The following is a 249,950-nucleotide window of genomic DNA, read 5'->3' on the forward strand; positions in this document are numbered from 1 at the left end:
TTGGTATGAATTCTGGAAAAAGGGGCTCTGTGTCCATGTGCATGTAGCCTTTCACACATTAGGAATCCAGAATTAGTCTAGTGAAGTTGTAGATATTAGAATAGATTCAGTAAGCATAGACGTCAGGAATAGTCCCATTGTCCCTTTGCATATTAGGTTGGATCCAGACTTAGGAATGTTTTAAGAAGAATTACCAAAATAAATTAGTAAGGAAATGATGCTTATAGTTTTAAATATTACAATTCTTCATGTCTGGAGGCAACCTACCATTTGTAATTAGGAGAAGCAAGTTTACATTCTCCTTTGGTGGAATTCTTTACATTCTCTTCTCTGAAAACAAAGATTTGAAAGCAACAAAAATTTAGACTGAAATGTATTACAGGTAGCTCTTGAGTTATGACCACATCAGAGACCTAGAATTGTATGGCATGATGGTCATAAATAATTATGACTGATTTTATGATTTTTTTTGCAATTGTCATTAAGTGAAAGTAGTTGCTATAAAATGAACACCACAGTCCTTAAGCAAATACTATCATCATTAAGTAAACCCATTGTCCACAATGGGCATTTTTTGCTGGAAAGCAGAAATAAACCAGTTTCTGATTTAAAAAAAAAAATCATAAATCACAGTCACATGACCATGGGACACTGCAAATGGCTGTAAATGTGGGCTGGTTGTTGAATGTCCAAAATGCAATCATGTGACCATAGGGGAAAGTTGGAACTTCAAATCTGGGTCATAAATACCTTTTCATGGATCCATAATAACTTTGAATGGTCGCTAAGCAACCAGTCATAAATTGAGGACTATCTATAGCAATAGCACTTAGATGTATGTACTTGCCCATAGTGCTTTACAGCATTCTCTGGGCAGTTTACAATGTCAGCATATTGCCCCCAAAAATCTGGCTCCTCATTTTATCAACCTCAGAAGGATGGAAAGCTGATTCAACCTTGAGCTGATCAGGACTGAACTCCAGGCTATGGACAGAGTTAGCTTGCAATACTGCATTCTAACCACCGTGCCACCAGGGCTCCTATAGTGTACAAAGACTGATACATTCAGATGGAATAAGTCAATGAACAGAAGTAAACCAGCCCCTCTCTGACTGGATACTTTTGGAATTAAATGCCCATATCCATTCATTTGCATTTATAAATGAAGAATTTTGTAAATTTTTCCCCCCTAACAGCAAAAAAAATGTACACCTGGTCCTTTCCCATGAGTCAAAAGCAGAAAAGCTAACAATGTGAACTTCAACTGAAGTTAAGTATTTTTGGAACAGCACAATAGCTCTAGGTGATAATATAAAGTGAACACAACATTTCCCTGTGAAGCCTTGTGGCACTGATTTGTTAATGCTGCAATGAAGTAGAACAAGAAAAAAAACCAACCAACAACCCCAACACAAAAATAGCATTTATCTTTCCAAAGTGTAATAAGAAATTAAAAAAAAAACCTGAAATCCACACAAAGACGTGTTTTGTTGTGCTTAGATAAATTTGGCTGTGATAAAACAGTTGTGCTTTCTACACTCCTGTTTTCTTGTCTCACTAGAAGAAAGCCATTTTGTTCTTTATAAAAAGCATTGGAAGTAAATGAGAAAGGTTTCCTTCTCAAGTGATCCCAGAGAGAAAATGTCCCCGAATGATCTAACTTTGGTAAAGTAGACAATATATCTGCAAGGGGAAGAGATCCTTGATCCCCTTACCTCAGATGAACTGCCTTGAAGTTTTTTTGGGAACTGTAGCTCTTTCTCTGCTTTTCCACCAAAGATTTCATATTGCTACAGAGTTGCTTTACATGCAACTCTTTTCTGAATGATGGGTTTTTGAGACTTGCATACCATGTACACCAAAGTCAAGATGGTAACCACAACTGTCTTATTAAAGCTCTTCCTATTGTTTATGTGCAGAAAAACTAGACAAGGTTTGTTGCACTATCATGGATACCATCTTCACTTTTTTTAACCATATTCCTGTGGGAACCCCCCCCCCCCATATATAGTTTGGAGTGAGACAAGGGTGTATTTAATACTTTGGTGAGCTGAAGAGTCACAATATAAATTTGAGAGGGGTTTCTTTGTTTTTTAATGTATGTTTAAGTTATTCTAGGATTTATAGTAATTGATTTTCATGTGTTTCCTTCAGAAAAAGTTGTGCCCTGAATTTTCAGGAATCAGAGGAGTCTCTAGAGGCTGCAAGAAACCAGCACAGGGGCCACATATGTCCCTTGCACTACCAGGCTGTTCATATCTGTTGTGTTGCATAAGAATTCAAATTCTGATATGCTGATTTTTGTGTTCCATCCATTTTCAGAGACGTTTAGTCAAAGCATCCCATGGCATTTTTTGGTTTTAAAATATGTTAGGAGAGCGAACCTCAAAAACTGTCTGTTTTAAATAATTTAGCAGAAATAAAGATGGATCCTTGGCCTCCCAATAACCCCTTAACATGTTGACAGTATACATGAACCAGTAGCAAATTATGCCTGAGGACTTTTTTCATCTGCACATTTATCCTCTGCTTCATATTTCAAAAGCTCTCTAAGGATTCTGAGAAATATATTAGTATGTGAGTATGGAATCCCTTGAATGTACAGTACTCCATACAATACAGGTAGTCCTCAATTTAAAACATTTCATTTAGTGACCATTCATAGTTATAACAGCATTTTTAAAAAAGTTACTTATGACTATTTTTCACACAACTGTTACAGCATCCTCATGATCACTTGATCAAAATGCAGATGCTTAGCAACTGACTCATATTTATGACGATTGCAGTATCCGAGGGATCATGTGATCATCTTTTATGACCTTTTGACAAGCAAAATCAATAAGGAAGCCAGAGTCACTTAACAGCTGTGTTACTAACTTAACGACTGCAGTGATTCACTTAACAACTGTGGCAAGAAAAGTCATAAAATGGGGAAATTCACTTTAAAAATGTCTCACTTAGCAACAGAAATTTTGGGCTCAGTTGTGATCGTAAGTCAAGGACTACCTGTATCATCTAATGCAAGATCACTTTATTTATTTATTTGCTGATTTATTTTTATCAGTTCAGTTTACATTGAACTGGATGCCCAATCAATGTCTGATTATTATTGAATTTGTTTCAGATCAAACCAATAGGAGAACTTCCAGGATTAACATCAGGAATAATATCAGATGAACAATCAAGCAGTAAACAATATCACAATCAAGGAACTACCAACTCAGACAAACAGCAAACAACAGTCATATCAAAGCACTGCAAAGAAGAAAACAACTCTCCCATCAATAATGATGAGACAATTCACTTGTACATAAATAGAGAATAAATGCCATTCTTTTCTAGAACCAATGATGTTGTGTGGTTGGATAAAATGTCTGCAATCAAACAATTAAGCTAAGAGAACACAGAATAACAGAGTTGGAAGGGACCCTGAAGGTCTTCTAGTCCAACCCTCCTGCTCAAGCAAGAGACCCTATACCATTTCAGAAAAAATGGCTGTCAAATGTCTTCTTAAAAACCCACAGTGTAGAAGCACCCACAGCTTCTGAAGGCAAGCTGTTCTACTGACCTACCATGAAGTCAGGAAATGTCTCCTTAACTCTAGGTTGGTTCTCTCCTTGATTAGTTTCCATCCATTGCTTCTTGTTCTGCGTTCAGGTGCTTTGGAGAATAGTTCTCCATAGTTCAATCCTAAGTTACAAATATTCTCTTCTATTGGTAGCAAAACGTCTGATGGTTAACAAAAGCAACTAACTTTTTTTATGCCACTTATATGACAGATAATCCTCAACCAGCCAGGGAAATTCAGATGGTATCACATATTCTCCATTGAACAATCTGGGGAAGGGTTCTGACCTAAGTTTTGGGAAATCAATATTGGCAGAACAAGAGTGGCTGATCTGTAGAACTGGCAACATGAAGAAAAACACCTAACCCTTTCCCTTTTTATTTTCTTATGATTGGAATGGTTGTTTTTGGTATCTCTAAGTATTTTTTTTTTGGAACGGACTTTTTCTATTTAATTATTATTATTTTTTTTTCTTCTCCCTTCTTTTTATTGTAATGACTCTTTTTTGAAGGACTTTTTTCTGTTTAATTTTTTGTAATTTTTAAGAAGGAGTAAAGCTTTTTTCAATTCTTTTTCTCTTCCTTTTTTTTTTCTTTTCCCTTTTTTCTTTTTATTATAATGACCTTCCTTGGAGGGAGTTATGATTTTTGAAGGAATTTTTATAATTTTTTAAGAAGGGCTAAAGGTTTTTCTTTAAGATGGCTCCAAAGCGTCCAGGGATTTCTACAGCTTCTAAATCAACAGTTTCACCCTCTTCTGGGGGTCAGCTAATAACTATGAAGGATTTGCAAAACATGATGGGAGATGTTATAATTCAAATTAGGGCAGAAATGAAAAAGATTTTAGAGGAAAATAATAAGATCTTGAGACAAGATTTTGTTTTGGCTTTAGAAGGAGTTGCTTCTGTTCTTGAAAAGGTGAACTCCCATGTGGAAGAGGTAGATGAAAAAGTGGACATAATGGAGGGGAAAATTGAAAGTATGGAAAAAGAAATGGAAAATGAGATTCTTATGCTTCAATATGGACAAATGGAATATGCCTTAAGAATCAGAGGCCTGGAAGAGTCTTTGCAAGAAGATTTGAAAGAAATGGTTGCAAAGGACTTTGCATTGATTTTGAATAAAGAAAAAGAGGGAATACTTAGTGAAATTGAAAAATTATTTAGGGTTAACTCTGTGGTGGCAGCACAGAAGAATCTGCCAAGAGATGTGGTAATTTACTTTGGTAAAAGATCCTTACGCAATCAAATTGTGCAAGCCTATTATAAGAAGAGATTTCAAATTGCTTCACAAGATGTCATAATTTTTAAGGAGATCCCATCTAAAATTTTAAGAAGAAGAAAGGAGTTTGCTTTTCTAGTAAATGAACTTAAAAAGAGAAAAATTCTATTCAGATGGGATATTCCGACTGGAATGGTGGTGAACTACCTGGGGACATGTCATAGACTTAATACTGTTTCTCAAGCAAAAGATTTTTATACTTCGGTCCTGGGGGTATGTCCATCGCCATCTATTAGGTCTCAACAAGTCCAGCTTGAGGAGCAGAAGACAACTTGTATAGTACATAACTCCAAAGAAAAGCAGCAACAGAAGAAGGTTAAGGAAGTTTCATATTCAGCGGTCTCTGAATCTCTGGGAGATGTTGGACCTACAAAGTCTTTGGAGCAATCTTCAAGGGTGGCTCTGGGAGAAGTTAGACCTACAAAGTCTTTGGAGCAATCTTCAAGGGTGGAATTGCTGCCTGAAATCGAAATTGGGAAATTTCAGCTTGAGGGGCACCAACAAGAGAGGAACGGGCAGAGGATAACTTGTACAACTTACAACTGTGAAGATCAACACAAGGAGGAATTCACTGAGGAAGTTTTACAGGTATCGGTCCCTGAGACTTGTGCAACATATAAATGTAAAGAAAAAGTAACATATAAATGTAAAGAGAAAGACCAACAGAAGAAGGAGGTTGAGGAAGTTTCACAGGTACTGATTCCTGAGCTGGTGGGTCAATCAGGACTTACAAACTCTTTGGAGCGATCTTCAAGGGCAGAATTCCACGCATTTTTTTCGATGCTTGCGGGCAAGAGAGACCGATATGGATTGTGCTTATAGTAGATGCAACTGGCTATTAGACAGAAGATTATGGATATTGAATGAAAATTTTAGATAAGAAGTTTGTGTTTATAGTGGGTGCAACTGGTTATTGGAAAATTATGGACATTGAATGAGAATTTTAGACAAGAAGTTTACTATTGAGATTGTGGGAGAAGTAAAACTTATATCGTTTTTGGAAAGTGAGGGGATTTTAATAAATTTGTGTTTTGAAGGGAGTATAATTTGTTTAAGTTCCAAGTAAAGCTTAAATTTGGTTTTTAAATATTATTATTAATATTTCTAAGAGAAAATAATTTGTTTAATTAAATGTCTAGATTTGTTTAGGAGAGAAAGTAATGCTTAAATCTGTGTTTTTGGAGGAAGTTTATATAGAATGATGATTGTATTTAGATTTGTTTAGGATTCAAAAGTGTTTCAAGTTTTTAAATATTATTAATATCTTTAAGAGAAAATAATTTGTTTAACTAAATGTGTCTAGATTTGTTTAGGATTTTTAAGTTTTTTTTTTGGATAGGTGAGAAGATTATGAAGATTGAAGGAAATATGTATTTACTTTAAGTTTTCTAAGAGTATTTAGTTTTGATGGTATAACAAAGGTTTATATATTTATTTTTTTTTGTATTAGGATAAAGAAAGAGGGAGAAATTAGATTTTACATTATAGGTATAGATATTCAAAGAAAGTAATGTTTAAATTTGCGTTTTTGGAGGGAGTTTATATAGAATGATGATTGTATTTAAATTTGTTTAGGTTTTAAAAGTGTTTTAAGTTTTTTTTTCTCAATTAAGCCTGTATTCAGCTCTGGGAAGTCCAGGGGAGGGTTTGGGAGGTTGGGTAGGAGGGGGGTGAGGTAGGGTTGGGGGGGGTATGGGAAGGGGATTTGTTTTTGTAAAATTTAAAAATTTTCAATAAAAAAAAAAAAAAAAAAGCAACTAACTTTTTTTATGCCACTTATATGACAGATAATCCTCAACCAGCCAGGGAAATTCAGATGGTATCACATATTCTCCATTGAACAATCTGGGGAAGGGTTCTGACCTAAGTTTTGGGAAATCAATATTGGCAGAACAAGAGTGGCTGATCTGTAGAACTGGCAACATGAAGAAAAACACCTTCTGGTCTCAGCCCATTCCAGCTCAGCATGTGTTCACACACACGCACACAGACAGACTTCATGAAAATGGAGGGCAACTTCTATTGAATGAATCCAATTGAATAGATCTGTTGCAGATGGTATTTCTGAAGGTCCTTTAGAGGTTTAATACTAACTCCTGGAATTTGATTTGGAAATCTACAACAGTAAATGCAACAGTCATAGCACAAATATGATGTGCTTTAAAAGTAGCTTCACATACAACATGTTGCAGTTTGCACTTTGCACTCGTAAGATACTTCAGGCCACTACTAGAATATGTTATTTCCAGATCTAGATGTTCATACTCCATTCAGCTGTTTCAATAGCCAGAACAGGGGTGGGCAATTCATTTTCCCAAAGGGCACATGAGAAACTGGGACTGTTGTGAAGAGCCAAACCAATGTAATCTGATTTGATGTCCTCAAACACCATCACCTCAATTCTTCAGGCTGCTCCAGGTGAGGGATGAATGATATGCAGGTGCAGAAGACCACTTCCCCTCCTGTGGCTGAAGGAACTCATGACAATTGTGCAGATCTGGACCTGTGCAGAGCTTCTTCTCCTGCTCCCTGCAGCTAGCTTATTTACTTTGATTTCTAATTTCTTATGTGAGATGATATGGACAGGTAAAGAGACAGATGTGGTCTAAGAGCCATAAAATGCCCAAGTCTGATCTAGAAGGATCCCCTGCTTATGTTTCCAGTAACTGGCTGGAAAAGGAAGAATAGTTTTCTGTGTATATTGGGCAAAGGATTCAGAACAATGCAGGACAAAGCCACAACATCTCTGCAAAGCTTCGCATAAAGTTTATCTTCTGGCATTTTAGAATTCATGACATAATGTTCATTCCCCCCCCCCCAGCTTTTCTTTTAACTCAGATCATTCTTTGGCACCTCATGCTTAATTATAATAAAGTTCCATTACTGCTACTTTTAGAAGAATACAGATTGCAATGCTATTCTCAGCGGAAATAGCAGCGTCTTTAACCTTTGTCTGCAAAGAGTTATTTAGCTCACTCTTGGGCTGCAGAAGGTCATTTTTAATCCTGGCTCCAGTGATTTCTACAGATGGGCCATATGCAGAACAATCAGTTTGGTCTGCAGATGTGAGCTGCATGGAGCTAAGATGCTACAGCAACTTAGTCTTTTTTTCAGAGTGAAGTAAAAGAGCCAAACACCCTTTGCTCAGGCAATTCTCTACATCATCAACTAGGCTTTCAAGACCATCTAACTTCTGTTAAGTTGTTTACCACTTCAGTCTTCAGCCATTTATCTAAGTCAGTACATGTACTAATTTTTATGTAATCCCATCTCTTGCCCCCTTATTTGCTTATGTCAGCACAACAAATAGCATTACTCATAAACATGTTTAGCATAAGGACCTACAATAACGTTTAAGTAAATAGAATATGGAATGCAACCCGACACAGCAAGTTTAAAAAAAAAAAAACACCATGGAAGGCTGCCATGCTGTAAAGTACCAGCCTTCTGCCTTGAGCATTATTTTTATTTGAAAGAATGTCTCTGGATTCCATAGGGACCCTGAAGTTGTAAGGAATGAAAATAGTGGGTGGTTACATTTGTTGTGTTTGGAAGCCTGCCCATCTGCCCCAAAGGAACCAGGGTTAGGTATTGCGTAATCTCAATTTGATCTGGGGAGTGACCCAGGTTCAAAAACTTGAATTGTGCTTTGGGGCCAGTTCCTTTCTCTCAGTCTACCAAACATGATTGTTTTGTAAAGATATAATGAAGAGTGAGTTCTCAATATATATTAGCATGAACTCTCAAGGAAAAGATGAAATATGGTTGCTCTACATGTATTCACAATATTAGTAAAGAGTAGTAAGCTGGAGTATAGGGAACTTTTTGAGAACCTAAAATAGGCTGATAGTTTGCCTTCTAGTAAATGGGTATCTTTGATACACATCAATCCAACATATATCAATTTAACAGCGGCATTTTGTTAAGAACATCCATAAAGTCCCTTAAAAATCCAATCCCCAAAAATAGGTTGCCTTTTCTTACCTAATTTATGATAGCATGCTGTAACACTGGAGCAAGTAAACTGCAAAGCTATAATAAGTAAACTGCAAAGCTATGGCTGATCTATCAGCATAAAACATCGAGAATGGAAAGAAGGAAGGTTGAAACATGAGACGGAAAGAACAGTACAGGAAGAAGGATTACTTGTCAACAGGGGCCACAATGGACAAGGTTTTCTATAGGAAATTAAAATATTGAAAATAAAGAAGCACATATATATGTTGAATGGAATAAAATCAGAAGATCATTTGAGAGAATAGGTGAAGTAGTCAAACTATTTTTGGAGCGTTTCCCTTTAGACATCAGGAGAAAAACTGGAAGGATTACTTGCATGAACACTCCCCTATGGAAACATTTTCCATGCCTTCTTTGAATATATAAGCTGGAGAATATCACACACTCGGTTCCATTTCTGAATCTTACTAACATTAGTTCATAATATATTCAACAACTAGATGAATGTGGAGCACTCTGCACACAATATAATGCTAGGCCTCACTCTATGCCTTAACATAATGCAAGCCCATCTGCAAACTGTTAACCTCACAATTGCAAGAAGACATGAAGAGCATGAAATAAATAGAGGCAGGAAGATAAGGAGAATAAGATATGATAAATAAACAAACAGACAGACAATTGTAGAAGGTATGAAGACGACCAGATAGATAGAAGTACTACAAGTACTATAAAGTTTTTTTTAGGTCTGTGGTACATCTTCCCAATATAGTGTCAATATGCTACAAATGCAATAAGGGCAGCAAAGTAGGATTGCTTTGTTCTCCTACCACTCCAGAGTAATCTTGAACTGTAGGAGCTACCCATGTCCAGTTGTGCTTGTTTTTTTGTTTTGTGCCAGTGTTGTTCAAGTCATCTCTTCATTACTTCATACCCAACAGCTTCTTGGAAAATTAAAGGGCTGCCTGGAATTGGCAAGCAACGAGAAAGCATTCAGAAACAACCCTATCTAGTGCTCTGGTTGTCTTTGCATTCAAGTTACTGTTTGGACATTTGAGAAAACTGTCCACATATGGAAACCTTCTGCATCCATCAGGCATCTGGAATGTGCCACCCAAATTGGCTCATCCTCTCTGCAAAGTTAGTGGCTCTGATCAATCCCACAACTTTATATAGAAAGAAAAAAGCCTTCATAATATGATGGCTATTGAGAGAGACATACAGGGCAATGCTTCTTCTCTTCATTCTTATCTCCATTTGCAGATGTAACCTTTTGTTTAGGTTTAATACCTTTAGAAATAATAATTCTGTTGTGGGAGAATGCCTAAGTGTAGCCTGTTGAAAGGTTGATCAGATTATAAATCTCATAAATGATGATTACTTTGAATATAAAAGAAAGGGAGTAGAATATTGTTAAGATGGATGACTTTTGTCCATTTGCCTTTGTGAGAGGAGAGGATTCAGAGTCTCTCTGAATAACACATATTGGGCAGACACTGTGCAGACACAGTATAAAAGCTCCAGACTAACTAGAAAAGGAAGACAAGTTTGAGCTCTTCTCTTCACTTATAGCTCACTCATCCAAGACGAAACTGAGCTCGGTGTTCCACCTTATTTTGAGTATCTGTATAACCTTTTAAAATTCTTCTCCAACTGTGGAAACAGTTCAGTTTTTCTTTCACATTTCTTCAAAAGGAAGAGAACTTTTCAAACATTCTTTGAGAAGAGAGTTTCTGTATGAGGTGACAAAAACAACATTACTCAAACTGAAATCAAATATGGGAGAAATTTCCCCATAGTGTTCTTCGTGAAAGCTGGGAAGCCAAACAATCAAAAATCAGTTGTTACAGATTCTCATTGGCCATACAGTCACTAAATGATTGTGCCTGCATCACTAAATCCTAAACCTAGCTTAAGAAAACACAACTCCATTACGCTAGATAAATAAACTGTATTATGATTGAACACAATGACCTGGTTTTCACAATAACTGAAGCACAATCTGTTCAGCCTATTTTAGCCTAGTCTGTTATGTTGTGTGAACCCAGCTATTGAGACAAGAGGTTAATAGTCTCCTAGTGAGAACAGAATTGTCTTTCTCCTTTGAAATAATTTGAAAATAAATTCTCTTTCATCATGAGGAAAACAGAGTGACAAAAAAAGAAAAAAATCAGGTGTTTTTCCCTGTCCAGTCTAAACTCTCTGTCCCTTTTTTCCTCAAGTGTCTTACAGTCCTATTACCACATTTTCTTTCTGTTTAACCCCCATTTTATCTGACTTCTCATCTTCTACAGTGGCAAAACAAGCCATGATAAGGATTTTTTTTTTTAGGGCTAGTGACATACTATAGTTACTCTCCTTCCCAGATTGAAAGCAAGATAGAAAAATAAATTTTGGATATGGTGGGAAATAGAAGGGTCAGAAACCTTATGAAGTTATTTAGGTTGGAAATGAATGAATATTTCAAGTACTCTAAAACAGGGTTTTGCAAACTGTGGTCATGAGACCATAGAACTTGATATGGCTCTGTGAGTGTCTAAGGGTGAAAAGATTCACTTGGACCCAGCCAATTTTCTGTCATTTAAACTTTTCCTCTTAATCAGGGGATCCTAAAAAGAAAAAAACCCTACCAAATGCAAAAGCCTTCTAAAACTCTTTCAGGCTTCCTAAAGATATTGCTTTGATATCAATAAAATGTTCTTGATAGGCCTGGATTATGTTTTAAGACATTATGAGTACAGACCTACACATGTTTGGGTATTTTTTTCTCTGCTAGAAGGTAAAATAACATTCATTTTTCATTACATCATGTATGATTTCCAAGGTATGAAATTCAGCTGGACATAGCTTACCAGCCAAGACAGATGGAATAACAGATGGTTGATTTCAAGAAGCTAAGCTATGTAAATGAAAACTGCAGGTAGTTGCCCAGGTAACCTCCAGGAGTCAAGAGTGACTTGAAGGCACCTACCCACACACAATATTGGACCTAACTAATTGGATTGAACCCCAGGAATTACAGAATTCCAGACTACTTGAAAATAAAACATCTCAGGAGAAGTCAATCATTTGGCAAAATAGTACTGCTGCCAAGAGAGCTGTGTGTGTGTGTGTGTGTGTGTGTGTGTGTGTGTATGTGTGTGTGTGTGTATTTGTAAAAAGGATCTCCAATCACTGAAGCAGTTCTACAAAAATTGGAACGTGAAGCGATGAAGAATTACAAACCCAAGTTTTTGGCGAGATATGTGGATAACACCTTTGTCATCATTAAACGCCAAGATAAAACTGGGTTCAAGGGGACACTTAATTCAATCTACCCAGATATCCAATTTACAATAGAGAGGAGACTGACAATGCTTTGGCATTCCTGGATATACTGATCAGCCATGAATCTGACAGGAGTCTTTCTACAAGTGTCTACCGTAAAGCCACAAATACTGATCTCATTTTACACAATGACAGCAAGCATCCTACAGCTCACAAGATCAGTTGCATCTGGGCATTATTTAATAGAATCAACACCCACTGCAGCACGCTAGTGGTGAAGTCCAAGGAATGGACATACCTTTACCGTGTATGTATATGGAATGGATATTCGATGGATTTTGTCCAACAATGCAATCAGCGCCGTGAACCGCAACCTGTGGGTGACGTAACTGAAACCTCAACCTGGATGACATTCCCATACATCAGTGGGGTATCTGAGGCAGCGGCACGTATGTTGTCTGACCACTGTATTAAGGTGGCGCACAAACGCAATCAGACCTTAAATAAAGGTGATGCACCCCAAGGAACCCTTGCCTAAAGGAGAAATGTCATTGATGGTTTATGGGATCATTTGTAATTACTGTACATTGAGAATATGTTGGTGAAACTACGAAGCGTTTGCGAACAAGGATACATGAACATGAGGTGGCAGTCCGGTGGAGTGAACATCGGTCTCAGGTTTGGATGCATATGGTCGAAAACAACCACACATTTAATTTTACAGAGGCTGAAGTTATTGCCCAAGATTCTACAAAGAATGGTCGCTTATTGAGGGAAGCCTGGCTATCCGATCAGAATTCGATCAATCGGCATATTGACTTGCTACTCATGTATCAAGCATTGCAACATCATGGAAAATCACATAAGAGGTAAGAACGTAGGAATCAGCAACCACCCCCCTCTTCTCCCCCGCTCTTGTGGACACTCAGGATAACCGGATGAACCACAGAGAGACAGCAAAGGATTCCTGCCATGGATTGATTGACACAGCTGAACAACCAGGGATCATGGCAAGCAGTGATACAGAGGGACAGATCGGACCAGCCATTAGGTTAAAACAAATTAGCATACCAGATCGTAACAGGGGAAGCAATTGTGGGACAGTGCCTGATGGTCTGACACCATGGGATGAGTGCATGCAGTTTGGGAGGCAGGCGGTGGGAGGCAGGGCTTGGAGAGCTATGCACATATCAACTAATACAGCTGAGACAGATATGACTCACCCAACTATATGTGAGTGGCAAACCGATGGACTATTACATGCTCGATGGCTAACTTATTGGTAGTTAAAGGGCTATAAAAACAATGTCTCTCCAATGTTGGTTTACTCTTTGATAATGTTAGCAGTGGCTAATGAAAGCTCCGTGCAAAATAAATTTTATCTCCTGGAGATCAGTATGTCTTTCTTTTTACAAACAAATATACTTGGGACTCGGATTTTTTAAATGATTCTTGATATATATGTATACACACACACACACACACACACACACACACGTGACTCTTCTTAACCACAGGCTTGTTTATATTAAACAGGCTGGTTTATTATATCCTAGTGTTCGTTTTTTCTTTCATTTGTTAGCATAATGCCCAGGATTCGCATTTTTAGTATTTTAAAAGATACACACACACACACACACACACACACACACACACACACACAAAATAAAAGGTAGAGGAGAAATTGAAAGCTATATTTTTAAGTTAATCAAATTAAATTCAAGTATTAAATTAAATATTAGACTAAATAAATACGTACAGTCAAGAACTTATAGAACCACATCTTATGGTGGAGTAAAATTATAGGTACTCTGCCTCACTGCAGGGGTTCAGTCTCAATAAGATCATTCTGGAGTGAAAAGATCATCTATCTTTTTCATAGCAGATACATCCTTTTTTCACTCAAGGATAGAAATCCAATCCAATCTAATCTAATCTGATCCAACCCAACCCAGACTAACCCAATTCAATCCAATCCAATTGAATACAATACAATACAGTACAACCCAACCTAACACAATACAATACAATACAAACCCAGTCCAATTCAATCCAATTATGTATTTAATAGCTTTTATTATCCTGTCACATGAAAAATTACATTGAGAGTTTCTTGGAAGTGAGATACATTTTTTTCTGAAGTCTTATATGGCCCTATAGTCTCAGGTTGTACATTTTTTATGTAAAGGGATAAAACTTTCTTCCACTAGCTTCTGAAGAAAAAATCTTCACATCATGGAATTTGGTATAAAAAATAATGTACCAAACTTACTGGTGCCTTACTTCGCCCAGTTGAAACAGCCCAAAACCTTTATCCAAAAATCAATTTTGTCCCACTAGTGGCTCAGGCAATTAAATATGACCAATGACATTTACTCTTAAGAAATCCCATTGTCTTCTTTAGATTACACTTGGGCCAAGAGTGCTAGAGGCACTTATCCAATGAATGAATCAGAAAATGTTATTTATCCTACTATAATCAGAGCTAAAAATCTCAGCATACTTTATTCTTTTTTTCTGCTCCAGACCATTACAATATTACTTCTGTTCAGTTGGGATAATCAATAGTTGTTCATTTGTTCAAATGTAAGTGCTGGCAACTTCTCTTTCAGCTGACTCAGCAAGCAAAAGTCAGATACGTAAGTTATAGATTATATTGTTAACATTCTTTCATTGGATCGGTTGCCTCAGAAGTAATGCTTTCGACAGACAAGCCAGGAATATAGTTAGGAACAGCCAAGCAGAAATAAAGCATTAATTTCATGCATTTATTCTCCTTGAACATTTCTATGTAGGTATGAGATACTCACTGGAAAGAATCCAGGCCTGGCCATGAGTAGTTATGATAGGTAGCAAATGGCCACCTCAGTTTTCTTTCCTGAGGATTAATTTCCTTTAATTCTTCTTTCTCATGTCTTCTTTTATTTATCATCACCTTGACTCTTTGTCACTGGTGGAGTTCAAAGTGTATTTTAAGCTATGATTTATTTATTCATCACAATTGATAAGCTACAATTGGCTGGAGACATGCATCATTTAAGATCTCAACAGATTTTGGAAATCACAGCACTGCTATGGCTGGATTTACACATACTATATGAATAAGGAATAGCGCAAATGGAGTAGCAGAGTAGGAAATGTTTAATGTATTATTAATTCATTCATTCCTTTATTGAGAAGTCAACAATTGAAGAGTCCTTGGTGCTCTCTGAGCTTGGTTGTTTTCTTGTGGATGTTTAGAGAGAATAGAAAGAATGTACACTGATGTTACCTAGTTGGGGTAATGAAACATTTGCAAGGAAACAACCAAGCTCAGAGAGCTTCAAGGACCCCTCATTTGAACCCTGAACTGCAAACATTCTCCTTTATGGGTCAACAATTGCCCCAGCTATTGGCAGCAATGTTCGGAAAGGGAATATCCCAAATGAAGTAGACAGGAAGCTGGAAAGAGTTAACAAGGTGCACCATTGTTTAAAAAGAACAATGATCACCCAGTACTTCTCCAGAATGGGAGAAACACATTATATGTTTTTCATTTACATATTACATAAGTATATCCATATACTTAAGTAATATCCATATAGCTGGTTACATTATGTCTTGTGCATATTGTTTTTCTAGAAGATCAGCTTGCATTCTGTACAGACATTCTCTCTATTTGTAAATAAGCATCAGTACTTACCTGCTTAGAACTACGATGGTCTTGCCAACTCTTCAGATTAGTAGAGTTTACTTTATAAGATTTTTTTTCCTGCTACTGTCTGCAGAATTTGTTTGCTTCATACATTTCCCTTTATTAAACAAGCTCTCTCCATAGCCTTTTGGGAGATGGCCCAAAGCAACCTTGAATTCCAGTTTAAACTGAATTATAGCCAGTTCAATTATTTCACAAACCAACTTAATTTGGTCAGTTAAACACTATCAAACTGGTATGAACAATTTATGCATAAGTGGTCTCCTCCAACCATTCTCTTATGCCGACTCTCTTATGCTGAAAAATTGCAAATATATATATATATTTCCCATCCACTTACTCTATTTCTTGCACAATTTTTACATCTTGATAAGTTGAGTTTCTTCCAGGGATTCAACAGTCCAAAGAATCTCAGCAGATAGTCTTGTTCCTCTGTATGACTAGAAATATTATTTCAATATCATTTCCAGCAATTTATCTGCAACGCATTATCAATCTTCCTATAATTTCCCAGACCTCCCTTGCATCACCTTTTAAAGAATGGTGATACATTAGCTAATTTTTGGAGAGATGTCTGGTGTGTGGATATCTCTCTCGCTCTCTGGATAATGTGTTTAAAGAGGGTGCAAATGATTAAAGCACAGTCACACCATTAAAGCACACATTTCTTCCCTTTTGTACACATATCACAATGAAACATGTATATTTAAAGGGGCCTTATACAATAACAAAGTGATCCTACTTTCATTGGTTCATAAAATGATCTTAAATCAGTCTGGTTTTGAAATACTACATAGAGATTAAGGTAAAGATTTCCCCCGCCCATTTGTATCTGACTCTAGGAGCTGGTTCTTATCTCCATTTCCTAGCTGAGGGAGCCAGCATTGTCAAAGATTTTTCAGTGGTCATGTGACCAGCATGACTATATGCCAGGTGCATGGAATGCTGTTAACTTCCCACAGAAGTGGTACCTATTTATCTAATCGCATTTGCATGCTTTCGAACTGCTAGGTGTGCAGGAGCTGGGACAAGTAATGGAAACTCACCACGTCATGCTCTACTTGGTATTGAACCCAGGCTGTCAAGCTCAGTGTTTTAACCGCTGAGCCATTATGCTAGTGGAGATTAAATTACTGTTATTCAAAACATGTCCTGATGAACATGTTTTTGGTTCACCATTTCTTTTGGTACACACACACACACACACACAGGCCTATGAGATTTATTTTATTATTCTTGCCATTCAAAACAACCATGTAGATTCACTCATGGCAACCTGGTGAAACTAGAATTAAACAAGACATTATGATTTCTTCACAAATGGAACATTGCCCACTAAGCAATGCTCCTTTTGACAGTGAAATTTGTGCAAATTCTGTGTGCTTTTCCTCAATATAAGTGGTTTCAAAAAATATGCATTGGCTTATAGATTCTTTCTTACACTTTTATCATTAATAACACAATCCTCTTCAACAAAAACCCACTCAGTACAACAGGATATATTCTACTGTAAACAGGAATAGTATCACATCAAAGCGACTAGTTATCACTTTGATTGCATTCTTGTTTTAGTGCTGGGAGAACATAGTCCTGCCGAAACTAAAATATAGGAGTTTCCATGGATTCTGTTCATAATATTTAAATATCTTGAAATTTCTAAAAGTTTTGAACATTTCTCTCCCTTCTGCTTGAAGAACAGATGTAATTGTTTCTATATTTCTATCTATATATATTTAGAAACAATTATATATATAAAGTAATGAACACATACACATATATCTTGTTTGTATAATTGTATGGCTTTATACTTAAGAAATGCAGATAAAGTTTTTTGTCCAAATTTCCTTTACTTTTTTGGGTGTGTAATTTATTTTTTTCTTCTATTGTTCTTTTTCCTTTGGTTAACTTATATAGTTCCTCACACTGAGACATTAGAAATTTAAAACAGCCCAGCAATTCTTTTTTTTTTTTAATCTACTAGTTATATTTCATTATCTTTATGGGGAAATTGGCTTGCCAATTATATAAAAATCAGGATCTGACATACAGTTTCGGAAAGTTAATTTTCTGAAGGATCCAAACAAAAAAAAAATGTACTTGGAATAAGAGAGACAAAAATCTCTCTGTCTTGCACATGGTCCTGTATAGCAGCTAACTTCCAAGGCTTAATTGGTAAATAGCAATCTGTCTATTTTGTTTTCTGGCAGTAACCTTAATCTGAGTTTTGAATTAAGGATCTGATTTAGTAGAAAACTAGAGGGTAGCTTTTTGTTCAACCCAAGCATTTCAGCAATTCCATTTAAGAACTGGAAGAATTGAAAGAAGAGACTTAGCAATCTATCTATCAGAAGAAGCCAATGAAATGAAAATGAAGTGATAATGTGTTGTGGGATATTTAAGATAGAAATCCATCCGAAAATGATAGCTTACCATTCTCCAGTGGAGCCCCAACAAGACAAAACAGTCCCTGCTGAGAACAAAATTATGTACAGCTAATTTCATGATTGGAGTTGGTTTTCAAAACACATAGAAGGCACCAAGATGCCTACCATGTCTGAATTCAACACTCTGCAACAATCCAATGTTTGATATGACGGAAGGATTTTGAACTGGAATTCTGTGACCCTGTATCCAAACCAAATCTTTTAGGATACCTCATTTTTATGGTACTCATGGTAGAATTTTCTATCTTCATCAACATTATCTTTTGTTTTAACAACTGGCTGAATTTCTTCAAAGTATCCCAAATGAAATTGAAAGGCCACATCATTAAAATCCAGTACTGAGCCTCTGTAGAGATGATTGATTTCCAGAGATGTAGAGGTAAACTGATAGTATTGGTATTCCATGGTGCACCTTCAATACTGCCTCCCAATGTGGTTGAAAGAGTTTTATAGAATTTCATAAACTGTATGAAAACTTTATAAACTGTATGTAAACATACTAATTCTGTTGGGAAAAACTGCTATCCCAAGGATAAAGACTGATAGTTCTGCCAGTCTGGCAATTTGTTTGAGAACATCTACAAAGAGGGCAAATAGATTTGTCCAATACAGGTTACATCATGCAGGTGAACATGGTCATTTCCAAGTGTTGGAACAGGACTAGTGACATGCTACCAAGAAGCTAACAGTAAACAACCAGCACTGACAAGGCAATTCACTAATATAAACAGAAAGCAAATCCTACGGTCTTTTAGCACTGATGATATTTCCTAGTTGGATAATGAAATGTCTGCAAATAAGCAAGGACCCCACAGTTCAACCCTGAGCTGCAAATATTTTATTCTGCTGGTACTTGTAGCATGGTAGTGAGAAAACCATTCTCTTTGACGCAGTTAGATAATTTTATGACCCAGGCTTAATAATCCCGTTGAGAAGGTCTTCTAAGGGTCACATTGATTTAGTTGCAAGATATCTGGTGAACTCCCCTCCATCATGTTGCTATTGGTAATCTATGTTTAAAAAAGAAGAAATATGGGTAATCCTTGATTTACAACAGTTCATTTAGTGACCCTTCAAAGTTACAACATCACTGAAAAAAGTGACATGATTGTTTTTCATGTCAAGACCATTGCAGCATCCCCAGGATCACGTGATCAAAATTTGAATGCTTGGCAAGTGGTTCATATTTATGATGGTTACAGTATCCTGGGATCATGTGATCACCTTTTGTGATTTTCTGACAAGCAAAGTCAAGGGGAAAGCCAGATTCACTTAACAACCATATTATTAACTTAACAACTATTGTATAGTGATTCACTTAACAAGTGTGGCAAGCAAAGTTGTAAAATGAGACAAAAGTCCCTTAACAACTGTCTCACTTAGCAACATAAGTTTTGGGCTCAGTTGTGGTTGTAAGTTGAGGATCAGCTGTACTCTAAGCATGTGAATGTCTCAACTTTAAACTGAAATTACTACTTTATACCCAAATCATAGTGGTGGTTTCTTGCTTTTCCTTCACACCAAATTCACCAAATTTGGTTAGAAAAAGGTTTTCTGCTTCTCAAAGTGAAAAAAAAATTGCAGAAAGGTGCAAATTTCAAAATTTGCAGGCTGATGTTGTAACACAGGTGATATAATCATACCTTGTACCAGATGTTTATGTCTACTCAGGATCACACAGGCAGAGGAAAACAAACTGATATCAAGTCTGTCTGATATCAAAAGAGACACAACTTGAAACTGGACTTCTACCAAAAAGACAGGCTCATTACACCAGTTAAATAGCAATAGGAGATGAACATAGATATTGTTGTGTCCTGAGCTTGCAATGGTCCCGGGCTGTTGCAAGCTGTCCGGAACCACACTGAGTGGCGCCAGCCTGCGCGCATGCGCAAGGCGCAAAAGCGCGCCATTTTTTGTTACTGTTTTGCCCGGGGATTCTATTTAGAGGCAGAGAGGCCTGCGAGCCTCTGAGTTGTGTCGGAGAGAGCTGAAGAGAATAAAAGCTGTTATAACCATCAGAATGTGTGCTCTTCTTTCACCATTGACTCGAGGACCCAACAGATATCATTATAAAGAAGAAATACATTTGATCTTTTAGTAAGAATCCTTCCTGACAATTTTATCAATCAACAGTCCCAATAAATGTTACTTATTAAAAGTTCTTGGATTGTTGTGCACCTGCTTAACTGTTCTAGGCCAGCCTGCCAAGCAGAAGCTTAATATTTGTGCCAATAAAGTACTTTTACAAGTAAAAAGAAAGGACATACATTGCAATAATCACTGCAACAGTCTCACTTGCCATTTGAGGTATTGATGCTAAGTTTTTTAAGCTTGCTTGTCACAAAGGGGTCATGTGTGGTAGCAGTAGATTGCTAGGTTGTGGATTTCACACCATTTGGGGATCCTTATGAACTGACTACCATACACTGAGCTCTGTGGAATCAAAAGTACAGAAAATCAAATCCAGTAAGCTACCTTATATCATGAGAATGCATTGATCCATCTCAATGACTGGAGAGTGCGCTTGCTAAGAGGCTCTCTTCTCTTAGCTTCTGTTGATGTATGAAGGATAATCCTGGGACTCCTTAATGCAGAACATGTGTTCCTTATAGTGCTGGGCTCTAACACCCAGAATTTATGAAGGATTCTTGATTTGATGGCGGCCTTATGCTGTGGCATACTTAGAGTAATACTTAATCCAAAAACAGTTCCAGCAATGCCTGCAAAATTACTATAGAAAATAAATATTTCAAAGGTAATGTTTTCTCTGCCAGCTTTTCAATCTGATAACTGAAGGTTTGCATGAATGTGTGCATGTGTGTTAACTGGTCTGCTGGAACTATTTCTGTCCTGTTTTCAACAAGGAGATTGTTCTTAAAGGCTCAACTATTTATCAAGCCTTCTCCAGAGTCTCTGGGATAAAACCATTCCTAGTGCTTTTTTCGTTGGTTTGGTTTTCCTTGCTGTCTCTTTAAAACTGTTCCTTTCCCCCTTTCTTTTCCCTTCTACTTAAAATGCCTGCCAGCTCCCCAAGTTTGTAGCTCTGTGAAGAGATTTGCAAGCCAGCGATAGCAGAAGATACACACTAATTCAGAAGCAATAGGCAGCAAACATGAGAATAATTTTAAGCACCACTATCAAGCTGATAAATAGCCAGGGAGGAGCAACGATTGGAGGAAAACATAAAAAAAATCCAAAAACATCTATTTGGCAGGACATGAGTGGATGGGGATCAGCAAGGTTATTGAATATTTGGCCCACCTCATGCATTTTCCAGTCATCTCTCTCCCTTTTTGAAATGTAAAGTAAATATGCAGTAGGCATTAGGTAATCTTACAGCACACTGTTTCTGGCAGCTGCTTTGATTCTGGTGCTTGTATCAGTTGGGGGGCTATGTTGGAGAGGCCCACACTGTTTTCCCCTGAATTTCAGCCTTTTAGACATTATCATTTTGTTTTCATTTCACTGGTTGCTTCTGACAGCGGATTAGGAGGGGGATGGCTGCAGAATGGATTTCCTTCCTCCCATTTCCCCCCTGCAAATCTGTCTGAATGTTTGGGATTAGTGGTGGTGATAGGAAAGCCTTTAAAACATTTCTCTGTTTCTCACTTTTTCCTTTGGACATTCTAAAAACTTATGTGGAAAAAAAATGCAGATCATTCTTGCTTATTTGTGTGCTATGTGATGCTATGTGGGTCTATTCAGAAAGAGGAGTCAGTGAATTTGACAGGGCTTACTCCCAATTAAATTTCATAGGATTAATTTGTTAAATTTATTTCCAGATTTTCCTCTAGGATTCAAGGGCATGTCGGCCTCCAGCTCAGTGAGAAATTGTTCCTAGCCTTCTGTAAATGAGGGTAGATTTGAGCATGGATCTGGCATTTCAAGTGGATAACATGTGTATTCAGTCAAAATTCAGCCCAGAGTAATATGAAACTACTTATTTGTTCTGTAAATCTTTAACTGTTCCAGCTGCTGTGCCAACTTCATAGAATTTCTCTGTCTTCATGGATAATGCTTCTTAGCTGTTTCCTCACTCATGACTTTCTCTTGGTCCTGGTTGCTAGTTCTTTCTTTGTTCCTATTTTTATATATTTTTAAGATTTATATCCTGTTTTTTTTAATTTTAAGGTGGCATACATAATACTCCTTCTTCACAGGGAGTTTTCCCTGTGAACTGGGTTGAGCTGAGAGAAAGTGAATGGTCCCAAGCCTTCTGGTGAACTTCTATGGCTAGGTTTTGCTGTGCTGAATCTGGGTTTTGCTGTGCTAATCCAATATCCAGTGTAGGACATTAATACCGTTGATGAAGGAATATTTTAAGAAAAGAATTTATGGTAGATTTTCTACTGTAAATAAAGTTGTATCAATTCAACATTGTGTGATGTCCATCCAAGGTTGACCGATGGGGCTCAGTATGAGATATTTCCTTTACATTTTTTTTTACACTGAATCAGAGGAAATGAGTCATTATCAGGTTAGAATGGCAAAGGAACCAACCAGTGGCCTCATAGGGAAAGGAGCTTTAGATCTAATTAATTTAAGGTCATATTGGATCTGATCTGGACCTAAAAGGAGAATCCATTTAAGTCAGCAGCCAGCTCTGTTAGATCTGAGAGCTTCACTGTGGAATGCTTGATATTGTTTGCCAAAAAGAGGGTAGCATTATACCTAACAAGTAGATTGACTAAGAACAAAACATACCTTTTGATGCTGCTTGATTGTCATTACATTTATTAAATGCAATTAGCATGATCAATTCTGCAGTGTTTAAGAATATCCTACTGTCACATTTAAAACCATTCTGGAAGGATTCTGGGATACCCTTCAGTGATCACACAGAGCTCTACAATCACCATTGATGTATTTTTTTAGGCCAAAACTATTCCTAATGTACAGCAGTGAATTTACAGCAAAGTTTGTATGCAGAATAAAGCTTTCACTTGAGTTGGTCCCTCCAGTCTAACCTTTGATGGCAGTTCAAGTAACATTCTTACTTTATAGAGACCTTCCTTTCTCAAAACATCCAAAGTCATTTGCTGAAGATAAAAAGCCACTGAAAGTGCTTTTCAAAACCTTAAAAAGAAGATGAAACACAGCTTTTAACATTTCTAGCAGCAGATGTAATGATGTCTGTAACATGTGCAGAAACAGGAAAATCTTCCTAATTCTTGAACTGTAAGCCACCCATTGATGGAGATGGACAGCTACAAAAATTGAATGAATGGATGAATGAATGAACAAACAAACAATAAATAAATAAAATGTGTAATGAAAAAGTGACACATAGTCATAGTGTAAATTCAAACCTCTTCTGGGAATATGGAAAGCAATGAAAGATGCAGAATTGGACGGGGATCTATGACAATTTGCCATGGCCAATTCACTGTAGCCAACTTGCCATGGCCAACTCACCGCGGTCAAGTTGCCACATTCAACTCACTGCAGGACAACTTGCCACAGCCAACTCACCATAGTACAACTCGCTGCAGGACAAGAATTACACAAATAGCAAAGAAATAGTGAGTTGGCCCACGGTGAGCTGGTTGTGGGCCAGTTGTCCTGCAGAGAGTTACCCATGGTGACTTGGCCATGGTAAGTTGGATGTGGCATGTAGGCCATCGCGAGTTGGCGTCAGCAAATTGGCTATGGCAAGTTGTCCCATTCCGGGTTGGACTGCATGGGGGAGGAAAGTCTGAAAAGTCATTGTGGCAGCTACAACATCACAATCAAAGCCCTACCTCTTTTATGTCCATCATAATACTCCTTTTATGTGCATTGAGTGAGTTCATCAGAAAGACTCCGAGCTTGCCATCTTGACATTTTTGAACACCTTTCCCAAAAACGCTCTTTTAGTTAGAAACATCTACAAGTAGTCCTCGCTTAACAACCAGTTACTTTCTGGCAAAAAAATAACACCTATAGAAAAGCATTAGCAATCACATCATTGCTTAATCACAAAGAAGATTGTAAAATTGGATTGTTTGGTAATATAGGTGGCTTGAAGTATAACCATCATGACTTACCATGGAAATTTAGGGTTCTGTTATGTCGTAAATTGAGAACTATCTGTATCTGCTACTACTTTGAAATATATATACACATTACAGTAAAATGATAACATTCTTTATTATTCATTCAAAGGATTATGTTCAATATCCAATGTGGCCCAGCCCAATCTATTGCCACCATTTCTCCCCCACTCCTTTTTTTTTTTTTTTACAAATGAATAAATAGAGGATAAAGATATGATCAACTCAGATGTGGCTATCTTCAATTTATTATGTTTTTAACACAATTTTATCTTTGTTTTCCATACTTTCCTTCTTGTACTTCCTCCAGTTTATTTCTGGAAGGAAACTGGAACACAAAAATCAGGTTAGCTGCTAACATGGGAATATCACTTTTCTGCCAGAGGTAAGTTACCACTGTACCCTTTCAAACTGTTTTAGACAAACTAATTACAAGTTATTGGGGATTATATTAGGAGTGAATATTTGAAGTGCCTTCAAGGTAATATGATAGCTAGGATTTAATCATGCTTTGTCTGTCCCTTCTCTTTTCTAGTCCTGTATAATTTAATGAAGTGGAGAATACAGGCCCGTAGTTTGCCGGTGTCCATACACATTCACTTTTAATCCTGAAATAGAAATTGCAATGCCAATTTGTGGTAGAGATGCAATTTTAAAAGTTAGCCATAAATCCTAAAAGTTAAACATAAATTTTAAGGGACTTCCCACCTCCTTTCTGAAATTGCTTCAAAAGTACTGATTTTTTCTTATTGCATCTTTTTTACTGAGAAAAAGTACTATATTTCATAATTTGTCATGGGGTCCTATGGGGAAATCATATTCCCAATACATCTTGAATTACTATCAGGGCAACCATCTTTTAAATATTCTCACATAATTCAAGTCATAATCATCCAGATTCATTTTGGCAGATTCAATTCAACCAAATACAAAGGGTTATCAGTTAGAACAGTGGTTCTCAACCTTTCTAATGCCGTGACCCCATAATACAGTTCCCCATGTTGTGATGACCCCCAAGTGGGTGTGGCCACCAATAAGAGGGAGTAGGACAGCTAGGGAAAAGGGAAAAAATGGCGGACAGCATGGTTTGGCGACCCCCGTGAAACGGTCATTCGACCCCAAATGGGGTCCTGACCCACAGGTTGAGAACCATTGAGTTAGAACAAGGTAGCCATCCTTACCGTGGCTTGGAGAGGAAAGAGTCACCATGAGCAATCAGTAACACAAAGGTGGCAAGTTGCATGACATGTGGTTGGGGCTGGGCCTCACTACTTTCCCCCATTTCTGTGGAGGGAGTTGGCATTTTCCTTCAAAAAAAAAAACTGTATTAACCATGTTCTTGGGCTTGTATTGTACTTTTGGTATATTTCTTTAACATTGTGTGAAAAGGCACCATCACCATTATGATCACAGAAGCTCTGGAATTCATAAAAAGGGTTTTAAAGCTTGGAGTCAAGAGATCAGGGTTGTCCACCTTTCAATTAGGAACTAAGAGGAGCATCTAAGTCAAAGTACTTTATTTTGATCATTAACCAGATGATCTTCTACTGTACTAAAGAAAGTTGGAAGTCAGTGTTTTTTTTTCTTTTCTTTTCCCTCTTTACACCATGTTTTTTTTCTTTTTCCCTTCACCCTCTTCCTAGCTTTTTATTACTTTTTAAAATTTCTCTTTGTATTTTATATTTTGATCAACTAATAAAATGTGAGATAGAAAAAGAAGAAAAAAGAAACTTAATGTTCATTTTAATTGAGGTTACAAAAAGGATCTACTTCATTAAGTTCTTAGATCTCAAGTTATATTCATAATCTTTTGTATTCAAATGCAGAGGAGGATTTTCAAGATCAATATTCAGTTGAAGCCAGAAGTTTTCCTTTTAGGATTAATGGATAAACAGATAGAAAAATGCCATGGAAGTTTACATCTATATATAGCATATTGCTATATGTAGCAAAATTATTATATTCACAGAAATGGAAAAATTCAGTACCACCCACCATGGAGGAATGATTGGCGAAGTTGAAAAATTTTGCTTAAATGGATAAACTGATCTCTTTGATCAGAGAAAAGACATTATCTACATTTATTGGTGACTTGAAGCCTCTTTTTCATTTTTGCATAAAAATGAAAAAAGTAAATTTGTGATTTATGGTTTTGATGGTTAAAAAAGATTACAGATAGAAGGGTAATATGATATAATATGTACTTACATAATATATGATATATGTGTACTTATAACTGCTGTGAATAATAATTAGAAGCAATGTTTTATATCTTTTTTCTTTCTTTTTTAATTTTCTTCAACTTTTGTTCTTTTCCTGCACTTTTTGCTTTTTCTTTGCTTTTGTTTTCTTTTTAATTCCTTAATTTATATTAGTCTGTATTAGTTTTTATCTTCTTTAAAAGTTTTAATAATATTAAATTGTTTTCATTTAGTCATAATTTATTTCCTATAAAAGTAATTACCCATACTTTCCTAGGTCATACTCTCTTTTTAAAGAGATAATAAAAAAATTAAATAACAGGAATCACATTAAGAAATGCATTCTTTTCCTCTCCAATAAAACAAAATCAAGATAGAAAGATACAAAGCATTTCATAGTACCTAATAGTATGTTATATAGCTTAGCATTATTAATGCAGTATCTGAGGAATAGAGATACACATGCCCCGATTTATAATACTTTTCAGGCAGCTTCTAATAATACTAACAAGTAAAGCAGATTTAACAAGATTGGCAATGCCTAAGAGCAAGAAAGTTGAAGAAAGAGACTAAGGGGCTATTTCTGGCTGCACAAGATTAACCCTTAAGGACAAATGCATACAAACTCAAAATTGAGAAGACAGCAACAGACAGCAAGTGCCACCTCTGCAAAAAAGCTGAAGAAACAGTGGATCACCTGCTTAGCTGCTGCAAGAAGATTGCACAGACTGACTACAAACAATGGCATGACAAAGTAGCAACAAAGTTACATTGAAAGATTATTATTATTATTATTATTATTATTATTATTATTATTATTTGTTAGCAAGCAAGAACTGGTGGGAACATAAATTAGAAAAAGTAAAACAAAATGAAGACATTAAGGTGCTCTGGGACTTTAGAATTCAAAGAAACAGGGGTCTGATGCATAACATGGCAGACTTAAGAATTGTTAATAAAAAAAAATCCCCAAAAATATGGATATGGCAGTACCTGGAGACAGAAGAAGAGAAGAGGAAGGAACTGGAGAAGACAACATAATACAAAGACCTGCAAACTGAAAGAGTACAATGCAAAAGCAAGCAAAGCTAGTACCAATAGTAATATGCACCTTGGGTGTAATTCCAAAACAACTGGAGAATAACCTGAACACCATCAGCATTGACAAATTCACCATCAGTCAATTGCAAAAGGCAGCTTTATTCAGAACAGCTACATCTGTTCTTATAGCTGCAGCAATACCTCTAGCACCAAAAAACCCTTCCATAACTGCCTATCCCAGGTCCTTGGGAAGGATTCAAATCCAGTCTGAACATCTGCCTGACTGTGTAATGAAACCATAATAATAAATACCTGTACAGTTTTGTGAAATGTAGATTTTATTAGAATGACATTGGGTTCATTATGAACGTCTACTATAGACTTAGCTTAGTTCATGTAAAATCAATTGACCTCCTTCCAAAGCAAGTCTTAATGATTGATTATCTCAGAAGGGAGAATCAAAAGTTAAAAAGAGCAAATTGATCCACTCTAATTTGAATCACAAAGTCCCAGTTGCTGGCTCTGATGCTCAGTACAGAAAAATGAACACTTTAATAAATTGTACATATGGCTTGTCCCTGGTAACCATTCCAGATGCTTTGAATACTTGACAATTGTATTTATTGAATTTTCAGAACTGAAAAGCCACAGCAGATATTGATAAGAATTTGCTTCATGATGAACATTATAAAGAGAGAAACTGAAAAAAATATGCTTTTTGATAGAAATGTTCCTTTAAGTAAAACCCACAGATATGTTAATCTTAAGTGAGGACAATTAACCAGTGGAACAGCTTGCCTTCAGAAATTGTGGGTGCTCCATCACTGGAGGTTTTTTTTAAAACAAATATTTTATTGAGTTTTATAAGGGTAACAAGGGAATAGGGTCAACAAAGGTAAAACAAAGGGAGACATACAAAAGGGTTAAACCAAAGGAAGGAGATAAACACAAAAGTGGGATTAATCCCACAAAATAACATCGCTTCAGCAAGTAAACCCATCTGGGTATACATATTAAATCTTAATGATTACTCTAGTATTAAACAGCTTACAATATAGTCATGTAAATAACAAGTTAATCAATATATCTCATTCATTTTACTAATTAACAATGCTTAATACTAATTAGTTGTAATAACTTTAAAATAGTAATATATTACTTATTGGTTATAATTTACTATATATCACAAATACGAAAAAAAGAAAAAAACAGAAAAAGACAAGTTCAAACAAATAATCATAAAATATAAATACAAATTATCAATTATCTCTTGAGTTTCATAACCTTTTCTCATTCTATTGCATTGCTAACCATTGGTAATTTTTCCCATCTTTTAAAATAAATTGTGTCTTCTTTCTATTTCATTTCTAAAGTTAATTATCCATTTCTGCACATTCAAGTATTTTTGTTATTATAATCTGATCAGATGGTAAATTTTCATTTTTCCAAAATTGGGCAAATGTTATTCTCACAGCTGTTAACATATGTAATATTAAATACTCATTCTCTTTTCCATAATTCAAGCCTAATATTCCTAGCAAACAGAGTTCTGGTTTAAATTCTATCTGTATTTTAATCATCTTTTCTAGCCACATATGAATCTTAAACCAAAATTTCTTAGCATTAAGGTATATCCACCACAAATGGTAATAAGTGCCTAGTTGTTGTTTACATTTCCAACACATATTTGATACATTTTTAAACATTTTCTCTATCTATCTGGTGTCATGTGGCATCTATAAAACATTTTATATAAATTTTCTTATATGCAGCTGCTTTAGTAAGTTTAATATTTCCGTCCCATAGTTTTTGTCAATCTTCTAAATCTATAGAATAATCAAAATTCTTTGCCCATACTATCATAGTTTCTTTCACTTGTTCTTCTTCCATCTTCCAGTTTAACAAAAATTTATAGTTTCTTAATCAATTTTTCATCTGTTTTCAAGAATATTTTATCTAATGGTGTCTGTTCTTTGCAAAATCCCATTACTTTTACATCTTTTTCATATCTTGTTTGAATTTGCAAATATGACCACCATGTTAAATCAATACCATTTTGTTGAGGATCTTGCCTATCTTCCTTCTTTATCTAAAATACTTTATAGACCACAAGTTTATCATAGTTAATTCAGTTTGGATACGCAAATGCTTCCATTGTTGAAAGCCACGTAGGTATTATCATATCAATTTTATTTTTAATTATCTCCCACTCTGATAGTAGTACATTCCTTATAGCGTGAGTTTTAAAGTATTTATGTACTTTATTTTTCTCATACCATAGGAAAGCGTGCCAACCCAGTTGCAAATCATGTCCCTCTAAATAAAGAAGTTGTTTATTTCTCAGTGTGATCCATTCTTTAAGCCACAACAAAATAGTGGCTTGGTAGTAGAGTCTCCAATCTGGGAGCCCAAAGCCCCCTCTGTCTTTTGATTCTTGTAACAGTTTAATTTTAAATTAAAATTAAAGTGTTACTGGAAGTTTTTAAGAAGAAACTGGACAGTCATCTGAGATAGTATAGGTTCTCCAACTTGAGCGAGGGGCTGAACTAGAAGACTTTCCAGCTTCTATTCTATTCTATTCTATTCTATTCTATTCTATTCTATTCTATTCTGATTAGAAACATAAGTTAAGATAGGCAAGAAAATGGTAAGTGAGCACCTGTCTACCCTGGATGAGGACCAGATGGATTACACCCCAAGGTTCTGAAGGAACTGGAAGATGTGATCTCAGAACCACTGAACTATATCTTTCAAAGATCCTGGAGCACTGGGGAACTACCAGAGGACTGGAAAAGAGCTGATGTAATTCCCATCTTCAAAAAAAGAGCAAAAAATGGATCCAGGAAACTACAAACCCATCAGTCTGACCTCAATACCTGGGAAGATTCTGGAAAAGATAATCAAGCAATGAATCAGCAAACACTTAGAGGCAAACAAAGTCATTACTAAAAGCCAACATGAGTTTGTCAAAAACAGATCATGCCAGACAAATCTTATTGCATTCTTTGACAAAATTAGTGGACCAGAGGAATGCTGTGAATATAATTTACTTGGACTTCAGTAAGGCATTTGATAAAGTAGACCACAACCTACTACTTGATAAGATAGAAAAATGTGAGTTAGACAGCATCACCACCAGATGGATTTGCATCTGGCTGACCGGCCATATTCAGCAAGTGGTCCTCAATGGAATTGCATCTACATGGAGGGAAATGTGTAGTGGTATGCCCCAGGACTCTGTTCTAAACTCAGTCTCTTCAACATCTTCATCAATGATTTGGATGAAAGGATGGATGGGGAACTCATCAAATTTGCAGATGACACCAAGCTGGCAGGAATAGCCAACACTCCAGAAGATAGACACTCGAGAAGATATAGAAGGATCTTGATAGACTTGAACATTGGGTGCTAACTAACAAAATGAAGTTCAATGGTGAAACAAGTAAGGTTCTACATTTAGGCAAGAAAAACCAAATGCACAGGTGTAGTATAGGTGGTACCTTGCCCAATAGTACTAACTGTGACAAGGATCTTGGAGTCTTAGTGGACAATCACTTAAATATGAGCTAGCAGTATGCTGCAGCTGACAAAAAAGCCAACACAGTGCTAGGCTGCATTAACAGAGGGATAGAATCAAGATCACGTGAAGCATTAATATCACTTTACAATGCCTTGGTAAGGCCACACTTGGAATACTGCATCCAGTTTTGGTCACCATGATACAAAAAAGATGTTGATACTCTAGAAAGAGTACAGAGAAGAGCAACAAAAATGATTAGGGGACTGGAAGCTAAAACATTTAAGGAATGGTTACTGGAATTGGGTATCTTTAGTTTACTGAAGAGAAGGACGAGGGGTGACATGATAGCAGTTTTCCAATATCTCAGGGGTTGCCACAAAGAAGAGGGAGTCAAGCTATTCTTCAAAGCACCTGAAAGCAAGAGAAGAAGCAATGAATGGAAACTAACCAAAGAGAGAAGCAACCTAGAACTAAGGAGAAATTTCCTGACAGAACAATTAATCAGTGGAACAACCTGCCTCCAGAAGCTGTGAATGTTCCATCATTGGAAGTTTTTAAGAAGAGACTGGACAGCCATTTGTCTGAAACGGTACAGGGTTTCTTGCCTGAGCAGGGGGTTGGACTAAAGGTCCCTTCCAACATTATTATTATTACTATTATTATTATCAATCATCGCACAGTCAGCCAGATGTTCAGACTGGATTTGGCATTTTGTCTACCTATCGAGTCCTTACCCAGGACCTGGGATAGGCAGATGTGGATGTTTGATGGTATTACAGATATCGTCGCAGGATGGAAGCAGTTCCTAATAAGGCCGCCTTTTGCAATTGACTAATAGCAAATTTGTCAATGCCAATGGTGTTCAAGTGGTGCTCCAGTTGTTTTGGGATTGCGCCCAAGGAGCCTATGACTATTGGTACTACCCTTGCTTGCTTTTGCCACAGTCTTTCTATTTCTATTTGTAGGTCTTTGTATTTTGTTATCTTCTCCAGTTCTTTCTCTTCTATTCTGCTGTCTCCAGGCACTGCCACGTCCACTATCCAGACTTTTTTGTCTTTCTTATCGACAATTGTTAAGTCTGGGGTGTTATGTTGCAGGTGCTTGTCTGTTTGAATTCTGAAGTCCCAGAGCAGTTTAATTTTATCATTTTCTATGACTTTCTCTATTTTATGATCCCACCAGTTTTTGCTTACAGGCAAATGATATTTTTTGCAGATCTTCCAATGCACCATTGTTGCTACTTTGTCATGCCGCTGCTTGTAATCAGTCTGTGCAATCTTCTTGCAACAGCTTACCAAGTGGTCCACTGTTTCTTCAGCTTCTTTGCATAGGCGGCACTTACTGTCTGTTGCTGTCTTCTCAATTTTGACTTTGTATGCATTTGTCCTTAAGGCTTGGTCTTGTGCAGCCAGAATTAGTCCCTCGGTCTCTTTCTTCAATTTTCCTGCTCTTAGCCATTGCCAGGTTTTATTATTATCTGCTTTCCCAGCTATTTTTTTCATGTATTGGCCATGTAGTGCTTTGTCTTCCCATGCCTCTATTCTGTTCTTCATTTGGTCTTTCTTGTAGGCCAGTTTGGTCTCTCCAGTAGTTAGTAAGCCTTCCTGATATACTAATTTCAGTGCATCTTCATCATTGTTCTTCAGATATTCTTCCAAAGCCATTTTTTCTTCTTCAACCATCTGATGTACTTGTAGCATTCCACGCCCACCTATTTGCCTTGGTAGATAAAGTCTATCAATGTCACTGCGTGGATGAAGGGCATGATTCATTGTCATTATTTTTCTGGTCTGCCTATCCATTGCTTTTAGTTCTGCTTGAGTCCAGTCCACTATTCCAGCTGTGTACCTAATGACTGGGATTGCCCAGGTGTTGATTGCCTTTATGGTATTTCCTCCATTGAGTTTGGATTTTAAGATCTTCTTCACTCTCTTGATGTATTCACCTCTAATCTTTTTCTTGACTTCAGTGTGCTTGATATTGTCAGCTTGAAGGATACCCGAGTATTTGTAGTAATCTTCCTTATCCAAACTCTTAATGTTATTTTCATGGGGCATCTTGATTCCTTCAGTTTTCACCACTTTTCCTTGTTTGATAGTAAGTGTGGCACATTTGTCCAAGCCAAACTCCATAACAATATCTTGGCTATATATACGAACAGTATTGAGCAGCGATTCTATTTCAGATGATGTTTTTCCATACAGCTTCAGATCATCCATGTAAAGGAGATGGGATAGTCTGGCAGATGTTTTTGATGTTTGATAGCCATGTCCTGAGTTATTCAGTATTGTTGACAGAGGAAACAGTGCAATAACAAATAGTAATGGTGACAATGAATCTCCTTGAAATATTCCTCTCTTGATATTAACCTCTCCCAGTCTCTCACCATTGATCTGCAACTGTGTCTTCCACTGTGCCATCGATCTTTGCACAAATTTTCTGATGTTTCTACTGACTCCTGTTATTTCTAGGCACTTGATTATCCAGTCATGTGGCAGAGAGTCAAATGCCTTTTTGTAGTCAATCCATGCCACATTCAGGTTGGTCTTCCTTTTCTTGCAGTTTTCCAAGATCATTTTGTCTATTAAGAGTTGATCTTTTGTTCCTCTGCTATTGGGGCGGTTTCCTTTCTGCTCAGGTGGAAAGAGATTGTTTTCAACTAGATGCTGTTGTATTGCATCAGCTACCACACCAGTTAGTAATTTGAAAGTTGCTGGTAAACAGGTAATTGGCCTGTAGTTGCCTTGTGTTGCCCCTTTTGCTGGATTTTTCATTATTACGTAGGTTTTCCCAGTTGTTAGCCACTTTTCAATTTCTCCTCCTTGTAGTATATTGTTGAACTGCTTGGCAATGAGTGGGTGTATAACAGGTAGACGTTTCAACCAAAACCCATGCAGTTCATCTTCACCTAGTGCTGACCAATTTTTGATTTTCCTTGCTCTTTTTTCTACCATTTTTGTTGTTATTACTAGTTCTTTCATTTCAACTTCTGTTTTATTTGCATCCACCTTTTTTAATCAAGCCGCATCATTGTATTTCTTTGGGTTATCCCATATCTGCTTCCAGAACTGCACTGTTTCTTCCTTCTCAGATACTGACTGATTCCTTGCAGTTTCTCCATTGATGGATTGGTAGAAACGTTTCTGATTGGATTGAAATTGGAGGTTCTGCCTATAGTTTGCAATTTGAGCTTCATATCTACTGATTTTCCTGGCTATAGCTTTATTTGTTGCTTTATTATTTCCAGTGCTTCCCTGATCTTCCTTGTTTCTAAGTGGTATTTCTTGATTAGGTATTCTTTGGTCTTCTTGTTCTTCAGCTTCTTTTCTTTCATCTGTTCTAGCTTGCTTGCATGTGATCTTAACTTGCTGATCTTATTTTCTAGTCTAACCTTCCATTTTTCTGGTGCACTGTTTGTTTGTTTTTCTTCTTTGTTGATTTTGCATCCCAGGTATTCAGTTATAACTGCAGCTGTGCTGTACATTAGTTGGTTTTGTTTCTTGCAGTGAATTGGTGCTTATACTTGATATTGCAGTATTTGCATCTTTTAATGCTTGTGCTAGCTGTTTCTTTGAACAAGCTTCAATGCAGGCAGCCTTATTCTGTTGTTTTTGTGCTGTTCTAGATGCTCAGTTATTCTTTGTTTCAATTCTTTTATTTCTTTAGTTAGAGGGTTTTGTTCTTCCTGAGGAAGAGGTGCCTGGTTTCCAAATGAGAACAGTTGTATATCTCTGCTGGATTCCTTCACTGCCAACTCCCCCTGGTTTGCCTCTACATTTTGAATTACTTCTGGTAAGGCTTTGATTTCTTTGCCCTGGGTAAACCTTTGCAGTTCGTCCGATTCTGTTTCTGTGAATACTTTATTTCGTATTATAAATCTGTGTTGATCTGCTAGTCTCTGTTCTGTTATTTCTGATTCTGGGTGTTGTTCTTTCCAGAACTGGTGCATTCATTTTAGATATCCTCTTCTTGTTGGACTTGATCTGCAGTAACAGATCATTATTTCTTTGTTTTCATTATTATCATCATCATCATCATCATCATATGCTCATAATTTCCAATTTCAAGTCCCAAACATCCATGTTTGATAACTTAGGTTAATTCAGTACAATCAAAGGTATAAAAGAATATCTCACAGCTATAGAATATGCTGCCAACTGCAGTACATACATACAATCATGGATATGCCTCTGGACCCCTCTCCAGATACAAATTCAGAGGAGGAGGATGAGTCTGAGTTGGCAGAGGAAAGCATGGACCTGAGTGTTGGTCAGAATTGGGGCTTGGAGGATGCTAGTCTGATGAAGCAGCCTCAGATTGGAAAAGCCACAGTGTCATGGTTCTGATAGATGAAATCATTTAAAAGACCTTTAAGGCACAGGCTGAGAATGAGTGGGAGAACCATAGCTACAGCAAGTTGGTCAGAAGGCTTTAGGCAAGGACTGAGAGCAGCTGTTATCCATTAGCAATGAGAAGTGGAGTCTACACTTCCTCCTGATCCAAGGACACCTAGAGCAGAGAGGAAACAGGCACAATGCCGGTCAGCTAGACCAGTGGTACTTAACCTGGGTGATATCGCCCCCCCCAGGGGGCGATTTCATTATTCAGGGGGGCGATGGAACAAGAGGTTTTGGGGACACTTTTGAGACTTTTTTGTACAGTGAATCGCTGTATATCTGTTGTACAAAAACATCAGATCGCTCGCTATTAGTGGATTGAATTGTGTTTTCAAATGTACCTCCAGCTAGCTTCAGTATAGAACGCCGTTCATATGTGAATATGCATTGCTTATTTTCATGTGCGTTGTGCAGCAGCCTCTACCCATACAGTGGTGTGGCATTGGCCAGAATGGGCAGTGATGGAGGGGGAGTGCTTCTTTTGAAACATCGCATGCTAAGTGGCTGTCCCCTGTGATGTCAGCTGTAATGTCAACGTAACTGTTGAAACTAGGTTTATCAAATCCATGTGTATTTTTCTAGTGTTCCAGTGCAGTTGAAAATTTAATTTGCAGGTAGTGCCTTTCATTTTGAAGACCTCTCAACATGGCCGAGAAGAGGACATGTCATCAGTATTCAATGGAATACCTAAAATTGGGATTCATTCCATCTTCTTCCAACGTACAGCTTCCATTTTGTCTTCTTTGTGAGAAAACATTTTCAAATGAAGCGATGAAAGCCTTCCTGACTGAAAGACCATTTGGTAAGAATTCATTCGGATAAAGCTGACAAACCGGCATCGTTTTTCCAATCCTTAAAAGCCAAGTTTGAGAGTCGCAGCACTGTTTGGAAGTTATTTGGAAAATTGTCACTCAACGCCGACAAGGGGGTCATTTGTTCCTATGAAGTATCTTCGTTGATAGCAAAATGTGGCAAACCTCACACTATTGGAGAAACACTGTTTTTACCAGCAGTGAAACAGATTGTTGCCACCATGTTGGGACCCAGCGCAAGCACTATCATGCAATCGATTCCTTTGAGCAATGACACCAAATCAAAAAGAATTGATGAAATGGTGGAAGAAAGGCTTATTGACACCTTGAAAAATATAGAATTCGTGATGCAGACTGACGAGTCAACAATTCGTGAAAACGAAGCCTTGTTATTGGCTTATGTCTGTTTGATCAACAGAAATGAAGAGATCAGGGAAAAACTGCACTCCAGTTCAATATTATATTTTCTTTGTATCTTTTTAATCCTTTTTACAGTGTGCATGACTATATATACTTTCCTTGAATCTTAATTTAGTTTCAGAGTTTTCGTCTTGAAATTCCTAGTTCCTGCGTTGCAGTTTGTTCTTACGCCCTTTTTATATTTCTTTTTGCATCTTAAATTTCACTTATAATTCAATCATTAAATGTTACTGTTTTTCTTTTCGGGCATTTCACTTTCTTGCAATTGAATTTTGTTTTCAGTGGTCATTACATTTAAGTGTCTTCAATAAATAAGATAATAATGAAATACATGTATCATGAAGTTTGGGAATAAAGTGAAGGGTGGCACCAGAATTTTTCACACAGTTGAGATATGGGGGAAAGCTGGAAATAAATTATTTGCATCAATATATCTTGATGACAATTTTAAAGAAAACAAAAAAAGTGTTTGCATAAATTGAAGAATTATTTCCTATGGTGTGTTTGAGAGGTTATGTTGGGGGAGGGGGGATGACAACTTCCTTATTGGCTCAAGGGGTTGATTTGTTCAAAAAGGTTAAGAACTACTTAGCTAAACTACTTGTGAGGAGACAACCTCACCTCTCATGGAGGGCTGCACTGACATCATCCATTAACCCACCCTGAGGACTTGAGTGTTGCTGGAGCAATGTGTCCAGTTCTGTACTTTGTGTGCTTGTGATGTGCATTTTGACTCATCTGAATTGTGGACTGCTTTCCTAGACTTTGTGTGTGCCTGTTAAACTTGGTTACCCAGTGACTCTTGTCATGCTGACCTTGGAATTTGAAACTGCCCCAATGGAGGTGCTTTCCGAGGACCTGCTTGGGGGGATTGACTAAGCATCTCTTGTTGTACATGCATGTGGGGAGGAGTGGAGTGGCTCACATACATATATACATGCAGAGATAGGTAGACAGACAGACAGACAGACAGACAGACAGACTACATAGTGGCAAGCTGCTATATATTGTTGTGCACGATCCAGAATCTCCCTGAGTGAGATGGGTAGCTATGTAAATTTTATATACAAATGTTACCTAGCTTGATAATGAAACATCTGTTGTGAAATAGCCAAGCCCTGAGTCACATATTTTCTCCACTATTGAAATAATTTATTTTCATTTCAGCAACATTTTTGAGGAAGCATTTCATGCTCAGCATGATAGTTACATGCCAACTGGATGACATGATATTAAGTAGATATATAGCTGGATTAAAATTGTGCTCAAGAGATGGTGTTCAATACTTCTTCATCAAACCAAATTGAGTGGCTGCCACAAGGTTCAATCTTGTCTATTCCTTTTAGCAATTTTAATAATATTTTAGATAAGGAACTGAAGGGAATGATCATCAGATTTGCAAATGATACAGATATAAATGTGATTCTTAATAAGTTTTAAGAAAGTAATAAAATTCAAAATTATCTTTAAAAGTTAGAGAAATGGATTGAAAAGAACAGAATTACAATATATTTAAGAGAAAATGTGAAGTCAATTTAACAAACAAAAATCAAAGGCACACCTTGAGAATAATGATTCTTGGTTTGGCAATAGTTATTATGAAAAAAGACATTGGAATTTTAGCTAGCTACAAACTTGCTACAGCAGTTCGATTTGGCTAGAAAAAAAACACAAATGCAACTTTAGACTGAAAATAAAAATTCCAAATTGTTCCAGTTTACTCTAAATCTCATCTTAATGCAGCTTTCAGGCATGATCCTTTGAGATTTCAAGTGAATTGTAAATGTTCAGAGAGGGTCAGTGAGGATGACCAAGAAACAAGAAAGCAAACTTTATGTAGAAGGAATAAAGCACAGGGAATGTTTCTCTTGAGAAGAGAATTTTACAAAGCACCTGAAAGCAGGACAAGAAGCAATGGATAGAAACTAATTAAGGAGAGAAGCAACCTAGAACTAAAGAGAAACTTCCTGACAGTTACTATAATCAGTGGAACAGTTTGCCTTCAGAGGTTGTGGGTGTTCCAACACTGGAAGTTTTTAAGAAGAGATTGGATTGCCATTTTTTTTTTTTTTTTTTTATGAAATGGTGTAGAGTTTCCTGCTTGAGCAGGGGGTTGGACTCTGAGTAACAGACTCTGTTATTCTGTTATGATAGTTCTTGGAAACACCTGAAGAAATATAATATAGAAGAAAGTGTCTTCATCATTCTAGAGTGTGGTACATAGAATGATGGACTGTGGATTCAGAGTGTAGATTCCAAATGAATATTACAAAAATAATAATAATAATAATAATCCTAACATTAAGGGCAGTTTAACAGTGTAATCAGTTATGCAGGAAGCGGATATGTTTAACCATCTCTCAGGGATGTTTTAATTTTGATTCCTGTACTAAGCATTGGTTGACCTAAATGGCCCCTTTCTATGCTGTAATCTGCAAAATCGATGCAGAAGTTAATAGGAAAATAATATGCATTTGTTTCAGTTATATTCACTCAGACTTAGTTACAGTAGCAAGCGAAGGCTAACAGCATCCTTAAAAGGGTGCCATCTGAAGGGCAGCAAAGTGTCAGTTATTTAGATAATTAGTCTGTTTGGAACTGTACCGAGGTTACCAGGAAATAAATGTCTGCTTTAAGTCTCAAAATGTCCTTGGCTATCTTTGTCCTAGATTCTGTACAACAACCTGAGTAACAATCAAGTGATAATTGCTTGAAAATAAATTATTCTGTCAAAAGTCTCTTAGTCACAAAGACATGCTGTTTTATCAGCACAAACAACTAATAACAACAGAAGAGTTCTTAATATTTGTTGACATGGGTGGATTTTTTTAAAAAAACGGGTGTGATTCAGTCTGAGTCAATCTTTAGATCCAACTCATCTTAAAACTACAAGTCATTAGGTCCATTTATTCTTTCATTAGCTTTTTTTCCTTCCTATCAAGGATAGGTCTTTTGAAATCAGCTCAGATAAACATTTCAATTGTTATATTTTCTTTTGAAAAAATACTTTTCAGTCTCTTTTCTGTTGTCTGCATTAAAAGAAATTTATCATTATAGCTTCTCACCACACTCTGCTAAAACAAATAGATAAACAAATCAAAGAGCAGCCTCAATGAAAAAGAATGAACTCCTCAAATCAAATATATTTTAATCAAAATTTCTACAAAAGTTGCTAATTCTTATCTAATTACAGTGCATTGTAATTGTAATCAAAAGTCAAGGGAATTAAATTCAGCCCAATTTGGGTCGGCTAGTCATGCTTTAGCAAATTAGTTTTCTAATATGAGTTATTACCTTATTGTTCACATTTTATTATTCTACTCCCTGGATTTATGAATATGTGCAATTGATTATACGTGGGATTTAAAAATATATATTTTACTTGTTCTGTATGCATTTTTTAAAATCTCTAGTTAATTAGAGTAGTGTTTCTTAACTTTAATGATTTAAGATGTATGGACTTCAACTTCCAGAATTTCCCAGCCAGCAAGACGGATAAGGAATTCTGGGAGTTGAAATCCACACATCTTAAAGTTGACAAGGTTGAGAAATGCTGAATTAGCGTGTCAGTTTGATCTAATGATTAAGGCAGTGGTATAGAAACCAGGAGACTGAATTTGTGGCTTCTTTTTGGCATGAAAGCCAGCTCGGTAACTTTGGACCTCTCACTCTGTCTCAGCCCAATCCACTGGGTAAAATAGGAAGTCTATTAGTTATGTCTGGGGTGGGGTGGGAATGATAAAAATATAATAATATCAAAACTCCAAACTGAATTGACTCTTTGAATTGAATCAGAAAGTTCCTACAAAAAAATCAAATGGAAAAAAGAAAAAAAAATCACACGACTTACTACTATTTTTTTTTTACCCAGATGACTTGAATTGTAAGTGCAGTACATGATAGATAGACACATTTTTAAATATAGGCTTTGGGAACAACTTTGTTTATTAAATTTATTTGCTGCCTAACTTGCCACAAGGTGACTCTGGACAAGTTACAAGATTAAGTTATTTACTTATGCTATTGTGTATGATTTTTTTTTGAAACAATGAATGTAGGAGACTCCTTTGTGACATGGGTGACCCATGTTGATAAAAAGTAGATAACTCTAATTTTAAACATTTAGAGCTGTTCATCACTTCTTGTTGATTATGTATCATTCATATTGATAACAATGGATTTCTTGTTACTCCAGAAGTCAAGATTTCAGATAGCTGCCTTGTATCTAAAGGGCAGATATCTGAAGCAATACAAAATGAACATAACTAGGGAATGTGTTGCATAAGGGGAATATGCATGTAATTCACTAAGCATCACCTTAAAAAAAGGAATTAAGCAATGTTTGTTGCATAATCTAGGTAATTGGTGTTATCAAAAAGATTAAAGAGAAGAAGGTAAGCTGTTTCTTGTGACTGGCCTGAAATGAGAGAGAACCTGTTTAAATCAAATATGGTTTCTTCATTCATCATCCCAAGAGCTTCCGAAGTGAATGATTTTTTTAAAAAAAAAATGTGATAGATCTGAGATGCCAATGGGGAGAAGGTTAGGAGCATAGTTGTACCCTTAAAATATTGTGTTGTATTTTATTTGGTGACAACAAGAGGATAAAGGTCTCTATAGGAGAACTGATGAATACTTGTAGGCTAAAGTCTCAGCTGTTTGTAAACTTAGGTTGCTTTAAAATTCTGAGAATTTTAGCCCACCCACAATACAACTGAAAGTAGATTAATGGTTGTGGGCTTGATAAAATAAAAATCTCTTCCACTTGTGCTATACTCAGAAATAAAAAATAATTTTATTTAACTGATATATGGGCTGTGAAGAGCACTAATGCTCCTTGTAGCTAGTCCAATATGCTAAATGACAGTATCCCAGTTAAGGAAACTCTAAAACTATGGAAGACATAGTAGTAAGTTGAGAGAGATCTAGGTGTTTAGTAGACCACCACTTACATATGAGCAAGCAGTGTCTGCAGCTGCCAAAAAAAAACTAAAGTAGTCCTAGGTTGCATCAACAGAAGGGTAGTTTCAAGATCACATGAAGAGATAGTAATCCTTTATACTGCACTGGTGAGACCACACCTGAGACCACAATATTGCATCCAATTCTGGTTACCACAATACAAAAATGATGGTGAAACATTAGAAAGAATATAGAGAAGACCATAAAGATGATAAGAGGTCTGGAAGTTAAACCATACAATGAATGATTGAGGGAACTAGGTATGTCTAATCTAATGAAGAGAAGGACTAGGAGTGATGTGATAGCAGTCTTCCAGGATTTAAGGAGCTGTCCCAGAGAAGAGAAAGTCAACTTACTCTCCAAAGCACCTGAGGGCACAACAAGAAGTAAGAGATGGAAACTTATCAAGGGGAGATCCACCTAGAACTGAAAAAAATAAATTCCTGACAGTAAGAACAGTTAATCAGTGGGGTTGTTATTTCCAGAAGTTGGGGGTATTCCATCATTGGAGGTTTTCAAGAAGAGACTAGATTCCATTTCTCCAGAATGGTATAAGGTCTCCTGCCTGGACTACTGATTTCCTACACTTGACAGTCGTATGCTTATTCTTGAGTCTTTTCAGAACTACCTAAAAGGGAATCACTTGATGGGCATTTATATTTTGGAGAATTTATTTGGAATGTTCTATTTCTAGTATGGAGTCTCCCTGGTTGTTCATACTTTCCCACCTGAATGGATCTAATGGGAAGAATTCTCCCAGGATATTGCCTCAGGGCTTTAATGGAAGGAAGCCCAGAAACCTATGGAAATTTATATACACACACGTTAGCCACTTAATTAAAAAAGAGCCAGAACTTCATATTACACTCATGAGAATTTCAGCCAAATGATTGTCTTCCTTCCTGAAAGAGGATAAGAAGAGATGCAGACCAGATGGTCAATAGCTTGTTGGATGTTGTTGAAATCTCTCCAGAGATAACTAAAATATTCTGCCTATCGCTGAGGCTTACAATAACCTATTTGGTACTTGGCCTTCTCTGAGACTGGTGCTTAGGAAGACTTTGAATAAGTTATGTTATAATTATGATGTGATTGGTCATTGTTGATATAACCTAGCCAATGCTGCATTATTCCTGGATAATGCAAATTTAGTTGGGGTGAAGTGAAATTTGCTATTTTATTAATAGTTGACAGCTTAGCTTGTATCAACTCTAGATATTGTTACTAAATTCTCAGAATCATAAATACTATTCTCAGAATAGTAAATATTATTTAAGTATTCTTAAATATTACTTGACAACCTGTGCCCCATTGACATTGTTTCAGAGATATTTCTTTACATAATTACAGAACTAGGATGACCAAGAGAAGACAAAAAAAGATCAGATCAGGAGTGACTTTTGATTTCCTGCCAGCTTCCCCATTGAGTTTCCTTGTGGGAATCTGGCAGGGAGAATCAGAAAATTTCCCTTCCCTTCTCAGCATATAGGTAAGTGGATGCTGATGGGTGGGGGAGAGAGCAAGAGGTTGCAAGACTGGCTCAGAAGCTTCTCATGTAACATTGAAAATGAAGACCACATGACCACAGGATCATCAACCCAGCAGCAGTTAGTGGCACTGAAGCAGCCAAAACTTTTACAAACTTCATTCCCTCAGGAATCATGGGTTCCATATGTTGGACACATTCTAGAAATTAGGCCATTTGAGATACCTTGATTCAGAAATTGTTGTCCTGCAACAATTTCTAATTGTTTTGTTCAGTTAAAAGTCATGATAATGAGAGTTTTGATAACATATCTAGGGAGAGAGAAAAGTGTGGGGAAGAAAATTATAATTCCAATATTTACATTATTGTAAATCAATCATTTTTTAATTGGGAATTTCGGTATCAAAATTGTGAAGGGATTTTCTGTACATAGATGCTGCTTTTAGGGAAGGGGCGTGTGCATGAGACTGAAATCTTGGTGATGAAACCTTAGTTTCAACCAGAATAACTAATACACCTCTCTCTTTTTAACTCAGATGTCATATTTCCCTAAACCAGACACTCCCAGGAAGGATTAGCACCAAATTCTTGATGGGGAATATAGATACGTCTATCATTTTTAGTACAAATTTTCCAGTTGTGTTTCCTTAATAAAACAATGCAGCAACAACCTCAGGTCTTTTATACTATTAAAAAGGGTTAATGCATTTTTATTAACCTCCTTGATCTCAACAGAAAATAGTTAAGCTATTTATTTAAATGGTTCTCCTGTCTTACTCTTCTGAAATATGTTTAAGGTGTGGAGGGATGGATTTAATCCTCATTAGTTATGGTTAGTATTAATAATTTGTATTTTCTGACTCCACCGACGGTCCCAAGTGACACACCTGTTGTTGTATCTGAGTTGGGTGGAGCTAGATGATTCTAGATAAATAAAAGGCAAAATTGGAAGGAGATAATTTTCTGTCTCTCTTTCTAGATCAATAGAAGAACAGATCAAATGTTTTGAAGTGGTAAACAGTTTTCCTCTTCCATACCCATTTATTTTTCCTTTTGTGCTATATATTTTAGGTTGTAAACAAAATCAGTTTTTTTTCCTGGATACTGCTCTAATATTTCAGTTATGAGCTTACAAGTAAATAGATTCCAGTCTAGAGATAATAGTTCACCTAACGTGTTGTTTCTTCGTGAAGAATAAATGTCATTTATTATTCTTCCTTATTTCTAGGTTTCAGCATTCATGGAGGAGAGACTGGATTCTTTTTTTCCCCAAGGAACATTCAGTCACCAATTTCTTGTTTACATTCTAAAAGGATCAGTCAGATACAGCTTCATTGGTTCAATGAAAATTACCCTGTATAAATATTGTAAAATTTTGTATTCAAGCTGCATTCCATGAGATAAACTGAGAACTGCAAGTATCAGGGACCAATAAATGTATCACTTTAAACTATTTGGAACCTGAGAATAGCAAATCCCAGGATCTGCTAATTTTTTAGTAGATGATGATGATGATGGTGATGGTGATGATGATGATGATAACAACAACAACAACAACAACCCCCAATAAGGCACTACCTTGATGTGGTTGTGGGGCTTGTGTGCTCTGAGGAAGATGAGAACTATGCCAGAGGTTCAACCATACCGGACAGGTCTCATCAGAGGAGTCAGACAAAAGTGTCTCTCTTCCATTAAAAATATAGTGAGATGTAAATTTCAGAAAGCCACACTGCTCAGATGTCATCGGGTTAACAAGGTCCATGCTAGATGTTGGAGTTCCTAGATATCTGGTGAAAAATGGGTTACAGGACTCAGGACTGTTGGCTGAGCAACCATGGCCAGCAACTGCAGAACTACTGGAAGAAAAAGTGTTTAACCGTTGCAAATACACAGTGATTGAAAACAAAGAAATAACGATCTGTTATTACAGAACAAGTCCAAAAGAAGAGAATAATTGAAATGAATGCACTGGTTCTAGAAAGAATAACATCCAGAATCATAAATAACAGAACAGAGGCTAGCAGATCAATGTCAATTTATAATATGAAATAAAGTATTCACAGAAGCAGAACTAGAAGAACTGCAAAGGTTTTGCCCAGGGCAAAGGAACCAAATCCTTGCCAGAAGTAACTCAGAATGTAGAGGCAAACCAGGGGGACTTGGCAGTAGAGGAATCCAGCAGAAATATACAGTTGTTTTCATTTGGAAACCAGGCACTCTTTCCTCTTCCTCAGGACGAACAAAGCCCTCTGACTAAACAAGTAAAAGAAATGAAACAAAGACAACTGAACATCTAGAACAACACAAAATGTCAGCATCTAGAACAACACACAATAAGGCTGCCTGCATTGACATTTGTTCCAAAGAAACAGCTAGCATATGTGTTAAAAGATGCAAATACTGCAATATCAAGTAAGCATCAACCGACTGCAAGAAACAAACCAACTAATGTACAGCACAGATGCAGTTATAACTGAATATCTGGGATGCCAAATCAACAGAGAAGGAAAAAACTCCAAACACTGCATCACTGCTGTTGATTTTTGTTGTTATGAATTCATTGAAACAGCAGGTGTGTCATCCTTTCTTTCAAAGCATGAATGGCATACCGTATATGCCGGCGTATAAGGCGACTTCCGCAAGCGCTAAAATCGGCGCCAAAGATGGGGGTCGTCTTATACGCCGAATCGTCTTATACGCTGGAAATACTGGTAGTTTCCGGCGTATAAGACAACGTTCTAGGAATGCGGCTCGGTGACAAAGACAGGGGTCGTCTTATACGCTGGGTCGCCTTGTCCGCCGGCATATACAGTACATAAAAGTCCCACTGTTTTAGACTAACAATGCATAGAGGTGTATAAATTAAGATACATAAAACAGTGCTTGGCTTTCTAATATGTGAAAGAAACTCAAGCCTTACAGATAAATGTACTTCCAAAATGCGGGGGTCCTATAAATGGACATCCTTTCCTCCAATTCTGTGGTTATTTTCCCAAGATTCTGTCTCCTGGCATATTTTCCTTCCTCTGTCTATGACATCCTCATCCATTCCCTCCCTCCCTCCCTCCCTCCCTCCCTCCCTTCCTTTCCTCTTCCCAATGAGCTTCATCTATATGGATAATACAGGAGGTCACCAAATACACTGTGAAAGGAACCAGCAGTTGCTTCTGCTTTTTTTCCTATGCAAGCTAACAAAACAAACATCCTTAATAATTTGAATCCTTACTTAACTTACAAAAATGGAAGAGCCCTTTGTCAAGATTTTTAATAAATGCAGAGAGCAACCTTGATGTATCTTCTGTTCCTCTTCTTGTACTTTTCTAGAGATATATTAGACCTTCTTAAACGTCACTCCAAGCAATGAAAATGGCTACTTTCACAAGGACTATTTTATCCATGCCAACAAGGCTTGAGAATTTTCCAAAAATATTTCCCACATTTTTAGAAATTAAGTTTGAAGAACATGGGCTGAAAAGATAATCATATGATAAGAGTTTTATTGATCCCTGATTAACAAACTCAGTAGACTTATTATAGCTAAACATCAACAAAAAAACAGAACCAGTTTGGTCTAGTGGTTAAAGAACTACACTAGAAACCAGGAGATTGTGAGTTCTTGTCCTGCCTTAGGCATGAAAGCCAGCTGGATGACTTTAGGCCAGTCATTCTCTCTCAGCTCAACTCACCCCACAGGTTGTTTTTGTGGGGAAAATAAGAAAGGAAGGGTTATTAGATATGTTTGCTGCTTTGAATTATTTATAAAAATAATAAAGGCAGAACTGTCAAAAAGAATTAAACAGGATAAAAAAAACTTTGATTTTGCAGATCAAACAATGAACTTTGAAGAACAGTTATGTACTCATGATGAACATCTTATTGCAAAATGTTATTGCAGTTTAACCTTAAAGTTTAACCCAATACGTGAAAGATTGCATGAACAAACATTTTGGTTATATTGCACTTGATCTGTGGGAATATACATAGGCACAAGTTTTGAAATTTAGGTTGAATTGTAATTTTAAAGAAAAACTTCGTAAAATTAAATATTGATGGTATCTAACTCCAGGTAAATTGCCAAAAAATGCATAAGGGAATCACAAATAAGTGTTGGAAATGTAATCATTCTTGAAGTACTTCTATCATGTATCACATAACTAAGACTAAGACATTTTGGAACCAGATATTATTGGTTCAAAAAATTTTGAAAATGGATGTAATTTTGACACCAGAAGCTTTCATTTTAGGGATGGCAAATATTATACCTTTACATTTGGTTTTTCTTGCCTAAATGTAGAAAGTTACTTTTTTCACCATTGAATTTCATTTTGTTAGATAGCGGCCAGTGTTCAAGTCTGTCCAGATCCTCCTGTATCCTAAGCCTGTCTTCTGGAGTGTTGGCTATTCTTGCCAGCTTGGTGTCGTCTGCAAATTTGATGAGTTCCCCATCTATCCCCTCGTCCAGATCGTTGATAAAGATGTTGAAGAGCACTGGGCCCAGAACAGAGCCCTGGGGCACTCCACTCCTCCATGTAGGAGGCCATTGTTAGATTTCTTACAGGATAAAGAGAAGAATCAACTTTTGAATCTGGGATTTGAAGATATCACTGAATTTAACTAGAAATTTTGTAGCTTTTTAAATATAAGATTATTTACATTTAATAGTTTATGTCTTTCCATTGAAGTTAGGAAAAGAACATTTATAAATATTGGTTTTTAGTATGTTGACTATTAGCATTTTAAGATACGTTATAGATGTGTATTATTTGTTTACACTTAGAAAGAGGTGGTTAAATTATTAATATCTCTGTACTAAAACAAAATCAGAGATCACTTTTGTTGTGTTTGCTTGATATGTGTGGGTTTGTCATGTATTTGTTACTTTTAACATGCTTTGCCATTTCCTTTTGCTTTTCCCTTTATGTTTATTTGTATTTTAATGTTTGATCTAATAAAGATCTAACATTAAGATCAAATATTTAAATCTAATAAAGATGTTATAAAAAAATTAAAAAGATTTAAAAAAATATTTTAAACAAATAAACAAAAAAAAACATCAATGAGGACAAGAAGAACAGCTGTGTTTTAATATTTTAACCCTGTAATTGTTTTCTTATTTATGGTATTAGAAACCTCCCAGAATCTTTTGATAGTAAGTTGGGCAGCATACAAATTTAATAATTGAAAAATAAGTAAATAAATAAAATAAGAACAACTGTTAATAGTACTACTACTATTTTAGCTTTGAATAAGATCGTCATTTTAAGAAAATTAAGTCTTTATGAAGGTGAAGGTTCAATGTCCGAGCTTGTGGGTTGGTTTTGTACCAAGCTAGGTAACATCTTCAGTGGGGCTTAGGTGATGACGATGATGATGATGATGATGATGATGATAGTAATAATAATAATAATAATAATAATAATAATAATAATAATAATAATAATAATAATAATAATAATAATAAAGTTGGAAGGTATCTTGGAGGTCATTGAGTCCAACTCCTGCTCAGGCAGGAAACCCTACACCATTTTGGACAAATGGCTCTCCAGTCTTTTCTTAAAAACTTCCAGTCAGTGTTCTTCTGTTTATAAGGACTTATAAATCTAAACCCCACTAAAGATATTATTTAGCCAGATAAAGAAATGTTTGGAAACCAATCCATAATCTCAGAGAACTAATGCTCACTCTTATCCTACATGCGACCTATAAATATTCACCACTATTGTTAAGTCTTTTCTGCCAGAGGAAAATCCAAAGATAGATTAAGGCCAGGCATAGCCTATTAAAATTCTATACATGCTAAAACTAAATTTAAGTGCCAGTAAAAGAGCTAAGTAAGGGCACAATAGTGGGGGGGGCTCTGCAGTCTCCCCTTTCCTTGGTATCCTAAGCACATGCTTATTTTACTTAATGGTTGTCTAGAGCTGACAAAATTGTAAAACTTTGAAGACAGGTGCGTGTTTGAAAAGGAGCTGCTTTATAATGGAAGCTAATTTCAAGTTAATATGGGCCCAACAAACAAACATGCATATAAATATGTAACCACATCTCTTTTCAAACCAATTATTGCCTAATTTTAGTTCTTTGATGAAAGAATCTTTGCACTTGAAAAGTTTGCATTGCACCCAACCCAGATCTGTCTAGCTCAACTTATTTGTTAGTTACAACTTTTTACTTTCTCATTTTTTAAAAAAGTAGCTCTTTTACCATCCGTGCTATTGTCTGTTGGAAATCTTTTTCCAGATTTTTCTCTTTTGCCTTCTGTTGTATAAGCAGTTTTAAAGAGTGGAATCCAGACACATCAATATTTTTCTCCATGGTTCTTTTCCAATCTAACATCAAAGAGCACACCATCATCTCAGTCATAATTTAAGTGGTTTATCACATGATAATCTGGCAAAGAGCAAGGAAGTGTTGTGATGCCACTTCTCATGTGTAGGTGTGGCAGGAGGTTATTGAAATAGACATTCCTGGTAGATAGCAAGCCAAGTCTTAAGGCAAAAAGTAATTATTCCAAAACATGTTCATTCTTTGCCAGCTAAAGCATCTTTCCCAAAAGTTTTGACCTGTCGAAGATCTAGAGAATTGAGAACAGAATGTATGAAATGCAACAGCAAAAACAGCTGTTTTAGAACAATTTTAGTGGAGAGAAAGCATCGGAATAGATATCATTACTATGATTATTTGGCATTTTTTTAACCTATTTAGTAAAAGGAAACAGGCTCCAGTAGTAGATAGGACAGCTACTAAAACTATCTCCATTTCACAATATACATCTACATCTACATCTACATACATACATACATACATACATACATACATACATACATATATATAAACTAAACACAGCAAATGTTCACTAATTTCTATCTGCCTTTTTCTATGTAATACCCTACTGTTCTTCTAACAAATGATGTTATAGCAGAAAGAGGGCAAAAAGTGAAAGAGATATTCAGAATCAAGGCCGCAGGTCAGTATTACTTTGATTAAAAGGTAGTTTTTGACTATGAAGCATTTGACATCAACGGTAATTCATAAATCTGTTTTTATATTTTTATCAAATGGAACCTAAGGTCATTTCAGCACTACAGTATAGTCCTCACATTAAAACTATTTGTTTGGTGACTATTCAAAGCTATAATGGCACTGAAAAAAGTTAATTGCAGTCAGTCCTCACACTTACGACCATTGCAGCATTCCTAAGTCATGTGATCCAGAATGTGGATGCTTGGCAACTGGCATGTATTTACCACAGTTGAAGTATCCCAAGGTTATGTGATGACTATTTGTGCTCTTCCCAATGGCCTTATGACAAGGAAATCAATGGGAAAAGCCGGATTTACTTAACAACCGCAGTGATTCATTTAACAACTGTGGGGGAGGAAAGTTTTAAAATTGGGCACAACGCACTTAAAAAAACACTTTGCTTAGCAAGGTGGAAATTCTGGTCCCAACTGTCAAGGACTATCTGTACAGTAGTAGTTAAAGTATCTTCTAGAGTCCTTAAACCACTGTTGCACCACAATAACTGGTGCTCCAAGCTCTGCTGCTTTTGAATGTGCATGTAATACCTTACTAGTTCTGGCCCAGTTGCCTCTTCTTCCCCATCAAATGCTGCTATTAATTCAGAAGGCTTTACATTTCCAATGGCTGGCTCTTCACCTAAAGCAGGCATGTCAAACTCGTGACGTCAAGTGATGTCACGCGACGTATTGCAACTTTTTCTCCATTGCCGACAATGGGGTGGGCGTGGTTTCAGTATGATGCCTGCGAGCCAGCAGTTTGACATGCCTGCCCTATAGCTTTAAAAATGTTGCTTGCAAAACAAATCCTGTTCTGCATTCTCCTTCAGCCTCATGCAGTTCAATAATACTCACTGAGAGGTTGACAGTTCAGTCAGTAGCTAACTATCAATTCTAACTAATTCAAATATTTCACTTCCCCTTGAAGTGAAGGGGTTGCAGCATACAAAAACTGAGTTGCCACTTAGATACTGCATTAGCTTTTTCTTATGGAAATGTCTCTTTGTCGATTCAGAACTAATTCATTATTTTCAAGGCTACCCTGACCATTAGGCAGAAATGCTGAGTTGCAACAATCAGAAAAGGCTAGGAACAGAAGAGGGAAGCTGGAGGCTGAATATTGTGGGGCTCCATCCCTGGAGGTTTTTAAGAAGACATTGGACAACCATTGGTCTGAAATGGCAGCGATTCTCCTGCTTGGGGGGGGGGTTGGACTAAAAGACCTCCAAGGTCTCTTCCAACTCTTTTATTCTCTTCTGTTATTCTGTGTTCAGAATGTGGGGAGACATTGAAAAGCAAATGGGGAGTTGAGAGGAACTTTGGTGGGGAGGAAATTTAATGGAATCTAGCTGTGGTGGAAGATTCAGGCATCAAAGCAGGCATCTGATTGAAAGCAACAGATTGAATTGGATGCCTGGGTAACCCTTTCAGCCGATAAAGGCCTTCACTACTGTGATGGCTTTTCTGAGCTTTCTGGGGTTGTTACAAACAACATACAAACAATACATGCAACTTCATTAATATCTATGGGAAATTCTCACAGTGGTGGCAAAGGGCGGAGATGAGAAGCAGAAAATCAATGACTTTTATCAATACCAGTTTTTGGATGCATTTACAGGTCGTCCTTGACTTTGATCCCAATTGAGTCCAAAATTTCTATTGCTAAATGAGACATTTGTTAAGTGAGTTCTGCCCCATTTTACAATCTTTCTTGCAACAATTTTTAAGTGAATCACTGCAGTTGTTAAGTTAGTAATACAGTTGTTAAGTGAATCTGGCTTCCCCATTGACTTTGCTTCTCCAAAAGTTGCAAAAGGGGATCATGTGAACCTGGGACACTACAATCGTCATAAATATGAATCAATTGCCAAGCATCTGAATTTTGATCATGTGATCATGGGGATGCTGCAATGGTCATAAATGTGAAAAAAGGCTTTAAGTCACTTTTTTCAGTGCTGTTGTAATTTCAAACAGTCACTAAATGAACTGTTGTAAGTCAAGGACTACCTGGATGTTTATGTTACAGTCAATCATTTACTGTGTTTGGGAGAACCAAGGTTCTCAGCTGGGCAATTTAGAGGCTGTTGTGCTGTCAACCATCCCAGCTATTTCCATTCACTTTTAAGAGGAAGGAAGAGAGGTGGATAGAGTGATAGCTAAAAACATTTTTTTAAATTTATATTAATCTGTAGCAGAAAAAAAAAGAACTTAAACCAGGTTTAAAGAGCAAGGATCAAAAACAGAATTAAAGAAAAGGAAAACCATCCCAAATCCAGACATAAAGAAGAAGAAAAATGTTATAATGAATTTAAATACAAGATAACTCACATCCCAAACGAAGCCATAGAAAATCATATTGATCTGATTTTGACTGATTGATTTGATAAGAACTCTAGGCATCCATAGAAAATAGAGACATGTCTTCAATCCAAAGTTTTAAATCAGATATCACTAGACTTTTCCCATTGGAATCAAGCAAATTTCCTAGCATAAGCTCACATATTAAATCCAAAGTTCTTCACACTTCAATAAATTTAATTTTTTTTATTCTATTTCATCAGTTACTAATTTCCATCCTGGCTTTATTATTTTTACAAATAACTCAAGGCAGTGAAACATATCCAACACAACATCCTCTTCCTATTTTTCCCATAACAACAACCCTGTGAGGTGAATTGGGCTGAAAGAGAGTGACTGGCCCAAGGTCACCCAGCTGGCTTTTCATAGCTAAGGAGGTACTTGAATAAGTTCCACATAGGGTGAATATAACTGAATGCTCCATGCACTTCTTTAACTGTTCTTTCACCAATTGTATGAATTTTGCACTGTCTGAATAGTGAATCAATGTGCTATCATCAGATCTGTTTCTGCTTGCAGAGCACATAAAGAGCGTCTTTGTCCAATTTCCTTGCTATAAACATCAACTTCCAGGATTAAAATTCTAAAAATGCAGAACATACTTTATTAACATGATATAATACATGGTAGCAATAAAACAGATGTACATAAGAACTAAGACACATTCAAGATGGCAGTGCTATTAGTGATTAGTCACAATGAATATATGTTACATCAAAGTTAAGAATCACGACAAAACAAGATTCAGACAAAACAAGCCAGTAATTTGATGAGATTTGGGGTCTTCCTTTATGTTCTTGCATTTTTAAACTTAGCTAATGCTGGGAAATATTGAGGGCAATAGAAGAAGGGGACGACAGAGAATGAGGTGGATGGATGGAGTACTGAAGCAGTAGGCGTGAGCTTAAATGGACTCCAGAAGACGATACAGGAAGGCCTGGAGGAACATCGTCCATGGGGTCACGATGGATCGGACACAACTTCGCAACTAACAACAAAAGTCACAGAATCTGTGCATTTTCAGAAAATCAAACTGAAAATGCAGAGAAGTTGAGATATTAAAGGAAAAGAAGCTACAATACTGGGACACACCAAGAAACCCACAGAGGTTATGACTGTTTTCCCATACTTTCTACAAGGTATCTGAAATCCCAAAGGTGATTTTTTTCAAAAAGCAACTGAACAAATAAAGTCCAGTTGCCTTTTGAAAAAGCATCTTTGGCACAAGGTATCTGAAATCTTTTTCTCTGAAACAGTTGGTTGGTCCATATATATGCAAATACATAATCTGTTTTAGTGCTGACTTGTATTTGGATTATTTGATATCTTATGAATGTACATCATAAGGATGATAATGATGAATGCACATCCTTTTCCAGGTTTAAGCAACCGCACTAATCAAGTGGATAGTCTTGGCCAGGAATTTCAAATGGAAATATCATTCATGAATTCAGGGCCCACCCCACTGCTCCTCTTCTGACATGCTTCTCTTCAGGTTTCTGGCTTTTAGTTCTCTTTCCATGTGTCATTCACCACATGATGATATAAAAGTGGGTTATTTAACTGTCAGTTTGAATTCTTGCGGGGTTGTTCAGAGCTTTTCAGTCTACCACATGACTAAGACTCTGATAAGTGTGATGACAAGCACATTTGCAGTATTTGGAAGGAGGAAACCCTTTCAGAAAATCAAACTGAAAATGCAGAGAAGTTGAGATATTAAAGGAAAAGAAGCTACAATACTGGACGCACCAAGAAACCCACAGAGGTTTGTGTGTGAGCATTTATCTTTTTATATGCATGTGCAATCCAAAAGAGCTGTTTCTGACATCCAGAAAGAGGGAATGCTGCCCACGCATTTACAGTCATCCTTGAATTATAACCATTCATTTAGAGACTGTTCAAAGTTACAATGGCACTGAAAAAAGTGACTTATGCATGCAAAATTTATTTGCATTATCTGCTTAGGCAGAATAAAAATCAAGCTAATTATCGAACTAAAAGTAAATATATAGACTCTTCTTCCTGCTTTTTTGAAATTACAGAAATTGATTATGATACCAAAACATTGTTTACTCTAGTGACTAGTTAAAGGATTACAATTTACCTAACCGTATTCTTCAAAAACTATGGCCTTTTCACATTTATGACTGTTGCAGCATCCCCATGGTTACGTGATCAAAATTTTGACAGTTGGCAACTGGCATGTATTTATGACAGTTGCAGTATTCCAGGGTCATGGGATCCCCTTTTGAGACCTTTTGACAAGCAAAGTCAATGGGGAAGCCAGATTCACTTAACAACCGTGGCAAAAAGGTCGTAAAAATTCACTTAACAACTGTCTTGCTTAGCAACAGAAATTTGTAAGTTCTATACTCCCTATGCAGAAAGCCATACAGCAGCCTTCAGAAATTATACAAAAGCAATATACATAGAAGCATTCCTTAAATCCTGGCAAATGACAAGATTAAGAAGAGACTGATGCTGTCTTCTCCCTGACTCGTTGGGATATAATAGGGAAGGGAGGAAAAAGCAATCAGACTTGCAAGGTTGTTTTAATATAGCTTATTTCAATGAACCTGAGTTGTAGTGGAGTGTGTTTCCTGATCATAAAGGCTGATACCAAATAATCCTCATGTCTTGTTGATGTAATTCAAATGAAGTTACCATCCTCAGAAAGATTCTTCCATATACTATTGCTCCTTGCAGAAGATAAATCTTCACCATCATTATAAGCAAGCTTCTGTGAAAGCAAGTATGCTGTACCATTGGGTTTTTTTTTAATGTGGAAATCTCTTTTTTAATATGCCTGACTAGAGATATTTCCGTCAATTTTCATTTTATAATATTTTTCATCTCTCATTTTTCATTCCCTAGATATTATGACTTCAATGGGTTCTAAAACATTTCCCATTTTAATTTCTTGAAGAAGCAAGAATATAGCAGTCTAGATAGATTCTAGCCTGAGAAAAAAGATGAGGAAAATGAGATTGTATTAAAAAGTGAATTGAACCAGGTAGAATGATTTGAGGTTGATTGTACTTATTAACATTCCATATGAGAGATATGTTTCATCTTTACTTACAATAAGCTTTCATTTGACATGGTTATTTTAAAATCACAATGCATTGTCAGAATTTTGTTAATAGGCAGGAGAGGTTGCATAAAAGTCCTAAGCACACTCACGTCTATTAAAAATTGAAGGAGGACCTCTTCACATGATTATCCTAATGTGTTTTGTCTTAGTTTGAAGCCTGGAAATTATATTTAACATACTGGTCATATAGTCTGAGGTCTTTCCCAGAAAATCTACTTAGAGCTAAATGATTTGGCAAAAGAATAGTCAGAAAAACTATTCAGAAGTCAAAGCTGTTCAAGGCAGTATAATTTCAAAAGGAGGGAGCATAAGAGTCAAATTATGAGGTAGCAAGAGTTGAGTCAACCTATCAGGCCATGAAAATTCACCATGTAAGAGTACATAGTCACGTAGTATGAAGAGTGATCAGTTCTGCTTCCATTACTGAGCTGTTTGAAGAGAGGAGACTTTATGCTGAAGGTCATATTTTTTGTATCTCAACTCAACTGGAGCTGAGCATGTATCTTTATTTCCAGACAGTCTCTTTTATAAATAAATGTTTTGGGATCTCTCAGTCTTCTAATTTTTGACCTGGCTGTGTTTCATTTATTATAGGATGCACTGGTCAGTCTGAATCAAAGTCCAGGATGGAAAGTGTACACAGGTCAAATCTGAAGGTCAAATTTGGTCTGACATTAAGTTATGGATTTGCTTGGCTACTGCAGTGAACTCAGTTAAATTGCTTCACTTCCTTTTCTGAGGAGATCACTCAGACAAGGTCTTGACACAATGCCCAGGACAGGATTTCCATTCATTCATATTTTTATATGAACTGATGTTTATATGAACATCCTAGGGGACTAAGGTTCATATTCTTCAGGATTTTGTGTTATGATTTGTAACTCATACAAGTGCTATTTGGAAAACGAACATCTAGAAATTCCACACCCAATTTAAAACATTAACCTTTAGAACATAATTCAGAGGCAAGTTACCTAAAACCTATTTCCTCACTCACATTTTAAAAGGCAAGTTCTTTTATTGACTTCTATGTCTGCAAAGATCAAAATCATGAATGAAATGTTCTTTTTTCCTGTGAAACTATGGAAGTGAAAGCTAAACTTTAAAGAAATAGGATAGAAAACATATTAACACATTTGAATTTTGGTGTGGGAGAAGATTTGTCAGAATATTATATATAGCCAAGAAAATGGATCATAAAAGAAATCAATGCAGAGTTATCAGTTGAGACATAAAGGACTAGGCTCAAATTGTCATAAGGCCTAATTAACTTGAAAAGTCCAAAATATTGGGAAAGGTAGAAGGAAAGATAAGAGGATAATTAGAGGCAAGATGGATGAGTTAAACTACTGTACTGGAGGACATGAAGGATCAGGCTGAAGAACAAAATCTATTTATATCGTCACTAAGAGTTAACAATGGCACATAATCATCCTATTTATTTTGCTGAATAAAATAAAAGTGTGCTTGCATTAAATGTTTAGAACTTCTTCCAAATTGTTTCAAAGTGCAACAGACATTTTGGACTCAGTTATGGCGAACTACCTGTATGCTATATGCAGAATGCCATAGACAGAGCCTTCAAAATTGATACAAAAAAAAAAAAAAAACAGAAGTATAGCAGCATTCATTGGGATATAATAGGGAGGGAAGGAAAAATAATCAGAATTGGCAGATTATTTTCATATAGTTTATCTCAATGAAGCTGAATTGCAGTGGAGTGTGTTTTCTGATCATAAAGGCTGATACCAAATAACCTTCATCCCTTGCTGATATAATTCAAATGAATTTACCATCAGCTATGTGACTTTGTGTGTATGTGTGCACATGTACATGTGTAACAAGAAATCACTTTGGAGTGATTACCCCAAAGATAACATTTCATCAATCTATTCAGTGAACAACAGTGAATAAAAGCTTATAATGTAATAACTTTTTATCTTTAAGATGCCACAAAGCTTTTTTTTTTTTAGAAGTAACGTATATTTTACCCTCTGGAAATTTTACATGTGGCTTAGATATAGACAAACACTGCTCCTAAAATGATGCTGATTCCAGACAGCAATAAATTAATATTTGGAGATGCATCAGACACAAATTATGTCATCAAATTATGACATGGAATGGGAAGAATTTTGCATTGGTCTGCAAGGCTACTTTGTGTCACGTGCACCTAATCATGATACAAGTGAATAAATGCAGAATGGAGGAAGAAAGCTGTCTTACACCATGAGGAAACGTGCCTTGGGTAAACAGATCCAGCAGAACACTCTCACGCAATCTGGAAAGGAACCACCTGCTTGGCACAGATGTTTTCAATATAAATAGAAATTCCTAATTTAGGCAATACATATAACATTGGTTTCCTTTCAGAAACAGGAAATGCTCTCTTTATCGGGGGATATAATAATAATCCTTGGAAGAGCTAAATGTTCTTAGCTGATGGCCTATAGGTGCTTTAAAATCTTGCCTTGGCCAAAATTTCCAATAAATTGTGTGTTGTAAATGTATACAATTTAAAACAAAACATACAATCAGGAACTAGCTTGTTTTCTTTGGAGAATGTAGAGTTACCAACTGAAATTTAATAGTGTACCACTCTCTTATTGGTATCTGGTTGTTATACACTGTCCAGAGTAATTTCTGATGAAATGGGCAGCAGTATAATTTGGATGGATAGATAGATAGATAGATAGATAGATAGATAGATAGATAGATAGATAGATAGATAGATAGACAGATAGATAGACAGACAGATGATAAATGTTCACTTTATAATGTTCCTGCCTTATAATTGAATTTAGAGTGAGATTATTTTGTTTTGGCCTAATTTGCCCTTCTTGCTTTGATAAATAGGATTAATAGGATAAAATCCTATTTAGTTACATTATCTTCAACTGAGTCATCCCTCAATTTGTCTTAAGAGTTTGTGAATTACTGCAGACTTTCCCATCTGCATTCTAAAGGACATGAATATTTGGGGATTTGAAGGGTTTTGACAGACAAGACTACACTGTTAAAAGTTGCTTCATGCCTAAGTTATTGTTAGCAGTCTTTGGCAGACATTCTTCTTTTTGTTCTCTGATATTAGTCCAGAACAGTGCCATTAGGGCTGCTCTAACCTTTTCATATTATTCTTAGGTCTCAGTAGAGCACATTCTCAATAATGTCCTATTTGAACAAGACTCCATTTTAAACTACTGATACTTCTAGTTACAGCATTTGATCACGAAGTTCTCAGTATCTATCTGCTGTTACTGGTTTTTTCCCTTCTTTCTCTCTCTCTCTCTCTCTCTCTCTCTCTCTCTCTCTCTCTCTCCCTCCCTCCCTCCCTCCCTCCCTCCCCATTGATTCCCATGGCTTGGTAAAGGTAGATAATACATACATATTATGAAATGTAATCTTCTTAAGCCATTGACCTTTGGGAAAGGTCCAAATTTTCATTTGTTTAATAAAATAAAGCATAACTGGGTGTTGGAAAGAAATTGTGAGTGCTTCCAATTCCTCTGGCTTCTTCCTTCCATCTCTATTACTTGCTAATCCCATAAAGAATTTTCCTGTTTTAAAAGGTAAACTTCAGCTGAATTTGCAAATATTAGAATACAATGCATTCTCATTTCAGAAGTACTGTTAAGTAAACATCATCGGACACTATAATGTTTGCAAAGGATTAGAGAGAAACTTAAGAAGCAGTGCAAAACAGGGGAAGTATCTACTTTAGATTTTCATGAACAATAGATCCAGGTCTTCAATTTAGTTTATATAGTAAGCATTTGCAGGTGTTAAAGATGTAGACAATGCAAATTCCTGATTCCCCAGAAATCTAAAGTAGGTTCTAGAAGACAGAAAATAACTGAATGATTAAAGTTCCTGAAGCAAAAAGGAATAATGTGAATACAATATTGCTTGTCTTAAAGGATAGAATTAACATGCATAAGAAAAGACTGGTGGAGCAGATTTTGCTGCTCTATAAGCTGATTTTCTATTTTAAGGTGATCTCTTTACAAACAGTTATGCCAGGGTCAAGATGTGTGGTCTGGGAAGTGCCTAGCCCTAGACAGTCCCACTCTGTTCCACAGAATAGTATTGATTTAAAAAATATCTGCCTTTAAAAAAAAGTAAAAAAAAAAAAACCTTTGAAGTTAGCAATAAACAAAGATATTTTGGATAACCTGGCAGTAGCACTCAAAGTAGGAAAACATAGATGGATTAATCAGTCCCAGTTCTATAAGTGATTGCATGCCATCAGTGTCAACACTCAGTGACCACATGGATAGATTTTCTCCAGGAAGATTTGTCTCAATACTGATCCTTCTTGTGTTCCAATTGCCACTGACAATTGCTATGGTGACATCTAGCTGCTTGTTGTCCTTTTCCCTTTCCTTTTGTCTTTCCAGCATTACAAAAGAAAGAAAACCTTTACTTACATGATTCTGATCTATGACTCATCCTGAGTTCCACTGAGATGCTTATTTGAACCATTCCATACTTTGGAAGGTCCTTAATCAGTAAAATAGCTTGCATACCTCAAACAAAAGTAGTAAAGCTGAGATGGCATTAACATAGTGATAATTTTATAATTATTTCTCCTAAAATAAAGAAAAAGTCAGAAATAAAAGAAATGGTCATCACCAGAAGATGAAAGCTGATTTTTTTCTTCATATGAAAATTGCCTTCTAAGTATTTTTTACACATTCCACCAAAAATTGAATTCAGATCACCCCTTCCTTTGTCATATTTATTTATATTATGTTCCTAGTTAATTATAACTTTCATTCCAAGATATGCATTCTAATTAGTCCTTAATTATTGAACCTAACCATTAAAATCAAAATGCCAAAATAATGCAATAATATTGATAAAACTCAACCTTACTTTATTGTATCTCGAAACCCAGCTTCGAACCTTGAACCTTAAATTACAAAGTTACACAAGCAGAACAAAATAAAATCACAGATTTTCTCTTCTGTTGTTCATATTGGGTGCATGTTTAATGACAATATGAACATGCAAGAGTTCTCTTCACTATATGTTTCCATACCTTTAGTCCAATCTCATTTAAGTGATTAAAATTCAACAAAGCAGCTTGGAGAGAGATGATCTCTTTGACAATTGAAGGAAGAGCAAATATTAAACAGTTGGAAATAGAGGAATTACAAAAGCCATATTATACTAAGTTAAGATTGAAATGCTAAGAATTTTGTCTACAAAGCATATATTTGTACAGCAGAATGGTTACCCGACTGTTGTTATATGACTACCCTGCTGCTCAGATATAATTTTCCATAAAAGGAGAACAGATACTGCATGAAGAGTTATTAGAGAAAGAATATTGGTATCCTGTTGAATGAGATGCCAACTTTGGAGATGGTTATGATAGCAATTTCAACATTTGCATAGGACAGCCAGTGTGATATAACTGTTAAACTATTGGATTAGGATCAGGGGGAACCCATTTCAAATTGACCCCATTCATTTTGTGACATAGGACCAGTCATTACTTCTTCTTTAGCTAATTTATTTCATAGGATGGTAGTTGATATGAGACAAAATTGAGAATCTTATTTTATGGATACTTCCTTGAGCTTCTGGAGGAAAGGCAGGATATAAATCTACCTAAAAAAACTAGATTCTTAGGAAGACTGCTAGTACATTCATTGTAGGCTGATTTCAGAACATTTAAAGTTACGTACTATAAGTAATACATTCTGAACATTTAAATCAATTTACAATATTTGTTCTCATGTCTAAGTGACTCTTCTATATTATATTGTGGAATATAGCTGGTAAAATTTTCATTAAAGATAATGCTTGTCATTTCCTATGACTTTTTTTCTTTAGATAGATAGATAGATAGATAGATAGATAGATAGATAGATAGATAGATAGATAGATAGATAGTTAAAAGATTTATCAACTGCTTTTCATTTGGATAAAAGTCCAAAGTAGTTTGTATTACAATAAACTCACAAAAGAAACTATAAAATGCCATAAAAAATAATTATTTAAAAAGAACTCAAACCATAAAACTAATCATTATTAGAGTTAGCTGGCTAAGGGGTAAAGAGGGAAATGCTTGAGAAAGCAATTAAGTGTTTAACTGCTGGTGGTATTCCTTCATTCTGGAAGACCAGCAGATTTTAATGGGTAGATTAACACCATATAGCAGACACTGCTGTGCAGAATGCTCTTCTCCACACTCTTTCTAAATGAACATCAAGAAGTCACAGGGCAGTAAACAAAGCCCCTGGTACAGAACAGAGAGGCCAGTGAGATGTTAGATTAAGCAGTCTGCTAACAGAAAGTATCTGAATCAAAGGATAAGAAATCCCTCAAATTGTAGTAATTTGAATTCAACATGCATTCATGTGCTTTTCTTGAGCAGCCAAATTCAGCTGCTATGACCATTCTCAAGTGTTGCTCCACAAATAATAAGCATATTGAGAAGTAAACTCTTACTAATCAATCTTTCTAGAAAAGTTACTCTTTGAGATTATAAAATATGTCTGGATGGAGCTTTCAAATAGCCAAATGACCATATAAAACCACCTGTCCACTAAACTTTGGTGTTACCTTGCATCTTGAAGATCTTTGTTGGGATTAGCCTGCTATAGATTGAAGCTAGGGTGTATTCAGCTTCTGATATCTGTACATTTCAGTTGCTAGACATTTTTCTAGACTATCGTCGTTCCCAAAGGCATAGCCCTTGTCCATAATTATCTCCTCCCAGTGACATTTCATATACCTAACATGGCTGATAGTTTCTCCTACTTCTTCTTCATTCTGTCCCTCTTTTTAGATCCATCCCCGATCCAATAAGATCCCAAGGAAATATCCCTTGTACATTCCTCAGTACATCTAATAGTATAATTTCAGACTGCCTAGCTCTTATGGCAGAATGAATATAAAATCCTGCCTTTCCTTTGGCAATCATTGAGAGCTTTGTTTCTACTTATATGTTTTCCTGATATCAGGATTGCTCCTGTCTTCCTAGGCAAACACTGACATGCAAGGGATTGGGAAAGCAAATTTTTAGAAAGTCAGGAGGGATTGCAGGGTGATTTCCCATATCTTTGTAAAAAAAAAAAAAAACATTAGCATAATTCCTCAAATGCAGACTATCTGAGATACCTTTGAGTTATTTATTAATATTTAAAGAGGTTTTTGGCATCAGGCAGGGAGCATAATTCTTGAAAAGAGCTGACAGCAGACTCCATTTGTTAACTAAAAAGACATGTCTAAACTTTGCCAAAAGAAACAAAGTACTGAAAAAGCACTTGCTATGAGAAGACCGTGCCTTTTTCAGTTAAAAGGCTTATTTATTGCAAGGAAAGTTTTGCTTACTATTGTGTGGTCAGTCTTCTGCTCCTTGGTGAAATCTAGATTATCCATAAAGATATTTTTTTAAAAAAATATATTAAAAAGCAAAGACTTTTTGCATGGCTGAAAGTCAGTTTATCTCAGTAAAAACAGCAAAAAGACCTTATGTTGTTTAAAGATTTATTATAAGCTTTTGAGCCCGAGTCCACTATATGTGATATGTGAGCTTCAGCAGATCTTAGTAGCTAAGTTACATTTCCAGGCTCTCAATCCATTCTTAGGTCAGTCTCTCCCCTCCCCACCCCAACTATTACTTAGCTCTTCTTTGGAAGGAGAGAAGCTAAAGCTCAAAAGAAGAAGGAGGAGGAGGAGGAGGAGGAGGAGGAGGAGGAGGAGGAGGAGGAGGAGGAGGAGGAGGAGGAGGAGGAGGAGGACTAGGGATGACATGATAACAGTATTCTAATATTTCAGGGGTTGCCACAAAGAAGAGGAAGTCAAGCTATTCACCAAAGCACCTAAAGGCAGGACAAAAAGCAATGGATGGAAACTAATCAAGGAGAGAAGCAACCTAGAACTAAGGAGAAATTTCCTGATATTTAGAACAATTAATCAATGGAACAACTTACCTCCAGAAGTTGTGGATGCTCCAACAATGGAATTTTTTAAGAAGAGATTGGACAACAATTTGTCTGAAATGGTTTGTGGCCTCCTACCTGAGCAGGGGATTGAACAGAAGACTTCCAAGGTCCCTTTCAACTCTGTCATTCTGTTATAAATACTTTGGTCATTTAATAAAAGGAAAGGACTCATTGGAAAAGACCATGGTGTTGATTAAAAAAATGAAGGCAAAAGGAGAGGGGGATGGCAGAGGATGAGATGGTTAGATAGGGTCATCGATGCAATGAACATTAATTTGGGCAAACTACAGCAGACAGTGGAGGACAGGGGTGGCCTGGTGTGCTATGGTCCATGAGATTGTAAAAAATTAGACATGACTTAGCAACTAAACCACAAATTATTTACCTTCCCATTCCAGTATAGGTATTTGAAGAATCAGGAAAAGGCCATAGTTCAGGGCTTTCAGACATAGTGGTTTGATTACTTTCCATTCCAAAGGTGGTTAGATATTAATATTTCTAACATTTAGGATGAAAAGTAGATTTCCCCTTTTCCTCTTAAGATGATCCAACCTCAGTATATGCTTACTTTAGAACAGTGTTTCCCAACTTTGCCAACTTTAAGATAGATGCCTGATGAATTCTGGGAGTTGAAGTCTACCTATATTGAAATTGCCATGGTTGGGAAACACTACTGTAGGGAAAAGAAACAAGAACAATGGCCCCTGTTCAAAAAAACAAGATGGCATCTTCATCAATGTAATTTAAATCTTTTCCCCTTTTTATATTTAGGTCTTCATTTATGGAAGCATGATTGCCATCTTGACTTTTCTAGATGCCCCTGTGTGATGATCTGTCTCTTGGTCCTTTTTTAACCAATTGCATTGATTGCCATTCAGAGATACACATAAGTTTTTTATTGAAAAACGTTTCAGTTGAATCAAAAGTTGGAATTAAGATTGCCGGGAGAAATATCAACAACCTAAGATATGCAGATAATACCACGCTAATGGCAGAAAGTGAAGAGGAACTAAAGAGCGTCTTGATGCAGGTGAAGAAGGAGAGTGCAAAAGTTGGCTTGAAACTCAACATTAAGAAAACCAAGATCATGGCATCTGGCTCTCTCAATTCCTGGCAAATAGATGGGGAAGAAATGGAGGTAGTGACAAATTTTATCTTCCTGGGCTCCAAAATCACTGCAGATGGGGACTGCAACCAAGAAATTAAAAGACACTTGCTCCTGGGGAGGAAAGCTATGGCAAATCTAGACAGCATACTAAAAAGCAGAGACATCACTCTGCCAACAAAAGTACGTATAGTCAAAGCCATGATTTTCCCAGTCGCAATGTATGGCTATGAAAGAAGAAAGTCCATAAGAAAAGCTGAGCACAAAAGAATTGAGGCCTTTGAACTCCTGCAAGTCCCCTGGAGTGCAAGACAATCAAATGAGTCAGTCCTAGAGGAGATCAACCCTGACTGCTCTTTAGAAGGCCAGATCCTAAAGTTGAAACTCAAGTACTTTGGCCACCTAATGAGAAGGAAGGACTCACTGGAGAAGAGCCTAATGCTGGGAAAGATTGAGGGCAATAGAATAAGAGGACGACAGAGAATGAGGTGGTTGAATGGAGTCACTGAAGCAGTAGGAGTGAGCTTAAATGGACTCCAGAAGATGGTAGAGGAGAGAAAGGCCTGGAGGAATGTTGTCCATGGGCTCATGATGGGTCAGGCATGACTTCGCAACTAACAACAACAACAACATCTGCCAAATACATTACTGGAATATTTCTAAACAAATTCCTACAGGCAGTGGTCAGCTAGCCAGTTTGACCATTGCCTGGATAGTTGACCTCAGAAGAAAACTGTGTTTATTTTGTCAGCCTCTTTCTGATATCAGAGAAGGTGATCATTTATTGTTACTTAGATCCAGCACTCATACCTTTATTTGACAAAGGAGAAAATCAGAAATAATGCAGGCTCACAAGGAATTATGGTTTCAGCAGGGAAAAGGTCTGTTACCTGAGGTTACAGAAAGAAGCTTTTAGTGATTTTGAATGTAATGCATGGAAAACATTTTGGAACTGAACTGAGATTTTGCCTATATAATTTCTTCCCATACATACTGTATATTAGAAATTCTTACTAACATTGGTATAGCTGCCAGAATAGAAAAGAATATAATGGGGGAGGGGAAAATGAAATAAATCAGTTATTTATAGTTATTGGATTAGGAAATATAAATGCTGAAGCTGAAATGTTTCCTGAAATTTAAATATTTCATGAATGGGACATCAGTACAATTTTCTGTTACATTGCAGTCTTAGTTAACTACATACCTTACCCCTTGTTACAGTGGATGTAGCTATGTTTTGTGCAGTAGCATGGAAGATTTATTGCACCCTGATGGGCCACTGTATTTTTTGCAACTATAATTCATTTAAATTTCAGATGTTATTAATTTGTTATACTAATAGTTTTAAACACTATTACTTTGTTAAAATTTTAGATATTGATGCTGGAGAAGGCTTTTGAGAATCCCGCAGACTACAAGGAGATCAAATCAATCAATCATAAAGAAAACCAACCCAGACTGTTTTTTTTGGGAGGACAGATACTGAAGCTGAAGTTCAAATACTTTGGCCACAAAATGAGAAGAGAGGACTCATTGGAAAAGACCCTGATGTTGGGGGAAGGGGAAGGCAAAGGGAGAAAGGGATGGCAGATGATGAGATGGTTAGGTAGTGTCCTCAATGCAATGAACGTGAATTTGGGCATACTCCAGGAGATAGTGGGGGACAGGGGTCCCAGTGTGCTACAGTCCATGGGTTCATGAAGAGTCAGACATGACTTAGTGACTGAACAACAACAAAGTTAGATGTTCCCATATAGAGTGTATCCTGGATCACCCTTATAAATATTAGTAAGATTGTTTTACAAATGAATTTTAATTCTTATTATTTTTTTATATTATCTGTAATTGTCTACAACAGCAATAAATTCCAATTGAATTGAACTGTATACCTTCCACCTGATTAATTACTTAATAATACAATCCCATGCTTGCTTACTGAGATATAATTCTCATAGTGTCCATTGGATTTTCAAGTGTAGATTGGGAGTTGAGTTTAAATGTTGATGTTTCTGGTATGAGGAAAAAAATATTTTGAAAACATACTTGTCACAGAAATCATTATTTTCAATGAGTCACTACAAGTTTTCTCCAGTGGAGAAATGAATGCCTTTTTTTTTTTTTTTTTTGCTATAAGCATATCAAAGTAACTTTAAAAATCTGCTGTTTTAAGTCTCCTTCTAATCAATTACAATGTTTGCAATCAAGTTAACTAATAATAGCCCAACATGGCAGTTGTAATTGTGAATGTTAATAAAGAGTAATTTTTCTCTGTGGTTGGATATGTTTATGAAAATTTGAGTCATTTCAGTGATGCTTGTTTTTTTTTATTGAAAATTTTAATTTTTTAAAACATACAATCATTTATAAAAATACAATAAAATTTTAAAATAGAGAACCCACCCCTTACCCTCCCTCCCATCCCCACCCCCCCTACCTTCACTTCCCAGAGCAGAATACAGGGTTAAAAAAAAAAAAGAAAAAGAAAATTATAATAATTAAGAAAAAAGAAAAAAAAAAGAGAGAAAGAAAAAAAATATCATAATTAACCTTTAACTCCATAACTTATAAAACAATTTTCTATAATATTTGATATTCATTCATAAAATAAATAAAACTTTTTAATTCCATATTTTTTCTGAATATAATCTATCCACCTTCCCCATACAGTAATATATCTTTCTTGTGTATGATCCTTTAAATAAGCAGAAATTTTTGCCATTTCTGAAAAACTAGATACTTTAAATATCCATTCTTCTAAAGTAGGCAAAGAATCTTTCTTCCAATATAAACCTACTAGTAACCTTGCTGCAGTTAATAAATTCAACATCAAAGTAGTTTCTTTTTCATTTAAGTCAACAAAAATACCAAGTAAAAATAGTTGAGGAGTAAACTTTATCTTTTTTCTAAAAATCTTTTGAATGTTCCACCAAATCATAATCCAAAAAGCCTTTACTTTTTTACAATTCCACCAAATATGAAAGTATGTCGCATCATTATTGCCACATCTCCAACATTTGGGCTGTATGTTGGAATACATACAAGATAATTTTTTAGGATCTAAATGCCATCTATAAAACATTTTATAAAAATTTTCTCTCAAATTTTGAGCTTGTGTAAATTTAACATTTCTTATCCAAATTATCTCCCATAAATCCAATGAGATCGGCTCCTGTATATTCTGAGCCCATTTAATCATACAATCTTTAACCAATTCTGTTTCCGAATCTAACTCTAATAAAACATTATATATTCTTTTTATATGAGCCGGACCTTGGTTTTTAATCTGAATAACCAATTGTCTATCTTCTAGTGTTATTCCCTCTTTCTTGTCTACAGTCCATCTATCCATTATTTGTAAATATTGAAACCATGACTGTAGAATATTTTGCTGCCTTAATACATCTAGGGATTTCAAATGCCAATTCGAACCAGAACAAATTAACAATTCTTTATATGAAATTTTATCAAAATTTGTCCCCTTAGAGGTTCCCTCAATTGCATGTCTGGGAATCCCCCAGATAGGTATTTTATAATTTAATCTATAATAATACTTCTTCCAAACACGAAGTAAGGCATTCCTCAAAATATGTGATTTAAAAGTCCGATCAACTTTCTTATTAAAAATTAAATATGCATGCCAACCATATATTAAATCCCAACCTTCCAAAAAAAGAATATCCATATTTGTTAAATTAAGCCAATCACTTAACCAAGTTAGGGCGGCTGCATCATAATATAATTTCAAATTGGGTGCCTTAAGTCCCCCTCTTTCTCGAGCATCCTGTAATATCTTAAATTTAACCCTTGGTTTCTTCCCAGCCCATATAAAATTATTGATACCCTTTTGCCATTCCTCCAAATTTGCCTCTTTTTTAAGAATAGGTATCATCTGAAACAAAAAAAGAAACTTTGGTAGAACATTCATTTTTACAGCTGAAATTCTCCCCGACAATGACAATTGCAATTTTTTCCAATCTATTAAATCCTTTTGGACTTTTGCCCATAGTGGTTCATAATTGTTCTTGTACAATTTTCCATTTGAAGCAGTTAGATATACTCCCAAGTATTTAAGTATTTATTTCAGTGATGCTTGTTGATGAAAAGCTGTTATCAGATCATGTGGGAAGGAGTTGGAAATTGACACAGACAATACTGTACACAGTTTGATTTATGATCAATAATAGTAATTAAATAAGCTAGTCTATCCATATAAAAGATGTTGAATTAGCACAATTGCAATTGTATATTTGTTAGACATTAGTATACTCAATTGTGCTACTATAGTTTGGAAACTTTTCTTCCCCTTTCACATTGTAGTATAGGGTAATCAACAATAGAAAGGAACAGGTGCATACTCATTATGAACAATATTTGCTGCAAACTCCACATAGACATCAGGAAGGGCATACGGCCAACAAACACTCAGCTCCATTCATTTGCCCTGACTCCACCCCAAATAAAGAGATTAAAGGATCAATAAAAGAAAGAAAATACTTAGAGATTACTTAGTCAGACACATAAGTGAATCGAAAAAACTAAGAAAGGGCAATTATTACTAAAGAAAATCAAGCAGCCACAACTAAAAAAAAAAAAATCAGGAACTGTGTTTCAAGAATTGATTAGGTACCATCAAATATTTGTCAACTCTTAGCAACCACACAGATATATTTTCTCCATGATGATTGGCTTGCTAAGATCAGTTCACTTGTTGCTACTATAACTAACTTCATTCATCTTGCTGGTCAGTCTCCTTGCTTTCTACTTCCTCAGCATTAAAGCCTTTTCCATAAAACCCATGTGTCCGAAGTAGAATAATTTGAGCTGGCCATTTGTGCCTGGAGGGAGAACTCTGGGTTGGTTTTGTTCAATGGACCAAGTGCTATTCTCAGGAATCTTCTCCCAGATTAAAGATCTAGACCAGGCATGTCAAACTCGTGACATATGAGAGCTGTATGCAACGAAATTTCATTTTGATGTATGCCGATTGATGTACTTTCAAAGTGACAATAAAGTTGTTGTTATTATTATTATTATTTTGGATCATCACACAGTCAGCCAGATGTTCAGACTGGATTTGGCATTTGTCTACCTATCGAGTCCTTACCCAGGACCTGGGATAGGCAGATGTGGATCTTTGATGGTATTACAGATATCGTCGCAGGATGGAAGCAGTTCCTAGTAAGGCCACCTTTTGCAATTGACTAATAGCAAATTTGTCAATGCCAATGGTGTTCAAGTGGTGCTCCAGTTGTTTTGGGATTGCACCCAAGGAGCCTATGACTATTGGTACTACCCTTGCTTGCTGTTGCCACAGTCTTTCTATTTCTATTTGTAGGTCTTTGTATTTTGTTATCTTCTCCAGTTCTTTCTCTTCTATTCTGCTATCTCCAGGCACTGCCACGTCCACTATCAAGAATTTTTTGTCTTTCTTATCGACAATTGTTAAGTCTGGGGTGTTATGTTGCAGGTGCTTGTCTGTTTGAATTCTGAAGTCCCAGAGCAGTTTAATTTTATCATTTTCTATGGACTTTCTCTATTTTATGATCCCACCAGTTTTTGCTTACAGGCAAATGATATTTTTTGCAGATCTTCCAATGCACCATTGTTGCTACTTTGTCATGCCGCTGCTTGTAATCAGTTTGTGCAATCTTCTTGCAACAGCTTACCAAGTAGTCCACTGTTTCTTCAGCTTCTTTGCATAAGCGGCACTTACTGTCTGTTGCTGTCTTCTCAATTTTGACTTTGTATGCATTGGTCCTTAAGGCTTGGTCTTGTGCAGCCAGAATTAGTCCCTCGGTCTCTTTCTTCAATTTTCCTGCTCTTAGCCATTGCCAGGTTTTATTATTATCTGCTTTCCCAGCTATTTTTTTCACGTATTGGCCATGTAGTGCTTTGTCTTCCCATGCCTCTATTTTGTTCTTCATTTGGTCTTTCTTGTAGGCCAGTTTGGTCTCTCCAGTAGTTAGTAAGCCCTCCTGATATACTAATTTCAGTGCATTTTCATTATTATTATTATTATTATTACTACTACTACTACTACTATTATTATTGCAGGATGTATTGGGACTTTTTCCCCATTGCTGGCAATGGGCTGGGCACAGTTTCGGCATGATGCATCTGGCCCACAGGCCGGCAGTTTGACATGCCTGATCTAGACTATTTTAAGAAACAAGGTTCAAATTGTCTACTATTTCATTTTCCTTCCCACCATATATAATGGGCTATGTATTCTCCTTCTTTAAATGGACTGGCCTGTGACCATCTGTCCCTTGTTTTTGCAACCATCATATTTATTCTCATCTCATGTTTTACTTATATTGTGAGAAATAACTCACATTTTTTTAAAAAAAATGAGAATCAGTGGTCTCCCTGAACAAAACTGAGTTATTGGGTTATAAAAATCAAAATAGAAAGGAAAAGGGGTGGTCATGGCAGTCATGATAATGATGATTCCAAAAATATACAAGTTAAGCATTTGTCATTCAGAGTGCATGGAAGAACCAGATCAAGTTCTATCAATAGGGAAAATATTTGAAGGGTAGATTGAGCATATATTTAACACACTTCCATGCCATCCTGCCATTTTTGGCAATAAATATTAAAGCAAGCCACCAGGAATCTATTGAGTTTAAATAAAGTTATTTAATTAAGGTTAAACAACATGAAATGAACCCCCTAGTTCTCTACCTCTCCAACATCTGCCAACAGATAAATATTTTTATGGAGAAAGGTGGCAGAATGGATTGCATTTTGGATGTAATTACCTAGAAAAAATGTTGTTTGATGATTTGGGAGTGGAACACATTATCTAGATCACACTGTCTGTTTCTATACTTCTGGTTAAATGCCTCATAAACTTAACAATTTTCTCATCCTCCTGCTGGACAGCTATATTCCCTGCTGATTCCTAATTTGATACATTTCTATTTTGTCTACTTTTCCTTTTTTGCTAAATTAAAACACCCGCAACTCTGGGAGTCTCTCTTTATATATATATAAAAAGTTGCTGATCTTCCATTGTGTCTTTGCATCTCTAGATATTAGGCTTTTATCCTATTATCAAAAGGCAGAGGGGGGGGAAGAGTATGTTATCTATATTTGGACAGGAAGGAAGGATGTCCAATTCTGTTTAGCAGAGTGGTTTCACTGCCATTGAGCATCACATTAAGTCATGTGTGTTTATTCCGTGATTTTTTTTCCAATAAATTTTATTTTTTAAAACATAACACACATACACACACAGTGTATACTCCTCCTTTTTTTTAAACAGCAATTTCGCCGTGACTTTTTTATAAGCGCTTTGAGAATATCAACCTTTTTAAAAATATGAGAAGTCAACAGAGGTCAATGCAATTCTTTTCATAGATGATCAAGTGAATAAGTGCCTTAACAAAACACTGATTGAGCAAGTCCAAACAATTCCTGGTTTTCTTTGATTTACATGTCTATACAGAAAAAGAGACTTCATCAAATACTTCTGGATAATCAAGCAATTAAGTAGAACAACATATCTTTTTTAATTATCAAAACTCGCACACAAAACCAACCAGGTATATTATTTGATGCAAATGAGGAAACAAATTATAAGTAAAAATAAAAAAAAATGTGGTATGTAGTATCTACACTGCAAAGATTGGAACATAGGGTGTGGAAGGATTTCCTTAATGTCTCAAAGCCTAACATGAGTAGATAAGTTTTTAATTGTCACCACAAGCAGTAAAGGCAAAAGGAAAAAAAAAAGTCCTGAGTGATACAAGGAAACTTTACTTTTCCTGAATCAGGGATATCATTTATTTTTTTAAATCCTGAGTGTAGGTAAAGGAAATGCAATTTTAGTGGAACATCCTTTTATTATGTACAGATGTTTACTGAAGGATGGAGCAATGTGTTATTGGGGGGATAGAAAAAGGTTTTAAATCCCCTTTGTTAGCAATTAAAATCATCAAAACAAAATTATCATTTAGGTTACAATATATCATTTCACTTTTAGAAAAGAGAAGGGGAGAGCAACTCTGAAATCTTCAAGCCATCAAATGAATAAATATTGTATATTCATATCCAATGGGCTAGTATGTTTGTGTCTGTTTTTAACAACTGTTTGTATGGTCAAGATCACACTTGTGTTAAACAAGCTTTTAGGCACAAATCCCAGGGGACAAATAATTTTTCTCTCTTCCTGTCTCCTTCTTTGAGCAAATCTCAACATATTTTCAGGAGGGAAAAGCTGTTCCCTGGGAGACTAAGAAGGTGGTATCAGGAGAAACAAAGTGTGGGAAATCTTCATGATGAGCTAGTATTTTATGTGACTGGTATATAAAGTTACCTTTCTTCTCTACAGCAATCCTGCAGCTCAGAATTGTTTTTTAATTTGCTAAGATAATTTAGATTCTATTCTTCTCTATCATATGTTTGGCTTATAGCAGCCATTGTCAACCTGGATAATATCTTGTAATTAAAACTCCCAATATCACTGAAGGAGGAATTGTAGAGGAAAACATTTGGAGGGAAAGAGTTTTTAAAAGGCTGAAGCTAATGCACCTGTATTTTAAAATGATAGTCTATCATTTCAAATAAAATTATATACTGAATTTTATATACTGAATTTTATTTACATCTTATGTAAATTTAATGCACTGCTATTCCAAACATTTTTAATATGTTAATTTAAGAGTAAGATGGGTATATTTTAAAGAATATATAGATGTATCTTATTTGTTTTTAAAATGGATGCCACTTTGAGCTCCTAGAGCAAGTGTGTCAAATTGCTGGCCCGCGGGCTGGTTGCATCATAAGGAGACCATGTCCACCCCAAAAAAAGCCGTGATATGTCGTGACACGTCACGTGACACGATGAGTTTGACACCCGTGTCCTAGAGGATGGGACATAAATCTAACAAAATATCTAATATAAACATTATTTCTGAGGGGAAAAAGACACAAGAAGACAAGTGACAAAATGGAGTCATGGCTGTGAATGACTGTTACAACTTCTTATAGTCTAACACAGGGATGTCAAACTGGTGGCCCGTGGGCCGGATGGGTCACACACAGACCATGCCCACCGTCAGTTCTGCAAAGACAAAAAACATCACAATACGTCATGATACATCACATGATGCAATTGAGTTTGACACCCTGGTCTAACAGATTATTGCTAACCATTCAAAAACTGCAAATATTTTCTTTTACCTGTAAAATCTCTTCCATTCAGAATTGTGGGGATCAGTATTCTACAAGGCTAAAACAAAAATGCTTCCAAAAGATATATTTATAAAAGTTTTTAGTGGTAAGGGTATAGTAGTAGTAGATGAAAGCAAAAAACCTGCACTTATCTTGAGGCACAGATGGGCTTTCTCACAAAAATTAGACATAGCCATAAAATGGCCATGTTGACTGATTTTGCTAATTGAGATTCTAGTAACAAGAAGCATGTATAATTAAAATGAAACCCTACATAAACAAAAGCTTGGATTTATCTCTTTGCAAGCATATTTTAAAAGAGGGCAGCAGGAGAAGAGGATGCTGTAATACAGCTGCTGAAGCATTTTCTTGACATTAGTATTGAAACACATTATCACCTGCTACTCAGATATTTTCAGAAATATATATGTTCACTGTTACAGTGTCACGTAATGGCTTCCACATGTGAAGCTCAAAGACTAACAGTCATATCACCTGGCAATTTCCTCCTACATAATATTTTTCAATGGATACAGTTCAGAAATCCATCAGCTGTAAGGCAACAGCTAATAAAGACCATCAGTGGAGATGTGACAGAAAGACTTTTAAATGAGTGAAGAAATAGATCAATCTGTTCTTTCAGTTTCTACTCTGAATCGTTCCTCTTGTGATCCTTCTTACATCATAAACAGCTGTAATTATTATAGAGCTGTCTGGATTTTTTTCTAAACTTTTCCAGTATGGAATAAAAAGAAGAGAAAGATTCAGTTTAAGACAGGCATGTCAAACTCGCGATGTCACATGATGTCACGTGACGTATCGGAGCTTTTTCACCATTGCCGGCAATGGGGTAGGCACGGCTCCAGTATGATGAAACCGGCCCATGGGCCGGCAGTTTGACACCCCTGGTTTAAGATCATCATCATCATCATCATAATTATCACCACAAATGCTTATTTAATTAATTTAATATGTGACCACACCAAATCTTATTACTTTTTTTGTGGTGGTCATTAAGCAAACCTGTTATTTCCAATGGGCCCAGTTACTAATGCCAACTTTTGGCAAAAAAAAAAAAAAAAAAAAAAGTAAATTGCAGTCATGTAACTGCAGGATACTGCAAACAGTCATACATGCAGTTCAGTTACCAAGGGCCCAAAATGCTGCCATGTGACCATAGGAGGGAGATGGCCACTATAACTTTGAATCCGGGTCATAGGTAATGCTGGGGAGTTAGAAATTGAGGAACGAGTATAACATATATTATATCATCAGGGCTTTTTTTCTCATAGAATGCCCAGAACGGAGTTCCGGCACCTTTTTTGGATGGAACCTTGTAGGGTAGGCAAGGCGAGTTGTATGACATGTGTGTTTCGGTATCTTTTTTTTTTTTTTTGAAAGAAAGCACTGCATATCATGTCATATGTATAATATTATATAAAAACAATCTTTAATGATAAAAAACATTAAAAATAAAAAATAGAAACTAAAAAGGAAAAGAAAAAAATACTTTTCAATAGTCACTGGTAGAGCAGATCTCCAATAATTTCCTGAAGAAATTATGGATGGGATGTGGTTAGTTTTGTTCTATGTTTAATAGTATCTCAGAATGTCAAGGTGCCTCCCTCAGATGCTATTAGGGAATGAAAATTATGGGTCATTGCAATCCATTGCTCTCTTTGGAAAATCGCAGACAAGAAAAAAGAAATGAAAAAATTAAAAAGAAGCTAATGAGTCAATTTCTGAAATATTGGGATTACCAATTGGTTCCTGATAAATAGGCATTTAGTGACTAGCTGTGCCTTTCACCATAGCCATTCTGAAAAGGAGGAATACAGTTTGTGGGACCATTGAAAAGTCCAAATCCTTTAGTAACCCTTACCTTAAAATTTAAATACAAATTTAATAAAAGTTCATATTTAGTCAAATCCATATGCTTATATGTCCTGTTTCTAAATCTGTAAACTTTATCATAAAATAAGCTGTTGTCTTTACTATAGTTATACTAAATAGGCTAATTGTATCTATGGATGCCTTCATACTGGGTAGGAAGTGACGAAATCAAAATTTGATCTTCAATAAGTCCTTGAAGATGGTATAAAAATAAGAAAGAGCTTTTTGAGAATGAACATGGTAAATAGCCTTGAATTATGAAATCTTTTGTGCAAATATGAAATTAAAGGATTTTTGCTGAATTGTTAGTTTGTTATTTATTTATACACTTTATGTGATAGCTCAATTCATTAATTTTAAGCAGATAGAAATACAGCATGCACAAGTATAAATGGTTCAACCAAGCAGAGAATAATACAAGCATGCTTGATGTGGCTTGGATTGTTTATTGAATTTATGGAGAAATATACAAGTATGGTTAGAGATACTATCCTTAATCTTTACAGTTGAGATCTACTTGTACTTCTCTATGTAGATGATGGCATTGCTGGCTCAACCTGAATGATTTGCGAAGGAACTTAGAATGTATTTTGCAACAAGGAATGTTCTGATATTAAGATATCAGAGAGCATGCTGATTGGGTAAGGTAAGATGGAATCAATATCAGTGAAAACAGTTTAAATCTAGCAGATTAATTTGTTTACTTTAGTAGAACATTAAACAAAGATGGAGAAAGGGGAAATGGAAAAATATTAAGAAATATTAAGATGTACTAATGATGTAGAAGAGAGCAGAGGATGGTATTTAGGTTGTTGCAAACAATGAACAATTGTTGAAAGGAGTTAAAATGAATGTGCCTACGAGCTGGGGACATCAGGTTGAACATCAAACTGACTTGGATGCAGTGGCAATGGGGTGGTGAAACAAGAAGAGACCTTGTTACTTTTCTAGAAGGCTCTGAAGACATGGTTCTGTCAGCAGGCTTGGAGGAATCCAGGGTGATAAGGAGCTGATCAAATAGCTTGTTTGACCATATTTGGCTCTGTCATGGTGGGGAGGAGAGACAGGTTTTAAATTGTGGCTTTTCATTGGTATACATCACCCATAGTCACCATGTGTGAGTTAGGCAGCTATAGAAATTTGTTTAATAAAAAAAAGGGAGAAGTAGGATGAAAAATGAGTGGATGTTGAATGAATATGACCAATCACAAAAATGACTAGTGACTAGGATAAGAGAAGAATGTTGATATGGTTGGGTCATATAAACAGAATGAGTTACATTCTGTTACAGTCTTTTCTGTGTTCTACATAATATTGATTACCCCAAGAATGATGATTATGTATATATCTGCAACAAATGTTGAGATTCATTAGTTTGGATTGATTCCCTTTCCAAACACATGTCGTTCTCTCCCATTTTTTCTCTGATAAAACACATACAGTACATTCTCCTCTGAGATTTCTGATGGCTAAATATACATTTGTTCTGCTGGCTGAAATATCTTCCAAAAATATGTTTCTGCCTGTTCTCTTGAGCCTGCCTAATATAAACTAATTTTTCTTTTTCTTTTCTTGTAAAAGGAAAATGAAAGAAAGAAACTTGTAACACATGAATGAAGGAGCTCTGGGGCTTGACTCCTTTTGTCCTATGATTATTTGTTGACACAATAAAAAACACATTAAATACTGTGTCAACATTTACTCCCTTCAGTTTCAGTAGTGTTATTATTGGATCAGCTCCTAAAATCCCCACTCAATAGGGCAGTCATCATACAACATCCCCCCCCCCCCCAAAAAAAAACCCAGAGATTTTCATGGACTCTTATCTGCTGCAGCTAGGTAAGTTTACTAATTCCAGTAAAACTGTCTAAATGCTGTAAATACCTTATAGCCATCCTGTTGATAATCGTTATGATTTCTGCAGTAGAAAAGGGAACCAAAAATGAGAAATGGCAATCAGGCCAAGTTAACAGAGCAAAACCTTTGCCTGCAAACTTAAATAGATCACCCTTCAATATTTCTGGGGCAGATTGAAAGATAAAATATTTAACATACATTAAAGGAATCTTAGCTAAGTGAAACAGTAAAGGGGAGAAAAAACAGAAAATCCATAAAATCCAGCACTAGGAACCTAGCCTGCAACCCTAAAATGATTTTTGCCTAGAACAGAAGTGATATTAGCAATGTTCCCTGGATAGCATTTGTCAAACCTTCAAGATAGATAACGTCAAAGTCATGAATACTAATACTACTTTTATTAGAGAATTTCAGGAACAGAATATTGCAACTCTGAATGCCCTCCCCCACTGCCTTTATCATAAAGAGAATTAGAGAGGGTCCAATGGTATAGGTCTCCTGATCAAGCAGGGGGCTGGACTAGAAGACCTCCAAGATCCCTTCCAGCTCTATTCTGATTCAATCTGAGACACATATTCAAATTATGTTTCTTCTTCATACTCAGATTTCTGTTATCTGACTATTGCTTTGGCTGTGGCTCTTCCTTTGATTGCTCAAGGTTATTCTCATAGTCCATTACAGCATTTTAGAAACAGAATGCTTTCTGAAAGTCCCTTGCATCCTGGAGATTGTCTTAGCTTTCAATTAAATTCATAATTCAAATTCTCTATTCAAATTGTTTGATATAGCCAACAACAAATAGCATAAATAAAGTAGGGAATGAGAAAAAAAAATCAACCTTGAAATAAATGTTGGAAGTAGGAAAAAAATATTTGTAACTTATCTCCCAAAGGGACAGTCAGACTATGATATTTCTTAAAGAAAATAATATTTTGAGGAGTAAGTAACGAGGAGACAATTTACTCTGACATGTGATGTTATCCCTCTTCTCTTTAAAAAAAAGTACCAAAAGGGGAAAAAATACATAGGAAACATCTCAAGAATTCATCTGAGCATATACACTTTTTGCAAACATTTTTAATTTTTAATTGAAGTGGGGAATCCTTTGGCCCTCACTTTTAAATTTAATTTTTTAAAGACTTACATCCTATGAAGATTTAATCTAATCCATACTATCACTTTTACAAACAATCAGGTTACAGAAAAAGATGTGCTCTCGTGAGCAAAATACAAATATTTGAACTAAACCAAAAGTTTTCTTTTCATTTTATTCAATATATCCTTCTTAGGAAATCCAGCCTTGGGGGATATATCCCAGAGTTCATTGTTTTTATCCTATTGACTTTAAATATAGGAACAGTGTAATATATATATATATATATATATTCTGAGGTTTTCGCGGGTGTTGGTATGTAGGTCTTTGGTTGTTCGGGTTTTCTCCCGCGTAAAATTGGAAGTGTCTTGGCGACGTTTCGACGAAGTCCCATTCGTCATCTTCAGGCTGGTGTTTTCAGCTTCCTGCTTTGAGCAGCAATGTGTGGTCTTAGCTGTTTCTTCCTTTTAACTGCCAGTGGGGGTATGAACTGATTGGGTGGGAGCTTGGCTGTGTTCTGATTAGGTGGAGGTGTGTTCTGAATGGTTAGGGGCTTGGCTGTGGTTTGATTGGCTGGGGGAGTGTTCTGTTTGGTTGTGCTCAGGTTAGTCTGAGTTGCAGAGGGGTTTGAGATTTTGGGCTGCCTTGCTATTTTTTGGCTTCGCGTTCGTGGTCGTGCTTCCTCTTCATGGAGGGTGTCAGTTTGCTTCATGTATGGATTGGAGGGGTTTAAAGTGGCTAATGATGCAGCTGTGGTCTGGCTTCTGGTTTGTGGTCGTGCCTCATCATCGGTGTGGCTTTAGGTTTGTTTTTTGCGTGGATGTGTGGTGGTGACATCCTGTGTGGTTTTTGTGAGTGTGGGTCTGGTATCATTTTTTGTGTTAGGGAGTCGTTTGTCAATAAGGGCGGGTTTCCAAATGGCTGGTAGGTGGGAGGTATCATCTCGCTTGTTCATGCTGTGTGGGCGTTTTTCTATCTCGATGGCTTCTCTGATTATTCTGTTATTAAAATGTTCACTTTTGGCAATGGTTCTGGTATTTTTAAAGTCAATTTCATGTCCTGTGGCTTTAAGGTGTTGGACCAGGGAAGATGTTGGTTCCTCTTTTTTGACTGAGTTCTTATGTTCTTCAATGCGTGCACTTATTCTTCTGTTGGTTTGTCCGATGTATGTGGTGGGACAAGTGGTGCATGGGATTTCGTATACTCCTTGATTTTCTAATTCAATTTTATCTTTGGGGTTTCTAAGGATGGTGGATATTTTTCTGTTTGTGCAGAATGCTGTTTTGATGTTGTGTTTATGGAGGATCTTACTGATTCTGTCTGTGGTGCCTTTTATGTATGGGAGGAGGGCTTTGCCGTTTTCTTGTTCTTTGTCTTGGATTTTAGTGGGGGTTTCTTTTTGGATTAGGTTTGTAATCTTATTTCTATGGAATCCATTGGATGTTAGTACATTGGTGAGAGTGTGTAGTTCGAGTTTTAGGTGTTGTTCGTCAGCTAAGCGTTTTGTTCTGGAGATGAGTGTCTTGGCTACAGAGTTGATCTGTGCTGGGTGGTGGTGTGAGAGAGCGTGCAGATAGCGGTTTGTGTGTGTTTTCTTCTGGTAGATGGTGTGTCCTAGGGAGCCATATCCCTCTTCACCCAAGTGCCTATCAAAGAAGCCTTAACAGCTATTCAAAACAAATATAACCCCCCCAAACACATCTTAGATCTGACCAACCACTGCCTATCCAACACATACTTCATCTATAATGGACAAAAATACAAACAAACAGAAGGAGCACCCATGGGATCACCCCTCTCACCTGTCATTGCCAACCTCTACATGGAACACTTTGAAACCCAAGCTCTAGAAAAATCGGATCACAAACCCAAACTCTGGCTCAGATACGTAGACGACACCTTCATAATCTGGCCACATGGGAAAGAAAAACTGGACAACTTCCTCACACACCTCAACAGCCTACACCCCAAAATACAGTTCACCATGGAAACAGAAGCTAACAACCAACTTCCCTTCCTGGATGTCTTAGTCTACAAGAAATCCAATGGCTCCCTAGGACACACCATCTACCAGAAGAAAACACACACAAACCGCTATCTGCACGCTCTCTCACACCACCACCCAGCACAGATCAACTCTGTAGCCAAGACACTCATCTCCAGAACAAAACGCTTAGCTGACGAACAACACCTAAAACCCGAACTACACACTCTCACCAATGTACTAACATCCAATGGATTCCATAGAAATAAGATTACAAACCTAATCCAAAAAGAAACCCCCACTAAAATCCAAGACAAAGAACAAGAAAACGGCAAAGCCCTCCTCCCATACATAAAAGGCACCACAGACAGAATCAGTAAGATCCTCCATAAACACAACATCAAAACAGCATTCTGCACAAACAGAAAAATATCCACCATCCTTAGAAACCCCAAAGATAAAATTGAATTAGAAAATCAAGGAGTATACGAAATCCCATGCACCACTTGTCCCACCACATACATCGGACAAACCAACAGAAGAATAAGTGCACGCATTGAAGAACATAAGAACTCAGTCAAAAAAGAGGAACCAACATCTTCCCTGGTCCAACACCTTAAAGCCACAGGACATGAAATTGACTTTAAAAATACCAGAACCATTGCCAAAAGTGAACATTTTAATAACAGAATAATCAGAGAAGCCATCGAGATAGAAAAACGCCCACACAGCATGAACAAGCGAGATGATACCTCCCGCCTACCAGCCATTTGGAAACCCGCCCTTATTGACAAACGACTCCCTAACACAAAAAATGATACCAGACCCACACTCACAAAAACCACACAGGAGGTCACCACCACACATCCACGCAAAAAACAAACCCAAAGCCACACCGATGACAGGCACGACCACAAACCAGAAGCCAGACCACAGCTGCATCATTAGCCACTTTAAACCCCTCCAATCCATACATGAAGCAAACTGACACCCTCCATGAAGAGGAAGCACGACCACGAACGCGAAGCCAAAAAATAGCAAGGCAGCCCAAAATCTCAAACCCCTCTGCAACTCAGACTAACCTGAGCACAACCAAACAGAACACTCCCCCAGCCAATCAAACCACAGCCAAGCCCCTAACCATTCAGAATACACCTCCACCCAATCAGAACACAGCCAAGCTCCCACCCAATCAGTTCATACCCCCACTGGCAGTTAAAAGGAAGAAACAGCTAAGACCACACATTGCTGCTCAAAGCAGGAAGCTGAAAACACCAGCCTGAAGATGACGAATGGGACTTCGTCGAAACGTCGCCAAGACACTTCCAATTTTACGCGGGAGAAAACCCGAACAACCAAAAACCTACATACAAATACCCGCGAAAACCTCAGAAAACATATATATATATATTATATATATATATTACACATTGTATAAAACATGATACATGGGCAATTCTTGTCTACTATGAAATATATATCAATAACTACCCTGTTAATAGCTTCCCAAAAAACTGTTGTTAGTCACTAAGGGATCACTGTTATCCTCTTTTCCAAAAGGATACAACTATGAAATGTGACATTTTGTTTTGATGTTGATGAGAAGGATCTGTCAGATTTGTCAAAACAACATTTCAGATTTCAAGGACTTCAATCTCAGAGTCTGTGGATGTTTCAGAGGACTATTTTTGTTCATGAAAATTTGGAGATTTTATTATGAGTTACATTAATAAATAGAATATGTTACCTATTTATATAATTAATAGCTAGGGGTTTAGAGGTTTGATCAGATATACATCTGTATATCAGTCGAGTAGTACAGACTTTCTTAAACCTTATTCTTGCATCAAATTTGTATCTTTTTGTACTTAGTATCTGAGTGGCATGGTGGCCTAGATGCTTGCCTCCCACTCGGAAGACTGTTTCTCTATTAGGTGCAAAGAGAAAATATCTGCTGTGAACTCCATGTAGGTGTCAGGAAGGCCATCTGGCCAGTAAACTCTCAGCTCCATTCAATCACCCCACTCTCCACCCTGATAAAAGAGGATTACAGGTTGTAAAAAAGAAAAAAAAAGTACTTCATATGTGGTATCTCCCATGTTCAAGCTAGCTGATGATTCTTGGAAAGTAAGACAATCAGTTTTATTACTAGCTTCTTATTCAGACTTCTAAAAAAAATGTATTTCTTTAACACTTGTCCAGTGTGGAGTTTGAGTGTGATATTTCCAATGAAGTTAAGAGTAATTAACCAAGAAAAAATCCTGGTTTGATTTTTCTGACTAATAAGAATGTAACTAAATCAGGATATCTAAACTAGGGAACAATTTGGTTGGTTTACTAGTTATAGTAACAGAGAAAACAAATGAAAGTCTATGGATAGTCTGTGAGAGAAAGTTTAATCCAAAATTACACAACAGTCCTATGCATGCCTTTTCAGAAATAAGCCCCAATAAGATTAACATATTTACACCTGGATAAATGCCTTATATTAGAGTCCTGTTCATATTTACTATGGAATAAATAGCATTGGACTTAGATCTCTTTTACAGTTCTGTAAAAAAGAATTTGCCCTTTCAGATTTTTTGAATGTTTACATATATTTGCTTCTCAATTTTATCAGTTCTTCATAGTGATCGTACTGGTACATAAAAAGATTCTGAAAAAAAGAAATAAAATTAAAGTTGATGCTTATTTCATTTATTCCATAATTAAAGTCATTCAATATGTCATGAGTTGGTAACTGTCTATTAGATTTAGTAATAGGCTGCAACACCTTTAGCTGCAATAACTATAACCAAAGACTTTCTGAATCCACCATCTATTACTGTGCAGGAGTTTTAGTCCATTGCTCTTATAGTCCTTCAAGTCAGAAGCATTTCAAAGTTATCTAGTATGAACTGCTTGTTTCAGGTTCTGTTACAGTATTTCTATGAAGTTTGCATCTGGATTTTGAATTGGTCAAAAAACATTGTCTTTGTTATTCATCCATACTTTTGTGGACATGCTTAAAAATTTTTGAGATCATTGCTTTGCTGCATGGTCTACTTCTACTTCACTTCAGCTAATGAAAAGATGGCATCACATTATCTTGTAAAATTATGTGATGCTTCCTTCAAGAATAACAAGTCATCCAGGATCTGAGGCAGCAGAAAAACCACAAACTGTGGCATTACTAGCTCCATGATTGTCAGTTGATGAGTTCTAATTGTGGAATGCAGTGTTTAGTTTCTTCTAGACAAAACAACACCCATGCAATCCTAAAAGTTCCATTTTTGACTCATCTGCACATAGAATATTTTTCCCAAAAAAACTGAAAGATCATCCAAGTGTGTTTTGGCAAAGTTGAGATGAACCTCAATATTCTTCTTAGTGAGTAATGGCCTCCATTTACACTCTCTCGTGAATCCCAGACTTACTCAGTATTTTTCTGATTCTAATATCATGAACACTAGACAAATAGAGGCCTGCAAATCACTAGATGCTGTTTAGGGGCTCTTTGTGATTTTCTAAATGATTATACGCTGGTTATTTTGATTGGTGGTGATAGGCCACTGTAACAACTATTGTCCCAAATAATTGATGTGAGAACTTCACTGTGATCTGAGAGTGAAAGTTTAGGAAATTTATATAGTCTGCACTGATCATGATTATGTACTGAATATTCACCAGTGGTGCTATTTATTTCTTTAATTGAACTGACTGAACTAGGCAATTACTTTTTTGTACTAGAACATCAAATTTTGGGTGACTTTGTTAGTGAAATGAATGAAACAAGCATCAACTGTTGGAGTTATTTGTTCATTCAGATTCTCTTTAGAAACAACCTCCAGAGGGGGCAGGAGGGTCATCATCCAAGCTTTGCTCCTTTTGTACATATGTTGAGACTTCTCCCAGATGTTGAAAAATTGTGGGACTTAAGCCACAATAGTCATTTTGCCATTTTGATAAAAGCCTGTGATCTTGCAGATGTTTCCGTTGAGATAATAATTAACATTCAGTGGAAAAGATTTTTTGCAAAAGTTCAGAAAATCCAAAAGAAAAAAAGGAGATGAATATGTAGAGGGTTGCAATGTAAAAGTTCCTATTTTTGCCTTTTTGAAAACAAAGTCAGAATATAGTATTGTGCAGTCAATCTCAAACTCCTGCTCCAGAGATACTTTAGCTTACTGTATTCCAATACTCCTAATCTTGGCCTATGCTGTCTGGCAAGTTTAAAAGTTGTAATCCAACACATCTGGACCACATCAAGTTGAGGAAGGATGATACAGAAGGGGGAAAAGTTTATAAAACAATTCACAATGTTATCTCTTTACTCATTGGGCTTTATGCATTTCTATAAATATAGTCTAGCCAAACCACATTACATATTATGAATATGATACATGAGATGGAAGGAAAGAAGGAAGGAAAGATGGAGGCAGGAGAATTCTATAGGCATATTCTTGTGTGTGTGAGAGAGAGAATAAGTCTCTCTGTGTGTTTGTGTGCATGTGTTTGTGTGTGTGTGTGTGAGCGAGAGAGAGAGACAGACAGACAGAGTCCTTCATTGGGTTGACACATCAAGTCAAGATTTTAAACTGTGGTTTGCTCCATAAACATAATAATACATTTTATATAACATAATATAAATTCTCCTGGTTTAACTCCTGGTCACTTCTAAATCCAGCCATGTCATTTTCATGGCAGAAGTAAGGAAGCTTTTGGTCCTGCATTTTTTTCTATTTTTTAAAAACTTTCTAATCATCTTACTGACAGCCCTGCTAAGCAGACCAAACCAGAAAACCAACTCCACAGGAATGCTAAAAAGTACTTTTATTGAGAGTTGTTATATAGAAGTGGAAGGTGGGAATGTCAGGAGAAACATAATAAACTTTCATGAATTATATGCCCTGGACATGGGTTATTTAAGAAGTGTGTGCAATAAAACAAAGGGAGTTCAGGTCAAGAACAAATGTGTGCTGAATGAATGTAGATTGTACAAAAATGAATGATCAGTTCAGAAGCAGTATGTTGAAGAGATTTGATCGTATAGAGAGAATGGACGTGGATCAAGTTGCAGAACCAATAACGAAGTATGCATGAATGGTATCAAGAGGAAGGGGAACTCTGAGAAAGCCATGGCTGGATAGAATTGATGAAATCCTCAAAATAAGAGAGAGGTGAGAAGTTGAAAGAAAAAAGGATCATATATAAAGTTGTGGACACTGTAGAAACATGTATAGTTTACAAGGACAGGTAAAGTGAATGATGTACCATGGGTATACCTGTTTTAATTCTATTTCAGTTTCTTTTCATCATCTTAGATCTTCAGTTAATTGTCTTAGTATTTAGTTACTTGTCTTACTCCTATTTTTTTCACTTCACATAACATTGGTACACCAAGAGATAATAGCATGATGAATAATAAGATACATTCAATTTTAAATAAATTATGGTACATAATAACAGTCACAGCTATGGTGGTTAGGATTTATTAGATTGTTACCCTGATTTTATTATTTTATAAATAATTCAAGGAAGTGAACCTACATAATACTTCTTCCTCCTCCTATTTTCCCCACAATAACAACCCTGTGAGCTGATTTGGGCTAAGAGAGAGTGATTGGTCTAAAGTCACCCAGCCAGCTTTCCAGCTTAAGTCAGTACTAGAACTCACAAGACTCCTGGTGATCAACCCAAAGATGCTCAACTGACTTTAATGTCTAAGGAAGAACTAAAATTCACAGTCCACTTGTTTCTAACCTGGTACCTTAACCGCTAGATCAGATCAATTATTTTTCTCAAAATCACACTTCTCACTTGAAAATCAAAGTATCTTAGATTAATACTACAGAGTAAAAGCCCAACATTTTCCATTAATATTATTTGGGAAGGGTACAATCAGCTCAAAAAAATATGTTCCATCCATAATTAAGAATTTATCACCTTGGCCATATTTAATGCAGATTAATTATTATCCAGTTATAGGATCAAAGAATCGAGAAGAAATAAAGGAGCCCCAGAAAACAAAGAGGGGGAAAATTCTAATGTTCCCAGTTGCAGCTTTATAGCTTTGCATAATTTTTTGTTTGTTTGTTTGTTTGTTGACTCAAATTGTCTCTGTTAGCAGGAATAGCTAGGATAAACCCAGCTTTACAGGTCTGTTTACTTATGTTGCTTCCTCATCGCAGTATATTTTAGTTAGGAGTTAAAGATAGCTAAATTCTATTGTTACAAATTTGAGAATTTAATCTCTGGTATAAAATTTTGCTTTGGTTTGAAAGCAAATCCTTAGAGCTTATTTTAGAAATATGGAAATTGTTCTGTTTAAAATTATTTCGGCCTCTTTCCCAGAATAGAATCCTTCAAAACCCTTCAAATGGAAAAGAGAGGGAAAGGGAAGATGGAAAGGATTTTGTCTTTAAAAGAGATAATTCTTGATTTCTCTTATGGAAAATCTATTCATATGGAAAAGATTCATAATTCAGTGATAGCTATCCTGGCAGTTAGAAAATTGTCAAAAAGGCATGGAGAATTATTGTTTGGAGGAAGTGGGCTGTGGCAAGAAGAATTGGGCTATGTTATACAGGTGGATGGGGCAGATCGTTATTGTTTTTTCATGCAGTTAGGCATATATATGGAAAAGTTTCATTGTTTTTATGTTATGGCAATTTTCTATTTATATCCTACCCTTTCTTTTCCAGAGAAATCAAGAGAGCATCTGTGGACTTTTCCATTAATTTGATCTCTACAAAACAACTATAAGTGAGGCTAGGCACAGACATTGGGTCTCATCCAAAGTTACAGGTAGTCCTTGACTTACGACTACAACTGAATCCCAAATTTCTATTGCTAAGCAAGAGAGTTGTTAAGTGAGTTTGCCACATTTCTGGAACACAGGAGAAAAATCAACATCTCAGATGCTGAAGTTCTCTACTTTCCTTAGATGGTTACATATTGTGATAGTGAATTCCTTTCCCCCTAAATTACTTGAAGGATATACTTCAAAACATTTTTCTTGCCACAGTTGCTAAGTGAGTCCCTGCAATTGTTAAGTTAGTAACAGTTGTTAAGTGAATCTGGCTTCCCCATTAACTTTGCTTGTCAGAAGGTCACAAAAGGGATCACATGACCCCAGAACCCTGCAACTATCATAAATAGGAGTAGGTTGCCATGTGTCCCAATTTTTATCATGTGACCATAGAAATGCTGCAATGGTCATAAGTGTGAAAAACCAGGCATAGATCATCTTTTTCAGTGCTATCGTAACGTCAAAAGATGACTTAAGAAATGGTTGAAAATCAAGGACTACTTCTACCCCCCTGAAGTCTATTTTCAAGTGGGCATTGAGCCTATTTTTCTTCCCCTGGTGTATTTAAGCTATGGTGTGAACAACCACAGCAAAATGAATCCAGTTTTGAAGTACATCCTTCAAGTATATCCTTAATTTAGGGGGAAAGGAATTCACTGCCATAATATGTAACCATCTAAGGAAAGTAGAGAACTTTGGCATCTGAGATGTTGATTTTTATCCTGGGTTCCAGAAATATAAGCAGATGCTACAGCTATTTATATGTAAAAGAACTGGTTTTTGGAAATGATCATCTATTTTAGACTTTGGTGTGCCTGCTGCAGAGATTAGCACTACTTCAGTTTGCAGGACACAGTTAGTGATGAGTGCACTAGACGTCTTCAGTTTATGGTCAATCAATCAAGCAATCAATCAGAATAGAGCTGGAAGGAATCTTGGAGGTCATCTAGACCAATCCCCTGCTCAAGCAGGAGACCCTATACCATTTCAGACAAGTGGCTGTCCACTCTCCACTGTTGAAGCACCCATGACCTCTGAAGTCAAACTGTTCTACTGGTTAATTGTCCTAAGAAGTTTCTCCTTAATTCCAGGTTGCTTCTCTTCTTGATTCGTTTCCATCCATTGTTTCTTTTCTTGCTTTGGAAAATAAGTTGACCCTCCTTTTTTTGTGGCAGCCCCTCAAATACTGGAATAGTGCTTCCATGTCACCATTACTCCTTTTTTTTCTGGACTGGCCATACCCAGTTCCTGCAGCTGTTCTTCATATGTTTTAGTCTCCAGGCCTTTAATCATTTTAGTTGCTCTTCTCTGCACTTTTTCCAAAGTCTCAACATCTTTTTTGTAATGTGGGGACCAAAAGGTGGTCATGGAATCATAGTTGGAAAGCACCATTTAGGGCAATGAGTCTAACTTTTAGTTAAGAATAGGAATCCAAAGGAAAGCATCCCCAAAAGATGGCTGTTTAACTTTTCTTTGAATTCACTGTGTAAAGGGGAGCCCACCCCCTCTCTGCACAGTTGCTTCCAGTGTTCACTTGCTCATATAGTTGGGAAGGGTTTTCTTAAAACCCATTACTCTTCATTCTGTACTCTGGAGTGACAGAATAGATCTTGACCTTCTTTCATCTTATATCCTTTCAGGTATTTGAAGCGTGCTATCATAATCCCCCTCAGTTATCTTTTCCTCAAGGCTAAACATACCACCGAGTCCTTCAATCTCTCTTCAAAAGGCTGCTTTCAGTCCCCTGATCACCACAGCTACCTTTCTCTGACCCTGCTATAATTGCTCTGAATCTTTACAACAGGATGATGCCCAGACTTGAGGTAGGTCTGACAAAAATAGAATAGAGTGGAATGATTATTTATCATGATTTGGAAATCATACTTCTGTTGATAGAGCCTGCCGTTGCATTTCCCTTCTTTTTAATCACATGATATTGCGGTTTGTATTCAGTTTGCAAAATCTATGGGATTTTTTGCAAGTACAAATACCCATGTTATACCATGTTTGTTTATAGTTTCCTAAATGACTAACTTTTCAATTGTTTCCATTGAATTTAATTGAATTTAATATATTTATTTATTAGATGTTTTTTTAAAATCCAACCTTTATTATTTTATAAGTAACTCAAGGTGGTGAACATGCTTAAAGCTCCTTCCTCCTCCTATTTTTCTCACAACAACAACTCTGTGAGGTAAGTTAGGCTATGAGAGAGTGACTGCCCCAAAGTCACCTACCAACTTTCATGTCTAAAGAAGGACTAGAACTCCCAGTCTCCTAATTTCTAGGCCAGACATTAACCCATAAGAGTATTTACTAATATAGAAAATACTGTATAGCTTTTTGCAGCTGATATTTGATGATATTTCTATTTCATAAATAATTAGCTATACCACCCAATTTTCTTCTTTCTTTCTTTCTTTCTTTCTTTCTTTCCTTTCTTTCCTTTCTTTCTCTATATATCTATATCATCTATCTATCTATCTATCTATCATCTATCTATCATCTATCTATAAAATATATTGGATGCCTATGTTTCCCAGAGAAACTTATAACTGATATAATGAATAATTTGATAAGCATTCTCTCCACCTGTTTATCCAAATTGTTAATGAAAATATTGAAACATAGGAGACCTGACATTGATGTTGGAGGCATTGCACTTGCTATACCTCTCAATATGATAAGGGACCATTGATGAGAATTCTTTCAGTAAGATTGCCAATTCACTTAGCTGTGATGCCATAAAGCTCCTACTTATATAGCTTAGTAATTAGTAGATCATGAGGTACAGTACTTTGTCAAAGATCAGATGAAATCAAGATAAATTATACCTAAAGATATATCAAGGTAAATTATTTAATTGATCATGTCAGTTAAAGCAGGAGTCCCCAACTGCTGGGCTGCAGACTGGCAACAGTCCGTGGCGCATCAGAAATAGGACCGTGAAAACGAAGGAAGCCCTATCTGTGTATATGCGGGATGCAGGCAGCACACAAACCACACCCCTCAAGTCCGCAGAAAAATCTCTCTCCATAGAACCAATCCCTGGTGCCCAAAAATTGGGAGCCACTGTATTAGAGAACTTACATAAGAATGTTGAGATACAGTTAGTGTAGCAAGAGGTTTTCCTGACATATCCACGCTAACTTTAGATAAGTAATATTTCAATTTCAGGGTCTTTAGAAATCACTATGATCTATTGTAGAATTTTATTATTATTATTATTATGGATCATTGCACAGTCAGCCAGATGTTCAGACTGGATTTGGCATGCTGTCTATCTATCAAGTCCTTACCAAGGACCTGGGATAGGCAGATGTGGATGTTTGATGGTATTACAGATATCGTCGCAGGATGGAAGCAGTTCCTAGTAAGGCCACCTTTTGCAATTGAGTAATAGCGAATTTGTCAATGCCAATGGTGTTCAAGTGGTGCTCCAGTTGTTTTGGAATTGCACCCAAGGAGCCTATCACTATTGGGACTACCCTTGCTTGCTTTTGCCACAGTCTTTCTATTTCTATTTGTAGGTCTTTGTATTTTGTTATCTTCTCCAGTTCTTTCTCTTCTATTCTGCTGTCTCCAGGCACTGCTACATCCACTATCCAGACTTTTTTGTCTTTCTTATCGACAATTGTTAAGTCTGGGGTGTTATGTTGCAGGTGCTTGTCTGTTTGAATTCTGAAGTCCCAGAGCAGTTTAATTTTGTCATTTTCTATGACTTTCTCTATTTTATGATCCCACCAGTTTTTGCTTATAGGCAAATGATATTTTTTGCAGATTATGATTATGATTATTATTATTATTATTATTATTATTATTAAGTTGGAAAGGACCTTGGAGGTTATCTAGTCCAACCTCCTGCTCAGGCAGGAAACCCTATACCATTTTGGACAAATGGCTGTCCAGTCTCTTCTTTAAAACTTCCAGTGTTAGAGCATTCAGTGCTTCTAGAGGCAGGTTGTTCCACTGGTTAATTGTTCTAACTGTCAGGAAGTTTCTCCTTAGTTCTAGGTTGCTTCTCTCCTTGATTTTCCAAATATTGATACCAGAGATGCTGATCTGTCATATGTTGCAATTTCCTTTTTCATCTTGTTTAAGATAGGGACATTTGCTTTCTTTCAGTCGTCTGGCACTTCACCAGTTGTCTAGAATTTCAGAAAGCAATGTTCAAGGCAGATCATCAAATAGTTTCTTCAGTATTCTAGCATGCTTTCACATGATCCAAAAAATTACATTCATTCAAAATAATGTAAGCTTCCATCCTTCATCTTGTTCTTCGCAGTTTCCTGGTGGTATATTAATTGTTTGTTTGAGATAAAAGTGAGCTAAAATAGGCTCTGCCTATTAGAATTTTGAATTCTTTACTGAGCAGCTGGGATGATGAGGGGAGGGGGTAGCTTTTATTTTGAAAATACCTAAAGAAGCCTTTCTTATTCTTTGCATCTGTCTATATTCTTCCTTTGTGATTTTCCATATGTGTCCATATGAACATTGTAAACACCAGTTCTTATTAGGTGAAATCCATCTCATATCATCGTGACATTATCCAGATATCACGATCCTAAAATAAAACCTTTGTAGTTGACAATATTTTCATAGTTAGTCACTGAATCACAGCTCTCGGAACTTAAAGCATCCTTCTGAGATCTTTTTAGCCTCTGTTCATTCAATTGCAACTAATCTTTGCACTATCCTTTATACCCTTACATATTAGCAGGAAGGAATAATTGTCATTGGACTTGATAAATCTTGAAGATGTTTTGTCAGGTCTTTAATCCTTGCTTCCAGCATGCAGAAAAATTTATGAACTATTAGATCTGGTCGACATAGGTCAGTTTGAATTCCTCCTAGAAAAAGAATTAATAACAAGCATAATTCTTCTTTTTGTGTCGTATAGGGCACAGCTGCATCCTCTCTCCCTTTTAGAGCTCTATTGTCTGGTTTCTTGTTTTGCATAATTTCTTTTTCTTCCCCTGAACTGTTTTAGCCTTTTGTGTGCTAGAACCTAATAATTGTATCTGAGTTCCAGCAATGCAAAACATCTTCTCCATCTTTGGCTAATCCATTGGATATGATCCCATGTTTGCCTGACTTCCTTATAGTCGATTGTTTCTTTTTGTCTTCATAAACACTATTAGAATTTTAAAACAGAATAAAAATGAAGAAGTAATATTTAGAACGAAAAAAGAGAAAAGAAGAAAGAGGAAAAGAACAAAGACAAAAGTGCAAAATCGAAGAAAATAAAAAAAAGATTATGAAGAAGTGGCTTCCAATTTTCTTCTACAGCAGTTGAATTTAAATCAACATTTCAGTCTAAGGTTATAACATTGTTTATATTTTCTATAATTATTTTAATTCTAATCATCTAAACCATATGACTTAACTTCATCTTTTTCTGTTTCCCACAAAAACTCAGTAAGTGACTTCTAGTCATCATTAAATTTAGGCAATGTCCAATCTCTAATTAAAGCAATTTATTTGGCCATTTCAGCAAACTCCATCATCTTCACCACCCATTTCTCCATTGTGAGTAGAGTCAAATCTTTCCACCTTTGTATATATTATAGTCTTGCTGCAGTTATCATATATAAAAGCAAAGTCCCATGATTTTTGGCCATCTGCTTTATCTATCAATCCCAAATTATGTTAGCTTATTTTCATGGTCTATTATTGAGTCCCTTTCTTTGATCTGATAAATCCTTGTGCTTTTCATCTATTGTAATTTAGCCATTGACTGTCTTGATTCTTTGGCATTTTCTTCAACAGGTTTGCTTTTACTACAAATATATCAAAGGTTGTTTTCAGACAGGAAGATAAACATGCCATAAGCATTACAAATCACAACTGCACATTTGTATTTATCATCTTCCTTTTTCCAGGAGAAAAGTTTGCATGTCTTCTTCTTTCTCAGGCTTTCAGGTTAGCCAGGTGTGAACTCTTGGCTTAGAACAGTGCTTCTCAACGTTTGTGTGACGGCGACCCCTGTCACACAAACGTTCTGCGCATGCGTGGTGCCGTGCGCATGGGGACGGGGCTCCATGTGCGGCGCGCATGCGTGGGGTGGCCCCCATGAGTGATGCGTGTGCACGGCGCCGCCCCCGTGCGCGACACACGTGCACGGCACCGCCCCCATGCGTGACGCGCGTGCACGGCGCCGCAAAAAATGGTGGATCGCCACCTTTGGCAACCCCCGGAAAATGGTCGATCGACCCCAAATGGGGTCGCGACCCATAGGTTGAGAACCGCTGGCTTAGAAAGACAATTTGTTTAAAAGGAGATATTTTGAAATAAATATCAGGAAGTAAAATCTTGGCTGAGATTCAAATAAGTATGGGATTTTGTGAATTTGGGGCTTTTTATCAATTGCCTCCAAAATATTGCCTCTGAAAAGATCTTCTCTGTATATAATGTTGGAGGCAAGATCTTCTATGGCTGAAGCCAGAAACAAAAGGGAAATACCAAATAAACAGAAAGAGTCAGCAATGCATCATCCTGTCTCCCTAGATAGTGAGATAACCTGTGCTAGCTATATCTAAAATAACTTTCTACAGGTCTCCAAATTCTTTTTTTATTGTATGACTCTTTCTATCTTCCTTGGCTCTTCTTATAATTACCATCTTTTAGTAGTTCTTTAAATCTTGGATACTTGGAATTCAAATAACTTCCTAGTCCTTTATTCCTTAAGACACTTTTTTTCGCTAGCATTTGTGTTTTGCATACCTTGGGTTTGATTCTCCAAGGTTAACTTCCTACCAAGATCATCCAGGTCATTCTCAGTCATGTTAGTGCAAATATTTGTGGAGCCTTCTTGACTGCAGGATGTTTTTTGCCCTTTCACTGTCGAAGACAGGCGCAGTACAGTCTTCAACAGTGAAGGGACACAGGGCAGAAAAGTATAGAAAGTGGAAAGAGGGGAACATAACTAAGTCAGAATATCAGCAAATAGCCCGAGCCTGCAAAGACGAAGTGAAGAAAGCCAAGGCTCAAAATGAACTGAGGCTTGCGACCAAAGTCAAAAATAACAAAAAAAGCTTCTTTCAACATGTAAAAAACAAGAAAAAAGTGAAGGAAATGATTGGTCCATTAGTGGGTGGAAGTGGCAAGAAGGTGACAAGCAACAGGGAGAAAGCAGAACTATTTAACTCATTTTTTGCATCTGTCTTTACACAAAGGGAAAAAACAGACCAACCTATCAAAAATAGTGCCACAAAAAACAAAACAGAAACACAAGTTAAGATAGGCAAGAAAATCGTTAGTGAGCACCTGTCCAGCCTAGATGAGTTCAAATCGCCAGGACCAGACGGATTACACCCCAGAGTTCTCAAGGAACTGGCAGATGTGATATCGGAGCCACTGAACTATATTTTTCAAAGATCCTGGAACACAGGGGAACTACCAGAGGACTGGAAAAGAGCTGATGTAGTTCCCATCCTCAAAAAAGGAAAAAAAATGGATCCAGGAAATTACAGACCTATCAGCCTGACCTCAATACCTGGGAAGATCCTGGAAAAGATAATCAAACAACGAATCAACGAACACCTAGAGGCAAACAAAGTCATTACTAAAAGCCAACATGGGTTTGTCAAAAATAGATCATGCCAGACAAATCTTATTGCATTCTTTGACCAAGTGACAAAATTAGTGGATCAGAGGAATGCTGTGGACATAATTTACTTGGACTTAAGTAAGGCATTTGATAAAGTAGATCACAACCTACTACTTGACAAGATAGAAAAATGTGGGGTAGACAGAACCACCACCAGATGGATCCGTAGCTGGCTGACCGGCCGTACTCAGCGAGTGGTCCTCAATGGAACTGCATCTATATGGAGGGAAGTGTGTAGTGGGGTGCCCCAGGGCTCTGTTCTGGGCCCAGTACTCTTCAACATCTTCATCAACGATTTGGATGAAGGGATAGATGGGGAACTCATCAAATTTGCAGATGACACCAAGCTGGCAGGAATAGCCAACACTCCAGAAGACAGGCTTCAGATACAGAAGGATCTGGACAGACTTGAACACTGGGCACTAACTAACAAAATGAAATTCAATGGTGAAAAAAGCAAGGTTCTACATTTAGGCAAGAAAAACCAAATGCACAAGTACAGCATAGGTGGCACCATGCTCAATAGTAGTAACTGTGAGAGGGACCTCGGAGTCCTAGTAGACAATCACCTAAATATGAGCCAGCAGTGTGCTGCAGCTGCCAAAAAGGCCAACACAGTGCTAGGCTGCATTAACAGAGGGATAGAATCAAGATCACGTGAAGTATTAATACCACTCTTCAATGCCTTGGTAAGGCCACACTTGGAATACTGCATCCAGTTTTGGTCACCACGATGTAAAAAAGATGTTGAGACTCTAGAAAGAGTACAGAGAAGAGCAACAAAGATGATTAGGGGACTGGAGGCTAAAACATATAAGGAACGGTTGCGAGAATTGGGTATGTCTAGTTTAACGAAGAGAAGGACAAGGGGGGACATGATAGCAGTATTCCAATATCTCAGGGGCTGCCATAAAGAAGAGGGAATTAAGCTATTTTCCAAAGCACCTGAAGGCAGGACAAGAAGCAACGGGTGGAAACTAATCAAGGAGAGAAGCAACCTAGAACTAAGGAGAAACTTCCTGACAGTGAGAACAATTAATCAGTGGAACAGCTTGCCTCCAGAAGCAGTAAATGCTCCAACACTGGAAGTTTTTAAGAAGAGACTGGACAGCCATTTGTCCGAAATGGTGTAGGGTTTCCTGCCCGAGCAGGGGGTTGGACTAGATGACCTCCAAGGTCCCTTCCAACTTTACTACTATTACTATCCTCTAGCCAAGAAGGCTCCAGACCCATTTGTACTACGCAGGTGACCCTGAGGACAAAGGTAAACCTCCAAATGGCCTCAAGGACTCCCTAAATAATGCAAATGACCAGCTGGCTGCAAGGAATATAAATTCTTCCATTCCCCACCATCCAGTCAGAGCAGAAGAAGGTTTTTGGATGAGAAGCAAAACATCTTCAAAGAAAAACAAGAAAGTTCAGTTCTCCCCTGAAAAAGCACCCTTGGGTTCCTTCCAAGAAATTCACTTCTCTTTTGTTTCCCCCGACCATACATTTTAAGACTAGAACCACATTCTTCTTTCCTTCTGGTTTCATATTCTACTACACTTCCCTCTGCCTTGCACTGTCAAATAAATGTCCCCATGACTATAAGAGACAACAAAGAGATATAGAAATACTAGCTATTAATTCTACTCTAGTGGTTACCCAGAATTTTACAGCCCCCAGAGATTAGCCAAACATACTGTACAACCAGATTATTTCTAAGATGGTTCATAGAATTTTACTTTGTAAGTTCATTAGATTTCTTGTTTCTAGGTTCTTGGCCCTTATCTCAGAATAGATACTTAGATACTTCTCAGTCTACCTTATATGAGAAATTTTCTTACCAATGTGCTAATTTTTTTTTAATCAGCGTCAAGGTTCAGGAGGACCTTGATGATCTGAAACAGTAGGTAGACTAGCAAGGTGAATTTCAACTGGAACAAGTACAAACTTCATCATTTGAGTATGTTAATTCTAACGCTTCAACTTATCCCCCAAGACTCTGATTTCTGAATTCCTAGCTCTGGACCATTTTAGATTTATATAGGAAGGAAAGATTTTATAACATGAAAGTTATTGGAGGAGAGAAAGGGTTACTATAATACAATGATTATGAGATATCCTGCTTTGCTTATTTCCCCTGCCGCCCCTCCCCCATACACACATGGTTACAAATGTGACCTTTTGCTTAGGTTTAATACCAGTGCTACCTATAGGAATAAAATTACATTTTATGGATGTGGAACAAGCATGTAGGAATCCAGTAAAAAGGTTAATTGAATTACCAATCTAATCAATGCTGATCACTTTGAATGTTGGAGGAAAGGGATAATGTTGTATTGGAATACCAAACACAATCTGGCAAAAATCAGAACTCGGAACTCTTTTGTGTATTGACTCCCAGCTGAGGGATGAATCAGCTGTCCTGACTAACTTATCTTGGATCTACATAGTACAAAAACTCATTTTGAGATCTTATCTCCATTTTTAACTGAAGTTCCTCAAGGAGAGCTGCAGCATCTGGAAAGTTAACTGTGAACATCCCCATCATCTCAAGCCTTTCCTTATTCTGGGGAACTTCTTGGAGTTATCTTGGGCCAGGACTCCTTAACTGACTAGTTTTGCTGGACAGAAGCCTGTCAAAGTCCTCCCCTGAATTGGACTTGCTATTTCAGCCCCAGAGAAGATCCTGAATTGAACAGCTTCTCCAGTGGCCTTCTTAGACCTTAAAAGGCCAGTCTTCCTTGGTTCTTGAAGTACCTCTGATGAGTTGGTTTTCCCAGCCTGGAAGAGTCATCTTGCTTCACTTGATCAGATGAGGCCAGATTAAGCAAAAGAATGCTATACCATTATCCAATGTGTGAAATAATCTGAATCCCCAGTTCTAGAAGGCCTGTGGCTTGAGGACGACTTAAGCAAAACCCAGTGCTGAATAACTAACAATAAAGATATCTTACTTCTACCAAATGATTATCACCAATTTTCAAGAACAGGGACATGGGACAAAAAGGTATGTAAGTCCTTCTTCTTTGCCTCACGTCGTGGTCTATTTTATTGGCCTTTGCATACACTGTGGATTGCTTCCCAGTCACCACTACCCTTTTCATTTTTTTTCTTTTCCTTTCTTTTCCCTCCAGTTTTTGATCTGTTACAACAGTGGTTCTCAACCTGTGGGTCGGGACCTCATTTGGGGTCGAACGACCATTTCACGGGGGTCGCCAAACAACACCGAGGTGGCGCAGCAGTTAGAGTGTAGTACTGCAGTACTGCAGTACTGTAGGCCACTTTAGCTGACTGTGTTCAGCAGGTCAGCGGTTCAAATCTCACCGACTCAAGGTTGACTCAGCCTTCCATCCTTCCGGGGTAGGTGAAATGAGGACCCAGATTGTTGGGGGCAATGTAAATATATATATACATTGCTTACTGGTGTACACCGCTTAGAGAGTGCTTGCACTTATAGCGGTATATAAGTCTCATAAATAAATAAATAACACAGTCCGCCATTTTTTCCCCCTTTTCCTTAGCTGTGCTACTCCCTTTTATTCTATTGGCTTTTGAAAGCCAATAGAATAGACTCTCTTGAATAGAGTCTAATTCTATTGGCTTTCAAAAGCCAATAGGAATTGTCCAGGCTGTCTCTGCCCTGCTGAGCCCGCCAAAAGTCCCATTCTGCAAACGGTGCTGCACCAGTTGAATAGTCCTTGACTTACGACCAATTGAGTAGTCCTCGACTTACGACCAATTGGGGGCACGGCATTAAAAAGGTAACAATGTAACAATGTAACCACTGTGTTACAATATACAATTTGGTTTTTCAGTCTCCTTTCTCTTTTTCTGCTTCAGAATTCTCTGTCTCCCCATCTCTACAGCTAAAATGATTACATACAACATGTATTGCCTCTACTTTTTCTTTTAAAAACTGAACTGGGCATTTTTGCTAGTCAGGGATTATGCACTGCTATTCTCTCAATATTGTTTCTTGTTTTAAAATTATTTTCCCACTGGATGTACTCATCCAATGATGCTGCTTTTCTGTTCATTACTATTTACAGCCAGTATGTTTCCCCACCATTTACTTCAGATTGTGAAATAGTTGTTTCTCAGTACCCCCTATGATTTTGAATAATATTTCACCACTGAATGAAATTTTCCAGGTAAGTGTTATTTCCCCCTTTCATTGTTACTTCCCATTGACTGTTCCCCACTGCATTCTTTACATTCTTTTATTGTATTGACCCTCAATAAAATCCAACCACTTTTGTTGATGAGTGTGTGATTATCATTCTTGAGGACCATATTCCCTCTGGGATGCATAGTTTTAAGTTTCCTTTCAGTAAAAATTGACTGATCACTGAGGGAAGGTCCTGCCTAAATAATCTGCTAGGGTTTTGGGGGGTGTTAATAAAAATATGGATAAGGGCAACCCAGTACATAATCTTCTTATCATTTTAAATTGCCTTTAATACCCCCCCCCCTCAATATACATTTAACAGCCATGGAAGAAAAGGACAGGTCTTCTTGTAGATACACATTTATTTGTTTCTTTGTTAAAGCTATATAAAAATTATTTTATTTGTTAAACTTATATGCTGCCCATCCTGCCTAGAGGTGATTCTAGGCAGTTTGCAATCATAAAAGGAACAAGATTAAACATTAAAACAGTAACTATAACACTAAAATTGATGTTAAATTGACAAGATGGGAAGGAGGAAGAGAGATGAGGTCTAAGTCCATTAACCACCTGCAGAAAGACACAGCCCATGCCAGTTGGCAGAGGCAGGGTCTTCAGGCGTAGTTCTCACATAATGGGGAGCAAGATAGTCCAGAGAATGGGAACCACAACAGAAAAGGTTCTTCTTCTGGATCCCACCAGACATTAGCTAAAGAATGAAAAATAAAAAGTAGGAATAAACAGACATTTCTCATAATAGAGAGATGTAATTAGTGCCGCCCCCCGAGATTCTGCCTAGGACTAGTACTTTTTAAAATACATATGAAGGATCTACATTCAGATGTGACTAGGGAAATAGTGAAGATTGTGGAGTTCATATTCAGAATTATAAATTACTTTGCTAATAGTAACTGTGAAAGGGACCTTGAGGTCCTAGTGGACAATCACTTAAATATGAGCCACTAGTGTGCTGCAGCAGACAAAAAAGCTAATATAATCCTTGGTTGTATAAACAGAGGCTTTATAAAGCCTTAGTAAGGCCACATTTGGACTACTGCATCCAGTTTTGGTCACCACATTACAAAAAAGATGTTCAGACTTTAGACAAAATGCAAATAAGAACAACTAAAATAATTAAAAGCCTGGAGACCAAAATGTATGAAGAAAAAGTGCAGGATTTGGGTTTGGTTAGTCTAGAGAAAAGAAGGACTAGGGATACATGATAGCAGAATTGCAGTATTTAAGGGGCTACTACAAAGAGGAGGAGGTCAACTTATTTTCCAAAGCACCCGAGAGCAGGACAAGAAACAATGGATGGAACTAATCAAGGAGAGAAGCAACCTGGAATTAAAGAGAAACTTCCAACAGTGAGAATAATTAAGCAGTGGAACAGCCTGCCTTCAGAAGTTGTGGCTGCTCCATCACTGGAGGTTTTAAAGAAGAGATTGGACAGTCACTTGTCTGAAATGATATAGAGTCTCCTGCTTGAGCAGGGGATTGGACTAGAAGACCTCCAAGGTACCTTCCAACTCTATTCTATTCCAAGATCCTAAGGGATTTTTGTAGATTAGGGGAGTGGGTGTCAAAATGACAAATGTCATTCACTGTGAACAAGTATGAAGTGGCACACTGAGGCCAAAATTCCTAACTATTCATGAAAATTAATAGGATCAGAGTTAATAGTGTCTGATGAAGAAAGGGATCTTGATGTAATGGTGAATAGTCCAAAAAAGGCATCAACATGGTGTGCATCTAGTGTTAGAAAAGACCAACAGGTTGTAGAGAGAGTAAGAAATGTTGGTGTTGAAAATGATGTTGAAAATAGAGACACCAATATTATAATGTTCTTATATAAATCAATGGTGAAACTGCATCTGAATTATTCTGTGCAGCCCTGGTTGTCACACCTGAAAAAGGTGTGGTTAGAGAAGGTTCAGATAAGGGCAACTAAGATGATTAAAGTGCTAGAATAGCTTTCCTCTGAGGAAAGGTTGCAACATTTGGGGCTTTTTAGTCTAGAAAGCAGACAAGTGAGAGGGAACATGATTGAAGTGGGCAAAAAAAATGCACAGTCACTCAATGGCAAGCTTCAAAAAAGGATGGACCAATTCATGAATGGCATGGGAATCAATGGCTCCTTGATGGCAGTGTGACTTCTCTAAAGGGCATCTACTGGAAGACTAGAAGTTTTCCTTATGCAGTTAGTTGGCCATGAGAGAACAGACTGCTGGACTAGGTGGGCTGATCCAGCAGGCAAATGCTTATGTCTTTATGTGAAATACCATTGATGTTCAGGGGTTCTGAGCAAGTTGCCCTCTGAGTGGGATCCCATACAACTTCCTGGGAGATATTTATCCCAATTTCTCAATCCCTAATTCTCATCTTCCTGGAATTTTCTTTCTTCCATTCTTACTTCTATTTGGGTACTTTTTCTTCTGCTCCAGAGATTTTCTAAGGGTTAGTACAGAAGAATGAGCAGCAGCAAGACATGACCTTTATTTGCTGTTTAACTATTGTTTAATGATGACTTTGAGAATTCTTCAGATGTTGGGTCCTGAATATTAGTCTCTGTCTGCTAGTCTCTGCCATTGATCTCTTGTGCTACCATTGATTTTACCTAAACCATAGCAGATCACCATAAAACCTGGCAATTGATGGTCGCAGCACCATGGAAAGCTCCAGGTGAGCAGCTTATTCCAACTGAGGTCAATTGTGGCCTTATAAGTCCTTCCATCAGGGCCTTTTCAAAAGGGATGGGAAGGCAGCAAATTGCCCCAGAGTCTTACAGAGTGAGACACCATCTGAATTATAATTCAATATTTATACATCAAGAGCATGCACTCCTAATAACTAACTTATTAGCTTCAGTGGTAAAAAAAACCCACTATATAACAATATAAAATAAAAATATACCTGTATAGGATGCAGTAAGAAGAAAGTATGTTGGGGTGTGTGATCAAATTCTGCCTACACTTTCTAATCTCCATCTCTTACCAGAAGTGCACATACTGAAACGTCTGCTCTAAATAGGCACTCCCTATATCAGTGGGAGGCACTTGGCTTATTGGATGATAAAGGACTATATTTAAATTCTTCAGGATATTGTTCAGTTACTCTAGTCTGGTGTTTTAGCTGTGAACAGGAGCTTTAGATTTGATTAGTGTATAATTTCCTGGTTCCAAACTCACAGAAACCAGAACTGCTATGCAAGCTATTTAATTCTGTGACCAACTAGATTATTCCCCCCCCCCAAGGCACAGTAGTTCATAGGAATCCCTCTTAGCTAAATCTAAATCATCTAAAAACTGTGGAAACAAAGACCTCAAGCTCTTCTGAAGCCCTTTGGACCTACGTAGCAACAGTTCTCCCAGCCTTTCAGCTCTACTTACCTTGCTCAGTATTATGAAACTTATTTGATACATTTGTCCCACACTGGAAAAGAATGTTGGTTAAATTCTAATGTGAACTACTAGTATAAAGTATCTTGCATTATAGCTATCAGCCATCACTTTAGAACTGCAGTTGATAAAACTGAAATCCCAAAGGTCCCTTTGACAGCATATTCGCCCCTTTGTTAAATCAAATCACTTTCCCCTTAGTTCCCCAGCTGCTTTCCAATAGCAGCTGATTTTTGGAAATTTCAGAGCTCTGTCCATTCAGTAGCTATTTATTGCATTGTGCCTTGCTTTTAAACCCTAGTTGTTACACCATCACCAGTATGGATTTTGATGTGTCTTGAAGATCTTTTCTACTTCAGATTGATATCTCCTCTTGTTTTTAAAGGACCACTGCCATGTGGTGAGCAATTGTCACATTAAAGCACAAGACAATATCTTAGAAGACTTGATTTTCCAGTCTAGCAAGAATAAACACACTGATTTATTTATGACCGAGCTCAACTTCCTTTTTAGAAAAAAAGTGAGGGAGGGGAGGAGAGAGTGTGAGAGAAATATTCCCACAGGGAGTGTGTATTCAAATTATGTTGCTTCAGTTAACATTAGAGTATTGTCTTACACACAACAGTAATTTACTGTATTTATTGCCTACATTGTTTGCAAGGAGTTGCAATCATAGCTTTTTTATTTTACATTTTAGTAGATTGTGAAATCAAATATGCTCTCTGCCTTTCTTAATGGGAAAGAGTTGGTTAAAAAGAGACATGAGCTGTTTGTACAAGACCATTGTTTCCTTACAACAATGAAAGATGTCATTCACAAACTGGTTTAATTAAAACAAAACAACAGAGCTACAAAGAAATTAATGTCTAGTAATATGTACATTGATTTCTGAATAGGTTTTCCTCTGCTGTTGACTCATATTTACCCATTGAAATGGGGGAAAATTTTTTCCCATAAACTGTGAGAATAAATATGGATTCTTTAAAAGAATATTAAACAGAATATTTTGGGAAGTAAAGTCTACATTCAGTGGTAGACTTTGAATATACATGTGAAAGAATAAATGTATTTATGAATAAACTCATTATTACTGTACTTACTTGCTATTCATATTCTACAAGAATCCTTGTAGGTTATGACATTCTAATTAATAATAAAAATTAAATATATAAATATCAATATTATTCTATACATATAAAATCTGTTTTCATTATATTCTTTCTGACATCATACAGCGCTAAGCATCTTTTTTAAAAACCTAGTTTATTCTATAATCAGCCGTTACCTGAATTCACAGTAAGTCATAAGCTATGTTTTATGAACCACAATGGTTGAGTCACACAACCCACAAAGCCAAAACCAAACTACCTTATGGCTTAGTGCAGACACTGTCCAATTATATGTGGAAGTATTTTGAGAATTAGACTTTTTCCAGAGAAAGAATGTCAGTTATGTCACCAACTTAGCACCAATTTTGTTCAGCTGTGGCAAAGGTGAGAAAAAGAAGGACTAGGTTTTATCTGCTATGATTATAAGATGGAACTATCCTCTCATGCTGACCAGGTGATTAGGCTTAATTCAATATCTTAATTCCAGTATGGAGTATAGATTCTTACTTAATTTTGCCATATTGAATGTCTGGATAGTATGAATAGACTGTTATTCTATGGGGATCTTGATCAAATGAAAGGCAGCTTAGCTCTACCCAGTCTTTTACAATCTTAACCTCATCTGAACCTCTACACAATATGTTCAAGGTTGGTCTGTGAGGATTATAGAATATGTAAGAGATTTGATGCTGAAGAAAGCTCTCTACCTATTGCAAAGAGACCCACCATGTGTTTTTCTATACAAAATCTATAAAATTAATCTTTCATAAAGTCCATGTCTGCCCATACATTAGAAATCTTCATGAAATGTTGTACTTATGATACAAATAGTTGGTGTACTTTAGTATTATCCTATAAATAAGCTATTCTCCAAAGCACCTGAAGGCAGGACAAAAAGCAACAGATGGAAACTAACCAAGGAGAGAAGCAACCTAGAGCTAAAGAGAAACTTCCTGACAGTTAGAACAGTGTGTTCCACCTGCCTCCAGTAGCTGTGAATGCTCCAACACTGGAAGTTTTTAAGACTGGACAGCCATTTCTCTGAAATGGTATAGGTTTCTTGCATGAGCAAGGGGTTGGACTAAATGACCTCCAAGGTTTCTTCCAATAATAATAATAATAATAATAATAATAATAATAATAATAATAAATGCAGAAATCTTCCAGTATTGTTAATATGACTTGTAATTATTGTTATTCCCTAAAATATTAATTTCAAATGAACACAGCAAAAATAAAAACTTCCTGAGGGCTGAATGTCCACATCTTCTATTGCAATAATTAGAAATGTAATACATTTTGTAATACATTGAAGATGGTTCCCTTCCAAATACTAAGAGTATGATTTAGAAATAGCTTTGACAATCTTCAGTATAGTTAACCTTGCAGAAGAGACGAAGAGCCACTAAATTATTCCCACTAAACTTCAGCGTAAAAACAGATATAGAAAAAAAAACTCAGTTATGCAGTCTGGCTTTCTCTCCTTTCCTAATTAGAGAAGCCAACACACAAATATAACATACTTATGTATACAGTGATACTTTGGTACTCAGCTGCTTTGAAATTCATCAAATTTGGTACTCAATGTATTTTGACATGAAAATTTTGTCGCAGTACTCATTGTTTAGTACTCAATGCACAAGCTAGAACTTGTTGGTGTCAGCTGCCTTGTGACTCACTAAATTATGGGAAAAATGTGTTTTGCACTCATTGTTTTTGATGCTTATCTCACTCCCAGAACCAATTAAAAATCAGTACCAAACCAAGGTACCACTGTATATAAAACACTTGACATTTGATGAAAGGATGTGATTTTCCTTTGAGTGTGAATTTCCTAAAACCCTCACATCATTCATGAGGAAGACATCTTGAAGAATCCTCCTCAAATTGGAAAGAATGTGATGTATGGTCCAGATATGGAGTCCCAAACAATTACAGGTCATCAAGTTGAGCCAGCTGAATCTAAGATTCTTGCCCAATGTGTTCACAAAGCCATTAGAAAAATCTAGTAGACATCATATGTAGCATCCATAGCTAACCTTTCATCATGAGGATTGTTTGTGTAAATTATGTGGTTTTTGACAGCATGCTCTTTGGAGGTGGACAAAAGCTGAGGGGCGTGCCAGGTGGATGTTTATGGATTGTCTTGTCTCAGAATTTTAAATTGCCTGCATACAATCTTCTGTTAGGCAAATGCATTGCTAATGCTGGCAGCTGACACAGGAAGTGTGGCACGCTGCCAGTACAAATAGAGGACAAATAAATTAAAGACACTGAATTTGAGGCCAAGCAACTCTTTCAATTTGGCTTTTCCACTCTTGGAACTTTTCTCCAGGTTTTGGGATTCTGGTGTCCCTGGAGAGGAAGCCTGGGAAGACTCTTCTAGAAGGAGACAGGGCTATAAGATAGAGCCAGGACAAAACTAAACTTGACTGAATTCAGTTGAATTAAGCCCTATTGCCATTCCATACATTTGAAACTTTCCCATTCCATCATGTTAATGATGCAATTCATTGCAAATGTTTAGGGAAACTCTGGATACCACATGAAATATTTTTAGGGGCTATGTGAAGACCTGGGATGCTAGCAGGATATGGCAAACTTGAAGCTTGCTTTCTCAGTCCTTAGTTAACAACTGCAATTGGGACTGGGAATTCTGTCACTAAGTGACATAATGATAAACTATGATGTCATGTGACTACATGACTTGCAATAGCAGTTCCAGTTGCGGCAAGCATGTCAAACTCACGATGTCATGTGACGTCCCGCAACGTATTGGGTCGGTTTTGCCATTGCTGGCAATGGGGTGGGCGCGGCTTCCACATGACGTGTCAAGCCCGCGGGCGGCAGTTTGACACCTCTGAGTTGCTGTCATTGGACCAATTTCACACAGTTGTTAGGTGCAATGTCACATGATCACCATTTGAAACTTCCAGATAGTTTCACCACTGACTTTGCTTGTAGGAATCTGGCTGGAAAGGTTACAAATAATGATCACTGGATCATGATATACTGCGACCACTATGGTTGCAAGCTAGTTGTGGAGTGCTCAAATTATGATCATATGACATGGGAATAATATGACAGCCATAACTTTGAGGTCATATCATAAGTGCCCTTGTTCAGTGCCATCATAACTTAGAATGGTCCTTGAGCAGTAAGTAAGTGAGGACTCTTTGTAGTTGCATGTTAACTGTTCCTAACTAGACATTTTCAGTTTATATTAAGTAGGACAAGTTTGCTTTAAAGGTATATTAACATTGTTTCTCAATTATAGAAATATTGTTCTGAGTAGAAACATTGAATAGGGATGCTTAATGGTTCTATTGTATATCTCCTTACTGTTTATACTTTTTTTGCATTCCAAGTTTTTTATTATTTTTCCCACCTTTATTTTTCATTTATATTTGTTTCTGGTTTGTTCCTCTTTCTAATTCTTTTAAAGATTTTATTATGTTTTTTTATTTCTTTAACAGAAAGAAAATAGGATTAAAAGTTAACTTTTTTTTCTCCAGTCCTTGTAGAAGTAAAATATTCCAGAATTAAAATACTATCTTGTAGGAAACTTTTTGTGTGTGTGTACTATATATGTGCTGCATAATTCAGGAACTTTTATGGACAGTGTATGCTATTTTTTTTATTTTTAACCATAACCAATTCATGAATGCTATGTAGCTAACTATCTTTAACCCATAGATAATTCTATGCAGCAAAAGAATTACTGAGCTTGCTCATACTTCCAAGTCTTCAGCCTGGCCTTTTGTTTTATCTTATTCTCCAATTTATTCAGAAAGTGTTTACAAAATCTTTTCTCTTCCCCACCTCATGACTTTCCAAAAGCAGTGTTTTCTTTTCATTTCTTGAAGTTAGAATAAGTGGCTTAGCTTTCTAACTTTTGTGATGGCTACTTATTCTTGTTTATTAATAAACCCTCTAAGGGGAAAGAAAAGTTTAGGCAACGTCAACATGGCTTAAGGTTGGAATTGATTAAGGACCCTTTCTTCCTCTCTGTAATAATATAGATTCTGCCTTTCTGTATGCAGAGAATCCTCAACTTACAACCATTCATTTAGTGACCATTTGAAGTTACAATAGATGGAAAAAGTGACTTATGACCAGGTCTTACATTTATGACTTCTGCAGTATCCTCATAGTCATGTGATCAAAATTCAGGCACTTGACAATTGGCATGTATTTATGATGGCAAGTCAGAACAATGGTATTGATAATCAACCAGGAACTAAATGTTGATGAACATGTATATAAACAGAGATAACAGATAAAATTAAGACAGGTAACAAACATTTACATTTATCATGTGATTTTGCATGTTACATATATTAAGCCATTTTAAAAAAATCTAAAATCTATATTTGGGGCAAAATTTTACTAGGACAATGAAAAATGATTTTACAAAAATGTGCAAATTTTTAGGAACTGTTCATCTGATTAGGTGATACAACAAGCAGAACTAGGCACAAGAATCAAAAACATCTGCAGATTTCATTGGCCCTATCTGGTCTAATTTTTAGATATAATGCCTTCTAATTTTTAGATATGATGGCTTCTTTTTTGACTGGTTGAGCTTTGGTAACATCTAGATAGATAAATTATTCTAGAGAACTCAAAAACCTGAACATTTCTTCCTGTGTTTTGTTTGGTTGGTCCTAAGCTTAGGATAGCTTGTCTCATTTTCTTGGCTTTATGGATCATTTGTAAATCTACTGGGTACATCTTGGCATTTTAATGTTAATAGAGACTAAGATATTCCATCCAAAATTAATGGATAATGATCACTTCACTACAGTAATGACCAATAGCACTTGCATAAGCTAAAAGTAATTCTTCCCTTCACATTTTGTCGGTTTCAATTCTCAGTCTTGTTGAGTAGAAGATACTGTATACAGTTCAAATCTAAGGGCAGATCAGTTCTTAGTTAACAAGCTGTTTATCCAATTAATTATTTTAGTATGTAATTTCAAGCATTATGTGGCTTGACAAAATGAAATCAATATCCATGCAGATGGATAAAAAAGGTAAAATGGACATAGGTTTGCTAATCCGCAAATGTTGGATGGATACATATTAGTAGCTAATATTCAATGAATATTTAAAAAGGGAAGAAATAAATGTGTCCTTTCTTACCTACAGGAGGGAAGTGAAGTTTATCATTTCACAGGGCCAAAGGAATAGGTGAGCTCTACCCTTTACACCACAGATGCCAATAAATCTCAGCTGAATTTTCACTAATTAGCTAATATCAGAGGCTTCAGAGACTCAACAAGTTAGATTGATTACATACAAGGAATATTGTATATGTACATGTGTAGGGTGGCACTGTGGCTCAGTGGTTAGGACACGAGGTCTGTCTGCTAGAAAGCTGGCAGCCCAGGTTTGAGACCGGGGCACTGCCCGACCTAGCAATTTGAAAGCTTGCAAATGTGAGTAGATAAATAGGTACCACTTTGAAGGAAAGATAACAGGGCTCCATGAAGTCATGCTGGCATATGGAAATGTCTTCGGATATTTCTGCTGGCTCAATGGCCTTGAAATGGAGATGAGCACTACAGTTTAAATTCTAGTCCTACTGCTATTCTGTTTTGAGGCAATGGACTTTTAGTTATTCTTTTTCCAGCCTTGGAATGAGAGACACCTGCTTCATGTTGGTTCTGCCTGTCCTGTCCTTCATTGATTCTCACCTCACCAGCATCAGCTCTTAGAGAAAATTGTTAGTGGTGACTGATGATGTTACTGGCCACTAAGGGTAGTGTTTCCTTCTCTTTGCAGCCACATAGTGAGGATAAAATTGTGACTGGACAACCCCTGTTGTACACCAGAGCACTGGACTACAGGCTTAAATTAGTTCAAAATTATTTTAAAGTGAAAGTTGCACATGTTTTTTTAGAGAACATATCTTAATTGCCCAGGGGAAAAGAAATATTTAAAAAAGGAAGTGCCATGTTCAGAGTAAAAACTATTTTTTTCTGTAAAACTCGTCTCTTTTACAGGAAGTTCTAGGCTTATGAGCACATTGGTTTTTACTCTGTTGAGCCCAAAGTTTTTGCTGCTAAGTGAGAATTTGTTGAATTTTGCCTCATTTTACAGTCTTTCTTGCCACAGTTGTTAAGTGAATTACTGCCATAATAATAATAATAGTAATAAAGTTGGAAGGGACCTTGGAGGTCATCTAGTCCAGCCCCCTGCTCGGGCAGGAAACCCTACACCATTTCGGACAAATGGCTGTCCAGTCTCTTCTTAAAAACTTCCAGTGTTGGAGCATTTACTGCTTCTGGAGGCAGGCTGTTCCACTGATTAATTGTTCTCACTGTCAGGAAGTTTCTCCTTAGTTCTAGGTTGCTTCTCTCCTTGATTAGTTTCCACCCGTTGCTTCTTGTCCTGCCTTCAGGTGCTTTGGAAAATAGCTTGATTCCCTCTTCTTTATGGCAGCCCCTGAGATATTGGAATACTGCTATCATGTCCCCCCTTGTCCTTCTCTTCGTTAAACTAGACATACCCAATTCTAGCAACCGTTCCTTATATGTTTTAGCCTCCAGTCCCCTAATCATCTTTGTTGCTCTTCTCTGTACTCTTTCTAGAGTCTCAACATCTTTTTTACATCGTGGTGACCAAAACTGGATGCAGTATTCCAAGTGTGGCCTTACCAAGGCATTAAGAGTGGTATTAATACTTCACGTGATCTTGATTCTATCCCTCTGTTAATGCAGCCTAGCACTGTGTTGGCCTTTTTGGCAGCTGCCGCACACTGCTGGCTCATACGCCGGCATATACGGTAGTCCTTTTGGTGATATCCACATTCAATCCCTTTGAAGTTGTACCGAAGGAAGTGAGGGCCATAAAACCCATTTGTTCACCCCCCTTCCCCTTCATCGTATGACAGAATCCAGAGAGGGCAGAAATGGGGTTTTCCATAGTCGATAACTAGAGATGAAATATAATTGGATTCTGACAGCAACAGACAGAAAACCAACATTCATTTCTGCGGCTAGTCAGGTCACTTCTCCAGTAGAGGAAAACAAGCTGAGGGACTATAATGATTGGAAAGGAGGAAGAAAACAGCAGCAGCATTTAAAAGCAGCAGATGGATGGGCAGGTAAGGCTCAAACAGCTTCAAAACAAAGCAATAATTCCTGCTCCTGAGGAAAGATAGAGTCTTATCTGAAGGGTCACACCTAGCACGCACAAGGCACAGCGAGGAGTTGCGTCTCACAGGAAACTAACGTCCATCAGAATTAAATTTAGCACTGGATGCTGTAGTTTCGGCCCACAGCATTTCCAGAGTCTGCTGGTCGTCAGCAGCTGGGTCATCAAGGTGTTTCATACCCCATGGACTACTTAAGGAGACATCTCAAATAACCCTCCATTTATTTGGATCCATTTCAGCCCTGATCTGGAACTTTGAAAAGGCTTTTGTCTTTTGACAGTGAGAACAATTAACCAGTGGAACAACCTGCCTCCAGAAGTGGTGAATGCTCCAACGCTGGAAGTTTTTAAGAAGAGACTGGACAGCCATTTGTCTGAAATGGTATAGGGTTACCTGCCTGAGCAGGGGGTTGGACTAGATGACCTCCAAGGTCCCTTCCAACTTTATTATTATTATTATTATTATTATTATTATTATTATTATTATTATTATATGACCATGGATCTTGCTGCTATGGTTGTGTGAAAAATGATCATAAGTCACTTTTTTTTCATGCCATTGTAACTTTGAACAGTCACTAAATAAACTGTTGTAAGTTGAAGACTACCTATATTTCTAGATTTTCTCATCTCTTTTATGTGTATCCTGCATGCCCAAACAACAGTGGGCTAAATGATGGATAGTGGGGATAAATGATGGAACATTTAGACAATGGGCAGAAATATGTCCAATGGTTTTGCCCTTCTGGAAGATGTATCTTCTACATGAGATCCAGCCAAATATATAATTATCCATTTGAAAAGGATCTATCTTATTGGAGCTGCACCATATGATTCAGATGTTCATGTAGTTGAGTTATAATTTGCAATTTGGTCACTGCCATACATCTGAGAATAGTTCAAGCCTTTTTTTGGCAACTATCAGTATTTTCTTGAGAACTTGAAGCTTAGCTTATAATTACAGAAGCACTATCCTCAAGCATACTTTTGGAAAATGCAATTATAAGGGAGAATTGCTATAGTTTTTCTGGTCTTGTACAACACTACGGTACATTGAAGTTAGGTTCATGCAGGGGAACAGAGCTTCAAAGATTGCACTCACTCATAAATCATTTTTTTATCAAGCTTTTATTGCACAGATGTATTTTCTTTATTGTGTTGCTACTTTCATTATTCTCCGTTCTTAAAATTGGCAAGAGCAGAGTGATCATAGTGAATTTAACTAATGCATGAAACATACATCCAATTCTTGACTACAACTGTGTATTCTATGTCAGATAATGCATGTTGACAGAAGACATTATTGTTACAATGGAGGGTGCGCTTTTAAAGCAAGGTGAAACACATGTGTTTGAAAGTTATTTCCTTTTTTCTGAACTTAAACTTGGACCTCACACCACAAGCTATGTAAATAAATCTTGGCTACAATGAAAACAGACAGCTTGGGGGGCTGGCACTATGTTACTTTGCCTTGTGGATTACAGAAAGAACTCAGCAGGGCAAGTGGCCTTTCACAAAAACATATTTAGAAGAAATAAAATTAAATGACTGTCTGGCACAAATGTCCTCTCTTCCTTTCCTTCAGGCTGCATGATATTTTGATAGCTGAACTCTTTGACACTGCATAGCTACGATATTGTTAAATAGATGCTTTGCGGTGGGATACTTCTGGCTTGCATTTGGCCAGCTCCACCAACTTAGCAGGGTTTAAGTTTAAGATGAAGATAAATGAGCATACCAATAGGAAGGTAAAGGTGGATGGTTAGGAAATAGTTTCATGAAAATAAAATACAAGGTGCAACTAAACAAGAACTGGCTTTTTATAGTTGCTGGGCAACATCATGCCCTTTGGCTGTCCCTGTCCAGCCTTTGTGAGGTCAAATAGAAATTAGAAATCAAATGTAAAGATGCATATGCTATGAAAACAATAACAACTGCATTGCTTTTGTTTTGAATGCAACTATTATTTTTAAAGCTTACGTTACGTGCGTGCATGCATGCCTATGCACATTCCCAGCCCTCCATATCAGTCCCAGTATCTCATGTGGCCTCTTGGGAAAATTAATTGCTTACCCCTGAATTATATGGTACACATTTCTTCTTGGCAGACAAGGGAATCAGGGTGCAGTGGCTGAATTTTGGAGGACAGAGTGCAGTCAAATCACTGATAAGTCATAATGCTATAGCTCAGGGGTCCTCAGCCCACAGTCTGTGAACCGAAACCAGTCTATGGCATATCATAAACTGGGCTGTGCAAACAAGTGAAGCCCCATCTGTGGGATGTAGGCAGTACGTGAAACCACGCCCCTTCCAGTCTGCAGAAAAACCTCTCTCCAAGGAACTGATCCCTATTGCCCAAAAGGTTAGGAGCTACTGCTATAGCTTATTAACTGTTCTCAACCTATTTTACTTTATAGATATTTAATACATCCCACTAAACGTTTGGCCATATACAAATGGATGATAGAAGAAGAGAAGAGATACGTTTTTCTATTTTTAAATGTCTGACTACTGCGTTAGGAATTCCTGCAGGAAAATGAAGAAATTAGCTAAGAAACCTAGGTCAGTTTCTATAGCTATCTTTCTAAACCCTACTTTTGATTTATTGACTTCAGGTGCTGTGGACAAAGCTAAGAAGACAAATTCAATCCAAAAATTCATTGATGTTTGTAGAAAGGAGATTTTACACGTAATACATTAGGTCACAATACATTAAGTTCTCCTTGCATGAGGCCATCTCCACTGAACACAGTTGTACATATTTGAGCAAAGAAGCCCAGAATCATATCCTTCTTTAAGAGGCACTCCTACTCCCACTTTCTTGGAACAAAATCATGGAAGGATACCTCTTAACAAACTTGGTTTGGATTGCAGTGTAAATGCATTCAGGACATATCAAGAGAGAGAAGCAGGTTTTTTTTTAGCTTCATAGAAACTTTGTGAGGTACACTTAGGAAAAGTGACTCATTGTCAAAACAGGCAAGGGAGAAACGAATTGGCAATAGGAAGACTGATGAAATAAGTAAGTCTAAATAACTTTCTGGCTCACTATATATTTATGAATTACATATACTGTAAATGCAAAGTTTTGAAGTCAGTGTAAGTAGTTCTGTCTGGTTTTTAACTGGCCTCTCACTTCTGCATAGCCCAGAAAGTAGTTTGAAGACTACACATTTTTCTTGCTATTTTCCCAGTACTGAACTTGTGAACTATTATGTGTTTATTCTTAAATAATAATAAGAGAACAAAAAGGGAGCTACCTAAGAGCTACTTTAAATTTGTATATTTTGGTCCTTAAAAATAGCCTCTTGGCCTTGAAATATGCTGTAGAAAAACTGGGTGAAAGTTGGACTTCATGACTGCCAATACACTTCTGACCCTTATATTCTATTCCATAAGCTCCAGATATCATGAACAAGGACAAAGGATTATATGAATTGCAATCCAAGCTATGAGATTCATGGCCTGTCTTTGTGGACCATAAATCATGTTTGTACAGCGAAGTCTTCGACTTACGACCAATCACTAAGTGAAAAAGGATTTAAGACCTGGTTTTGAAGTTTTGATATTGTCCCATTCTCTCTCACCCCCCCCCCCCCGGCTGCAGTCATATAACCACATTTTTGTACTTGGCAACTGGCTGCATTTACAGCTGTTTGCAGAACCCTTGCAGAACCCGGAGATTAAGTAATTAAGATTTATGATGGTTTTGCTGAAAACTGATGTTTGCTTTCAGTTTCAGACAAAAAACCCCAGCCAATAGCGAGCAGGAGTTCACTTAATGACTGTGGCATTCACTTAATGACCACTGCAAAAAATGTAAAAAACAGGTATAGTCACATGCTGATCTGCTTTACAACTGTCATGACTTACGATCATAAATGCCAGCTCAATTATGGTTCTAAGTAAAAGATTATTTATAAAGGCAAAAACACATTTATATGAATTAAAAAAAAGAGTGAGTGATGCAACAATTTGGCTTTAGCAAATTGTCTTAGATGATGGCATCGTTGACCTAACTCTACTGTATTATATTAGGCTGGCTGAGAGACACTATAATTTTATAAAAGTCCTGAAACATTGTCCAAATGGCACTGCTGTCTGCATTTGAACTTGGCATTTTTTATTATAAACCACGTCTTTCAACTAGCAGATTGGATATTTAAGGCCAGAATGCTTTCTTTTTTTTTTTTTTAAAGAAAAAGTGCTGAATAAGGACCACACAATGTGAATAATCCTTTGAGAGCCAGTTTGGTATGCTGGTTAAGGAACCGGATTAGAAACTGGAAGACCATGAATTTTAACTCTCTCTTAGGCATGGAAGCCAGCTAGGTGACCTGGACTAGCCAGTCTCTTTCAGCTCAGCACACCTCAAATGGTGTTGGAGAAAATAAAATAGGAGAAAGGAATGTTAGTATGCCACGTTCAGTTGTTTAAACTATAAATGGCAAAGAAAGAAAAAGGAAAGGTAAGAGGAAAGGAAAGGAAAGGAAAGGAAAGAGGAAAAGAAAGGAAAGGAAAAGAAAGGGCCAGGAGTTCGATTCTGACCACCTCAAGATTGACTCAGCCCTCCATTCTTCCAAAGTCAATAAAATGAGGACCCAGATTGTTGGGGGGCAATATGCTGACTCTGTAAACTGCTTCAAGCACTATTGCTATTAGGAAAGGAAAGGGAAGGGAAGGGAAGGAAGGAAGGAAGGAAGGAAGAAAGGAAGAAAGAGCTAGAGACAATTGCTAGAGCCAGCAGTAATTGTAGAGGATTTCCAAGGACCTTCAAGCTCCATTTGGTTATTAAAGCAGCATCCGTGCAATTCTTTAAGCCTCGCTCAGTGTTTTAGAGCAGCTTATGGATCCATTCCAGAAGGCAGCTTTCAATGGAGCTGTCAAATATTATAATCTGAGTACTTAGAAAAAATCACGGATAAAAAGAACAAAGCAGCAACAACAGGCAGAAAAGATAGGAGCAACTAATATTATAACAGACATATTGTGCATTTTCAAGTTCTTGGTTAAATTTTTGAAATTAAAGGCCCAGGACAAGCTTCCAAAAACAGTGGTCTTCATGAGTTTAACACACAGGTTTCATTTATACCAGTGTTTTTCTTTTCTTTTTTTAAAATAGGATTTTAATTTAAACTCTCTCAAAAAAAGAAAAAAAAACCAAATAGAAACTAATGAAAAGTAGAGAGGAGAAAAAAAGTAACAGAAAGAAAAAAGTGCAAGAAAAGAAAAAAAAATTGAAGAAAAATAAAAAAGAGAAAAGATATAAAGAAATGGGTTCCAGTATTATTCACAGCAGTTATTAGTACAATTATATTTTAACCTGTCTCTCTAAATTTTAAACTCTCTTCTTTTATCACCAATAAACGTAAGATAGTATCTTTTCTCTAGTCAAATAAGTTAATTTATCTACTTTAGCAAGATCTGACAATTTCACCAACCATTTCTCCATTGTCGCTAGTGTCAAATCTTTCCATCTTTGTGCATGTAATAATCTTACTACAGTACTCATATATTATAATAATCTTGCATAACTTTTTTTCTGTTCATTTTTTAGTCGTAAAAGGAAAAGTTCTGGCATCATTTGTATGCTAATCTTTAAAATCCTCTCTATCAAAGTATATATTAAAATCCAAAACCTTTTAAGATTTTTTTTATATATCCACAAAGCTTGTTAAAATATCCCTTCATGTAGTTCACATTTGCAATATACATTTGAATGAAATCATATACCAATGATACATAATTTTATAAAAACTCTCTTTAAGATCAAAATACAACATATATTTCAGCCGCTTTAACCATATTTTTCCCTTTGAGCCATCTGTATAAAATATAACTCAATTCTTAACCCACTTTATCATGCATTATTTAACCTGTTCTTCCTGTTTCAAATTTCAACAGTTGATACAATTTAGCAATTACACGTTCATCATCAGTACACAATTGTACTGAACTTCAAAATGGGTCCTTGCACTAAAAAATAAATCTTTTTTGGCTAATTTGAATCTTTCTGGTAACTATAAGCAGGAAAGTCATTAAAAAAGATGTCCTTCTGTTATGAAGCACTCTCTTTATTTAATTTTAATTTTCCCAATAATTTCCAACATGCTAACTATTTATTTGCTGTTTCTCTTCTATGATATACTTGACCTGAGGTCCTTAATGGTGTTTTGGGCCACAACTGAGTTTATATCTATTACATATTCTCAATATGGCAGATCTAATAAAACAATTCTTGAAATACATATTAACTTTCTCATACCATAAATATCCATGCCATCCAAACCTCAGGTCATGATCGTCTCTCTCTAAAAGTCTCTTGTTTCTCAGAAACATTTTTTTTTTCATCCAGGCCAAACAACAAGCAGTGAACTACAATTTCAAATCTGGTAAATCTAACCTTCCTCTTTCATTTGCATCTTGAAGATGAACTAAACCAGGTTGGCTGGGGAATTACGGAAGTTGCACACATCTTAAAAGTTGTCAAATTTGAAATAAACTGATTTACATTATCAACAATATGTAAATTTCCATACAATAGGTTTTTAAGATCCTGATCCAAAGAGGACCTTGGGGCTTTCTCTAGTTTCATGGCATTAAAGTTTCTTCAATCTCAAAAAGCAGTAATAGGAAAACTCATCTAAAGATTGTTCTTATGAAATCTCAATAAAAAAGAAACATCTTTCACTGCAAAATGGAACTGGAAAATCTGATGGGTATGTGGTATATAAACCAATGATTTTATTTTGTAATCTTGTCAAACACTGGCTATCAAATTCTCAAGGCCATTATAACACCACATCAGAATGAAGATTACTAAAAAAATTTCTGGATAAATATTCAGAATTCTTTGAGGAAAAGGGGATGCTGTTTTGACCTCAAAATGCCCTTGAAGATTTATGTTGGACAAAGGCTTCCTTATAGTTCTTACCTTTGTAACTTTGGAGAGTAATAAGGCATAAATGTTGTTGATGCCTCTACAAATGTAAGAAGTGTTTCAAGAGTGATGGATGTCAGTCTTACTAGCTTTTGGGGAGAACGGCAATTTATGACATGTTAAGGATAAACGGTTGGATTATATTTCTGAAAAACATGTTCCATCAGGTAAAATCATTGTGATTACTGGCTCTAGTAGTTTAAGTAAGGAAGTTATGCGCTAAAAGGTTGAAATTGTAAAACACATATGCTTGTACTTAACTGCTAATCCTTCTCTGTATCTATGTTGAATAAACTACAAGAAGATGAGAGAGAGAGAAGAAAAAAATCTCTTCCTTGGCATTCAACAATAAAGAGCATAATGGCATGTTGTTTCATCTTCATAAACAAAGACTGCGGCACTGTTTTCTTTCAAAATGAACCATACTGGTCTTTCTATTCTGTATTCACTGGAGAATTCAGTTTAAAATATTGACTAATTTAATTGGTTTCAATGGGAAGAAAGTACACATCAAGAACTGAAATGTGTTTAAATTTGGCTGGCCTGCACCTTGATTTCATATTTTCACGTTACCCCCTTTTTTCCACTGTGGAAATATGCATCTTAGCTTGAATGATGTTTACACTCTGTAACAGTTACCCATGTCTTTTGAAATTCCTGTGGCAGACAACATTTTGTGGGTAATTTTGTTTCAAAGAAAGCAAATGTTTTGGTACCTTAAAATAAAATAAAATAGATGTATTTATTACTACTGGTGTAATGTACTGTATATCAAAAGTTACAGTCAAGCATTTACTACATGAGCTCATCAACAAGTTGGAAAATTGTCTTGTAGGATGAAAAATTGCCACACAATATCCTTTATGGCTCTAGATATTGTGCCAATGAAAAGCATGTGCCAAAATCTTCAGGATGAGGTAAAAAAAATTGTCTCTGTGAGTTACTTCATGAAAAAATAATAATTATTTTTTGAATAACACTGTTTTGTTCTTGCCTTTTATAAATTCTTCATGGATCTTCTGAAGGATAACTTCAGCTATTCACATCCTTGTGATTTGCTTTATTTTGTTTTAAACTGTTTTGTAGTTTTCAAGATTTTTTTCTAAATATTACTGTTTTCACAGAATGTTTTCTGTTGGAAAATACAAGGCAGACTTGCATTACCATATATGAAATAAACAGTGAGGGGATAAACATTTCTCTTTACCATTTTTCAGTTCCACTTGTACCGTATGGCCAATTGTTTATGAGTGAGTAGGTAAAATGACTTATTCAAGCAGGATTTTTTTAAGAGTTGGAAAAAATGCATAATTTTAGAACATTTATGCTCATCATAGGACTATTCGTCCACAGATGTAAACTTTATACGATAACCTGAAGGGAATAATATTTGAAGAACAGAAAAAGACGGCAAACACAGCTTTCTTATTTCAAAACTACCTTGTGAAAACTTTGAATTTGCAGAAAACAGGAGAGCGTTCATTGCTTTAAATGTGCAATATTAGTAATGTCAGAGTCATGTAATGAGTAATCATCTTGTTCTGATCTTTCCATTGAAATGCTGGCTGGCAAACTTTTCTGACACATTCGTCCTGTAGACATCCCCTCCGCCCGTGCCCCCCATCCCTTCCACACACAAAAAAACTTTAAGGAATTTCATGTCATCTGCCTTCATATGGTTGAATTCAACAGAAGATTTATCAGATCAACTGTCTTGTAAGTTGGGCTTTAAATTATCTAGAAAACAAGATGGTGTTTAGTTAAACTAAGCACTCTGAAAAACCTTCTGTGCGGAAAAAGCAGTTCCAACATTCATTTATGTAAATTATTCCAGACATTGACTCTGTCTAAAATTTCTCCAGCAATTGGATTTACAGCTTAATAAAATAAAATGTGGAGCTCTCCCTTCCCCAAAGAGCCCTTCTACTTCATAATAGCAATGTACTACAGTAAATTACTCTGTCATTAAAAATGCAAATAGTTCTTAGTAACTGACTTTAAATTTTATCACAGATTTTAGTGCTACTTTCTTTTCCTTTCCTCAATGAATTTCTGGAGATGGGGTATTTAATCAGGCTTCTACATCTTATTCTATTAATGGTTCTCTTTTCCCTCGTTAACCAGCATGTATTCCTTTGACAAGCCGACTACATTTTATTTACATTACTTGCCTGTGGATTATTGCATCTGTACAAAGATGTACATATCCAGGCAAACCTCACACAAGATTTACGTGATTTGGGCCGATGGAAGGATATTCAACACATACAAATCCCAACGCATGAAAGATTAATATCCTAGCAAACCTTTCTCTTTCTATTGCAAATTAACCTTTCGTTTTGAGTTACCAAGTTGAAATACTTTTGTAAAGGAGAATATATATTCTGCGTACACTATTATGCTTCCCTCCCTCTGCCAGCCACCCCTGTTTTACACTCTTTTAAAGAAAATATAGTAAATGAAATCCAACCTACTTGGGCAGAAATAACTTTTATGTCTAAGGCTTACAGTACAAGCGTTTTCATACTTGGTGGGTTGGATGGGTTGACTTGAAAAAGGAGCAACAAATAACAAGCACCTGAAATTAGTTCAAAATATATGACATATTTTGCAAATCATATTACTTTATAACCCCCACATGTGCTCTAAACATTTATGTCTCTTTAAAGTACATATCACTAAGTGGTTTTTTTTTCACAATTTCTCCTGAGATCTGAAGCAGATACTTCACCGCTGATCATATTTGATGTCGGGATTTTGACTTTTGCTGATTAGAAACTGTTGGAGTAAACAGACCAAGGGTTCCACAAAGCTTTCCATAAATATAACTGGAGTCCATCAATCTCTGGCAGGGTCCTTGTGATTTATAACTATGTATGTGATCACCCCCTTCAGGGCTTCACTCTGCCTTTCATGTAGGGTCTTGCTTAGCCTTCCATTAAAAGAAATGATCTAATATGGAACAAAACGAACTGCATCACCCCTTGCAAAGATCCAAGCAAATCAACCCCCCAAGTTTGGCTTTCAGACCCTTCCAGCGCGTTAGACAAAGGGTGACCCTGGTCCATAGGCATTTTCTTGCTGACTTTCCTTTGGGAGATCCATTTTGATCGGAGTGCAAGGCCATATCAGAGAGAGCCATGGGCTCCCACATCCCTTTGGATGCTGCTGCCCCCAACTACTACACCTCCCATCCCAACAGGGTGGAAAGTAAGTCCCTGGAGAAGATGCCCCAGAAAAGTCCGGGGCTTTCTTTCCCAACAGGCGCGACAGGACGGAGCAGCATGAGAAACCAGCCATGATTTAAAGGCGGAGCCATCGCTTGAAGCACATGCCTCGCATACAAGCGCTCCCGTCGCCCCGGTTCGAGACCCCCTGCCCGGGGTCCGCCGTAGGCAAGCGCTGCGGCTCAGCCCCGTCTTACGCGCCCTTTCAAACTTCCTGCGCCAGGCAGAAAACGCCGCGGCTCCTTTGCCAAAGCGATGGGAAACAAGGGGGGAGGAACGCGCAGAGGAACTCCCGAGCAAAGGCCTGCCGGCCGGCCCCCAACATCTCCACCGCTCCCACCCGCTCGCCCGGCCTGCCTTAGGGGCCAGCAGAGCGGGGTGACCAGAGCCTCGCCGCCTCTCACGTCCCGGGGGGGGGGAAGGGGAAAGCAGGAGAAGGAAGAGGACGGGGGGGGAGGAGGAGGAGGAGGAGGCGGCAGCAGCAACAACAGCAGCAGCGGCAGCAGCGAGAGCGGCCGAGCCGGAGAAGGAGGAGCCTTGGCCGCTCCAGTGGGCCGGGCTAAGGCCGTCCGCGGACACAGGGGGATGCCTGCACTGTCTCTTTAAGGGCTCTCCGGCTGGGGTGGCGCTTTCTCTCGCTCGCTCAGGCTCCCTTTGATATTAATAGTGTTGGTATCTTGAAACTGACGTCATGGTCGAAGACGGAGGTCCTGACAAGCGATAACACTTGTGATAAAGCGCGGAGCTCGGGCGCAGCCTCCCTTTCGGGCGCTTGTTTGTTCCACGCCGAGCCCGGCGCTTCCCCACTCTTTCCTAAGCAGAGCCGGGTCCCCCCTCGCGCTTCCCCCTGGCTCTCCCCCCCATCCGCAAGGGGCGAGGAGGAAGAGGAGGAGGAGGAGGAAGGGGAGCCGGGAAGGTAGACCTTTCTTGTCTCTCCCCTCCCTCCCCCTCAGCTCCTTAACCCTTTCTTCTTCTTCCTCCTCCTCCTCCTTTCCTCCTCCTCTCTCTCCTCCTTCCTTCCTTCCCTCTCTCCCCCCTCCTCCCTCCCCACCTCTTCCAAAATAATCCAAGATCAACTCTTGTTGCAAACAACAGAAAGACGGTTCATGGCGCAAGCGACGGTGCCACCATCTTTCCAGGCGCTGCGACCATTATTGCTCGTATTATTGCTGATTAATCAACAGGTAAGCCGGACCGCTGCTGCGGCCGCTCCGCCGGGGGGGGGGTTGTCGCGTGGTGTGGACATGCCGCGGGGGGGGGGGAAGAGGAGGAGGGGCCGGCCAGTTCCAGAGCCGGAACGGTGTTGGATAGATGCGTATGTGTGGGTGAATGTGGTGTGTGTGTGTGTGTGCGCGCGAGGGGGGGGGGTGAGATGGAGGGGGTGCGCGGATCTTTTCCGGCTTCTGCTCTTCGCTGCGTGGTGGTGACGCGGGTGGCTGGTGGGTTCAGATGTTCCGCTGCTCTCGGTGGCGTGCGCGCCCGCGAAGGGCTGAGATAGAGAGAGGCAGGGTGGTTTGGAAAAGAGGGGGCCCGATAGCTGGGCGCGAGTCCTTTCCCGGCCACTTGATTTCCCCCCCCCCAAAGCAGAAGCTGGGGGCTCAGCTTCAGAGGGGGCGCCCTGCTTTTCCTTCTGACCCCTTTGCCCGAACGGCTTTTGTGATGAACTTGTGTGTCGATGCCTGGAAATTGGCGTCTTGGAAACTTGCAATAGCCCGCTTCGGCGAGTCAGCAAAGGTCAAGTTCAGCAGCCGGGGAGAACCATAAGGGAAGCCCTTCCCTTCGCCCCCTCCCATTTTCTCCTCCTCCCCCCCCCAACAAGAAAGGAACTTCTTCTCTAGCTGTGGCTTTGCTAATTCCCCTCCTCCCCTCGAGTGTGCACTGCTTTGGTTTAATTCCCCTCCATCAGGAAAGGAGAGGTGCCCAGGTTTCCCCTTCCCTTCTTTATTTTGCTGGATTCTTCTTTTTTTAAAAGACAGTTTGGCCAATCTTGGCCTAAGACTCCCCCCCCCCCCCGCCTGTCTCGCCAAAGTTAGCTCCTTCTCGTCTTGATTTTTTTACATGGGATTCTCGCAAAAATAAAGCCGGACTCCAGAAGGATGATGCCACATGCAAAGTAGTAAGTCTCCCCTCCTACTCCCCAGTTTCGGATGTTTAAGAATACTTGGGTTCTGTATGCAACTTTCGAAAGGAGAAAGCATCAGGCGAGAAGGAAACTAAATAAAACAAACAGGAGATTAGGAATATGGAATAAAGTATGTATTGATGAGATGGGGAGAGGAAAATGTTTATTTGCTAGCTCTTTTTCAGCCAGTAATAGGACTGGATGGTGATTCCATATTTTAAAGAAGTTTTTCTTAAAAGTTTTTTAAAGACTGGGATTCCCTGCTTAGTCTCCTCAATTTTCCTAAGCTACTTTGTGTATTTTTTTCCCTACGGATCACTCATATTTGCTAACAAAGAGGACAGATTTCTTCCCCCCCCCCCCAATCAGAATGAATGGAGAAGTGCAAACTTCCTAGCAATTGAAGAAGGAAAGATTGTAGTAAATTCGGATAAACAGCAAGGAAGCTGGTGGGCTGCTGTGTTATTAAAGTCCCCAAGAAGGGGGTTTTCATTTGGTGAGAGTGCTTTCAAACTTGACACTTTTACCCCATGGGTGTTTTTTTCCCACCTCCTCTGATCTTTTCCTTTGATCCTAAGAGAATGTTTGCTAGATCTCAATAGCATTTTTAAGTTGATGGGTGCTGTTTGGTGAGGCTTCCCCTTTGACGATTTATGTGGGCTCCCTTTGTTATTCTTCTGGTAAACAGGGTGCTTTCAGGGGGGGGGAGAAGTTATATTTATACATGTACACATGTTATATGTGTACATTATTTTCCTTTACTTTGGCAGTTGTCAAACTTCTGAATTCCATGGACTGAAAAGATGATAGAAAGAGAAGAGTCAGCGAACAAGTGATAGGAAGTAAATCAGACAGAGATCTCATAAAGATTTGCTTTACCATTCTGATTGACAGCGAGAAAGTTTGGAAAGTTGGAAGAAAATATAGTGTGTGTGTATGTGAGAGAGGGAGCAGAATAAAAAATTGGAAGAAAACATAGTTAAGAAAAAGACTGTGTCTGTGTTGGTGTCTAGCACTTTCCTGAATACCACACCAAGTTACTTGCTGTAGTAAATAATCCCCCACTCAGAATGGCTGGAAAAAAGTTGGAGAGCTTTTGATAAACCTTTGGCACAATATTTATATTAATAGGGTTGACATTTTAATTTGGTGTTCTATCTCCCCTTCCCCCACTTCATACACATTAAAAAGGAATCTCCCAACTATTGCATTTGGAATAGTTTATGCATTATTCTTCTGGTCTACGTGACTTGAAAAATATCGTAAGAATTGAAATATTGATGAAGTAGAAAAAATCAAAAGCTCAAGTTACCACATAAAGTGCAAATGAGCGATAAAGGTTTATTGGAGAAAACAATAAAAATGTACAGTAGAGTTTCCTGAACAGAAGGCAGTCCTTGTCCTCATGTTTGCAATATGTCTGTTAGATGAGAAAACCCTTTCAAATATTTCACTAACTCGACATATTAAAAATCATTAAAAAAAACCCTTTAAACTTTGTTTTTGCTAAGTCTTCTGGCTCATGCAAATAAACTCTTTCATGAGCACACCAACTATTTCCTGTAAATCGTGATGCTGACAAAACGGTCTGGAAATGCTATTAACGATTTGTAAGATTTTTTTTTTATGACTGGTAGTGAAAGTTTGTTACAAACTTGCTAACACATACAAATGGAATACTTTAGCCCCTTCCCCCCCTTAAAAAAAAAAGCACAGAGGGGTCATTATGTTCTTTTAAAAAGGTATAACACCAGTTAAATTGTGGATTATGCATTTACCAGAGAGAGAGGCGCCTGTGCAGCTGCTTAACTTCATCTAAACCCTAAAATCTCTCTCGTACCATATGCACAACTTAAATTTGCATGATGCAATTTAGAGATGGAATTTTGTTCCTATATTGCTGGGCTGTTTCTTAAATGTGGTGTGGGAGAGGAATAATGAAGACGATAAATACATTTTTATCAGTTAGGATTCTATAAAGATATAACTTAAAGCCTATAAATGTCCTCTTAGTTTTTCCAGCTTCCAATGCTTTGATTTAGGAGGGGATGTCAGGTTCTTTTGTGAAGCCTTTGATTTCAAACATGTATGTTTTCATTTCTGGAATTCAAGCAAGCCTCACTATGAAATTCTTCCTAGGACTTTGATGGAGTTTTCTATGAATTAGAGTAGGCTTGAGATATAAGGCCTTGCGCCAATTTAGTCAGGAATTTTTGAATTAGCTTTTAAATGCATAAAATACGCAATGCCTTTTTGAGATCTTTGCGAATAGCATAGTACATCCTTTATAAAGGACAAAGAGCTAGCTTTTATGGGTTCACATATGTGTTTATATGCACACAATATATATCTTTGTTTTTTTCCCTCTATAACATCTGATTTATCAATTTATAATATGGGACTAAGCGTATCGACTCAAAAGTAAGTCCTCCTGCATTTACTGATGTACTCTTCTGTAGGAAGAGTATTGCAGCCTTAACAATCTTTTATGGTGCTGTATGTTTGTGGCATATATGTGCGTATATACTGTATGTCCATATAGAGCATTTCTGCGCCATAGTCCTGTTAATAAAAAAATTCAAAACAGCCTTCTTTGTAAAAGGATTTCTTCTGGTAGTTCTTCGTTGGACGTCAGCGTTCAGACTATATTTTATTTTCCACACAGAGAGACGGGCTTCGGGAATGTCTTAATATTTTTCAAACATTAAGGTCAGATGAACTAATTACTTCTTGCTGTTAAGGTATCTTGAGATAGTCAGGGTAAATTACTCTTTTGCAGTTAGGAATCTGAAAAGTTAATAATTCCAGAAACTGGCTCATTTAGGGAAAATATTAATGTTTTTTAACATTACCATTAAGCTTGTTCCTATAGTAAAAGCTTTAAAAATCATGTACATTTTGATAGATATTGCAATATTAATATCTGACAGCAATCAAAAGTATACCTTTCTTCAAACACAATCAGATCTTACCTGTACGATGCTGGCAGTGCTGATTGTCATAATGGTTTATGAGTCACACAACACTGTTATAAAGTAAAATAATTAGGGAAGTTAATGATAAAATATTTTTACTTGGTCCAATTTGAATTTTTGAAAAAAAAAAGTTGTCTATAAAAGTGAAATAAAATTTATCGTGATACGTCTAATGTGCTTGGAATGCAAACAACCTAGAAACTTGTGGACTATGATGCTAGGAAAATTTAGGTGTTTGGAGAATGTAATAAATAGTTTTTTTTAAAAAAATTGCAAATCATCTTTCACATTAGTTTGGAATCAATGTATTAACTTTATATCTTGCTATATTGTAAAGTTTGAAGTTTTGCATACTACTTGAGTGAATACAAAGAGCCAGCCATTCCTTTATACTGATCAAGGTCCCTGTTGGTATTAGCCTTTATTTAATTTTGTTTCCTCAAGAAAAGTAGTGCAAATTTGTATTTCTTGGGGCTTTTGGTTAAATTTTCTGTTCAAAATATTACATATTACATTACAAAATGTAATTGACTAAAACCAGGCCTCTTCATTTTTGAAAGACGTGTAGAAAATTGTTGAACACCAATATTTTTGAGGTGGCTAAGTTAAAATATTTTCCATAATTTGTAATTTTTGGGATGCCTATTGGTTGATTCAATTTCATCTGATTATTCACCTCTTTTTGCAAACTTCATTGAGTTTCTATTCTATTCTATTCTATTCTATTAAGATATTAGTATCTTTTCAGAGATATTGGTGAAAAAGTCTATTTGAGAATAAAAGCTTCTTTAATATTTGACTTTTCATTTCCTATTTGAATAACTTACTAAAAACAGGCTCCCAAATAAATATATCCATTATTAATACTATATCCTTCAGATTAGTTCACCCTATTAGAGAATAAGAATAATACTTTAGGATTATAGTATTGATTAAATCCTGAAAAGAACAATTTTAAAAAATTAATTATCAATTATTATTGAGTCTTGGAAAAGGTGGAAACTACTGTTGTCCCCTTTGCCTATGTGTTGATTCTTTTTTTAAAAAAGAATATTTTAAAAAACCTTGTGTGTGTTTTCAACTTCCTCCTTATATATTGTTGCAACAGAATTATGATTTAGATTTGACAGTAAAATCTCCACCCAAATATATTCTATTTTGGTAGTTTCATCACTGTTGTCAATGAAGGATAGAAAAGAAACCCAACTGTCTTGTCATACTTTTGTGAACAGTAATAAATGTTTTCTTTTTAAAAATGATAGTTGTACCTTTAAATTTTAACCAATTTGCCTCAAAAACCTCAGCATTAATTAATTACACAATAATACACATTTTTATTTGAAAATAAATTGACTATATATAGAGGTTTTCTCCTAGTTATAGTGCAGATTAAATAAAAATTATTTCAGGTAAACATTGGAAGAGTTTTTTAACCTGAATATATTAGAGATACATCTGAATGCAAAATAAACATCAATAAAGAGAATGGAACATTCTTCTGAGTAAACACATATAAGCTTGTGGTGCGAATCCTAGCAATCTATTACTGATCTCATCTCAAACCAATTTATTATCAGTAAAAAAAAATCTCAAAACTGAATACTCTTTATAATAATTCTGAAGTATCTTGATTTGGATAGATTCAACAAAAATTCAATATACCTTTAATTGAGTTGACAATTGCGTTTTTAGCGAATACCTTATAGTCAGCTTTTTTTTAAAAAAAAGTTGTTTTTACAATAATGTATAGAAATATCTTCGAAGAAAACTTAACCCATCTTTGGTGGGGTGCATTTTGCTGGCGTTATCTCAGACATTTTACTTGTTCATTATTTAAAACGATACTTGTGCTATGATAGTTGCAAAATATATGGCCCGGCGTCCCATTTTTATGTAGAACTGTACTGTGTTCTATGAAAACCAATCAGGGAGAACGGCTGTGGTGGGATAGTTAGAAAGTCCTTACTTATAAAATAGAATTTATTCTATTTCAATACCCCCCTCCCCTACTTCTAACTCAGTTAATTGGGCTTATCTTAAGTGAAGTAATTACTCGCAATTTGCACTATCTGTATGCTAGCTGTCTACTGAGTTAGATTAAAATATTGTAAATGTGGTTTTATATATTTCTCAGTAACAATAGCCGTGAAAAGCTTGTGCTGTTTAGAATGATGCTATATAAATTCTCATAACTTTCTAATTGAACTTGTGAACGTGGTAGACTATGTATTGTTCCAGCCTTAAGAAATACCAATCAATGTTTCTAAGCAGAAAACACACAAACATACTTTATGAGATGTGTGGGATTTTATGGATTTATTACTTCATTCTAAAAAGAGGTTTCTATATTAAATGATTCATTGAAGCACGTTGGTACAGTTAGTTGAAATGTATTCAATCCTTTTAACTTTATCTTCACACACACTCACACTCACTCTCACACACATACACAAACACACAAATTTCCAATCTGTAGAATTTCCTGTCGAAGAAATTGTTCTCCTTCTAAATACAGAACTGTAAAACATTCCCCCCCTCATGAAACATTTCTATATTTTCTTGAAAAATGTGGCGTGCACTTTTTATAAACCTGGCAATCAACCCTGTATAAGAGGGGTAGACACCTTCCTTGGTGGCTTTATTTATACAGAAGGAAACTTTTGCTCGCTCTCATTCTTTTGGTCTTTTTCCCTTGTTTTCTTTAAGCCGACTGACGTAATGCCAAACTTTGCTTTAACAGAACAGACAGAAGTAATTGGTAGCTTTTAACTTTTAATAATGTTCAAGATTTGTTTTAGTGGCCTAACTGCTATTTTGTTTAAAGAAAACTGAAGAAAAACTGGGCTTGAAGCCCGAAGAAAGACCCTGTTGATGCAGTTATTTTTAATTCTTGTTATTATTTTTTTTAAAAAAATGCTTCCCTGATGAGCTTTGCTGTAGTTCTCCAAATGCACTTTTGTGAATATCAGTGCATTTCAGGTTATGACAACATAATCTACTTGGAAAAATAAGGAGAGCAAAGTCTCCCTGCAAAGTTTTGAAATACATTATTACTTCTCCCTGTTTTTTCTTCCTCTTAAATCTAAGAATTGATAAGTAATTGGATTAGTCATTTCTTACTCTTGACCAACTGAAACGCCTCTTTTAAAACAAAAAAATATTTTTGCACCTGTTAATGTAAGTTAAAAAAAATGTAAAGGGGGAGCATTACGAAGAGAAAGGACCATTCAATTTCCATCAGCCAAACACAATTAATATAAATGCATTAATTCTTCCTTTTTCTCTTCTTTGTTCCTGTCCCACTCCACTCATTAGTGACCCTCTTCACTATGCAAAGCTGATGCTTTCTGAGAAAGAGAATATACAGCCCTTTAAAATACACTGCATTTAATTGGATTAGTCTGTATAAACCCAAACCATTTTCAAATACAGTATTTATGATATGTTGTACAGTTAGACTTTTCACACCGACAGAAACATCTGTCTGTACCCAGATTAGACAAGAGACAACTTGGTGAAACTGAGGTTGGTGCGACTACATATGTTGGCAAACCTGAGTTATCTGTCAAAGGGCAAGTCAGCTTCTGCCAGTTTTCTCTTCCTTCAGGGGAGGTGCTCCACCCAATCAAAGGGACCCCACCCAGAGTAGAAAACTATAATTCAGTGGCACCACTCTTTCAAATGTCAGTTCACCCTACGCTTCCATCCCTACACTTAACTTGTCTCGTTCTTTACTTTCATTTCAACATCACTCTATTCAGGAACTTTTTTTCATCAGACAATGTTTCTTTAATTGTCATTTAGAGGGATAACTTATTTTGGGGTTAATGCTTTAGCTTTAAGTTCCATGGGTGAATGCAGTTTCAGATATTTTTAGAAAGTCTTTTTAACTGTATTTTAGGTTATATTATAAAAGTGTATTATTAAGGCCCATTTAATTTTATTATAAAAGCTAAAAATGTAGTTAAAAGTTTTCTAATTTTTAGTTCATACACTCGCATCAAAAGTTGTAAAAGCATGAAATCATGCTTATGACTTAGGATTCTCTCTTCTTTGAAGATTATGGGAAAGATCTGTTTAATCCTGGTATTTAATATTGACTGATATATAGATCAAGTTGTATATAAAATATTGTTTAATCTTTAATATATGTGTGTGTATTTGTTGTGTGTATGTGAAATATATATATATATATATATATATATATATGTATGTATGTATGTATGTATGTATGTATGTATGATGTATGTATGTATTGCATGGCTTTACCCAGGATTCATATTTTTAATATAATTAGAGACATGTATGTATGTATAAATCTAAATCTGGTATTACTCTTACTTGATTTAATTTTATTCAGTTTTTCAAATGTGGAAACAGTTTAATTCCCAAAATTAGAGATAATGTAACATTTCTGATTTAATCCTTTAATAGACTAGATTCTAAACACAGGCTTTAGTAAAATTGAATGGGTGTTCTTCTGACTATATTCAGTTTTGAGAGTGATTGCTTTCTCTTATTTTGAAAATAACATAAATTATCTACCTTTCCAAGTAAAAATTCAGTGAGAAATCATGAAAAAAAAATAACTTGTGCAAAAGATACAGAATAAGAAAGCTGTTCTCTTTCCAGGGTTGATAGTTTATTTGTGAGACTCAAAAATCTGTAAGTGAAAGATGATGTAAAAAGTTCATCAGTAGAACTTAAGTTCCTGTATAAGATTTACTTAAATGCTGTGTTTCAGTTTTGCCTCAAACCATTTGAAAGTTTCTCTGGATCCAAGAATCTACCATTTCTGGGTTCCTGAGAGATTAAGTATGACAGTTTGTATTATATAATGAACAGCAGTATTGTTTGAACAAAGGTAGCATATTTTGATTTGCGTACATATTTTCCTTTGACAGTTGGCAATAGTATTGCTCTAAGGTGGAGGATTTAAATATCCCTTGGTTTGAAACATAGTACAGACGCTAGTGTGTTTTTTAAATCATAGGACTTTTCCTATATTGTATGAATGTACAGTATTATATGTAAACAGAATACAATGTAAATTTCTTTCTCTCATACCTACATGTATACTCTTACACTATTAAAGGTTTCATATCTACCTATTCACAGTTTTAACAATGATCCCTAAATTTAATTTCAGTATTAGTTTCGTTTTTTGTGTTTTGATGAAAATAGCAAGTGTAGAATGAATATATCAAAACTTAAACTTTCCAATTGGTAGCACGGTTACTGAAAGTATTGAAATGTAGTTTTGCTATTCTCATCAAGGTTTCAGAATTATTATTAGCAACTGTGGCAGCTTGTTATCCACCATAACACAATATTATTTAACATTTGGTTAAATATATGATTTTTCACACCACCACAGCCACACAGAGTTGGTAAACATGTAGACAGAAATGAGTTGTGGGGGGAAAAAACCTCAGAGAAGTTGTACATGCTTGTGTGCTTAATGTCTAGTGTCAAAACCAGATCAGTTTAACACACAGGACATTATTTAGATTTAAATAGCCTTAACCAATCACTTTTTAAAATAGGTAAACATATTTCCCCTTATTGACCTCTTTAGACAAAAATCTGAGAAGAGTGATGAGATTTCTATTGCCCTGAAGGTCAGATAACGTTGACTCCATTGGTGAAATAGGAGAGTGAATTCCTGAATGAATAGCTCTCTTGGAAAGCAAGTTCTCCAGATGTTCAGATTGCTGTAGCACAGCTTCTTCTGGATATCAGCCAGAGATCTTCTTTTATCAAAGGCAACATTGCAGAGAGCTTGCATTATTGTCATTGCTCTTTGAATTAACTATAGATTGGTCCTTATGATATTGTGCTATAATTTGCCATAGTCTTTATTTTGTTGTTTTGAGTTACTTGAATACCCATGCGACTTTAAAAATGTTGCTACGTAAGTATGAAAATAAATAAAAACAAAAGATACAGGTTTCTAAATTATCCAGTATAATATAACATTCCATAGTTCTATTGTGGAATCTCTAGTAACTAAGTATTGATTTTGACAATTTCAAATGCAGTACTACATGCATAAATAAAATGCCCAGTGCATATCAATGGGTGTATCTTTTTTTGTATGAGTTGGGATTTGTATTGAAATCTTTCTTTAGGTATTTTAGGTAAGTCTTTTGATGCAAGCAATAATTTGAAGGATTTATAAAATTTATACTTGGCAGCCAAAAACACTGAAAAAATAATTTGCTTGAGAAATTAATTTGTAATGCATTATCCGAATTTGCTTACAATTTGTTTAATCCAAACTTTTTGACTCAGCCAGTTTCGGTGAGAATCTTATTAAAATGCCTGCTTTTAGTGGTCAATGAATAAATAATTGACTGTGAATCTAAGTTGGATTTAAACAGGCCATGTGATATATACTTTCACATAACTTTGCTTCTTCCATTAAATTGAGAAATATGAAATTATGTAATGTGAATGTGTGTGCTTTGTGTCTGTGCGTGTAGACATGCACATGCAAAGAAAGAGAGAGAGAGCAAGAGGAGAGAGAGGACACGCACTGTAGTGTGAAAAGCAATCAGTGAATAACATATAATACTTGAACATTTGGGAGATACATTTTTTTTCTCTTCTAAGAACTCTGCCTGTAATAGGTACTAAGAGTCCTGTAAATTTTTATTGGTGTGAAAGCCAGAGAGAAACATACAGAGTGAAACACATTTTATTTTTGTCTAATGAGCGAAAATGAGCTAAGTATTTTTTTTAATGTTAGGTAGTAAAAAACTTTTTGATTAACAAAAAAAGTTACACTTTCGTCCAATCCTTCCCGCTTTTCTGTCATTCTTTCCTGTGTTCCTGTGTTTTTCTGGTATGTGGAAGGATAGATAAATGCATCTTTTCTAAAAATATATGCAAATTAGGTTCCTTAATTTGAACCTCTTTTAAAAAACAGCAAACACTAATTTTGCTCTGTCATACTTAAAAACGAGGGTGTCATGATGGTGGTCACAGTGGTATGATCAAAGTTTAGCCTGTTTTTTTATGCATCAATATTTTTTCCATGATGTAATGAAAGTTTTGACTCTGATAGTATTTACGGCTACCTTTGTAAAGACAGTCAGAATAGGATGTCTGTTGGCATGGAAAAGTTGAGAAAATTTTCAGGGAGTTTAGGTTTTATTCAATGCTTTTACTGTATAACTTTGTGAAAATAGGATACACCAATAAATAATGCTTGAGTTGACTGCCTAAATTGTTTGATGAAGAACAGAACATTGATATGTTTGATGAAACAGTTGGGTATGGAGAAAAGAAATAATTCAACGTTGTGAGGTGGTACAGATATTTTTTATATATTTTCACATATTTCATTTATTGTGACTCATTAATGAAATAATTTCTTTGCTGAAGATTCAAAACTTTATATCACATAAAGTTTACCTGAAAGTTGGTCCAGTTGGTTTAAAGTAGTTTTTATCTTTTTGTAACTCTGCATTCAACCCAGTTTTTTTATTAAACAGATTTTATATGATTTTGAGATATTCTGTATCTCTAGCGCTTTGTTTTCATTATTTCCTTTTTATTATTGTTTGTAAGAGTCATTTTAGAACATCAGTGAGTTATTTTTCCTGCTCTTAATACATGTGGACAATTTAATATATGGTATGTCAGTCTTAATATAGGTGTATTTAATTAAGATGGCTAACTTCCCCTATCACATTTAGTGTTAAGTCTAGTTTAGTTGCCTAGTGTCTGTCTGTCTGTGTTGTATCTCATTTCAGACTATCTCAGACCATCTGATTTATGCAATATAGCAATAGCACTAGCACTTAGACTCATATACTGCCCTATTGTATTCTCTGGGCAGTTTACAATGTTAGCACACAACATTGTATGCTAACAATCTGGGTCCTCATTTTACCAATTTTGGATGGAAACCTGAGTCAACCTTGAGCCTCATTAGGATCGAACTCCAGACTGTGGATAAAGTTTGCCTGCAATTCCCATTCTAACTACAATGCCACCAGGGCTCCTGGCAAACTTGTATATATAGGTTTAGAAATGTCAGTGTTCCAAGAATTTGGGACACTAGGATGCCAGTTATATGCTTTATAGAGACTTGATATTCAGTATTGCCTGCCTGATCAATCTTCAAAAGCAAGTAACTTATGAATTTCTAGTTTTGTTAGTTAATAAGCTTAATACTCACTTAATGTCAGCTTTGTAAGGTAGTCCACACAAAAAATGTATCCAGAAATACTAGCTTTAACTTTATTGTAAGATTCCATTAGCAGAATCTTACAAATCTGAAAGTACATCTCTTCCCCTTTCCCTTTACATCCCAAGAAACTAGACAGAATTTCTTCTGAGATACTTGTCATGCCTGATCATTGCCCTGGCTGCAGATCTTCCTCTTATTTCCCAAGGTCATTGTCAACTACCATTACAGTTAAGGCAAATCTGGAGTTTCAAGATTATGGAAGGCTATATACTGTGATCTTGCATCTAAGGATTAATTAGCAGAAGCAATCAAAGACCAGACATATCTGAAGGTAATTCAAGGAGAAAAACCTTTAAATTAACTATGTTAAGGAAAGGTGTCTTAAACTACTAATATAAGAAACACGTCTTGTGCTATATAATGCCAGGAAAATTAGGGGGAAAGACACAAACCCGTTTGGCAGTTGTAACTATAATGATATCCTAGCTCAAGTGGGAAGCACAAATGAATTAAAGCACTCCATCAGTAGTTCCAAGCTCTCCCTTCATACCTTCCTATGGTGATATCTAAGGTATGCCCTTAAGACCCAGATGATAGGTTCATCTAATTTAGTAACATCAAGTTTCTGAAAAGTATTAGCTATTTATGTATAGGAAGTTTACATGTATATTAAGAAGGCAACATCCCAATCCCATTATTTACTTCGCAGCATTTTGTATTTATTTTTTTAATTTACTGTATATCTCAAGTTAACTCAGTACAATTCAAGGTGAAATGCTTGTTTGGGTGACCCATTCATATCAACTAACCCAGTCCCCTGGGAGTAGATATCACCTTGCCTGATATCCATTCTCCTTCAGGAGAAGCATTTCATTTGTGCAATTATTCCCAGTAAGACTTCCATTGACTTTTGAATATTCAGGACGCCAGATCACATGGAAGATATAAATTAAAGACTGCTTTTTCCCTTCTAGAAGCATGTATACAGGAGAGAGGTTTAATTGGTTAATATTGGAACCAAGCCAATCAGTATAAAGCTCTTAATGAGTTGGATAATTTATTGATTATGTGCCATAAATCAGTGTCTACTTTTATTGACTACGTAGATATTCTCTGAAATGATTTGCCTCAACCTGTCTTCTGTCAGAGTACCCATTGTGTAGTAATTGAGTCCATTCCATCCACTGCTTGTCCTTTTCCTCTCTTTCCTTCCACTGTTCTCAACATTCAAGACTTTTCCAAAGACTAGGTCTTCTCATAATGTCGCCAAAATTAGATATTCTGAGTCTGCTCATTTGTTTCTTGAGTGAGAATTTCGCATTAATTTGTTCAGTGATCCATTTGTTTGTCTCCTTGGCTATCCATGGTATTCTCAGGAGTTTTCTGTAATGTAGTTAATACTCTCTTTATCCTGCTTCTTCAAAGTCCAACTTTCCTTTTCATAATGTGTCACAATCCCTAGTTGTCCTTCCAGGTACTGTCTGAAGTCAAGTGTGTTTACTTTCAGATAGGTTAGTGTATCATGTATCTTCATACCATGCCTATGAATGTAGAGAATGCTATTTTTTCTTCTAACAAAGCTAGTAACTGTTGACATTGTTCTTTATGTCTGTTACTATACATTTGTATTGAAGGCTTTTTTTTAAATCTTGTATCCAAATTTTATGATAGTTGCTTAGATATTTTGTTAATTGTAAATTATGCCTTTAAATAGGTATAGCAGGGCAACTAAAAAAAAGGAATATTTCAGTTTCAAAAAATTCTTTGTCCTTGGATTTTCTTAAACATAAATTGTGTACACATTTATCTATGAGTAAATCCATTAGATCAGTGGGCTTTTCCCCCCGCTTGAACATGCATGAAAAGTATCTGTCAAATTACTGACTCAGACATAACTACTAATGCATAGTTAACAATACTTGATGACTTAGAAGCTTACTGGTAATTTTTATTGAAAATAAAGATAAAAGACCTTAAAAATTAGAAATTCTAGATTAGAAATTCTAGATATTATTAATGAAGATTATGGGGGTGGCAGTCTTGTGTTTTGCATGATCTCTATCCATGATGGCAAAAGTATTGGTAAGGTATATCATTTGGAACAGATGTTTAATGGCAGTGTATTTTTTCATTCAGTTTTTGAAATATATGGCATGTATTGTGAATGGAAGAGTAGATTAAAAAAAGAAAGAAGTAATTTCTGAAGTAATTTAATGAGTAATTTAATGAGAACTATTAAAATTATATCAAGTTAAAATGCATATATCCTTCTTAAAGAAGACTGCTTAAAAGTTTGTACTTCAGAAAACCGCCAATAGAAATGGAAAGGATCAATAATTCTCCCTGGTGGAAATTTGAGCTGTGAGTAAGTTTTTTAATAGCTTTATTGCCATTAGAAATAGCTAGATGTCTCAGATGGTCTTTAGTTTATTATGCATTTGGACTGATGACAGACCAACATTTTTAATAGTGCAGGTCTATTAAGAAGTGAAATGTGTTGAATTCGATGGGATTTATGCACACACAATAATTCTGTAGACCAGTTTGGTATAGTGGTAAAGACACCAGGCTAGAAACCAGGAGATTGTGAGATCTAGTTCCATTTCAGCCATAAAAGCTGGCTTGTGACTTTGGCCAGTCACTCACTCTAAGCCCAACCCATGTTACAGGGTTGCTGTTATGGAGAAAATAGGAGGAGGAAGGAGTATTATGTAGGTTTGCTGTCTTCAATTATTTGTACAAATAATAATAGCAGGATAAAATATATAGGAACTTCCTTAAGAATCCCTGTAATCATGTTTAGTTTACAATCAGTTGGATTACATAGTATTGTTCTCTCAATTTTTTTAGCCTGGAAGGAAGTATATGAAAACCTCAACTTTTAATTCATTCATTTGTTCATTCATTCATTCACACATTCACACAACTGTTTTTTTTTCTCCAATTTGCATAATAAAACTAGTTTGTGGACTATTTTTTCTGAGCAGGACACAATAACTCTTTTTTCTTTTCAAATACATATATACATATGTTTTAATTCTGGAAGCTTCAGGGCAAAATGGGACCTTTTCAAGTACTTAAGTAAAGAGGCAGTTATGGAATTTGTGTAGTGGATGAAGAAAGAATTGTGGTTAAAGAAGTTTCTGGCTTCAGAGAGCCTCTGGAATGTATTACCTTAAAAGAATCACACATAAATCAAGCTTTTTTTTCTATTTTCTTTTTAATGACAGTCTCTAATAAATTTTCTTTTTCTGCTCATGGCAAAAATAATTTCAGGTTAAACTTTTCCAGTGGAAATGCTATAAAATTTTTTGACAGAATTCTTGACGTTATTTTAACCAGGATTGTGACTGGCAAACTTTTACTTATTTAGGTATTAAAAATTAACCTTACTTTTGCTTTTGGCATTCATTATTGAAGCCCAAAAGGGGGGAGAGTTATTTGATGGATAACTTTCTGACTTTCAAAAAGAAAGACTAATAGAAGTTGTAACTCCATGTACTAATCATGTTGCAAAAGAGGAAAAAAGTCTGCAGGTTTTTAGTTTTTTATTTAAAACTGAATTGTCAGACTAAACCATTTTACCAAGTTGATGAGTCTCCCTTATTTTATAATTTGGTTTTTGGTCCAAAGGCTGGTATTGGGAGCAAATTAACTTGTCTACTCTTAAGTGTTATGATTTTTGATTGGCTTTATAACAGAAAGAATACTTTTTTTCCTGAATAAGTTGCTAATTAACTGACATAAACCAACTGCATGACAATAGAACAAGATAAGATTTAAGTGATCCTTATGAACCATTCTTAAGGAAGACAAAAGCTTACCTTTAATTACTTTGAATTTAAGATTGTCAATATAGATATTGTTGCCTATAATAGTGAAAAAAAAATTCAGAATGCTTAGCTGCGTTCTTAAGTAATTTTACACTCAATTTTCAAGTTTATTTTTAATCAGGGAAAAAGAGGAAAAAAAGTCTTAATAGGCTTGCTGTGTTGTGTGTGTTGATAAAAATAAGTTTCTAACACATTGTTTAGAATGAAGGCCCCTTTCTACTTGTTGCTATCTTACTCTTATGCTGTTTAGGAATGAAAGCCCCTTTCTACTTGTTGCTATCTTACTCTTATGCTGTTTAGATGTGCAACTAACAGGTATTTAGATTCTGTTAAAAACTGTCAGAACACACATGCACTTTTTTGAAATGAATTCCCAGCCTTTGTTGATGGGTGATGTACTTGATTTAATACTTGATGCCTTTATTTTGGCTTCCTTCCCAAGAATTTTACATTACTATCATTTCTCTTAATGCTATTAATAACTGCAGTCAGTTTGTTTATGGATCAAAATGCAGATTATTTTGGGCATTTTATTAGAACAGTTATGTAAAAATTTCCTCAAAGTATTTGTTGGAAACTTCTTGAATTTTATGTGATATTGCAGTACTTGAGGATAGAAAAAATTATTTCATGAATGAAGGCAAATATACCTGTCCCAGGTTAACGTTATTATCTTAGTGCCTAGAAGGGGTGGGCAAGCAACCTGTGAACGACATAGAAAACCCAGGATATTATTGATGAAATGTTTGGTGGGCTCAGCTAAGGCTAAGAATGATAGCAGTTAGATTTCAGGAAGTTTTTTGCTCCCATACATATCTGTTAAGACCGCCTAATACTGAAACATAGTGCCAGATACATCTATGGTCCTCCAGAAGTTAAAGTCTGAAAAAAAAAACCCTTGAATTTTCAGAATGCTCAGTGGACAATTCCAGATTAAAGCATCACAGACTGATGACTGTTTGGATTCTGCTTGAATGTATCTGGTGTATATATTTCGTTTACCAATTAGAAGTAGACACTTATTTCTTGTGCCTTGCTTGTTGACTTCTCACTGGTTTCTGTTTGGCTACTTTGGGAGCCAGGTTGTGGAATTAATACAAGACTGCTGACTGATCTCTAAAAACTCCTGTGGATTTTATAACCAGGTTATCACTTCCCCCTACCAGATAGGTAGGTATAAAGGAGAAACATTCATTCTCCAGCATGACGAGTGGAGAATCCACCAATGGGTTTTCCTCGTCTTCTGCCCGTAGACTAGTCGGCCAATTTTGCTCCGCCTCTCCTCTTGAGACCTCCCCTCCCCAGTCTCGACTAGTCTTGAGCCCAATTAGACTGAATTTCATTAACTCCTGAAGATAAGGTTGTATCTCTTGATATTTCTTGTTATTCTGACTAATTCAAAAAGGGGGGGGGGAATCGCTAGAAAACGAATGGCTGTTCACTTTTCTTTTCCCTTTCTGCTACCTGATCGGCCGATTGCAGCACAGCCACGAGGTTGGCTTGTGTCCAACTGATAGCCGGACAGACAAAGAGCGGATGTCATTTTCCGGTCACCAAGTGTAACCCTGGGCAAAAAGGGGGAAGCATTCCTCCTTCTCCTTCCATTTCACCCCTCCCACAGGGCGTTCACAAAGGTACTGACAGCACTCACCGCATACCTGAGAACAATTCCGGTGCACCTCCAATGCTACCTGGATGACATTCTCATCCAATCCTCGCCAGTCCAGACAGCACAGTCAGACCTGATACTGACTCTGACAACCCTTCAAGAGCACGGCTTCTCAGTAAATTTCCAAAAGAGTCAGACAGTCCCTTCGACCCGCATCCTTTATCTGGGAGCGGTCACAGACACACAAAAATGCACGGTCCATCTTTCTCAAGACCGGCAATGCAGCATTCAAACCATGGTCAGACTCATCCGAAGGAAATGAACCACGACACTGGCCACACTCTCGCAGTTGTTAGGGAAGATGGTGTCATGCCTTTCGCAGCACAGTGGCGCATCGACACATTCTGATACTCACGGACAACGTGGCGGCCAAGGCACACGTCAACTGACAGGGAGGCACGCGATCCTTGGCTCTCATGACTGAAGCACAAGTGCAAGGAATCTGGGCAGAGAACAACCTAGCCTCCATCAAGGCCGAGCACATTTCAGGAGAAGCAAATCATCAGGCAGACTCCCTGACCAGGGCGACGATAGACCACTCAGAGTGGAGCCTGCACCCTGCTCTCTTCAGGGAGGCATCAGAGAGATTCGGCCGCCCAGTGCTGGACCGGTTTGCCAGCCCAAAGAACGCTCAACTTCTGAGGTTCTTCTCCCATTTTCCGATACCAGGAGCAGGGAGAGCAGATGCACTCTGAGGCCATTAGCTGAAAGGGCTGCTGTATGCATTCCCATCACTCCTTCTGATACAAGCAACCATCAGGAAGATATTGCAGGAGCAAGCAGAGGTGATACTCATTGCACTACACTGGTCAAGATGGCTGTGGTTTGCCAACCTCATAAATCTATCTACATCCCCACTGTGGAGGATTCCACATGACCAAATCTCCCTCAACCAGGGTTCCCTACTACACCCAGAGCCACAGTGGCTCCAATTGGCCGCCTGGCGCTTGAGTGGAGCCTCCTAGAGAGAGACAACTTTTCACAAAGAGTCATTAGGACATTCCAGGCCTCTAGAAGGCCTACAACTAACAGGATCTATGATTCCACCTGGAAAAATTATTGCAACAGACAACAACTAGACCCTTGTAGTATCTCTATCCCAGATATCTTAGACTACCTAGCAGAGGGTCTGGATAGGGGGTTAGCACCCAACACAATTTGTAGACAGGTGGCCGCCCTATCTACCATCCTTACCTACGGTAATTCTGAACCTCTAGCTAGGCACCCAGTGGTGCGATCCTTCAAGGGCGCAACAAACAGTAGTCTACCCATGGTCCACAGATACCCCTCCTGGGATCTACCTAAGGTCCTATAGGCCATCACCTTACCTCCATTTGAACCTGTCCGTACCTACGACCTGCAATACTTGAGCTTTAAGGCCGCCTTTCTAGTCGCTGTTACCTCAGTAAGGCGCATCTCAGAGTTAGCAGCACTGTCAGTGAGGGAGGATCTTTGTACCTTTCACACGGACAGGGTGGTATTATATTTGGACCCCTCCTTCATTCCTAAGGTCAATTCCCTATTCCACAGAGCACAGGAGGTGGTACTACCAAACATTTGCCCCAAGCCTTCCCATGAATTGAAACGCAAATGGCATACCCTAGACGTTCGCAGAGTTTTAAAACAATACATAAAGTGAATGACACCCTTCTGCAGATCGGAAGCACTATTTGTCTCCTTCCATTCTCATACAAGAGGCCGAAGGATCACTGCATCCACAATTGGCAGATAGATTAGGGGGTGCATAGCAGAGGCATACAGGGGACAGTCCTTGACGGCCCCCAGACAAATCACCGCACACTCCATGCGCAGCGCTGCCACCTCAGCAGCATGGGCAACCCAGGCTTCGATTGAAGAAATATGTAGAGCGGCGACCTGGGCGTCGCCTTCCCCCTTTATAAGACACTACAAATTAGATAGATTCGCATGTGCGGAGGCCTCCTTTGGCAGGAGGGTGTTCCAATACGTAGTATCAGAGACGGCCTCCCACCCACAAGGACAGTGAGGCTTTGGTATGTCCCATTGGTGGATTTTCCACTCGTCATGCTGGAGAAGGGGCATTGGTCTTGCCTGAACGCCTTTTCTCAGCATGACAATGGAGAATCCACTCCCACCCTTGAGGCCAGTCAGGTCCTGTGAGGGGAGAGGATGGAGTCAACACAAGGAAACATAGCCAAGAACTTTCGCCTTGTCGAGACTGGGGGAGGTCTCAAGAGGAGAGGCGGAGCAAAATTGGCCGACTAGTCTATGGGCAGAAGATGAGGAAAACTCATTGGTGGATTCTCCATCATCATGCTGAGAAAAGGTTCAGGTAAGACAAACGCCCCTTTCTTTAGCCAGTTTGAATTATCAAGATAGTAGGTGAACCAGAAAACCTCTATCCGCTTTTCACAAACATGTCGACATCGAATTTGAATAATGCCAGGTTATAGAAAATATAGTATAGGTGTGATTATTTTTAAGATGAATCTTTGGCAAGATGTCAGGTGGCGCAGCAGTTAGAGTGCAGTACTGCAGGCCACTTTACTGACTGTGTTCAGCAGGTCAGCGGTTCAAATCTTACCGGCTGAAGGTTGACTCAGCCTTCCATCCTTCCGGGGTAGGTAAAATGAGGACCCAGATTGTTGGGGGCAATGTAAATATATATACATTGCTTACTGGTGTACACCGCTTAGAGAGTGCTTGCACTTAAAGCGGTATATAAGTCTCATAAATAAATAAATAAATAGACTAAGTAACTTTATCCATGTGTGTGTTCATTTGATTGCCTAAAGAAACCTATGCGGTTGAAAAGATTTCTGAGATATTTAGAAAAAAGGAAGGTGTGAAAGCAGTATGAGTGAATTATTTTTGTCTAAATTTAAATGTAAGATATTACCTTTCAATTTGCATTCGGTAGATTAAAATGGCTAAAATCTTAGCGTTCAGAATATATAGTACAACATTTATATATTAGTACTAAAATATGCTGCAAAGGAGTAATGGGTTAATAGGAGTGAAGACGTCTCAGGTGAACTAGCATTTTTGAAGAACAGTGAAATGAACAGAACATTTTTGGGGAAAGATTCCTTCTCTTTTAACTTAGAAGAGAAAGTGAATATTTTGATTGCTTAAATTGATTAATGTAATTAACAGTAAAATTAAATATTTATTTAAATATTAAATAGGGTTCAGGATAGCTAAAAAAATCTATCAAAACATCCGTGATAATGATGCTGCAATATTAAATAGGCTTTAAAAAGGGAGTTTGGAGGAAATGTAGAAATCATAGGGTACTGGTTGCTATATTAATTTATATTATATGTAACTACTAATTGACCTGGGTATGATTAGAGATAAGATGTACAGGATGTTTCTGTTCCAATGTACAAGGGTTTTGAAATTTGGAAATACTACCGTAAATGCCGATGTATAAGACGACTTCCGCGAGTGCTGAAATCAGTGCCAAAGATGGGGGTCGTCTTATACGCCGAGTCGTCTTATACGCCGGAAATACTGGTAGTTTCCGGCGTATAAGACGACATTCTAGGAATGCGGCCCAGCTATAAAGACGGGGGTCGTCTTATACGCCGGGTCGCCTAATACGCCGGCATATACGGTATGTTTTGAATGTATTAGAACTCAGTTTTGATCTTTTTTTTTCAAAGATTCTATCAAATCTGTGTTTCTTTTTTAAAGAAATAGATACATTAGATTGCTTAAAGTAGTTATTATAATTATGTTTTATCACCATCTTTATGCTTTCTGAGTTCATAGTTGATTATAATCCAACATTTTATAATGAAAAATGTAAGTAATTTACTAGCCATAGTGATACACATTATTTGGAATGTGTTTTATTAGGATTATTCTGTATACTCCATAAATCATTATTATTGAATTCTAATGCTTATCAGCATAAGCAGTACTAAGGAATGAATAGAACTCTAGTTCAGGAGTGGATTATCACAATTACCTTATCTCTGGGCTTTAAAGCATAGCAGCTTTGCTTTCTCATTTTCTTTTAGATAATTTAAATTTAGAATTTACATGACGAGAGCGCTTGAAGATCACAGTTTATAGTAGAGATGAGTTTACTTGCCACTTTTTGAAATCTGGCGTTCCCCATGATCAAATGCTTATTTCTGCATAGGTAATAATTTTATTACCAATTTCCCATTGGAATTTATAACAAGCAAACAAAAGTAATATTCTGTGTTCTGCAGTGATAGGTTGGTTGAGATTTTAGAAGAATAGGACTAAGAGACAGTGTCAAACCTTCTGATTTATCAATGCAACTTAATAAAATTAAATGAAATTACATTTGTTTTGTTTAAGGAATTAAATAATTAAAGACAAATTGAATCAAAATGCTAACTCCTTCTCTAAATGAATGAGTGCAGTTTGTACAGTTCTCAGTACTTGGAATTTTATAAATTTATGTGCTCTTAGTTGTTTAATTATTACATTATTTGATTGTTTATGCAGTCTTGATTTCTAATATGAAAAATGGTTTAAACATCAGTAGAGCAAGTAAGCAACCTGCAACTTGGTCTGTATCTTTAATGTGGTAGGTTCGAAGTTGGAAAGATGAAACAAAGTTCTTAATGTTGCATTCTTAAATATACCTTATCACTCTGTTCTTAACATTCTAAAGTTCAATGCTATTATGAATTTTCTCTTACTTTGAACCCATCAAAATCTCAATTGTGCAAAATACTCCTTGTTGCTAGCTACTTTTCTCCATACTTTGATTGGTAGTCCTGTGATCTTGCCATCTGATCTGCTACAGTTACTCTGGCTAGGAAGTGGAGGTCCCCAGCTATAGATAGATAGATAGATAGATAGATAGATAGATAGATAGATAGATAGATAGATAGATAGATAGATAACCTTTATTGTATTTTTTTTTTACTGTGGGCACAATGGCACATATTAAAAATGAAATTTAATTGCTTGCCCTCAAAGCGTACACATACATAACACACATTTAAACATACTATATACAACATATGTATAGACCTATACACTTTCATATAAGTAACATATAAATATTAATCACTGTGCATCTTGAATACATAATGGAAGGAGGAAGCTTTAGAGTTCACAAGGTTAATACTGTATGGAACAAAATCTGGATGTTCTGCTTCGGATACCATGAAGCCTCCTCCCAGAAGGTAAGAAAGAAAACAGGTTATGAAGAGGACGTGTAGCATCCCAGACAATCTTGCAGACCCTGCTCAAGCAACGCTTATATGCTATGTCCTTATTGCTTTTTATTGTGGACATTATTATTTTTTCTTTTAGATTTTTTTATTATTTGTATAAATAAGTCAAAGTGATGAGCATACCTAATACTCCTTTCTCCTCCTATTTTTCCCTACAACAACCCTTTGAGATGAGTTGGGATGAGAGAGAGTGACCAGCCCAAGGTTATCCAGCTGACTTTCATGACTAAAGCGGGCCACCCACCTGGCTTTCATGAGTAAGGCGGGACTAAAACTCATAGTCTCCTAGTGATTAGCCCAGAGTCACCCAGTTGGGTTTCATGGCTAAGGTGGGACTAGAACTCATAGTCTTCTGGGGATTGGCCAAAGTCACCTAGCTGGCTTTCAAGGCTAAGGCAGGACTAGAAGTAACTTTTCCTGCTTTTTAGCCTGGTGTGGCCCAGCCTGACCTTGGGCTCGCTTCTTAATGCCAGAGTCAGGTCTGTTTTTGGCTGGTCATCTGCTAATAATGTTTATTGAAATTATTAAGCCTCCCAGAGTTTTCTCTGCCACTTTCCTGGATGCCCCTCAGTGCTTTCCATGTGCTTTGAGATAGCTGCCAATGCCTTCCAGCTGTTGCAAGGCCTCTTCCCAATATCCTGACCAAGCTGCTATTATCTCCCACGTTGGTGGTTCCTGCAGATTGTTATTCTGTCTTCCTTTGTCTTCTTTCATCTTTGATCTTCAGCTCCTCTTCTGCCTTTCATCTTCTTTTCTCGAGGCCTAGGGCACTTGCCTCCTTCTCTTTTCCATGCTACTCTTTCCATGAATGCTGAGTCCTTTTTTAAAAGCTTAACTCATCAGTTTCCTCACTGTTTTCTCTTAAAGTAGCAATAAGGAGTGGCACAGGTTTTCTGAGAGAAAGTTTTCCTTCATCTACATGTAAAATGCAAGTGTTGGATAGTACATTACAAATCATCTAGTCCAATCTTCTACCCAATGCAGGAACCTACCATTACAGTACTGCTGATTGTTGACCAGGCAACCTCTGGAATAAATTTAAGAATATTTGCTCCCAGCAGTATCATATTCATTATGGAGCTGACAGTAACACTGAGATTTTATTTACATGTACTTTTGTATCCTAAGGCTCTGAACCTTGGGCTTTGTCTCAAGGTTCCTTGTATTCTAAAATTTAGCGGTGTCAAGAAATGTGAAGTTTCATGACTGCTTTTCAATAATACCCATAGACCTTCCCAATTGCAATTGTTCTTGACTTTTGAATACCAAGTTTCATGCTTTGGTAATCTGTTCTTAATTTTTTACATACATAGTGTTACAGCAAAAGATCGGAGACTCCCATATGTTAAATATAATTAGTAAGCATTTTCATCTTCTGATCTAGTCAAATGTATTCCAATAAGAGAAATTGGGGAGGAAGTTCCATAAAAATTATTTCACTCAATCACGGTGGATTACAAGAATAGGAAGTGGTATTTCTCTTTCTATATGATTATCTGGGTGTGATACTATGGTACCATGGTAACTATGGATATTAAAGGGATGATATTTAAAAGATTTGACTCATAGTATTAAAACTGAAACTGCTTGATGTTACTATAGTTGGATCAGTTGAGCTAATATTTCCTTTATAACTTACACTGCATGTCTGTAAATCTGCACAAGACTGCAGGTAATTTTCTTTGTATATCAGGACACAAATAGGCAACATGAAATTAAAACTGAAATTTGCATCGGGTGCCTAGAAGTTGCATTAATACATGATGGCACAAATTGCCTTGTCTTGTCTTTATTGAAATAAATGAGTGAATTTTCCAAATGGATTATGTTAATTTGATAAGTATATTAAAGTTTGTTGAATTTTTGAAAGTGTTGGCTTGGCTGGGCAATGTTTATCTGAGTTTGCAAAGAGAAATGTACTACGTTTTATCCTTCCACAGGAGTGGCTTTGGCATTTGCATTCAGAAGCTAAGATGTACTAAGGCAGACTTTGATATTGAAATGAAGAAAGTTTGTGCCGATGTTTTGGCATGAGAAAAAATAATACTGTCAGCAGAGTTTCTGGCATCCTAACATTACACACCATATATGAAAGTAATTAGATCATTTACTCTAGAACATGTATTTCTTTGTACTGTATTTAGAGTTATAGTAGAAGGGAAAGTTAGATAATTTATATTTGATTGGGGATCCATCCCATTTCTTGAGGGCTGGGTCCTTATTATTTCAGGTTGTATCTTCACAAAGGAACCATCCAATATACTGTAACTGAGTAACTTGGTTTCATACTGCATTGAAGTTGTTGGTCTTGTAGAAGCTGATGCAGCCATGGTGGGAAACTGTTATTCAGCTCATTCTCATTATAAAAATAATATGGAATTCCTATTCTTCGTGATGTAATGAACAAATTGCAATCAGTCTAAGGTAGATGTGTCAAACTCGCGATGTCATGTGACGTCACACAACGTATTGGGACGGTTTTGCTATTGACAGCAATGGGGTGGGCATGGCTTCCGGATGACGCGTCTGGCCCGCAGGCTGGCAGTTTGACACCCCTGGTCTAAGGGAATGACCTCCTGACTGATGCATAAAGTTTTAACAGTGGCATATTTTAGGCACCTCTTAAATAATAAATTAATAACTACATTGAATATTTTTATCTTGTGGACACTGTATATAGACCTCCACAAACTTGCCCAATATGCCTATAAGAAAAACTCAGATTCTAGGAAAAAGAGATATCTTTCATTACTTGGCAATGGCTCTCAAACTTTCTCAACGATTAAAGGCATACATAATACTATGTCATAGAGCAGTGGTTCTCAACCTGTGGGTCGGGACCCTATTTGGGGTCGAATGACCATTTCACGGGGGTCGCCAAACAACGCAGTCTGCCATTTTTTCCCCCTTTTCCTTAGCTGTGCTACTCCCTTTTATTCTATTGGCTTTTGAAAGCCAATAGAATAGACTCTCTTGAATAGAGTCTAATTCTATTGGCTTTCAAAAGCCAATAGGAATTGTCCAGGCTGTCTCTGCCCTGCTGAGCCCGCCAAAAGTCCCATTCTGCAAACAGTGCTGCACCAGTTGAGTAGTCCCCGACTTACGACCGGTTGAGTAGTCCTCGACTTACGACCGGTTGGGGGTCGCGGCATTAAAAAGGTTGAGAACCACTGTGATAGAGTAAGCCCCTATCCCAATTTCTAAGGCATAGTGAGAACATCCAAACTATGAGTCACTGTTGAGACAGCATTTATTTAATTATCTCAGGGTAATGTATGTGAGAAGTATCTAATGAAGAGGCATCATACCACTAATCACCATTCATGTACAATAGTAGTTAATAAAATTTCAGAGCTTTGTAAAACACTGAGCTAAGCTTATTTGATCTATACTGGGCACTAATTTATCTCTTGCTAATTATTGGTAATCTTGTAGTATCTTCAACACTTGGAAAGTGACTCACTGCCTCAGGTAAATGTCTGAACAGAGTTTCTCACATGTCTAGATAAATATGAGACAGATTGCGTCTTAAGTATTTACTATTGGAAATAATGCTACTGTGTATGGGGAGAGCAAATTCAAAGGGAGTCTGTTGTATTAGTTGAAAATACAGCTATTGTTAAGGTAACAATTTTTGAGTAATATCCAAAGTTAGGTTATGGTGGATTTGACTTCAAAAGTTTTTCGAGTAGAGGTGAATATTTCAGTTTACTTGTTGCATAATATTCTTAGTATTGCCCAGTGAAACCTGTTAGCTGCTGTTTCATAACAGAATGAATGGTTCTTTCTACAAGAGCAAATGATTTGAGTAATTTCATTGTCATGATGACCACTAGCTTTAATAGCTTTCAAAAGAGATTAGGTTAATTCAGAGACGATAAGTATTAAAGGGATAATAACCCTTTAATATCCCACATAATGAGAAGGAAGGATTCACTGGAGAAGAGCCTAATGCTGGGAAAGATTGAGGGCAATAAAAGAAGGGGACGACAAAGAATGAGATGGCTGGATGGAGTCACTGAAGCAGTAGGTGTGAATTTAAATGGACTCCAGAAGATGGTAGAGAACAGGAAGACCTGGAGGAACGTTGTCCATGGGGTCACGATGGGTCGGACATGACTTCGCAGTTAACAACAACAAACCATGGTGGTTTTAAACAGACCTGACCACTGAAAATAGAGATTAAGTATGAGTTGTCAGGCAGGATTCTCATGACCAAGCATCTTCTTTTACATTAGTACTCAATTATAACTTGATTTTTAGAGTTATGTTTCTTTCTAGCCTGAATTAATTAGAAAACCAGAATCTAAAACCTGATCCTGATCATTGATTATTTTATTTATTTTATCTGCATTGGATTCAAATAACCCACTATTCTCTGAGTTAATTACTGATTATGATGATTTTGGTACTTTTTGCATCTCCTGAATGCAGATGGGAAGTTGAAAATCCAAGTCTGAATTTGGGGGTAAGGGAACACTTGAGTATGTTTTTTTTTTTTTTTTCTGGGCTGATGGATATAAGCTGGTTAATAGCTGGTGGATTAGATAGGTTTTCTGAAATTTCTTCAGAAGTCTTCCATTTAAGGGGTTCTGAATACTTTGGAACCTCTTCAGAAGGATTGACTCACAACAGAGCACCTCTCCATTCTTAATAAAAGCTATCACTTCTATTCCAAAGATGTGCAACACAAGAGATTTCATGTAGCAGACAGGTATTGTGTGAGTTCATTTCTTTAGGTGAATTGCTGTGTGGTAAGATTGGTGGCTAATAAATTTTACAAATAAATAAATTTTCTGAAGCGTTCATATAGCCTTACAGAGACGGAGACCAAGACCCAGTACTTCCTAGCTACAACTGAGGTAGCTTCGGGGTGTCATGTTACTTAGTCCTATATTTTGTGCTTGTTTTATAGTTTTGCTTTTGGTGAGGAAGATTCAGAACAAATTTTGACTTAGGCTGGTAATTCCTTCATTGGTTTTTGTGGGTTGGGACTTCCTGAATATCAGCTTATTTTAACTTGTCTCTAATGGTTTTTCCCCCAGTGCAGTGTGGCTGTTGATTATTGTGTACTTTCTATATACATTTGAAAGTGTAGAAAGCCCTTTTATGCTTGGTATCCTGTAAACATGTCTAGTGTATAATAAGTCCTTTTTTTTATAAATACATTTAGCCTGTTTCTACCATTAACCTCCTCCACAAATATGTATGGAGACATACTTTTGGTTTATAAATATGGGGAGAAGCAAGAGTGGAAAGACTGTGGTAATTTTGCTAGTTCTGAAAAAAGTGCTGTTATATAGTCTTTCTTCTCTATACATTACCGTCCTTGAGCAGTTATTGTTTAATGTAATCTGAAAAGGGAAAGGGAAAAAAGAAAGGGGGGAGAGGATCTGAAGGAATCTGTAGACTAAATAAAGAACGTGTTTTATAGAAATTGCGGGCACTGTTGAAGAGGCTGGTAGTTGCCATCTGGTTGGTGTTTATTAACGAAACATCAGTTTTCTTGGCTGCTAAATATGTTTGGTGCCCTTTTCATTGCAAGATTGAGGAACTAATAAACACATGTCAGTTTAGTTTGTTAGCTCCTCTGGGCCAGGGGCCTGCTCTTTTTGTATTTCAATTATTCCCTAAAGTATCATGTGTCTCCATTCATATGTAAGTTGCCCTTGATCTATCTTCCTTTTTCTTCTACTTCACTCTATCTTCTAAATTAATCTTGCAGATCTCTCTGGTCTGAGAACTTCGGGCTTTCTGTATACCAGAAGCTTGCTAACTGTCCAAAAATATTTAAAACACAAGCAAATAAAATGTCAATAAAGCAACATTTTTTTAAAGTTATATAATGACTGGTGTTGCAAAACAGAACTGATTTATTCATCACAGACTTTTGTCTTCCCTTTTCATGTTATCAAGAAGATAACACTGCTAACTAGTTTGGTGGCAAGGTTGTCTGGCTAAAAGCTCAAAGAAAATTATACGTCTGAAAGGAGATTTGTTTTATCCAATACGTTGCACAGGTACTATATTGTGACCTGCCACTCCCTCTCTTTTTTAATTAAATGTAAAACCACTTTTGGTCACGCTTTATACTTCATCAGAAGCCTAATTATGATTACATTCAAAGGGCGGAAGGAAATCACAGTATTTTAATATTCATTTTACTGATTTTGCAGTTTGTGGTACAATTAAGAGTTCAAAGCCTTTTGCGTCTTGCAAGGTCACAAGGAAGAAAAAAATAAGATGTGCTTGAGTCCAGCTCAACTCTACGTCCTTGTAGTTTTCCTTATGGAAATAGTTTCCCGTTTCTTTTTTTAGGAGGTTTTTCTAACTTTCAAGTCTAGGCTAAAGCTGTGATATTCACTTATCCAAGTATTAACCTAACCCAACCCTGCTTAGCTTGAATCCAGCCAAAGTCTCAAGAGTTGTTCATAAGTACATAAGTCTTAATTGGATAGAAACCTCTGAGCACTAGTACTCCATGTTTCAAAACACACTTACTTGGAAACAAAAAGAAGAGAATGTTAAAGATATCTTCTTGTTTCCTGTATTACTTGTGAATGTGTGAAAATTTCTGCAATATTGGGATCTAAATTTGGACGTTTAGACAAAGCGTTGCATTGATTTAAAAATATCTCAATTTAGAGTGACATGAAAAATTAGAATTAGGAATGCTGAAATCAACTAGGCTTGAAATTCTTCCATTTCTTTTACAGGGGGGAGAGCAGAAAATTTAAAACCACATGCTCAGTTTTGTTTTATTTGAAACTTTATGTAGCTTTATAGTGACATGTGCCTTTATAAAAGGTAAATAAAGATTGGGTAGCTTGTTCATACTTTGCAAATGTTTCAGACCTTTATTTTTGCTATCTTGTCATATTCCCTCACCGACATCAGGATTTCTTTCCTAGAGTATGTGGCAATATATCAATAAAGATTCCCAGTCATTCAGGTAGAGTTGTATGGAAGTTGAGTCATGGTAATTGGAGTTCTTTGAAATGTTGGTTGGTTTGAAATATTTCTTCTGAAGAAGCTATTTGGATAAGCACTAAAACATTTCAAACCAACAAGAAAAGTTCGAATCTTTGTGTGTAGCACTGATCTGTTGTTAATTAAAACAGCTTGTCTATTTTGGGGTTCTACAAAGCCTAAAGTGAAGGTAAAAACGGTATAAGTGTTAATCTTAATGAGTGTATTCTATCTTAGGGAGTACATTATTTTCTGAATCACGAAGAAGGCTAAATAAAACTAAGAGTTGTTTATTTTATTTTATTTTATCATCCAGTTCATAACGAAATAACTCTGGGTGGCTTACTGCATAAAACATTTATTTATTTATTTGTTTGCTTGCTTGCCACCCATCTTATATATAAATACCTCTCAATAATAAAAGTCCAATACAAATAAAATCATAATTAAACAGTGAAGAAGAAGTGAATAGGATGTGTGAGGAAATAGGGAGTAGAAGTGCATCTTAATTCATCAACCATCTTCAGTGTGATGCCTGGACCCTGTCAGCCGAAATTCCTTGAATGATGGGGCTCATAGGCTGCCTCCTCTGGGGTGGGCCAGTCCCAGTGTGATGAGGCAGTTCCTCATGTAACCTTTAACAAACAGCTGAGAAATTCTGCATTCATTTTTGGTCCAAGGCAAGTGTCCTCAACCATTTTCAAAGCATTTCTAATCCTACTAAAGATACTCCTAAATGAAGCTGAAATGTTAGTATGTATAATGTAGGCTAGCAATTTTCTTGGCATTAATGCATTTTATATGCAGGATTGAAAAATGTGGTAGCATGGTTCCAAACAGGTGGGAGATGTTTCTAAATGCATATACAAAGTAATAAGCTTATAAATCTGGGGAAAAGACTGCACTATAACTTTGCCCCAATGTGTAAATTTTCTATATGCAGGGAGTTTTTAGAAATACAATATTCATCTATAGCCCAGACGTACAGCTAAGAAATTATCCTCAACTCACTTCACCCATTAACTAGAATTTAACATAGAATTTAATGACTAACTTCTGGCTTGTTTGCTTTCTTTTCATTCTTTGCTGCACTTCCCCTCTTAGCTTACATAGCAATGATGCTGCCCAGTTATTTTTTATACTACATTTCTAGAAAGAGAAGTTCTGTGAAGGTTGATTGAATCAAAGAGTGCCTCCATATCTCCTTCTAGACAGTTTAGTTAGGGCATGGGTATCTAAGGAGATGGTATTTAATACTCTAAAATAATTTCCCCCGGTAAAGTGACCAGTTTCTTTAAAATACTAAATAAGCATGTTTAACATATTTTAAAAGCTTTTAATGAATCCAGTTACATGTAGACCTAGACTACACAAAGTAAAATGAAATAATAATGGCAGGACGAATTGTGCTCCTTTGCTGCATTTCCTAAGGTGCATATAGTTGTGCAAGTAAACAAAAGTAGAACAAAACAAACACCAGTGATAAAGCTGCTGATAAATCTTTTTTCCCCCTGAAAAACTACTATTCTGCTTGCAGAAAATTTTCAAATGGATTAGCAGGAGTGGAAGTTATCTCTTACCTGCACTTCTGAGCTGGTATAGCCAATGTCATTATCATTGTATTGTACTACATCATTCTGCTGCATGCATAAACTAGAGTACATATGACTTGGTTGTAATTGTATCAGGCTCTCTATGCCTGCCATTATAAGCCCCACTTTTCTAGGTATAGTCACAGGTCACTGGATGTAGCAGCTATTTAAAATTTTCACAATGCTTCCAGGCAACACAGAAGTTGGATGGTTCCTTACAATTTCAATAAAGTCAGTTGTGCTTCATCCACTCTTGATGGTACCAGGGAAGACCTCCAAAATTGGAAAGGAGGATGAGAGATGACATGATAGCAGTGTTCCAATATGTCAGGGGCTGCAACAAAGAAGAGGGAGTCAAGCTATTCTCCAAAGCACCTAAAGGCAGGACAAGAAGCAACGGATGGAAACTAACCAAAAAGAGAAGCAAGGAGAATTTTTCTGACAGTGAATTAATTAATTAATTAATTAATTAAGACAATTAATCAGTGAATCATCCTGCCTCCAGAAGCTGTGAAAGCTTCAACACTGGAAGTTTTTAAGAGAGTGGACAGCCATTTGTCTGAAATGGTATAGGTATAGGGCAGGGGTAGGCAACCTTGGCTCTTTTATGACTCGTGGACTTCAACTCCCAGAATTCCTGAGCCAGCCAAGGTTGCCCACCCCTGGTATAGGGTTTCCTGCTTGAGCAGGGGATTGGACTAGATGACCTCCAAGGTCCCTTCCAACTTTTTTATTATTATTATTTTGCTGGCCTGATTCAAACTCAGTATCAGTTTCTACATACACCAAGCATGCTCAGTTTCTTTACTTAGAGGTATATCATGGAAAACCATGTATATATACATACGTACATACAAACATAGAAACATACATACATGCATACATGCACACACAAACATACATTCCAACTCAGCTACACCTTAAATATCCTATCAAAAGACAAAGGACCCACTGACTGACCAAGAACAGAGACAACATAAAGAGAGGAAAGCAGTTTTTAGTCATTACTTTGATCCCCTTAGTAACAACTGTTTCTCAGTTATCAGGCATTTTTTTTCCCCTAGGCAAGAGTTGAACTTCAGAGCTAGTTAGTTGTGTGAAGAGAGAGCAGGCCCGCCTGGTTCTGTTTTGTTGATCTGGGGAAGCCTTTCTTTTGCACAGAAGCCCTTTTGTCTCTCTGGCTCTCCTTTTTCCAACCAATTTAATAATAAAAAAAGACATGTGCCTTTTCATTTTAGATAACTGTTATCTCTTATAAAAGTCTACATGAGGATAAGTAATTGACTGCACTTGGCTCTGGTACAGTAGAAGGAAGTTGTTTGATTGGTCAAAGCTTTTGTACCCATCTTAGAGGAAAAATTATGAGATGATACAGGAACACGTTGAAGTTAATCCTTTTCTTTCTTCCTCTCCCTCCCCCCATATTTACCCTGCTTGGTAAGTCCTTTGAAACTCTGCAGAGGCTTGGAAGGGAAATTTCAGGATGGCTTGTCTATTTCAGAGCTGTAGCTAAGAACTTTTGCTTGGTTAAACTTAAGGCTTGTCGTATTTGCATGTGCTGCCCTGTATCTGAATTTTAAATCCATTTCCTGAATCCGTATAAATCTATCCGTTAGCCAACTATCAGCTGAGTGAAGCCATATAAATCCATGTGTACTTGATTTGGTGGGTTGCTTTGCTATCAGGCAAATAATTTTATTTTTAACAAAACTGGAAAATGATCCAATTTTGGTGATTTCTTTTTCAAGCATGTTAAGGCTTGTAGATCATTTATATTTGCCAGTTTGGCTAAAATTCTCTGGGCTTGCGGATATCTCTCTTTTTGGTTTCATTTCGGATTTGTAACAAGATTTTGCTTTGTGATCTGCATACAGATAAGGCTTACTTGTATTGACATGAATCTTCAAGCTTGGCGAAGCTTTACTGTGTGCTTATCTACAGCTGAGGTCACTTGTATTTCAGGAAACACTGGAGTACTTTTACCTTCCCATTCTTTATTTTACACTCAGAATGTGCTCTTCCTTTTTCTGTCTTTCTGTTAGGACCCTGGTAATATAATCCCAATCTATTTATTTATAAACGATTCCCAGTGGTTTGTCCCTAGTTCATTTACTGGGAGTTCCAAATAGAGCAAAGTAAGTCTCACATCTGAAACACACAAGAACCTGGTGAACCTACTAAGTTTTGGTATTAGTTTAGCCCAGTGTTTTTCAAACTTGGCAGTTTTGGCAGAATTCCCCAGTGTGGATCTCTGGTTAATGAAGATTTCTTCTACCTTGCCTAGAAAATATTTCCAGTTAGTGTATGAACTATCAAACAAGAATGACTAGCAGTCTGATTCAGTCATGAACTTCACACATTATTTTAAGCCCTATGGTTTTTGCTTAGTTTGGACTCAATTAATAACCCCAATTCTTATGACTTCACAACGCATATCACCCAGCTGACATTAAGCCAGTTTCTCTTCATCAGCAGGATGTGTGTTCTTTGGTATCTATGCCCAGAATAGTAGTCGTAAGTATGTTTGAATAAGCTTTATTTTAATTATATTTTCTATTTGGTATTATTTTTTAACTTTATAATGGACAGCCACATCCTAAATTATTGGGTGTAAATTATTTTAAAATCAATGGCACCTGCTTTCATTTCTGCATACATACTATTAATGAGTAATATATTCAGAAGTGGATGAATTTTTCTTAGAACAATCAGTCATGCTTTAAAGTTAAATACAGTGTTTCTCAAACTTGGCAAATTTAAGACATGTGGACTTCAACTTCCAGAATTCTTGAACCGCTTGTTAAGGTTGAGAAATGCTCAAATTACCTTCTAAAATTCTTCCTTGAACTTGGGTCTCTTCTAAGTCCTTCTAAAGTTTCTTCTTAAAATGGTGTTGGCTAAAATTCTTCTTGATCTTCTGATTAAGTCAGATTCTAAAATAATGTTTCTTTTCCCTAGAGAAATGTCAGTGGAGAAATAACTCATTTTAAAAGACCGATGAAATGTTTCTTTAGTGGAAAAAAATGGATTGAAAACAGTGCAAAAATAAAAAAAACATACAGATTCACAAATGAATACCAATCTTTTCCTATTAAGTAGCAAAATCAAGAAAATGGTTTGATGATAGACCTGAGGCATGAGCTCGTGTGGCCTAAAATCTCTTTTATCACATGCAGAATTGTACAGTTAGCCAGGGAATTGCGATACAACTTTGCATTTATGATTGATTGATTGATACAAATTATTAATGAATAAAAATATTCTTCAATAACAAAACCATATAACTTTTGCTATTGTGCACCAAACGTTTTGATACTAGCTTTGTAGTAATGAAACATTGTTTGTTGTAGAAATTCATAGCAGGTAAATAAATCAAACAATCAAAATGCATTAATAATGCTCAAATAAGCCCTGGGATCACAGTGGATCACAAAATGTGATCCACTGGAGAAGGAAATGGCAAACCACTCCAGTATCTTTGCCATGAAAACCCCATGGACAGTACTAAAAGGAAAAAAGATATGACGCTGGAAGATGAGCCCCTCAGGTCGGAAAGTGTCCAATATGCTACTGGGGAAGAGCAGAGGGCTAGTACTAGTAGCGCCAGAAAGAATGAAGCGACTGGGCCAAAGCCGAAAGGACGCTCAGCTGTGGATATATCTGGTGGTGAAAGGAAAGTCCAATGCTGTAAAGATTTTTTCTCCATAGGAACCTGGAATGTAAGATCCATGAATCAAGGCAAGCTAGACGTAGTCAAAAAAGAGATGACAAGACTGAACATCGACATCTTAGGAATCAGCGAACTAAAATGGACAGGAATGGGTGAATTTAACTCAGATGACCATCAGGTATACTACTGTGGGCAAGAATCCCTCAGAAGAAATGGAGTAGCCTTCATAGTCAATAAAAGAATAGGAAAAGCAATACTGGGATACAATCCTCAAAATGACAGAATGATCTCTATTCGAATCCAAGGCAAACCATTCAATATCACAGTAGTCCAAATCTATGCCCCAACCACTGGTGCTGAAGAGGATGAAATTGACCGGTTCTATGAAGCCCTACAGCACCTTATAGAATTAACACCAAAAAATGATGTCCTTATCATCATGGGGGATTGGAATGCTAAGGTAGGAAGCCAAAAGATAACCGGAATAACAGGCAAGTTTGGCCTTGGAGTACAAAATGAAGCAGGGCACAGGCTAATAGAATTTTGTCAAGAGAATACGATGGTCATAACAAACACTCTTTTCCAACAACCCAAGAGACGGCTCTACACATGGACATCACCAGACGGTCAACATAGAAATCAGATTGACTATGTGCTCTGCAGCCAAAGATGGAGAAGCTCTATACAGTCAGTAAAAACAAGACCAGGAGCTGACTGTGGCTCAGATCATGAGCTTCTCGTTGCAAAATTTAGGCTTAAATTGAAAAAAGTAGGGAAAAGCACTAGGCCACTCAGGTATGAACTAAATCATATTCCTGATGAATATACAGTAGAGGTGACAAATAGATTTAAGGAACTGGATCTGATAGACAGAATGCCTGAAGAACTATGGATGGAAGTTCGCAACATTGTACAAGAGGTAGCAACTAAAACCATCCCAAAGAAAAAGAAATGCAAGAAAGCAAAATGGCTGTCTGAGGAAGCTTTGCAAATAGCTGAGGAAAGAAGGGAAGCGAAAGGCAAAGGAGAAAGAGAAAGATACACCCAATTGAATGCAGAATTCCAGAGAGTAGCTAGAAGAGATAAGAATGCCTTCTTAAATGAACAGTGCAAAGAAATAGAATAAACTATCTCTTCAAGAAAATTGGAGATATGAAGGGAATGTTTCATGCAAAGATGGGCATGATAAAGGACCAAAATGGCAGAGACCTAACAGAGGCAGAAGAAATTAAGAAGAGATGGCAAAACTACACAGAAGAACTATACAAGAATGAGCTTAACATCCCAGATAACCACAATGAGATGGTCACTGACCTCGAACCAGACATCCTAGAATGTGAAGTGAAATGGGCCTTAGAAAATCTGAGCAACAACAAAGCTAGTGGAGGTGACAGTATTCCAGCTGAGCTATTCAAAATCTTAAAAGACGATGCAGTAAAAGTGCTACACTCAATTTGCCAGCAAATTTGGAAAACTCAACAGTGGCCACAGGATTGGAAAAGGTCAGTTTACATTCCAATTCCAAAGAAAGGCAATGCCAAAGAATGTTCAAACTATCGCACCATTGCACTCATTTCACATGCTAGTAAAGTTATGCTTAAAATCCTACAAGCTAGACTCCAGCAGTATGTGGATCGAGAACTACCAGAAGTACAGGCAGGATTTCGAAGAGGCAGAGGAACTAGAGATCAAATTGCCAACATACGCTGGATCATGGAGAAAGCTAGGGAGTTCCAGAAAAACATCTACTTCTGCTTCATTGACTATGCAAAAGCCTTTGATTGTGTGGATCACAACAAATTGTGGCAAGTTCTTAAAGAGATGGGAGTACCAGACCATCTCATTTGTCTCTTGAGAAACCTATATGCGGGTCAAGAAGCAACAGTGAGAACCGAACACGGAACCACTGATTGGTTCAAAATTGGAAAAGGAGTCCGGCAAGGCTGTATACTGTCGCCCTGCCTATTTAACTTATATGCAGAGCACATCATGAGAAAGGCAGGGCTAGATGAATCAAAAGTTGGAATTAAGATTGCCGGGAGAAATATCAACAACCTAAGATATGCAGATGATACCACTCTAATGGCAGAAAGTGAAGAGGAACTAAAGAGCCTCTTGATGCGGGTGAAGAAGGAGAGTGCAAAAGTTGGCTTGAAACTCAACATTAAGAAAACCAAAATCATGGCATCCGGCCCTCTCAATTCCTGGCAAATAGATGGGGAAGAAATGGAGGTAGTGACAGATTTTATTTTTCTGGGCTCCAAGATCACCTCAGATGGGGACTGCAGCCAAGAAATTAAAAGACGCTTGCTCCTGGGGAGGAAAGCTATGGCAAATCTAGACAGCATTCTAAAAAGCAGAGACATCACCCTGCCAACAAAAGTGCGTATAGTCCAGGCCATGGTTTTCCCAGTTGCAATGTATGGCTGTGAAAGTTGGACCATAAGAAAGGCTGAGCGCAAAAGAATTGAGGCTTTGAACTATGGTGCTGGAGAAGACTCCTGCGAGTCCCTTGGACTGCAAGGCGCTCAAACTGGTCAGTCCTAGAAGAGATCAACCCCGACTGCTCTTTAGAAGGCCAGATCCTGAAGTTGAAACTCAAGTACTTTGGCCACCTAATGAGAAGGAAGGATTCACTGGAGAAGAGCCTAATGCTGGGAAAGATTGAGGGCAATAGAAGAAGGGGACGACAGAGAATGAGATGGCTGGATGGAGTCACTGAAGCAGTAGGTGTGAATTTAAATGGACTCCAGAAGATGGTAGAGGACAGGAAGACCTGGAGGAACGTTGTCCATGGGGTCGCGATGGGTCGGACACGACTTCGCAATTGACAACAACAAAGCCCTGGGAAGTTGATTTTCAAATATGCAAATATAATAAACATAGTATATACAGCAAATATAGCAGTCAGTATTTTTTTTTCTCACTGGCCTGCAAAAATCAGTGGAAAGCTGTAATTTTGTACTGAACATCAAATATTTGGCTCTGCGGTAAAAGATGCTGGATTCATCAGCTGGAAAGCTGATAGCTCAGGTTCAAGATCTGAGTGCCATGCAATGGGGTGAATTCCTGTACTTGCCCCAACTCCTACTGACCTAACAGTTTGAAAACATGCAAATGTGAGTAGATAAATAGGTACCACATGCTAGCCACGTAATCATGGTTAATTCTTCAGGCAGCGCTGAAATGGAGATGAGCAGTGCCTCTTGTAAGCAATGACTAGCATAGTAAAATCTGTAAGGACTCCTATCAGATATTTATTTTTTCCATTTTTTGTTAGTGCACTTGATTTTTATTTTGAGTAGGGAAGAAAGTTGGATCATAGTATCTCTTATATCAGGCATGCTGGTTGAGGAATTCTGGGAGCTGAAGTCCACAAATCATAAAAGGGCCAAGTTTGAAGACCCCTGCCTTATATCCAGCCTACTCATTTATCTAGATAATATTCTGGATGTCTGAACCTGGAGATTTTGTGCTAATCTGAACCTGATATAATGCAGAATGCATTGAATGCAGAAGAAATAAAGTTCATTGATTCACATTGTCAGTCCTGATAAAATTAAGCGGTAAAAAGTGTGGAAGAAACAGTGATAAGGATTTGTCAAGTGATATATTTTATTGGTACAGGGATGACTGGATGGAGCTATAAATGGGTAGCTTTCAGTAGGCTCAAGCCTATTAGTAAAGTTCAATTGCGTGAGGCAAACTATTTGTCAGAAGCTTGTGAGATTAGTTTTGTATTGAGATTATTAAGGGTTTCATCATTGGTGCGTTTTGCTATAGAGCTCAGAAAATATGTGAGGGTAGAACATTGTTGTCTTGATCGTCTCAGCTTATAATTGTTGTCTTACCACGAATCAGCAGTTACAAATTGGAAAATACTTAGTAAGGGGAGTCCCTGGCAGGCAGTATGACAGTATTTGGTATATTACACAGAATGATTTAAGGCTGGACAGAACTGGTAGGTTAGTTCTAAAAGTTACATGTTGTTAATGTTCTACAGGCAACCTATAATTTGAACAGAGGACATGTCAGCATCATGATGGTTGGTCCCTGCTAAGTTATTAAAGTTAAAATTGCAATAATTGCAAATTGTAAAATAGCTTCTTTTTCATTTGTGTAAGAGACAAGTTAAAAATGTTAGAAATCAGAGATAGTGTTGAAGGTGTAGGAAACATGTCCCATTTTACAAAATGAGAGGTTGGTGAGAAATGGGCAAAACCTCTGAGTGTGTGGATGTTATGAAAAATATAGAAAATGTCTAGGTCTAGGGACTTTTATGTGGCTGCCCAAAAGAATTAGGGGCTATTCTTAAAGACAAATTTTGGGGAAAAGGTTTTTTTCTTTCATCCCATGTACTTACCAAATTGCAATTTTTAATATAAGATATCATCCCGGAGAAGATCTGTTGATGTGGTCACTAAAATTTTACACCAACAAGATGGCATATAATCAGCATGTGAAAGAAGGAGAAGAATAGTAAACTGATCTCTAAACATATCATTTTTAAAATATGATTTAATACATTTAATTATGTTGATTACATTTTGTTTTGTATGTTTCTTTTCTTACTATTGTTTGGAATGTGGGCCTTACTTGGCAGTCAAAGACCACGTGCAGCTCTAAGTCCAGAATGGAATGTGTATCCTGGTTCTATGGGTAGTATGTTGTGTCTAAGAATGAATGAATGAATGAATGAATGAAAAATGTGTATTTTTTTTCTTTATGTAATTGCTAAGGAAATACTATAGAGATTTTTGTTTACTTTACAGTAATACTTCAAGAATGTAATAGGCAGATAAGAACACAATTGTTGCTTAAATTTCCTAATTTTTCATATGAAGAATTCAGATATCTAAAGTTGAGGCTTTTGAAATCCAAAGCTTGACATGATGGGTTTTCTGTTTTCTGATTGTTGGATATGTTGAGACACTTCTTTATTTTAACGATTTGGTGACATGTTCATTTATAAATTCTAAAAAGAAAAGTTTTAAAGCTACTTTTCCATATTGACAGCTCTCTAGTAGTTGCCAGATGCTGTTCTCTGTGGAAGGTGTGGACGATGTTGCTGGTTTTCAAGAAGTATTCCCAGCAACAGACAACTGCAGCAGAATAGGACAGAGTACATACCAACTGTTTGAGTTTATAATCAGGGAGAACAGACCACATCTTATTAAAGTCTTGAGAAGCTACATTTCTTCATGTGCGCATAGCTAGGATCATCTGTCTATAGTGGGGTGCATACTTTTTTTCTTTGTTTTTAAGGTTAGACATCACTTTTCTTTCTAATGACATACTGGGGCACCCATTTCTCAAAATAGGCTAGTTAAATTTAATTATAGTTATATTAAATTTAGTTGATTCTTCATGTCTGTAACTAATTAAATCATTTGTCATATTACAGTTTGCAGTTTGATGACTATATTTTGAAAGGATCTGAGGGTTTCTTCCTAGGTTTCTGTAGGTGGCATCTGGACCTGGAATCTCATCTTCAAATGTATCTGGCAGAAATATCCCAATTTTTTTCCCCTTAGGAGTAACAAAGCACTTTTCCTCTGCAGTTTTGTTGCTTTGTGATCTCTCCAAGATGAATAATTTGCCTGTAGTTATTCTTACTGTATATATCTAAATCCATAAAAAGACATGCTGATATTAATAGTCTTGCTATATTAGATAACAGCTGATTCACTGATAACACATTAATTCCACAAGAGCTGATTTTTGTAACTATATATGGAAATTCATTATTTCCCACTGAATCTAAAAGATAGGAGTTCTGGAAATCAGTGTCTAAACATTACAAGGCATTTACTTTGCATGAGTTTTGAAACTGAGTTATGTGGTTTACAGCACAATTTGTGCCTCCCATGGTATTGCTCAATTGAAAGTTTCATTACTCTCAGTTGGCATGGTCAGTATTGTGGGAAGCTGTCAACTGTGGTTCAACAATATTAGGAGAATGTACCCTAATCTAAATGGATTGTAAGCCATAGCAGCCCTCACAGTTTAAGGCAGAGGTGTGAGGTGAAATGGGTGAAACAGCATCTGCACCTGATTTTCTTCCTTACATAGTTAAGAACAGTTAATAAAAACATAAGAAAAGGTTATTTAGACTGGAGGATCAGACTGAATGAGGAAAAAAAGAGACAGTTTATTTGGAGTCTCCTCTCTCCTTTTTATCTCAAACTATACTGGTGCTACCACTTTTTTTTAAAAAAAATGAATAGACGAGAGAATATTCTTGAGACAGAATAGATTTGGAGCCTGATGGCGCAGTGTTTAGAATGCAATATTGCAGGCTAATTCAACTTATTGCCAGGAGTTCCATTATTATTGGGGGTAATATGCTGACTCTGTAAACCACTTAGAGAATGCTATAAAACACTATGAAGCGGTATATAAGTCTAAGTGCTAATGCTAAGTGCTATTTCTATTTGATGACTGCTTTGCTTAGTGATGCTTCAAAGTTACGACAGTAGTAAAACATGACCTTATGATCAGTCCTTGAATTTATGACCATTAGCTTCTTGTTCACAGGATTGAGATTTAGATGCCTTGCAGTAGATGGGTGTTCAGGACCGTCGTAATGTTTTGAGGTCATGATGCCCCTTTGTGTACTTCACGGCTAGTTTTGGTCAATAGAAAATCTGGCAATAAAATCACAAGTCATGTTCATGTGATGTCTCACTTAATAATCATGGGTGATTCTCTTAATGACCGTGGGAAGTGAGGTTGTAACCTGGGATGACAATGTGATGTTTTACTTAACCACATTGCTTATGATGGAGTTGTTGTTAAATGAGGAATACCTATATATTTGTTCTTTTACTCTGATTCGTTTTACACTGGCAACTTTTAATTTATCATTCAGTTTTCATGACATAATCAAATAAAAAATCCACAGGGGACAACATTTAAAATTGTTGTCTCTGTGTGTGCGTATACGAGTGCATATACACACATCTGTAATCCAGCCAACTGAATGCCAAGAAAAATCACAGGCAAGTCTGGAGCATAATAATACTTCTCCACTCAGATTTAATTATTGTATACATAGACTGCCTTTTTCTGAGAGGCTAAGTTGGCATAGATATCCCATCCCATCTGTTGTCATTCTCCTAGGGATCTTATGAGATAGGCAAGGATGAAAGAACAGATTCCTCAGTGAGATTTTAGACTAAGGGTGTACCTGAACCAGACTCCCCAGCCCTCATTTATCTTCTTAACCATATGAATGCCACATAATTAATCTGCAGCAGAACTCTGCATGATTTAAAAATGAATGAAAACAAGTACTCAGATCTACAGTGAACGTAACAGTTCTCTGTGGTTTATTGGAATGGCTGTCTTATTTCGGGATTCAAAAAAAACTGGAAAAAAGGTGCAACTGCTTTAAGGAGACAATTCATTAATGGGACTCTTAGAGCAGTTGCAGTTTTTTTTTAAAAAGTTCACACATAAATCTAAATATTGGGCTGGTTTAAGAATAAGAGAGTAGGGGCTGCATTTCACTTCTTCTAAATGTTGTTCTAAGTTATACAACTCTTAAGAAATTCTAAGGTATACTTATTTTGGTAGATGACATTACATACAGCCATCATGACTAGTACTTACTGATCCTTATCTTCAGTTAATTAACTTAATCCCTTTTGAAAGCAATGCAATTTTATAGGCATTGTTAATATTTGTGGCAGAAAATTCCAAGGCATTCTGTTAGGTAGAGTTGTGCTGAAGATTCTTTCATCTCTCCTTCCATTATTTCCATTCAGTTTGTTGGAAAATGTATATTCCAATGTATTTGCAATTACAAAACTGTGTTCACAACAGAATTTTTGATGGTATTCTCATGGACTGACTTCAGAAAGTAAAATAAACAAGCAGTAAACAGAGTGTTGTGCAGTCTATGCATCAAAGTTTTGTATCATCATTAGTTTTATCTTGGAGTCATTTTTTAATCATTCCTGACGTCAAATTTCCCTTTTTCATTGGAAGTATCTCTCTATACCCTCTTCCTTTTTTTCAAATTTTCATTGAGTCATTCCTAAAACTTGAGGATTTGGATCCTGGTCAATGTGCTTTTGCTTAGATCACATTAGAATATATATACAAATGGCTGGAGCAAAATAAATTGCAATGTGCAATCCAGACTTCAGATTTCCTTATGTTGATCTGTGTTTGCCATTTGAATGCCCATCCTCTCATTATGTTCTTTGCTAGCTTGCTGTAGTAGGCTTTTATTTCAGTTTTATTTATGAGGAATAGAGCTATTAATTTGACAAAATCGCAGTGAGTTGCTTCATTAGCAAATTGAGATTAATTTAAAAAATGAGACAAAATGATAATTAAAAATGAGACGCTTTGAAATTGAGTAGATCTGGGTGTGGACCTTTGATTAATTTTTAATTTGCTTGTCCTGTGCAATAATAAATGGGTGAATCAGCTTGCCTAGCCAAACCAAACTGTTCTTGTTTTGGCGAGACTGTCATTGTCTGATATCAAGTGTATAACTTTATACTTTTGTATGATTTAGATTTTAACTAATTTGCTTGAAAACTTCCCCTACTGACATCAGTGCCATAGAATTGGCTTCAAAATTGTGTCTTATTCACTGAGTATTTTTCTTTTTTTTTTACAAAAATTGTACCTATATTGTTTAGAATTCATGTAATATAAAATGTTCTGAACCTCTGAGAAAATGATTTGGTGAAGCAGACAGTATCCAGAACCAGGTAGCCAAGTCTCTTTTTTCTTTCTTTCTTTTTCCTATCTATCCACAGGACTTAATCTGAACCAAAATTTCTTCCCTGGAATTTGATTCGGTGCCAGATTTCAATCTTGGAAATATTTATCACGGAGAGTTACTGTGAGTATGAACCATTTCTCCTGGCCATTCAGAAGCATGAGCCATTTCCTCTTTGTTTTGTCTGAGAACAGGCATTCATGTTCAGGAGTCATACCTAAGGGAACATTAGCATTCATGCGTTAGCTTTTGGAATTTGAGGTAGTGTTCACTACTTAACAGTTACTGCTTCTCAGTGCTTTTAATTTGGATGCCACAGACTCATCTGTATAATATAGGTCTATGTGTATATCTCATTTTCAAGATCTTTCAGCTCTCTGTTAGCTCTATATCAGTTTACTATCTCTTTCCTAGCAGTTAAGATGCTGGACTTTTGACTGGAAGGGTAGCAGTTTGAGACTCAGGCACTCTATGATGAGGTCAGCTCCCATTCTTGCTTCAGCTCCTGCCAACCTAGCAGTTTGAAAGCATGAAACTGTGAGTAGATAAATAGGCACTACTTTGGTTGGAAAGTAACGTTCCATGGATCTTGGCTATTGTCATGCTGGCCATATGATCACGGAAGTGTCTTCGGACAATGCTGGCTCCATTGGCTAGGAAATGGGGATAAACACTGCCCCCTAGAATTGGACACAACTAGACAGGGGAAACCTTTATCTTTTTTTTTTAAATTAAAGTAAGCAATTCTGTATGATACGTTAATTCATGATATGCTATTCAGAGGGTTGACTGTAGCAGAGATGTTCATATAAAACACTACCAAGTAGGTATTGCAAGGCTGAAAGCCTAAAATGTAACATTGGCGTTAGAGAATTTTGAATGATGATTGCCTAACAACTATCACTTTAGGTGGTTTTCTTTTTTTCTCTTTTAGTTATGTATTCAATTTACAAACATTCTGGGGCTGTTTTTGGGTGAGAATATGGCAATATCTCATAGGTCAGTGAATTGGTTAGTGGGCAAGAGATGGTATTATATCAAGTCAGTTCCATGCAAGAAAATTGTGGTCCATGAATCCACTGAATTGGATGGCAGAAAAAGAAGGAAGTGTCTAGTTCCATAAATATTGAGGAATACTATGCAGGCAGATGAGTTATTTGACAGAATTTAGGGAGTGTTGAATACCTATTCTCCACCTACAAGCTGCTAATGATGGGAAGGCAAATAATCCAGCCTTGAATTCATTGCCTGTATTTTAACAGTCACCTTTTGTGGCCTGGCATTTATTTCTTAATTTGTTAGATTTATATCCTCTATCTATTGTCCGGGAGTTGAAGACCATTTACATGGAGCTATCAAGTTTCACTTTATTCCATAAAAATAATCCTGTGAAGTAGATTGCACTGAGAGTGTGACTGTCCCAAAGTTACTCAGTGCATTTCAGTGACGGAAGTGGACTTGAACTTCAGTTTCCTGAATTCTAGTCCAACTAGTAATCACTACACTATACTGTCTTTCTGTGAATTTATTTACAGGCTGCCTTGCCTGATATGGTCATGAAGAAAGGAAGGAAAATAAAAATGATAATACATGATTTCACAAATACCTGGTAGTAGAAATTGCATAGATTTATTGTTGGGTTAATTGATCTATTCAAAAGTTATTAAGATTTACTGATAATCTGTAGCTTAGGTGGATTTGTTTTTTGTTGTCTGAGAAACGTGAATAACACTTGGTGTTTCATAAACTATCAAAAATAGGATTCTCTATAATTTGATGTTTCTGGAAATGGCTTAGAGTCATGGATAAAGTTAGCAATCATCTCATAAAGTAAGTTTAAAAACAGGCAAAAATAGACAGCTTCTAATTCAGGTTTTAGGTTCTTTGATCTGTATTGGAAGAAAATTACAAGAAGAGGCATGTATAATGTTCTCTTATATACTGTTTCTGACTAAATAGAAAGATTCTAAATATAAATGTTTGTACTTTGCCAGAGCTTCTAAAGAAAAAAAATTACAAATGTGACATAGGTTTATACGTACGTACGTACCTACGTACCTACCTACCTACATACATACATAATTAGCTCTCATCAGCCAGACATACCCTTCTGAGATTCGAACCTGGGCTGCTTGCACGTTAGGCAGCTGTGTTGACCTCTAGGCCACAGGCTCTTTCTCACTTTGTCGGCTGTGTGAGGGAGGGAAGAGAAGAGACAGGGGAAGAGAATTACCTTGAGTGTTTTTTGATGCACCCTGCTGACCCAAATATGGGAGAAAGAAATCTTTTTCCTGTATCAGCTCAATCTAGAGCCATCCACAGGCAGTAGTCGCTACTATGACATCATTTATATTTTAATTTTTTTTGGATTGCTAACAAAGAATTAAGGGAGACTGGAATAGCTATTTCGAGCTAATTAGCTCTCATCAGCCAGGCATACCCTTCTGAGATTCGAACCTGGGCTGCTTGCATGTTAAGCAGCTGTGTTGACCTCTAGGCCATAGGCTCTTTCTCACTTTGTCAGCTGTGTGAGGGAGGGAAGAGAAGAGACAGGGGAAGAGATATATACACACTCAAATTTATTGTTTTATCAAATTTGTATACCTGCTCTGCTCATTTCACAAAAACAATCAAATAACAATATAAAAACAATAATTATAAACCAAGTAAATTAAATCTAGATATAAATCTTTGACCATTATTTTTGATGGCTTGAAATATTTGCCACAATATGCAAACAGCTTTAATTTGTAAACATAACCATGGTTTTTTAAAAAGTATTTTTATTGAGGAAAAACAAAAGTTGAAATTTTTCAGAGGAAATAGAATTTTTATAACACAATGAATAATTATTTAGTCAACCACATTTAGTTTATTTTTTCATGTAATCCTTTCTTAGCTTATGTGAGTTTATGATTTAATGGGCTGTGTGGTTAGATTAATTGAGAAATCCAGGGCAAGATATATATGTGATATGATATAAATGTATTATATGAAAATAGAACTTGGATTTTCATTCCTTCCTCCCTTGGGCCAAGTTATGTCCCCTCCTTTGACTTATGATGAGGTCTGCAAGTCCCAAGGAGATTTCAGTCACTTTAATTGAATAAGAGAATAAGAGTTGGAAGGGACCTTGAAGGTCTTCTAGTCCAACCCCTTGCTGAGGCAGGAAACCCTGTACCAGGGGTAGGCAACCCAAAACACTCAAGGAGCCACTTGGACCCATTTCCCACCAAAAACAAAACACGGGGAGCCGCAAAATCCTTTTGATATCTAAAATGAAGATAACACTGCATATATCCTTTTTTACCTTTATTATAGGTGTGTGTGTGTTTGTGTGTGTGTGTTTGTGTGTGTGTATGTGTGTGTGTATATGTATGTATACACACACACACACACATATATATACACATACATACACATACACATACAGGTAAAAAAAGGATATATGCAGTGTTATCTTCATTTTAGATGTCAAAAGGGTCTCTCTCTCTCTCTGTCTCTGTCTCTCTCTCTCCCTCCCTCTCTATCTGCCCTTGGTCTGCCTGCCACTCCTCTTCCCCCACTCTCTTTCTTTCTCTCTCTCTCTTTCCTCTCTCTCTCTCTCTCTCCCTCCCTCCCTCCCTCTCTCTCTCTCTCTTTCTCTCTCTCCTATCTGCTGCTCACCTGGCAAGCTTCAAGCTGTTGTCCAACAAGCTCAGGGTAAGCAACCTCGTCTCTTTTATGACTCATGGACTTCAACTCCCAGAATTCCTGAGTCAGCCTAGCTGGGCTAGCTAGCTCTCTCCTGCCCTTCCTGCTTCCTGCTTCCTGCAGAGACGCAGCAAAGGGAGGAGCTCCGTCCAGAAAGCTTGTCAGCTCTTCGGAGAACACTGTGAGTGCAATCTTTTACACACACACACACACACACACACACACAGAGAGAGAGAGAGAGAGAGAGAGAGAGAGAGAGAGAGAGAGAGAGAGAGAGAAGGAAGCAGGGAAGCGCAATTGCCTCTCTCTGTCTCTGTCTCTCTCTGCAAAGGCAGAGGAGGCTGGGAGCCACCGGGGAAGGCTCAAAGAGCCGCATGAGGCTCTGGAGCCGCAGGTTGCCGACCTGTGCCCCATACCATTTCAGACAAACATCTGTCCAGTCTCTAGGTAAAAGCTAAAAACCTTTTCACTTTTTGACAAGAGAAACATGATTAATGTTCTTATTTATCTAGTTTATCGATTTTATTACAAGGTTTTACATGCCGCTCCTCTCAATAGCAAGTGTTTTTTTTCCAAGAGAATAATATGTAGCTTACCCAGTGTAGCTTATTCTATGTTTAAGCTAAATGCAAGTAATAGACAAATTTAGAATTATTATTGGAGACTTGGGTACTTGAAAAGAAGTTCCACTTGTCACATTTTCAGGAGGAAAATGGTGTTCCTGAAAGAACTTCAAGTTGTGTATTTGTGTTATGGAAATTATGGTTCATGGGTGATATTATCAAACACTGCACAGGATTTTATCTATTCTGTTCTATTTTAAAGCAAAATGTTTTGGGAAGTATTGGGAGTGGAACAGGAAGCACTTGGTAGCATAGAACTAATTTATTTTCTTGTTTTATTACCTCAAGAATAATCTTCACATACAACAAAGTAAAAAATAAAAAAAATGTTCTTGGGAGCTTGTTTGAAATGACAGTACATGCTGATGATAGTGTTTCATCCCCTAATTTAAAGAAGGAGCCATTTACTTTTAAAGATCAGTATATGTTGGACAGAAAATTAGGAGCCACAATAGAAGTTCAAATTCTTACACTGAGAAAAAAAGGCATGTGTTGTTTTTGTCATTTTATATCTATCTCTTCCTTGTTTTATAATATACTTGGTACACTCAAAATGTACCAAGTGTTGCTTTCCATTTCTAGTCCCAGTTATTGTAGATTAGGTCTTGACTGTCAGTGGTTTTGAAAGTCTTCAAATAGGGGTCTTTTACACTCCACCTGGAGATTCAAGTAATTGAATCTTCATGAAACTATTTTGTACAAAATAGTTCTTCACCAAAGGTCAATATCCTTTCTCCTGATTTGAAACTTTAAATATGTTGGCTTTGTTCAGACTTCTTCTTAGAGTTAGGGATTTGCAGTTGAAAGAAAGCTTGATGAAAACTTAATGAAATTGAGTAAGATAATATGAGAAGCAACAAAATAATTCTTCACTGTATTGACATTTGCTGAATTTCTGCAAGTAAAGGAGTGAAATGTATATAATTATTCTCTGGAGTGTTTAGTTGATATAACAACATGGCTGAAGAAATATTGTTACAGCTTTCCAGATATCTAATCCAGTTTGTCACTCAAAGTACTTTCCTTGAGATTTGACAGTTATGGTGGAAATAGCAATGAAATCCTATGCCTCAAAGAACCAGGACAAATATGACGTTTCCATTGAGTAAGCTGTGATAAAACAAAATTTGTTGACCTAGATGCTTGGTTTCCCTCCTATATCAGAAAATTCTTCTGTATAATGTATCTTTACGAGGTTAGGTTAGCTTTGCACTGTTAATTCCAAAGACAGAACTAATTCAGTTCACTTGGAATTTTAAAAATGGCTTCCATGGAAGCACGTGCCTGTTTTCAACATGGCTGCCCATAGATTACTGGTAAACTGATGGATTTGGTTGCCTTTATATTTTTCTATCTTCCTAGAGTACTTTCAATCATTTCTGATTATTTCACCTTTTGGGATGTGTGTGTATGTGTGTGTGTGTGTGTGTGTGTGTGTGTGTGTGTGCATACTTCAAGTGCAATACTGTACTGCTTTTATGCTTTGTAGAAATGTATCTAAGATTGTGAGGCATTTCTGTAAATAAACCTGGTGCTAAAAGCTGTTGCTTTGCTTTGCAACAAACCAGCTGCCTGTTTACTATTTTTTTTTCTAAAACAACTAAAAGAAAAGAAAATGGAACAGTGAGCTTAACTACCGGTATTCTTAAGGTATCTGTTGGCATATTGGTGTCAGTGGGCAGTATGCAACCTATTTGTGTTCATTCAGAATGATACTGGAACTATAGGAGTGCAAGCAGAATTTTTTCTCAAAGAACTCTAACTACGTGAAAATGGGTTTTTCTCCATCATCATGCTGAGAAAAGGCATTCAGGTAAAACAACACCCCTTCCAGCTATGTATGGAAACATAACAGTGTTGGAGAAATTCATTTTATTTTTACTTTTTAATGAGCAAGGACAGAGAGAATAAAAAAAGTAAAAAAATAACTTAGTTATCTTTGACTTGATAAGGTACAAGTAGTGCAGCCCCTAATGATATCAAAGCTAGGCTTTGAAGTTGATTCATTGACTAATCTGATTTGGCAGAAAATAATTTCTTTCAATTTATTTATTTAATTTATCATATTTGTATGGCCTCCATATCACAAGAGAGGTATAATTAGTTTTCCTCTTGCTGATTTACTATGTTGTACATTGTACTGAATGTTTTATAGAATGTTTTCAATATGGTATGAATCCAGGAAGTGATATAAGTTTCCTTGGTGGTGATGAGTAATATATTCCATCTTGAAAGTTAGGGTGCTTAAAAAACATTCTGGACTAGAATTGTAGGATAGTTTTCAACTTGACATTCATGGTAAGGTTATTGAAAAGGAGGTTCAATTCTAACTACAGATGAGATGTATTGTTGGAATCCCTTTCTCTCATGATTTACGGCATAGGACTGAGACTAAGTTGGTTGGTCTTGTGGATAAACTTCAGGAAGTGCTGAAGATTAGATGCATATTTTAAGATTACTGCATACCACAAGATTACTGCATACCATAAGGTTTTTATTATTTAGTCTATGTAGATCTGCCTTTAAGGATGACCTGGAAGCTGCAGTTGGCAGCGAATGCAGCTACTTGCCTCCTGAATGGAACTGGTCAGTTCAGCTAAATAACATCTGTTCTGTGAAAGTTAGATTGGTTGCTGATAGAATGCTGAGCCCAGTTCATGGTGCTAGTTGCTAAACTATAAAGTCTTTTACCCTTGGACCCTTGCTACCTCTGTCTTCTCCAACTTGAATCTGCCTACTCTACATGATCTACATGAGGTAGATGCCCCCACAGACCAGAAGGTGGGAAACTTGATAAATGGCATTCTTGTCACCAGTCTCCTTAGCTTAACTCTCTGAGATCAGGTTGGATCCCATCATTTGATTATTGAAGAAGCAATTGAACATGTTCATTTTCTTTAGAGGCTTTGGGGAGCAAATTTGGAAGACTGCAGTAGTTTTTTAAAAAAATATTACTGTTATAAGCTATTTAGAGTCATTTATATAATTGGCTTACAGATAGTTGCAAATAAATATAATGTAAATAGCACTATTTAAAATACTACTAAATATGTCAATCCGGGTGTGGTTAAAAGTTTAAAAGCCAATATCTTGTCTAGAACTTCGTATATTGGTATATTGTCTACTGGCAAGCTAATGATCACATTTGTACTAGATTATTGTTATTGTTATTCTGGAACAATGAAACAATTAGGTTAATAACAAATTCTTAAGTGTTTGGCAAAATGGCCCTGTGTTCATCAAAAGAATTATGTAGAGTGATATTTTGGCCTTTTGTTTCATTCAGTCATCAAGGCTCTTGTATTACTGGTGAAGATCTGTTTTTGACAAACCCTGAAAAGGATTTCTTGTGAATATGGTTCTGTGAAAAGAGTTAACAAAAGTCTGAAAACCCAAATGATGGATGAATTTTGCATGTACAACATGTTTGTAGTTTGTACAGCCTTTGAGAAGGGGCGGGAGTAGCTGGAGAGAGCATTGTTGTAAGAACTAGCCAAACTCTAACCAGTGCAGTTTATTTAATTAAAACTCATATTGTTTTGATGAATAGTAGGCAAGAGATAAAACATATATTCCATTACCCACTGGAACTCTTGGACAAACTAAAAATGGATTAAAAAACTTCTGGAATGGTTCATTTATAATTATGCGAGAAGAACACATACCCAAGAATTATACAGGATTGTTGACTAATATCTCAAAACTTGTGTTCCAGTTTTCACCACTTTTACACTCGGTTAACCCTTGAACATCCATAAGTTCTCTAAAACAGACCATGATGAAAATGGAGAACTTGGAACTTTTTCTTCATGTATTCACACATTATTTAATCCTCTTTCTTGGTCATGGAGTTTGATTCAATAATTTTTGTGCATTTACTAAGCACACTTGTCTTTTGTTTACTTCTAATAAATAGAATGGATATAAATCCTACGTGATCATAGTCAAAGAATCATATGTTATATGCTTGCTTCCCCCCCCCATGCTTTGGAAGCTTAACGTGTGTGGGTATCAAGGAAAGAGAACTTATGAGGAATGCTTGGTAGCTGATTGAGAACAGGTTATTTGTAGAGTAATTGGGATTGCACATGCTAAGAGTAAAGGGCAGGCAGTGCTTTGTAGACATTGAAATGCAATTAAACATTCATGGTTGAAACACTGATACAAATTGTAGACCACACGTATACCCTCGCAGTAATAAGACTTGGTAAAATAAAAGCATATCTGCATTCGGTTAACATCACACAGATGCCATATGCAAAGACTTGTAAGGATCTCTGTAGGGTTTTCCTTTCCTTTTCTTCTTTTATAGACTTCCTGAGAATCATCCCATACAATTTTCCAGATGTCTGTATTGCCCCAATTGTGGATTATTTCACAATTGTGGGATTGAATCATGTGTGGAAGTAAAGTATATAGTAAGTGGACTGTACACTGTTCTATCAATTTTGAATACTAATTCTAGGGACAAAAATACAAAAGGCTGAGATTTAACTCCTAAATTGTAACCAAAGCATTATCATAAAATCCGATTCTAGTTCACATTGGGTAAAATTTGGCCAGAGTGAGAAGTTTTGCTAAGTGCTTCTAAAAATCTTGCAAGAAAAGCATGATACCTCTTTTCCTTTGCACATGGTGGCACAAATGAATTGTTCTTTTTCACTTTCACATTTCTTTCAGTGTTACATTATACATTATACAAGGCTCACCCAAATCGCAGCTAAGCCTCAGCTGATCATCGGAGAGAGGAGCAGAAGCCGGTTGCCATTTTGGCACCGCGTGCTCTCTCTACGGTGCAGGGAGGAATCTCATTCAGGTAAGACAATGCCCCTTTTATGACTTGTGGACTTCAACTCCCAGAATTCCTGAGCCAGCATGGCTCAGCTTGGAAACTCTCTCTTTCCCCTCAGCATGGCTGGCTCAGGAATTCTGGGAGTTGAAGTCCATGAGACATAAAAGAGCTAAGGTTGCCTACCCCTGGTTTAGGAGTTACATGAGAAACCACTAAGAGGCTATATTAGGAATTATAAATGTAACCTGGAAGAATTTTGCAATTTTTGCAGGAACATTACACATAATATATCTGTGAAGTAACCAAGAATATCTTCCTCCCTGGGCCTCCTTTCAAGAAATACTGCATACAGCATTGCATTTATGAGATTCTAGGATATTAGGTACCAAAAAAGATCAGGAACCTCAGTATGTGTTCATGGATGGCTATGGAATTCTGGGAATTGAAGTCTACATATCTTAAAGGCTCGGTGGCTGGGAAACAATGATCTAAATTGTGGTGAAGAGGAATGTGTTTTCTGTTCCATTTGTAAATATTCTTCAGGATGTGGGAATATATAGCACCCATTTGCAGCATCTTAAAGATGTGACAATTTTCTTGGGTTTTTTTTGCATGGCCCTAATGCTAAAGTTTTTAATGTCAAAAAGACCCTTGTAAAGCCCATTGTAAACAGTCTTTAGAACTTGTTAATGTTGAAAGGGTTTTTTAATTAATGAATGAAAACAATACTGGGAATAAGAAAGAAAACATATACAGATAAAATATATGTGACATTGCTGGGCACAACATGATTATAATTGCTTAATGCCTTTATTTTAAGCATAAAATATGCATACATTTAAGTATTATTTTATGTGTGTGTAAAATTATACAAAGATGTTAGGATTTTATTAATATAAAGTTAGGCTTATTTTGCTTCTTTTCATAAAAGGCAAAGCCATTGTTGAAATGTAAAAGCAGTTGCTGTTGGTTTTTATTTTTACCATATTTAAATACTGTCTTCTTTTTTAGTCTTTCTTGTTTTTGTTTTGGCTGCTAAAGAACAACTTGAGGAAATTAGTATCCATCTTCTTTCTGGTTATTGGACACTGGTGCTGGATGAAAGAATAAACAAAAAGTTCAGAGTTCTTTTAAGATAGTATCAATGGTCAAGCTGTTTGAGTAATTGAGATTTCTAGTTTCATAGTCTTAATATATCGGAACTCATCAAAGAATTAGTTATAGTGCTGTGTTCCAATGTTTAATGAAGAAATATCATACAATAATATTTAGCGTAAAGAAAATGGGACATCATTCCAGATATGTAGGTTCATTTGGAAAGCTCTTTGATCAGTTGGCATTTTTCTTCATTTTGGGGGGAGTCTAAACCTAATTAGCTGAATAATGCAGCATAAGTTGTTGTTTTAGGTGTCCATAACATCCAGAACTTTTTGTATTGGTTGCAACCTTACTTCAAAGGAGATTTTATTTTAGTCCTGTGCACTTACTTTCAAGGCTTTTCCCCAAGACTTTGTTATCCAGAAAACTTAAAGGTGTTTTATCAATTTGCTTATAAGGTATTTTAAAAAGCTTTTAGAATTATACTAGAGAAAAGGAATCAACACAATGGAGTTATCAAACTTCTATTATAGAAGAAGGAAAAGTTGAAAAGTCACACTGACAAATAACTTTAATGGATGAGAAATTGCCATTCCTAGTCTTGGCTAGTCAGATTTGGTGATAGTTATCCAATCCTTGGTTAAGCAGTAGTTTCAGTGCATACAGAATCTGGTTAGTACCAAACTGGAGTTTCCTGGGTCATATTCTACCTATCCTGAACTACAGTGGCTTTCTAGTCAAAACGAAAGCGTTTACTAAGAGATGGTGGTTTTCAGGTTATTAGGCCCTATGATATATTGACTTTTAAAGAGCCCACCTATCACTTTTATTTAGATAGTTTATTTATTTACTTCTTTATATCATTACTTTTATGTCTGTGGAGTGTCTCAGACATCCAGGTCATGGTCATCCCAAAGGTGCTTTTTCAAAAGGCAACTGGGCTTTCTTTGTTTTCCTTGAAGACATTTCACTTCTCATTCAAGAAGCTTCTTGGATGAAGTCAGAACTGAAGTGAACTTGGATGAGAAGTGAAACGTTTGCAAGCAAAACAAAGAAAGTCCAGTTGCCATTTGAAAAATCATCTTTGGGGCACCATTACTTTCACTTTCTGTCTTTTGGGGAACCTGCCTGATCACTACGATTAACAGAAAGAACTATTTTAACATTTCCTCTTCTTCTACACTTCTACACTTCTTCTACACTTTTGGCAAATTGTGTGAAGGCTTTCACTTATTCTAACTTCAAACTACATAACTATGGTGGTCTTCAGCAGAGTTTTAAAATATGTGTTTCCGTATATACAATTGAGTATATGTGTGTGTTAACATGGCTTTTAACTGCCCTTAATGCACTTAGTTGGGAACAGTGGCTTATTAAATTGCAATAATCACCCTTTTTTTGTGGACAGTTGACATATGGATCTAATAAAGGAATTGGAATTCAGTTTTCTGTTCTAGATTTTGGTTCTGATTAGTGAATCGGCAACAATGTGTTAATCTTTTGTATTGGCTTTTTACTTCACATTTGATCTTCATGTTTTACTATTTAGTGCTTGATTCTCATGGACATGAGGGTTACCTTTGCATGTGATTTGTTGGCAGATTCTCACTATTATATGTGACAGAAAGTAAACTGTTATATAAATTAGACTGCACCCAAATGTGTGTTTGTGGGTTAGATTAGCATCTAGTAACACAACAGATTTTTCACATATTTTTAAAAATTTGGGTTATTATTCCACTCCACATTTGAGGCATATTTGGAGGATATGTATGTATGTGTGTGTGTGTGTGTGTGTGTGTGTGTGTGTATATATATATATATATATATATATATATATATATATATATATATACACATACATACATATACATACATACATACATACATACATATATATATATATATGTCTTGGCGACGTTTCGACGAAGTCTCATTCATCATCTTCAGGCTGGTGTTTTCGGTTTCGTGCTTCTAGGAGCAATGTGTGATCATAGCTGTTTCTTCCCTTTAACTGCCAGTGGGGGTATGAACTGATTGGATGAGAGCTTGGCTGTGTTCTGATTGGATGGAGGTGTGTTTTGATTGGTTAGGAGCTTGGCTGTACTCTAATTGGATGGGGTGTTGGCTGTGCTCTGATTGGTTGGGGGAGTGTTCTGTTTGGGTGGGGCTTTGTTGTGCTCAGGTTAGTTTGAGTTGCAGGGGGGTGTGAGAAGGTGAGCTGCATTGCTGTTGTTTGGCTTCGCGTTTGTGGTTGTGCCTCATCTTCATGGTGGGTGTCAGTTTGCTTCATGTATGTATTGGAGGGGTTTAAAGTGGCTAATGATGCAGCTGTGGTCTGGCTTCTGGTTTGTGGTTGTGCCTCATCATTGGTGCTGTGCTCTGATTGGATGGGGGGGTTGGCTGTGCTCTGATTGTGCTCCCCCACATTTTCTGTGCTCTGCCTGTTTTGTGAAACACTTTCTCTGGTAAAGCTTATAGATTTCATAAGATGTTAATTTTTTGGATGATGATTAAAAATGTCCCAACAGAAACAGAATTTCTGTTTTTTTTAATGACTTCCCAATTATTTGGGTTTTTCATCACATTAGAACCAACAAACTCAAAACCTTTAAAACATCATAATTTCCTTGAATTGTGCATCCTACTTTCTGCGGTTGTCATGCAGTTCATCAAAAGGTTTTATTTGGTTTCAGGGTTGTAGACAGATGCTACACGTATGGTCTTTATCAGTGGTGGGATTCAAATATGTGAACAATCGGTTCTCTGTGTAGATGCTGCTTCCGGAAGTCCATTCTGGGGCTGGACAATAAAAAAATTAGCTACCGGTTCTGCCAAAGTGGTACGAACTGGCTGAATCCCACCACTGGTCTTTATGCTTTGAACTGCACAACCAAATTAGGTATGTTTATTGGACTATTCCAACTAAAGATCATGAATGAGAATGCTCTACAGCTAGTCCTTGACTGACCACAGTTGAGCCCAAAATTTCTGTTCCTAAACAAGACAATTATATGTGCCGTGTCCCATTTTACAACCTTTTTTGCCATGGTTGTTAAATGAATCACTACAGTTGTAACTTTGAATGGCCATTAAATGAATGGCTGCAAGTCAAGGACTACCTGTATTGAAGTTATAAGGAGCTCTTCAGGAGCAGTATATGAAATAACTCATTCTGAATTATAAATTAGGAATTACATGTACATACAAATACACAAACACAGAGAATCATAGACAATCCTAATAGTAACAGATTCCCCCCCCCCAAATTATAATTTGGCCACTTGGGAAACATTCTTTATAAATAGATGGATTTCCACTAACGTGTGATGCACACTGACAATAGAGACTATTCATACTAATTTTCACACTATGTCAGTAATGGTGACAAATTTAGATGGCCTATGGGGAAAAAGAAAACATAAATTTGTGGCAGATGATTCTGTCAATGCTGTTAGGCATAATAAATTAATAGACTCTTCACATGCACAAGCAGTTACTCCTCTGAGGAGCTGATGCTGGATGCCAACTAGTGTCCATAGAAACAGCATCCTCATCTCCTGGGAAAAAGTCTGCTTTTAGGTTTCTCAGAAGTATCTTTTTGGCCAGTGCTGGAAACCGGAATCTGGATCAAATGGAGTCTTCTAATAGTAAGCCAATATTTCTCTCTTATCCCATCTTACTGTAAGCAGACTGTGGCTGGTTCAGCCAGCTCATTTTTTCCTTTCCCTCCTCCTCTTCATTCAAGTGATAAAAAACATTGCCGAAACAGAAACCTGTATATGACATCCAAACTTGGACTCCTGTCTACTGCTTGCCAACAAGCTGAGATTTGTAAGCCATGAATAAACTCTCCTTTTTTTATTGCCTCCTCCTCCTCTCCTCCTCCTCCTTGTTTTATGAGTCTGACATATTTGGGAGAAAGGAACTAGTTGCCCAAGTTTGGATGATACACAAAGCTTTCCATTCTGGGTTGTGTTTTCCATTTGAATGAAGGGAGAGACTAAACAAGCTGCCTGTGTAAAGAGTCAGTATACGAAGAGGTTTAGCATTATGTGCTAATGAGGCTTCGGTCTGATCCAGCAGTCTGATATCTATCATGTGCTACAAGCTTATATTATATTTTAAGCATTAATTGAGAATGAGTACACAAGTTAAATGAATCCTTTGAATTAACCCTTTTCTTTATTTCAACAAATCTTAGCACTTGTGCTTAGCCAAATGTTCTTCTGTTTACCTCGCTGCTTTCTACACCCCTAACTTTTATTCTCCTACATCAAATTTTACATTGCAAGGACCCAGCTTATTGTTTGCTTAGAACCATTTATACCGATGTCTATAGAAAAATGGATTATTTCCATTACACTTGAGAAATGATAAGAAAAAGTTAGATGTGTGTGTGTGTGTGTGTGTGTGTGTGTGTGTGTGTGAGAGAGAGAGAGAGAGAGAGAGAGAGAGAGAGAGAGAGAGAGAGAGAGAGAAACTCCAGATGTGATCTAATACCATTTTTGCCATTTTTTTAGCTTTGTGGTAAGATAGATAGATAGATAGATAGGTAGATAGATAGATAGATAGATAGATAGATAGATAGATAGATAGATAGATAGATAGATAGATAGATAGATAGATAGATAGGTACCATAGATAGATCTGTGTTGGCTTCCCTTTTTGCTCACATCAATAATACATTTCAAATCTCAGGAGCCTGGACCAATCTATAACTGTCACCATGCCTAAGAACAGCAATAACACAAGCCCTTTATGCTATCATCCCGTTAGTCTATTAAGCGTGCTCAGCAAGTATATGCCTATTTCTTGTATAATAATTTATTGGATTTGACAGACAGAAGAAACACTTAGCTGATGACAAAGGAGGTTTTAGAGAGGGCAAATCCACCATGGCAAATCCACCATATACCAGTTTGGTATATTACAATTCCTAATGTGTGGACAATACCAGCCTTAATATGTTATCTTCACTGACCTAAAATCCTCCTTCGGCAGAATCTGGTAAAAGCTGTGCCAATGGACCAATGACTACTTTTTATAATTAGATGCTATAGATCAGGAGTGTCAAACTGCCGGCCCATGGGCCGGATGTGTCATGCCAAAACTGCGCCCACCCCATTGCCGGCAATGGAAAAAAAGTCACGATACATCACGACATGTCACGTGATGTTGCGAGTTTGACACTCCTGCTATAGATGCTGTAGGAAAATACCCAATTGAATGTGATGGGTGCTGCAAAGATTCTAATCTTTGAGGAATGAAACAGGATGGCATTCTTGCATCCTATATTTAATATCTAAGTGGACTCAGTGATGGCTGCTTTAGCCAAAGAGGAATACCACCATCCTAAACTTAGCAATAGACATTTGCAGCATTGCTCTAGACCAGTGATCCATGCAGCGATTCTTTTGCTCACATAAGTGGTGCTCAGGAGAAGTCTGTGGGCCTTAGCAGAATTCTCTAAGGAGTAAAGGCTTAAAATCAATTGCTCCAAACAAAATTACATTTTTCTCAGCAAACATAAATAGCAAATTGAAAATAAATAAATAAATCAAATCCCTTCTTTTAATTATGCCATTTTTGGAGATCTTAAAATTTGGCAAGAAAAAAAAAATAGAGCCATCAGTGCCAAACATTTTTTTTATTCTAAGGTTAAGATGCATACCTGCTGCCACCAAGGTATTTAAAACTCAAGTATGGTGAGAGGTATGCTCCTATCACGATTGAAAGAGGTTAGACATCGTCTTATCCAAGTTTCTCTGAGCATTTTTTTCTGGGTCTCATGATGCATCTCAAATGCTTTAATTTGGACACAAACTGATATGAGCACAGAAACAAGAGTCCACATTAGCCAACGCTGCAGCTGACTTAAAACTCTTTATTTTCCAGTGACTCATCAGTGTCATTGATTCTCTTGGATGGTTTTTCATCAATGTATAAAGTAAAAATGCTAGTTCATTGCAACCTTTATTGCAACTCCGGTCTCTGCTCTCTGCTGTCCCTAGATTTAAGAAGAGCTAAGTGCTTTTGACATTGAGTAGTATTTGGACATTATTATCAATTCATGTTGGTGAGTTTCAACTTGGAACCTTTAATATCCACCATCTTGTTCTCTGAACACACTGTGGGACCTTTCCTTTGACTCATTTCAGTGTGGTACATGGTGGGAGTTACAAGTGGATTTCATTTATTGAGAGGTAGTGTCCTTGTAGCCGAATGAACCTGAGTCTGAGACCTTAATTCATGCACTTTTTCATTCTTTGACAGTAATATATGTGCAGGCATATCCTAACCACCTCTTAACAAAAAACAAATATATTATGAAGGAATGCTAATGTGTTTCTTACTGTCAGATTGGACCCTTCCAATTACTAGTTATATTTCTTTCTTATTTAATCCTTTATTTTTTTTTAATCTTAATTCTGTAGGTCATTTGCGACAAAAACACTGTTTTTGTTGTATTTGGTGGCTGCTTCTGTTTTTTATTTTGCTGATAATTAATTATGGTAAGATTTATTATTGTTTTTGCAAAGATTGTGAAAGGAATGAAACATGGTGATGAAAGAGTTTCCCAGATTGCATTACACATACATTAATATGCAAAATCTTTTTATTATGGATTTGCAATTATTGATAGATAACTAAATATTTAATTAATTTGCATGTATATGGATAATATTAATCAATTTTGAAGCAACATGCCGACTAATTGTGTATGTCTGGAAAGAAGGAATGTATATCAGATCAGTTTTATTTGGAGGAATATTACACCATTACTACCATCCAAAAATATTTGTATTAATTAATCTGTTCGAATAGATATGTATGGAGCGATTAGATTTCTGGAATTTGACTTTTGAGAAGGAAGTGTCTTCTGAATTGTGATGTTGATTATGTATGGTGAAAGTAATATAACTCAAGTGGAGAAAGAGTGTATTTATCAATTAAATAACTGGAATAATGGTGTTTTTTCTTTAACATTATTAATGTGTCTTAAATAACTTCCATCGATCTGTGTGAATTAGGCAGATAAACAAAACTTTTGGTTACTGATATTTGTAGGGTTTTTTTAATGGCATTCCATCTTGGCAGTTTAATTTAGGAAAAGAGTTGCATTGTGCCATGAAAATGTGCGCATGAAATATTACTTAGTTCTTGGCTTAATTTACCTGTGTGGTAGATGACATGATAGAATGTGTAGAGGCAGGAATACTCTACACATTGAAGATGGAAGATATCATTTCTAAATGTTCCTTTATACCACATAATCCATGTTTGCAAAAGTAAGTAGATAAAATAAGAAAAAAACGGGGGTAATAAAATTCTTTATCTTGTTGTTTTAAAGGCAGTTTATTAGTGTTTTAATTGTGCTTTTATCTGAAAGTTTTCACTGCCCTAGATATTGTTTTAATGTGCATTTAATACTGCATTTGTTCTGTAAGCTGCCCTGTGAATTTGCATTATGAGTGAAGGTCTGTAAAATAGCAAATACTGTAGTGTAGTATAATATATATGTAGAGTGTTTAGAATTTGAAAGTTTTTAGGGAGAATCCTGGATTAGTTCCTGCTTTCTGGTCTTTTGAGCTTTCTTATTTTCAATGTAACAGCAGCATACATATATTTCTAGCTTTTTTGTGGTTGTTGCAAACTGTGTAATTGTTTTCCTTCATTCCACTAGGAAAGACTGCAGGGTCTCTGTGTGAATGCAGACAGTTTCATGTTTTTCAGAGCCAAGGCTTTGTATTTTCAATCCTGAAATGTTAGTTTAATAAGGGAGAAGAGGTGGTGATGAAATGCAGCAGTTTCTTTTCAGGATCAGCGTTTTTCTCTGATTATTTCAGCTTCCATTACCAGAAGGCATTTACAAAGTGGGCAGTGATAAGGTTCAATCCTGCCCAAATGAAAGACAATGGGAGCTTTGCCACTGATAGTATCAGCTTGGTGTTCTTTATACCAGAAGTATATGAGTCACTGTAGTTCCATTACTGATTTTTATCGAAGTGGGAATGCAGAAAACAGTACTTACTAATCACACTGTAGCATTCCTTTCATGAAAAGCTCAATCCGACCCCTCAATTGTGTAGCTAGAACATGTAAACAAAAAAGTGGATTTCTCTGGCAAAACAAAACTGAATCTGCTTTTTCCTTGGGTTAGTAAAATGTTGAAAAATACTAACTTTTGATACCCTTCTGCCAACTCAAGTTTAGTATAGCCATAAATAAAATAAAGGAAAAGGGAATCCTACTTATTGTTAACAGTCATTTCTAGATGGAAGGGTGAAGGATCAGTTTTATTTCATTTTGAAATTCCTTGGTATGTTAAAAGTGCATTTCATAGATCAGGAGATTTAACATATTTATTAATTACATTTATGTTCCACTGCAGTCCAGTGAAGAACATTCAGTAGTTCACAGATATACACATATACAATTAAAACAGCCATGGTAAAAATTGGGAAAAAGAGATTAAAACTAGGTTTTGCAAGGTTACAATATTATTATTATTATTAGTTAAACTTTACTAACCTTTTGATTTAGCAGTTTGGATAATTATTTGTATCTGCTGTTCTTTGCAGCTTTCTGATATACCAGTATTGGAACTGTATTACTCTTAGTGATTATTGACTAACATAAATTAATATTATAGATTATATTAAATGGCATCTAAGTGAAAGGGCTTTGCTCATATACTGTAAATACTTGGATAGGCTGTTATTAATTCTGTTTAAAAAACTTCAGATGTATTATAGCTAAGATTAGGGTAGAAGTGTTCCTCCATTGTAAAAGGACAGATTAGGGAACATGCTAGAGATATTAGTTTTTCTGTGGTTAAAGTGCCTTCCAGATGCAGAATTGATTTTGTGCATGTTCATAATCAATTAGGCACATCCCAGCAAAGAAAGAGAGGTTGAGGTTTACATAGTGTTGCTTTATCCACATAATTATCCATACAGGTAATCCTTGATTTACTACCATTTGTTGAATAACCATTTGAAGTTACAACAGTGCTGAATAAGTGACTTATGGCCATTTTTCACACTTACGACTGTTGCAGTATTCTCATGGTCATGCAATCAAAATTCAGATGCTTGGCAACTGGCATGTATTTATGCTAATTGTAGTGTGCCAAGTTCATATGATCCCCTTTTGTGATCTTCTGACAAGCATGCACAATGGGGAAGCTGGATTCACTTAATAACCATGTTATTAACTTAACCACTGGAGAGATTCACTTAACAGTTGTTGCAAGAAAGGTCATAAAAAGATCCAAACTCACTTAACAACTATCTTACTTAGCAATGGAAAATTTGGGCTCAGTTGTGGTGGTAAATCAAGCATTATCTGTACTTAGGTTTTTCAAAGAATCACCTATTCAGATGTAAATGTTTGGGGTTTTGTCCAGCATCAGGCAATATATGACAAATCCTGATGTAAATGGGGAACATGAAACAGGCTATAGAAGGGAAAGTGTCCTTTTTCCCCAGCCTTGCTTTATTTTTCCGGAGTGGTAGTCACTGAGATAAATATACATCACCACATTTGTTCTTGTTATTGATATCTCCTGCACAACATAGTTATTAGATTTTTAAAAATAAAAAATGTTATCTTTCTGATTTACTGCCAAATTTTAACTGCTCTACAGTTTTTTAAGACAGCCTGTATCCTTGTTAATCTCTCTTTGAGATGTTAATAGACTTTTATTTCATCCAAGACCAATAATTATGTTATGTCTGCAATTCTCCCTGCAAGGGGAAAAAGAAATCATCTTCTTAGTCATCGTTATTATGATAATAATTACAGCTATTTGTATGCCTTCTACTAAAGTAACTCTAGGTGGCTTGCAAAAGCAACATCCATAAAATCATTTCATCTTACAATCTTAAAATGTCTGTCGGTTTTTTGGCTATGTATATGAATAATGTTAAAGCGGGGAGGGGATATAATGAGTTTGTAACTGCTATAAAGAAGATAAATTAATCAATCAGAATAGAACTGGAAGGGACCTTGGAGGTCTCCTAGTCGAACCCCCTGCTCAAGCAGGAGATCCTGTTGCATTTCAGACAGATGGCTGTCCAGGATTTTCTTAAAAAACCTCCAACGATGAAACACCTACAACTTCTGAAGGCAAGCTGTTAAGTTTCTTTACCTTTTTCCCTTTTCTTCTTTCTCTCTTTTCTTTTTATATTTCTGTGTTTGTCTTTTATCTATGCAAAAACTTTCAAGAAAAATAAAAAATATATATTTCTGAATGTCTGCAGGAGACATAAAATGCCTTTAAAAAACCTTTTACAGATCTCCAAATTTATACCAAAATGTCGATTTGTGAAAATGTCGATTTGTTTTCTGGGCTCAGCGTTTCTACAAATCTGTGTAGTTCTAGAGGCAAATGGACAGCTTGTAGTAGTTAAAACTCCATTTGAAAAGAGTGAATGAGCATAAGCACATTGCAAAGCCTTATACTTGGCAGCTTACGCCACTATTGCTAAAATAAATGAAAAGAGAATAAATAAGAACTGTCCTCAGATGAGGAAGGATTGTACTAATTGTTTTTATTAGGATATTACCCTGTTCCTGTACAGTAAGGATTTACCCTTACGGCAATTCCTGAATTTCAGAATTGAGAGGTTCATCCTTTATAGCACACACTCTCTGGTCCATGGAAAAACCTTTCTCCACAGAATTGGTCCTTGGTGCCCAAAAGGATGGGGACCTCTGCTTTAGAGGTTCATGTCTTTTTGCCAAGCTAAGATGATAAAGTCTCACTGAAGATGGTCCCTATGCAAGAACAGAACCACAACAATTAGATCCAAACGGAACACCTTTTAAACAAAAAAAGAAAATTCTCCTTAGATGCAAGGAGAGAAACATAATGGATGCTCCTTTTTGCAGAGAACAAGAAACTAGCACCGGTGTAACTTTACTCTGGGAGGTAGCTTTGTGGGAAATATTGCAGTTTTCCTTTTTTTTTAAGCCATCTGCCAGGGGTTGGAATGAACACAGTCAGAAGTCTTCAGATGATTCTGTTCCTCAACTCTGCTTGGTTTTCATTTTAGCTACAGTGTAAAAACTGGAAGGGTTCTCCAGAAGCAGAGTACGTAAGTACTCCTTATTTTGCAGTTTATATCCCTATGACAGCTCCTTTTGGTTTCCAGTGGTATTTGTTTTATTCTGCGGGATGGTCTGTGATAAGCTAAAATTAGGCTTGTGGCTTGTGCTTGAAATCCATTCTCTTAAAATCTCATGTATCTCATTCTAGAAACTGGCTATCAGTTTTTAGAAATCTGGTGTAATTATACCTGTGCTATATAAGATAATTGAGATTCATTTTTGTCGCTGTAAACGTTTTTCAAGTATTTTTGTTACAGCCTTGCTCTTAAAACTAACAAGACCCCAATCCACAAAACAGTAAGGTTGATTCATCCTATGAAAATGTTAAATATTGGGAACATAAGCCAATTTACTAGGTATGATTTCTGGAGCTCTGAAAGGAGAAAAAGAAATTAATATTTGAAACCGCTCAGAATGATGATGATTTATTAAACTTGTATGCCGCCAAACTCTAAACGAGTCTGGGTGGCTCACAATAATCAAGAGATTTTGAAGGGGTTGGGCACGTGTGACGGGGTCCAGTGACTTTAACATAATAATTACTAGAAAACAGTTAAACTTCCTACACATCTCTTTCAAGAATTTCAGATTTTTGCTTGTAGCAATTCATATATTTCTTTTCTATGGAATTTCTACTTGTTCAATGCACTTTCTAAATTAGAAGCCCATCACTGTTTCTTATGTTAATAAATCAAAAAAGTTAATTATGTGTTGTGTGAGAAATGCTTCACTGGTTTTCTATTTTATTGTAAGCTTCTGAATATTCTTTTTGAAAGCTAAATAAATGGGGAGAGAAAAGAGTTTTCTAAGCCATTTTTCAAAGCCACAGCTTTCCTTAGATGTCTGCGATAATTCCTCCCTCAATTTGTTAATTTAGTAATTGCTACTATTTTTTAAATATAATTTTATTTTTAGTTATTGGAAGAGATAATTTTAGTTATCTCTTTAGTTCTAAAGAGATCGAGAGAAACTGATATCTAAGAACAAAGCAGCATGCCATATATGAGATAGCTATTTATTTAGTTAGCTTGTGATTCTTAATTAACAGTTTTCATCCCCTCTCCTAATTTTTCTTTGTAAGATACAAGGCTCTTCTAAGTGATAATCCTCATTTATAAAACGAGGCAATCATGCCCATTTCATGTCCACAATCTTGCTTGTTTAAACAGATGATTTTGTTCCCTTTTTTCTACTTCCAAATTAATTTGTGTTACTTTAAAAAAGTGCTCAAATTGTGTTTTCATTGAAAGCATTTCAATTCAGATGTTGATATGTCAAACAGTGCTGAGAATGGGTTACTTTTTGAAGAAATGCAAAGCAGGTTTGAAGAACTTCAGAATTGTTCATTCATCTCACAGTATTCTGTTCGGGATATAATAATAATAATAATAATAATAGTAGTAGTAGTAGTAGTAGTAAAGTTGGAAGGGATCTTGGAGGTCATCTAGTCCAACCCCCTGCTCAGGCAGGAAACCCTACACCATTTTGGACAAATGGCTGTCCAGTCTCTTCTTAAAAACTTCCAGTGTTGGAGCATTTACTGCTTCTGGAGGCAGGCTGTTCCACTGATTAATTGTTCTCTGTCAGGAAGTTTCTCCTTAGTTCTAGGTTGCTTCTCTCCTTGATTAGTTTCCACCCGTTGCTTCTTGTCCTGCCTTCAGGTGCTTTGGAAAATAGCTTGATTCCCTCTTCTTTATGGCAGCCCCTGAGATATTGGAATACTGCTATCATGTCCCCCCTTGTCCTTCTCTTCGTTAAACTAGACATACCCAATTCTAGCAACCGTTCCTTATATGTTTTAGCCTCTAGTCCCCTAATCATCTTTGTTGCTCTTCTCTGTACTCCTTCTAGAGTCTCAACGTCTTTTTTACATCGTGGTGACCAAAACTGGATGCAGTATTCCAAGTGTGGCCTTACCAAGGCATTGTAGAGTGGTATTAATACTTCACGTGATCTTGATTCTATCCCTCTGTTAATGTAGCCTAGCACTATGTTGGCCTTTTTGGCAGTTGCAGCACACTGCTGGCTCATATTTAGGTGATTGTCTACTAGGACTCCGAGGTCTCTCTCACAGTTACTACTATTGAGCATGGTGCCACCTATGCTGTACTTGTGCATTTGGTTTTTCTTGCCTAAATGTAGAACCTTGTTTTTTCACCATTGAATTTCATTTTGTTAGTTAGTGCCCAGTGTTCAAGTCTGTCCAGATCCTTCTGTATCTTAAGCCTGTCTTCTGGAGTGTTGGCTATTCCTGCCAGCTTGGTGTCGTCTCCAAATTTGATGAGTTCCCCATCTATCCCTTCATCCAAATCGTTGATGAAGATTTTAAAGAGCACTGGGCCCAGAACAGAGCCCTGGGGCACCCCACTACACACTTCCCTCCATATTACAAAGAGAAATTCATATATGAAACATCTTTTAAGCTTTTCGCCTTTAGTAGATTTGTCTTGTTTGTGACTGTGTTTCTCATTCCCTTTGCAATTTATTAATCCCATTAGGAATGATCTTTCATTTTCCATTGGACTATGTTGCTGAAGTTGATGAAATACATTGGTGACAATTCTATCTAAAATCTTCAAGTTCATAAGATTAGCCTGCAATTTTATAATATAAAAATATTTTAACAGAAATAAAGTTGATTATTAGAAGGAGATTTATCTGTTTTTCCTGCTTTTTTAACTTTAAAAAACTGAAGAAAAATCTTACTGTTTTTTGATAGAAAGTGCATCTTGATTGCTTTACTCATACAGACACATGCAGACAGATAGAATGGTTTTTCCTACCTTCTCTGGCAGAGTCTGTAGTCTGAAAATAATGTTGATTCCAATTATTACAATAAAATTACACCAAATGTTGCCAAATGATCACAAAACTGTCCACAGTCAATTAATCAAAACTCAACTCCCTGAAATAATAGGAAAATATTAATCGCTATGGATTATTCAGAGCTGGCAGTTTCTGTGGTATTGTTTTTCCTTGATCTGACTCACTTTTGGGGTGCTTCAGATCTCAGTGAATTCACCAGTGATGCATTAACTTCAACAAAGTGCAGGGAACTCAGTTTGCAGTTGTTGAAAACATTTGCACTTAACAAGTACAGGCACTTTGAGTTAGGAGAGCAATTGGAAGCAGGGTTGCTGTCACTGTAAGGCACAGTGTCATATGACTACATTGCTTAATGATCACAGTCCATTCAGTCCTAATTGTCTTAGCTTAAAACACATGGGTAGTTAGGCAGGAAGAGGAAGTAGTCCCAGTTGAGGAAGGTGGGGATGTCATGGGGCTGCTGCGGGGATGGGGGTGGTGGTCAGTGGACAGCTTCATGCAGCTTAAAGGGAAGGGGGGCACTACAGTCTGGGAAAAGCCTGAAAAAGAAGGGCAAAGTATGTGTGTGTGAGTGGGGAGATCCAAGAAGGAGGGCTGTGGAATGTGTATATATGTATGTGTGAGTGTAGGAAGTCTGAGGAAGGTCAGAAAAAATGGAGTATGAGCACCAAGACTCAGAAAGGAGGCTGCTGATGAGTGGGAAGGAGGGTGATATGTGTATGTGTGTGTGTCTTGTGTGAATGTGAATGAAGGGGCATATATGTGAGCAAGGGGGGAAATGAAGGACATGGTTTATGCCAGCAAAGAAAGAATAGGGATGGATGGGAGAGATTCACTTGAGCATCTTTACTCATTCATTTGTAGGAAGATAGCAGGGAAGATTACAAATGGTGATCAAGTGTCCACAGGATGATGCAACCAGTTTTAAGGGCAAGATGATTGCCAAGTGCCCAAATTCGTGCAATAGATTAGAACTGTACTGAATGTTTAGGAAATTTACCTGTTGAGTTGAAATGTGCACACATAAAGAGAACCTATTTTGTGACTACAATTAAAGGGTCCAGTTGTCTGAGTATTTTATTAATCAAATTTGATTTGAATCAGTCCTCTCTGTATACATTTGATAAACTTTGTCTCTCTTCATCACGGATTCTAGAGGAAAATCATGCCTTGTTCAAAAGCAATTTCTGAAGACCCCCTATTAAAAATCATTGATGCCTCTCGGCCCTGAAGCATGATCAATCAGACACATATAATGCTGAAAGGGAGAAGATTTGGAACAATTACTAATCTTCCCCAAAGTGGCCATTCTTTTAGCACACCACATCTGAATTGAAGCCATGGAGGATAAACTAGATTTTTTAACACAGTTATGTAAGAGACCACTTATTACAGGAAACATTTGGAAATACAGTAATTAATTGCAGCTACAGTCAGTTATTGAAACTAAGGAGCTATTACTTTTTTTAGTGGTACATGTCATGTTGGACAACTTTAATCATGAGATCAGTGAAACCCCAAACTTTGGTATTGCTGGTTCACTCAGAATCTTTTTATATATAGGTAGTCTTTGGCTGGTCACGTAGCAGCCATTCAAAATTACGACAGACTTCCTCAGAGCTACTTATGATCTATTTTTGAAGTTACAACAGCTGCACATGCTTCCCTGCAGTCATGTGATTGCATTTTGGTGCTTGGCAACCATATTGAATTTACAGCCATTAAGAGTATTCTGCAGTCATGTAACCATGATTTTTGGCTTCTTTGCCAGTTTCTGGCATTTATTTCTAGTTTCTAGTTAAAAAAAAAATTGGGGAAAATGAGCTTGTTTCATGACTGCAATGTTTGCTTAATGACTAAGGCATTGGCTTAATGACTGCAGTATTGATTTAACAACCACCACAAAAAGGATGTAAAATTGGGCATAGTCCCATAGTGACCTGTTTAACAACTGTCATGACTTATGACTGTAATTCGAGGCTCAGTTACGATCGTAAGTTGAGAACTGTATCAGTAGGATCTCTATGAACCTCTAAGGGACCGGTTACGTGGAGAGAGGTTTTGCCACGGACCGGAGGGGGGTGGTTTTGTGTGCTGCCCGCATCCCACAGATGGGGCTTTGTTTGTTTGTGTGTCCTGGTTGCTGGCATGTCGTGGCCCAGTACCGGTCCACTGACGGGGTTGGGACCCCTGCTGTAAGAAACTGAATGTCAAAGATATGCCAATATTAAAGGGAGTAAATGCTTCTTTCATAGTACCATGTGCTTAGAATAATAGTCCTAATAATCACCTATTTTCTTCTCTGAATGTACAAGAAGTTAATTATAGAAGGATGTCATTCATATAAAAGTTGAAGGCATAGTATTTCCATTATTTCCTGTCAGAAACATAGACAGACATTTTTTTAAAGCTAGAGCTATGTTTTCCTTCCAAATGTCTTAACTCCTCCCTGTTATTACTCAAGAACTCATAATAAGGTGCTTGTTATTGTCCTTTGTTATTCAGTGCTTGATTCTGTTACTGAATTTATGAATTTAAGATGGTGAGCACCATATTTTAATAGTACAAATGAAATTTTATATGAAAAAATATTGTGTGCAGTAGGTTGAATAAGATAAACATTTCAGTTTAAGTTGTAAGTTTAAAGAGGTATGCAAGAATGAGTTGAACATTTAGAAATTGTTATTTTAGTCTAAGACTGAGGAAGGTTTCATGATCTTAAGTCCATGGTGTGGGAGTATCAGAGAGTAAAGTTGTGATTTGTGACTGGCTCATGGAAGATAATAATTTTGACATTTGAGGTTTTCCCTTCAAGAATTAATGAATCTGAAAGCTTGTTTTGAAGAAAATAAGGAAAGGATTGAGCAAATGCTAAAGTCCCTGTGGGTTGCTAATCTGATTGTGGTACAGCCATAATTTTTGCTGTTGTAGAATACTGACTGTTTTTTTCAATAAAACCCTAATCATAAATGCATAATTTAGGGGGGAAATCTTTTTTGTTTGTTTTTCTTTTGCAGATGTGCAGATCAGCTCTCAGAATGTCTTCTATGTCTGCTGTGTATCTCCTAAGCCAGTTGTGTTAGCCTTCCAGCTAATTGACTAATAGAATTAATAACTGTAAAAACAAAACACAACAAAAAGCATTGTAGAGCCACATGCCTTATGAAGTCAATGCTGGGTATGATTTTACAAGTATGTATTTTTTTTTAAGTAGAAATGTTAACTGGAAAACTTCTTGGCACGCCATAAAGCATTGTGCAATCTGTTATTTGTCTTAGAGATAATAATTGTAGAATGCCTTATATTCTTTCTCTTTATTTCCACTCTCTCTAGCGTGACTTGCCAATAGATAGTTTCTCCATTTAGAAGTACTGCAAATGGGTTTTTATTTAGATAATATGTCTTCTTGAATAATGATACTGATAGTGTACAAATGCAGAAAAAAGGATATATTTTTCAAACAGAGCAATGTAGTAGATAAGTGTCCAACAAAACTTTATTTTTAGAAAAAACTTGATATGAGCGGGCAGGGAATATTATTCTTATTTCTGGATAAAATCTGCTTCATTAGAGTTTCTCATATGTTACAGTGGGTGGCCAGGGAAGCTTAGGGATTTCTACCTTTTGCTGTATTTCTAAGTATCTGTTCCTAAGTTCCAGACTGGGAGAGAATTTGGAGTGGGCAAAAAAAATGAATGAAGTAGCAGCTGTTTCTAAGTTACCTTCTCAAAGTTGTTTGAGCAATAAGAGTATGATTAACTCTATAAGTCTGGAGTGAGGTTCGTGAATGCCTTTTCAGCAAAGACATCCGTTGAATATTTGTGTCTGCCTTAGGAGACTTTTTTCTCTATACATTTCTATGTTTTCTAGCCTATCTTTGGGCTTTGGATTATATTATTGAATTGCTGCAATATAAAAAGTGCCTGAAAGATTCGTTTTTAGACATTGTACACTTGATAATCATGAAGATGGGATTGCAGGGCTATGAGCAATACAAAATTTGAAGTAACTTAGATTACATGAGAACATTTTATTTTACCTTAAGAAGGTTGAGATAAAATGATTGGTAGTTATCTAAAACATTTTTTTTTTAATTGTACCGGTAGCTCAATCTTTAGCACATGGATTCAGCCCGTAATTCTAGCTGGCAGGACCAGGAGGGATGGAATGATGAAAATTTTAATCTAGAATATTAGTTCTGGCATAGTATCATAATAAAATTATTCCTTGTTAGTCTAATATAACATGAAAGTGACACATTGCTGAAACCAATTTTAGGAAGGAGACTTCAAAAAATAAATCTGTGTGCGTGTATGTATTTGGCCTAAGATTGATCCCATTATGATCCATCTGAGCTTTTTTTTTCATCTTTTACCATTTTAATAAGAATGCAGCATGTTCTTCGTGAATGATACCAAAATATTAGCACTAAATACTAAGAGCCATGATGGTGCAGTGGTTAGAATGCAGTATTGCAGGCTAACTCAGCTCACTGCCAGAAATTTGATCTTGACCAGCTCAAGGTTGACTCAGCCATCCATCTTTCCTAGGTCGGTAAAATGAGGACCCAGATTGTTGGGGGCAATATTTACTGACTCTGTAAACTGCTTAGAGAGTGCTGAAAGGCATTGTAAAGTGGGATATAAGTTTAAGTGTTATTGCTATTGTTATATTAACTGATGTATCTAACTGGAGAAAATCTAGATAGCTTAGCTTAGCTTCCTTTGTCATCCTGACTCTTCTAGATAGCATGCAATCATAACGTTTAGAATTTCCAGTCAGTTTTGAGAGATCCCAAAGGTTTTAAGGGTTGAAGAAAACTGCATCTCATTGTGATATTTTTAATATTTTTGGGTTAAGTCTTGAAATTGTACATTGCTTGGTGGAATATTGGTCTCATTCCTGGGTTCTAACAGAATAGTTTTATATAACAGCAATTAATTAATTAATTAATTGGACTAGATCAAATTTCAGTAAGATTGTCAGGCCAACGTATGGTACAATAATAAAGGATCAACATGAAATTATGTTTCTGTCCTTTCTACAGAAGTTCCTCCCCTTTATGTAAGTAAAATTTATTCCCAAGTCTGGCTTAGCAAGATTGTACAAAATCTTCTGGAGAAACATTTTTGTTTGGTCTGGCAAACATTATTTATGTTTCAATATGGGAAGAGGTGGAAGGGGAATGGGTTGCTTGGGTGTACTGTATATTGTTGTTATTTTACTCTATCTTTTGTGTATACATTTTATATTTTCAGATATGGTCCGGAAAAAGAATCCCCCTCTAAGAAACGTTAGAGAAGGAGAAACAGAGACCTTTCAATCGCCAGGTACAGAAAGTGACAATACTGAAAGAAAAGAAGAATTTTCTGCCGGTCAGATGCAAGACAACACTGAGTCGGGTGAGGCTGTGGAGCAAAATGATGAGGAGTTTTGCACGCATGTCCCAGAGCCATCTCCCAGCTCTAAAAAGGACTTGAAAAGCTCTACAACGAGTGAAAAGGCTGGCTTCAATTATGAAAGCCACAATAAGGGAGGAAATGTTCCATCCTTCCCTCATGATGAGATGACAGACAGAAATATGCCGGCCTTCTCATCTCCAGCTGTTGGGGGAATCTCTGAATCCTTGAAGTGTCCCCACAGATCAGATGCAGATGACACCCAAGATGTGGCCTGCAACCTGTCAGTAGATCTGACAGACAAAAGTGAAGAGATTCGCATGTCACCAAAATCTATTGATGAAACAATGCATGTGCAAAGTGGTCAAGCTGAGGGCCGCAGTTCAAGCCCAGCCTCGGTGGCCTCAAAAAACCCACAAGTGCCTTCAGATGGGGACTTAAGGCCAATCAAATTGAAAGCAGATTTGACGGCAAATGAGAACCCAGATACGGCGCCTCTGTCTCCAGAGCTTCAGGACTTCAAATGCAACATCTGTGGCTATGGTTACTATGGGAACGACCCCACAGATCTTATAAAACACTTCCGCAAGTACCACCTTGGGCTACACAACCGCACCAGGCAGGATGCTGAGCTCGACACTAAAATTTTAGCTCTCCACAATATGGTGCAGTTCAGCCATTCCAAAGACTTCCAGAAAGTCAACTGTTCTGTGCTATCAGGGGTTCTGCAGGACATCAGTTCTCAAAGGCCTGTTTTGCTAAACGGGACTTACGATGTGCAGGTTTGTATATATAGTTATCTCTTGGCTCCTAACCAAGCAAACATACAAATAAACAAAAAAAGAAAGCATGAAAATGTACCATTAATTCTATAATGACAAAAACCTTAATCAGTTACTATGGGAAGTTAAATGTTTACAGCCATGCTGCTTAAACTTAGATACTATTTTCTACGTTTTGTGTTTTAGCTACCCATAATTCATTTCAGAGAGGTAACTTCAGTAGACTCCAACTTCCCAGAGCCTGATATTATTGGATAATAATTAAGCCCCCACTATCTTTCCTACCTTTGTTTTTGGAAATAAAAAATAAAAATTTACCACCAAAAATTAGTCATTTCACTGCTACTGATGCAATCCCTATGTGTAGAGGATGGGCTAAGGGGTAATTTGTGGACAGACAACATTCTGGAAGATTCCCTCAAATTTTCCAGAGTATAAGTTCACATCAATTTTATCAGCCTCTCATTGTATGCTTCATAAGATAGCTAAAATATTGCCATGGCAGGTCTTTCATTTACGAGGAAGCAAATTGGTGAAGTTGCTCCTATCATTTTATGTAATCTCCCAAGATATTATGTCTCTTCAAGTTATTTTTATTTTTTTCCCTTCTAGGGCAGATGTGCATGCTTCCAAGCTTTTGCAGCCATTGTCTTTTATTGATTGATTGATTGAGTGCCTTTAGGCCTATAGAGAATTGCAAGAAAGTCTTAAAAATAAAGCATTCTTATATGTTATAAAGGCTATTCAGCATTATTGGTAATTTAGATTATTAATAATTATATTAATAATAATTCAATTAATAATTAGATTATTTAGAAACTAATTGAGAAAAGATTCAATCTAGAATTAAGGAGAAATTTCCTGACATTGAGAACAATCAACCAGTGGAACAGCTTGTCTTCAGAAGTTGTGGTCTTCCATCACTGGAGGTTTTTAAAAAGATACTGGACAGCTACTTGTCTGGAATGGTATAGGGTCTTCTGCGTGAATAGGGGGGGCTGGACTAGAAGACCAACTCTGTTATTCTGTTAAATTGTATAACTCCCATCACTCTGCTGCTGCATTATAACATTATTGTTGTTGCCCAACCTATTGTTTTTCAGACTCCAGACTGTTGCTGGTTTTGTGTTGTGTGAGGGCATTTACATGCCACCTCCATGCCAGGAGGTGGTAAGAGCACTTACACATAGCCATATATAAATAGAATATTTATTTATATATTTATGTATGTTGGCTGCTGGTTTGACTTCTGGGCTTGGTAATTAGGTTGCAAACGTTTCGTCTCCATTCGGAAGGACAACTTCAATGCAGTTTGAATTGTGTTCAGTTTGTTTGGAATGTTGCTTCCGGTATTTCAGTTGAAGCAGCTCTCTCACTCTCAGTGTTGGTAGGTGGGGTCGATGTTAATGTGTCTGTTCACTGATTGGTTGGTGGAGAACCAGGCCTTGAGAAATTCTCTTTCTCTCCTTGACTTTGCTTGGGTTATAATTGTGGTCCTGGTTAGATCAAACTTGTGTCCTTCTGAGTCCTCGTGGACAGACATGAGGGACAAAGGGTCGTGTCTTTTCATAGCCAGGGAGTGCTCATGCACTGGTAGATAGCTTTTTTCCTGTTTGGCCCCTATAGTTGTTTTCACAGTTGTTGCACTGGACTTGGTATATGGTGCCTGATTTTTGTTTGTGAGTTTGAGTCTTAGAGTTGTGGCTGGTTTGTGGGCTACTGTGAGGTCGTGTTGGCACAGTAGTCTTCCTGTCATTTCTGAAATGTTCTGTATGTAAGGAATTGCGATACTAGACCAACACGACCTCACAGTAGCCCACAAACCAGCCACAACTCTCAGACGGACCATATCAAAACCTAAAGAGCCAACAGAAACAAATCAAAGATCAGGCATCATATACCAAGTTGACATCGACCCTGCCTACCAACCACTGAGAGCGAGAGAGCTGCTTCACCTGAAATACCAGAAATAACATTTCAAACAAACCGAACACAATTCAAACCGCACTGAGGATGCCCCCCCCCAATCCTGAACCTAATTACCAAGCCCGGATGTCAAACCAACAGCCCAGCTACCAACCCGAGCTACTAATATTCAAACATATCTCATTTATATATGTATGTATTTAATTTCAATAAGTACCCATCTCAGAAATGAGTCTGGCATGCCTATATCATAAAACATAAAACAATTAAAACAATAGAGAATAAATATATATTGTTTGCTTGCCGAGTGTCCCTTCATGTTGTATACATAGAGAAAAGATACCTTTGTAGATTGAGAGAAAATATCCTTCTTCCATCTAGTTTAATTATTTGTAGCTTCCAAGAGCACAAAAATAAGTTTTTCTAGTCGTTTTGTGTCCTTTTAACAAAAGATGTTAAGAATTAAACCTGGTATTTTGTATAGGTGATACATCTGTTATATCCCTGGTGCCAGTAATGTGTTGTGTCCAAGCAGCCCACTTTCTAACGGAACAGTAGATCAGTGATATTTTGGCATCACCAATGGAGGCAGTCATTAAATTTCTAATCCTTTTTCATGTTAGTGACAAGCAGGTATTTTTTTTTCTTCTAATTTAATATTTGTTTTGTAGAATTGTGAGGAGTTTTTTTGAGTGGGGGAGCCTGGGTTCCAACTAAATGGCATGGGAACCATTATGAAACTTTCAGGACATGGATTGTAGACTCTGTTTGAGCAGATACTGATTTTGCGTTGTGATCTGAACTTGTTTGGTGGAATTTGAACTTGAAACCAGAATCACAGATATTCCATACTGAGTAGATATGTTTGGCATGATATTAAATGTGATTTAATCGTCTTTGGCAATTAATGGTAGAATAGGTAGAGGCATTCTTTCATTAAACATGGAAATCTAAAATAGCTTGAAGCATGGATTTTTATGGCCAAGGGATGAAATGTTCTTTTGTTTATCATGATCAATTAATTCCCTTTTCATAACTCAAGGATAGAGCTCTTCTTTAATTTTTATGACATACATGTCTCTGTTTGCCTCATATGGTCCAAATGTGAAACATGGAGATTAGTAGTTTGTATCTAGAAAAAAATAATACAATAATATGAGAAAAAATTCAGGAAAGAATTACAAGAAGAAATAATTATTTTAAAAGAACAGTATTATAGTTGTTGAAACTAATGACTTTCCTTGGTGAATTTTGATAAAGTGAGGAACATCAACTTCTGAAAACAAATAGCATTAATAATCTAATGCCAGAATTTTAAAGCTTAAATTTTTGGACAACAAAATGCTCTGTGTATCATGAATGTAATATTATGTAGTATTCCTTTTACATATTATCATAACAGTGGTGTTTAAAAGTAGGCCTATATTTTTTGTTAGGCACAATGTCATTTTTCCTATTTTTACTTTTGCATTGAGCTAAAAATACTCTAAAATCAGGTGATAATTCAGAAAGTTGTATTTCTTTGAGCTGTGCAGTGATGTACTGTCACTGAAACCACATTTCCATTGTTTTTTCATGCTTCAAAAAGTTGCTGATTCTTTTGCAACGTGCCTTCTTCAAATCTTCCAATATAGTTATTCGAATATGAACTTCAACATTTTTATTTATACTTTCTACCTCACAGTATAGATACGATTGAAATATAAAAATACAAAACCTCTTTTTTCCCTTAATAATACTGCTCAAATATTTACAGTTAGTAGAAGTAATTGCATGATGTCTCAAAAATGTTTACTCTTTCTCAGAAAAAAGTATGAAATTAAAGTGGATATATTGTTGAAAGACCTGCAAAGTTTTCTCCTAAATGTGCATTTTCTTGAAATTTGTTTATAATAAAAATGTATTTGCATTTATTTCCATTAGGCAGGGATAGGAGAATTTCCTAACCACAGTATAAGTTTGAGCTGTGTCTTGTGCTAGGATTTCAGTTTAGATTAGATACCCTGTACTTAATTTTGATTAAAAAATATAGATTAGAAAAATATGTATATTAAATATTAGTAATTTGTGGATTATGCTACATGTTAAAGGTAAGACTAATACTGCATTATTTATAATGGCTTCTTTTAAAATCAGTGAAGCAGCAATTGATGCATAAAAATAGTACAAAAGTAGATTTAAAGCAGAAGGATACAATCCAGCTGGTAGGATTAATTGAAGCTTGGAATTTTGGGACAAAATTGGGACTTTGTTTCGCTTGAAGATGTTTTCCTTCTCATTCAAAAAGCTTCTTCAGAACTTTTTGGGGGATTGGGGGAGAGAACTGAAACAGAACTGAAGAAGCTTCTTGAATGAGAAGCGAAATATCCTCCAGCAAAACAAAGAAAGTTCAGTTTCCTTTTGAAGAAAAGCACTTTTGGGACATGCTGAGAACTAGTGAGCCACATCTAAATGCATTAGAGGGAAACTTTGACTGAAAACAGGAAGAAATAGAACAAGAAAGAAAATGGTTGATGCAATTTTTTATTTAAAACATTTGCTATTTTTCTTTTAGGTGAGAACATTGTAAGGTGGTTTGCAATATTATTTTTTTAATAAAAAATAAAAAAAAATAGATCTGCATATTAAGTGATTAAGTTCACCTGGGTTTAAAGGTCTGAAAGCAATAAATAATATATATTAGAAAAATGAGAAAAATCAGGACATAATAGAAGTGATAAAGACTAGCAGAATCAGAGCAGGAAAATGGCAAGGAAGGGTTTAATAGGAAGATAAAGGCAGATGGCTAATTTAACAGATAAATGTTTTACGAATAACCACATTTTTCACATTGTTTTATTATACATATGAACATATGAAGAAAAGTTGATTTAGCAGGATTCTTCCGCTTTGAATTAGTGTGCAGCAATGTGCTTTTCATTCTAGCATAGATGCACCCACACATGTGTGTTCACATCATTTCTTTTTTTAACTGAAGCAGCACTGATTAACATATGAATCATTCAGTCTTTAAATTTTACTGCCTTGTGTAAGATACTCATAACTTTTTGTTTCTAATTAGAATGCAAATGAGATTTAGATGACACAGTTAAGAAAGATAAGTATTTTCAGATCAGAAAGGTGAGTAAATATTTTTAGATTTGAAATTATGATTACACAGTAATTTGCTTGTGGCACTAGTATATATTTGGCTGTTTAAGAAAATACTTAGTCACTTTGGGGCATTGATGGGTAATAAAGCTATTTTAATGAATGAATAATTCAGTGGGTGAATTACCACTCTGTGCAAAAAAACCTGTCTAATATTTAAAAATAAAACTTTTGCTTTAAATAAAATTGCATTCCTTTTCCAGCAAGCAGAATAAAATGTTTCCAATTACATACAATTTTAGGGTAACCAAGCCTATCAGAGATAACTTTTTAAACAAATCAAGGCTATGATCAGATAGATTTCTTATACTACAATAGAAGACGGAGTAACTTCTTTTTGCTGCAATTTTGTAACATGTTTTTAATTATAACTAGCAGGGTTTTTTTTCCCTCTAAGGTACCATGTTATTAATTTGGTTTTTAACATCCTTACATTTCCAAAAGACTTCTGGGCATAGAAATATGTTGCCTGACCCAAAGAGCAAAGAATCCATTCGTTTAAATAAAAACTGTCATAAATATTTTTGTTACATGATATTATTACAGGAAGATAATATCCAGACATGTTACAGATTTATGCTAAGAAGCCAGCTAGACTAAGCTTTAGTATTATTGTTACTGACAACTTCATAGTGGCAAACGAAGTGGCCTTTGGCACATATGAGTATGGGGCAGTTGGATATTTTTGTGAAACCGTTGATATCTTCTAAGGACAGCTCATTATTTTGAAGATATTCTGGTGTCCAAAAACCAAAAGCAAATAAGAAGCATAAGCATACCTTGTGAATAATACTGGTATGAAATATATAAAGGCACAAGCATTTTGAATTAAAATGATCATTCCTGGGAATTTTGCTACTTGATGATCTCTGTGATCTCAAAATAAAAAATGGTGAGGCTATATAATGAACAGGCATGATTGCATTAATCTCTGAGCATGAAAAATAGCATCCTTTCCCAAACTGATATATTCCAGATGTGTTTAGGTTCCAACTGCCATTGAGTTAGAGCCAATGGCAGTTCATGTTTAACACATCTGCAGGGCACCAAATTTCAGAAGATTGCATAACACTATGGATGTAAGAGGGACCAGTTCCAATCTAGTTTCTGGATTCTAAACAAAATATGGTGGCAGCATTCATTCTTTTTAACTCCCCATTCCCCCCAAAAAACTTCTGTACTCCATTTTCATTCAATTTCTTTAACTGGGGAGGGATTTCACTTTCTTTTAAAAGTCTTCATGTGAATCCCTTATCCCTTGCATCTTTTTGTAGATGAATATTGCTTTTTAAATACATAAGAAGGGATATATGATGGCCTGTATAAAGGAATTTTTGATATTTTTTAATATTTAACGGTGATTACTAGGTGTTTGATTATTTATAAGAAAGCTTGTACTTGTTTCAGTTGAGCCTGGATACTTTTTTGTGGTGGCATTTTTTTTTTAAACAAACCAGATGTGTGTGATACCTCAGATTAAATAAATAAAACTAGAAATAAAGCAGATCAATGAAGACTGTACTCTTTTAATAAGTTTTGGCAGCAAGATACTACCAGGTAGACAAAAAGAGGTAAAAAACAGTACACAGATAATCTAGTTGAGATCACCCTTTCTGTTCAACCAGAAATATGTTCTAAAACAATACATTTTAAAACAGGATACTTACAGAAGTATATTCTATAAGGAACTGGTGATTATTAAATTTGCTTTGAATCTTCCTTCCCCCTCCCTCTTCTCCCCTCCCTTCCCCCCCTTCCCCCTTTTTCTCTGGTGAGTTTGGCAAGAGTTTTAACAATTCTTACATGCAAAATGTTGTTTCTCCAGCACTGGAGATGGATAATCCACGCAGTGGGTTGAGACTGTATTCCTGGCCAATCAGATCAGTCAGCCAAAGTTGCCACGCCCCGTCTTGGACCATGATCCTTTAGTCTTGACTGATCTGGCCATGCGAGACATCTACAACTTTTGGCTCCTGGGCAGGTATAGTTCCTTTCCATTAGGGGGGATTTTTTCTAGTAGCTGAAATTGCTTAGTTTAAAAGTTAATTAGAGATAATTTAATTCAATTTAATTGACCACTCAAAAATTTCCTTGCTAAATTGTAAAACTCAGGAAGTCAGATTCCTACAGGGGAAACCACCCCCACTTAAAAGGGGGAAATCCCTAACTCCCCTCCCTAACCAACCCCAGCCACCTTCCAGCAGCCGGCAGCCGCCTTAAACAAACGGGGAGGCTCGGGCAACCCCTCGCGTTTAAAACAAACAAACAAACAAAAAAAAAGACAGAAAGGCAAGCAGTTAGCAAGGGAAGCGGAGGACAAAGGGGACGCATGCTGGGAGGGAGATTGATTAAGGGAAACAGCTGGCGTGCGAAGGAGCAGTCTTTTCACTCCAGGCTGCTCAGGATTTTTTAAACGAGGCGCCATTGTCTGCACAGCTGGAAGCACGCGCAGCTCTTTGTTACAACCGCACGTGGCATAGGCAGCCTTGTTAACACATGCGCAGTAGTTTCCTGGCAGCGGCGGCCATATTTTTTGTCCAAACAGGGGAGTTAAAGTTCCTTAAGAAAGCTAGGTTCAGCCGCTGGAGTGAATTAATAGGCAAGCAGTACTGGGGTACTAAAGCATCTATTATTCATTCAGAGACATTCAAATCAGACACATAGCTACTGGTTCCAGGACTTGGTGTCTTCTACCTAAAGTAAATAAGAACCTTTCATAACTAACTGTGTTTAGTTGCCTTTGGCTCCTTCCAGACTTCGGGTCCCCCATTAGTGGCCCGTACGCCTCTGGATTTAGTGGTGGGTTCCAGGCATCCCCAGTCGCGTGCCTGTCCTTACCCACCATAGTCAAGCCGGGTTCCAGGCATTCCCATTAGCGTGCCTGTTCTTATCCGTGCACAGTGACTAACTCTGACAATTTTGCAGAGTCTGCTCCTGAGTTCCAGACGCCCCCAGTAGTGCGCCTGTCCTTACTCAAAGTTGGAGCTCTCCTACTACCTGGGTCCCCCCTATCGCGGCCCAGCGTTAGTGGAGAATGGAGGAAGCAATCATTCCCTCCACTGGAGCCCCGCCTTCATCCTCTGGAGCACCTGCTTCAGAGGATTCGGAATCCTCTGCAGCCCCTAGAAAGGCTGCAAGGAAGTCATCAAAGAAGGCTGACAAACAGGCAATCAGAAGACACCAAGCCCTAGAAAAAGAGTTCGACAGAGCCCAGAAAAGGGCCAGAATTGAAAATAGGCAGAATGGGGGAATAGGTCCTGACCTACCGCTGGGTCTCCCTTCATCCCCACGGGCCATTTGGTCATTAGGGAACTCATCACAGTCCCAAACAGAGGGTGGGATAGGCGAATTCTCATCGCTCTCCCGATCCCCCTCCCCACGGAGGTTACAGGAAACCCCGAGGACCATGCTAACCACAGCACCTGCAGGGTCGCAGGCAATGGTCACTCCTCCTGCATTGACGGGGGATCTGCTAGCTACCCTAATAGCACAGGCAGTGGACCGTGCATTTGAGGCCAGGGCTCAAACTTCAAAAGCCAAGCCTCTAGGACTTAGAACGAGGCATCGGGAGGAAACGGAGGACCATCAGGACCTCTCCTCCATCTCAGACTCGTCGGTCTCTGAGGAAGCTTACCTGGACCAGCCAGGTACGTCACAAGGGATTCAAATGTCTGAGGAGGAGGAGGACACCTCACCTCAAGGGCCGTCCTTCAGCGGCCTGTTTAACCCTTCTCTTTTTGTTACTATTCTGCGCAAGGCTGAGGCCACAGCCCATCTGGGGCATGGGACACCAGCGGAGCCTGTCACAGTTGACACGGAGGCTGAGCCGACGTTCGCCGAAAAGGTAACCACTCAACACCGCATACCATGCCCGACCATGTTCCTAAACACAATAAGGAAACAGTGGGCAGCGCCAACCTCCCTACCGCTTCCTAGCAATGCGGAGAGGAAGCTATTTAACGTAGCAAGGGAGCTAGAGGGAACATTGGAGGTACCGGTGGTGGACGAACCCATAGGTCCCTGATATCGGACACGGCCATATCAGGAGATTTTGCTGAGGCTCTTAAAGCCGAGGACCGAAAGAGTGAGTCCAATTACAGGAGAACGCACCAGGCAATAGCTTGGGCTACCAGGGCGTCTACCTCTGCGTCCTTTTTCTCCAGAGCCACACTTTGTTGGCTCCGTGAGTTACAGGGCCGGGTTCCCATGGAGGATATACGCACTCACCAGGAACTCAGCAAAATGGTAGCGGCCACGGAATATGCGTCGGACGCAACACTTTTAGCGACCAAGTTTTCAGCCAAGGCAATGGCGGCAAACAACACGAGCAGGCGCATCCTCTGGCTAAAGAACTGGCAGGCGGATACCAAATCCAAGTGGAAATTGGCTTCGGCTCCGTACCAAGGGGCAAAGCTGTTTGGTGAGGCACTAACGCCATACCTGACAGAGAACAAGGACAAGCGCAAGGTCCTTAAACACATGCTTAAAAGGCAGGACAAGAGACCCGGCTCCTGGGGAAGGAAACAATCCTTTCGTACAGAAGCCAGGGTCAACTACTTTCAAAATTCCCAACCCTTCCAAGCTAGACAGGATAGGGAAAGACAGGGGGACAGACAGAACACAAGACATAGGCAAACACAGGGAAGACGGCCCTTTCGGGGGAACAACCGCCCCTTCCGCCGTACCAGATGACTCCCGCCCAGACCTTCCCATAGGGGGCAGACTAGCAGGGTTTGCTCCCCAGTGGGAAGAGACCACCACGGACGTATGGGTCAGGAACACCATACGTCATGGTCTATCTATAGAATTTCTCTCAAAGCCCCCGAACCGCTTCCGCCCGTGCCCCTGTCCCACAAACCCAACAAAGAGAAGGCTCATGAACGAGGCCGTTCAGCACCTTCTAAACATACGGGCCGTAGAGCCGGTGCCTATGAACCAGAGAGACCAGGGGTTTTATTCTATCCTCTTCGTGGTCCCAAAACCCTCGGGGGGTTGGAGAGCCGTTTTGGATTTGAAAAGGCTAAATTTCTACATAAAATACCGCAAATTCAAAATGCAGACACTACGCTCCATCCTTGGAAGCGTAAGGAAAGGGGATTTTCTGGCATCGATCGACCTCACGGAGGCATACTTGCACATCCCTATCTCTCTGGCTCACCGCCGCTTTCTACGGTTTGCCTACAGGGGGCACCATTTTCAATACAGGGCACTTCCATTCGGCCTGTCATCAGCGCCCAGGGTGTTCACCAAGATTCTGGCGGTTCTGGCAGCACAACTAAGAAACGTACCAGTCAGAGTCCAGTGCTACCTGGACGATATTCTAATCCAGTCATCGTCCGCCCAGCAGTCTCGGGCGGACCTAAAGTTAGTGATAAAAATGCTGCAGGACCACGGCTTCTCGGTGAACTTTCCAAAGAGCCATCTAACCCCAACTACGAGAATACTCCACCTGGGAGCGGTCATAGACACAAAGGAATGCAAGGTGTACCTATCACAGGAACGCCTCAGCAGCATAAAGAAAGCCGTAAAACAGGTAAGCCGCGGTCAGTCAGTGACGCTGGTCTGTCTTTCCCAGCTGCTAGGGAAGATGATATCGACCATAGCAATAGTTCCTTGGGCAAGGCTGCACTCAAGAGAACTGCAATGGTTCATGCTCCCGTTTCAGAGACAACAAATCAGTGCATCCCGGAAGAGGGTAGGCATACCTCTGAGAGTACGACACTCCCTCAGGTGGTGGCTATCTCCAGCTCTCCTCAGGGGGTCCCCCTTCAGGGAACCAGACAGAGTAGTAGTCACAACAGATGCGAGCTTATTCGGCTGGGGAGGCCACTTGGGGACCAAGTGGACACAGGGCCGCTGGTCAGCGGTGGATCTCCGACACAACATAAACTGGCTCGAGCTGCGGGCTATTCACCTAGCGTTAAGGCATTTTCACAGCAGCATAAAAGGCAGGCACGTACTGGTCCTGACGGACAACGTGACAGCCAAGGCCCACATAAACCGTCAGGGGGGCACACACTCTCGCTCGCTCTCGGCCGAGGCCCTCCTACTGGGGGCCTGGGCGGAACAAAATCTGGCCTCCATAAAGGCCGACCACATATCGGGGGAGGCAAACATCCAAGCAGATCTGTTGAGCAGATCAACAATAGATCACTCGGAGTGGCAACTACACCCGAGGATCTTCAGGGAGGTCTGTCACCGCTTCGGGCTTCCCCAGGTGGACCTTTTTGCCTCTCCTTCCAATGCCCACCTAACTCGCTTCTTCTCCCGATTCCCATCCAAGGGAGCAGAGCAGACGGACGCGTTACGGAGCCCATGGCCAAGGGGGCTCCTGTACGCGTTTCCACCCTTACCTCTCCTTCCGGCGGTAGTACGCAAGATTCTGCGGGAAAGGGCCGAGGTAATCCTTGTGGCCCCTTATTGGCCAAGGAGACCTTGGTTCGCAGACTTGAGGAGTCTCTCCCGCACGAATCCATGGCGGATTCCTCCGGAGAGGATCTCCCTCAAGCAGGGGGAGATCTCCCACCCAGAGCCACAATGGCTACAACTAGCCGTCTGGCTCTTGAACGGTCAATTTTAGCCAAGGGGGCTTGCTCACAGGGTGTAATTAGGGTCATACAGGCATCAAGGCGCCCCTCCACGAACCGTATCTACGAGGCCATGTGGAGAAGCTTCCAATCATGGTGCTCTAAACAGGAATTGTTACTCGAAGGGATCACAATTCCCAAGATCCTAGAATTTTTACTAGATGGCCTAGAGAGGGACCTCTCGCCAAACACACTGCGCAGGCAAATTGCCGCCCTCTCAACTATACTTTCTGCCAGCCCCGGTGAATCCTTGGGCAAGCATCCCTTAATACGATCCTTCCTCAAGGGGGCTGCAAACATCAGACCGCCAACCGTGCACAGGTATCCATCGTGGGAACTACCACGAGTACTACAAGCTCTTACCAGAGCGCCCTTCGAACCACTCAAAACATGTGACATTCGCTATCTGACCCATAAGGTAGCATTCTTGGTAGCCATCACGTCAGCTCGGCGGATATCCGAGTTAGCTTCTCTCTCAATGAGGAAGGACCTGTGCCATTTTCACAGGGACAAGGTAGTCCTAAGAATAGACCCTTCATTCATTCCAAAGGTCAACTCCCTTTTTCACAGATCACAGGAAATAGTCCTACCAGACTTCTGTCCAAACCCAGCTCATCCCCTGGAACAACAATGGCACACCTTGGACGTACGCAGGGCACTAAGACATTACATTTCACGCACAGCGGAATTCCGACGCTCGGAAGCGCTTTTCATATCCTTCCACCCTGCTACTAGGGGCCGGAAGGTCTCGTCCTCTACCATCGGTAGGTGGATTAGGGCATGCATCACGGGGGCATACCAGGCGGAGTCCTTGCAAGTCCCCAAGCATATCACAGCCCATTCCACAAGGAGTGCTGCCACCTCAGCAGCATGGGCCATGCAGGCTTCTATTGAAGAGGTATGCAGGGCAGCCACTTGGGCCTCGCCCTCTCCATTCATTCGTCATTACAAAATCGACAGGTACTCCTCTGCAGAGGCCTCCTTCGGTAGGAGGGTTCTCCAGCAGGTGCTAGACCAAAGTTGCACACGGGACCAGTCTATTCCCCAACCCAAGGGACAATAGGCTTTGGTATGTCCCACTGCGTGGATTATCCATCTCCAGTGCTGGAGAAGGGGCGTTGACTTACCTGAACGCCTTTTCTCAGCACGGAGATGGATAATCCACACCCACCCTTATAGACTAGAATAATAGGGTATATTTAGTGGAGCCAAAACGTCTTACTGTCAGTCAATGGCTGCGCTCGAGTCAAGACTAAAGGATCATGGTCCAAGACGGGGCGTGGCAACTTTGGCTGACTGATCTGATTGGCCAGGAATACAGTCTCAACCCACTGCGTGGATTATCCATCTCCGTGCTGAGAAAAGGCGTTCAGGTAAGTCAACGCCCCATTTCATCATTTATACATGAAGCAGATGATAACTAACCTGTAAGAAGGTAAAAAAATGCTTGCAGTAAATATGGAAATTGTTGTGATTGTGGAATCCTTGGTGCTCTCTGTGCTTGGTTGTTTACTTGCAGATATTTCATTACCTGACTAAGTAACATCACCAGTGCTAGTGAGTGTAAGATTTGCTTCCTGTTTATATACAGTAGTTTGTCCTCCAGTGTTGCTGTGGTTGTGGAAATTAACAAGGAAACAAAAAAAACCAGAACATGCCTGTGTATAGCAATCAACACCCAGATAAGCAGGGATTAACATCAGACAAACAATTAAGCAGAAAACAATACCCTGATCCAGGAACTATCGAGGAGAAAACTATAGTCTCCACTACACTGGCAGGACAAGCTACTGTATATAAACAGGAAATAGTCCCTAGACTTGGTGATGTTACTTAATCGGGTAATGAAACATCTACAAGCCAACAACCAAGCTCATGGAGCAATAAGGATTCCACAATTCAGCTCTGAGCTACATATATTTTCTTTTATTGGAGTAAATCATATTAACAGTTTTAACTGAACTTTTAGAAATTCATCATACTTACAGTGTGTGCAGACTTTATATGCATATATGTAACATTGATTTTACATATATTGATTTTTTTATCTGAAAGAAGCATTGTAGTTCCTCTGAAATTTTTCTGGGGTTCCTCGTTTAACAGAAGAGGCAATGATAAACAACAAAATAGGCAGCCTACCTGGATTGTTTTAATGCTATAATATGTAGCCATGGAATCCATACTTACATGAATCAACAGTGAGATCCCAATAACTGACTTTGATGTGAACACTATCTCCAACAATTATCTACAGCATACAGGAGTTTTTAAAGCCTGTGTGCCCTGAGAGCAAAGAAGTAGGATGCTTTTGTTGTTATTGTAAAAAGTAGATGCTGTGTCCTATAGTAATTTTTTTTAATTAAAAAAAATCCAGTGGGAATGAAGAAAATTTATTCATTTCAAGCATTCTAATCTGATAAATCATGATTAATAATACACCTCCATTAACTATTAAAATTAGACCCTAGCCTAGCTAACTTATAAGGCAGGTGCATCAAACTTGCAACATCATGTGATGTATTGCAACTTTTTTGCCATTGCCGGCAATGGGGTGGGGCGCAGTTTTGCTATGATGCATCCGGCCCATGGGCCGGCAGTTTGACAGCCGTGTTCTAAGGTATGTCGTGTGACTTTCATGTTTCATATATTAAGCATTTCAGTGTGACCCTAATCCATGGATTTGACTGTTTTATCCACTTTTTAAGGCTTCATATACTACACCTGCTGGTGATTGCTTCCTTGTGTTGCTGTGCAGGCACTACTTAATCATTTAATCATTAATCAAATATTTCTAGACTCATTTTCTGCAAACAACTTGCCAACTTGAGGATTCCTAATACAGAGTTTGTATGAATTAAAGCGTATCGTCATATTTGTCGAAATATGAATCTTATTTGCAAGCCAATTTTTCTGAAACTCATTAGCTCTTCATTTGTTTTTATGTCATAGTTTGCAACATCAGTTCTATAGAATTTGGCAGTCTTTGATTACTGATTTATATGGATCCAATTTCCATAGACTAGCCAAAATTGATCCTGCTCTTCCCATCTTTTTTCCCCCTATTTCATTTCAAAGATTAGCATTCACTAAAAATACTTAACTTTGTTTAGAATGAAATATATTCCTTTTTGGAGCCTATCCCACTTTGACTTTTCATAATGATGAACCTTGAGGGCATATGGTATTTGGCATGGATGCAGGAATGAATGAATAATTGTAGGATCTATGTCTTTGTCAAAAGTATAGTAGACTAGTCCTGAAAAGATCCTTACACCAGGATGGAATATGATGAAACTAACTGAAGAACTGTTAGCATCAGAAAAGTATCATGATTTTCCCTTCTCCTTATAATGTGTTATTATTTAGTAAGCCATTTTGATGCCCATATAGATTATTATCATGTTTGGTCTATGGGAGTCTCAAGCAAATGAGAGAAACTTGTTGAATGCCAAGAGAAACAAAGGGATCCAGGATGTCATAGTCTACCATTTTAGGGCACATGGGAAAAACAAGATCTTGTGTTGCCTCTATGACCACTTTTACAGTATTCCAGACCTAATGAAAGAGGTAAAATATTGCATAGTGTTTCATTGTATAGACATACATGTATAAATATGTCTTGTCAGTCTGTCTGCTTTCTATCTGTCATCTACCTATCATCTCTCTCTATTATTTCTCCTTCCCTCCCTCCCTCCACCCAACCACCCCCACACATTCAGCCACCTCTTGTTTACAACCACATATATTATTTGTTAAGTTATATTTTGTTTAATAAAGCACAGTTGAATGTATTTACATAAGATATTAAGTGAGAGCATTGCTTTACCAGAATGGTATCTGTCATGGTACCCCTAGGGCACTTGTATGCTCCTACCTGTGCTTACTTTGTACTTTCCCTAGACAAGTGGGAGCATTTCCAAAACAGGCACTGGACTGCAGTTTCTCATTTATGTTCTGAAAACAACTTAGGAGGCTCATTTGAACTTAGTGACTTACAAGCATTCATAGAAATCTGATATATTCATTTGTTAATCCTTTTCTTCCGCCAGAATTTGATTCTTTGCTTTGGATGTGATAACTTCCCATTTTTTCAAATTACAATTGGTTAACTATTAAAGTTTAGAGTATTATAGTTTATATTAGACAAGGAATGTAATGTAAGCTAGAATTGCCAGTGCCTACATTTTGGACTACCACCAAACCATAGTTTCTTGCCCTATAATAGAAAATCAAGCCATTGGCCCTCACCCTGTCTATCTGCAGCATATGGCCTATTGTTTATATAATTCTCTAGTTTCCCAATTACCAGATACAGATTATTGTTGGCCAAATGGCTGTGAAGAAAAGAGGAAGTTAAGAAGGCTTTGATTAATCAAAAGAGCTTTTTTTTCTCTTTTAGAGAAGGAAAGCTAGCTTTAGAATATAAATATTCCCTGTTGTAAAAGCTAAAGGTGGTGCTAAAGGGTGGCACTCTTAACCTGCTAAAAAATCTGTGCCTCTGTTCTGACCTGCATGATATTTAGAACATTGTTAATTGTGTGATAGTTAATACTTTGTGGATGCTGGATTGCAGAAACTGAATGACTAAACAAAAAGCATTAGAAAATATTTAGGATTAGAAGATTAAAAATAGTCGGCAAGTGGGAGACTGAGTGACTCAAAGGATTGGAAAGAGAATCAACCCTTTACTGATTGAAAATAGTGACCCAAATAATTGAAAGATTTGCTGCTATCTGATTTTATAACATCATTTAGCTGGATTAGCTCTTAGCTGATGGAAATAATTTAAGCAAACAAACAAAAAAGATTTTCAGTTTCTGCAGCTCAGAGTGATTAATAACCTGAAAAACCAGGCACTTAGTAAAGTCCTAGACATCACTCCTATGTTCCTCCCTGCATTCAGTCACATTTACACACTTACGAGGGTTCATTTGCAATGCTTATAGGCCCAGCTCTCTCCCATAACTTTCCATTCATTAGAAGCTCAGCTCAATAGGAAAGAAAATTCATTTTTTGAAAATTTCACAAGCACTGTCTTTATACTTTGAAAGGACTCTGTTTCCCATAAAGTTGAAATTAACATGGCACCAAGTCTTGAAGATCTAGTATAACTTTTGCTTATACCTAAATTATCACTGAGTAGCTACAGAATCTGATTGTGTGAAAGACAGGGGAACAAACATGCTTTGTTTTCTTCTATGTAAATCAGATCTTTTACATCTATATACTGTAGCTGTAGAGATGTGAACATTACCTTCATAATGTTATGTATAGCAACATTTTTTGCTATTTAATAGTTGTAATAGTAATAGCCTAATATTTCTCCCCAGTTTTTAAGCTAATTCTGAAATGGACAGTACCAAACAGAAAATGATCTTGCAAGGACACAATCAGCCCAATGGACAATTTTATAATCCATGATCCACAATCCATGCAAGAATTGTTTTCAACCTCCTAAGAAAGGCCAATAATTGAATAGGGAAGTGGTTCTCATTTGTGGCTTGCGGAACCTGGGGGCCCACTAAGTTGTCACAGGGTGTCCACAAAAAGTATTTAAAGGGGGTCCATGGTGAAGAAAAAGTTGAGAACCAGCGGAATAGGGAATTTTTATATGTAGAATATGCACTTTTGTTTGCATGGTACACTGACAGATTTAGAAGCTGCTGATTTAGATTTAGAGATTTATTTATATCTCTTTCCTATATAGATAATATATATTCTCTAAATCTGTGTTAGATTTAGAGAATATATTCTGTCAAGTTACCCATTCTGTACAATGTATGTGAAATGCTTATGGTACCTCTAATGACTGCTTGGACAGGTTTTTAAAATGTTAGAAGTCAATCCACATTATGGATATTATTGTGTATTATCTTCTAAAGTGATAGTCTTATAATTTACAGTATAGTACTTCCATTTCTGATAAATTTGCTGTTTCATAAATATGAATCTTACAAAGTAGTTAACTTTAAGAGTTGTGTAGCTCTTCTATAGATCAATAGTAGTACGAGTTATATAAAAGATGTTACACGTCATATCTAAAGGATGAAAGACTATGGATTACTCATTAGATTAAACTGATGTTTCTGCTTTCTGAAGCATTGAATCCAATCAAATGACTAAGAAAATTGGCAGGAGTACAGAGTTTTACTTTAAGGTATAGCAATAATGGCACATTGAGATAAGTAAATCCAACCAGTCATTCCTGTTGCTTGGGCTACGTTTAGAAAACTATCATGGATTTCTAACATCAATTATGTTTTCCACGGGTTCATGACTGTAGTTAGTTAGATGAGACAACGAGAAAGGTAAGGCAGTATATGAGTTGGTTAATCATTTGCCACAGTAGATGGCAGCACCTAGTTGATTTTGACCTGTTTTGGACAAGTAAACCAGATCAGATGTGATTAGTTGTTGGATAGGAAACCACTAAGAAATCCTGGGACTGTAGACTAGATTAGGAAGTTAAAAATAAGTGATGATGATATTAGAATGTGAATTGGTCTGAGGTTAGCCCATGTGCAAGTTCTTTCATCTCCTGAGAATACATGATTAAATGAATATTTATTTATTTATTAGACTTTAATCCTGTTTTTTTTTTACTTCATGAGTAATTCTAGGTGGTGAACATTCCTCTCCATGTATATTCTTTACATAAATCTTTTATCCATTTATAGATTCTGGAAACTAGTCTATTATTTTCTATTCATTTATCTACATCATTTATCTACATCATGATCCTTCAAGTATATTTTATGAAGTATGAAAAAGAACTTTCCCATTACTTTTTATTTAATATTTTTTATGTTTAATAAAATTAAAACTCGACAACCAATAATTCTTTGTGGCCCAGAATTATTTTTTGTCTGGGAATAATACATAGAACATAATATACTTTTTAAAATGTTAGTAATATAGGACTTGAGTGATCATCTTTCACCAATGATGAGGATTAAATAGTTATAATTTTGTATGTATATACACAAGATGCACATATTGCAGTTACAATTTGGATGTGATATACATTTTATTTGTTGTTAATTGCGAAGTCGTGTCCGACCCATCGCGACCCCATGGACAACGTTCCTCCAGGTCTTCCTGTCCTCTACCATCTTCTGGAGTCCATTTAAGTTCACACCTACTGCTTCAGTGACTCCATCCAGCCATCTCATTCTCTGTCGTCCCCTTCTTCTATTGCCCTCAATCTTTCCCAGCATTAGGCCCTTCTCCAGTGAGTCCTTCCTTCTCATTAGGTGGCCAAAGTATTTGAGTTTCAACTTCAGGATCTGGCCTTCTAAAGAGCAGTCGGGGTTGATCTCTTCTAGGACTGACCGGTTTGAACGCCTTGCAGTCCAAGGGACTCGCAGGAGTCTTCTCCAGCACCATAGTTCAAAGGCCTCAATTCTTTGGCGCTCAGCCTTTCTTATGGTCCAACTTTCACAGCCATACATTGCAACTGGGAAAACCATGGCCTGGACTATACGCACTTTTGTTGGCAGGGTGATGTCTCTGCTTTTTAGTATGCTGTCTAGATTTGCCATAGCTTTCCTCCCCAGGAGCAAGCGTCTTTTAATTTCTTGGCTGCAGTCCCCATCTGAGGTGATCTTGGAGCCCAGAAAAATAAAATCTGTCACTACCTCCATTTCTTCCCCATCTATTTGCCAGGAATTGAGAGGGCCGGATGCCATGATTTTGGTTTTCTTAATGTTGAGTTTCAAGCCAACTTTTGCACTCTCCTTCTTCACCCGCATCAAGAGGCTCTTTAGTTCCTCTTCACTTTCTGCCATTAGAGTGGTATCATCTGCATATCTTAGGTTGTTGATATTTCTCCCGGCAATCTTAATTCCAACTTTTGATTCATCTAGCTCTGCCTTTCTCATGATGTGCTCTGCATATAAGTTAAATAGGCAGGGCGACAGTATACAGCCTTGCACTCCTTTTCCAATTTTGAACAATCAGTGGTTCCGTGTTCAGTTCTCACTGTTGCTTCTTGACCCGCATATAGGTTTCTCAAGAGACAAATGAGATGGTCTGGTACTCCCATCTCTTTAAGAACTTGCCACAATTTGTTGTGATCCACACAATCAAAGGCTTTTGCATAGTCAATGAAGCAGAAGTAGATGTTTTTCTGGAACTCCCTAGCTTTCTCCATGATCCAGCGTATGTTGGCAATTTGATCTCTAGTTCCTCTGCCTCTTCGAAATCCTGCCAGTACTTCTGGTAGTTCTCGATCCACATACTGCTGGAGTCTAGCTTGTAGGATTTTAAGCATAACTTTACTAGCATGTGAAATGAGTGCAATGGTGCGATAGTTAGAACATTCTTTGGCATTGCCTTTCTTTGGAATTGGAATGTAAACTGACCTTTTCCAATCCTGTGGCCACTGTTGAGTTTTCCAAATTTGCTGGCAAATTGAGTGTAGCACTTTTGCTGCATCGTCTTTTAAGATTTTGAATAGCTCAGCTGGAATACTGTCACCTCCACTAGCTTTGTTGTTGCTCAGATTTTCTAAGGCCCATTTCACTTCACATTCTAGGATGTCTGGTTCGAGGTCAGTGACCATCTCATTGTGGTTATCTGGGATGTTAAGCTCATTCTTGTATAGTTCTTCTGTGTAGTTTTGCCATCTCTTCTTAATCTCTTCTGCCTCTGTTAGGTCTCTGCCATTTTGGTCCTTTATCATGCCCATCTTTGCATGAAACGTTCCCTTCATATCTCCAATTTTCTTGAAGAGATCTCTGGTCCTCCCTGTTCTGTTGTTTTCTTCTATTTCTTTGCACTGTTCATTTAAGAAGGCATTCTTATCTCTTCTAGCTACTCTCTGGAATTCTGCATTCAATTGGATGTATCTTTCTCTTTCTCCCTTGCCTTTCGCTTCCCTTCTTTCCTCAGCTATTTGCTTGCAAAGCTTCCTCAGACAGCCATTTTGCTTTCTTGCATTTCTTTTTCTTTGGGATGATTTTAGGTGCTACCTCTTGTACATTTTATTTAAATACCATTTAGATATTGTACATTTTAATTTTGTTTGCCAATCTCACTTATTTTCTTGGTGATGTCATTTCTTTTTCTGAAAGTATTAGTGGGATCCCATAAATGGAATGACACAGTGATTTGGTTGATACACATTATAACATTGATATTTGATGGCATGTTGAAGATACTAAGAGTAAGTGAAGGTAGTAAAGCAGGGTTGGGGTTTTTTTTTTAGTAAATATATTTCCATGAGCATTGAACTGTCAAAAAGATAAGGCATTTTTAGTCAGCTACAAAATGTTAAGTGACTTCAGCTCATCCATAAAAATACATAGTGGCAGTAAATAAGCTAAAGCTAAGACACCTCTATTGGCAGCAGTGATAATAATAAGAAGCTGGAGGCATGTGATCATTTCAGATATCTTAAAAAAGGGCTTTTCAACTGGTGGTACGCGACCACCTGATTGGTGGAACGCGGCGTCGCCTTCCTCCTCCCCGCGTCGCTTTCCTCCACCCCCCTCTGCTCCTTCCAAGCTCACTTGTTTGTGGAAAACATGCTGCTTGGTGGCAGCTTGCACAAACCCTACCGAACATGCTCTGCAGAGGGCACGTGAAGAGCACAGGTGCAGAGCAAGGCCCCGCCCTCCCCAGGGATTTATTGTGTAGCAACTGGATTGACTTCTTCTGGTGCACGCAGGTCAGCGGGATCCGTATCACCCTTCCCCTCTCTTCTTACTTCACAACGAGCACTACCCTGATAGGAGACAGAGCTGTCCACTCTGTCTGAAACAGCCGGGCTCTTGGCTAATTGATCGCCTTTCTCCCCCCATCTTTTCTGCAAACTGGGAATCGTGGCTTAGTGGGGCCTGGAGCGGGTCTCAGGGTGCACCCCTTGGATCAGACAAGCGAGCGATCGCCTTTAGCCTTTGGGGAACAAAAGCCGGTCGGGGCTCATCTCTTCCTGCCCAGGAGGGTTGGAGAAGCCAGGAGAAAGTCAATTATTAGAGGGGGGGGGCAGTCACTTCTTCATTTAAGGCACTTTTGGAAAAGTAACTTTTGCTGGAAAGGAAAGCAGGTTTTTTCCTCCTTTTCTTGGATCACCTTTTTGCTTGGCCCTCTGTTGCCTGTATCACAGGCTTAAAGTCTGAAAGATCCAGGCTCTTGGCTGATTGATCGCCTTTCTCCCACCCCTCATCTTTTTGAGTAATGTGCCTTTCCAGTAGGTTCCCCTTCTGTTAGTTATCGGAGGTTTGAAAGACAAGCTGCTCCTGGAGCATAAAAGTAGAGGGTCCAAACGGCGAGAGTGACGCAGCTCTTCGACTCTCTGCTTCAGGCTGAAACAGTCTCAAAGGTGGGGACCGGAGATTATTTCGCCTGAAGGAAGGGAGACTTGGTAGCGATGCGGGTTTGTCTCCCTTCCTTTGGAGGAGGGAGAAAAGCATCACTTTCTTTGGGCGGGTGCAAATATAATTTGAGAATGGTAGCAATGCGGCCAGAAATGGGCATCTTTCAACAGCGCTGGGGAGAGCTATGGGAAGAAGGATGTACACAGAGAGGATCGGGGAACTTGGCTCGAATGCTGGGCCCTGGTAGGGAAAAAATGACTGGGAGAAGTAGCCGGTTCGTAATGTAGGTGCCTGAAAACGGGAGGTGACATTCCCACCCTGCCTGTGCGCCCTCCTCTGCCTGTGTGCGCACACAGGCAGGGCCTTGATGTCAGGCAGGGCCGTGATGTGTTGCTGCCTGCCAAAACCAGGCTGGGGTCTGGGCAGCGTAGCACAGGACAAAGGAATGAGGAAGGAAGGAAAGGAAGGAAGGAAGGGACAGTGGGAGCTGCAGCGCTGCAGCCTTCCAGTCCCGTGAGTGTGGTTCGGCTGTGCTCCAGGCCTTGCATTCATCAGCTGTTCGGCGGCCAAGAGACAGAGTCTTTCAGCGTCAGGCCGCTCCATCGGCCCTTGGCTCCCTGCCTCAGCCTCCTGCCCATCAGCTGTTTGGCGGCTAAGAGTAGGAGCCGCTCAGCTGTTGGTCAGGACGCATCCACGTTGCCAGGTAGAAGGCGCTGGCTGCTGGTCTCCTTTGCCGCCCCGCATGTCATCCTCAACCCCTCCCCCTGCCCATTCATGTCGAGCCCGTGAGGGCTTGACAGGGAGAGAGGGAGGGAAGGAGGAAGGGACAAAGAGAGGTGAAGGAAAGGAAGGAAAGTAGGAAGGAAGGGACAATGGGAGAGAGGGAGGGAAGGAGGAAGGGACAAAGGAAGGTGAAGGAAAGGAAAGAAAGAAGGAAGGGAGAATGGGAGAGAGGGAAGGAGGAAGGACAAAGATGAAGGAAAGAAGGAAGGAAGGGAGAATGGGAAAGGGAAGGAAGGAGGAAGGGACAAAGGGAGGTGAAGGAAAGGAAGGAAAGAAGGAAGGGACAATGGGAGAGGGAGGGAAGGAGGAAGGGACAAAGGTGAAGGAAAGAAGGAAAGAAGGGAAAATGGGAGAGAGGGAGGTAAGGAGGGCAGGCACCTGCCCCAGTCACATCCCCCCCACCAGAGACCCACAGATTCCCCCCCATAGGAACCCTGCAACCTGAGTGATCAGCTGGCCATGCACCCCTGGCAATTGATCACATGATCCTGGGACACTGTGAACGTCATAAGTATGAATCAGTTGCCAAGCATCCAAATGTAAATGCAACAGTCATAAGTGTGAAAAATGGTCATAATTCGCTTGTAACTTCAAACAGTCACTAAGCGAATTGTTGTAAGTCGAGGACTACCTGTACTTTCTCATTTTTTTCCTTTTTTGGGGGGGGGCAAGTTTTTGATACTTTGCTGGGCGAGAGGTAGTACTTGGATATTGCCTTATCCGAAAAGTGGTACAATGGGTGAAAAGGTTGAAAAGCCCTGTCTTAGAAGATGTTTATAAGAACATCCATCATTAATACTAGAATATTAAATTAGATTAACACTCTGATCAAGTTAGAAGTCCATTAGTAGAATACCTATACAAAATACAGCAAGCAGAAGAAGAAGAATCAGTAAAGTTTCTAACCAAATTATGTCAACAGATTTGGAAACCAACAGATTGGAAATAATGACAACAATGCTGAAGAAAGTATCCTTAATTTTACATGGCAAAATAATGCTTAGGATCATCCAACTCAGAGGCCTACATGGAAAGGAGGATGCCAGCTCTTCAAGCAGCTTTTAGAAAAGGACAAAGAACAAGAGACATTACTGTTGACACATACTGAATAGCAGAGAAAGCAAAAGAATACCAAGAAGAAGTTAATATGTGCTTCATTCATAATAGAAAGGAATTTAATTATGTCAACCATGTGAACTTGTGGAGTCTACTTATGAAAGCAGAAATCCTTGAATTTGTCTTTTTCCTTATGTGAAATCTTTACATAAATCAGAAGGCTGCAGTCAATATGCAGCATAACGAAACAAACAAGCTTCAGTTAGAGAAAATCCAATTGTTTCTATTATAATAGTTATAGTTTATTTTTCTCTAGGCTGTTGAGAGTAGGGTAAATTTTACAAACCCTTAAGAATTCCTTATTCTGAAGGAATACTTTCAAAAAACATAATGAATACCCTTGATAACTCTACAAGATTTTCTTGTAATCTGGTTTGGTTTGGTTGGAGAGCAACCATCATCCCAGTTGGGAAGAGGTCTCAAGCAGGGAGTTATCCTAGACCAGGGGTAGGCAACCCAAAACACTTAAAGAGCCACTTGGACCCGTTTCCCACCAAAAACAAAACACTGGGAGCCGCAAAACCCTTTTGATATCTAAAATGAAGATAACACTGCATATATCCTTTTTTACCTTTATTATAGGTGTGTGTGTGTGTGTTTGTGTGAGTATGTATGTGTGTGTGTATATATGTATATGTATATATGTATGTGTGTATATATATACACACACACACACATACACACACAGGTAAAAAAAGGATATATGCAGTGTTATCTTCATTTTAGATGTCAAAAGGGTCTCTCTCTCTCTCTCTCTGTCTGTCTCTCCCTCCCTCTCTATCTGCCCTTGGTCTGCCACTCCTCTTCCCCTGCTCTCTTTCTTTCTCTCTCTCTCTCTCTCTCTCTCTCTTTCCTCTCTCTCCCTCCCTCTCTCTTTCTCTCTCTTTCTCCCCCCCTCCTATCTGCTGCTCACCTGGCAAGCTTCAAGCTGTTGTCCAACAAGCAACCTCGTCTCTTTTATGACTCATGGACTTCAACTCCCAGAATTCCTGAGTCAGCCTAGCTGGGCTAGCTAGCTCTCCCCTGCCCTTCCTGCTTCCTGCTTCCTGCAGAGATGCAGCAAAGGGAGGAGCTCCGCCCAGTAAGCTTTTCAGCTCCTCGGAGAATACTGTGAGTGCACTCTCTTTTACACAGACACACAGACACACACAAACACAAACACACACACACACACACACACACACACACAGAGAGAGAGAGAGAGAGAAGCAGGGAAGCGCAATTGCCTCTCTCTGTCTCTGTCTCTCTCTGCAAAGGCAGAGGAGGCTGGGAGCCACAGGGTAAGGCTCAAAGAGCCGCATGCGGCTCCGGAGCCGCAGGTTGCCGACCTGTGTCCTAGACTCACTACATAAATACAAGAAGTCAAAATCTGACCTCTTAGAATGCCTTTAGATCTAATTTGGTCTTTCCCAGGCAAAAGCTACTAGTTGGGATGATTCCTGTATTATAGGCAGAGAGCAGTAAAGTAGATAGTTTAAATTCTACACATGTGTATCTGGTTGTTTTGCACTCATATCAAATAGTAGTAATTACAGCTTAATAATATGTCAACATATTAACTGCAAAGCCATTCATCAATGTTAATCTACACTTAACTATCTTGAGGACAAAAGCATGGAGTAACATCCAACAAAAACTTAACACATTGATATTGTAGTGCTGAAGAATCATTTGGGCTTGGAATTTATGATCTTTAATTTGTGGTTCCCAAAACCATTTCCAAATATGTCACTAAATTTTGGCTGCAGATTTGTCAAAAATTAGTGATTATCAAACCTTGTGCGAATGGCAAGAATGGAAGAAACAAGAACTGCTTAAATTTCTGGAAAGCTGTTTGTTGCTATTCTTCCACTCAACTTATACCTACCAAAATAGAGTTTGAGATGCTCTGAGTTTCTTTCTTAGGCTTCCCCTATCTCTCCTGGCTTAATGTTTCTTTTGCAATGGTCATTTTTCTTCTTTGACTTCCCCGGAGAGATTCCATCACAGTGGGGAAAAAATAAACTATTATAATCCTAGTAGGATGTTTACACAGTTAAATAAATGAATAAAATCCCTCCAGAAAAAAAAGAGAAATCTTAGCCTTGTCACTTTGCAACATCTAATCCATTGTGATTGTTGGAGCTTCTCTCTTAATTGTTAGGTGTAGATACAGTAATTAAAAATGTCACCTATCTTTAATGTTGAGATAAGATTAAAGCCCTCCCACACGTATTGTATTGTACTGTATTGTATTGTACTGTATTTATAGCAAAATGCTATAACTATATTATAATTAGGTTGGACAGTAATACAATTTTTGCTGGCCTTTTTGACTTTTGGGAACTGCCGGTTCAGCACCTTGGAAACCTGCTTGGAGTGCAGATTCTGCCTACTTTCTTTACATTCCAATTAATTTGGTCCACAACTCCCATGTTTGCCTCCAAGTCCAATTCAGGATGTTCAGTTTGACCTTTAAAGTCTTACAAGGCATAAAGCCAAGTTATTTGAGAGAGAACCTCTTCCCTATTACAACTACCCATCCCATCAGATCTGGCAGGAAGGCAAGTGGCAGGTCCTATCTCCAAGGGAGGGAGATGATGGGACCTAAGAGATGAGAGTTTTCTGCTGTGGCTTCTGCCCTCTGGACTGTCATCCCTCCTGAGATTAGATTAGCCCCAATCCTTGTGATCTTCCAGAAAGCATTTAATTTTTTTCCCAGCAAACCTGGGGAATGCTGTACTTACGTTTATTGTTTTTAATTGATTTTATGGAAAGTTTTAATTGCTGGTTTTATTATATGCTTTCCAGAATCACTTTATGTGAGATGGGCAACCCTATAAATTTGACAAAATATATAAAAAAATTCTCTGATCTTTCACCATTGAATGGACATATTTTTAGGATACAAGGCTGGCTATTCTTACTGTTGGGTAACTGTAGCCTCCAGGTTAAATAGTAGAATCAGCAAAGGTCTGTCATTGGTGAAGATCAATTTCATTCACAATATGTTTCAGTGCAAATTGAAGTGTCTGTAGCTGATACTGGTTGCGAGACGGAGAGGAATTTTAATTCTGCTGCTGGCCAAGTAGCCAATGCCTGTGAACAGATTGGTGGTGGAAAACCAAGAGGATTTAGTAAATTAGCTGCAATTTACTGAAGTATAGTTCTATAGAAGTATGTTGAACTGAATATTAGCTTTCCTTTTATATTTTTATAAATATACATTTTAAGCATGATTTAATATTGAAACAAACATTTACATGGCATACTTTATTCTTTAAATGATCAAAGACTTTCAAAATAAACTAGCTAACATAAGTCCCCAATCATTTGAAGAAAAATGCAGAACTCATAATGGTTTGACTGGTGGCTTAGAGGTTATTTCATTTCTAGACCACCATCTAGATCAGAGGTGGGGAACTATGGACCCTTTATACTTCTGAACTTCAACTCCCAGAATTCCTGAGCCAGCAGGAATTCTGGGAGTTGAAGTCCACAAGTCATAAAAGGGCCATAGTTCCCCACCCCTGATATAGAAGAATCAGCTGCTGCTGTTTTTGCTTGAGCAAGATTTGCATGAATGATCTTCAACAAATTTTAAAGTACATCCAATTATTATAGTGTTGTGTTCCTATTTCCATCTCTAGTAACCTGGGAATTTAGATAGTGTTCTTACAGTCTTCAAAAATAGTTTCCAGGAATTCTTGAAGAGGAAAGCCAAAGCATTTCAGATTGGCTAATGTATATCTTTACACAGCTCACATTTCTTTCTTCTCTGTCATGGGATGCAAGAAAAAGTCCACACTAACTTAAACACAAAAATCTGGCCAGCTGGTTTTCTTCATTCATCAGAATGCGCACATTTCTATAAAAGATGGCAACTCTCCTGTTGATACCAATATTATCCCAGCATTTATGTATCCTTCTTTCATGTCTTTCCCTAGCTCAGGTCATCTGGTTTTTCCTCAAAAGTTCATCTAATTCACAGCATCACTCAAATACTTCTTCCGTCCTTGTAGGTGGTCTTTTTATATTGTCATTTTCAACAAACTAATTCTTTTATGCTCTCAATTAGATTCCCCTCGTTTCATTTGCTTATTCAGCCAGCTTCCAAAAGGATTTTATTGTGCTTATATTACATAAATAGATGACTTAGAGGACAGGATGGATTGGAAAAATGCAAGCTTTTAGTGCATTCTTGTTTGAATAGAAGAGAATACCTGTAGTTCAGTGTTAAACTGTGGACTTTTTGGTGTCCTATGCTTGGTAGTTTGCTTGCAGATGTTTCATTTCCCAACTAGGTAACAACATCAGTGAGTGAGTGTGGGATTTGTTATCTGTTTATATTCAGTAGCTTGGGTTTTTTATGTAAGTCCATAAACTCAATGATCCATTCATGTTCATAGACAATAATGAAAGACACCTATGGATGTGGATAGCAAGGGCAATATTTGGGAACTTAGATGAATCAGAAAAAATCTTGGATACGGTAGTTGTATTTGGTCAGCAAATACTTAAGTATTCCTTGTCCACTGAGGTTGATGAAACAGTGATGTTTTTTATAATGTGATACATTAATAATACTAATTTCTGCCTTTGAAAGTGACATGAGTCATATGAAAATATTCCAAATCAACATTTATAGTAATCTTCTACGTGCAGAATTTTTAATTGTCAGTTATGGATCTTTTTCTTTTTTTTTAACCATACAAAATTCTAGTATAAAGTATTAATCTGCCTAGACCACTTGGCCATTTCAGTTTTGCACAAGTCCATTGGAATTCCGTGGCTATAATAAATTTAAGTAATGAATACAATAAAAATATAAAAAAAATGTTTATGCAGAGCAAAATGCAAAACAATTCATTTTAATATATTAATACAGAATATGAATCTGCTTTACAACTGATTGCATGGTCATGGCTGGGAATAATGTAAGATGTCACCCCTAAGTATTTCAGCGGTAGGAAGCATTTGTTATTGTTACTGTTATTTAGTGTCAGGATTCAATTTTTAAGAGAACAAATCTATTAAGTTGGCTTATTCCATTTCCAGAGTTGTTGGATATTATTAAAGATACCTTTATTAACTTCATAGTAGAGAAAAATCTCAGTTTATTTGAAATCATGTTTACTTAAAAGAGTGGGCCAAACGCAGTTCTTTTTATAGTGTAATTTATCAATATCATGACTCGCTAGATGGGCCATGTTTAATTTTGCAGTGTAAGTGAAAATGTCATCTTTTCTCTAGCTAAACGGGTAAAAGGTGTTTATATTATATGCATTTAAAAATGTTTACATTGTATGTTCTTTATGGATTTGAATCATTCCGTATGGTTCCATTCCAAAATGAACAGTGATCATTTGGTTTCTTTGAGGTGCAGCTGCTAAAGTAAAGGGTGATTTGCTTAATGCATTATGGGAGAGAAATGCCCAGAAAAACAGTAATTTACTTTGCAGTTCAAGGAATGAAAATATGATCTGTTATGGAATGTATTTTTGGATACAGAGAAAAAACTAAAGAGGCACAACTGTTGGATTCCAGCTTCTGGAATCTGCACTTATATTAAGAAGGAAATTAGAATTCCATATGCATTATTTCTTCAGAAAATTCATTTTGTCAAATGCATGGATGTGTGCTTTTGTATGAAGAATTTGAAAGCTGCCTTCACAGACAAAGAAGTAAACATATGATGATGTTGTAACTGTATAAAATTTGCAGGTTGTATCTTTTTTCCATTCACACTCCATCTTCTCATTTCCATCTGTGCTTTTCATGAATTGCTATTCTTCTTTAGTGACTATTTTCCTGTTTACGAGAATAGATTTTCTGTTTAATAAATGTTGGTGAACTGAAACCCGGATACTCAGGTGCAGTAAAGTTGTTTCAGTATTGCAAGAAAAAAGTGGCACTCATATGCGAAGGGCTGGACCTCCATCCAAAGAAAGAAAGAAAGAATGTATCTGTTACATCATGAGCTCTGTCCCTTGCTTTTTGTGGTCTTTCTATATTTTGCTAAATTAAGGCTTCTGATGAACAGCTACATTGAGAAAATTAGTGTTTGGAAATGCACTGTGCAGTATTTCTCTCCTGATAGGTTAAAATTAGTTTCAACTTGTTGCCCTTAACATAGCACAAACCAAAGTTAACTTTTGCCAAAGTGTCAGTAGTGATTCAAGCTATTTCTTTGACTTTTATGTATTTAATGGAAAATGCAAATGCAACCTCTTGATTTAGCAATCTCAGGCAAAATACTGTGCTTTCTTAATGGCACCGGTGAAACTTTCTTTTTTAGGCCTCTTTTGTAGATTTTTCAATCTGATTGAAGGAACGAAGGTTCAGCACTGATGATATTTCTTATTTAGGAAGAAAGGAAAATATGAACTATGATTCTTCCGGTTTCATATGTAGTCTTTTGCCACCTGCAAATAATCTTAAAGCTCTTGATTTTTTAAAATTTCCTTTACTGGTTACCTTTTTAGGTATGTAGCTTGTCGACTACTAACATTCTTCATTTCTTATAGTTATGCTTTTTTTAAATTGTTCTGAACTTCCAGAAATTACTATGCTTCAAAATAATTGATTCCTCCTTTCTTTCACCCCCTCCCCCTAGTTAGCTGAAGCACTTGCGGGAAGACAGTATTCATATTTGAGTTTTCCTTAAGATTGGTTTCTTCTTCTGCAACTCTTTTACTCTCTACAAAGTTTAATAATTTGCCTCTTAAATGATAAGGATTTATTTGGAGACTGAAAGAGAAAAGCTGCTATTGTTCAGTTTCCCAGATTAATATTCCAACTTTTTTATTATATTGTTTTATATCCCTGAATATAAGGAACAGGAAGTCCTACACCACTTACAGAAATTGTTCTCCTTTTCATGTTCTGCAGGTAACCTTAGGTGGGACCTTTATTGGCATTGGACGCAAAACTCCAGATTGCCAAGGGAACACCAAATATTTCCGCTGCAAGTTCTGCAATTTCACCTACATGGGCAATTCTTCAACTGAGTTGGAACAGCACTTCTTGCAGACCCATCCAAACAAGATCAAGGCCTCCCTTCCTGTCTCTGAAGGCAGCAAAGCCACAGACAGAAACTCGAACAAGTCCAGTCCTACTGTTCGATTGGGTGAGATGGGAGATTTGGGGAAGTGGCAGGACAAGATCACCATCAGATGTGGAGATGACACTCCAGTTGGCTATTCGGTGCCCATCAAGCCCCTTGAATCCTCAAGACAAAACGGTACGGATGCCTCCAGTTACTACTGGTGCAAATTCTGCAGCTTTAGTTGTGAATCCTCCAGCTCTCTCAAACTATTAGAACATTACAGCAAGCACCATGGGGGGAACCAGGCAGGGGGCCCTCACCCAGATCGGAATGACAAGCTCTCAAGGGGGTCAGTCATTAATCACAATGACGTAACCAAAAATGCAGATGAAGAGTTAGCAACAAAGAGCGAGAAGGGCTCTAGCATGGCCAAAAAGAAAGACTTTTCCAGCTCAGGAGTGGAGGACCACGTGGTGACAAGCTACAATTGTCAGTTTTGTGATTTTAGGTACTCAAAGAGCCATGGCCCAAATGTAATAGTGGTGGGACCTCTTCTTCGTCATTATCAGCAGCTACACAACATTCATAAATGTACTATTAAGCACTGTCAGTTTTGTCCCCGAGGCCTCTGTAGTCCAGAAAAGCACCTTGGAGAAATTACTTATCCTTTTGCTTGCAGGAAAAGTAATTGTTCCCATTGTGCTCTCTTGCTCTTGCACTTGTCCCCTGGGATGCCAGGAGGCACCAGAGTCAAGCATCAGTGTCACCAGTGCTCTTTCTCCACCCCTGATGTAGACGTTCTCCTGCTTCATTATGAAACCACACACGAAGCCCAGGTGTCTGAAGTCAAGCAAGAAGCAAATACCCTGCAAGGGGGGGATGGACCACTGACTGTCAAAGAAAGCAAAGAACACTCGTGTACCAAATGTGACTTTGTCACTCAGGTAGAGGAGGACATTTCTCGACACTACAGGTAAAAGTCTGTGTGTGGGCATGTTTGTGTATGAGAGCACATGTGAATTTCTTAACATCTTCCAATTCATGTGGTGAGTCTGGCCTAGAGTGAGTCAGGTGTTTAGCCCATCACCCATCCCCTTTATATAACTGAGAGATGACAATTTATGGATAGTCCAAATAAAGGCCATGTTGTAGAGCATTGGGGTGATGCAGCCCCAATCCAAGGACGTCCGGTAGTATTATCTGATGCAAAAAATTATTCATGTTGCTATCTGTGCCTAGATTTTTATTTATTTTATTTTGATCTTTTTCTATCTGTAAGGCCAGAGCTTTTGCAAGACACTTTACTTTCACAAAAGGAGACAATGTATTTTTTTAAAACACCAATAAATTTTCCAGTGTGTAACTCATACAATAGAATTGGAGATCTTAGGGCAGACTTGTATAAATAAATTGGTCTTGTGGACTTTCTGAAAAGCTTGAAAGTAAAGGGGCATAATGAGACACAGATTCAGGTTCTTATAGACATGAAAACCATGTAGTACAGATTTAATCTCATATCTTTTCATCCTTTAGCTAAGTAATGTATATACACATCTTGGAAATAACCATGTTGTTATGATCCCAAAAATGTATCCATTGACAGTAGCTGTATTTTTATAGAAAAATAAGCCAGAATTAGAGAATTAGCCAGGAACCATAAACTGCAAAGCAGTCTCTGATCTGACAGCCAGTTTATATTTATTTGTATAGTAAGATAAAACTCTTATATTTGGATGATGTCCAAGCCAGCCTTCATCAGATCTTCAATGGGAGTTTAGTGGTGTTGATAGAGCTGGATTATAGAATATGAGTTCAGAATATGGGTTCAGAGTTCTAGATTTGGCAGGGTGAAGTTCTCAGAGAAGTAGGGATACTATGGGTAGCAGAGCTATATTATTGCAGGGAGGAATAGGAAGATAAGATTCTGCTTGCTTCTAGGAAGCATAGAAAGCAATGGCAGCAAACAGCAAGCTGTTGCAAGGCAGATAATAGGAATCCAAGGTTTCTGCCATGTAGCTGTTTAAGAGAAACCAACATAACACACACACACACACACACACACACACACACACACACACGTAGTGAAAGGTATGATTATAAGGTCTATTTGCCTTTCCAAATCATAACATAATGTCCCATATTGTTCAGCAGTCTGTAAATTAAACACCATATGATATGAACATGGTGTAGAACGCTTATCTGATAGCTAATGTTTATTTCCATATAGAATAACTTTATTTTCGATTGCAATTTACTACTATTACTACTTGTTCTTTTCGTTCTCCTCCTCTTCCTCTCTTTTCAAGGATTTTGCCCCCCCCAGTTTTGATTAAATTTGTATGGCCACAGAATTCTCCTAAAGAGAAGAAGGGTTTTACTTGTTTTCTTTTTCTAGACTGACATACCAAGATTTCTTTGCAGTTTATGGTTCCTAGTTATTTCCCTCATTCTGCCTTACTTTTGTATGGAAAAATATAGGTATGTTCCATTTTCAAAGAGTTGTTGAGATTGACCTATCCATTATTTTTTGGGAGGAAGAGGAATTATGCCAAATTGTCTTTCATTTTATATAATAAAATTATTTTTGTTAATGAGATGTTATCTAAAAGAGTCAGTAACAAACAGCTAAACTACTGTGCAAATTACTGTATCACATATAAATAAGTTAATATGATATCAGATACTTTGGTGCTTTCTAGTTTGAAAAATGTATTGCTCATTGTTGGAAGGGAAGGAGAATAGGCATTTTTGCCCAAACAAAGAAACTGGGAACTCATACAACTAGAAAGTAAACATAAAGTTTGATGCCTTGAGAACATGTTTAATGTACACCAAGAAATGAAAGAGAGGATATAATCATCTTAATGTGAGATGATTTGCTTTATCATACAGTTTCCCCTTTTTCAATTGAAATGGCCCACTAGGAGGCAAAAATTAATTATTTAAATATGGTAAGCTTTAAAGATGAATGGCAGCTTTTATATCTTAGGCAGGGTTATAATATATTTTAACAAGGCCAGCTTAGGAAAACATTGAAAAAAGAAAATGCAAACAATTTCTTCTATTTAAATGAAAGTTCTAATATTTTAATTTTTGATATATCTTGGGTGATTGTGAATTGTGGCTGAAAATACTTCCTTGATGTTTTTATTTTGTGTATATGTGTGTTTAAATTAAGATACAGCTTCAGAGGAAATGTTTTTCTTAATTCCATGAAACAGAAATTTAGAAGGTGATGTTCAATTTAGTTCTCTTAGTTATTAAAAAAAACCTGATTGTCATATACTTCCCACTGACGTCAATGGTACATAATGGTATTGAGAGGGGAAAACACATACCACTTGTTTAGGTTCTAAATATGTTTTGGAAAGCTAAAATTGGACTTTTGAGTTAAAAAAAAGTTGGCTAGATTTCTATCAACTTTTTTGGCACAACAAACCAGTATTTATGCATACTCTTTCCCTCTCATATGCTTACATATATTTTACCAAAAAAGCATTTCAAAACTGTTTTTTGAACAGTTATTCTGTAGGATTTATACTGCTACTCTTGTCATTGTTTGTTTCTTTTTATATGTAGCTAAGCATGCTTACTTTCATTTTAGGATAAAATAGGGAACAAAATTATTTTAAGATAGATTAAATATGATAGAAACAGTTAACTGACTCATTTATTGAGCCAAATGATTTCAGTCTGTGTTTTTGGAATTTTTTGTGGGGTTTTTTGAAAAAGAGAGTGAAAGATTAAATTCAAATCTTTGTCGATTGCAAATAATAAAACCATAGCAAATTGAAAATTGACTGCCTTGAGCAGCAAGGAACAGAGGATTTTGTGAGTGTCTTCTCATACCTATGTTTTGCTGACTTCAGTGGGATTTTCTCCAGGTAAATGTATTTGTTTGTGTAGAGAAACATTGGCTTTTTAAAAGTTTTTAGATCATCCTTCCCATTTCTTTAAAGTATTTATGGGAAATAAAATTCAACATTACCTGCAGAACCATAGTTTAAATACAAATGTTGAAGTACGAAACTGGAGCCCTATGCTTAAGGTAAGACTTGCTGAATACAGTTTTACTAAGATAAGATACTCAGTGAAATCTTGTAATAGATTAATTAGTGAAGGACTATTCATGAATATCTGATAAATCAAAGAGTATGTCATCAGTACATGAGCAATGTAAATTGTGCAAGTGATATACATATTTCTGTTTTTACTTATGTATATGATTTATATGTGCCAATGTGCCCACAGTAAAAAAATGGCAATAAAAGGTATCTTATCTCATCTCATTTCACCTCACCTCACCTCACCTCGTCCTGTCTTGTCTTGTCTTATCTTATCTTATCTTATCTTATCTTATCTTACCTTACCTTACCTTACCTTACCTTACCTTACCTTACCTTACCTTACCTTACCACACCACCCATGTCATACAGGTGACTCTGGGCAGTGTACACAATAACTGGTGTCCAAGCATAAAACACTAACCCCACTTAGCACCACTACCAACAGAAAAGAAAATCAACAACAACAGTAGCATAAATTATAGAAGAAAATGGCCACTGATGCAAAGTCTGTTGCATCGAAGTCTGGATGGCATTTATGCTTCACTGATTGTTGAATGCTTTATCTAAGCATGTATGACTGTGCCCAGATGCTGAATTCGGAATGATGTTTAAGTTCTTGTGCCTTCAGAAAGTATTCTCAATATTGTTTTATTTTACCATGCTTCTCATATTTCTCATTCGTTCAGTCAGTTGTTTCTCTGACTTTTGGCAGACTAATGTAAATCTGATATTTCTGATGATGATCAAGAAAGAGCTATTGCCTTGCATCCACTCTTCTCTTTCCTAATACTCATTTCATTTCTCCTTCCTTTGTGAATTCTGTTGTATATGGCTCTTTATGACTGATGTTAAAGATCCCTCAGCAGTAACCAAATAGGTGTTTATGTTCCAAATTCAAAAACTCTTAAAAACTTTTGATGGGATTTTGTATAGCCTGAATGTTACCACTAGAATAAACATAAAGCTGCATATGATTGAGATGAATGAAGTAAGTAAGGAGATATTAAACAAATTGAAAATATGATTAAGGCTATCCTTTCATTAGATGTGGTTCTGATTACAGTTTAGTTTAAATCCCAATTATTTTTTAGTTTTTAATCTTTATAGAACACCATAAACAACAAAACATAAACAAAAGAAAATAAAATGTTGATTAATATCAGTGGCACACTACTTTTATCAATATTATCAATATTGAAGCATATTTTTTTAAAAAATAGTGTGATTCACCATTCACTTTTAAAATTATTTTCTACTTATGTAGATTATGCTTCAATTATTTTGACAGCATTAAGTATTCAATTTAAAAAGCTATAGTTGTAACATAAAAGCAAACATACTAAGATTTCTTGCTTCTCTATTGCTTTGTTCTCTTCTTCCCTATTTGTTGACTCTCATACTTGCCATGTAATACATTCTGTTCTCTATTACGCATGTAAAACCAGGAATTCCAATGCCGTGTCTAAGTATTGAAGATATTTATATTTTATTCATTATTAAACTTCTGTGCTGCCCACCTTGCCAAAATGACTCAGTGAATCCAATATGAACTTCTTTGGGAATGAATTGGCACAAACTTCAAAGCTTTATTTTACTTGTCAGAATAAAGAGACTTGCTTTCACCCTATCTGCCAAAATGGTAATATCATAGTCTACTGAGTGTGATTAAGTTGGGCTCTAAGTATAGCAACTATATTGGTAACTACTCACCATCTTATCTTTTAATGACCAACAAGTTCTGTCAAGATTATTCTAATTAACTCCTTGATTGTCTTCATCCACTTTGTAGGTTGTCTTCTTTTTGAATTTTCTTTGGTTGTTGTTTCTCTCTCTCTCTCTCTCTCTCTCTCTCTCTCTCTCTCTCTATATATATATATATATATATATATATATATATATATATATATATATATATATATATATATATGATTCATCATCTACTTACATGATATGCCCAAAATATCTTGAGTTTTTACTTGCTAATTATTGCTTTAAGGCAGGCATATCAAACTGCCGGCCTGCGGGCTGGATGCGTCACGCCAAAACCTCGCCTACCCCATTGCCGACAATGGGGAAAAAGTCATGATACGTCGCACGACATCACATGACATCGCGAGTTTGACATGCCTGCTTTAAGGGAACAGTTTATCATTATTTGGTCCAGGATTAATTGACTCAATGTTCTTGCAGTGCACCACAACTATATTCAGACATTTCTATCTTCTTCTCCTTGCTGTTTTTCAGATCTAAGATTTAATTGCCATACATTGCCACCTTGTTGCTACAACTGCTTTGCTCTTTATTTTAGTAGAAGTGCCCTTATCCATCATGATCCTATCTAATTTTGTCATTTTCTTTCTCCTAAGAATTCATCTTTTCTTCAGTTCTCCAGCACATTGACCATCTCAAAGAATCAAAATTAACCTCTATCTTCACCTTGCCATCAACTAAAAATGTTAGCATAAAAATATTATATTTTAACTGTTGCAATATTTAAGAATAATTCAAAATCCTCACTTTTCAAGTTTTAGCTTTCTTAATGAGGTCTTCTAGGTCATTTTTTTCTTTCAGCTAATGAAGTATCACACAAACACCAAAATTAATATTTTACCTCCAGTTTTTATTCCAGCTGTTATCTCTTAACAATTTGTAATTTGCTCTGTAGATTAAACAGTATGGTGGCAGTTAAACAATATGATCCACCTTCTTTTGTTTTATTCCATATTCTGTTTCTACTGTGCTTCTTCATATATAGTTCTTACGGTATCACCTCATTCATTATAAAGTTTCATTACAAGAAAATAGAGCACACTTATAACTTTAATATATTCCATATTGTGATATACATTAAAAGGCCTTGCTGTGTTATTTACTTAGTGATGAAATTTACAAGCTGCATTAAATGAGTTATCTGAGAGTTCAAAAAAAAAATCTAACATTCTCAAAAATCCATACAAAGTATTTACAAAGTAGATATCTGGAAAAAGTAGAAAATTTATCAAACATTTTTTTTGTCAACTATACATTAAAATAGTTTTTCAAGAGTTTATACTGAGAAAGGGATACATTTTAAAATGCATAAAGAAACTTTACATTAAAATGTTATTATAGGGGTATGATGTTTTTTTATTTTTTGCTATATTAGGAAAAGCCACAATCATGGATCAGAAAATTGAAAAAAAAGAAACAATTTCAAATAATGAAAGAAAAAAAAACATTTTTCAGATTTTTTTTAAACTACAACACATAAACTACAAGCAAAAGATGAACTAGAATAATGCTGACGTAAAACACAATTCATAAATAGCAGATGAGAATAAAATTTTTTACTCCTTTTCATTTGAGTTGATGCTGATGGAGTTTTTGCATTTTTTATCTGTGTTACCTATAGTCTAAAAGGATGATTTTCTGCCTCTGCATCAGTGATATTTTTCTCCCCAAACAACTAAACCATATCTCCAATATTTTATCTATTTTCCCACTGAGTATGCAGGATGGAAACATGACTCAAACTGTTCTGCGTTTGTAGAAAAAAATGTGTGAAGTTATATTTTAACATTTATTGTTTAATATTATTTTCTTACACACAAATCATATTGGTATTAAGGTTATATTAAATGACATGTATCCCTTGGTATTGCTGAATATCCTGTTACATGAAAGGTGCAATTGCACATATATTTTTGGATTAAGAATTATGGATTTATGCTTGTTTTGCTAAAGGCTAGTCCTGATTTTATTTCTTTGCTTTTAATTCTATTTTACTATAAAGTTTTGCACAGCAGGGTCCAGATCCTGGCTGGGAAGTTTCTGTGCTACTGTAATTCTAATAAAACGGTATCATGTTAGCTAGTAAAAAAGTGTTCTGTTTCTATGGCATATACAGGAAATTGGCAACATATTGTTCCAATGTGGGAACATATGTTTTACATACTTCAGTAATACAGTACTTTTCATGGTCTGCTTGAATGAAAATAGGCATGCCTGTTATTCCAAGGTATATGGGACATTTAAATTGGCTGTATTTAGAAATTGCATATTGCACAGTTCTCATTCTTTCTCAGCTAAAGTTTTCAGGATTGACCCAACATATTTTCCCATTTTTCTCCTTGCAAAGTATCACATACAATCAGATTTCTTGTTTGTTCTCCTTGATCTTTTCTTTTAAGAACACTTTTTTAAAGAAAAGAACTCAGTTTGGAAAACTCACCATACAATAATGCATAAATTTCATGCAGAAAGCAGACTGGATTTTGAATAAGCAATTTAATAAGAGGATGTGTTTTGCTATTTTTATTTTACTGAATAGACAATATTTTGAATGGGACAGAATGAGGAGGAGTGGGATATGCTACGATTATGACTTTCTCCCTCATATCCACAAATAGAATATAGGAATTCTGGAATAAAACAGTTCCTGTTTTGGCTTTTGATATAGAAATGAAAGAATAGAGAGACTCTTAGAATTTGTTAACTAAGTAATTTTAGTAATTACGTAATTAGTAATTAAAATGAAACAAACTATGCATTTATTAAATTTATATGCTGCCCATCTCACTAAGAAATGATTCTGGCATTTAAATTTAATGAATAAATTTCTGTATCTGTCAAATCATTATGGTCATTTAATAATTAAAACTAAATCTTTCAACTTCCAGTAAATTGAATCTCAGCAAAGAAAATGTTTAGCAATGATTTTTCCTTGAAGAAATACAATACATATAGTTATAAAAATAACGCAAATAAAATCTTTTATTTAAGAAACAAAATTAGTTTTCTCAACTGTAATGATTCTCCTCTGCTTCCCTATTCATAATTTAGAGATAGTAGTAATTGTGAAGAGTTTCAAAATTTTGGGGAACTCTCACTTTTTTCCTATTTTCTCTCCTACCCCACCCCTAAAAACAACCCAACCATCCTATCTTAATGCCAGTATCTGGCTGTGCCATTACACTTCTTTGTAATGAAGTGTTTATATTCCAGCATACTTAAATTACATTTTTTTAAAAAGGTAATTACTTCGCTTACCATTTTCTTATTCACACGGAACTCACACGTATCATACAACCCGCCTTGCCTACCCTACAAGGTTCCATCCAAAAAAGGTGCCAGAACTCTGTTCTGGGCATTCTATGACAAAAAAAGCCCTGAAAAGTAGTACATGCATATGTTTGCATATATATTTCCTTTGTATTTTAATCCCTTCAATAAAGTAGCTACAAATGGTGGATCCTTTGCTTGCCTCACAAGTGTTTTATCTGAGCTTAAGCCTATATTTCCAACTCAACCTATCTATCTAGTAGGGAAAATGAGACCGTTTGCTATGATGGGCTGAGCAGCAGAGACACACAATTTCCAGATGCTGTAAAAACAAGATCCTTGTGAGGGAATTCAAAGCAGGTGTGTGTATCTGTGTAGGAAGGGGAGAAGGAGATAGTAGTTATGCAATGGTGTCAACTTTCTTTGCATATTCATCTCTGAATTAGAAAGCTCATCTTTTTCAAAGATTTCATTTGTGAATTATCGGCACCAGAAAAACAGACTAAGAAATAAAATCACCAGATTTATAGATATAAAAGATTCCCAAGTTCAACCTTAATTTTGATGACTATATGGACATAAGCATGAGTTTTCTTGCCAAAAGTATGGAAAGGTTTACCTCTATCTTTTCCCAGGATTATTGTTTTTATTATTTTTATGTCCTGTTTTAGCCTACAGCCCTGCTGTTTTGTGCCAGTCCGCTGGTCAAGGGCTAAAGGGACAAGGTAAAGGTTTCCCTGTTCATTCGTGTCCAACTCTAGGGGATGGTGTTCATCTCCGTTTCTTGGCTGAGGGAGCCAGCATTTCCATGGTCATGGGGCCAGTATGGCTATACCCAAAGGCACATGGAATGCTGTTACCTTCCCACCAAAATGGTACCTATTAATCTAATCTCATTTGCATACTTTAAAACTGCTAGGTGGGCAGACTAGGTCTAATTCTCTTTTAGTTCCTTAGCGCAGTTTTATATAGTGGTGGGATTCAGCCGGTTCGCACCAGTTCGGCAGAACCGGTAGCTAATTTTTTGTTGCCCAGGCCCAGAATGGACTTCCGAAAGTGGCATCCACACAGAGAACCGGTTGTTCACATATCTGAATCCCACCACTGGTTTTATACATAGAAAAATCAACAGATTTGCCTTTCAGGAGTGGAGATAAGATATGCCAATTTGACATGAGAGATGTCAAATTTATGACCTTCCTCATCACATCCACAAATAGCATATTGGAATTCTGGAGTAAAGTTGTAGTTCCTGCTTTGTCTTTTGTTAGAATTTGTTACTAAACCTAGGCATCACTCTCATTCCATAAAGGGTCCTACATGAATAAAAAACTGAACATAGTACTTATAAAAATAATTTTATGAGTGTATAGGTGTGAGCTCCCTTCACTAGTATTAACTGTATGATGTTTAGAGACAGAGGCTAACTAACACTTTCTTGAAAGTCCCACTAATAATTGAATGTACAGCAACTGGCGAAGTTTGCCATCCACACAGAGATATGGTTACCTGGGGGGGGGGGAACTATTTTCTATTAAAAAATTAATAGAAAAGAAACTTGAAAAAACCTCCCCTTCCAGGAAAAATATAATGTTAACTAAAGTAGCATGAGAAGATTGACAATGTTCTCAAGATCAGTGACTAATTATTGGAATGTTTGGAATAAGGTAGGCAAAAGGAATAAATTAGATTCAAGTAGAATCTCATATAAGAACAAGATATAAAAGATTCTCTGGCAGCCTTTTCCCCAAATTGGAACCTTCTACATGTCTTAGAAGTGCAATTTCTAGAATTTCTAGTTGGCATAACTTATATTGATTAGAAATTATGAGAGTTGCAATACTAATAAAGCCTGAGGGGAGTTAAGTGAGCAAAGTTTGCCAGTGTTCTTCTAACTAAGAGGATGGAAGAATGTCATGACAAGGTCTACTTACAGTAGCTGTATTCTCCCACCCATAGTTCCTACTTGAGTACCTGTACACTACACGGGTCAGAAAGAGGGCTGAAAAAATATCTACAGACCCCCTCATATCCTGGACATAAACTGTTTCAACTCCTCGCCTCAGGACACTTTATAGGGCATTGAATGCCAAAAAAACTAGACACAGAGATAGGTTTTTTTAACCTCATGCCATCACTTTCCTGACCATCTAATTATCATAGTACCATCTTATGTCTATGGATATTTATCCATGTAGTATGGCTGTATTACTATTATCCTTCTCATCTTTTTTTTACTACCTTCTCTTATAGGTTATCAGTATTATGATTATATTACTTTGTTGTTTGTACACTGAGAGTTTATGTACAGGAGAAAAAAATCCTTGTGTGTCCAATCACACTTGACCAATAATAGAATACTTTTAAGGTTAATCAGTAGACTAGAATAGTATTCTAGTCTACTGATTAACATCTCTTAACCTGTCAAATTTATGATATATCCCAATGCTTTTTTCTAACAAAGTGAATAAATCTTTCTTTCCTCACAGAAGTTCACTTTTTATTCAAAATCTTTGAAGGAAATGTGATTTTTTAAAAGCAGATTTTACAAAATTATATGAAAAATAGGTAGATTTCTTATTTGTTCTTCTGTTCTGTTCTAATAAATGTAATCCCCCCTTTTGTGTTCAGATCTCAGGAGGGGAAAAAAAACCCAGGGGTTAGCTGTTTTTACAAGTTGGCATTGACCTTTTTCATATTCTTATTATTCAAGAAAAAATAATACATTCATTTACCTTTAAAACAAGAATATCAGATTAAAAGTCTGCAATGTGGTAGAAGAAGCAAAATTTCCTAAATGTTATAATTAATATTAACACTGGAAATCTCCTATTTGAGAAGCCAGACTACTACTAATAGTGTTGCATGTAATTTTCATGAATTCTCCATTTATTCATTCTTCTCAGCAGGGAGGAATAAGGGAAAACATAGTTTCCTACAATAGTTTTCAACACTTTTAACAGATTTTGGCAACCTATTCTTTAGATGAAAAGAACTATAATGGTGTTCTTTAGTTGAATAAGGACACCAAACAGTTGTATTCTATAGATGAACAGAACTACAATTCCTATACATTCAGTGTCTCAGAAATTCAAGGTGTATAAAAGTTCCTCTTTTTTCCTAATACACTTATTTCATCCTATTGCTATGGAATAAGAGAATAAATGCAGCTTAGTTGTTTTTTCATCAAAATGCATAGGGTAAAACAAAAACATAGGAAATAGTTAATCAGAGGAAATTAAAAAATATTAAACTAATTTTTGAACACTCATTTTTGAGATTCACTTGTTAAAAGTTTATAATCAAGCACATTAATTGACTTATAAGTGTAGAGTTAAATAATTTAATACATGTATTGAGGATATTGATTTTCTGTCAATAGAACCATAACTATTACTCATATTTTTGTGGAAATATTCATGTGTTTCTGCATTTAAATAGGATAAAACAAGAAGGAAGGAGAAAGTCAAAGCACAGGAAAGAAAAACAATGAAAGGCAGATCAGAAGTTCATTAAGTTTAGGTACTCATCTTACAACCACAATGGACCTCAAAATTTCTGTTAAGTGAGTTTTCCCCCATTTTACAATTTTTCTTGCCACAGTTTATTTTATTTTATTTTTAAAATTTATAAGCCGCCCCACTCCCGGAGGACTCTGGGCGACTAACAATAAAAACACCATAAAACATAACAAAACAAACAGTACAAGAACAGTCATCCAGGGGTCAGATTTTATAAACCCCAGGCCTGCCGGAAAAGCCAGGTCTTAAGCAGCTTACGGAAAATCAACAGGGTGGGAGCGGTCCTAATCTCCGGGGGGAGCTGGTTCCAAGACATGGCGCCATCACAGAGAAAGCCCTCCTCCGCGGCCTCGCCAAATGGCACTGCTTGGCCGACGGGACCTGAAGGAGGCCCAGCCTGTGGGATCTAACCAGATGAAGGGAACTATGAGGTAGTAGGCGGTCTCGTAAATAGCCTGGCCCTGAGCCATATAGGGCTTTAAAGGTAATAACCAACACCTTGAATTGGACCTGGAGACCATTAGGCAACCAATGCAGCTCACGGAGGATAAGTGTAACATTGTTAAGTGAATCACTGCAGTTGTTAAGTTAGTCACATGTTTGTTAAGTGAATCTGGCTTCCCCATTGACTTTGCTTGTCAGAAGATTTCAAAAGGGGATGACGTGACCCTAGGACATTGCAATCATCATAAATATGAGCCAGTTGCCAAGCATCTGAATTTTGATCATGTGACCATGAGGATGCTACAATGGTCGGAAATATGAAAAGTGGTCATAAGTTATTTTTTTCAGTTTTGTTATAACTTTGAATGGTCACTAAATGAACTTTTGTAAGATGATGACTACCTGTATACTGAATGGATAAAAAGTGAATATCACAGTGTAAATTAAATTATTTGACAAGTAACTCAAAGCAGCAAATATATCCAACAAACTTTCCTCCTCCTATTTTTCCGACAACAATAATCCTTTGAGGTGGACTGGCCTGTTAATAACTGGAAAGGAGACCAGTAGGAAATGGCCCCTGTGCTAGATTGGGAAATTAAATATAGAGAGATAGAACTTGAAAGAAGGCAACAAGAAACCATTATCTTAATAACAACAAGTAAGATTTCAAAGAACAAATGATGTTTTCACGTACCCAAGGTTGACTTTGACAAGTTTTTATCTTCACCCAATTCTGAAAGGCTTGCAATCCACCAGATGTGGAAATAATTCATTTCTCTTTCTTCATTTGGTCATGATAGATGAACTTACTCTAATATTTTCTCCTCTGTTTTTCTCTCTTATCAGGAGAGTCCATAATTGTTATAAATGCCGTCAGTGCAGCTTTACAGCGCTTGATACACAGTCCTTACTGGAACACTTCAACACTGTGCACTGTCAAGAAATGGACATCACCACAGCCAATGGGGAAGATAGCCATGGGATGGTGGCTGCTCTCAAGGAAGAATCCAAAATTGATCTGAAGGTTTATAACCTGATCAGTTCGGATCCAAAAGTGGGGGACCCCATCTTGGAGAGTGTAGTGAAGAAGGAAAAGATGGAGGAAAAAGAAGGATCGAAGGAGAAAGGTTGGCCTGATGGGTCTAGTGATGATCTTCGTGGTACAACTTGGAGAGGAGTGGACATTTTGAGAGGAAGCCCATCCTATACCCAAACAAGCTTGGGCCTTCTGACCACGGTGTCTGTTGTCCAAGAGCAGCCAAAGGCTTTGAGGGATAGTCCAAATGTAGAAGCTGCTCATCTTGCGAGACCTGTATATAGCTTGCCTGTTGAGACCAAGGGATTCCTGCAAGGCATGCCCCAAGGAAGTGGAGAAAAACCTGGACCACTTCAGCCATATCCTGGATCTGCTGATAACAAGTCAAAGGATGAGTCTCAATCACTTTTACGGGTAGGAAATTCTGTTTTTGTTTATATACTTCTGGGAAATTCATTCCTTCCTTCCTTCCTTCCTTCCTTCCTTCCTTCCTTCCTTCCTTCCTTCCTTCCTTCCTTCCTTCCTTCCTTCCTTCCACATTTTTGATGTTTGCTTTTCAAAATATCCCACATATCTAAGGAGAATGTCAGGTAATAATTCCAGCACAGGGCTGTAAAATTGCCCATGTTAGTTGCGGTTGTGATTTTTGTCTTTAAATTTTGTTGTGCTAAGTCAGGAATTCCTGATGATTTTGCAAGATGAGGTTACATTTGGAATAAAAAAATCCAGAACTCCAGAAGGCTAAATGTTTGTACAGAAAAGCATCTCTTTACCTTCTACATTTTAACAGTACAGTTAAGCAAGCTATCGTTGGATCAGATAGTTGAAACTATGAAAGTTGAATCATAATAATAAAAACTAAGACTGGAATTAAAGCACAGTGTGATTAAATATAACATTTGATGCTTGTCTGGTTTTGTTGAAAATTGAAAAAGCTAATGAGGCAGCGTTTTGATATTTTATTGCTGCTTGTTTTTTTTTATCATAGCCTTAGGAGAAAAAATATTATTTTACAGGCTCTTCTTTAGGTGTAATCAGCTGTGGACCCTTATTCATTTTGCTGCCTCCTTAACAACATGTCCACTGTTGCATAGAAAATGATCTTATGAAATAGCTATGAATTTTAGCTTAATAGGTGCAGAATGTATATTGTAACACTTGTAGGATAAGCTCAATTTATGGTTTTTTTTTCCCACACACAGTTGTACTGATAAGTAGACAGGTAGTTGGTGTAGTGAGTAAGGCACCAGGCTAGAAACTGGGAAACTGGAAGTTCTAGTCCTGCATTAGGCACAAAGCCAGCTGGTGTTGACCTCTGCTCAGTCACTCATTCTCAGCCCAAAAAGAACGCAAGGGCAGACCATTTCAGCAAATGTTGCCAAGAGAACTGCACTGACTTGTCCAGGCAGTTGTCAAGATTTAAGACAGACTTGAAGCAAACACACAATATCACTAAGTAAATGGCAGAACATAGATAATTTTATCTGATTTTGAGAAAGTGAAGCAGGGCTTAATATTTGAACAGGGCTATCAAAGCTGAAATACAGGATAGAAAGTGGAAAATGAAGAACAAAAGACAGAAGAAAGTAAGGATAAATATACTTGACAGTTTGCCAAGAAAACTTCATGGATACCGTTCTTATCAAGAATCAGTCAAGCTTTATTCAAAGGAATCACATATCTTTGATTTAAGAAAATGATAAGTAAGACACAATATCTTCTAGATCACTTTTTTCCCAAGCTGGAAGCATCGAGATGTGTGGACTTCAACTAGAATTCTCTAGCTATCATAGTCATTGTTAAGTACGTGAAGTCCACATTCTCAAAATAACTCGGGTAAATGCCACAGTAGAATGAGTACCAAGTAGACACCAAAATAAATTATCTTAATTCAAGGAGAACTAAGATGCAGTATGGATGTGTTTGGGCATTGAAGTTGTACATTCCATTTTTTGCAAGCTTTTATTATTCCTTCTAGGTTTCTTTTCTTTTCTTTTGCTTGTTGAGCCCAAGCATATTTCAAATATAAACTTTTTTTTTGAAAATGTATGTACTCCCCTTTAATGCTGCATTTGCCATTATTAAAACTGCACATTATTTTTTAAAGAACAAGACTGAAAGAAGAGAACATGGTTGTGTGTTTGTTTGTATGTGTATGTGTTGTATGTATTTATAACAATCAACTCCAGATATATTTTATATTGCCTAAAAACTAATGTTTACCTGAATAAGAAGATTCTCAAAGTCTATTGGACTCCAGAGATAAGAATTTTCACAACCTAATATTTGAACACTTATAATCTTTCTTTGCTTTGTAAATTATAATTTTTTAATTTTTTGGGGGGGGGGGATGTCTTTTATAACTCTGGCTATTTCCTGCCTGGGTTTCTTTCACATCTGGAGAACCAAAGAATTAACTGGTTATGCTACATCTGTTCTTAACTTGCTTTTTAACCCACTTTCACATTTTTTTCAATATACAGGGAAATACTCTTTTCTAGTCGCAAAATAGAAACAAAATGTTGCTAAAATATTAAAATATTATAGGTTTAAAACATTTTTCCTGATAGCACCTGCATTCATTGATTGCTTTGAAGAACTTCCATAAAAGTAAACAGATAAATGAAATCATACTTGCAATAAATATATCTATTGACAGAAAATATCACCAGAATGAAAGATTGGTGCATGATTATGTAAATCAAAGTTGAATAGATTGCTTACATAAATATGTGGATCCATTGAGTATTGGACATACAACATCCTATTTGAGATGCATTCTTTTATTTATATAGTTTTCTTTCACCAGCAGCTGAATGGATATTAGGTCATTCTCTATGTGATTTTTCAGCTACTCTTGTCAGTATGTATGTAAAAATAAACTTTGGACTTTATATGTATTTGATTTCCCTCTCATGGTCACCCAAATTTGTTTTGCTGTGGAAGGAAAGCTCTTAAGCATTACTAAAATACTTCAAGACAAATCCAATTTGGGAATATCTAAGAATGTTTTTCAAATGGTTGAAGCGGAAAAAGCTTTAGTTAAGGGGAGCTTGAGTACTGAATATATGCAGAATCTCTTTAAAGCCCTATTTTTGGACTTTGCCTCAAGTAGAAGAATGCAGAATATCTGTAATGCCCTATTTTAGAGCCTGCCTAAATATATATAGAATATTCATATCACAGAATTCAAGTTAGGCATTTATCAATTTAGTTCATTCAGACCAAATGTGGAAAAAGAATTTAAGAAAAGATTTTGGAAATGTTAGTTATATATGTTAGGCATTGTTTCTGCCTCAAACTGTTCTGAATATCTGCATATTCAAATGGAAATGTGAATAAAAATAGTCACCTTTCATAAATAATTTAATGGTCCCTATTTTCCAAGAATGTCAGTACATACATATTGTTTCCATGATATTTTAAGGAGCAAGCAAGTATCTTTCAGCACATTATAGTGTCAACAGTTCTGTCCTTCCTTACTTAAATTTGGATTTATCTTTTAAAGGTCTGTTAATACAGGATGAGTCTATTGATATGCAAAAATGTTCTTCTGAGTAGGGAAAGAAAAGATTTGGCGGCTGTTCTAGCCCAGGCTTATAAAAACAATGTTGTTTACTGTTTTGTGATCTCTTTCTGGGCAAGCACATACTTTTTGCTAAGCTTGATTTCAAATAAAGTTGCCTCACTAATTAGATGTAGCCTTTACTTAATGTTTTCCCTGAGTTCTTAAAGAATATAAACACACAGTTGCAAGCAGCACAGATGGAAGAGGAAAAACTCAGGTTGAGAAAGTAGGATTTGCCTAAATTTATTCTGCAAGATGAAAATTAAATCAAAGATTCCTTAGTTAGGTGTGAGCAGGCACCATTCCATTATCCCCCATGGTCATCTTGGTGACATTGGGCATACACACACACACACACACACACTTCTAGCATGAACTTTATTTCCACAAGTGCTTCTCACCAGCCTTTTAGAGTTTTTTAGAGAAGCTATGGCTGCAGTCCAGTGCTTTTGTTTTTTGCTAAATAAAAAGATCTAATTAAAGATTGAATAAAATAATTTGTGAGCTTCATAGGATGCAGTTTGCATTTTTAAACAAATTGCAGGTGAATATATATATATATATATATATATATATATATATATGTTGGCTTTGGTTTGTTCGGGTTTTCTCCCGCGTAAAATTGGAAGTGTCTGCGACGTTTCGACGAAGTCCCATTCGTCATCTTCAGGCTGGTGTTTTCAGCTTCGTGCTTTGAGCAGCAAAGCACGAAGCTGAAAACACCAGCCTGGAGATGACGAATGGGACTTCGTCAAAACGTCGCCAAGACACTTCCAATTTTACGCGGGAGAAAACCCAAACACCAAAGACCTACATACAAACACCCGCGAAAACCTCAGACTAGTATATATTATATATATAATATATATATATATATATATATATATACACACACACACACACACACACACACACACATACATATACATACACACAAACACACACATGTTGTAAAGGTGTGTAGGAGCACTCTAGCACACACAAACACGCTTTGTTTTTTTTTCAATAAAACATTTTTATTTTTCCATTTATTCAACATACAGAATACAATTTACAAGATAAAATAAATTCATGACCATTGGTACCGCTTGCCCATTCCCCCCAGGCTGCGTCCACCCTCTCTAATACCTTCCCTACTTCCCTCCTCTTTCTCTCCTCCCCTCCTACTCTCTTCCCCTCCCCTTCTCCTCTTACCATCCTACTTCCTCCCTGCACCTTCCTCCCCTCTCATCTCTCTCAAACACATGAATGCAGCATAAGGGAAATGCCCAAGCAACACCTCTCTCATAAACAACCATATCTATATTATCCTTACCCACCCACCCGCCCACCCTCAACCCTCCCCCCCTCACTTCCCAGAGCAGAGTACAGGGTTATTAATAACAAAATTAATAAAAAGAAAAAAAAGAAAAGAAAAAAATCATACTTAGCCCTTAACTCCCCTTAAATTACATCATCATAAACAAATCTCTTCTACAACATTTACTATAAAATTTACTCATAAAATAAATGATACTTTGTAGTCCCATACTTTTTCTGAATATAATCTATCCATCTTCTCCATACAATAATATATCTTTCTTGCGTATGATCCTTTAAATAAGCAGAAATTTTTGCCATGGCAAAAATTTCTGTGAAATGACAAACATGCTTTGTGATCAAAAGTCAAAGATTGTTGCTACTTTTAGAATATAAAACAGGCTGCAATTTTGCATAATGCTACAAGAACAGATTAAACATGTACCAAGTAATCGTATTACAATTCAGTAAGCATTTGTATTTTATAATTTTGATTTTGACTATTTCAATCTTAAGTAAATAAATAGGTAAGGAACATTTATACTGCTCTTTTGTTATACATGGAAACATGCTGGTTATTTGACCCTGAAAGAAACAGTGCACCTGATTTTAATTTTGATGAAAGAAGAGCTAACGTTTCTCGGGTATATGTATATTAATTCCTTCTTTACATATGTATCTGACTTCTCTAAATAGAACGGGCTACACATAGAAAGCTAATGCCATTAAGGTTTGTTTTTTTAAGTTAGAAATTAGTAAGATTATATACATATACATATACATATATATATGTGTGTGTGTGTGTGTGTGTGTGTGTGTTTTCTGAGGTTTTTGCGGGTGTTTGTATATAGGTCTTTGGTTATTCGGGTTTTCTCCCACGTAAAATTGGAAGTGTCTTGGCGACGTTTCGACGAAGTCTCATTCGTCATCTTCAGGCTGGTGCTTTCGCTTCGTGCTCCTAGAAAAGGCCAAGCAAAAGCACCAGCCTGAAGATGACGAATGAGACTTCGTCGAAACGTCCGCAAGACATTTCCAATTGTACGTGGGAGAAAACCCGAATACCAAAGACCTACCACACACAAACACAACACACACAACACACACATATATATGGGGTGTGTGTGTGTGTGTGTGTGTATGTGTGTGTGTGTGTGTGTGTGTGTGTATATATATATATATATATATATATATATATATATATATATATATATATAGTTTTCTGAGGTTTTCGCGGGTATTTGTATGTAGGTCTTTGGTTGTTCGGGTTTTCTCCCGCGTAAAATTGGAAGTGTCTTGGCGACGTTTCGACGAAGTCCCATTCGTCATCTTCAGGCTGGTACTTTCAGCTTCGTGCCTCGAGCAGCAGTGTGTGGTCTTGGCTGTTTCTTCCTTTTAACTGCCAGTGGAGGTATGAACTGATTGGGTGGGAGCTGGGCTGTGTTCTGATTGGGTGGAGGTGTGTTCTGATTGGTTAGGGGCTTGGCTGTGCTCTGATTTGTGCCAACCCCCGGCCACAATCAGAGCACAGCCAACCCCCCAGCCAATCAGAGCACAGCCAACCCCCCAGCCAATCAGAGCACAGCCAAGCCCCTAACCAATCATAACACACCTCCACCCAATCAGAACACAGCCAAGCTCCCACCCAATCAGTTCATACCTCCACTGGCAGTTAAAAGGAAGAAACAGCCAAGACCACACACTGCTGCTCGAGGCACGAAGCTGAAAGCACAAGCCTGAAGATGACGAATGGGACTTCGTCGAAACGTCGCCAAGACACTTCCAATTTTACGTGGGAGAAACCCGAACACACCAAAGACCTACAATACATATATAGATATTATATATATATAATATTGAATAAATTATATATGTAAATATGTCTTTGGTTGTTCGGGTTTTCTCCCGCGTAAAATTGGAAGTGTCTTGGCAACTTTTCGACGAAGTCACATTCGTCATCTTCAGGCTGGTGTTTTTAGCTTCTTGCTTTGAGCAGCAATGTGTGGTTTTAGCTGTTTCTTCCTTTTAACTGCCAGTGAGGGTATGAACTGATTGGATGGGAGCTTGGCTGTGTTCTGATTGGGTGTAGGTGTGTTCTGAATGGTTAGGGGCTTGGCTGTGCTCTGATTGGCTGGGGGAGTGTTCTGTTTGGTTGTGCTCAGGTTAGTCTGAGTGCAGAGGGGTTTAAGATTTTGGGGTTAGGGAGTCTTTGTCAATAAGGGCGGGTTTCCAAATGGCTGGTAGGCGGGAGGTATCATCTCGCTTGTTCATGCTGTGTGGGCGTTTTTCTATCTCGATGGCTTCTCTGATTATTCTGTTATTAAAATGTTCACTTTTGGCAATGGTTCTGGTATTTTTAAAGTCAATTTCATGTCCTGTGGCTTTAGGTGTTGGACCAGGGAAGATGTTGGTTCCTCTTTTTTGACTGAGTTCTTATGTTCTTCAATGCGTGCACTTATTCTTCTGTTGGTTTGTCCGATGTATGTGGTGGGACAAGTGGTGCATGGGATTTCGTATACTCCTTGATTTTCTAATTCAATTTTATCTTTGGGGTTTCTAAGGATGGTGGTTATTTTTCTGTTTGTGCAGAATGCTGTTTTGATGTTGTGTTTATGAAGGATCTTACTGATTCTGTCTGTGGTGCCTTTTATGTATGGGAGGAGGGCTTTGCCGTTTTCTTGTTCTTTGTCTTGGATTTTGGTGGGGTTTTCTTTTTGGATTAGGTTTGTAATCTTATTTCTATGGAATCCATTGGATGTTAGTACATTGGTGAGAGTGTGTAGTTCGGGTTTTAGGTGTTGTTCGTCAGCTAATCGTTTTGTTCTGGAGATGAGTGTCTTGGCTACAGAGTTGATCTGTGCTGGGTGGTGGTGTGAGAGAGCGTGCAGATAGCGGTTTGTGTGTGTTTTCTTCTGGTAGATGGTGTGTCCTAGGGAGCCATTGGATTTCTTGTAGACTAAGACATCCAGGAAGGGAAGTTGGTTGTTAGTTTTTGTTTCCATGGTGAACTGTATTTTGGGGTGTAGGCTGTTGAGGTGTGTGAGGAAGTTGTCAAGTTTTTCTTTCCCATGTGGCCAGATTATGAAGGTGTCGTCTACGTATCTGAGCCAGAGTTTGGGTTTGTGATCCGATTTTTCTAGAGCTTGGGTTTCAAAGTGTTCCATGTAGAAGTTGGCAATGACAGGTGAGAGGGGTGATCCCAGGGGTGCTCCTTCTGTTTGTTTGTATTTTTGTCCATTATAGATGAAGTATGTGTTGGATAGGCAGTGGTTGGTCAGATCTAAGATATGTTTGGGGGGGTTATATTTGTTTTGAATAGCTGTCAAGGCTTCTTTGATAGGCACTTGGGTGAAGAGGGATATGACATCGAAGCTCACTAGTAGGTCGCTGGGCTGTAAGTTTTGTTTCTTTATGATCTCTATAAACTGGAATGAGTTTTTTTACGTGTGAGGTAATGGATTCTGCATAGGGCTGTAGTTGTTTGGCGAGAAATTTGGCTAGGTTTGTAGAGGTGAGCCTATGGAGCTGACTATAGGTCTGAGTGGGGTTCCTTCCTTGTGTATCTTGGGGAGACCATAGAGTTTGGGGCATCTGGATGATTTCTCTCTGGGAATGATTCTTTGCTGGATCTCTTCGCTAATGGGGGAGGCTTTTATCTTGGTTCTGGTGGTTTTTTCAAGGTAGGTGGTGGGATCTGTATTTAGGGGTTTGTATGTGTAGTCTTGGAGTAGGTTGGTT

At 37.2% G+C, this 249,950-nt stretch overlaps 1 protein-coding gene across 11 annotated transcripts; it reads left to right on the plus strand.

Annotated features, from left to right (window-relative positions):
* The first annotated feature begins 121,581 nt into the window (after positions 1 to 121,581).
* TRPS1 (transcriptional repressor GATA binding 1) lies at positions 121,582 to 241,909 on the plus strand. 11 transcript variants are annotated; one of them, XM_039342256.1, is made up of 6 exons: positions 121,582 to 122,205; positions 166,036 to 166,121; positions 193,166 to 193,340; positions 195,407 to 196,329; positions 227,081 to 228,210; positions 241,159 to 241,909. In XM_039342256.1, the coding sequence occupies exons 3-6, from the start codon at positions 193,304 to 193,306 to the stop codon at positions 241,892 to 241,894; spliced, it is 2,826 nt and encodes a 941-aa protein (XP_039198190.1). In that variant the 5' UTR covers positions 121,582 to 122,205; positions 166,036 to 166,121; positions 193,166 to 193,303; the 3' UTR covers positions 241,895 to 241,909. The 11 variants fall into 11 exon arrangements, with proteins under 11 accessions (XP_039198190.1, XP_039198237.1, XP_039198197.1 ...); XM_039342271.1 differs by lacking the exon at positions 121,582 to 122,205 and adding an exon at positions 123,024 to 123,137; XM_039342303.1 differs by lacking the exon at positions 193,166 to 193,340.
* Positions 241,910 to 249,950: the final 8,041 nt, after the last annotated feature.

Source organism: Crotalus tigris, unplaced genomic scaffold (assembly GCF_016545835.1).
Source record: "Crotalus tigris isolate CLP2741 ecotype Arizona unplaced genomic scaffold, ASM1654583v1 scf7180000017550.10884619, whole genome shotgun sequence".
In the NCBI taxonomy this organism is placed as follows: domain Eukaryota; kingdom Metazoa; phylum Chordata; class Lepidosauria; order Squamata; family Viperidae; genus Crotalus; species Crotalus tigris.

Excerpts from the sequence above, each read along its gene's own strand:
- TRPS1 (XM_039342250.1), top strand. The coding sequence starts at position 174,947 with ATGGTGGCACAAATGAATTGTTCTTTTTCACTTTCACATTTCTTTCAG. Across the intron at positions 175,131-195,406 it reads CAGGGAGGAATCTCATTCAG|ATATGGTCCGGAAAAAGAAT; the intron begins GTAAGACAATGC and ends TTATATTTTCAG. Across the intron at positions 196,330-227,080 it reads ACGGGACTTACGATGTGCAG|GTAACCTTAGGTGGGACCTT; the intron begins GTTTGTATATAT and ends CATGTTCTGCAG.